General features: G+C 44.6%; 4 protein-coding genes and 3 long non-coding RNA genes across 13 annotated transcripts; 3 read left to right on the top strand and 4 right to left on the bottom strand.

Moving 5' to 3' along the window:
- Window positions 1-15,870: 15,870 nt before the first annotated feature.
- On the bottom strand, window positions 15,871-17,123 carry GSX1 (GS homeobox 1). The gene is made up of 2 exons (XM_010951627.3): window positions 16,715-17,123; window positions 15,871-16,266 (listed from the first exon to the last, which is right to left on the bottom strand). The coding sequence occupies exons 1-2, from the start codon at window positions 17,121-17,123 to the stop codon at window positions 15,887-15,889; spliced, it is 789 nt and encodes a 262-aa protein (XP_010949929.3). The 3' UTR covers window positions 15,871-15,886.
- Window positions 17,124-75,551: 58,428 nt separating this feature from the next.
- Window positions 75,552-97,113, top strand: LOC123615820 (uncharacterized). The gene is made up of 4 exons (XR_006723598.2): window positions 75,552-75,676; window positions 77,942-78,107; window positions 85,611-85,749; window positions 96,313-97,113. It is a non-coding gene; the product is annotated as an uncharacterized LOC123615820 (long non-coding RNA).
- Window positions 90,063-126,444, bottom strand: LOC123615819 (protein POLR1D). The gene is made up of 3 exons (XM_074377965.1): window positions 126,312-126,444; window positions 101,987-102,061; window positions 90,063-91,114 (listed from the first exon to the last, which is right to left on the bottom strand). Exons 1-3 carry the CDS (start codon window positions 126,335-126,337, stop codon window positions 90,847-90,849), a joined length of 369 nt encoding a protein of 122 aa, XP_074234066.1. The 5' UTR covers window positions 126,338-126,444; the 3' UTR covers window positions 90,063-90,846.
- LOC123615821 (uncharacterized) lies at window positions 112,727-122,668 on the top strand. The gene is made up of 3 exons (XR_006723599.2): window positions 112,727-113,620; window positions 114,102-114,216; window positions 122,545-122,668. It is a non-coding gene; the product is annotated as an uncharacterized LOC123615821 (long non-coding RNA).
- LOC105066249 (DNA-directed RNA polymerases I and III subunit RPAC2) lies at window positions 124,813-126,444 on the bottom strand. The gene is made up of 2 exons (XM_074377964.1): window positions 126,312-126,444; window positions 124,813-125,379 (listed from the first exon to the last, which is right to left on the bottom strand). Exons 1-2 carry the CDS (start codon window positions 126,335-126,337, stop codon window positions 125,004-125,006), a joined length of 402 nt encoding a protein of 133 aa, XP_074234065.1. The 5' UTR covers window positions 126,338-126,444; the 3' UTR covers window positions 124,813-125,003.
- Window positions 126,445-127,788: 1,344 nt separating this feature from the next.
- LNX2 (ligand of numb-protein X 2) lies at window positions 127,789-193,024 on the top strand. 7 transcript variants are annotated; one of them, XR_012511609.1, is made up of 11 exons: window positions 127,789-127,992; window positions 163,728-164,243; window positions 173,671-173,915; window positions 175,070-175,269; window positions 179,905-180,267; window positions 183,918-184,058; window positions 185,831-186,008; window positions 187,243-187,474; window positions 187,935-188,093; window positions 189,697-190,311; window positions 192,183-193,024. XR_012511609.1 is itself a non-coding variant. In XM_074377961.1 (10 exons), exons 2-10 carry the CDS (start codon window positions 163,837-163,839, stop codon window positions 189,830-189,832), a joined length of 1,923 nt encoding a protein of 640 aa, XP_074234062.1. In that variant the 5' UTR covers window positions 127,789-127,992; window positions 163,728-163,836; the 3' UTR covers window positions 189,833-191,884. The 7 variants fall into 7 exon arrangements, 4 of the variants coding, with proteins under 4 accessions (XP_074234062.1, XP_074234060.1, XP_074234061.1 ...); XR_012511608.1 differs by lacking the exon at window positions 192,183-193,024 and adding an exon at window positions 191,960-192,168; XR_012511607.1 differs by lacking the exon at window positions 192,183-193,024 and adding an exon at window positions 191,912-192,168.
- On the bottom strand, window positions 164,096-227,587 carry LOC141579738 (uncharacterized). Its single transcript, XR_012511610.1, has 7 exons — window positions 217,513-227,587; window positions 212,642-212,814; window positions 212,263-212,297; window positions 211,715-211,810; window positions 202,928-204,577; window positions 192,175-192,319; window positions 164,096-164,232 (listed from the first exon to the last, which is right to left on the bottom strand). It is a non-coding gene; the product is annotated as an uncharacterized LOC141579738 (long non-coding RNA).
- Between the last annotated feature and the right edge of the window lie 8,106 nt (window positions 227,588-235,693).

Below are 235,693 nucleotides of genomic sequence, written 5' to 3'. Positions count from 1 at the left end.
AACTCCCAGCACATGGTGGCCTAAAGGGATTGGTTCCCCTTGGAAAACTGTGGATTCATGTCCCCTGGCCTTGTCCCCCATGTCCTCCCTCACTCAGTGCCCTCTCCACTGCGTCCTTGGGACTTCCAGTGTCTCCCCCTTTATTTCTTGTTGAGCACACAACCGTTCCTGCTTCTAATCAGACATCTGCGGTTTGGCATCAGTTTTTCCTTCTTCAGTGGATGTAATGTCAGATACTATCACATCCTTTTTCACCGGACTGCCTGCCTCTGCCCTACCTCAGTCTCCTGGGTCCTGGGCTGGGTGTGTGACATAGGGCCGGCCAGAGTGCATGGCCTCTCCTGCCACCTTGACCAGCGGAGGGAACGTATGACAGAGCTGAACCAATACAGTGCATCCTAGAGTTTTTGCTGGTGGGAATTTTTTTCCCCTGTTGGGCTTGCTAAGCTGGTGAGATATAAGCACAGAAAGACGGTGGTCTTCCTTTGCTACCAAGTGTGAACAGCCTGCTCAGGTACAAGCTGCATGAGGGCAGGGCATTTTGTTTGTCTTGTTCCCCATAACCCCAGAGTTTAGAACGCAGCCCTGTTGACTGCATCCTCAGGGCCCAAGAATGAAACCAACTCAGAGGAAAAACAAGCTAAGACAGGAGTCTGACGTCATCACCTGAGCACCTGGGTACAGCTGTGCCTGAAGTCCTTAACTTCTCATGTGGGCTCGAGTCAGTTTGTCCTGGGCTTCTGTCACTTGTAACAGTATCAGCAGTTGACCAGTATCAGCAAAGCAACTTAACTTTCTCATCTCTGATGTCACAGATGGGGTAGAGCCATCCTCGCCATCCTCTGCCCAGCTGTCTGCTCATCCCTCAACGTCACTGGCTTGTCCTCTCGGTGTTTCCCCTGCCCCTCATGTGTGGCCAGCACAGCCGGGCACTGGACCCCAGGCTCCCTGCTCCGTCACCGCTGGGACACTCTCCGTGGGGGTGGACACCCTGTTGTGGCAGGGGGTTTTCTCTGGCCCAAGGGGTTGGAATCTGCTCCAGCCTCACTGGCGAGGTTTTTTTGGCTGTGGACGAAGCTGTCTTTAAGAAGAGGCAGCATGGTGCAGGCCTTGCCATGAAGAAATGAGGTGTGAGGCTCCCTCTTCAGCGCCCCGGGTGGGAGACCTTGGCCACATCAGTCACCTCGCTGGTTTTCTGCTTCCCCAGCTGGAAAATGGCTGGAGCCTGGGAGCCCAGAAGTGGGCTAGATAAGCTCAAAGTGTCCCCCACCCGAGTTGCCTGCCCTTTCCCCTCTTCCCTGAAGAAGGGATGAGTTTGGGGTGTCTCGGGGGGCAAGGAGGGGGCAGCTGGGTGGAGGAGCTGCAGCACATGGGAGTGTCCCAGGGAGGCCCAGGTGGTCCCACTGTCATACTGATGAGTTCAGAATGGTTCTAGGGGCACATCCAAGCAAACATCAGGCCCTGATGATTCTTCTTCCAAAACAAATCTTTTTATTTTTAGAGTTTTTTTATTGAAGTATAGTTGATGTACAGTGAAGTGGTAGTTTCTGGTGTGCAGCATAGTGACTCAATTACACAGATGTATATATATATTCTTTACAGGCCATTACAAGCTATTGAATATAGTTCCCTGTGCTCTACAATAGGACCTTGTTGTTTATCTATTTTATATATAGTAGTTTGTATCTGCTAATCCCAAACTCCTAATTTATCCCTCCTCCCCCGTTTCCCCTTTGGTAGCCATAAGTTTGTTTTCTATATCTGTGAGTATCTGTTTTATAAATAAATTCATTTGTGTCACTTTTCTTAGATTCCATATATAAGTGAAATCATATGATATTTGTTTTTCTCTGTCTGACTTACTTCACTTATCTGATCATCTCCAGGTCCATCCACTTGCTGCAAATGGCATTATTTCCTTCTTTTTTTATGGCTGAGTAGTGTTCCATTGTTTATGTATACCACAACTTCTTTATCCAGTCATCTGTCCATGGACACTTAGGTTGCTTCCACGTCTTGGCTGTTGTAAATAGTGCTGCTGTGAACACTAGGGTGCACAGATCTTTTTGAATTAGAGCAAAACAGATTGAATTCTGCCTACTTCTTCCCATCTCCAAGGCTCAGATCGCGTTTTGCAGCTGCACCGTTGCCCCTGCTTCCTAACTCGTTCACTGGTGTGTGGATTTGCACGTGGTGCTCCCACTGGCTGCGGGCACTATCCCAGCCCTGTGTGGACACGTGCATGAGACAGTCCTGCTGCCGACTCCCAGCTGTGGCTGAGTGTAAGTGAAGGACACAAACAAATATCTAACTAACTTTGTGAGAAGGACGAGAAAGGGCATAAGGGCATAATGTCAGGACAGGGAACGAGGGGAGAAGGAGCCGTGTGAGCAGGGCTGTCGGTGCCCCTGGTGGGAGCTGACATTCCAGCTGAGACCCAAGGGGTCGCAGGAAGTGACCAGGAGGAACGCTGGGAAGGGTGTTACAGGCAAAGGGAACAACATGTGCGGGGCACTGAGGTGGGAAAGAGCGCTCTGGGTCTGAGGAAGAGGGAGGAAAGCCATGGAGCAGACTGAGTGAGCGAGGGGAGCATGGGAGCGCTGGTGGGGGGACCAGGCAGACCTTGGAGGCCGCAGGAAGGAGTTCAGAGTTAAGGATCCTGAAGTTCTGAGAGGGGCTTTTTCAGATTCTTTTTCATTACAGGTCACTACGAGCCACTGAATGTAGTTTCCTGTGCTGTACAGTAGGACCTTGTTGTTTATCTGTTCTGTACATAATAGACAAACAACTTATTTTACGTTTATTGTTTATCACCTGTCTCCCCCATCTAGCACAGGAGCTCCAGGAAGGCAGGCGTTTTGTCTGCCTTCTTCAGTGTAGCCTGAGCACCAAGAACAGGGCTGGACAGATCATTGGCCTCAGAGATTTGTTGAGTGAATACATGACTCACTTTGGAATGTGGTGCCTTTTAAAGCCAGGGGACTGAAGAGAGTGTAAAGGAGGAGAAGAGCCCAGGTCAGGAGAAGGGGTAGGTAAGTTGAGGAGGGCCAGCCCAGCCGGGGCGGACACAGGAGCAAAGTCCTCACAGAGGCTCCGCCTGCCCCCGCCAGCTGCTCTCTGGCCAGAATCACTGCTCCATGTTCCCTCTGCTCACGTTTGTCAGCCAGACACTGTGTGGCTTCTTGTTGGCCTCAGGTGACATCCAGCTCCTGCACGTGGCTTCATGTGGCTCCGCTTCCTCACTCTTCCTGCCCAACTACCACCTGTCATTTACTGTGCATGCCAACCTCCCTGCCGGGCCCCCTGGACATCTGCACACTTTTCCTCATCCTGGGACACCCCGTCTTGTCCCCCCAAAGCCCTTCCCCTCATGAGTTCTAATCCCCCCCAGGGCTGAGCAGAGAGGAGACCTCCAGCAGGTGCTGGTCCCTGAGTGTTAGGCGCACCCTCTGGTGCCTGTGTGCGTGTGTGTTGTGTGTGTTGTGTGCGTGTGTGTTGTGTGTGTTGTGTGCGTGTGAGATGTGTGTGTTGTGTGCGTGTGAGATGTGTGTGTTGTGTGCGTGTGAGGTGTGTTGTGTGCGTGTGAGATGTGTGTGTTGTGTGCGTGTGAGATGTGTGTGTTGTGTGCGTGTGAGGTGTGTTGTGTGCGTGTGAGATGTGTGTTGTGTGCGTGTGAGATGTGTATGTTGTGTGCGTGTGAGATGTGTGTTGTGTGCGTGTGAGATGTGTGTGTTGTGTGCGTGTGAGATGTGTGTGTTGTGTGCATGTGAGATGTGTGAGTTGTGTGCGTGTGAGATGTGTGTGGTGTGCCTGTGAGATGTGTGTGGTGTGCGTGTGAGATGTGTGTGTTGTGTGCGTGTGAGATGTGTGTTGTGTGCGTGTGAGATGTGTGAGTTGTGTGTGTGTGGTGCGTGTGAGATGTGTGTGTTGTGTGCGTGTGAGATGTGTGTGTTGTGTGCGTGTGAGGTGTGTTGTGTGCGTGTGAGATGTGTGTTGTGTGCGTGTGAGATGTGTGTGTTGTGTGCGTGTGAGGTGTGTTGTGTGCGTGTGAGATGTGTGTGTTGTGTGCGTGTGAGATGTGTGTGTTGTGTGCGTGTGAGATGTGTGTGTTGTGTGCGTGTGAGATGTGTGTTGTGTGCGTGTGAGATGTGTGTGTTGTGTGTGTGTGGTGGGTGTGAGGTATGTGTGTGTGGTGGGTGTGAGGTATGTGTGTGCAGGCTCCCTGTTCATCCCCCACCACAGCACTTTGTAAAACAACTTACTGACTGTTAACAGTGTGCCAGGCCTTGTTCTAAGTGTTGGCTGTGTTGACACCCTTAATGGTCCCTCTCACCTTCTGAACAAGGTGGCCCCGCGCTCCTCACCTTACTGATAAACGTGCAGCGAAGAGCAGTGGAACTGATTGCAGCAGTCACCCCGCCAGCAGAAGGCGGTCCAATTCAGAGCCGCCTTCTCCTCCCTTCGACGGCCCCCCACCTCTGGACGCCAGCTCTTTCTCTCCAACGAGGGGCTTCTTAGCCGGAGGTGATCTTGCCCCCAAGGGACATTTGGCCACATCTGGAGACCTTCTGGTTGTCACCACTGTGGGAGGGAGGTGCTCCTGGTATCTCGCGGGTAGAGGTCAGGGCTGCTGCTAAACACCCTCCAGCGCACAGGACGCCACCCCAAGGAAAGTGCCAGCAGTGGGAGGCTGAGATCCCAGCCCACTGCCTGAGCTCCTCCGCCCGTACCTCACGGCCCTCCCCTCTCTCCACAGACTCCGAGCCCTGAAGTCTCCCAGCTCACGTCCTCCGTCCTTGTTCAGCCCAGGGCTTCCAGACTGGCCTTCCTGATGGCTCTCAGACTGACATCTCACATTCCATACAGCCAGTTGCTTGATCAGCTCAGCCTCCGAAGTACCTCTGAACCCATCGCTTCTCACCACCCCCACGGCCCAGCCTCCACCGTCTCCCTCCAGGATCGGATCGTGGAAACTGCCTCCATCCCTCTCCCTGCTACAATTCATTCTCCTTTGCGGCCAGAGCCTTCTTTCTCTCTTCTGCCTGATCCCGGTGTTTCACTCCCCTGCTTAAACCTCCCGACACCTTCTCATCCCGCAGGCTTGGACTCAGCCCCTTCCCATGGCTCAGGAGACCCTGCAGCCTCCGGCCGGACAGACGCCTGGGCTCACGCCTGGTCCACCTCCCACTGGCCTTCCTTCTGCCCCTTTAAGGCCCCTACTCTTCCTGCTTGCTCCCTGCCCATGACCACGTCCTTCTCACTGTTCAGGTCTTAGCTCAAAGTCTCCTCCTCGAACTGCTTACCTCCTTACCCCACCCTTAAGTCTCCTTATAGTATGAGCTTTCCTACTGCTCCACCCCCAGCTCAAGCCGCTTTGCCCCTTGCCTCCAGCCAGGTTTTTTCTCTTCTGCTTTCTGCATCCGGTGGTGGCTTTCCCTCCAATTTGCAGCGACTTGCTTTAAGTCTGTCTCTCTCTCATGCAAGTTTCATACCAGGGTAGTTTTTCTCACTGTTACCCGATACATAGACGAGTTGGTGCTCAGCAAGTTCTTGTTGGACACGAGTGCATGAGCAAGGCTGGGAGGCTCAGAGTCGGCTGGGACATTCAGGAGAGGCACCAGGGTCTGTGGCTGCTGGACTGTCCACCTCGCCTCTGCCTCACCGTGCCTGGGCATGCCTGGAAGAGGCCCCACCCCGGGAGGGGCAGCCCGTGCTGGCTTTTACACGGAGGCAGCCCCGTCAGAATTCCCACGTCTGACTGAGGAGCTGATTCCATGCCCAGAGGTGTCTCTGCATGGAGAGAGAGCTGAACACATCACAGATGTCTTAGCTCGGGCTTCCGTCACAAAGCCCCACGGGCGGAGGGCTTGAGCAACAGAGATCTGTTTCCTCCCAGCTCTGGAGGCTGGAGGCTGAGATCAGGTTGTCAGCAGGTTGGTTTCTCCTGAGATTCTTTCTCTCTTTGCCTTGTCCTCACACAGGCTGTGGGTGTGTGTGTGTGTGTCTGTGTCCAGACTTCCTCTTCTTGTAAGGACACCAGTCAGAACAGATCAGGGCCTGCTCTGACAGCCTCGTTTTAACTTAGTCACCTCTGAGGTACTGGGGGTTATGGACTTTGGGGGGTACATACCATGTACATATCATGATGTGTACATAAAGTACGTCATGATTCAACCCCAAACCATAACAGGAGACACACAGAAGCGGAGGCAGACCCAGATAGGGAGCCAGGTTATTTCCAAACAAGGCTATGGTCATTTTCAGCTCCATAACCAAACTTCTACCCAAACACGGCCAAGGAGCAGGCCACCTAGTTCACGCCTCATGTCTGCTCCCTCCTCAGTCAGGTCCATCACACAGTTCCCTGCAGAGCTGCTCTCCACATCAGCTGTGCCCCCCGACCCGACCCCCTCAGGACGGAACAGCTGCCCGTTCCTCCTCCTCCGGGGATCACAGGCAAGTGGCTGATGGGAAGCAGATCTCCTTTTCCGAGGAAGGAATCTTCAGGGCTGGCATCCTGGACAGTGGGCCCTTCAAAGGAGTAGGTTTTGAGGAGGTTGACAGAGGCCTCAAGTGAGTTTGAAGCAAAAGGTGGGCAGGGAACCATGGAGGTGCTTCCTGGGGCAGCTGAAGGTGGAAGCAGACCCCTTCCTCCTGGGTGAGCCAGGGTGGGGGGCAAGCAGGGAGGGGCAGGGGTTGCAAGCAGGAGGGAACGTGCATGGAGGAGAATTTCAGGATCCAGTATTTTTACTTCCTTCGTCTTCCCCTGTGCACACACACGGTGCCTGCTGAGGGCCAGGCCCTGGGGACACACAAGGGTCAGACCCAGCCTCTTGCCTAGAGGAGCAGGCCCTTGGGTGGGGAGACACATGGGGATGCAGAGAGCTGCACGATGTGGTCAGGGCCCAGCCAGGTGCCTGGCATGGACCACGCCATGGACCCATCCATTGAGTGAACCAGGTGATGCTGCACTGAGGCCAGAACGGGCTGGGGGTGGTGGTGCTGAGATGGACAGGCTAGTCCCACCGGGGAGGATGTGGAAGGCTTCCTAGAGGAGGCTGAGTCGGACTTTGCCAGGTTGGAAGTGGGAGAGACGGAACAGCTCCAGGCAAAGAGAGCCCTGGCCAAGGCAGGGCGCAGCCGGTGGTGTGGGGCCCGCACGCACGTCCGCACCCGGCCATTTTCTGCTTGTGGCCTACTGCTCACGCCAGCCTTCTGTCTGTGCGCTCCGAGCCTGATTGGGCACGCTGGCTTGTAGGGCCCTTTATGGTGTGCACAGCCTTGTCAGCCATCCAAAGACAGTGTGACCGGGAATTTGGTATTAAGCTGTATTACTGAGTTCACAAACTCAACGTTCAGAAATCTAACCAAACAAGGGATTTGCAAAACAGTTTCAAACAGAGCCGCCGACTACATTTCCCAGGACAATCAGCTTGTTTACTACTCCGAGGTGCGCGGTAACCGCTGTTGACACGCTCATTTGCATGCCAATACCCAGAATGCTTTTCCAGCCCCACTGAGCTTGGGTTCTGCCAGGGCGCTGAAAGGTTTATTTATATGTACAATATGTGACAACTTCATTTTCTGAAGCATCTTTCATACAAACCGTATCCCCAAAAAGCCTTAAGTTGGTGAAAGAATCCCCAAATCCCTTTAAAGTTGAAACCCTTCTCTCTGGGCTGAAATGGAGTTAACTTGGGCATGCACAAATTAACATTTTGATTAAAAGATGCTGGAGGGAAATGGGTTTGCGGTTATCCAGCAATGTGTCAGACGATGCTTGGTGGGTTGGGCCAGGGTTATGAAGAGAAATTATATGGCCACAGATAGATGAGAGGCCGTAAGAGCCAAGCAGAGCACACTCCTGTGCACGTCGGAGGGAGCCAGGATCACAGCAGTGTTTGGGCGGCTTGCTTACAGCTGGCATTCCTCTGCACAGTGGCTCCTGAGAAGACCTTAGTCTGGGGGCGCTAGGCATCAGTGCCCAGGTGACAGAAACACATTGTTCTGTGCAATTTCCCAGTTTTAAGAGTGTAACAGGGAAAAGTGCTGTGAATGGGTAATCCAGCGCTCTCTCAGAAGAGGGGCTGGGGTTTGAGCTGTTGTTCAGTGAGACCTTCCTGCCTTTTTGTCCCCAGAGGAAAGGAACGTAAGAATCCCTCAGAAAAGCCAAGTTTGCAGGTATTACGTGGGAAAGTGCCAGATTTTGTGTCCAATGCAACTTTCCAAATGGCTGGATGTTTTATTTTTTGAATCACTTTTGCAGCCACTAGGCTTGGAGATCGGGGTGGGTAGGAGAGGAGGCTGTGATGTCTGAGCTCTCTTAGCCAGGCTGTTTACCTTGGATGGGCAGTAAGTTAACAGGCCCCATTTCCTGTGTTCTCCTGGGCCTCCAGCCGTGGCATCCCACTGGGAGCCACCCCTGCCCACAGACCCAGGATTGGCATAGAGCGGATCTGTGGTTAGGATGGCCATCGCTGGGGTTACCACCTTGGACAACTCCTGCCACCACTCCGGTCATCACCATAGGACTCTGGGAGAGAGACGTGTTCATGCATTTTTGTTGAGGCCATTTAGCTGGGATGCCCTAAGCCTGGAGCTGACTCTTGCCATTGCCCCTTTTTGCACCCCCCCCCCAGCCCCACACTCCCACCTTCAGGGACAAAGCCTCCACAGCAAGTAAAGGAGGAGGCCAATGCGCAGAGAGGAGCAAAGCCAAGGGACGGGTGGAGAGGGTCACCTGTCTCCCCGACATCGCCACGTCCCTGAACCCCTCTTAGTTCCACTAGGAACTTAATTGGTTTTGTGAACCAGCAGACACTTTTTAGCTTGCATTCCGTTTCTGACGCTCGCGCTGAGAAGGACTGTGATTAGAAGGGTTACTGAGTACCTCTAGGACATTCTTAACTACCATGCAGCGTCTTAGAGACAGGTGAGACTTTAGAGTGTCTCCTCCCTGGTGTGTAAGAGCAGAGTACCACACAGACTGAGCAGATTCATGAATGTGTGTCCAAGAGGGACAGCCACCTCCAAGGGGCCGGGCCAGGCAGGAAAAACAGAGAGGTCATGTCCTGAGTCTCTGTGCAGGCCTGAGCATGGCTTCCCTGCAGGTGTGAAAATGGGAGGAGGCACCATTCCTGCCGCCCCAGGAGCCCAGTGCGGCTCCAGGGGGAGGCCAGCTCATGCTCCAGCTGTGATTCATGCTATAACATCTGGATGGTGAATTCTGAAACCATCCACCCAAGTCTAAATGCCCCACGGCATCCAAAGGGAGTGTGTGGGCAGCAGCCTGAAAGCCCTGGTCCAGGGACTCCTACGTAAAAACAGGAATGGTCGCCTGGTCAGAACTGAGACTCGGTTCCAGGGACAGAACAGTCATACTTGTCCCAGGTCTGTTCACAATCCTGTGCAGGATCTCAGTAGTTCATGTGTCTCACGGATTTCTAAGTCACTCAGAGTCCTCAGTTGCCCTGGATTCAGGCTTCTGGGGAAAATGTTGGGTCCAGGTCCCGTGCCCACACCTGATTTGCTGGGGAGGGAGGTAGCAGTAGATATCTAGTCCCCGTTGGATTTTGTGGTGGAAAATGGGACCCTGGCCTTGGAGAACTCCCACAATGTGCAAATGTCTACCTCAGTAGATGCCTGCTCTTTTCCAGAATCGACCTTAATTTACATTCGACAAAACAAAATCTAGATGCTAATTAGAAATGGGGGAATAGATGCTGATCAGAAAAAGAAGAAACCCCACTCAGGTCAGTTATATCCCCTGACTTTACAGACGAGGAAGCCGAGATCCAGGAGGATCGTGATTGGTCCAAAGTTATAGAATTGGTTGGTGGCATCACTGGGGCTGGACCTCAGGTTGCAGACCCCCAGCCCAGTGCTCTTTCCTCTATGTGCTTCTTATATTCTTACATTAGTCCAGGCGAGGGTGTCTAGAGAACACTCACCCGGATCGGAATGTGTCTTAGTCTGCAGAGGCTGCCATGTAAACTGCCACAGCCTGGACGGCTTAACGACAGAAATGTGTTTTCTCTGTTATGGAGGCTGGAGGTCCCAAGATCAAGGCAGGGTTAGTTTCTCCTGAGGCTGCTCTCCCGGGTTTGTCTTCTCCCTGTGTCCTCAAGTGCTTGTTCCTCTGGGTGTGCTCATGCCCGCTGTATCATCTTCTTCTTATGAGGTGGATGAGGGCCCCACCCTTATGACCTCATCTCACCTTAGTCATCTCTTCCAAGACCCCATCTCCGAATGTGGTTACATCCTGAGATACCGTGGGTTAGGGCTTCAACATATAAATTGGGGGTAAGGGTACAATTTGGCCAATAACAGAGCTACTCGAGAAAATCACAGCATCGTGGTCTCAAAGAGACAGACACCTGCTTCTCCCTGGCACCCAGTGGGAATGGAGTTAGCCCCTGCCTCACAGATCCAAAAGCCTGGAGCTCCGTGGGACCCACAAGGGGAATGCCTCATTGCAGGGCGCCTGGCCCAGCCTGCGCTCACACACTCGTACCCGATCTGATCCTGGCCCCTGACCCTGGCGGCTCCGGGTGGGCTCCTGAGTGCAACACCTTCCTCACCCCCGACTGCCAGAAACAGACGCCCAGTTGAACACCTCCCCAGTATGCCTTGGCCGCACTTCCTCTCGAGCTGGGAAGGAAGGCCCACTCACAGACGGAGGCCTAGATGCCAGGCAGTGAGGTGTCAGGCTCAAGGCCTTGGATTTCTTGGATGTTTCAAGGGAGCTTTCTGGAAGAATCAGGGCTTGGATTCATAGTGACAGGACAATCTAAAGCAGGGTAACCTGGTTCTCCTCCCAGGGCCACCAAATTTCTCCTCCTTCCTTTGTTCTGGCCTCTCCAACACACACACACACACCCTCTATTAGGATATCTGCATTAGAAGACCACTTGTTGATCACCACATACAAGACAGGGGAATCTCTGGGTGGAGAAGTTACTGCCTCAGTGGAAGCAGCTTATTCCTGACTCTGTGGGTGAGTCCAGTTCTGGAATGGTCTGCTTAGCACACTTGCTCGGCCCTAGAGCTCAGGTCCGAGGGGGCGGGGCGCACGTGGCCCCAGACATTGCTGACCCAGGCCGGGGAGGCTTCTGGGACCCTCCCCCTGACCTCTGCCTCCGTTGTTGCTCTTGTACCTCCAGGGGCTTTCCACTCCTTTGCACTTCCAGAGTCTTTTCTTAGAAAAAGTGAACAACATGCTCAATGGTAACTCCTCTCAGGGGTCCGTGTGCTGAACCAAATATAGGAGACCTTAGTCAAAAAGAATTGATTTCTAGTTTCAGACTTACAGACGTTGACAAAACAGATAAGGTTTTGTTCCAGACAGAACCGTAATAGTGGTGGTGAGTGTGTGTGTGTGTGTGTGCACACGCACGTGTATCTGTGTCTGTGACTGGGGATACCACTCAGGCTTCTGAAATTCCCCCCCACCACAAGGTTTGGTCTTGTGGGTACCCGTGGGCATAACTGCAGAGGGAGCCCAGCTGTCTACAGGTCATGAGGCAAATGGATAGAATGTTCTGGGAAAGGCCCTAGTGGTTCTATAAACTCTGCTCACCCAGCACACCTCTGACTGAGTCACCCTTTCAACCCAGATGTCCAGGGTGTCCAGACTCGCTGGCATGCTCCTGCTGTGTCAGCATCTTCAGTGTCTCCCCTCCCGTCCCATTGTCTCTTTCCCCCTCCTCCTCTCACACCACTCCTGAGCTGAGCTCATAGTCAGTGCCCTGGTGAAGAAGGCCGAAGTATTCCATGAGGGATGACTGAAGGAGAAGAGGGAGGTGTGCCTGGAAGTAGGCTACCAAATCCTGGCCCCTGCAGACTGGCCGCCTTCAGCAGAAGGTATACGAGTCTCAATGAGTGCTTCTCAACCTGAGAGTGGATCTCAGACTGGAATGTTCCCCCAGAGACATTGGGTGGTGTCTGGAGACATTTTTGGTGGTCATAACTCAGGAGAGGGGTGCTACTGGCCTCTAGTGGGTAGAGACTAACTAAGGATGCTTCAAAACATTCCACAACGTGCAGTGCAGGACAGTCACCACAAGGAAGAATTGTTTAGCCCCAAATGTCAATAGCGAGGAGGTTGAGGAACTGGTCTAAATGGGAAGAGGGCCCCTGCGTGGACCTCAGTGATTCTCAGCACGTGGGCAGTGCCTGGCGTCCTTACTGATTCTCTGAATGACTCACTCCAGAGAGTCCTGCAAATGTTTGCATTTGTTTACGTCCTCCAGCCCCTCAGACGTAGATTCAATTCTGGTCTCAGCCTGTGTGTGAGTGGCCACTTTCTAACATTCAGTAACTATGCCCCATGCACAGCTACAGGCACAGCAAACAACAACAGCCATGTTAGTTAACATTTATTGAAACTTGGCAGGCCTTCTGCTTAGCATTTTATGTGGATTTCATCCTTTATTGTTGCACAACAACCCTGCAGAGGAACTGAACAGAATCCCCATTTACAGACAAAGAAACTGAGGCTTAGGGAGACCCAGTGGCTTGCCCAAGATTACCCAGCTTGTAAGTAAATGGTGGTAATGGGTTGCAAAACCCGTCACTTGGATTCTAGGGTCCAAACTCTCAACCACTAAACCACAAAGAAAAGAAAGATGCTGACCCAGAAATAAACTCGAGTCTCTATGTGGATTAGTCACACAATGATAATTTCCAGGAAATTCGTCCCGTTAACTCAGTATGATTTTAATTTCACAATTTGCCTTGCAAGCCCCAGATTCCAGCTCAAAGCAGGGTGGGCTTAAAGACTGGATTCTGTCTCCCTACATGAGAAACTCCAGTTCCCGCAGGCCCACCCTGCCCTGGCCACAACCCAGGCAGTGGAGTTGGTCTGGACCGAGACTTAGAAGGGCTGCAGAGTGAGGAGTGTGCAAACCAAAGCGTGTTGGGACTCAAAAGCAGGTCGCAGCCTCTGCAGGTCGCGGATAGACGCCGGGAGCCACCCGCACGCCGCAGCCGCGTCCACGCTCCCCAGCGCCGCGCTCTTGTCACCGCCTGGGTAACCACTGCGACTGCCGCAAGGAGGCTATGTTTTCTCCTGGTGCTCTCCGGGACAGCCCACCAGAAAGCAAAAAGGCTGTTTTTCTGGGAGCGGGACGGGGAAACGAAGCCTTGGGTAGAGAACACTGAAAGGAAGATAGGCGCGCTCCCAGAGGAACTGGACCCGCGTGGACAGGTTGCGCAGCAGGGGGTCTGCAGCTTCTGCCAGCAGCTGGGACAGGAGGGGCCTCTGCAGAGAATGGCAACACTGAAGGGATGGGAGATAGCTTGGGGTTGGGGAGGCGAACCAACTTCTTCATAAAGCTCCAAGCTCCGTTTCCATCTCGCTCAATAACGCACCAACCCCTACCCCCGCAGCTCCCCGGCAAGCCTGCCTCTGCAACTGCTTTTCTGGCCCAGGAGTGTGTCACTGAGAGCCAGCAAAAGCCTGTCCCAGATGCACCCCCTCCTCATAATCCAAGGAAGGTGCTGGCTCAAAAGGATCCACCATGGACTTGTCCCCTGGGGGCCCTGCTGCTGCTGGATCCTAGACCTCAAAGGGCAGACTGGTGGGTTGCGGTGGAGCTGAAAGATGCGAAACTGCACCACCGAGGGGCTCTTAGAGCAGCGAGTCAGCTGTGCGAAACTCGGAAAGCGTCAGAATCACTGATAACACTTGAGTTGATATTCTATTCACGGTATGCCTTAAAGCACCCCGGCTTCGGTTTATATTGTCACAATGCCCCTCCTGAAAGGGTGGAGACCTGGTCTCCAGTGAGACTGGGGTTCAGACTGATCGAGATGGGCGACAGGGTGCTGAAAGGCGCACAGGACAGACTCTCATCTTTTGGGGGCACAACGCAGGCATCTACTCCAGGAGGAACCAGGAGTGGCCTCTCCGTGGGGAACCAGATCGCGCCCGTCTTTATTCTAGGGGAGCTGGAGACAGAGCCCTGAACTCTCCTGATCTGAAGGAAAATCGATCGAAGGTTTTAGAAATGACCTCATGTGTTGAGTAACCTCAGCTAGAGCACCTTTCTTGGCGAAAGGAACCCGTGTGTTTGCTTTGCCTAAACACGTCCGGAGCTCCCCGGGGTGGGTGGGTGTGGCGGAGAGATTTCTGGCAGGAAAGGAAGTGCCCAGGCCTCTAGGATCCGGGATGGGATGCTTTGGGAGGTCGTGAGAACCGGGATCCTCTGTTTCCCGTATCCGATGTCCTGAGCAGCAGAAACAGCCTACTCCGGTGGCCATGCGCCCTCCGCCTCCGCGGAACCCTCGCACTTCCTTAATCTCCACCACGTAACGCGTAAAACGTCCGCATATCTCCATAGGAGGGCTGGGGTGTAAATTCAAAGTCGTAGGGGGCTGTGGGATTGTAAGAATAATCGGTGAGACTCGGGGCCACTGGCTCCGGCTACGCAGGGCCCCTCGTGGGGAATACGGCTCGGGATCGCTCCGGGTCCTCAAAATTGTGGCCTGCGGGAGCAGGGACCCCGCTAATGGAATTTGCCTCAAACCAAAGCTAGTGGGTCTGTCCGAGAGGAAGATGCACCATTCTGCTGGGAATCTGTCCCTAAATACGATAGATACAAAAAGATTGATAACCGTAACAAGTTACCATTCCGAGTTAGCAAAGGAGTGAGTTCTGCCGCTCGCGCCGGTGTGGTCGCTGACTTTGGGGATGGTGATTGGGACAGCCAAACCGATGGGGCTGGACGTGGGGCCAGATCCCAGGCGGGAGGGGTTGCTGCAGGGGCAGGACCAGAGGCACAGCGCCTGGAGCGCTCTGTCCTTCCCTTCGGACTGGGCTCTGCTTTTCCCTGTGTGAATGCATCTGGCCCCAGCCGGACAGGAGACAGGGGAGCCATTCCGGAAGGTGGGAGCTGAAGTCTGGGGGCTGAGAGTGCAGAGAGGGGCTGACAAGTAGCAAGGCAAGGAGTGGAACTGGACCCCACCATCTATCCCCAACCTTGTCCCAGCAGGAAGCCCCAACCTGGCCTGGGGTCCAGAGCTACGTGGATTTCTAAGAAAAAAAAGTTTATTTAAAATTTTGTACATAAATAAATAAATAAATATCTTCTGGTATTACAGAGACCATACAATTACAAGCTAGGCTGGGGCGGGGCTGGGGCTGGGGCTGGGAGAAGAGGGGTCGCCAAAGGCAGAGAGCTGCGCCTCTGTTTAGGGAAATGCAGAGTGTCTCTGAAACAGTGAATTGGTTTCCCCAACCCGAATACCATGGGCGGCAGTTTCACTCGTGGGCACAGCAAGGTCTGATGGAAGGACAGATGGACCCACTGAATTTTGAGGAGGCTCCTCCAGAAGAGGAAGAAAAAGGAAAAGACAAAAAACAAAACCCAGGGGTTCATAAACGTGTGTGGTGGGGTGTGGATAAACCACCATGGGAAAGAGGTGGGCAGGGAGAGAAAGAGGTTTTTTAAAAGTTAGGGGGGTGGGGGAAGCGAATGGCACCCGGGGGTGGGGGTGGGGGGTGTGGAAGGCCGAGCTTGACCCAGGGTGGAGGAGAGTGGAGGAAGCCTGAGCCAGTCCAGAGAGCACTGGCGAGAAGGTGCCGGCGGCCAGCAAGGCGCTGGGCCGGGGCCGCTGTGCTGCGTGGTTGAGAAGGACTCTCGCGTTTGCCGTGTTCACAGCTTGGAGTCCGCTTTGGACGGCCGTGGGCCCTGGGGTGGGGGTACCAGGGTCAGGTCTGCCAAGCTCTTGGCGCTGCCCAGGGCCAGGGACCTCCGCAAAGCCATGCCAAATCCGTGCGTCGCCGCCGTTTGGCAGTGGGTGCCTGGGGACCAGTGCTGCGTCTCAGGACCAGTCTTTGAGCTTTGGGGAGGGCCTGGGGTGGGCGACCTGGGGAGGCGTGCGCCTAGGGAGTGACCGTGAGATCCCGGTCGTCCTTCCCGGAGGAGGACGGAGACATGGGCAATTCGTCGTCATCCTCGGAACACTTGGCTGAGGAGAGCGACGCGCACTTGCAGCCTTGCGGTGCGCCCCCGCCGGCACCCGCGCTTCCGCTGCCGCCGCGGTGGTTGCTGCCTTTGCCCTCCTTCTTGTGCTTCACCCGGCGGTTCTGGAACCAGATCTTCACCTGCTTCTCGGACAGATTCAGGTAGGTCGCGATCTCGATGCGGCGCAGGCGGGACAGGTACATGTTTGAGGCGAACTCTCGCTCCAGCTCTAGCAGCTGCGTGCTGGTGAACGCCGTGCGCATCCTCTTGCTGCTGGGCAGCTGGCTCGAGCTGCTATCTGGAGGGGGTGGGGATGCAGAGAGGGAAGCGATCAGACCCTTGCGTTGTGGGCCCGATCCTCCGGTAGGCGGCTGTCAGAATCCCGGAACTTCGGTCTCTCACCCACCTCTTTGCCCCGAAACAGAATGCACAGCAGCGTAACAGCGGGCGCCTCCTCGCCAAGCCTCGGGATACAGGTACTCCCAGAGTCACGCGGCCTCTGCACTCCTTTATGGAGCGCCCAGAGCCCCAGCCCTCGCTCCCTCCTTAGAGCCCCCGCCAGGACCTTCTGCCTCACTCTCCCTCCCGGCGTCCAGTCCCGTCCCTCCAGCTGCACACCACCCGGATTGCCCCCCTTAAGGGCCCGACATGACCCTCCGCCCCCAGAACGCCCAGGGTCCCCTTCCCTTATTCCTGCCTGGCCAACTTTAGTCTGCCCTGTCCCCCTGCGCGGCGGCCTGGCTTACCCACTGAGATGCAGTGGAACTGCCTGGGGTCGGGCAGCGGATAGGAGGTCTGGTAGAGCGCGGCGGCGGCAGCGGCGGCGGGGCCGTGAGCGACCCCGGGCGACACGGCCGAGTGTTGGCGGCCCAGGGGCGCGTGGCAGTATTGCGAGCCGAAAGGCGGGAAGGACGCCTTGAGCAGAGGCAGCGCGGGCGGCCCGGGGGGCCCGTGCAGCTGCGAGGCGGTGACGCAGAGCGGACACACGCACAGCAGCCCGGCCTTGCGCGCGTGGCAGGCGCCAGGCGAGAGGCCGTGCAGGGCGTGCGGCGGCGGTACCGCGTAGGGAAAGAGCGGTGGCGGGCTGCCCTCCGGCGCCTTCTTCTCGCCTGCCTCGCGCAGCACCAGCGAGTCCACGAGGAAGGAGCGCGGCATGGCCCCGGTGCGCGGTCGTCCCGCCGCCAGCCCGCTCTCGGCGCCCCGCGGATTTCGGGGCTCTCCACGCGCTTCCCCGGGCCGCGGCCGCGCGCAGCTGCCTCTTCCGGGGAGGCCGAAGGCACCGCTGAGGCCGGGACTGAAGGAGCCGCCGCTGCTGCCGCGGGCGCCGCCCAGAGAGCGCGGGGTGCTGGCCAGCACTAGTGGTGCTGAAAGGCGCCGGCGGCGCCGCTTAAATAGGACTATTGCCATGTGATGGGCTACGCCAGGAGCGGCCGGGGCCTCTCAATAGGGTTTTTGTGCCTTTTCTCTTGGCATTCACTCTGCACGCTTCCTCATTATTTCACTTGTTAACTAAATGAACTGCATAATGTACTCTATTCTTGTCAACCCCACCCACGCCGTAACTGGCGCCCTCGCCCCCTCCTCTCCCTTTTGCGGGTTTATTTTCTCATTCTCCTGCGATTTAATATTCTTTTCTTTCTCTTTATTCCTTACTCCCCTTTGGCTTTGCATTGGCGATCGGCCCGTTTATCTTATTGATTTTGCACCCCCGCTGCCTCACTTCCACAGATCCCCATGGGCGCACACCCCCATCTTCTCTGCGAACTCGGACCGCGTCCCCCTCTTTCTCTCATTCCTCCCTGGCCCCCAAGATCTGGCTGCCTCCACTCAGTTTGCTCAACTCGGCGCTGTGCAACCCGCGGGTGTCCCCACAGCGGGCCTCTGACTTCCACCTGTGGAATCGCTTCCCCTCTCCCTGTGTCAGAAGCAGGAGGACCAGGGCTCCTGCAGGGGTGGTGCCGCTGGGCAGAGAGGAGAAGGGCTCGGTGTTTCTTATCCAGCACTAGCCCCGTCGCTGTCCCTGCTTTTGCTAAGTTTCTCAAATAGTCTTAACTTTGATGCTGCCTGTAATGCCCAGTCTTTGTTCGGGAGATGCTAGTCAACCAGCCCTTTCCTCCAAACGACATGGCTGTGGATATAAAGAGGAAAACAGTTTCTGAGAATCACGGACAGAGAGACAGGGAATAGGAGGGAAGCCTGGCTCGTTGAGATCTCACACCGCACCAGATGTGGAGAGCGTGGTCACGCAGCGCTCCCGCACACCTCAACAGACCTGTGGGTGTGCTGGGAAACCATTGTTTTCCTGAAGCTCACCTTGGAGGAGCAGCTGGAAGGGCAATTGTACTCCCAGCTTCTGCTGCCTTCGCCCACCCGGGCGAGCTCCCCTCTCCCCAAGACCTGCTCCTGCCGCGTCACTCTCTTCTTTCTGGTCACACAATGGTTAAACAACTTCAAACGCCCGGCGTTGTGTACACAGCTTCAGCTTTTAAAATCGTCCTCTGGGCTCAAAGCTGCTTTGCCCAGGAGCGTTTTCCATACAATAGGAAATTAGCATAAATATTTCGAATTTACAGCCTAAGACTTTTCATGGAAGACGTTTACTTTCGATTTTATTGGAAACAAGTTGCTGCAGTCACCTGCTCTGAGCCTTGAAAGGAATTGTGAGAGATGGAGAAGGGAAGCTTTCTGGATGGGGGAATCAGTGCAGCGGAATAAGACAGCCCCAAATCGAAGCATTTACATGGCTTTTCGTTATTGATGATACCTTTGCAATAACAAAAGACAGCAACAAATTATAGCTGATTAAAAGCAAAGAGAATATGTTGTAGAGAAAATGACGGATTCCATAAATGAGAGAGGGGCAGTGGGGAAAATAATCTGGACCGAGGGCCTGTCCTCCAGCAGCAGGAGTAAGGACTCAGGGCTTCCTTGTTTGTTTCGCGTAGGAGGCAGAGGTCCATTGCTTTCCTCTCCTCGCCAAGGCTCCCCACTCTAAGTGGTGTTTGCAAACAAGTCAGAGTGCACCAGTGCAGCTTAACGCCCGTTCTAATTGCTCTCTGGGAAATTTGGGCTGGCCTGGACTATGGAGACTGAGTCCAGAACTGGACCTGGGCTGGGAGAGGGGCTCCCCACTGGGCAGAGTGCGGGCGGGACCCTGCGGGGTGAGAGGGGCCGCCACTGTGCCCAGGGGCCGGGAGCCCGCGAAGGGTCAGTGCAGACCTCTCCAGGGAGTCACAGCCCGTGCCCGGGGAGGAAGGGGTTAAGAGCCCCTGAATGCGAGCAAGGCCAAAGTACTGGGAAAGAATATCTGGGGAGGGGGGGAAATAACCAGTTTTTTTTTTTCCTCTCCAGCCTCTGGACCTTATTGAATGTCATTGAAGAAAGTTTTGAATGCCAGATAAAGAGAGGCGAATTAAAGTGTGTGACAGCGGAGGATAAGCAAACACAAAGAGAACTCTGTCACACTTTGGGGCAAAATCCGTGGGCTTTTTACCAAGTCTCTTCGCTATGATTGAATTAAGTAATAGGAAAACATTTTCTTTCAGTTTAGAGCCATTAGACAAAAACTTCAAAGCGAATAACACTTTTTAATGTGCGGCCCACAATGGATTGGGTTTTGTGCTGAAATGTTTAAATGGTTTGTTGTGCAACTCGGCGCGGGAGAGACCCAGGCCCAAGCAAAACAGCATCCCTGAGAGTGTTTTCGGGAGGCCTGGAAAGAGCGCACGTTTAATCCTCCGTCTCTAAACCCGGCGGGTTGTGGCCGGAAAGGGGGCTCCCTGCTCGGTGGTCCTCGGCCGCCGGCTGCGCCCCAGGAATTGTATAATTTCAGAAAGAAAGTTCTGTGAACCCTCGAAAGACTGGCTCCTCCGGCCGGGCAAGAGCCGGGGCGCGCGCGCCGCGGGCGTTTGGGCGCCGCCCGGGGAGGGTGCCCAGCGCGCTTTGGCCCCGAGGCCCTTGCAATCGCCTGTCTTCCGACCGCCGCCCTCCGAGCCGGGGGAGGTGGGAGAAGGGGGCCGCCCCCCCGGGTGTACGGCTTTCTCGTTCAAGGCGCCTCCCAGGGCCGGCTTCAGCGGGGTTAGAACTGTCTTCACCCGAGCAAACGCCCCCCAGGGCGGGGCGGGGGTGGGAGGAGGCGGCGGGATTAGCCTGACAGCCCAGGAGAGGGGCCCTGGGGAGCGCTTCGGCCTGGTGGGCCCTGCGCTGCCCCCGAGCTGGTTTTCAAGTGTCCATCAGGGACAGTTCAACACGGAATAATTTCTCTTGTCCCGGCCTTTTCTTCTCCTTTCAGACTGCCTTCTTCCCTGTTGGTATAGAGAACAGCCATTTTTTTTCTCCTGGAAATGTAGCTCTAAAATATTTGCAGCAAGAAAACTGCCTGAATTGCGGGTGGGGAGGGTCCTGGTTCCATTATCTCATTCACATATTTCTTTAAATGTCATTTTCCTTCTCAGGAAGGCCAAGTTACTTAAAAATATCACCTCTCTTTCTCCAATACTCTCCAGATGCTTCCTTACTTTATAAATACCTTGTAACTCTGCGTCATTTACTCATTTGTTTTTCTGCTCCCCCTTCACCTCCCCCCAACATACACTGAAATATATGCTTCACGGAAGACTTTCTTGTTTTTGTCTTTCTTGTGCATTACTGTATTCCAACTCAGAAGAGTTCCTGGCACATAGTAGGTGCTCAGCATACATTTGCAGGATAAAAAATGAATGAAAGTGACATGACTCCGGAGGTAGCATGGGTAAGAGAACTTTGCCTGCCTAATACACTTAGACACTTGGGAACATGGCAGGGGTGGCTGCCCTGCAGGGACTGTCTGACCCTCCCCCAGCCATCATACCCTCCCCAGTGCCCAAGCAGGACAGGAGCTCAATGTGTTTGTTGCCTGAATGGCAGATCTTAGGCATTCAAGGCAATTTTAGTGTCCTGCCCTGGAGAAGTTGGATGCACCCATTGGTCGCTCAAGGCTAGGGTTGTCATCCATGTCTTTTCATGATGGAAAGGAAGAAAGGTTGGTTAGAAAGAGACAGATATGATGTATGCTCCGGAATTATCAGTGACCATTTCTTTTCTCTCTGGGTGAAGGCGATGGGGTGGGAATTCTCATTGTTAAGAGAGGGACTGCTCCCTTGACTGAACCACTAGTGATTCAGATCAGTCCCCCAGGAGAGAGCAGACTGTTCAGCTGACAGAGGGGCAGGAGAAAGCCTGATTCATCAGGGAGTGCTGAGTGCATCTGGGAGACAGGAATGGGGGGCAGGGAGGGGTGCTCGATATGGGTGTGGTCAGGAAGTGGAGGTCAAGCGGTGAAGGGCCAGGCTCACAGCTCTGTAGTCGGTCCTACTAAAAAAGTTTTAACCAAAGAGTCAGATCTGAACTTGAAACATATAACTGGCAGCATTAGGAGGTCTTATTCATGGGGGCCGAGAAAGGCCTGAGAAGGGTCCAACAGAGTTGGCTTACCAGTGAATGTTTATCAAACTATTGAATGAACAGAGGGAGGGAAACAAACAAAGAGCAAATTGTATCCGTTCAAGTGATGGATAATGACTACCTGACCTGGTGTGGGAGCAAGAGGACCAAAAAGGAGAAGTATTTGAGAGAATTAGAAGGCAAAATGGGTAAGACCAATTACAGTGGGGGGTGTGTGTGTGTGTGTGTGTGTGTGTGTGTGTGTGTGTTGGCAGGGCAAGGCATGACAGAGGGAGTCACACACACAGTGACCACTTGATCTGAGGGAATGGGTGATGCCACAGGCAGAGACAGGGGACTGCCACATAGGGCCTACTTTTACTTGTGGAGCTGCAACTTGATGTCATATTTGGATGTGTTGCATTTTGATCTTTAACCTCAGAGTCTTCTGTTAATGTCCCGTGGTGAAAAGGTGAGTATGAAATTGAATAGAGAGATTATAGGTAGAAAGAGAGATTGGGGACTTATGTATACAAGAGTGATAGCTTTACTGTTAGGATGGATGAGTTTGTCGGGGGGGGGGGGAGTATAATCCAGATAAAGCAGGATGGTAGATGTATCCCTGGGAACACTCTTATTTATTTATGTATGTATTTATTTACTTAAGTATAGTTGATTTACAATGTTGTGTACAGCAAAATGATTCAGAATATATATATATTCTTTTTCAGATTCTTTTCCATTATAGGTTATTACAAGATATTGAATATGGTTCCCTGTGCTATACAGTAGATTGTTGTTGTTTATCTATTTATATTTAGTAGTCTGTATCTGCTAATCCAAAACTCCTAATTTATCCCTCTGCCTCTTTCCCCTTTGATAACCATAAGTTTGCTTTCTGTGTCTGTGAGTCTATTTCTGTTTTGTAAATAAGTTCATTTTTTTGGTTTCCACATATAAATGATACCATATGGTATTTTTCTTTCTCTGTCTTAACTTACTTCACTTAGTATGATAATCTCTAGGTCCATCCATGTTTCTGCAAATGACATTATTTCATTCCTTTTTATGGCTAAGTAGTATTCCATTGTATAAATATACCAGATCTTCTTTATCCAATCATCTGTTGATGGACATTTAGGTTGCTTCCATGTCTTGGCTATTGTAAGTAGTGCTGCTATGAACATTGAGGGTGCATATATCTTTTCAAATTAGAGCTTCCTCCAGATATATACCCAGGAGTGGGATTGCTAGATCATATGGCAACTCTATTTTTAGTTTTTTAAGGAACCTCTGTACTATTCTCCATAGTGGCTGTGCCAATTTATATTCCCATCAACAGTATAGGAGGGTTCCCTTTTCTCCATACCCTCTCCAGCATTTATTATTTGTAGACTTTTTAATGATGGCCATTCTGACTGGTGTGAGGTGATACCTCATTGTGGTTTTGATTTGCATTTCTGTACTAACTAGTGATTTTGAACATCTTTTCATGGGAACACCAGTATTTAAATAGACAAGTGGAGAGAGAGCTCCTTGCAAGTCAGGGAAGAATTTTCAGCACCCATCTTGTAAATAATCTTCAAGGTAGAAGCTTTATGCTGGGAATAATGGAACAGAAAGATGGAAAGAACCAAGGTCCCTAAAGATCAAGGAGCTGCCTTACCTATTTAATGTGGTGGGTAAATATTTATCTTTTTAATTATTATTTGAATTTTCTATTACACGTGGCTGTGTCTAATCACAACTAATATGGTCCCTAAGTCTGATCCAGCCAGGTAGTAAGAATCAAGCCAAATGAAGGAATCAGCTGGGATGTCCTCTTGTTTTTTCCCAACTAGATTTGCAAGGCCTGAAGGGCAGGGATAAAGACATGTTTACACTGGTATCACCAACCTTTCTCACAGCACTTGGCACATTATGTGTATTTAATACATGTTTAATGTTAATGGCAATGGCAGTAAAGGAGCTGTCCTTTTCCTGGCAGCTATTCAGTGCATCACAGCTGAACACCACAAGGTTTCAGACGCTCTTGGCGTTTTAGCCTTCTTCTAGTAAAATTAGGTTGATACCTCACCTCCTTCATAAGGTTTAAAGATGACCTATGTGTATCCTGGATGCTACCACGTTTTCTGGTCAGTGGGTGCAGGTGAAGGCAGCTCATACCAATAACCCAGAGCTTCTGTGTGAACCTTGCAGAACCTCTGGCCTGATTTGTAAAATGCCTCCCTCTCCCATGTGATTTTCTGGAAATCCTTCCTGGGCTGCCTTACAAGTGCCCACAGGCCAGGCTGTTAGCAGGCACCTACCCTGGCACCCACCACGTGCTTCCCCTCCAGAGAGTTTTCTCATCCACGCGTTTAGCCTGCCATAGATCTGCCACTTCCTTCCACGTCTCGCTCCAGGACCACTGTGTGTCCCTCATGCTTCGTAAAGCCCTAAGCACACTGGCCAAGACAGAGTGTGCCTCAGCAGGTGTGAGCAGTGTTTTCTTTCCTGAGCAGGATGCGGGGACGTCAGAAAGGTCCCCTTTTGGCGTGGATTGTCCAGGTTAATTCACCTCCAGCCTTTTCCTTTCCTCGTTCACCTTGACATCAACGGAGGCAAAGAGGGTTTCTCCCGGGGTGAGGGGCTTCTCCTACTCAGGGACCTGGAAGGTGAGTGTGGAGCAGCTTACCGAGGACTTTCATAGGAAGCATTTGTAGGTTCAAAGAAGACGAAAACATGGAGGGTGTAAACAGAACCAGTCTCACCTAAAGGAGTTTTCCATGGATGAACGGACCCTTTAAGCACAGCCTTTAGAATTGGTCCCCATTCCCCACTTATGGACGACAGCGACTCTTGAGTCAGGAGGCTGGACTTGATTGTCTGTGGCCTAAAGCGAGATTCCCATCAGGAAACTTGGCTTTGAGATCTTCCAGTGTAAACGTTTCCCGTCCTGTCTGTCTTCCTTTCTCTGCCAGCAGGAGCCCGCAGCTCAGTGATCAGCCAGGTGGCAGCAGAAAGCAATAAACTATCGGGTGGATGGTGGGGACCTCCTCTGGCTGCTCAGTTCTCTCCACACACACACACTCCTCTTTGCCCATTTTCACCCAGGACGCATCCCCTCCCCCAGCCTGCCATTCTCCTAAAGCTTTTGGCTCAAAAACACCAAAGAAAGCAAAGAGAAGCCACTGGAAAGGAAAGAGCAGAGGACTTGTTTAGAGCTGAAGTTCTGGGCTGTGTCATACAGAGCAGGGCAGACTGGTTTAAAAAGTCCTGGGGATTCTATGACAATTACCCCAAGCTCCACCCGCAACTAACACAACCAAGCTCCTGTCTTGTTCAGCAAAGTGCTTGACTAGCAATTTTTCTGAGTCGATGCTGGCTGTGTGCTCATTCTGTTTGGGAAGAGAGGAGGGAGTTGGAGGAGAGGAGGGGCTCCCAGAGAAGGAGGGCTGCCGAGAGGCCTTGATTCTGGCAGGAGCTGCTCTGGGGTTTTCTCAGTGATGCCCTTATACCCAGCAGGGAGCTGGGTGTTTCCACCCTGATGGACCACCAATGGCTTCTGGGGCCATGCTGTCTAGCAGTCACGTGCGATCCCAAAGGATAACGTCCTCACCATTTGGCTAGTGTTCTTCATGCTCAAGAATCCCAGTTCCTAATTCCCACAAAGAACACTGCATCTGTCATCACTACTTGAGGAACTGTAACTATACAGACCACTGTGTCATTTTGGAGTACATCTCCAGTACAGAAGGCCCTTGTGAAAAGGAAGAGAATTAAACAGACTGCACAGAGCATTGTTTATTAGCGGATCTGCTCTGAGTGGGCCCTGTGCCTCAGAGAGAAGTCCTATTTCCAGCTAATAATGTAGAATTTGTGAATAAACTGAATCCCTAAGAAAAGTCCTCTCTGCTGTGAAAGTGAAGGCTAATACCGTGGGGCAGTGCCTATCAGTGAAAGCTTAGAACTCAGCCTCGCTGTCTCCATCCTGGGAGAACAAGAAGATACCACTTCTGTCTTGTTGAGTCTGTACATCAGACAGAAACACCTCCCTAAGCTTCCGTTACTCACTAAGGATCAGAGCACAAACTGGGAACAACCTGAGAGGTCTTTCCAACTTACTGTCTTGTCTTAGGATCTTGTGAATAAGTCTCTTGACCTCGCAGGAACCTCACTCCTGTGATTGCCCTCTGGCAGTGGCTGCAATTCGTAACGCATGTGGCTCTGGTATAATTAGGATGCAGACACTGCCGTGCTTGTCCCCGCCCCAGCCTAAGACATCATTAATGGGGCAGATTCCAAGATTCTCCATCCGAACTTTCCAGGGTCCTTACCTTGATTTCTTGATTCTCTGATGGATGTGAAAACGCGCAGGACTGAGTTCTGCGGGAAGTAGCTTCATCAAGCTGACTTCAGAGCGGGGGCTGGCCTGTGGATTTGTTTCACACCAACGCTTCAGGAAGACGATGGTGGAAAGGCTGCTTCCCATGACTGTTTCTTTAGGTGGCAATCGGCTTAGGGGAGGATAATTTCTAAGGCACTTAGAAATCAACCTGTGTAGATTACTAACCAAAAACTATCCCTAACTATAATATGTGACTAATAAAATAATAACTTCTATATTCCTAATCAGTAGTTCATTTATTGTGAGGGTATGTTATACATCTATTTAATGATGGAGAGTCTGAAGGGTAGAGCTTTCTCTGGAGTTTCTTAATTCTTTGTTGAGAAGGACTTAAAGAATGGTGTTTAGTTTAATTAAATGACTTGGCCAGAATTTAAGACTTGGTATGTGCCAGGTATATGTACTAATATATTTAATCCTCACAATCAATACAATGAACTGCAAGTTGGAAATTTTAAATATGTATTTCATCAGTCAGCTATTATAGTTTGGGTTGGTTTGGGGTTAGTAATCTACTTGACAGGTGGTTCATACTCTGGAGAAACATATAAGACAGGTACTATTGTTATTTCTATTTTACAGATGTAGAAACTGAGGCAGAGAGAAGTAACTGGCCAAGTAGGCAGAGGCTCAGCTAAAATCTTGGGTGATAGTTGTGGTTGTTACTAAGATGAAGGGAAGACTGGGTAATGGGGGAAACAGCAATTTCTGCCATTCTGGTTCTAATCCATTGAACAAATACTCACTGAGTTCCTGCTTTGAGCAGGATGACACAGTTGTAAGAGAGGGGCCTCTGAAGACACCCTGGTTGTGATCTTAGGCGAGTTGGTTAATTCCAGAAGTTACCACACAGGACTGGGATGGATGCTCCGGGTCACTATTAGAGGGCAGATGAGGCGAGAGGGTCTTAGACACTGAACAGAAAAGCTTGTTGGGAGTGACTTAGCCAGAGCTCCCGTTCAGGAAGAACCCCTAGGCTGTGGCCAAAGACACGGACTTTTCCTTATTCTCTCTCCCCTGTGAGCCGCTGTGCAGAGGGGAGGACAGCTTGGTGACCTTAGGACACTGCACTGAGCTCAGGCTTTGCCCTCATCCAGCCAGGATGTGACCAGCCCCTATGCTCTCATGAGCTGGGAAACTCACAGAGAAATTGGAGGAAAATGTAAATTAAAAAAATTAAATCAAAACAAGAGCTCTAATTGGTGAAGCTGGGGTTCCAGTAATGAGTATGTTTGCTTCTCTTTTGAATACTTGGAGTAGATAGTAACTTAAAAAGTAACTTAAAAAAAGCTTACTTTTTGGAGAATATGTGATATTTGAATGGAAAAGGAGAAAAATAACGAAGATTATTTGCCTTCTTACTTCTTTTCCCTGCTTCATTCTTCCTTTTTTCCCTCTCTTTCTTCTCCTTTACTAATTGTCCACCATCACCACCACCAACACCTTCATCACCGCCACCACCGCTACCACCACCATCATCATCACCATCTTTAGCAACATCAGAAGTTTCCAGCGGGAGGCACTGGAGCTTTGGGGAACAACGATGTTTAGTCCCTGCTTAGATTAGTCAGTGCAGGAAACCATTCCAGCTGTTTAAAGCAGTAGAAGAAGGATTTAATACAGGAAATTGTGGTGTTTACAGAACTCTTGGAAGGAATGAGAAGCAGACTCAAGGCTGGGCCTTCGGGAAGTTCAATAACATCTAACTCGTCTGCCACAATCAAGGCAGAGGAAAGTCAGGAGGCTGCCACAGGCACAGCTGAGATCAAAATCTCACAGTCAGAGCTGTGCCCTGGGGCTTGGGGTTTGCTGGTTTCGTTTCCTTTTTGACACCGTGAAGCTAATGACTGGACAAGGGTGCTGCTGTAGGAAACCCCAGATCTCCACAACCATCTCTGCCGGAAGCCACGGCTGGCAGCGGGAAGATGGACTTGCTGGGAGGCTATTTCCCATGAGTCTCCGGTGTCTGCATGTCTCGCAGACGCACTGACTGCTTTGTTCTAGACTGTCTTTCCAAGGATGCTTGCCCAGCCAATAGCCTTGGACACACAGATGCAGAGCACAGGCTCGGCATGCCTGTGGTCCGTTATAAAAGACTCGGGTCCTCTAGGCTCAGGGTTCCTCTCCTTGAATGTCACCCCCCGTGAGGGCAGGTGTCACCTGACCCTCCTCACACTGCCCTGTGGGAACTGGGGCTGAGGAACCAGCACAGGAAACGCCGAGATTCCGGGTGCTGCTATTGCTGTGAGTAGTGAAGTCCTTCGTCTCTGACCCAGGAGTCACTCCTCTCCTACCAGCGTTTATCACACTATGGCCGACTAATGTGCCCACTTGCATGTAGAGTAAAACCTCAGACCCTTCACAATTCTTGACCCGTCTCCTCTCACCTCTGTCTTCCAAATACTGAAGTACATTTAATTGTCGAAATCTTATGTATAGCCTGAACCTTAGCTGTGACGCAGTCCGAGACACTTGGGCTTAACTTCCATACTCTGTAGTACAGAAAGTATTATACGTACCGCACTTTCCTCTGGGGGCCTGTCATCCGGTTGGGACTTACAACAATCTACCACTTACTGGACTCCCACATCATCTGGGAACTGCGATCAGTGGGTTCCAGAAATGACTGTGAATGCCAACAACAGCCCTACAAGATAGATATTATTTCCTTTCTTTTCCTTACAGAGAGACCTCCACAGGGATTCAGTGACCACCCAGGGCCATATAGCTCTGACTTTCTGAGTCAGATTCTGACCTGGGTCTGCCTGGCTTGACACCTGACTCCATTTGAATCTCAGGGTGCTGTCCCACGGTAGCACAAGGTGGGGTGCACCAGGGCAGCCTTGCGGAGTTTTCTTTCCAGAAATATTCAGAGAAGAGTTCTTGCCACTCTGGGGCAGGGAGGAAGTGTATCTCTGAGATGGAGACACGTGACTTCATCCTTCAGGGATGGGCTGTAAGTGAATAGGTGAGATGGGAAGAGAGAGCAGCTGGGAAGGGCCGTGTGAGAAGAGGCACAGGAGTGAACGTTGTGGGGATGGAGGGATGGTGTGGGAGAGGCAGAGGGAGAGCTTGTGGAAGGGTCTCATGTGCAGAGAGTGTTGAATTTGAGAATAAGACTCGATCCTACAGAGAGTGGTAGAAATGCCAAATTGCCACTCCACATCTCCCACTACCTTCGTTTTCCCACTGACTTGTTTCTCAACTCAGAAAATTCCCGGGGAAGAGAGTAGCTCACGCTTCCTCTCAGCCAGGGACACCGGAGGAGAACATGGCTGCCAGCTCACTGCTCCCGGCAGCCTGGCTCTCAAGGCCGGGGAGAGCGTCTTCCCCAAAGTCCCCCGTGCGGGACCAGCGGAAGAAAGGCGTTAGCCTGAAACGGAGAGAGAGCACGGGCCGCAGCTCACATTAGCAGACAATATCGCTTTGATTGCAGACAACACACATGAATTGAATTGATAAAGGAATCTTCCCGTCAAAGCCAGAAATGAGTGGAAATTAACTTTAACAAAGTAGCAACTGTGCTCAAGAGACAGAGAGAAGAAACCCACCGCATACTTTGTGTGTGTCAGAGATGGAGAGGTGCAACGCGTTCAGGCCCATCAAGGTGCGCGAGGGTGATTAATAAACACTTAGGCGGACATTCATCTGACAGGCGACTGACAAAGCCCCACGATGATGGGGAGAAGGGGCATTTCTTCTTGATAGGTGTATCTGAAATGCTCATTTACTCCTTTTTGATGGATTTAAATGTCCAGGTATTCTCTCTCCATAGAAATTGATTTGGAAATGGTTCTGGGTTAAAAATAAGGGCTAGAGATTTAACTACATCGATGTGGCAGAAAATGTATTCATCCTAGTCATCAATGCATAGATTGAAGTGTCCTGGAGTTTAATGAAGGTTTGCAAGGTGGTAGGGGTTGGGGGGGCTACTTTTTTAAGTATAAAGTGAGACAGACAGATACAAAATCTCTCTGCTTGAGATTCTGTAAATAACGTTAGAGTCTACTAACCAAATACTAGCCTTTTTCTCCTTGGTTTGAAACAGTTTAAAAATTATCTGTTGGGAAAAAGATCTCAAAGAATAGACTGGACATAACTAAGAGTTGTACTAGATCTGAATTTTCCAACGGAGGAGGTGCAAATGTGGCCACAGAAGACTGACTAACGTGGTCCCCAGGGAACCATTAATTCAGGGCCCTGTCCACGTTCCCCAGATAACAAGGCAGGGCTTGGATTGTTAGACTGAATCATCCAACATTGGCTCCAATGGTCCCTTGGGTAGGCTCCTGGCCTTCCACCTGCAATTTCTCCATGTCTGCTCAGGCATACTCCAGGGCAGCGTGTGTCCTGGCCCAGGCAAGAGGGGAGCGAGTCTTGTTTGTGTGGATATTGTGCAACTGCCACCCACACTGATGGTGGCAGTGGGTACCAAAAGGTACTCTCAGGTACAGATTTCCTTGGGAAACAGTGTATGTCTCCATCAGTCTCCAGACTCTCTAAGGCAAGAAAAGTTTGGCTTGGGGGCTCTATGACAGGGCAATTGTAGTTGATCTGAACATTACCATCCCCAGAGAAAGACACCACGAGTCTTCTAGTAAAATAGAGGAGGCACTCTTAGAGGTCCTAAGACTCTGTTTTTGAGAATGCGGAGCAGGGCACGGAAGGAGAATTCACGGCCCCTGCCATCCCTGCCCTGTCCCCACAGGGGCTGAACAGACTGCAGTGAGCAAGACAGCCCTCCCTTGGTCCTCCAGGCCCGAAAGAGTCAAAGGAATTTGATAACTTAAGGAATGTTCTCTCGAGCTCTGGAGGATGGCACTGTATCCATTTGGAATTCTCCCAGCTGCAAATTACAGAAAATCTGACCAACGATGGTTTAAACACATAGGACATAATTTTTTCATAAAGACCACGTGTGGGGCGGCTCTGCAGTAACACTCCCGGGGGCTCGGGCTTCCCTTACCTTCCGTCTCCGGCACCCGTGGTCTGCTGTCCTTGTCTTCACGTCTGCCCCCTCACAGTGGGCAGAAGGCTGCCGCACTCCAGACCTCCCTGCAGTCCAGGCAGGGATGGGCAAAGGGCGGGCCACTGGCTTTTCATCAGGAACCAAGGCTTCTTGGGCTGCGCCCTAGGTTTCTGCGACATGCTACCCATACTGGAAGGGCACCAGGGAATGCGGCTTGGGGCTCTGGTCAGCCAACCACTGGTGTCCACCATGAGGACCAACCCACACAAGAGAATGAGGAGGGCACCTCTGGGACGGAAACTGTGGTCAGAGATGCCCCAGTCTTTCTGGGCTGCTACAGTGGGCACCATAGACTGGGGGCTTAAACAACACAAATTTATTCTCGCACAGTTCTGGAGGCCGGAAGTCCAAGGCCAGGGTGCCAGCAGGGCTGGGTTCTGGGTGAGGGCCCTCTTCCTGCTTTGCAGACAGCGTCTTCTCACTGTGTCCTGCCACAGCGTGGAGCGGGGGGAAAGCCCTCTCGGGCCTCAGAGGGCTCTGACCCCACTGCGAGGCCGCCACTCTCCTGACCCCGTGACCGCCCAGAGGCCCCACCTCCTCTGCCGTCCCATTAAAGGTTAGGGTTTCAGTCTGTGAATGTTGCGGAGACAGACATTCAGTCCATAGCAGGGATGCTGAGAATTGAAAGGCGTGTTTTTAAGCGCGGCTAACGCAGGATTTGCCACCTGAGGGTCTTGAAGCCCTGTAACCGCTAGGCTCACCTTTTCCTTGAATGCTTGATTGAAATAGTTTGACTACCATCCCACCCCATCCCAGGAACCATGGGAAGTCCAATGCCCTCCCCAGGTTTCTGGGAAGCCCTGGAGCCGGCTTCCACAGAAGGCCTCCTCCTCTGCCTGCACCATGTCCCCTCAGGCTCCGCTCTGCCTCCCGACTTCACTGTCCCAAGGCCTGGCTAACTCGGGGCTCTTGCACGCCAGGTCATTTTCTTTCCAACTCATCAAAAACCGGGCGTCCGTGCAGATCTTCCATTCATGGTAGCTAGCTGGTACTTACGTTAATCAGCTTCTGAGCTAAGGAATACCTAAACACCTAACATGCTGTTTAGGACAAAATCTTTCAGAATGGTGAGTCTGCATTTTTAAAGAACATCTCAGAAGGGTGATTTGCCATTTTTCACCTGTCATCTGATTCTCAAGGGCTTTTCAGAGCAGAGTCTTCTTCTCCACCTTGAGATAATTTTCCCCTTTCTTACAGTTTCTTAGGCTGACCTTTCTGATTGTGAAGTAAATACGTAAATGAGCGCTAAGTAGTCTCTCTCATTCCAACGGCCTTTGAGGTCATTTGTTTCCAAAGGTCCAAGAGTCATATTTCTTTAAAAGTGAAAAAAAAAAAAAAACCCTCAAGTTTTTTTCCCTGCCACTCATCACAAGTATGCAAATAAACCATTCCTATCTTCTTTAGGAACAGCTAAGGGCAGAGACCACAAATTCACCTCTCTCCATTAGGCACAATCAATAGAGATTTGGAGTTTTTCCCCCTAGTCTAGACTCCTGTTTGGGAACAAATGTGAGAATGAGGCCCATTTCTTGCAAAGGCCGGGGGACAAAGGGACCTGCTGATCACTGGCCATGTGACTCGGGGAAATGCCCGGCCTGGAGCTCAGAGCTGGGACTCTCACAGGGCGGGAGGCAGTGATGGATGGAGCTCCAGTTTGAAGGTCTGAACTGCCATGAATGCGACAGGCCTGCTGCGCCTGCTGGGTCTGAGGTTTCCCAACAGTCACTTCACAGCTCGCTGTAAAACTCTGTGCTGTTTCTGTAACAGGCAGAGCTGGGAGCTGCTGTGGACACAGCCTGCTGGGTGAGCTCACGCCTCCCCGTCTGAGCACTATGGCCTGGCAGGGGCCAGGCTGTTGGAGGAATCAGGCCACGGGGGGTTTGCTAAGGCTCCTGAAAGGAAGTGGGATATAAAACTGCTTCCCTTTTGTGGAACTTCCTCCAAGACAGCTGGGAATTCATCTTGGGCAGCTGGAAATACAACCCTGAATGCATCCTCCCCTGTGGCCCCAGCTTCAGCTGAGCCCCTCGAAAGAGCGTACTTGAAGTTGAAGGCATGAAGCTACTCTTAGGGGAGGAGGGTAGTTAAAAAGTCACCTCGGCTATGTCACCTAAGTCCGATGTCCAAGGCTGTAGTCATACATGGGGTGGCATGGGGGCGGGTGTCCTCAGCCCCAGGAGCCCTGAAGAGCCAGTGCTTCTCCCAAGGGATGCGTGGGAGGACGGACCGCAGACGCGTGCGCTCCTGCGGAGGACGAAGCAAGGACGCAGCTCTGCGAAGGGCTCATGTACTCCTGTGAACACATCATATCCGAGAATTCGGAAGGACAGGATTTTGTATTCAGGAAGGGCTTCCTTGGTCTCTCATTTACCTTGAGTGGCTGGGGCGCCCGTGTGGCCCGAAGACCCAACTATAACAATGCTTCCAACAAGCGCAGTAATGATCGCTGATTCCACCCAACCCCCGACGAGAACAAAGGGAGAGGCCACACCCGCAGCCAGGCAGCTTCCCATCGTCCCCAACACGCAGACGCCCAGAGATACGCAAGTGCTGGGCCCGCTGGGTTGACCGCTTCCAATCCCTTTCTCCCTCGGTCGGACCTGCAGCCTCTCCGAAGCCTTCTAAATCCCCCGGCCCCACCCAGACAAGACAGCGCCACCCCCTGGGGGTCCTCACAGGGCCGACAGGCCCTAAGGGGTTTTCTCTGAGATTTGCAGTCTCAGCGAAGAGCCTTCCAGGCCTGACCTTGAGCGTCACAACAGCCTGGGCAGCGGCAGGGGAGGGCGGCTGTAGTGCTGCCCACTTGGGGAGGAGACAGAGGGGCAGGGTCCGGGGTCGGGGCCTGGGAATGAGGAGAAAGGGCAGAGAGCGGGCACACTGGGAAAGGGAGGGAAGAGAGGGGAGGAGGGGAGCGCCTGCCAGCAGAGCACGGGTGCAGCGTGTGGTCGCTTTGCGCCTTCTCAGCTACCTTGCTGTCACTAAAAGGGGAAGTGGCACCAGGTTACAGGTTACTGGCAAGCGGACCCGGTGGATGTGGTCTGGGGGCCTGTGACGGAATGAGACCTGGACGGCCCCGAGGTGGTGGGGAGGGGGCACGTGCTCACAGGTGCCAGCCGTTGGCAGCGCTTGGTTCCAGGCTGCTGTCCCGCAGTGTGCCATGTGCGCCTCCAAACAGCCCGTCAAGTACGCGTGATTTCCGTTTTTGGAGAGAAGGAAATAAAGGCTCAGAGGCGCTGTCCAGGGTCTTGCATAAATGGCTGGGAAAACCCAGCTCTACCTGTGCTGAGGTTCTGGGGTCTTCCTCCTGCTCTAGGGGAAGGTGGGGGTGCACTGTCAGTCCCCCGCCTGCTCACACTGGCTCCCGACTCAGAGCCCCTCACCAGCAGCCGCGGAGGCTGAGCCCCGACCCCCTCAGTAGGCTGCCCTACAGGTGCGGGGGGGTGGCCGAGCCAAGTCCTCCTGTGCTCCGGACTGGCCTCAAATCGGGCAGCACGGGGCCTGTGGCACTACAGGCCTGCCACCAGCCTTGGGGCTTCTCTTCTGCAGAACAGTAACACCGGTGTGAAAATGTTGAGGCCAGAGAGAGGGCTCTGCCTGGCCTGGAGGGTGGGGCAAATGGGGGCCGGCTACCATAGTCCTGGAGGGTGGTCTGCACTGAAAACCAAAAGTCACACGCTGTAATTAAACCATCCACATTTCTCACGCGAACCTTTGCTTTCTAAGCCTGCTGTGAAGTGCATTTCCAAAGAAAGATGAGCACACACCCCTCCCTGTCTTTCTCACACACTCACACTGCACACGTGTGCACACACAGCTGTTTTTGGGCATTCTTTTCTGCTTGGAAGGCGGTTCTGCCCCAATTGGTTTCTCTTCCCACTCCAGCCAGAGGTCTTTCTAGAACACAAAACTGACCAGGACACTCCCTTCTTTGAAATCCTTCAATGACCCCCTCTTGGCACTCAGGATAACATCCGGTCCCTTGCCCACCAGACAGGCTCTTAGTATAGACGTGCATTGTCCCATGGGGACACCACCAGCCACGTGTGGCTGGGGAACACTTCCAATGCACAGTGACTGCAAAACACCCACCAGATTTTGAAGCCTTAGATAAATAATATAAAATACCTCATTGGTGATTCTTTACATGTTAAAATATTTAGGATTTTAAAATATATGTTATTAAAATTAATTTCACCCGTTTCTTTTAATTTTTTTAATACGGTGACTATAAAATTTAAAATTACAAATGTGACTCACATTGTGTTTTGATTGGCAAGACTGACCTAAACCCCGTTTATCTCTCTGGCCTCAGTTTTCCCCTGGCCTCACCCTGGTACCTACAGAAGCCCCCGCATCTCCCCACAGTCCAGGCTGCTTCTGCTGCGTGCCTCACTCAAATGCCCCTCTGCCCTGGGTGCCCCCCACTGTTTCCCAGCACCCTACTCCTCATAGCTCAAACCTCAGCTCAGGAATCAGCTCCTCTGACAATCTCCCCACAGCCTCCTTTGGCTTCCACTGTTCCGTGTGGGGGCTTCCTGCTTTTCTCACATGTATGCGAGGCTCTGCGTTGACCCAGATGGTGTCTTAATTGTCTTTGTGGCCTCTGCTTCTAGCTCAGTGCCTGGGACTGGCTGTTAAGTGGGTGTGTGAGTGATGAGTGTGGAGGTGTGTGAATGTGAGCCTCTCAGTCCTGCCTGCTGTCCTGGGTCCCCCGTCTGCCCAGTCCCCTCTCTCTCCAGTGAGTTCAAGGACCCACATCTGCAGTCTGTGCCGGGGGGTGACCTCTTGGTCCTCGGGCGCCGACTCGAGCCTGTCTGATGTGAGCAGCAGCTCTGTGTGAGGAGGAGCCTGGGGCTTGCAGTCCTTCAAGTCTGGGTCAGGGGCAGGTTCCAGCACATGAGAACTGTGTGACTTTGAGCAAGTCATTTGCCTTCTCTGAGCCCAAGTTCTCAACTGCAAAGCAAAGCTGAAAATACCTGCTTTTCCGCACAGGGGAGATGCAAAACTCACAGGAAAAGATGTGAAAAGGCTTAGTAAAGAGACCTCTGGACCAGTGTGTGGCATCGTTATTATTATCAGTTCCACGAGGGGCTGTCCACAGCACACTGCAAGACCCCAATGAGGAAGCCTGAGGTCGTTGTGAGAGTTTCGGGGGAGGGCTGGGCCCTGGCAGGGGCTCCCCTATGGTGCTCCAATGTCCAGAGCACTGTGTCTGGCTCCCAGCTGACACATCTGACTCACCTCACCAAAGCCCACATCAGGCTGAGGCACAGAGGCAGAATCCCCGTGAAGATGCAGTGGTCCAGTTGACCAGATCAACACCTGGTTTCATAGCAGATGAGCTATGCAAAGAGTCAGAATTTCGGTGCTAATCTCAGGAGGTTATTTGGTGAGCTTGGGATGGAAGCAAAGGGAATTACTTGTATAAGTTCAATAATAATGTTAGGACAGATACACTCTTTTCTTGAGGAGATACCCTGCATGGGGACAAGAGAGGAAGGATGCAGACAACAGGGCCTTGGTTCTTCCCATCTGGCCAGGGGCTCACCGGTTACCCAGGGGGCAGCAAAGCCAATGCCAGATACCCCAGATGCCACATGCCATTGGGGACTGGTTTGAGTTGGTTCATGGGCTGGGACAGGTGGACCCTGCATGTGGTTGAGCCTGAGACCCACAAGGGCCAGGAGGCACCTAGACCAGCAGAAGAAGTTTGGAGAGTGGGTGTTTTCAGCAGATGTGGGGAGAACCAATGTGAATCTTTTGGGCCAAATAAAAATACTCTGGTCCAAGTGAGGTCAGGACCTCCTTTGCCATCTTCTCCCTGCCCTCGGCTCACCCTCTGGCAGCTGGCTTTGGGGACAGGCCTATGGAATCTTTCCCCAGTCCATGAACTACCATGTGTCACTTATTTTCCTCATCACTAAGTCAGAGATGCCCTGAGAGGGTAAGTGGTCACAAGCCCGGGCTTAGTAGACATTGTCTGAATCCCAGCTCTGCCACCTGCTGGCTGTGGGACATGGCGCAAATCAGTTAACCTCTGAGCCTCCTTGGTTTCACCATCTGTGAAATGGGAGTAGTCACCTCCACCTAACTGGTTTGTCATGAGGATTCAGTGCCAGTGTCTGGCATGAACAGACTCTCAACCAATATTTGTTGACTGATAAAATGAGATGATGCTTGTGAGATTCTTAGGCAGTGAGTGATGTGTAGTAAATGTTCGATAAATGTTCAGCGATGATAAATGGTATTAACATTATCACTTAGAGGACTGCAGAGCTCAGGCATGTGAGCCACCTGAGTCCGTACACACAGCCACTAGGGGGGGAGTGTAGCATCTTACAGCCCCTGGCCACGCGGCCACAGTAGACATCCTTAGTCCTTATAACCAGAAGGTAATTTCCAACTTTGATGACTTGTTTGAAGTATTCCTGGTCAGTAACCCACTCTCACCCAGGGTCAGTTCCCTCCTTCCACGCCTTTGCATGGGCATGAGGGTCCAGGGAAGGCACATGCCCTTGACTCCTTTTGTCCTCAAAGCCTGGCAGCTCCTGGCATCCGTGTTTGCTTCCTCACAGTGGGGGCAAGAAAGGAAGTCCACGTCTTTTCTTGTGGCTAAAAGGATAGACATGTGTTTTCTTCCCTTAATGTTGCATGGATAGCCTTGGAGCTCCTGTTGAACAGTCATTTTATGTCTTGGGAAGGCTCCATCTCTAGGAACTGACATACCTGGAGGCCTCATACGATTTCCAAGGGAAAATGGAAGGCTGCCGTTGCCCTAGGGTTAACTCTGTATAGGACATCCCACCTCTAGCCTGGGTGTCTCCACCTCGCCTCCACATGACCCATCACATCCTCAAATGCCTTTGGCTGGAGACAGATGCCGCTTTGGAGCTGGCAGGGCCATTCTAGCCCTCTGCCATGCCAGCCTCCTCTGGAGGGAACCACATGGTCAGGGCCGTGGCCATTGTCTAGAAGAAACTGGTACCTGAAGACTACTTTGTCCCTGTTGTGTTTAAGTCCGTTGTTAAATTCAGAACTCGCTGGCTTTACCCTCTCAGTGTTGCACAGTGAGGAGAAGGGGGAGGTGATTCCATGTTGGAAAGCCACTGCCGAGAGTGTTTTAGACTGTACGTTTCAGAGAATTCATATTTGACATCAACTGTCCAAAGGAGATGGCAGTGTCATTGAAAGAGAACTCAGGCAGGGTTTTAGTTGCCCCACCCCAAGGTCTCTGAAGTTTTGTTCATTTTTCTTCATTCTTTCTGTTTTTCAGATTGGATAATTTCTATTGATTTATCTTCAAATTCACTGATTCCCTCTTTTGCCATCTCAGATTTTTTGTTGAGGCTTTTCCAGTTTCAGTTATTTCACTTTTCAATCCTTCCTTCCTCTCTCTCTTTCTTTCATAAATTCTGGCTCTATATTGCTACTCTTTCTTTATTGTCATTATATTTTCCTTTAATTCTTTAGACGTGGTTTCCCTTAGTTGTTTGAACATATTTATAATAACTACTTTGAGATTTTTGTGAAGTTTAAATCAGAAAATCCTCCGAGACAGTTTCTATTGATTCCCCACCTTGAAGTGTGGGTCTCATTTTCCTGGTTATTTGCATATCTTGTAATTTTCTGTTGAAAAACTAGATATTTCAGATAATATAGTAACTCTAGATTTAAGTTCCACCTCTTGCCCTTTTCAGAGGTTGTTTCTGTTGCTGGGTTTTGTTTGTCTGTTTGTTCATTTGCTTAGTGACTTCCAATTTCAAAGAATCTGTTTCCTTTGCCATGTGCACCTGCTGATGTCTTGTCAATTTTACTTAAATTGCTGTTTTTATTTTTGATTCTGGCTTCCTAGGGGTCATCTCTATGTCAGTGTAACTTAGTGGTCCACCAATGATTGATCAGAGGTTGTGCTCAAATACCTTAAGACAGTAAGAATTCCATCTTTTGCTGATAGATCGGTATGGAGGTTGGGGGACAGGGACACACTCAAAATTTAAGTCATTTACAAGTCTTCCCTGGGTTTTGCTTTTCCTCTGATCTCTGTATATCTCCTCTGTGTGTGTGCAAGGCCTGATGTTCAACTAAGGATGTAAGATAGATAGGTGCTCTCTGGTCTCCCCTGTTCACCTGCACAGCCTTGCAAATGTGTGCAGCTTTCTGGACTGCCAGGGACCTGGGAGAGATTGTTGAGGCCAGCAGGGCTATCTTCTTCCAGAGATCTTTCTGTTGCATTTCTGGCTAGTCTGACAGTATGTCAGTTGCTCCAGCCTCAGGCTGCCTGTAATGTTGACCTTTCCCATTTGTTTGGAACCGGGTTTGCTATCATTTCTGAGGATGCCCACGGCCTGGGGTTTTTCTGCATTCTACTCCTAATCAAGTCAGCTCACTCTGCTGGTGAAGTTGATAGTTTCAGGGTCCGTCCTGCCCTGGGAGAACTACCAAACTGGAGCTGAGGTGGAGAATGCAAGAAGGTGGTAGGTGGGATCAACTCCAGGCTAAAATGTCACTGAGTCCTGGTGTTCTTTTCCCAAATTCAGTAGTCTTTTTTTTTTTTTTTTTGAAGTGTATTCAATTTACAATGTTAGTTCCAGGTATACAGCTAAGCAATTCAGTTATACTTTTTTTTTCAGATTCTTTTCCATTACAGCTCATTACAAGGAATTGAATATAGTTCCCTGTGCTCTACAGCAGGTCCTTGTTGTTTATCTATTTTATATATTGTAGTGTGTATTTGTTAATCCCAAACTCCTAATCTATCTCTCCCCTTCTTTTCCCCCTGGTTACCAAAGTTTATTTTCTATGTCTGTGAGTCTATTTCTGGTTTGTAAATAAAATTTTTGATTTTTTTTAGATTCCACATATGAGTGATAACACATGGTATTTTTCTTTCTCTTTCTGGCTTGCTTCACCTAGAATGATGATCTACAGGTCCATCCATGTTGCTGCAAATGGTATTATTTTATTCTTCTTTATGGCTCTATGAACCCCATTCTAATACATTATATTGCTGTTATGGGTTAGAGTCCAGGATTAAACTCAAGAAACTCACAAATAGCTTGTGTTTTAATTTAGACAAACTCACTACACTAAACTTCAAATATAAGATAAATAAATACAGGCAAGGTTATGAGCACTTTAGAATGTCCTGAACTTGCAAAAGGAATCATCTCTGAATTCGAGTAAAAAGCTAGTCCATTGGTGTATTTAACATGTTATTCAACTGGCAGACTCTTGACTTACAATCGCCCAGGGGTCCCTAAAGTGAGGCTCACATAACTGGGGATGTACTTGCCTAAACATCTTACGTGACCGTTGGTGTTACTGCGTCAGCATGGCCACACTGCCCTTGTTTCAGCATCTCTTTTGATACAACACTGAAAATCACCATTTTAACTTTGAGCAGTATCCTTTGGGTTAAGAAAAGGAGAGAGAAAACAATCCAAAGTTTTGGGCTCCAGTGGGCTTCTTCCAGGCCAGAGTTTATTTATTGTTGGCATGAAAATCCCTTCATTTGGCCAAGAATTCTCAAGGCCACTGCTGGGCTGCTAGCGCCATCAATGCAGTTACTCCTTGAAGAAAACCAGAGGATGTGATTCTGTCAGGGGCCCCTCTCTGTGGGCTGCTGGGGACCAGCAGATGAGACTCTGGCTTGGATGGGCAGTCCTCACCTGTGCCAGCGTCTTGAATGGTGGGAGACATTTCTGATCTGCTCCTGGGTCAGATCTGTTGGCAAAGAGCCATCTCCCTTGTCCCGTCACCTATAAACTGATGGTACGTGGCAAGGAGGCCCCTGGTCTGGGTGATCGTGGAACTGAGGGGTGATTATTGGCTTGGGGAGTGGGGTGGAGGGTAAACCATAAGTCTTCTTCCAACCTCCACCCTGGGATGTGATAGGCAAACCAACCCACTAGCCCTGGAAACACCGCTCTGGTGACTTGCCTGACATCAGTCGGGCTGCCTCCCCTGACCCCAGGGTTTATTCAGCTTCTCTGCTCATCTGTCCCTCTCTGACACCAGAGATAATAATGCCCTCCCTCTTCTGAGCTTGACACTGATGCTGGTGGCAGAAAGCGTGAGGAGGTCAGCTCTGAGCAGGGCTGTGTTGTGACTCTCCTGGGGCCCCGGCACTTGTCTCTGTGGCCTCTTCCTCCATTAAAAAAAAGTCAATGAGATTTTATGACTGTTCGTGTAAAGGTGAATATATAAATATATATATTAAAACTTTTTTTCAACCTTAACGTTGTTTCTTTGGAGCTTGAGATCTGCAGATACACACTACTATATATTAAATAGATAAACAGCAAGTTTCTACTGTGTAGCACAGGGAACTATATTCAATATCTTGTAGTGACCTATAATGAAAAAGAATATGAAAAGGAATAGATGTATGTGTATGTATGACTGAATTGTTACGCTGTACACCAGAGATTGACACAACATTGTAAACTGACTACACATGGATTTAAAAAAAACATTGTCAAGGGCCATAAAGGCACTGGGAGCCCTAGGCACCGGGCCTGCTGTGCCTGCTAGAGGAACGGGCCCCACTCACAGAGGGACCCTGTGTCACGATACTCCTTTTATTGCATATCCTCGAACAGAGCAGGTAAGAGCCGGGACTCGGGGGTAGACAGCTCTAGGTCTGAACTGCGGCTCTGTTCTCCTAGCTGTGGTACCTTGGGGAAGCTGCTTCACTTCTGAGTCTCCCTTTCACCATCTGTAAAATGAGGGAAACGAGATTTCCCCTCAGGAGGCCTGCTGTAGAGATGAAATACTTAACACGGTGCCTGTCAGTTAGTAAATGTTCAGTAAACGCAATGACAGCAGCGAGGAAAACACTCCAAACAAGTGCTGGTCCTCAGTGCCTAACCATCCAGGGTTCTTCTCTTCCCGACACCCGGAGCTCCAAGTTCTGGGAGTGGGACCAAATCTACAGCGCAGGGGGTCAAGGGGCTACAGCAGAGTCTACGAGGAGGCAGGGAGCAGGGAGCTCCGCGAGACTGCTATGCAAGTCAGAGTTTGCCTCAGTCCTCATCTTGCTAAATGCCACCAGAGTCGTGGCCTTTCTGCAGCCTGGCTGGCTCTTTGGGGTGCTTTCTGTCTGGTCCTGCAAGGACGGAGAGAGTCAAGATGGCCAGAGAACCCCCTTCATCTAGGTCTGAATTTGCAAGAAAAAGTGCAGAAAACTTGTTTATCTCATCAAGTTGCTTTGCCAAGAAAGCATTAGGCATAGGACCATGAGAATAAAAATGCAATCCCAGTGGTTTTAACCAAACCAGTGAAGTGATTCTAAGTGAGAAGATCTGACCTCTTATATGACAGGTTTCAAATTGCTTATGTGGTTAAAAAAGAAAAATCTCTGCTTCCCTAGCTTGAAATGCATGCAAATAGAGATTCAGTAGGGTGCATACATCCTTTAAAATGTAAATAGCTATGGGGTTTTTATGGGACTATCAATCATTCACACCTTAGAGTGAATTAGTTTATTGAGCCTGATGTTTCCTCAACACTTAACTGAGATTTGCTTTGCTGCTGAACAGTTCAGATGGGGCGAGGAGAAAGAGGGAGAGTAGATTTTGCACCCTGAGATACTTTGTGGAAGGAAGAGTGAAAATTTTCTGGACTGGGGACCTTCCAGTGACCACGAAGCACTGAGCAGTACTGAGACCTTGGGAGGGAGGCTGGCAAGGGGTGAATAGTAGGGCAAATGAGAAGGGAACATAGAGAGAAATGGGGAAAGTTTGTAACCTGGAGCTTAAGCAAAATGGTGACGTCAGGGTCTTTGTTTTTATGAAAGAATGAATTGTCATCCCCTGGGATACAGTGTCTCCATCAGCCACTGCTCTGAAAATCCTTTTCACGTGGCTGGGCAAATGTCAGGAATCAACCTTTTCCTCATCTTTCCATCAGATTATATTTTAATGAATCAGTTTTAAAACAGTATACTTCTTAATTGCCTGGTGGAATTGTAACAAGGTCTGCATGACCCTCCTAAAGGAAAACATCTTTGGGGGTTTAGATGTTTCATTACAGTGCATTCATTTTGGATGGTTATTTATTTTGATGCCAAAAAATTCACCCACATTTCTCTTATCCAGCTTTAAAGGGACTCCCACCACTGGCCCAGCAAACTGAGAATGTGAGAAACTCCCTGCAGAATTAGTGATTCTAGCCAGACATCACGTTCTTTCCAAAAATCATCAAAGGTATTTAGTCTCACTTTACAAGGGCAGGCGGAGCCACTGCCTAACCCAGCCAGTGTTGCTGTTGAAGGAGGATTATTGAAAGAGCAAAGCTGTGTGTGCATTCTCCCTCTCTTGCTCTCATGAGAAATGACTAAGCTTGCATATATGACAGTCCCTACACTTGAGATGGTCTTGACCAAGTGGTCCAAAGTCTTCCCTCACCCCAGCATTTATGCACTGATGTCTTCTGTTTATCACTGCTATTACACCATATTTCTGCTGCTGTATCCTGGGATGACTTGACAAATTAAGTAGAGCCACAAATATCCACTGTCTACTGTCTGGGTGTTTTTTTAAAAAAGATCTAAACTTCATTAAAAAGATCTAAACCATTTTCTTAAGGTCTAAATCCCTTAAGCAGTGACCTGAATAGGGGAAAACAAAACAAAACGACCTCTTTTCAAAAAGAATGAAATCATGCCATTTGCAGCAACATGGATAGACCTAGAGACAATCATATGAAGTGAAGTCAGTCAGACAAAGACAAATATCATATGATACCACAATGGCCTCAGTTTCCCAATCTGTGAAATGCAGGTCATGAGGAACGAGGGGGATGTTGTGCTGTCAGATGACCCTTTATAAACGGCACCTCGAATGGGTTCTGCTAGTTTCTGGAAGGCAGCATCCACTCAGCGAGACAGGCAGGCAGGCCCACTTGGGTTATCCATGTCCATCATAATTCCTGTAGCCACCCACCAGACACCGTCTCGACTCTCAGACCTGACTGTCCATCACTGCAGCCCACGATAAAGTGGCCTGGCCTGGGCCAGCCCTTCCTCCTGCCAAAGCCACTCCCTGGCACTTTCTTTTGCTCCTCTACAGTTACAGACCTCATGGGATCGCTCAGACCTCTGTAGCCAAGCAAGCCAGCCCATCTGACAGCCCTTCCCACAGTCTCACAGTCCGCAAGATGGTCCCTCCCTCCCAGCCCTGGCTCCACCCACCCCCTCCAGTTGGCCAGCAGAAGAGAAACAAAATGTTTTCATCAACAGCCAGGGAAATCTGGGCCAACCTACAAACTGACCAACCTGCTGAGCTGTTAAACCAACCGTCAAAGAAAAACAGAGCGTAGGAAGAGATGTTAATGAAAACTGAATTATTATAACACTCAGCACAGATCCTGCGAGGCCAAGATCAAGATCGTTTTGCAGACTGATGAAACATTGCAACAGAGCCAATGCCGTGTACTTGATTGGAAGTGTTTTCTAGACCGCTGGCGGTCTCTGCAGGCTTTGGAGGACACCCACCCATTCGGAGTCCCTGCACAGCAGAACCTTCAGGCTTCACTTTCACATCAAAAAGTCATTCATCAGGGGGAGGGTATAGCTCAATGGTAGGGCGCTGTGCTTTAGCACGCATGAGGTCTTGGGGATTCTGCTTACAATAAACAAACAAACCAACCTAATTACCCCCCCCCCAATTTTTTAAAAAAAGTCATTCATCACCCAGATTATTCATTAAACTCGATTTTAAAGCTCTCTCCCAGCTATAACCCCAACAGAATCAGAGAGACAGGGTGTGGACTATAATTTTTCATTGGGGGGTGGGGTGGGGGAGAGAACCAGAGAATTACAGATGATAATGACTGCTGCCTCCCTCTCTCAAATTTCCCCTCCTCTCCCCTCATTCCCGGTTTGCAAAGAGAAGCATCCTTGTCCCCGTTGAAGGGCGGGAGAGAGGGGGATAGATATCCTCTGCAGGAATTCTCTCATATGAAAACGGGGGAGGGTCACAGGGTCCGGGGACGTCGCAGCCTCGACCCTGAGTGAATCATTCCTCCGCATGTAAATGACCAGCCAAGAAAGAGTGAGAACTGCCCCCTCCCCACCCCCGCCCCTCCCGCGGAAAATCTAGGCTGCTGTCTCGATATGTTTTCATGGGTGGTAGTGGATACAGATAGAATTGAACACTGTGGTTCAAACGCTTTGTCAAAGAGGGAGATGAGGAGATGTGATGCGGGAAGCTGAGCGCCCGGCCGGAGGTCCCTGCAGCCAAGCACCTCATTGAGAAAGCTTTAAGCAGCCGTGGTACCTACAGATGTGGGGATCGTCCAGACCAAAAGCCTCTCAGACCCTCTCTTGCCAGCATCATCGAACTTGACTTTAGGATTCCTCCCACGCGTCCCCCTACCTCTTCCTGCACCGGCTGCCCCCGCGCATTTGGAAGCTGGGGGAGGAAGAGGGAAGGATACAAACTTGTGAAATAAACCTTTTTGGAGGGGAAACCTCCAGATTGTTTCAGAATCAGCAGGACACAGGAGTTCGTCACAATACGTTCACTTTCATGTGGAGGCTGGAGCAGGCAAGACTTCCAAGTAAAAACTCTGAATGTGAATTTAGCTAGTTTTGGATAAAGACGCCTTTCAGCGTCAGTAAACAGCATGAATGCGGCCGCGGTGGAGTTACAACTTAATGAGATGAGGGAAGTGCACCGGGTCAGGCCTCATCTCCCAGCCTCTGTCATGCTAATCAGCTGGGCAGCCGGCAGCTGAAAAACTGCTGGAATTTTTATTTGCATTTCATTTACTTGGAAGGAAATTGACCCAGATGGTCCACAAAGGCCCTAGAAGGCTGGCAGGCAGTGTAGGACTGCACACTCTCGGAGGGCCCGCACTTGTCTGCCTGTCCTTCTTTGAGCCCAGGGCATAAAAGATTAAAACAGCGTAAGGGAATTGATTTCATGATTTTTAGATAATTTCCCCAAGATTTCAGAAAAGACCTCAAAAACTAATTTAATCAGCCAGGAGCTCAATAGTAATTAAGGGGAAGAAAAGCTGAGATAATGAAAGAGGTGGTGGGGAGTTTTGCTGTTGCTGGTGGGAACCTTTCTTAAGGAGGAAAAGTCTAGAAACTAGATGATGTTAATAGAGATAGGAGAGCCAGCACCACCATCAGCCCATGATGAATGGCCCACGTGGTTCATCTTCTCTAAAGAGCCCAGGCAGGTGGCCACGGAGGTGACTGCTGGGTATTTCCGTGGGTATCTGCCTGAATCTTGAAGACTGGGACTTCTGTGGGAGGACAGGGTTCATCTCCACCCATCCCAGCATAACCCTCAGATAATGTAAGATTTGGGAGCGCAGGCTGTGGGGTCAGGCTGTCTGTGTCCAGAGCCAGGCTCTGTCAACTTGGGTGAGTGTGTCTCCCACTCTGCACCTCAGTGTCCTTGGAGGTAAGAAGGAGGCAGTGACAGTACCCTCTCTGTAAGGTCTTTGTGCATCTGAAATGTGGTGAGGCACAGAAGTGTCTGGCATGGGGCCAGGGACGTAAGGGACCAAATAAATGCCAGCTCATTGCTGTTAAATGGACATTTTCTCTCAGTCTTTAAGTACAAAGACCTCTGGGATGTTGATGTAAGAGTCGTTGGTGCCCTCCCCCATCTTATTCTCGTGTAGGTATCCACCTGCCACATGTAGACTTCCAATAAATGTTGGTTGGACAGATGCATAAAACACCAAGTTTCAAAGAATAAGCAAGCGCTTTGGGCTGGACACAAGGCAGGAGGATGAACCAAGGGTTTCTTTCCTGGAACCAGGTCCTCAGAATCCACCAGCCAGCTCAGGCCTCACTCGGACCCGGCTGGATCAGAGGTCCCCACAGAGCAGAGATCTCCTCTCCAGACCACGGCTTCCAGTCGTTAGTGTGAATGGGTCAGCTCCGCTTGCTTATGCCCGGATCTGATTTTCTGGCCTGAAAGCAAGCAGGAGAAAGATTCGTACAGGAACAATCATGTCTTTGAGGATGTAGAATGCAGGAACTGAGGGAGAGTTTCTGGTGGCCTGGGCCGGTCCTTGCTTCCTTAACTCTGAGCTTCTGACTCCTCGCCGGTGCTGGGCGTTGACCCCTGGCACTGAGGATTCACCACTTTCCATCTAATTCTGCCTTTTCCAGCCTCCCTACTCACACGCTGCCTCATGTCCACCCCACGTCCCAGGCCTGGAGCAAGGCCCCAGTCGGTCCTGGCCCTCCCGAGAGGCTGAGCCTGATTTGCTGGCCAGCCCGAAAGTCTCTCACATCCAGCTGCTTCTTCTCTGCCCCGACCTGAAAGGGCAAGAAAGAGCACGGGGCCTCAGCTCTCGGGAGCTGCATCCTGACTTCCACCTGAATCTTACCTTACGTAGATCTGTGTGTCTTTTTCCAGTGGCAACGGGAAACATTTATCCCACATCAGGGCTGATACATGGCTCTCCGCACTAGAATGTCTGTGCGCTGGCTTTCAAATGTAAACCAACTGAAACCACCTTATGCAAAACCTGAGAGTTTGTTGGGAAGATCCAGGAGGCATCCCAGAGACAAGGATGCCTCCGGCCTTGCGAACGGGCTGGGGGCCGGACGTGAACCTGAGGCTCCTCTCTGCCGCTCACCTCTGCCCTTCTGTGTCTGTCTTCACTCCTCTCTCGCTCTCTGCACGCCGGGTGCACAAGCCACAAGTGATCTAAATGTGAGGATCTGTTCCCGGGGGTACGAGGCCAGCTCCCAGAGAGGAGGACCTGAACGTGGCTAACACACACCTCTGCTTCAGTGAATGTTACAAATTCCTGTCACCCGGGGCTCCAGAGTCACCAGTGACTCCAGCAAGAAGTCTGGCAACGTGGAGAGAAGCAGAGGCTTTCATGATCATCCTGAAGATGCATCCAAACACTTCAGAAAAAAACCCTGTGCCCTACAACTTGGGATTAAGAAGCTGCTGAAATCAGTGGAGGAAGGCACTGAAAGCAGAGAGTCTGGCCACCAGGCCCAGATGGAGCGAGGAACAGCAGGGAGCATGCACAGTGTAAGGTTGCTTGGGGCTCAGACCCCAGGAAAGCAGGGAGTCCTCTTGAATTCCTGCGATAAATAAAGCCAGTTCCAGAGGAGGAGGACGAGAAGGAGGAGGAAAAGGGGGAGACGTTTTTCTACAAGCTTGTAGAAAAATATAAGGCCGTTGAATTAGGGTCTAGATCCCTGCATCTGCTTTGGTGGCAGACACCACTGGGTCTCCGGAGGCAGCGTCTGTTGACGTAAGAGACAGGGCGTGGCCGGGTGTCTCTCAGCCAAAGCTGCAGGGTCCAGCAGAACGTGCTTTTCCAGGATTTTGCTCTGTATTGGAAGGTGGGCTGGGTGTCTGAGGAAGCATGTCTTGTCCCCCCAGAAACAACATTTTGCATAAGGAAAGATGAGGAGTGGCCCTAGGGCTTTAGTACAAGCCACCCTTGTCCTTGCAGGAACTGACTCGACTCAGGTGGGCCATCTGACGCTCTTCCCCAGGAGAGTAAGGGTGCCAGACCAGTGTGGGGAGAGACTGATGTGGAAGAATGAACATACTTTGGTCATAAGAGGTAAGACCCAGGTCACTGAAACAGAGGCAAGTTTCTCTAAGGTCACCGCTTGTTCTGCGTGTACACTCGAGACCTGGCAAGGCCAGTGCCCTGGAACACGAAGTCTCCCGCGACTGTGCAGGGTGCAGGGTGCGTGCTGTTACTGGTAGAATTCCTTTGGAAGATGGTCTGAGGGATGAGTGAGGTGCGTCTTGGTCTAGGTGATGGCCCTCACAGGGACTGACCTGAGCTTCTTCCCTGTCCTGTCCCTTTACCACTGTTAGAAGGCTGGATGGAACTAGGTGGTTCACTGGGCTCCCCATTTGCTTGGTCTAGAGAGAGGAAAAGCAAACCACCTGCAGCCGGCGTCTCTCTTCCGGGGCTTTATTCCAGGCAGCTCCACTGCCTGAGCCCCAGCGGCTTTTGTTTCCAGGAGTCTCAGTGCCTGAGGAGCAGAGGAGAGTTTGCAGCAGAAGCTGATAGCTCTGGCAACAGTGTTTTCTTTATACAAGTGGGAGGTAGTATTTGTTGATGGCATCATCATCAAGTCTCTCCGTCCTTATGCTTCTCCATTGGTAATATTTAGAAAGATCCAAATGTGTGCAGGTGTCCACGCTGAGCTGGACGAAGGCTGAGTAGGACACAGTGTTATAGGAGCCATTTGTCCTGGATTACTTACTGTAAGGGTTTAGTGTCTCTGGATGTTAAATCTACTGCATATTACCTGGTAGCAATAGTTGATAAAAAAAATCAAGTTTTTTCTGTTTGTTTTATCAGCTAAGATGGACACCTTGGATACCCAGAAGCTGGGTTCATTTCTAAGTGTAAAAATAATCAGTGAGACACATAATGGGAAAAAAATCTCTTTATGGTAGAAGCAACCTCCTCCCACCACACACACACACACACACACACACACACACACTCACATCTAGGTATAATGCTAATAAGCAATTAGTAGTATTTACACAGAAAGTTATAAACTACAAATCTTTATTGAGAGATATAAAGAACAAATGAGTAAATGTTCAGAGGCTATAGACTGAAAATTTTTGTCTCCCCAAAATTCACATGTAGAACCTATTCCCCCCACGTGATGCGGTGGAGGCGGGGCTTCTGGGAGGTGATTAGGTCATGAGGATGCAGCCCTCATGAATGGGATTAGTGCCCTTATAAAAGCAACTCCATGTTATTCCAATCAAAATCACACTGAGATTTGGCATTTAAAAAATTCGAAGTTTAGATAAAATAATAAATGTGAAAAAACTAAGAATTTTTTGGAAAAAGAGGCTAATGAGGGCTGATGATTTATGTATTATAAAATTACAATAATAGAATTGTTTCCTAGTACAAGAATAGACAGAAAGATTAATGGAAAAAAATAAGTGACATATAGATCCTTGTATACATATAAACTCAACATATGGGTAAATTAAATATTAAAAGGTCAACAAGGAAGAGACTTATTTAGTAATTGCTGTGAAAAAATTGGAAAAAAAGATTTATTTGGACCCTCACACCAAACATAAAAGTAAATTTCTGATGAATTAAAGTGTTGCATTAAAAATGAAGACATAATAAACTAGAATAAAATTTATCTAGGGGGAGGGATAAATTAGAGTTTGGAATTAACATATACACACTACTATGTATAAAATAGGTAAACAACAAAGACTTGCTGTACAGCACAGGGAACTGTATTCAATATCTTGTAATAAACTATAGTGGAAAAGAATATGAAAAAGAATATATATATATGTACAATTGAATCACTTGAAACTAATACAACATTGTAAATCAACTATACTTCAATTTAAAAATAAAATAAAAATAAAAGAATTAAACATTTTTTGAAAAAATTTATCTAATCTCTAGGTGGAGAATGACATTTTGAGTACTACTGTAATCATCATATTTATTGAACCATTTGCCATGTGGCAAGCACTTTCGCGTATTAGCTGATTTCACCCTATATTTCAGTTGAGGAAAATGAGGCATGAAGAGATTAAGTAACTTCCCCAATGTCCTACAGTAAATGGAAGAGCTGAAATTCAAACCCAGCAAACCTAGGAGGAGCAACCCAGGAACAGAGAGTTGGCAGCCGAGAGATGTAACTAGCAGAGCTCCAATTACAGGGTGTGTAACTAACCCAGGCCCCAGCTGCCACACTCTGCCATCTGTCACTGCATTTGGGGCGGGGCTACTCTTCCCATTGGCTGCTCCCAGCCAATAAGGAAGCATAACAGGAATACTCAAGCAGACGTTCCCTAGAGGCACGGGAATTAGCTGATGGCTGACTTTTTTTCCCTCTTAGCTAATCCTTCCCCATTCTTTTTTGTTTGAGGTGACACGTAACAAAATTAATCACTCTAAAGTGAACAATTGAGTGGTGATTGGTACATTCACAGTGTTGTGCAACCATCGCCTCTGTCCAGTTCCAAAATGTTTTCTTTACCCTAAAAGGAAACCCCATATTCAGTAAGCAGTTGCTCCCCATTCCTCCCTCCCCCGAGCTTCTGGAAACTACCAGTCTGCTTTCTATCTCTATGGATTTACTTATTCTGGATATTTCATATAAATGAGATTATACAACATGTGACCCTTTGTGTCTGGCTTCTTTCACTTAGCACAGTGTTTTCAAGGTTCATCCGTCTTATAGTGTGTGTCAGTACTTCATTCTTGTTTATGGTTGACTCACATTCCACCATACGTATGTACCACAGTTTGTTCATCCATTATCTGTTGATGGACATTTGGACTATTTACCCTTTGGGCTATTGTGAATAATGTTGCTTTGAACATGTGTATACATGTACTTGCTTGAGTACCTCTTTTCAGTTCTTTGGAGTATATACCTAGAAATAAAATTGCTAGGTCATATGGTAATTATATATTTAACTTTTTAAGATACCACCAAGCTGTTTTCCATAGCAGCAGAACCTTTTTACATTCTCACCACAAAGTACAAGGGTTCCAATTTCTTCATGTCTTCATTTCTTCACTTGTTATTTTCCTTTTTAAAAAAAAAAATTGAAGCCATCCTAGTCTGTGTGAAGTGGTACCTCATTGTGATTTTTATTTGTGTTTCCCTAATGATTAACAATGTAGAACATCTTCTTACATGCTTTTTGGCCATTTGTGTATCTTCTTTGGCAAACTGTCTGTTTGGATCCTTTGCCCATGTTTTAATCAGGTTATTTGTCTTTTTATTGTGGAGTTGTAAGAGTTCTTTACATATTCTGGTTACAAATTCCTTATCAGATAAGTATATAACTTGTAAATATTTTCTTCCACTATATAGATAGTCTTTTTACTTTCTTGATAATGTCCTGTGATGTACAAAAAGTTTTAATTTTGATGAAGTCCAATTTATCTTTTTTTTTCTTTTGTTGCATGTGCTTTTGGGTCATAGCTAAGAACCCTTTGCCAAACCCAATGCCATGAGATTTAGCCATATGTGTTCTTCTAAGAGTGACAGCTGACTTTGACTAGAGAAGTCCATGAGAGCTTTTTCAAACCTTCCTTAGACTCCAGGGCAGCCTAGGTTGCTCCCATTCCATCCTACCTTTCTTTCCTCTCTACTTCACTCAGGGTCAGGGATATGTCTCAGAAAAATCACTTTATATGGTTAGTGGTGTTTCCAGAGGGGTGAAATTGGATGCATATGTTTAATTTATTATTTTAACCTACAGCTCCCTGCTTCATCTTTTTTCATACAACTGTCATAATCTGACACCATATTATATATTTAATTGCTCATTTAAAAAATTTCCCCCATTGTGGGGAAGGGTATATCTCAGTGGTGGAGCACATACTTGGCATGCACGAGGTCCTGGGTTCAATCCCCAGTATCTCCATTTAAAAATAAATAAGTAAACCAAAGTACCTCCCCCAGTGGCAAAAAATAATAATAATAAAAAATAAAAATTTTTTTGAATTTCCCCCATTGGAATAGTAACTCCTGGAGGACAAAGACTTGATCTGTCATGTTTAGTACTATGTTTCTAGTACCTAATATATAGTAGATACTCAACAAATATATTTGAATAAATGAATGTTCAATAGAGGAATTATTATATATATTATGGTACATACATGGGATGGAAAATTATGCAGTCATTAAAAATGTCTGTGGTGGGTTTTTATCAATGTGGGAAAACATCTTAATATAATACTTAGTGAAAAATCACACTTTACAAATCAAAAAGATGTGGTATGATTCCAGTTTTGTTAAGCAGATAGGTAAATAGACAACAGCATTCAAATAAAATGAATTGTGTTTCTTCAGTCGTATGGGATTATAGCTAATTTTTATTTTCTCTGCAATATTTTTCTATATTAAAATGTTTTCTATGATAGATATATATAACTTTGCAATCAGAATAAAAGAAATGAATGATGTTTTAAGAAAATTAACAGCCTAAGTACTGGTTGGGAATACCCTGCCTTGTAAACAGCAATACTGCAGTGCAGTTCTGACACTAACCACCCATAGTTGGTGCAGATTCAAGGGCTCGGTCACCAAAAGGACTATCCTCAGTTTAGATGCTAGCTGCAAGTTCAGGGGTCCCCAGGCCATACATACTTCCTGACCAACCAGCTCTACATTTAGGGGTCCCCATGATCCCCTCAGGTTTGATAATTTACTAGAACAACTCACAAGTCTCAGAAAAGGACTGTGCGTATGCTTATGATTACAGTTTTACTATAAAGGATACAAATCAGGATGAGTCAAATGAAGAGACACCTAGGATGAGGTCTTAGAGGGCTCTGAACACAGAGCTTCCATGCCCTTTTTCTCTGGAAACAGGATATATCATCTTCCTGGCACATCGAAGTTCCTGGTGAACCAGGAAACTCACCCAAGCCTCAGCGTCCAGAGATTTTATAGCGTTCAGAGTTCTCTTTGGGATTTCATTGTGTAGGCATCATTGATTGAATCGTTGGCCATGTGATCAAATTCAGTCTCCAGCCCTCCTTCCCTCCCAAGGGGTCAGGCTGGCTCAAAGTCCCAGCCCTCTAGTCTCCAGTCCCCGTCCTGAATCACCTCATTAGCATAAACTCAGGTGTGGTTGAAGGGCCCACCAAGAATAGCAAAGACACTCCTATCACTCAACAGATCCCAAGGACTTAGAGGTCATCTGCTAGTAACTAGGGACAAAGGCCATATTCTTTATCATAGAACATGAACACATTACATAAAAAATTCTTAGGGTCTTTATGTCATCAGTATGAGTCTGCAGTGTTTTATGGAGGCCAAAAATGATAAAAATAACACAAACAAAAACTAGCATTGGCCTGCAACACTGGAACTCCAGTGTAATAGTTTGCTAAGGCTGCCACAACAAAGTACCCATGGCGGGGAGGGTGCAGCTCAGTGGTAGAGCATGTGCTCATCATGCACGAGGTCCCGGGTTCAATCTCCAGTGTCTCCATTTGAAAAAAAAAAAAAGGACCACAGCCTGGGGGGGCTTAAACAACAGAAATTCCTTCCCTTCCCTCCCCCTCGCCTGCACTGCACCCACACTCTAAATGAGCGTGTTTGTGGCCATTTTTACCATAAAAAACACTCACAAGAAAAAGATGCCTCCAAATGTCCAAAAGAAAATTGAAGCTCATCTTAAGCCCCAAAGTGCGCATTGACTAAAAGAATGACAATTCACTCAGAGAGTTTGAGCAGATACCCCTGGGCAGAGCCTCAGATGGGCCAGCCTTAGCTGTGGCCTTGTAATACTGCTGGATAAGGTGGACAAAACTACTCCTTCGAGATGAAAATCAAGTTCAAGACAGTGGCTTACTTCAACCTTAGCGTTTGTTTCACCCTTGCGTAAAATTAAAAACCACCACCAACTTTCTTTGGAAAATCCTCATCTAGCTGCAAGCTGGACTCCGAACAGCCTGAAAATGTCCTTTGCCTCCACAGCAGAGAGTTCAAGGAAGCCGAAAAGTGGCCAGGAGAAGGTTTTGTATGGGAACTCTAACTTCCCATTCCATTTGACTTTTGGTCTTTAAAATACAGGTCAAATCAATGAATTTAATGAAGGCCGTTTTACACAATGGCTTCGCCTTGCATTTTGACCCACATAAAGGGGAGGCAGTCCAGGTCACAAAGCTTTAGCAGAACTTTAAGTGGTTGGTACACAAATGCGACAGAACGTTTAGAATCTCAGAGACTTGCAAGACCTATTGACAAGCAGTTAAAAGTATGTGAAGTAGCTGCATGAATGAACTTTGATAAGGTAGCACTATTGTCTTCCATTGTCTCTTTCTCTTCATATGAAAACTCCCCCTAAAGAACAAGAGTCAATGAATGTGAAATGTTGTGTCAGTTTTACTGGACTCTAGACGCCTTTCAGCGCTGTGGACTTTTTGTGGTGAGTTCATGCTATTTAAAAGTATTCTTCCCTCTAGTTTCAACTCTTGCAAATGGCGACTTTTCAGTCCGCTACCCACCCAAGTCTTTTCCAACTGCTTTCACGCCATGAATAGCTCTTTAAGTTAAAAGAAGTGAAGATTAATTTCAGTACTTTTGCTTCTTCTCAGCACTTGGACTTTTCCAGAGGGAGTACATCATTGCTGCCCCTGTGGCTCCGAGGAGAGAGTGGCGGGGGGTAATAAACCACGGGTAGGGGGGAAGATCCAGGTTCTTCAGAAGCCTAAAGATGGTGCCCTTTATGCCAAGGACTCCATTCCAGAAAACTACCCACCACCTTGAAACCCAGGAGAGAGGAGGAGACTCAGTAAAATCTCAGTGTCAGATTTTAAAGTGCGTAGGGAGGTGGAGGTTGTAGTGGTGGGAAGGGGGAGGGGGAGGGGAAAATATATTTTCAACCTAAAAGAACTCAAGAATTAGGGTAAGCCAGTCCCTCAGTTCCAAGGAAGGCTTGTTTCCAGGGACTCTCAATACCTGTCTTTATGCAGTTTTTTATTAGCAAATTTTTCCAAGCTGTGTCTAAAATATCGGTCCCCAGGGGGGCTCTGCTGTTGTTTGGAAGCACCTTCGTCTGTCTGTAAGCTGCGTGCACACAGTGATGGGCACAGAAAGTCTACAAAGACCCCGTCTGAAGGGCCATGTGTTGGTTTCACAGGGTTTCATAGTTCTAAGATTTGCTAAATATGCTTTGGGGGGTTTTCTCAGTAAATCTCTATAGATAGATTTTATTGTATTTTACCCTTTTGTCTGGTTTTTTGTGTGTGTGTGTTTGAAATTTCTCCCTTATTCATTGACCAGTAACTTTCTGTCACCCATCTTTGACTTTTCTCCTTACATCTGCATTTAAGCTGTCATTTACTTCTGCTGTTCCCTCCTCTCAATATCTGACAGCCAAAGACTTCACGCACTTTTATCCCTTTGTGTGTGCACTATGACATAACCTGTGCAAAGTGGCCCGGCTCCCCAATTCTTGTGTGTAAAATTTGCAACATTTTTTGAGACGGGTCAGTGCTCATTTTTGGGATCCTTTCTTTATCTGAGTACCGTGTTAAAACTTTTTGCAGATGTGGCCTATTCAGGAGCAGGCTGCGGCTGCATGCAGAGATGGGGAAAAGAAGAAAAGGCCTTCCCATTTTGTGATTGCCATAGTAACTCAAACATTGCCAGTGTGTCTGCTGGTCCGGTCGGCCGCAGCCCGTGAGCGTGATTTCCTGTGCAATCAAGCCCTCTACCGGAGATCATGGCTCGTGTGACACAGGGCTTACACAGAGGACAGTGTGCTTGTGAGGCCTGAAATTAAGCATTTCACTTTAAAATAATACCCATTTGTATCCATTTTGTTCAACATAACAACAGCTGCTGTCCCCAGAATGACAGACTTGCCTTTTTAACCAAAGCTTCATATGACATTTATGAATGAGGCCGGTTCCATTCACTTGCCGTTTGAATTCACAGAAGTTATTTTTGCCGGTTTTTTTCCTTCCCCAGCATATGGGTGAAATTCAACGTGATTCAAGTAATTATATACACAGTTCATGGGGAGGAAAAAGCCTGCTTTGTTTGTATCATCTCTTTAAACTAGTTAGTGCGCTTTAGTTTTGTTTTTTTTTTTCCGCTCTCTCTAAGAAGGCAAAATATAGAAGATGAATTAATGGTAACTTTTAAAACGTTGATTGCCTCAAGATAGTAAGATGAAAGAAGAGGCAATGTTGTCACTGGGTTTTGTTTATTCATTTTTGGGTAAACAACTTAAAATGTCAATCCAAGTGTCTCAGTGGGAAGGGGGCAGAGAAATCCTGGGCGGAACCCTCCTGCTGAAGTCATTAAAAACCTACAGCTCTGAATTCCTGTCTTGCTTGCCAAGTGCTCAGGGTCCAGAAAAATGAACAAAATGACAAGGCCTTACCCAGGTGAAAATTCTTGATTTGGCACAAAAGACCAAATGGAAATTCTTTCAGAATATTCTGCAGTTTCACAATATTGCTAGTATTAAGGAAAATAATCAGTATTATCACCAGGTCAACCAATAAATCCAGTGTAATGGGGATATGTGAACAACAGCTATGTTGGTAGCTCTTCTGCCCTTCTTCCTCCTCCTCCTCCTCCTCTTTCCCCTTCTCCTCCTTCCTCTCCTTTACCACCACTACCACCACCATCACCACCATCATCACCACCACCATCATCACCATCATCACCAGATTAACCAAACTCTGTGATATCACTTTTCATGTATCACCGAAAGCCTCCTCTCCCAACTTGAGAATTGGAGAAGCAGTAAGAAATTCAACCTATTTGAGCCAAATTCTCAATGTGTAAACCAGTCAGCTTACAAAAAAAATTGGTCCCTATGAATTCCACATCACTTAACAATGCTCCCCAATCTGAAAATAAGAAGAACCTACAAGGATGATTCACTTAATTAGGAAGTTCTCATTTCTCGCAACATGGGAAAACATTTAGAAAATGAAAACATTTGCCTCTAATCATGAAGTTTGGACAAGTTATTCTGTCCTCCCTCTGTAGCCCCAGTTTATAGAAAATAAGATGGAAAAGTAGCTTTTGTAGAAGCAATTTCAATGAAAACCATCTTTCTTTGAGACCCACAGCATTTGTTTCCCAACTCTTTTGACATTCTCTATGGCATTAAAACAAAAATCACATCGGTACAAAATATAAATTTAGACAGGAAAACTTCTCCTTATAAGCTCACATGATGTTTAGATTTTTGCAGAAACTGATTAGGTCTATTAATATTTAAGTAACGATAAATAATCAAGATTCCTCTCATCAGAAGATGTGTGTGTGTTTGTGTGTGTGTGTGTATGCACACACACAATATATCCACAGACTGCAGTAAGTCAAATATAAAGTCTGGAGTAGAAAATATTCTATATGTGAAATGCTTAGAGATGAGTTTGGCGCATGCTAAGCACCATAGTGTGCTGGTTATTTTTACTATCCTGGTAATTTTATCCATTCATTTATTTAAAATTCACTTGAAACCCAAATGGGAAAGGAAACACTTGTAAAGAGTAAACTCTCCAGTAACTTCTCTACTTAAGAACCAACGGGATTTTTTTTTTCTTTTTTGCAGGGGGGTGGTAATTAGGTTTATTTATTTGATTTTTCAGTGGAGGTACCAGGGATTGAACCCAGGACCTCCGGCATGCTAGGCATGCGCTCTACCACTTGAGCTATACCCTCCCCCACCAAGAGCTGATGGGAATCTTAAGTTAATTTTTAGCTATGCACACATTAACTGGTAGACCCTTCATTCACTCATTCATTTATGCAGAAACTTTATAGACTTAAGTGTAACATGGTGCTAGGCACTAAGGCTGAAAAATAAAAAATAGCCCAGAGACTTACTGAGCATATACTGCCGTGGGGAGAAGGTGAAATAAAAAGACACTTCCTAGCAACTCAGCGCCAGGAGTGTGTTTAAGTGACAGAGGGAGAGCCTGATGGTCATGGTGGGAGGACCCTCACTCAGCTACAGCTGGGGATGATTGCAGTTTGGAATTTGGATGGCTGGGGAGGAAGAAAGGATAGGAACAAGGAAAAAATATATTCTAAAGTGATGAAACCAAATGTACAAAAGCATGGAGGTCTGACAGAAGATGGGGCTTTCTGGAAAGAAAGAATTCAGGATAGTTGGAGTAGTCCTTAGTTTTCCCCCTGAATTTCTATTTTTTTAATTTTTAAATTTTCATTTATTTATTTATTTATTTTTAAATTGAAGTATAGTCGGTTTACAATGTTGTGTTAGTTTCTGGTTACAGTGTAGCGATTCAGTTATACATGCATATATACAGATTAGTTTCCATATTTTTTTCAGTATAGGCTATTACAAACTATTGAATGTAGTTCCTGTGCTGTACGGTAGGGCCTTGTTGCTTACCTGTTTTATGTATAGTTGTGTGTATCTGCTAATCCTGAGCTCCCAGTTTATCTGTCCTTTCCCTCCCCCTCCCCCTCCGACCCTTGGCTACCATAAGTTTGTTTCTATGTCTGTCCCCCCACACTTCTGAGTCAGGATATCACTTACTTAACTTATGCAGCAAAGATGAATACAGCATCCCTCTTATCAGCAAGTTACTTTTTTACTAGAATAAAAAATTAATCATAGTTTCTGCCCTCAGAAGACTCCCAATCAGCCAGGATAAGTCTAGTAAGGAAGAACATTGCATTCCAAAACTACGTAGAAGAAGTCTCTGGGTTTCCTGTAGCCTGTGCTCATTTAAATGGTTGAGGGTTAACTATGGTCACTCCTAACCTAGGACACCCTTTTACTGTCTATCTGCAATGTGAAAATTTGTCCCTTGCCTCTCAGCCACCCCCTCCATGTGGTGTGTGCCTCTTCTGTGCGTGTGGGAGTGTCTTTCAGGTGGGGCCTTGGGGAAGCACTTGGGGCAGGACCAGGAGCTCAGAACAGCCTGGGGAGGAGCGGTGCCAAAGCCAAGGCCAGAGGAGGGAAGAACAGCAGGGCTGGGGGCGGGGCTCTCGCCTTCTTCTGCAGGGAGTGCTCCCCCCCTCCGTCTGCACGCCTCATCCCCCCTGTCCACTAGCCCCCCTCAACAACCCCCCATTTCTCCCGCAGAGCCTCTTTTGTGCACATGGACTTAGCATAAGCAATATTACTCCCCACTCGTTGTGTTGTTTGGGGGTGGCTTTTGTTAGTTCAGATTCTTCAGAGTTAACCCAGCTAGTCTATCTGACTCTGCAGGCATCTGTCTAAAGATACTTCACATGCTTTTAATATCATTTCCCCAAAAGCCTTCTCTCCCAGCTTGAGCACTGGAGACGCCATAAAAAATCAACCTATATGCACCTAATTCTCAATGTGTCAGTTCACTTCAGCTAACAAGAACTTGACCCCATGAGGTCAGTGTCATGTAATCCGTCCTGCTCTGCTCAGGAAGATTCCAGGTTATACGGGATGGAGGGCTGGATGGGGACTCAGAGGGGTGTAGACACAACTTCCTGATACCTCGCACAATAGCCTGGACCACAATTTCCTGAAACTGTCATTTAAATAATGACCGGGGTCATTGCTTGTAAGATCCCTCACCGGAATGTAGCTCCAAGAGGGAAGATTTCTGTTCTCTGCTCTGTCTTCAGGGCTGAGCAAAGTGTCAGTAAGACAGCAGTCACTCAGCACGTATTTGCGGAATGAACAAGTGAATGGATCCACTAACACGGTTGTTTCAAACCCTCTGGATTCCTTCCAGCAGCCATAATGCCGCCTCTTCTCCCCGCTGAAAACCTCTCTGGACATAACAGACACTCACCCAGGTCTTTCTCGTGCCACCCCCAGCGCTTGCTGTAACAGAAAGGCAGCGTCCGTCTCCATTTCCAATTCGAATCAGAAAGATAGCTGGTGTTTCCCGACTCTGTGTACTGTCCACACCCTCTGCCACACTGCGCCCAGCCCTCCTAAATTGTGACAGCCTGGTGGCTGTGACATCTAAGACAAAAGCACTCTCTCCACCCTGATAATTCTTACTCAGCGGCGTTGTCTCTGGACGAGTGGTTCTCAGTCCTGGCAGTGCATTAAACCAACTGGGGAGCTCTAACAAGTTACTGTGCCCCTGGCGACTGGATCAGAACCTCTGGAGCCGGACGGAGGGCTCGGTATTCTTTAACGTCTTGCAGATGATTCCCGCGTGGAGCTAAGGCTGAGAACCCTTCCCTGGAGGGCTGTCATAAACTCTAAGAATTCTGGGCTCAGAAGCCCTGGGTGAGCTGGGATGGGAGGGGTCATTTGGTTTGTAACTCCCCACCCCAACCTCCCCAAAGAGTCATGAATTGGGCCCATGACTCGGTCTAGACTTGGGAAGCAGATGACTGTACCTGGTAGAGCTTGAAGCCACTTCTTTGGGATTGTAGCCAGAGGTTTCTAAGAACATGGTAGGGGAAGAAATAGACAAGGAAGGCGGGTACAAAAGGTAAACTGGGGGCGGGGGATTCAGCCAGAGAGGGAACGAAGCAAGCAGCCCCAAGTCTGCACAGGAGGCCAGGACACAGAGCTCGGGCCTGTCTGATCCCAGCTGACCAGAGGCAGCTGTGCTGGGAACCCGGCTTACCTGGACTTCCTGTGCTGTGGGTACAGATGAGGCCACTGCGAGAGGAAACTGTGTAAAAGAATGAAATCATGCCGTCTGCAGCAACATGGATGGACCTAGAGATGATCATATTAAGTGAAATCCGTCAGACAGAGAAAGACAAATATTGTATGATATCACTTATATGTGGAATCAAAAAAAAAAGATACAAATATTATTTACAAGCCAGAATTAGACTCACAGACATAGAAAACAATCTATGGTGACCAAAGGGGAAAGGGGAGGAGGGATAAATTAGGAGTTTGGATTAACAGACACACACTACTATATATAAAACAGATAAACAACAAGGTCCTACTGTACAGCACAGGGAACTACATTCAATTTCTAGTAATAAGCTATAATAGAAAAGAATATGAAAATATATGTGTATGTTTATGTATAACTGAATTGCTTTGCTGAACACCTGAAACTAACATTGTAAATCAACTACACTTCAATTTTTTAAAAACAAGTTAAAAAAAAAAAAGAGGAAATGGTGTGAAAGGCTCATTGCCTCTACCTGTTGATAGGGGTGTCTGGGCATCAAGTGTGGGAGTCTCACCAGGGCAAGTCTGTTCCTCCCGGTGCACCTGCTCTGTCAGGTATACCTGTTACTTACCTGCGCTGGAGCCCTCGCCAGTAGGCTGACCCTCTGGGTGTCAGACCTGTAGGAAGGTCATGGCAAAGGCGGGGGCTGGGACCTTAGCCGAGAGCAGTGGTTTTCAACTTTGCAGAGGAGCCTTAGGGCCCACTGCAGTTTGGGGGACCCCAGGTTGCCACGTAAGCAGCAGGCCACCACACACGGCCCCCGCTGCCCTTCAGCGGTGCCCTGCTCAGTGCAGAAAGCAGGTAACATTTGTCTGGCCTGTCGGCCCGGATGGAAAGATACCATAGAATTCACTTGTAGAAATAGAGTTAAAAAAAAATCCTGTCCCAGCTCATCTGCCCTGTTCTTTTCTTTTTCTTCTTGGCTTCTGCAAAAAGCCACAAAAGGGTTAAATACTTTGCCACGAAGTGGGATAAACTTCTCAAATCTGTGGTGCTCCGGATTGCCCTGGCACTGCTCTGTGTGAGGGATGCCCCGCCGTCCTTTGTTGGTTGTAATGGTACATCTTCATTATTGTTCTAATGCTCCTTAAAAAAAAAAAAAAAACAAAAAAAAAAACCACCCTAATCTTTCTCTGGTACCAAGGACGGCCGCAGTGTGGACGTTTTATTTTTCTCTCCTCTGTCCTTCCCTGGACCCCCTATTGTTGCCATAGTCACGACGGGCGATAGCGCGGGTGCAGGACTGTTTCTGTACTGTACCGCCCCAAGCTGATTGTTTAAATCTGTATTATTCCACTGTTCTGAAGATTTACATTTTTAATGGCTCATTTATGTAATCCCATAAATAAAGTAGCAAAAAAAGCACCCCACACAAATGAGTGAATCGGAGTTTGCAAAAGGCTTCCGAGGCAGGTCAGCCAGGGTCTCAGCTGCGGGGCCTTGATTGCTGTGGCCGGTGGAGCCAGGGTGGCAGTGGGCTTAAGACCACCCAGTCAGCGCCAAAATGGGGCATTACCAGGGAATAGCGGGGTGGTGCTGGAGTTCAAGCTTCCCTATTTATCAGAGAACACAGTTCTCCTGCAAAACCCACTTTAGCCTGAGACTCATTTACCTTCCTGCTTTGACAGCTGCACCTCTCCCCGGCAGGCAGAGAAGTTTCTGCGATTAGCTTTCTCCCTCCTAGCAGCTGATGCTGTGTGTCCCCCCACCCACCCTCCCCCACCCCTCCTTTCTTCTTCTTAACCAATATATTCCTGGGGCTGCTAAATTCTCTCTAAAGAGCCTGTGAATTCAAGCACCTGCCTCAAGAATGTATTTGACACACTGAACAGAGATATAGTTTGAACAATTCACTGTTCGGCTCCCCTCCACCAGTTTCTCCCTTCATGCTCCCTCCCCTGCTAATGAAAAGCCTCAGTGAACCTTAGCGCCTTTGGGGGAGTTTGTACTAATTAGGCACAAATGAAGAAAATGGCTAAAATGGCACCGAATCAGCACATGTCTTTCCTGGTCCCTGCCCGACTCAGATGGGAAACGACAAGTCACCATGCCCCCCACTTGGTAGACGTCTTGGATCTGGAATCCTTGTTTCATAGTCGCTATTTAATACTCTCTCTTGAAACAGTTTTGCTTTCGGATATTGCAGCAAAGAGTGACCATGATGGGAGTCCTATGTTTCTAGTTTCCCTGAAACTTTGCAGTGGCCTCTGCAAAGACCCGAAGTCTACGTGCACAGCTGTTGATGTAGAAATGCACAGCTGAAGTTTTGTAAGTGTCTGGGACTGAGGCTATAGAAAAACAAAGGGACTGTTAAGTACTTCAAATTCACATAAATCTCATAGTGTAGCCAGATGTAGTCAGAAGTAAACTGATGAAAACAGGAGTCCCAAAGCAAGAAGGCATCCAAGCCCCAGCTTGCCTGTTTTCCTGCCATGGAAAAGTGACTTCTGCACTTTACAAAATGAAGATTTTAATCTGTAATCACCATCTCGGGCACTTGAGGGAAAGAGATAAGCATTGTTCTCTCCCATCTTCACCAAGGGAAAAGCACTGTGTAAGTCAAAGAAGAATCATAGGATGCGTTGTTGGTTTTTCCCAAGAAAGGTAGGAAGGCAGGAGGAGGGAGCACTGGGATTAGAGCCAGGACCCTGGGCTCTGTCTGGCCACAGCGAGTCCTCCCCTCCCGAGGGCAGGTCCCCAGACATCAGTGGGTACTTCTCCCAGTTCACTGGCCAAACCGCATCACTTAGGAACACGCCTAGCACGGGACACGTGACCCTTGGCGGTCTTGCAGGCCGACTGGATGATGGGAGAAACTGAGCCTCACGTCAGTCATCTGTGATGCCTGTCTCTGAATGCGGTCAGGAAAACTGGAGGAAATGATGTTTGTGAACGCTTGATACACACATCTGTACAGAGCCTCTTAAAGAGGACGACCTCAACGTGAGTTAATGTTCACAGTGATGAACGCCTCCAGTGGGACTGGCAAAAGCTAGTCTTTTCACTAGACTTTCTGTCTTTTATAATATTCCCTGTGGGAAATTTTAAAGCATCCCTGATAGGTTTGTTATCATTCCTTAAGAGAGAGAAGGAAATTCCATAATGTCCTGCCTTACATATAGAAAGGGGATGCAAAATTTGTACAAATGTCATTATGGGGGATGGACTTGCCCTGAATCATCTACAAGTCCTGTGGGTCCTCTTTGTGACCAGGGACCCATGGTGGGAGCTCAGATCATTGTGGCTAAAAGAAGGGTTTCAGGCCAAGCCATGCCGTTGTGTCACTTTTAAAAATCTTACATTTACGGAGATTGAATTCACGGTCACGATCTCCTTACAGAGAGTTCTGGGCTAGTAGAACTAAGATACCCAACTAGTGCGTACAAAAGTAGCATCAGCAAAACCTCGAATTTAATAGCAATGTATTAAAGTGAATTAGCACAGCTACGCTGCTGCTGTTCCTGGATACTTAGCTCCTTAATCAATCGCGATGAAATGGAGCTGAGTGTTCCCTGAGGCTTCTGTATCGCCAAGGTCTCAGATGATGGCACTTTCAGTTCTGACGTTGCCTTTCCCTGACAAGGATTTCTTGGACCAAGAAAATCTATGCCAGCCTCACTCCACCGGGACATCAACCCTCCAGGACATGGCTGTGCTTGTGGTCCCAACACGGCTGCCTGAGCTGCAGAAGAGGCAGCCTCCACCCTGCACAACAGCTCAGATGCTGGGAGCTTTTCTATCGCCTCTTGCTTGTGCCATGCAGTCGGATGCTAAAATCGTCACATGAACTTGGGCCCAGGTGAGAGACGGACCAGGGTCAGGCCACCAGAGCCTGGGGCTTTAGCACGAGTTCTCCCTTACAGATCACAGGTATTGTTCCCATCATGCCCCACTCCCCTTCCTGTTTCCAAGTCAGCCAGGTCATCCATCACCAGAAAGATTCTCATCCTCACAGGGTCACCTCCTGCCATGGCTTTCAGACTTTTTTGGCTCCAGCCTAGAGTAAGGAATGAATGTTATGTCTACACCTAGTACACGTACACATACACACACACACGCGCACACACACACACACAGTCACATACACAAATTTTTTAAAAATGTATAGAACAGTGCTTATCTGAAGTTTTTAGGATGTGTCCTTATATTTTCCACTGTACTATGTTTGGGTATTCTCTTTCAAGCTTTTAAAAATTATAGTCGATTTGCAATGTTGTGTTCATTTCTGGTGTACAGAATAGTGATTCAGTCATACATATATGTATTCCTTTTCATATTCTTTTTTATTATAGGCTATCATAAGTATTGAATATAGTTCCCTGTGCTATACAGCAGGACCTTGTTGTTTATCTTTCATTTTTTTTAAAGCTCAATCATCTGACACTAAATTGATCTGTAACCTATTAAGTCTCCTTCTTGCTGTGAAGCCAACTTGGCTTCCTCCTAAGGACCCGGCTTTCCACTATTTCTTCTGAACAAAGACTCACCTCCTCTATGACCCTTCCACACCTCTTCCTTCCGACCTCCCAGCTCCCTGGACTAGTGTATGTGCCATCAGCCTCTGTCCCCAGCCACCATTTCCTATTACCAACCCTCATGTGTTGAAGACTCCGGCCCTCGGAACACTGTTTCTCTTCAGAAGCACCCTTGCCTCAGCACCCAAGTCGATGCCCTGGTCAACACTGCCACCTCCCAGCTCCTCGGCATCTTCTCTGCCCCCGTCTCCCTGTGTCCTGTCCTCACTGGAAGCCATACCACCCTCCAAGCCACATTTGCTTCTTGCTACTCCGTCCCGTCCAGCCTGCCATTGATTCTAACACCCCATCTCCAACATTTTCCACCCCTGTCACTCCAGTGCTTTAATGCTCTGCCAGTCATTCCTGAGTGCCATTCTCCAGGGCCAGTTCTGTGGTGTACACTCGTGACTTCTTACTCCTCCATAGTAATTGCCTATATTATTGGGAAGAAAAAAAGCAAACTCTGGTCAGCCCCCAGATTTCTTCTTTTCCTGGATGGGCACCTGAGCAGCTGAATGTATCTTACAAAAAAGCACACACCGTGCAGACAGGTCTCACTTTAAATTTATGACCACAGGTGATGACGAGCAACCATCTCACTCCATGCCTTTGTCACGTTGCATTTCTGCTCAACAAAAGGTCTGTTGCATGCATCCTGCTCTCACGTCTCAGACCTCCAGTCCTGCTCACACACCAAGCCAGGTATTGACCTAGCTCCATATTTCCATTACTTGATTGAGAAATAGAAGCAGATAAAAAAAAGCCCTCACTTCCCATGATCGGCTCTTTCGGCAGCCCCCTGTGTGCCCACGCGGGCTGCCTTCCCTCTGCTTCTAAAGCCAGTGCCTCCACTTGCACAGAACTCCACTCCCTCTTGCTTTTTCAGGGTCTTGGCTCTTAACTTGCCTCTTCCTCTCTTGCAACACTAATTTCTCTTTCTCCCCTGGGCCATTCAACCTAAAAAAAGCTGCTGTTACATCTTTCACCTTAAACAATTACTTGACTCCATATTTTTTTCCAACTATCCCCCAATATTTTGGTTTTCCTTCACAGCAGTTCTCAAATTTCCTATGCTCACTGTCCTTACTTCCTTATCTCCTATTTTCTCTTTAAACTACTCCAGTCAGGCTTTTGCCTCCACCTGTCCACTGATACGGCTCTGGTCAAGGTTACCAGTGACCTCCATCTTCTCCAAATCAATGGTCTAGTCTCTGTCCTCTAGAGAACAGATGTGCCAGAGGGTAGGCACTCAGTAAGTATTTGTTGAATGAGTGAATGAATATAACTCCCATGTTATTAGTTTACTGAGTTCATGGTTGTGCATTATAAAAATAGATGAAATCCTTTTCTTTCTACTTCCCTGCTCAGCCTCTGTATTGGAGAATACACAGGGTTCAGTAGTCTGTAACTTTTGTTCTACAAAATTCATAGGTTTTCACTATACGAAATTGCCTCTGACAAAAATCATTTCTGTTCTGCCCTTTTTGATCTGTACCCCTCTGTTTGAATTTCATGGATTGGATCACATCATAAACTGATGTGGTAGATCAGCCTTGAAACTCTCTGACTTTGTTTCCCTTCTGTGAAATGCAGGCGCTAATTTCCACAGCAAATCGCACTTAGTCATCATGCCTATTTGGTCACCTTTAGTCAGGAACCATCCAGCTGATCTTTGCCTTTCTTGACACTTTTGAAGAGCACAGGCCAGCTATTTTGCAGAATGTTCCCCAATTTAGATGTTTTTCGATGATCAGATTCAGTGACATGCTCGTGGAGGGACTACTGCAGAATGACAGCGCATCCTTGGAGGCACACATATGGCTTTGTTCCTTGATGAGTAACGTTGACCCTGACCTCAGTTCAGGTGGTGAGGCCAAGTTTCTCCACTGGAAATTTAACTATTTTCCTCCTCTGAATTTAATAAGTATCATATGGGGGAGATATGTTGAAACATACCAGAGCACTTGTGACTCAATTTAGCCATTAAAGGGATCCCTGAGCCCACGTCCTCCCAAGCCCAGCCAGGAAGCACCTTCTCACCTAGCATCCCAGTTGTTTGATGTTGTCACCCTTTTGGGGAGGGAGAGACTATTGCACAGGAACTACCAAACTACAAGGGAGAGTCAAACTCAATTTAGACTAAGCCAAGTTTTATTCTTTCTGTAGTTTAAATATTAAACTCAGCCAAAGAATAACATCATCCCAAAGAATAAACTTAACAGAGTCAAAGAATTTATGAAAGGGACAGAAAGCAGGGTGTAGAGTTTCTCCCAGCGAAGTAACTTATTTGATATTCATATTGCAAAGCTGATGATTAAATATTAATTTGCAAGTCATTAGGTAGATGTCAATAACAATTTTAAAAGATGTTTTTCTTTCTCATCTTGCCCTGTCCTTTTCCTCTTATTTCATGCAAAGGGGCAATTATGAGTACCATCTTCAAGAAAGGTACAAACAAGGAATAAAACCTACATTTTTCTTGCATAAAATGGTTTTAGAAAAAGCGCGATTGTATTTTTGACACATTTTCATTCACATTCTAGACATTTCTTGTTCACTAAACAAATACTTTTTAAAAGGTTTGTACTGAGAAGTGGCTATTTAGTCCCCACTATTTAAAATAACCAGCCTCCTAAAGCCATTATTTGGCTAACCATGTTGTGAAGTCATTTGAATGATTACTGTAAAACAGGATTTAAGAGGAAAATAAATGAAAGGGGAAAAGTAATTTTGTGATCATTTCAAAGTTCTAAACACACGGGGCTGGGTGCCATGACAATTATTCTCTCTGGCCTTTAGGCACAGAAAAAGTGGAGGGATTTCTTTTGAAAAAGGAGCTCCTTCTAAATCAACAGTCAGTGGTCAAAGTAAACACCGGCTGAAGATTATGTTTGAGAAGCTGCTTACAACTACAGCAAAGGCATTAACAAAACAAGAAGCCGGGGTGCAAACGCAGTGGAAACCCTGCGGGAATGTGTTGAAAAACATCCTGTAAATTAGGCCATCAATGGCCAGAATCTAGACTCTTCTGCAAGGATGTCCTGCACCTTATCTATTTAGTGGTTCTCCTGAAAAATAATTATTAGGAGCTACCCAGCTTGAATAAACTAAGTAACGTAATCAGTAACTAACTTGCAGACAAACACACAAAAACCGATTCTGTTTGTTGGGAGAAACGCAACCCCCTCCTGCTACATTATTCCATTGATGGAAAAACATTTACATCTCTTTTGTTAACTAGTTTTCTGTAGAAATTTTATAATCACCGGGCAACTCCATTTCACTGTTTTCTTAGAAGCAACTCTGAGTGGCTAGACCCATGTTTTTATTCCACGGCCAAAAAGAAAAAAAAATTTTTCTGGGTTGTTGTTTTCTTTTTTTGAAACTTTAGTCTATCATACATCAAACCTGTCAAGCTTTTTCATTAAAGTTCATGGTTTTTAAGTTCATTGTAAATAACTCAAATTGATTTTACAAAAGAGAAAAAAAAAAGTCTTGCCCTGATGTTGGGCATTACAAACTGTAATAATATCCCTTGTCAAGTGGGATTTCTCAAGTGGCTTTGTAAGGAGGGTGGGGGAAAAGGGATTTAGCTAAATGGAAATATTTTGAGGTTAAAACCAATGTTATACTTTGATTGTGGATTGATGTCTTTTATTTCCTTCGAAGTCTAGACTTTCTGCAAAATATTAAAAGGAAAGCCAGTAGCTATGTTTATCGAGAAATATGCGTTAGATTTCAGCTCAAGGTCCTTATCAGTGCCTTCACGGGAGAAAATCCCAGTAGTGAGAAACATCCGCTTCTTTGCTGATAGTTCTGTACATCTTTTAAGTGAGCACATCTTTTGAATTTTTCTTCTCAAAGTAATGAAAAAGGCCTTTTCCCCCTTTCAATCAGACAGGGTCATCGCAGCAAGCCAAGCTGTATGACTCAGGGTTCAGTGGCATCTTGCATCTAAGACTGAAAGCTAAAATGCCTGAACCGAGATTTCAGCTGCTGCCCACTGAAAGAAAATAGAGCACAGAGGGACAAAAGCCTAGAAAACAATAAAATGTTAGACTTAAATTCATATTAATAATTACATTAAACGTTAATAGACCAAATATTCCAATTAAAAGGCAGAGATTATCAGAATGGGTAAACGAACATAATATATGACGTCTACAAGGGATACACTTAAATACAAAGGCAAGTCTTGGTTGAAAGTAAAAGCACGCCTTGAAAAAGGTAAGCATAAGAAGGTTAATGATATATTAATAAAAGTAAATAAACTTCAAGATAAAGAATATTTCCAGGGATAGAGACATCTTATAATATAAAAGTATCAATTCTTAAGGAAGTCAGAACAATCACATGTATGTATGTACCTAACAAAAGAGATACAAAATACATTAAGCAAAAATGTACAAGATCAAATGAAGATATAGACAAGTCCAAAATCATCATAGAGGATTTTAAGATTCCTCTATCAGAACTTGATGGGGCGAGGGTATAGCTCAAGTGGTAGAGCACATGCTTAGCATTCATGAGGTCCTGGGCTCAATCCCCAGTACCTCCTCCAAGAATAAATAGTTAAACCTAATTACCTCCCCCCAAAAAATCAAAATAAATAACCCAGAGTATTATTATTTGCTCTACAAAATAAAAAGTCTCACCACTAATAAAGAAATCAAATTATCTTAAAAAAAATTGATTGGACAAAAAGTCTGTAAAGACACAGATAATCTGATCAACACTATGACTGTGTTTTACATAATAATATATCCCTACTAGATATTTATAGACTATTACACCCCCTCCCCAAAGTCTGCATGGTATATTTACTAATATAAACCATAGACTAGCTTTAAAACAAGTCTCAGTACATATAAAGGGGTTGAAAATAAAACAGAGTATGTTCTATAACCATGATACAAATGAAAATATAACTTACCAAAAATTTGTGGGATGTAGCAAAAGCAATGTTTAGAGGGAAATTTATATAATATTGAATGCATACATTAGAAAAGGAGAGAGGTCTAAAATTACTAATGTAAGCCTCTATCTTAGGAAAGTAGAAAAATAAGAGTAAATTCATTCCAAAGTAAGCACAAGGAAAGAAATAATAAAAATTAGAGCAGAAATCAATAAAATTGAAAATAAGAGATCAATAGAGAAAGTTAATGAAACCAAAAGTTGGTTTTGAAAAGATCAATGAAACTGATTAAACTTTAACCAGGTTAACTAAGATGAAAAGGGAAAGACACAAATTATTAATAACAGAAATGAAAGAGGGGCCATCACTAAAGATCCCATGAATGTTAAAAAGATAATAAAGGAACTTTATGATATCTCTATACCAACAAATTTGGTAATCTAGGTGAAACGGATCGATTCTTTGAAAGAAAATCTACCAAAATTCACACAAGGAGAAATAATAGGAATAGTCCTACGTCTGTTAAATAAAAACGAATCAATAATTTATAACCTTCTAAACAAGATCTATTATAAAGCAATAGTAATGAGGGCAGTGTGGTATCGGTGAAAGAATATATAAATAGTTCAGTGAGACAGAATAGAGAGCCAGTTACAGACCCACACAAATAAAGGCAGCTGATCTTTGACAAAGGAGTAAAGGCATTTCAATGGAGAAAGGACAAACTTTGACAAACAATTCTGGAACAATTGGACATCCACATACAAAAAAAAGAAAAATGTAGAAACAAATCTTACACTGTTCACAAAAATTAACTCAGAGTAAATTATAGACTTAAATGTAAGACACACAAACTATAAAACTCCTGAAAGATAACATAGGAGAAAATCTAGTTGATCCTGGATTTAATGATGATTTTTAGATACAACATCAAAAGTACAACCTGTGAGAAAAAAATGGATAAATTGGATTTCATTAAAATTTAAAACTTCTGCTCTGTGAAAAACAATGTTAAGCGACTGAAAAGACAAGCCACAGTCTGGGAGACAATCTTTGTAAAACACTTGTTCGATAAAGGGATATCCAAATTATACAAAATCCAAAGATATGCAAATTACTCTTAAAACTCAATAATAAGAAAACAAACACCCTGATTAAAAAGTGGGCAAAGATTTTAACAGACACCTCTCTAAGAAGTTATACAGATAGCAAAGAAGCATATGAAAAGATCTTTAACATCATCTATCATCAGAAAACAGCAAATTAAAACAACAACAATATATCACTGCACACCTATTAGAATGGCCAGATTCTAAGATACTAATAATACCAGATTCGAGAGAGGGAGTGGCTCGCCAGGAACTCTCATTTCACTGATGGTGGGAATGCAAAATGGTACAGCCACTTTGGAAGACGGTTCAGTAGTTTCTCACACAACTAAACATCCTCTTACCATACGATCCAGTAATCGTGTTCCTTGGTTTTTACCAAAATGAGTTGAAAACTTATGTCCACACAAAATCATGCACATGAATGTTTATTGCAGCTTTTTTTTTTCATAATTGCCAAAACTTGGAAGCAACCAAAGGGACCTTAAATAGTTAAATGGACAGAAACTGTGGTACATCCGATCAAGCTCACATTATTCAGTGATAAAAAGAAATGAGCTACTAAGCCCCCCCCCCCCAAAAGGTAGAATTTTAAATGCATATCGCTAATTGAGAGAAGCCTGTGCAGACAGACTGTAACATTCCAACAATATAACATTCTGGAAAAGGCAAAACTATGGAGATACCAAAAAGCTCAGTGGTTCAGGGGGAGGAGGGAGGGATGAAAAGGTGGAGCACAGGGCATTTTTAGAGCCCTGACATGATATTTTCAACTTAGAACATGGCTTGTACATCAACTTAATGTACAAAAAATTGATTGGGAAAATACAAAACTCCTAAAACTTTCCATGGTTACAATAGGTATGCCTTGGCTTTGAAGCTATATTGAGTTTGGTCATGAAGAAGATGATATCAGTTCGTTCCAACCCCTCCTGGCAACTAATAGTAAGGAACAGAATATTTTGTTACATCATTTCAGCCAAGCTGAAACAAGAGCTCATATGGAACAACATTATTGACAACTGATGTTAGTGTGCTCAGCCTGTGCTGGAACACTTGGTTGTGGGATCCGGGTTGACCCTGTTCTAAACATTACAGTAGAATGAAGGGTCCGATTATGACTGAACATTTTAATGATCTTTGTTTCCTAATATTTTCATGATGAAGACATGCACATTTGCAACATGGCTTTGTGGTAAAATAATAACTCAAGAATTTTTTCCAAAGATGTATGAGCATTGCGACTACCCTGATATCAACCAGGAAAACCAAACAGATGTAAGTAAACATAGGACCAAGATAATAGCAGATGTCACATCATTCACCAGGAACACCTGGTCACTAAAAGCTTTCCTCCTGATTTTTTGCATTTTCAAGTGGAAAATAGAAAATGATTAATATTGTAAGTGAAAAAATCAGTAGTTTGAATACTTGCCTTTTTATACAAGTTTGCAATAAAACTGTAAGTAACTCTTATGCAAACATGAAAGTTTATCATGGGAATGGTGCTTATTGGTTTTTAAATTCACTATTGCGATTTTTCTTCATGGAAGGGGGAAAAAGCCATCAAACACAGGTAAAAACCTCAATAAGATTTTTTCCGAAGAGCATTATTTTGGCAATAATATTAGTGCATATTTGTTTTTTATTTCAGTGATACATACTCATTCTCAAGGAAACTTACATATCATTATTCAATGAAAAATAAAAGTGTTTTTATTGAATGTTTCAAGATCATTACAATGAAAATAAAACTTAGGAGGTGTTTGAAAAGAGGTAATTATGGAAATGATGTGTTACTTAAAGTTTATTCGTTTACATAAAAGTTAAAGCACATGTGATAAAAGTAAAAATATGTACTATCCTTTTCACTGAAAAAGTCCTCTGAGTCCTAGAAATGGACAAGTGGCTGAGAGGTTCTTTCAGTTTTTCCTATGACCTGAATAACTTGACATGTTAACAAGAGGATGGATTTATCAAATTTTCCATCAACAGAAATTGGAAAACTTCGCATGGCACCACTTTTTTGGAAGTATTTCAAGCATCCCTCCTCTGTGACTGCTCTGAAAAAGTCATAAAGAAGTGGTGACCTATTGTCATTTATACCCCACATACAATGTTTCAAACAAACAGAGGAAATGGACCATTTAGGGAACATCCACAGAACCACCAACCAGTCTTATCAAACTTTTTAACATTATGCCATATTTGTTTCCACATTACACTTATAATTGTTTTTTTTTTTTACCACTTATGTATTTTTCTTATTGATTTTTACATATTCCTTATGTATTTTGGAAACAAATCCTTTTTTTGGTTGTGTCTCAAATAACCTCTTCGAGTCTATGATTTGTCTTTTTTTTAATTGAATTAAACTTTTCATTTCGAGGTATTTGTAGATTCACAGGCAGTTGTAAGATATGTACAGACAGGTCTCATGTCCTGTTTACCCACTCTCTCCCAATGGTAACATCTTGCTAAACTATAGGACAATATCACCACTAGGATGTTGGCATCGTGACAGTGAAGGTATAGAACATTTCCATCACCACAAGGATGTCTCATGTCACTCTGTTATCCTTCTCACCCTCATTCTTTCCTTAAAACCCCTGTCAACCACGACTCTGTTTTCCATTTCTATAATTTTGTCATTTCAAGAATGTTACATAAATAGGGGGCAGGGTACAGCTCAAGTGGTAGAGCACACGCTTAGCATGCATGAGGTTCTGGGTTCAATACCCAGTACCTCCTCTAAGAATAAATACATAAATAAACCTAATTACCCCCCAACCAGAATAAAAAAACTTTAAAAAAGTTACATAAGTGGAATAATATAATATGCAAACTTTTAGGACTGTATTTTCCATTCAGCGTAATTCCCTGGAGTTTCAACCAGGTTGTTGTGTATGTATAGTTTGTTCCTTTTCATTGCTGGGTAGTGTTCCATGGTGTGGACAGACCACATTTTGTTGAACCATTCACTTAATGAAGGACATCTGGGTTTCTTCCTGTTGTTGGTTATTATGAATAAAGCTGCTATAAATATTTTTGCACAGGTTTTTGTGAGAGTATGAGTTTTCATTTCTCTGGGATAAAAGCCTGGAGGTGCACTGGGTTACATGGTGGTTGCATGTAGTTTTTTTAAGAAACTGCCAAATTGTTTTCCATTCCCACCAGCAACGTGTTGGTAATTCATTTCTTCACTTTGATGTGTTCTCCCTGTTACGCAGTTTGGGTAATTTGTATTGTTCTGTCTACCAGTTCACTGATTCATCGGCTTCTTCATTCTAATGTAGAGTCCTTCTATTGAGTTTTTAATTTAGTTACTGTAACTTCCATTTGGTTCTTTTTATGCCTTCTGTTTCTTTGCTAAGATGCTCTATCTTATTCACTTTGAGAGTACTTAATTATTGAGGCATTTTTATGATGGTTGCTTTAAACCTTCATAAGATGATTCTAATACCTATGTTATCTTGATGTTGGCATCTCCTGTTGTCTTTTTCATTTGGTTTAAAATGTTCCTGATTCTTGGTATGATGAGCAATTTATTATCGCAACCTGGAAATTCGTGATATAATAATGACACTTTGTTACTTATTTAAATCTTATGTTTTAGCTGGCTTCACCTCAACACCACCACAGAAGTTCGGAAGGAGGGTGCTTCCTCACTACTGCAGGGTAGGAATAGACGTCCCAGTGTTGCCGCCCCTTTTGAGTTGGCCCCAACAAAGGTCTTTCTGCCCTATTGCTCGAGCTGATAGAACAAGACTTGAATTTGGTTCAGAAGCAGAGGAAAGCTTTATTCTTTGATTAAAGAATGAAGAGGTGCGAGCTCGCATGCTAGAGCAAGGCTCTGCCTGACAGCCCCGGGGGCGGGGCTGCTTCATAGGGATTGCCTCTCAGGGAGGGCGGGGTTCTCGCGGGGAGGGCGGGGTTCTCGCGGGGCTGCGCGGAGGCGCAGCTGGGCCCGCTCACGCTCAGGCCCAGTGCCCGGCCGGGCGTCTCAGCTCAAGGCCCGCCTCCAACTTGGGTTGAGTGTCGTGCTCAGCGTCTCTGCACACGGCCCTGAGCTGAGGTGTGGGCGCAGCCGTTTGGCACCCGGAACTCTGGTCTGAAGTGCTGGGTGTGAGGGCTCCACACACGGCCCCCTGTGAGCCAGTGAAATTAGACCCAGCGCAAGGAAAAAAGAAACAAGGTTAGACTTTTTTATTACCCAGATTCTGTTATTCCTTGGAAATTGTTAAGGGGCTTTGCCGGTGACAAACCCGTCCTCTGCCGTTTGTCCTGCTTCTCGCTGTTGAGGGGGTGCCCGTCTCCTTGACTGCTTCCTGCTGGTGCCACAGCCGCGGGCGGAGGAGCGGTCACTCCTAGCCACGCCTAAGCCGCTGGAGCTGCCGTCACAGCCCTAGCAGGGGGTGCTCCTGTCCGCCCAGAAAAAGCGTCCACCAGCACCAAGAGACACCTGAAACTTCCAGCTGCTCTCAGCATGACAGTGAAATCAGCCTGCCAGTCTTCCCCAGGACGTGTCCCTGTGTTCCGAATGGGCCTTATCTGGGGGTGGGGGGGGGTGCTCTGGGGCGTCAGGTGTTTGGGTTGTTCATTGAGCGGGTGGGGCGTGGCCCACCTCTCGGACTGATTATGCTTTTTCTGCCAGGTGTTTCCAAGACCTCAACTAGCGGTTGTATAGGGCTTCCCTCCTGTGCTGAGCTCACGGCTTGACGGCTTGACGAGCTGCGGTCTGGGGAGGAAATATCGCCCATGTTCATTAAACACCCACTCATGGCCTCCCAGATCTGTATCGAAGTAGCCAGATCTGGGAGGGCCAGGACAGGGACCTGAAGTAACTACTTCTTTAGTTCTTGAAAAACCCCTTCAAAAGGATCATCACCCTTCCCTTCCAACGTTTCATATAGAGACCGAGCCATTAGACCACAGTTAGGGATTCAGATGCGCAAAACCCCACCACCCCCAGGAACCCCTAAGCTGTCTTCCAGTTCTAGGAGGGGCGGGGCTGCAAATGGCTTCTTCCCTTTCCTGGGGTGGGCTTCTCTGATCTTCTGTGAGAACGAAGCCCAGTTTGTGACGTTTGAGCTTTTTCTTGGACACCTTATACCGTTTATCTGCAGGATGGTTCGGAGGTGGCCTTACTGGGGCTCGCGATTGGAATGCACACTGAGGGAGGGTCCCCTCCTCCAGATGCAGGTCTCTTAGGTCTTTAGCTGAAGTTTCCCCAGAGATGGGGGTGTTTGAGCCCTTGGGGCCGGACTGTCCAGCAGTGTTGCTGTTTTTGTTGCGTGTTTAGGTCCTGCCACTCAAAAAGAAAAATTTCTTCTGACTCTGGGGCTAATGGAATACAGAAGAAGGCATCTTTTAAATCTAATACAGACATCAGGCCCTGGTGACGGCAGAGTGGCCAGCAGGGTGCAGGGATCAGGGACCACTGGATGTGTATCCTTGGTGGCTTCATTCCTGCCCTGAGGTCCTGTACCACCAAGTATTCCCCACTGGGTTTCTTAATGGGGAAAGTGGCGGTATTACAGGCTGACTGGCCTGGCCGAAGGAGGCCCTGGTCAATTAGGCCCCGTATAACAGGGGCAGGGCCAACAAGGCCTCCCGATGGAGAGGGTGCTGTTTTCTGTTGGGCCACGAATGTCCAGGTTTTAGATGGACTCTCACGGGACTGGCTCCTGAAGCTCGTCCCAGCTGTTCCTAGACCCAACCTCGGGGTTTACTCTGGGGAGGTCGACTTGCTCTGTCCGGGGAGGTTTGTCCTCAGTCAGTAACAGGATCACCGTGTGCCCTCATCTCAGGCACACCGGTCTCCAGTTGGTCTCCCGTTAGGTGGATCGCAGGCTCCGATTTACGTAAGATACCTCTTTCGAGCAGGGTGTGAGCATTTAGGGACGCACAGAAGGACTGAGTGAGCCAGTGGCCATCCAGCTCACATTCCAGTGGCTCTAACGCCTGTTCTTGGGCCCTTCCTGATACCCCATTATTTCACAACTCTTGTGACCGAGTTTGCCTGGGCTGGTGCTTAGGACCAAGTAAGTGGCACCAGCGTTGACTGAGGATCGACAGCCTTTCCCCCGTATCCAGTGTCAATCGGGGCTCTTTGGGGGTCAACTGGAATGCTGGTGCAGGAGACCCCTGACCCCGTCATTCTTCATCTGTTTGGACCATCTGCCTTTGAGGGTGGTGGCTGGGATCTACCATTTCCATCCACCTTTGGGGGCAAAGAGTGTGTTCTCTTTTCCAGTGACCCTCTTGTGTGCATATGGGGCACTGATTGACTTGCTGTGTCTTGGTGGGGGCCAGGAGTCACTCACTGGATTCAAGAGTCTCTGTGGGTGGGTAGTCCACCTGCCAACCTGCTGACATTGGAGGGCAACAGCTAGTAGGTGGGCTTGATTCTGGGCCTTTTTATCCTCTGATTTTTTCTCCTCTGTGTCTCACACTCTAGATCCAGGGCCGGGGCAGAGTGTCTGCACATGGCTGCTGAGCTGAGATGTGGGTGCAGCCATTTTGCATAAGGAACCCTGGTCTGAAATTCCGGATGCAAGTCCTCTGCATGCAGTGCCCTGTGAGCCAGTGAAAGTAGACTAAGCACAAAGGAAAACGAAAAAACGGTCAGTCTTTATTTATTAGCCAGATTATGTTTTTATTTCCTGGGAGTTGTTAATGGGTTTGGCAGAGTCACAGTTTTCTTACTTGACTTCCATTGTCACCCAGCGTCACTGCTGTGTGAGGATGAGAGTTCTGGCTTTGTTAGGCTTCTGCTGTGACACCGTCTCAGCAGGTGCAGTGGAAGTCCAGACTCCCACGTGGTCTCCAGTGACACTGCCGGCGTGCCAAGGGGGGCTCAGGGCTCCTTACCACCTAGTGAAGATGGAAGCCCCAGCTCCCTAATTGGCCTCTCTGACCCCACCCTGGTGAGGGTGTCGGGGTGCCCATGTCAGCCTCGCAAGGATGGGGTTCTAGGCTTTCCACTCAGCTTTTGCTGGCATTGGGGCGGGTAGACCCACAGTTTATCCTGTGGTGGTAGCTAGAGTGGAGCAGTTATTGTCTAAAAGTTGTCTGTATTCTTAGACTGAAATGTTCCTTGTCTTGGCTACAGAGAGCAGGCTTTTATTGGCGCAGGGAGGGGGTGGGGGTGGGGGTGGGGGACTGCAGCTTACTGAGTCTGCACTGTTGGTGTTTCCCGATAGCTGGCTTCTTCAGCTCCAAGTTGGGGATGTATGAGGCGAAAAGAAAACCCAGGAACTCATTATCATGTTGTTCCTTGGGTTCCAGGGTCCTTGTCAAGTCTGCCTCCTTCACCTTTTAGAGTCTTGTCACACTTGTTTTATATCTAATATCCAGAGTTTGTATTCGTACTTAATGAGAGGAATAGGGAAAAGTACAACTACTCAGATTTCACAGAAGCAGATGCAGTGGTTTGTCTTTAGACTTTGCTTATGGTGTCTTTTGTTATGCAGTTTAAAGTTATAATGAGTTCACATTTATAAATACCCTATAATTTGTCCTTTTTTTAAAAAAAGTCAAAATATTTCTCTACCTGTAGGTTATATTTTCTTCTTAAGACTGTAAAGTTTGCTTTTTCCATTTAAATTTTTAATCCATCTGGAATATGTATCAGTATGTCGTAGAGATGTAGGGACCATGATTTTCCCATATAGATAACAATTGGAGGTTTATGGGCATATGCAACCTGAAGGATGGAAATCTGCCTTAAAAAAAAATCAGGAGATTGCCATCTCTGCAAATTTTCTAGGGATCCTAAGGATTGGGATGCCAGGATTTTTTCTTAAAAAATGTTTTTTACTGTCTGAATAGTTCATACTTCCCTCTTTGATTTTTAATGCCATCTCTGTCATACATAGAGTTTCCCTAAAGGGCTGAGTCTTTTTCTGGACTCTATTCTGTTCCATTAGTCGACCTATATCTGCACAGTTTCACATGGTATTTACTTCTAAAGTTCAGTCATCAAAGTTTTCATATCTGGTAGGACAAAATTGTCATGCTCTTCTTGATTCAGAATTGTCACGTTAATTTCTGGAGCTTGGCTCTGCCTTACAATTTTGGGATGAGTTTGTCAGCTGACATTAAAAACCCTGCTGGTTCTTAATCATGGTGGTAGTACACGATTATCAGTATCTGTCAAAGTTTGTTGAACTGTACTCTTTTAAAAAGTCAATTCTATTGTATGTAAATTATTCTTCAGTAAACTTAAGCCTAAAAAAGCAACAGGACTGACGCCCTTGAAGAAGGAATACATCCTCCACTGCTTCCTCCTAGTATTCTCCCAAAGGACCTGCTGCCATTTATTAGAATAAGTGTACACCAGCAAAAGAGAAGTACCCACTTTCCAGGAATTCTGGACATTGGCTAATTCCCTGGGACCCAGAACTCCACTGCAGCCCACCAATGACAGCGGAGGTTTATAGGGATGAGGTGGTCAACAGAACTTTGCTGAGTGCTTTTCCCAGCTGATGCTGTGGGTCCATAAACCTGTCTTACTGTTTACCCTGTTCCTGACCGAGTACTTAGAACAGACATACCTGACAGCTGGCAGATTCCCACGTTGGCTTTGTGACCCATGGCGTAAGAGTTACTATGGTAGGAACAACCAAGTGGAAGAACCGGGAATTGTCCTTACCTTCCAAAAATAAACAGAAGTCGTACTGAATCCCTGAGTGGAATTTCAGGGGTGAGTGCTACCACCAAAGGCTTGAAAGATGCAGGGAGCATAATTCCTATCAATCTGTGTGTAACTCATCTGTTCGGTAAGTCATTCTTCTCTTGCTACTTTCAAGATTTTCGCCTTGTATCTGGCTTTCAGCTTTTTTTTTTTTTTTTTTTTTTTACTATGTTATGTCTATTTGTGGATCTTTTTGTGGAATTGGTTGAGCTTCCTGGATGTGTGGGTTAGTGTTTTTCAACACACTGGGCATGTTTTCAGCCATTATTTCTTTAGATGTTTTTTCTTTCTGTCTCTCCTCTTCTGGGGCATCTACTGCATGTATGTTGGTGTGCTTGGTGGTGTCCCACAATTCCTGAGGCTCTGTTCATCTTTCTTCATTCTTTTTTTTTTTCTCTTTGCCCTTTGGATTGCATAATCTCTATCAAACTATCTTCAAGTATGTTAATTCCTTCTTCTACAAGAAGTTGAGCCCCTCTAGTTAATTTTTCATTTCTGTTATTATACTTTTCAACTCCAGAATTTTTATTTGGTTCTTTTAAAATAATTTTTATCTTTTTATTGATACTATTTATTTGATGTAATATTATCAGCATACCTCCCTATATTTTGTAAATCATGGTTTCCAATAGTTCTTTGAACATTTTTATAACTACTTTGAAGTCTCCATCTATTAAGTCCAGTATCTGGTCACTCTTACAGGCACTTTCTGTTGTCTGCTTTTTTTCCCCCGAGTGTATGAGCCATATTTTTCTTTGTATGTCTCATACATTTTTATTGGAAATTGATCATCTTAGATAATCTATAATTAATTAACCCAGTAATTCTGGGTTCTGGTACCCCTTTCCCATTTGCTTGATTAGTTGTCTAGGGACAAGCTTTTATTTCAGTGAAGTCTATTTATCACACACATACACACTACCAGACACACACAGCCAGACACACAGTGCTGAGCCTCAAGTGTTGCTTCTCACGTAAGGGTGTGCAGCCTTGGGTGTGCCCACAGCCACCTGGATGGCATTATTTTGACAGGGCTCTTCTTAGCTGTCTTTTCCTTGATCACGCCTAACTGCTAAACTCCACAAATTGTGGGATAATTGCTCTATTGTTTTCAACAATGCCCTGAGGCATCAATTGTTCCAGAGACCAAACCAATCGAATTCTAGCTTCTCTGAAGAAATAGTTCCTACAGTCAGTGTTCAATGTTTATTCTTAGCCAGGAGAGCTACTCACAGGTGTTTTTTCCCCTAGTTCTCTCCTGCGAACTGGCAGTCTTCAGTTTAGCCTGTCTCTTCCACAAATCTACCAGTATCCTCCCAGTTGTCTTTCACCACAACCTCTGCTGTTTCAGAGTGCATTAGGCTTGAACTTCCCCATGTTCTGTTGCAAAGAAAGTCAGTTTCTTTGGGAAGAGATTAGGCGCTGTCTATTTTATGGTCTCCTTCTTCCACCAGGTAAGATCTCTGGGTCGGGGCTCTGGAGCTGGGGGGTGGTATGGGCAATGGTGTGCTTTTCTCTGAGTTATACCCGCACCTTATGAACTGAGCATGAGGTGGAGTGGGGACATACTGTCAGGTCTTCTTGACATGGAACCACTGTCTTAAAGCCAGGGCAAGGGCGATCAGGGACTCGGAATTCTCAGTGGCACTGTGCCCAAGGTAGAGCCGTGGTCACCGGTGGGAACTAGGTGGGAGAAAGCAGCCCAACCGCTTGGCCACACTTGCTCAGAACTTAGTCTCAGCAGCAGGTAGCTGGGGACAGGAGGAGAAATGCTGGCATCCTACCCCTCTGGGAGAACGCTCGTCCATTGGGAATGGGGGCAACACGAGGCCGTGTTCTTGGCTGCAGAATTCTAGAGTGGCATTTCTGTCTCTCTGAGCTGGGAGGGAAGAGGAAGTGAGTGGTTTTGATTTAAAATACCACAGACTCTCCCTGTTCTTACCAAATTTTATTTGCTTTTTAATAAATAGATGTTTCTTCATATGCTGCAGTGCATTTCCCTTATGCTTAGTGATGCTGAGCATCTTTTCATGTACCTATTGGCCATCTGGGTGTCTTCTTTAGAAAAATATCTATTTAATTCTTCTGCCCATTTTTTGGATTGGATTGTTTGCTTTTTTTGATTTTGAGTAATTTGAATTTTTTAATATATTTTGGGTATGAACCCCTTATCCGATATATGGTTTGCAAAAATTTTCTCCCATTCTGTAGGCTGCCTTTTTGTTAATTGTTAATTTTGTTAATTGTTTCTTTTGCTGTGCAAAAGCTTTTAAGTTTGATGTAGTCCCTGCTGATTTTTGCTTTTGTTGTTTGTGCTTTTGATGTGGTATCCAAAAAATCATTGCCATCATGAATGTCAAGGGACTTCTCTACATTTCTTCTAGGAGTTTTATAGTCTCAGTCTTATCCCTTATGGTCTTTGACCCATTTCAAGTTAATTTTTGTGAGTGGTGTAAGATAGAGATCCAATTTCATTGCTCTGCATATGTCTATCCAGTTTCCCCAGCACTACTCGTTGAAGAAACTATCCTTTCCCCATTGGGTGCTCTTGGCGCCCTTGTTGAATGTTAGTTGACTGTATGAGTAGGTATTCAACTCTAGGCTCTGTATTCTGTTCCATTGTTCTGTGTGTCTGTTTTTGTGCCAGTACCATATTGTTTTGATTACTGTAGCTTCACAGTGTAGTTTGAAATTGGGAAGTGTGACACCTCCAGCTTTATCTTTTTCCCTCAGGACTGCTGTCGCAATTCAAGGTCTTTTGTGGTTCCATACAAATTTTGGGATTGTTTTTTTCTATTTCTTTAAAGAATGCCAGAGGCATTTTGGTGGGGATTGCTTTGAATCTATAGATGGCTATGGTTAGTATGGACATTTTAACGATATTAGTTATTTTGATCCATAAACATAGAATGTCTTTCCATTTGTTTGTGTTTTCTTCAGTTTCTTTCACCAAAGCCTTGTATTTTTTATTATACAAATCTTTTCACTCCTTTGATTAAACGTATTCTTAAGTATTTTATTTATTTTTGATGCTATCATAAATGGGATAGTTTTCTTTATTTCTTTTTCAGATGTTTCATCCTGAGGGTATAGAAATGCAACTAATTTCTGTATGTTGATTTTGTATCCTGCAACTTACCTGAAGAATTTTATTAGTTCCAGCAGTTTTTTGGTTGAGTCTTTGGGGTTTTCTGTATACAGGATCACATCATCTGCAAACAGCAACAGCTTTGCTTCTCCCTTTCCAATTTGGTTGCATTTTATTTCTTGTTTAATTGCTCTAGCTAGGACTTGCAGTACTCTATTGAATAATAAAGAGTGGTGATAGCAGGCATCCTTGTCTTGCTCCTGATCTTAGAGGAAGAGCTTTCCATTTTTCTCTGTTGAATATTGTGTTTATTACTGTCAGTTTGATAGGTATAGTTCCAGATGCTTTTCTAGGTATATAAACTACCCCACACCCTTCCACACAGATATGCACGTGTGTGCACACATATACAAACATACATACACACTCTGTCTCCCTCTCTCTCTCTCCCTCCCTCTCTCCCTCTCAAGAGCCATACACAGATGAGATCATATTTTTCTTAAAGTGCTGCAGCTTGCTTTTTTTACGTAACATTTTATCATTTCCATAACAGTGCACGTATATCTACTTAATTCTTTTATTTAAAACAAAATAATTATTTTCAAAACAATGTACATGGTTTGATTTTCAAAAAAGGTACAGTAGTAAAAAAGGAGGCCTGCCTTCCACTCCAGTCCCCCCACTCTGCTTGCAGTTTCTTGAATACGGCCATGTCCAAAGATATTCCATGCCCAGGCAAGGCTGTCTTATTTTCTTGCACAGACTGTAACATGCTATACACACCATTCTCTCTTTGCTATTTCACTTCGTCTATCTGGGAGCTTCTTTTTCTTTTCTTTTATACTTGCATAGTTGCAGTAGCTAAGGTTCCTTGGTTGCAAGCAGTAGACGCCTGCACAGTGAATTAAAGCACAAAGGGAATTTATTGGAAGAATACTGACAAACAGCTTCACAGCCACGCTTGGGGAAAGACAGGACGAGGGTTCTCTGGGGAACTTAGAAGCAGGAACACAGGACTATCTGATGACTGCAGCTCCCCGTGCCTTCTCTGTAGGTTTCTGTTCAGATTCCAAGTTCTGTAGGTTTCTGTTCAGACTTTATTAGCCTAATCTGCACCTGCTTTGGTCAGGTCCCCTGCTTGGATGAATCTTTTTTGGCTTCAGAGTTGAAGTAGTCTGTTTGATTGGCATAGCCTGGCTCATGTGAGCACACCAATGGCCGGACAAGAATCTGTTCCAAATGGAAGAGCAGGAAGAGGTTCCGAGGAGAGAAAGTCATTCTAGTCCACACTGAGATCATGCAGACACACACAGTTCCAAAAATATCCGTCTATCCAGTGGTGCTGTCATACATACAGACCCACTCACTTTACCAAAAGGAAAACTAGCGTCACACCCAACCACTGCTTCTGGAAGTGACGTCACGAGGCCCCTGGGCTCCAGGATCGCCACCTGATTTCACTCTACTTCTAGCTCTGTCTCAGTGCTCACTCACTTCTGTAGACTCAAGGGAAAGTCAAACTACAGCCAAGACATTGTGTATATAATTGTGAGGGAAAGGAAGAGGAAAGAGATGGAAAACTCATTTAAATCGTCAAAAGATATAATCTTTATTTCTTCAACCAGTCATGACAGTATGGCTGGTATTTCTTATTTCTGTCCTCCGCTGCTCATTCCATGGTCCAGTTGCCTTTAGCCAGCACCTTAGCTGGTCAGGGCTCTTTGTCTAGTGGGATAACCTAGACCTTCATTCATGAGCTGTCTGAGTCCTTGGCAGGGCTGCTGCTTGGAACCCTAAGTGATGGAACCCTAAACAGGGCTCCCAGCTGAGGGTACGAATCAGGGCAGAATCCAGCTTGTACTTAGCTGGCCGAGGCATCACAGACTTCAGCAGTGGAAAGTACACAACACAACTTGCTCTCACTCACGTGAAGGCACTGTGTGGACTTGGCCTGACTTGGCCCACGTGGCCACGACCGTGTGCAGTGTTATTAGGCTTCCACTAACCTTTACCCCTGAGTGTGGTCACTCACAGAGGTGGACCAGGAGTCCTCCTAAGCTTCCAACAGTTTCAAGATTTGGTGCCAATTTTCTTTTAATCTTCCTGGTCAAACTCCCAGTGGTTTAAGAGGAGGCTGAAATTGCCATTGGGTAGTCCTGACTTCCATCTCGGTGGAACCACTACCATGACCCCAGGTGTATCAAGCACTCTTTCTCCACGGGGCACTAGATCAGACCTGCAGAGCTCAGAGATTCAGAGCTAAGGGAGCACATGTTTTTGAGAGTGAAGTATTAATTTAAATTTTGTGAGTTTCCACATCCTCCTCTTGTGTTCTGGCTTTAGGAGATGAAGAACAATTTATTGGTCACTAATTCAGAGCAAACACCGCATCCTGCAAAAGACCACCCCAGCTTTATAGCGTGTGGTCCGGCCTACGAGGGAATGTGGGGAAAATGAACGTAATTAACATCTGAGAAAAGAGGTTTGTGATTTATTTACCTTTTTACATTGATATTATTGCTAAGTTTGTTGGTAGAGCTCTAAAGCAAAATCATTAAAACAAGGGCATGAACAGAAAGTCAAGTACTGAGAAGAGATTATTTTAGCAAATATCTCGATAAGGATATATACCAAATTGAACACAGAATCTAACTGTGAAACTCTTAGAAGCAGGGTTTTTTGTTAACAAAAGAGGACATTTTAAAGCCTCCTGGAAATTTGAGCCATTTTATCCACTCACTAATTGTCTTTTGGAGAGTATTTGTATCACCACACTTGTCACACAATTACTTAGTTAAAACTGCTAACTTGAAAGGTGAGAAAGTCATTTTAATTTGCGTTTTTTGTTTACCGGTGAGATATTTTTTCATATGCTCATTAGGTGTTTAATTTTGTCAGTATTTCATCTTCTGCCAAATTTTTACTCTGTTCCTTGTGTGTTTCTAATAGTTTTACATGAGCTGATTATATATATACATTTTGAAACACATACAGACTTGGAAGATTCATTAGATACCTACATATTATTAGAACTCATCCAAATGAAAAATTTCTCTTAAAGAATGAAATTGAAAGCGTCTGTGCTGCGTTTGTGCTGGTGAACGGCCACCAGCTGCTTCCTGCAGGAAGTTTGGATACCTGCAGGTGAGGCCAGAATAGTTTTAGGAAGCAAATCTTGTGCTGCGCAAATACTCTGCACCTTTCCGTTTGGAAGACGTGAACGTGGCCTGGCAGATTTGGAGGACAGGAGCTGAACTGCTCAGGTCTGGGCCCAGCGTGTGTTTGTCGCAGTGTTTGGCTCTGTGTTTACTGAGTGAGTGAGAATGGACGGTTTGCTCTCCCTGTGGGATATAGGATTAAAGACCAGTCTTGCTGGTTTACCTTTGTAGACTGACATTGAGCTTTGAAAGACTATCCATCAGACTGATGGATGTATAATTTGGACTAAACAGAGGTTCGTAATTGGACAGTATAGACTAGTTCATTTTGAGAGGACTACACCAGAGGAATAAATGAGAAAAAACAGGAAAGACAGGGGACCACTGTGGAAGGCAGGCTATACGTTCATCTGGTGGAGAAACATCTCCCTCTGGTATTTTATAAAATACGTTACATCTGGAGTTTCTGTCTCACTTAGGAAATTTTTATAAGTTATATAAACCAACAGTGAAAATTACAGGGTTAAATAGATGGAAGAAGTCGCTCATATAATCAACTATTAATAATGCTTCCAAGTCTAAGTTTTTACTTATTGTCCTTTTCATAATGCCCAAGGCTTTCTCCTGAGATTTATAGCAACCCAAGTAAAAATGATTTATTTATGAAATTCCTCTGAATCCTGTTTACTGCATTGTCATGCCAGTTTAATGTGGATTCATTAATTAATTTACTTACTTTTTGATGTGTTCCTGTGTGTGTGAGAGCCTGTTTCTCTGCAGTCTTTTCCAGAATGAGAACAAGTGTTTCCATTTGGCAAAGTCTCCTCATTATCTAGACTCAGATGAGCCACAGGGCAGGGCTCAGGCTGTGATCTGTGACACACCTTTCCAAGGAGGGTCGAGGTAGAGGCAGTGTACTTTCCTTGGATCAGAGGATGTTGTGTATAGTACCAAAGAGGCCTTGACTCTAAGACTTTTAAACTCCTAAATCTTGCTATTTTTGTGGGTGGAAAAAAGGTTAAATGTGAAGTAACCTGAAATATGTGCTTCACATGGAGAGTTGAGTTTCCAGTCCATCAGCTGCCATTTAACTGCTTAAACAACAGAACGGTGAGAGTTTTTGTCTTGGATTTAGGCAGCTGTCTGAAGTGTCCTATGGGGAGGCACTGCCCCAGTGCAAATGTCGCCTGCACGGAGCTTCTGCATTCAGGTCTCTGGGAGTAAATTTTAACCAATGAAGTGCATTGGTTATAAAAGGTTTTTAGGTTCTTAAACTGGGACTCCTTGGGACATATATACATTGAGACATCCTGGTCCTGTGTTTTGAGGGAGCTGAGTTTGGATCAAAGTTCAGCATAAGGTAGAGGAAAGAACGTAGGTTTTTGATTCAGACAGTCCTGGCTTCAGATAGGATTTCTGCCACTTCTGTGACCGTGGGCAGTCTATTAAATGCTTCTCAGTTTCCTTATTTGTAAAATGGGAGTGATGGCACCTTCCTCATAGGGTTGTAAGATAACCATATGGACACAGGGTTTTAAAAGGCCTGTCTTAAATTTCTCACCACACACACACACGTAACTGTGAGGTAATGAATGTGTTAACTAACCTTATTGTGGTAATTAGTTCACAATATATGCTTACATCAAATCATCATATTGCACACCTTAAACTTACACAGTGTTATATGTCAGATACTGAATATCTGAATAAAGCTGGGGAGAAAAGGGCCACCCATGTTTGCCCATAGGTGACACAAAAAATGTTATTGTCCACGGTTTCCATTGTAGCCTATGATACCTTGTGGTGAGAATCCTTATGGGTTGAACACTCCTTAGGAAAGTGGCAAGGCGAACTTTATCAGAAATTCACCGCAGGTAACATCTATTAAACAATCACTGATTACCTACCAGATACTCTTTATGATCCAAGGACAGCGGCATGACTTCTAGGGGTGACAGATATTATGAAATAATATAAACATAGGCGAGCATGCTAATCACATCAATAATCAGTGAAAGAATGATAAATCCCACTATGTAGATTTGAGGCAGATCTATCCACCCCGCCAAAAGAAAAATCACAAGAGAAATTAAAAACTGCACGACCACCTTCCAGAATCAGACCTGAGGAAACGTCCTTAGTACGTAGCCTGCTCTTGGTAAAACTACCTACCTGGCTTGCACTCCCTTCGTGTCTGGGCTGTTCAGAAAGACTAGCCACCAGCAGGGGACGGGACAAGGCAGAGACTATGGCTTCTCATTCACTTTTCTTAGAGGCTATGTTTTCTAAGATGAGGCAAAACAGAAAGTGAATTTTGCAAAATCACGTTTGTGTTTAACTCCTGCTGCGTGTTTGAGTGGAGGCACGAAATGCAGTCCCTGAGCTTAGGGCTAACGCGTGCCCTTCTGTCTCTACTTGTTTTAAAACTGGAGACTCAGCACAAACACCTTAGTTTGCAGGTGAGGAGGATACGGGGTGCAGGGAAGTGGCCCAGATAAGGTGCCACAGTGAGCCAACGGCAGAGGTGGGGCTGAAATTCAAGTCCTCCACTTCCCATCCTGGGCTGTGTGATTCCCTCAGTACAGTTCTGCTGGACGCTGGCCACTGACACCGAGGTGGATGGACACTCAGCGATGCCAGTACCTTAACCGCAGAAGCACAAAGTAGCTGGTGTGTGTATCTAAGGACAGACTCTCCCTAACATCTACTGTGGAGAGGTGGAATATGAATGGATAATTTGCTCTTGATGAAAGTTTTAAAGATTCTAGTAATTTCAGAAGTGGTTTTTAAAGGGAAAACGGTTTTGTAGAACCCTTGTCCTTTAACACAGTTGTATGAGAAAGGTAAGTGTGATCAGGCTAGAGAGCTTCCCTTACTTCCGATTGGAAGATATATGCTTATTATAATCATCTCCCTTTAAAGAACAATGAACTTGCCCATTTGCTCTAAACATGGAGCACATAGACAAATGATACAACTCAACTTTATTTTACTTAATTATAACAAGAATTTTTAAAAACCATGACCCCACCATTTCTAGTAGATATTTAAATATAAAACATCTCAAATTTAGCACAGATATAGGCCAATGCATAACTAGATTTGGGTAGTCATGTGAACGAAGTGCTTCCTTTGGAGTGTTTGAGAGGGGAGAGTGTTTGTAGGAAGTCACAGGTGAGGCCCGGGGCCTGGGGGAGAAGGGTGCAGAGAGTGGGACAGCTATGGTCTGTGTCCTGTCCGGGCAGACTGAGCAGGTGTGGCAGAGCTCACTGGCCGGGGCAGGAGCGGTACACATCTGTTCTGGTTTCTCTAACTTCTGCCAAAGCTAACTTTACGGATATGCTCCTTTCTAGCATTTAGAAAGGGTTTTCTCTGCTGCCAGGAAGCAGAGAGCTGGGCTGCAGCGACTGATTATCTGGGAGCAGCCAGGCATAAGCTCAGTTGCTTTGGAAGATTTGGGGGTGGGGGGGATATGGACAGAGAGACAGACTCTTCTTAGATTCGTCTTCCTTTTGTGGACAGGGGAGGAGGGTGCTTGCCGACATTTTCCTGAGTGTGAAAGGAAGAATATAGGTTCAAAAGGTTTGTAATTGTATGTTAAAACTGAGTCACACTGATATTGAAAAAACAAAAAAGGCATTGTAAACACACTTTTATTTAAAATTCAGATTTCTGAAACAGCTAGACTAAAAGTGGTATCATAGGTCTTTAGCTAAACAAAGCATAGCACTAAAATAAGGTTTATTTTAACTTTTGAAGATTCTTTTTAAAGCACCACTTAAAACGTACATATTGCCCCCAAAATTAAATATAGAAAAAACTGTTGTATCTCAGGAATGAGTCTGAGAATGCAACAAGGAAACAACAGAGCCCATTTTTAACCTCTGGTTATTGACAAGGAACACTAAATTCAAAGGGATTTTGAGATTTTCCTACATAAAGGCCAACAGGTGCAGAGCCATCAATTTCTTGGTAAATTTCCAGCCTTTGGAGGGCTACAACTTTTCATAAATATGGTTACTGGACAGATTTCTAAAATTTTAATTTGTCACCTCAAAAAAGCAAAGTGTAGGACTTTCAAGTTTCTTTCTTTCTTTCTTTCTTTCTTTTTTTTTTTGAGAGAGATTGTGAGAAATAACCACAAATGCAGCACATTAGAAAAACTGAAACTAGTCTGAACAATCTCTGGAAACTAAGTTCTGGATTTATTTTGAAACCAACTTCCAAAGGGATAGAAGGAAAACGGTACACGTGTGTGTTACATCGCGGAAGCAGCTCAGACTCGCCAAGACGTCTTCAGAGCGGCCCCTTTGTCCTCTCCCCTCGGGGTCTTGGGTGATTTTCTGCGGTCAGGACAGCGGACCAGCCGGGAAGCCCGTCTGGGGTGTGGGTGTTTGCGCCACCAGCCGCGGGCCCAGGCCTCACCGCTTGCCGGGCCGCTTCCCGCTGCGCTCTGGGCTGCCCCGCTTCCTCGGCGGCGAGCGGCGGGCGGCGCCCCGGGCCTGCGCACCCTGCTCGTAGGGGTGCGTCCTGTGCTTCTGCCGGCTCGCCTCCTTCTGGTTCTGGCTTCTCGCGGGCTCCTTACTGCCCTCTTTTTGTTCGTGGTCTTGCTCCTTATGAGAGGGCAGTGTGTTCTTAATTGTGTTAATTAGAAATCTTTTATTTGTACCAGCAAGAGGACACTTCATCCTGGAGAGGAGAAAAGAAAGCACTCACAAACCACATACTGACCCCAAAGCTGCACCCACCACCGGCCGAAGCGAGCGCCAGAGAACCCTGCTTGCACAGAACCAAGTTTGAGTTTGGCTTTCCTGGCACGCCACCTAGTGTAAACTCCGCGCACAAGGGGGAGCGCCCGGCACCCTCAGGACTCCGGACACAGACTGGCGGGACCTTCTCTGAAGACCAACCTTTCCTCCTTGTTGGGACTAACTTTCCTGCTGTAACATACGTTCAGGTATGAAGCGCAATACGAATGAGCTGAGTCATGTGATACCGTCTCTAAACCACAAATGCCTGATTTGACTGTAATCTGGGTTTCGAGTTCAGGTTGTGGTGGCTTGTTTTTAAATATCGAAGAGTAAAAACAACTCCCTCCAGGAGGAACAAAAAAGGATACCCCCTGTGTCTTGAATCCCACGTGTAAGTGAGCTGCCCTAGCAATACAGAATGCCTGAAGAATCTCTAACAAGGCAGTACACTGCCTTTCCCCTTCTAAAAAGCTCGCACTTTCTACTTCAGAGTGTGCTCTGTCGGGGAGCAGGAGTCACACGTCCACCCTCTGGGTGAGTTTCTGGGCGGCGGCTTCATGAATCAGGTTCACCCAAGAGGAAGCATGTCACTAATTAAATCATTGATTTACATGCTTAAATCTACTTACATATTCAGTGTTCATCTTTTTTTTTTTTCCAGTCTAGTAACTCTTTCATTTTAGAAAACCCCACACAAATGAAAAGCAGAGTATTTCTCTTGGCCTTGAGCCGTCTGCCACATGATGGGCTGTTTTAGGAGGTTACTGATCCCCCAAATCATGTTACTCAGGGTGGCTGGTATTAGCAAAAATGAATGTAGGATTCCACAATATCCATCTTTAAATCAAACTGTGATTCGAGGAGAATCCCATGCGATGCCTCAAAACCAGCCCACCAGCACCCCACTGCAGTGATTTTTCCAGTCTAGCCCCGTGGAAGATAAGTGTCAGTGGTCACCAGCCTAGTGTCCTTGTATGGTGGTCAGGCCATCTCAGGCAACCAGAATGGCACTGAATCTGGAAATAAAAGGAGAGAGGAAAAAAAAAAAGTGGCTCCTGCTGCAGAGAAGCAGCTCTTGAGCCAGCACGGACAGAGGAAGTGTCTGATGAGACTCAGGGGTGGTGTGCGCCCGCATGCTCAATGCTCAGGACAACAGAGGGACAAGGGGACAAGAGCAGCAGATGCAGTGGGGCCGTTAGCCATGTATAGCTCCCAGAGGTACAGCACAAGGACCCTCTGTGCAGTTAGGAGGGAGGTCCGGGCTCTTCCCTCAGTGATTTTGTAGGTTATCACTGAATTCCAGAACTGACTGAGTGACAGCACTGGAACCACTGCAGTGGCAAACTTAGCAAAGAACCAGAAGAGCAGGACACACAGCGTGTTACAAAACAGCACGACACCGCTAGGCTGCGGGAAGAGACTCCTCCTCAACGCAGAACAGAAGAAGCCGAGATGCCCCTCTTTGCCAGCCGTGGCGCAGGGCTTACTGCAGGAGCAAATCATGGTCATAAGCCATGGACCACCTGCCTCTCTTGGGTGTGGCAGGCCAGAAACAGCCAGTGAAACACAGCCAGCTTCCGAAGGATTCTGGGGCATTTCCAGTGCAGTGGGTCATCTCAGTGCTGGTCAAACCGATCAGTTCTTCTCTGGACTGAATGAGTAAGGAAGGTGATTATTGCCAGCTGGGACAATGACCCAGGATCTTAAAACTTTTGGAACCCCCTGGCAAATTCGACTGTATTTTGTCATCTTCCATGTGAGATCATCTGTAACACCATGTGGTTGCCCTAGATGGACAAAGTTCTCCATAGGCTGGAGAGCTGCGGGGTTCACACACAGTGAGGGGCGTGTCTGAGGAGGCGTTCCTAGCTTCCTGCTGCTAGTGGAACCCACTGACTCAACACAGGACCAAGAGAGCTATTCTAGAATTAGATGGTTTTCTACAACAAAGTCCACTGGCCTTTCCATCTCTTTTTCACATCAAAGAGGTGATTTGTAATGTTGGTTGTGGCTAGGATTCTATTCAAGGTGAAAAGTGAAGGATGGCTTGGAGAGAACTTGGGTTCCTTGCGGGGAGGGAGAAGGGGGCTGTGAAAGTATCTCCTCCCAAATGTGCCAGGACACGTTTTGGAAATGCTGACAGGTGCTCACCCACACTCCATTAATAAATAAGGCAGGACAGTGAGATAGTGGTGGGGGGGTTGCGGGCAAATGTGAAGGGACATGTAGTAAATGATCCCATATAAAGAAATTATAAAACCTACACTGAGTGGTTGGAAGTATAAGGAGCGTAGCATCAGTGCTGATGTTTGAAGACATCACAAGCAGAGAGGGTTGTGGCCTCTAATGCGGTAATTAATTTTGCTGAATCTCACCACCAGTTGTTTTATTGCTACAAGCTCATACGACGTTGTATACACACGTGCTCTGGAATCATACTGTCTACCAGACCGAGCCTTGGGCATGTTAAATAATCTCCTTGTTGCCTCTCATCTATCAAATGGGGATAATGATACTGATTATTTTACAGGGTTGGATGCAGATCAAAGGAGGGAGAATGTGCAAAGTGCCCAGACAATGCCTGATACACAAGCCCTTAGTAAAGGTCAGCCTTGGTACACATCCTCGCCCTGCAACTTAATTAGCTTTGTGATGATGGGAGAGTTACTGAGTGCCTCTGTGTGTCAGTTTTCTACTTGTAAATGGGAATAACAGAAGTATGTACCTGCTGCGAGGATTTAATGAGATGCATAAAGCATGTAGCACAGTGCCTGGAATAGAGGAGATCTTCAGTAAGTGTTACCCATGGGTCTATGATTTCTTAAGCACAGTTACAAAATTTAAAAGCCTCTGAAAACCAAGTTCTTTTTCTGATGCCACAACTCATTTGGCAGCCAAACCTGATCTGACCTGACAGTGGGCACTTCTGTGTCCCACCTGGGGTGAGCATTCATACACTTTGCTGAGGAAACGACAATGTGTTGAACAGGTACCACTGGGGGTATCTGTCGTGCACGCCGTCTGTGCTATAGGACCTTCCTAAACTGTGGAAATATCTAAATTTAGAAACTTACCTGGATCTAAGGGCTTTAAACAAGGGATTGTGGAACTGTATTATTACTACTCACTCTCCCTTCATGAAAAAGAATATATGTAGCACTCAAGTTAATATATCAGGGATTTGTTCGTGATGGAAACTCAAGACAATGAAGTTTCAAATCACTGGGGATAATAAGTTAATCAAAAATAGACCAGAATATCTGATGTTTCTCAATGAAAAAAAGATTAAACAAAACGAAACAAAACAAAACCCTGAGCCATCAAGAAAAAGCTTATAAGATGTTTTATAGACATTTTCATAAAAATGGTTAACATTTTTAAGTTTTGGTACTTAAAATGGATCAGCTTCTATCTCTGCAAGTTTCACTTTCTAGGACATCTCAAATCGGTACCGGGGTCAGTGGGCTACTAAGTGTTACCTCTGACCTTACAATTTGCACTTCCTAATGATCTGTAAACTCTGTTTGTAGCTGGTCCTCAGACACAACACTGAAGGTTGGAGTAGGGGGTGATCATGAAGGCCCCTTCCAGTTTGAGATTCCCAGCTCACGTTCTGTATGTGACTCTTCTCTCCTTCATCACGTTAGGAAACCACTTCACTTCATTGCTCTCTGTCTGTCTTGTTTCTCAGCTCTCTTTTAGTGCCATCTTTTTTTTTTTTTTCCTGTATTTGAGACATGACAAGCTGGCATTGGATACTCAACCATCCTAAAGCCTTTTTCATATCAGCATCGAGGCAAAAGCCACAGGCCGTGGCTCCTGAATGTATCTGCACCGGCTCTGTCACTGGCTGTGCCCAGAGATGTGGGACCACACAAGGCCACAGTCAGCCGCTTCCCTGTGTGAGGCTCTGACCCACACAAGGTCGACTTTCTCACCCTGGCTAGCTACTTTTTGGTTTATTTTAGAAAGTTATATTAGCTCATGTGGGAAGAGCCAGACTGAAGGCGCTAACAACATAAATGGATATAAAACTCTAAATATAATGAGCCTGGTTAAAACTGCTTTAGAAAGTACTCATGACAGCCGTGTCAGACTCAGACCTGGCGTTCTGTGCACATTAAACTAAAAGGTGAAGCGACTCCCTTCACTCCCAAAGCTGTCAGCCTGGGGCTGGGATGAAGGGTCCTGCAAAGCCACGGGAGAGACTCAGATGGATCAAGAGGCCAGGCTTGTGAGCGTTTCGTCTTTCTTCCCCTTTTTCTTGAGTAGGCATACTGTATAACATCATTTGCAAAACTCAAGTGCTTTCTCCCTGTGTTACCATACTGGACCGATGAACAATGGTAAACTGAAAAACAAACCTAGAGGACAGAGTGGGGAAGATACACGTAACTTTTCTTTCTGATTTTACTACTTTTGTCTCTCTGCTGCTGAAGGACAGAGGTAGGAGTTTCTAGCATTCTACAGACTTAGACCTGCCACTTTGGTTTCTAAAAGTTTCATGAATGTGACCCACCAAATAGTGACACCCAATCCCGCACCAGTGAGAACAACAGCGCAGGCGATGCTGCCCAGCACTTATGAGCAGTTCCCGGGGCTGTCGCGTCACCCATGTCACCTCACTTCATCTCCCCCACCATCACCCTTCTTACGCGTGGACAAGAGAGAAGCAGCTTTTTCAGCCAAGGTCCCAAGCTAGTAGGACGTGGGGCTGGGACTGGAAGCAGGGGGTCTGACTCCAGAGTCCCCCTCCCAGCACCATCCCAGCTGGGACGGAAGGAGCAGATGAGAGACTGGCACCTGCAATGTGACCAGATGGCCCAGAGCAGGCAGGGAAGGGAACCGCAGGTGAAAAGCTGTCAGCAGGCTGGTCACCAGGGCCAGGTACCTCGCAGTAGTTCCGTATGCAGCGTCAGGTCAGCTGAGGACGCTGGCCTCTCATGAGCCCAGGAGAGCCTCACACGGACAAGGACAAAGGCAGAGAACTCCCCGCACACACGTGACTTGGAGATTTGTAAAGTACATCAGGCAGTGGGAAATTATGGCTCTTTTTCTGGTCGGGGAATAGGAGCCTTGGCATCATGGAAGCCAGTTTCCACACAATGTGTCCCAATTCATTCCTTTATTCTACAGCCAAATCCCGTCCTACGCCAGCAAAAGGCATCTTGTCTTCCATCGTGCACGACCGCGGGTGTGAGTCTAAAGGAGCAGCCCTGGAAAGAAGCACAGCTGCACTCCCAGCTCCCCACGGTACCGGGTGCTATTTTCACTCTTGATGCCGTGGTCAGTTACAGCTCATCTTGTTTAAGGTGCCACAGCCACCATACCCACCCATGGCGCTACGGTTTATAATTTGGCAATCAGGTGCCTCAGTGTGTGGCCACCTGAGAAGTTCTTTCATCGTGTTATAATCCACATTAAACACTGTTAATCCTTAACTACTCTGCATACAGCAGTCCTGAGGCCCAAGGAGGTTTTCAGTACACTCTGTCTCCGGCATTACAATTAAAAGTGATGAAAAATAGTTGATGTATCTGTACATAAATGTCTATAATTTTAATTTTTAAAAATTGGACTCTCTCCTGTGTAAGGCATTGTTCTGGGTCAGGCAGCAGAAATAAATACCAGGCCATCTGTGTGGGGATGCTCTTCAGGGGACTGTGGACTGAGAGGAACAGAGGTGTGACAGGTGTGACAAGGCGAGGTGGGGCAGCAGGCGTGTGAATAGCGGTGCCCGGGTCCTTGGCCTCCTGCTCCTGCAGCAGCACAGGTCACTGCGCTGCTGTGTGACCCAGCGACAACTCACTCGGGGCTCTCTGAGTCACATTCATAACTGGGTAGGAAAGGAATGTGGGAGGCAGGGGCAGGAAGCGCTCACAGACGATAATCCACGGAAGGGAGGACGAGCGTTAAGCCAGAGACAAGAAAGGAGGGCTCTAGTCCCATCAGCAGTTAATGGCTGGGGACTTAGGAAACCTCTCTGGGCCTCCCGTTCTTGGACCATAAAGTGAAGGCTCTGAGTCTCTGTGGCCCTGAAGTACTGCCCAAGCCCATCCACGAGTCGCCTGAAATGCGAGCCCTTCCTCCGCTCCCTGCGGGTTCTGGCTTGCTGCCCCGTGCGCACCTGTGCACCTGTCCGAATCCACCAGCATGTGAACAACTGTACGGCCAGGACAGTGAATCTTCTTTACTGCTGCCTGTGCCTGGCCTCTTAATATACCTACTGGTACTGGGTGAATATTCAAATGAATACAAAAACCACGTGCCTGGGGGAAGACCGGGGAAATGATTTGCTTTCCAGTAATCAAAAGCCAACTACATGAAATGGAAGAAAATGTAGGTGTTGCTCCCCGTAATCACCAGACTGACCCCAAGCCAAACAGACGAGCACCCCAAAATGTCACTCCCCTTGAAACAACTGGGTAAACTCCTACACTGTTGGTGGGAATGTAATTTGGTGCAGCCACTATGGAAAACAGTATGGAAGTTTCTTAAAAAACTAAAAATAGTTACTATGTCATCTAGCAATCCCAATCCTGGATATATATCTGGAACAGATGACAACTCTAATTCAAAAAGACACATGCACCCCAATGTTCACAGCAGCACTATTTGCAATAGCCAAGACATGGAAGCAACCTAAATGTCCATCGACAGATAAATGGATAAAGAAGATGTGGTATATACATACACACACACAATGGAATATTACTCAGCAATTAAAAAAGAATGAAATTCTGCCATTTGCAGCAACATGGATGGACGCAGAGATTAGATGACTAAGTGAAGTAAGTCAGAGAAAGAGAAATATATATCACTTATATATGGAATCTAAAAAAATGATACAAATGAACTTACTTACAAAACAGAGATAGACTCACAGACAGAAAATAAACATGGTTATCAAAGGGGAAAGAGGTGGGGGAGAGAGAATTGGGAATTTGGGATTAATAGATATACATTACTACATATAAAATAGATAAACAAGGAACTACTGTACAGCACAGGGAACTATATTCAGTATCTTACAGTAACCTATAATGGAAAATAATCTGAAAAAGGATATATGTGTATATATGTGTGTATAACTGAATCACTTTGCTGTACACCAGAAACACCAGAAGCATTGCTGTACTTCAATGAAAAAAGACTATTTTCTAAAGTTAAAAAAAAAAAAACTAGGTAAAGAAAACTGAAAAATTGTTCTCTGTCAAATTCAATCTTTGGAACTTTTTGTACCAAAATATAAACCTTTCCAAGTATGAGGCTGACATTACCGGGCACTAGACTCAAGCATTATATTGGGCTAAGATAAGCTGAAGTGAATGGACCAGAATAAAAACAGCTTTGTAGACAATGAAAATTTCTGAAATTTGTGCTTATAAATTCCTTTATGTTGACTAAAAGGAGGTCACATGGGCCAATATTTCAGCTTTTCTGGGGCTTGTGTCAAGAATGGCTTCTCAAGAGATTCTTTTGTTGAAATACATCCAAGTAAGTCTACAGCTCCAAATGGCTTCTTTCTTTGTGACATAAAAAATGGCATCCCACTTGCATTTTCCTTCGTGCAGCAGTCTCTTTCTGGCAACAGCTCAACGACCTTATTTAAGATCTTTCTTACGGAGTATCAAAGAAGGAAAAAAATGTCTCTCTGTCTAGTTCTGTTTTAAATTTTAAAGCTGATGTAAAGATCTTCTAGGTGTTTAGAAAAGCAAACCATGGCCCACTACTAAGCGCCTATCTGTCTGCCCCTTTTAGATCTCTGTCCCCTTGACAGACATGGGTCCTGGGACTCCTGTGGCTGGCCTCCTGGCCACCTGTCTGCTCCTGGGAGGGCTGTGGGAATGCTCTGAATTCTGCACAGCAGGTGGGTATCATTCTTTTCAATAAACAGAGATTAGAATAGTGTTTTTCACATTTGCGTGCACTTCCGAATCACCTGAGTAGCTTTAAAACTCCAAACCTCAAGCCATACCCCGAACTAAAATAATCTTTGATGCTGGGAAACACGTATTATTTTTGGAAGCTCCTCAGATGATTTCCAATGTGCAGTTAAGTTTGGGAACCACCGGATTAGTGGTTAAAAGTTTTATTTACATACACACACACGTGTGTGTGTGTACATGCACTCATTTAACCAGATGTAAAACCGAGTGTTCTCCCAGAATGAGCAGGATGGTGGAGATATTCTCTGCCCCAGCACTGGTGTGCAGGAGCAAGTCATGGTTTCCCTTGGGCCAGACCGCCTTCCAGAGCCCGTACCTGTTAGGTGTGCTGTTTTCCCAGAAGCTGCCTCCAGGGAAAGTTCTGTGCGACTGTTTGAGCTGCAAGGCGGACTGGCTGGCTAGTCAGATGTTGCGAGTCATCACCTCAAGGAAAACAACTTGCCAGCGATAGAGCTGGAGTTTCCAAGTGAAAGAAAATGGGACTTCTGGAAAACTGTGAACTTGATAGGTTCCCAAGAGTTGAACGACTTTTCTGACAAGATTAGTGGTGATACTAACAAACGTGTTTTTAAGATATTATATAATGAAATATGTCAACACTGGGGGAGCTTCATAACTCAGTGAACCAGTATTTTCCAGATGACCAGTTCACGTTACAAAATCATGCAGGAGAGAAGATCCCGGCAAAGTGCAGGGCAGACCAAGGGATCTTACTGGAACAGTGTGTGAAGAGTCCACGTTAGTAGAAAGAACATTAAGGAACTATCACTTGTTGAGGTCACTTGCAAAGCTGTGACGCAGTATTAAAGGTTATCACAATTTTCTGAAAAGGCTGCTGAAATACTTCTTCCTTTTCCAAATACGTATCTGTGTGAGGTCAGAGTCTCTTCATGTAATTTGTTTTTCTTTTTTCTGGCTCCTCTTACACATTTCCTGACTCTGTAGTAGACAGTTTCGACTTGCCCACAGAGAGGTCTGTCCTTTGCCCTGGTTTCTGGGAGTTAATCTCAACTCTGGGAGGCAAGTCATACCTGATAGAAACGTCTTCGTTTAGCTTGGGACTGGCCACACTTGATAGTCTTAAGGGAGAGCTGGCCATGCCGCTTGACTTAGGGGCGGAGCTTTGGGTATTGTACTGGTCAACTGGAGACTGAGATCAACCATGTGAGCAATCAATCCATCATGCCTAAGTAATGGAACCCCAGTAAAAACTGTGAACAGTGAGGCTCAGGTGAGCTTCCCCGGTTGGCAGTATGCCTTGTGTACTGTCACACGCTGATGCTGGGAGGGTAACATGTCCTAACTCCATGGGGAGAGGCCAACAGCAGCTTTGTGTTGCGAAACTTCTCAGACTGTGCCCTTTGCATCTATTATTCTGGCTGTTTTAATCTGTATCCTTTCCCTGTGATAAACTGTATCCATAGGTGTAATAGCTTTCTATGAATTACATAAGTTTTTCTAGCAAATTACTGAAGCTGAGAGTGGTTTTGGGAACTTGCTTAACTTGCAGTTGACATAAGAAGTGAGGGCAGTCCTGGAGCCTGTGACAGCTAGCTTGCAGGCTGGATAATTCCAGGCAACAGCCTCAGATCTGCAGTCAATTATTTCCCTACAGATCTGTCTTCTTTCAGTGAGAAATTGTATTTATATACCAGCCCTGGGTGCCGGGGTGCTCACTGCTACTGAGTGGATGGTCATTGCTTCAAGGCCTTTTCCGTGAAAAGAGCCAGAAAAGCTTCTCTCCCTCCCTTTCTCCCCACCCACTTCTTTCTCAAAGAGAAAATCTAGCACAGCTTCATACTGATATTTTCAATTCAAATTTACGATTTCAGATTTTTATATCTTTGATTTTATATTTATATCTTTTCCACTGAGAATCTTGGTATCTATAGCAAATAAGTATTTACATATTTGCTTTATCCTACTATATAATATTTTCAGGACAACAATATCAATATTATTATTAACAATGTGGTGACTGTAAACATTTAAGATTTCTTTCTAGTTCTTTTTTGTCTTTTGAAAACACAGTCAAGTTTCAGATCATCTGAAATAGCCTCTATGTGTGGCTAAGCCATCCACTAAACGGCTTATTTAGGTCCATTTGTTTTATTTTGCTTGATTTTTAGAAATTGCCTTTCCCCTCTATTTCTTTAACTTTGACTTAATCTTGTTTTATGTGTGATGTAAACCCTGTGCTTGGTTCTAAGAGTTAAATCCACAAAGACCTAGCTTCTACTCCTGTCCCATTTTTACACTTTATACTTTTGAACGGCCCACAGTGCTCCATTATAATGAATTTTACATTGTAGATAAAAGACCTAAACCAGCAGTTATTGGATGTGAATGCTATTGCTAAAGCAATGCTTTTAAGAGTAGACTTGATTCTTAAGGTTAAATTCTTCCTTTGTTTATATTATTAAGTTTTAACAAGCTCTGTTTTGTATGGGGGCTGCAAAGGTAAACTTCAGTTCTACACAGTTGAATTGTCACAAAATCAAAATAGTTAGAATTTAAAAAAAATTTTAATTTACTAAGGGCTATAATTAAGACAGAAATTCTTAAATAGTGAGCACTGATATAATATTACTCTCTCACACATGTGCCTTTAGGCACAGTAGTACCCACGTGTCTCTTGGGGACTTGTGAACCGAAGGGATGGGAACACCATAACAGGTGTCCTTTGTCCGTAGCCCTCTGCCCACGTCCTCAGAGCCGCAGCCCTCAACAGTATCCTCTCTGTCACTTGCCTCTGGGTGATTTCCTCTACATCCGTGAATTTACACTCTCACTGCTGAAGAAAACTTTTCTCTTTAATATACGTATCTTTAAGTTTCAAAGAAGATGACTCAAGAACTCACCAGCCCATAGGTCCCATTGTTTCTGCCCTCGTTTTCCCACGTTTTGCCTCTTTAAGAAGTTCTTCTATTGCTTTCCTGATGGGAAAAAGGAAGAAATTTGAGAGGTAGTCACCCTACTACATTCTGAAAATCAGTTTATTTCACATATGTGATCCTGGGAAAGGAACAGCTTTTGAAGCATAAAATTTCAAAATTGGAGGAGAAATTTTAAACGTGTTTTTAAATCGTAGGTAGTTTTGAACACATAAAAAATAAAAAGAAACCTTTTTCTATAAAGGGGAAAAACACTGAAGAGAAAATTCAAGGAGAAATGACAAATTATATCCATGCTAAAACTGTTCAAATGCACTGTTATTCTAAGAAATACTAATTAACCCAACAATGATAAATCTGTTTCTGCTCATTTGTCAGTGAGGGAGCAGAGAAACAGACACTCTTTTCTCTACTAACAGTGACTGAAGCTAATATACCATTTCTGGAGGACAACTGGCAACATGATAAAAATAAAAATAAAAATAAAACATATGTGTGGACCTAAAAATTCCATTTTATCCCAAGAAAATATTCAAATAAATATGCAAAACTGCATGTGCAAGGAAACTCATTCAACAACTTGTTAACAACTAAAGAAGAAAAATAGAAAACTTAAATATTTACCAAAAACAGGCTGGGTAAATAAATCATGGCATATTCACATGGCAGAAGGTTAGGCAGTCATTAAAAACAAAGACAAATACTTGGCACTGAAAGACGTTCATCACATGTTACGTATATAAATATGGGGACAAAGGAGTATGAATAGGATAAATTTATTTCAAATTTATTTACACATACATATTGCACAGGGAAACATGTGGAGGGATATTATCAAAATGGCAAGATGAGCTGTGGGGTTATTTTTAGTTTTTTGTTTGCCTCTGCATTTTAGATTTTTTGTTTTCTAGAGTGAATCTGTATTATTTGTATAATTTTTAGAAAGAGGTTTTTAAAAACCCAGGAAACAGACCTATCAACCACACTGTGAGACTTTACTACAAGTAAGATACTATTCAAGATGCTGGGGGTAGTAACATCGGAGAATGGCCATGCCTGCCTTTAGTATTACCTATGATATATAAATAATACAGCTAAGAGAAAGGGAGGTGTAAGGTTGGAAACAAATGCACTCCAAAGACAGCCAACTATAAATCTAATCACAAAGTTTGAAATTGGATAATTATATACTGATTGTACATTAAAACAACTACTAGTATAACCTACTGTGGGTACTATTCACATAGTCCTAAAGTGGTATTACCATTCTGCTAGCTTGTAGGAATGTTTTATTTTATATTGATTTCTGTTTCATCAAAGCATGCACATGGCTTAAAGAGAAAAATACACTTAAAGACTTAAAATGAAATGCATCAGTCTTCTGCATCATCCTTCCCTGCCACCAGAAAAACCAATGGCAACTCCTTTTTACCTGTTTCTCCTGGTATTTACCTCCATATTTCTAATAGTATTCTTTCAAACTATTTCACCATCCTCTTAATCCTCAACAGATGTATCTGGCTATTTTTCTATAGCTTACACTTAAAAAAAATAAACTCCTATTAATAGTGAGATCTTTTTAAGGAATGCCATTTCAGCTAACTTGGCAGCTGGATACTTTCCGATTCGTCTTGGGAGGGCCCACTGATGATCGATGAAGAACCGAATCACTGACCAAGGTGCCCGCTTCTTACCCTGCACTCAATCAGATCAGGTTTCTCAGCCCAGCCTCCTGGTGTCGGTAATACTGAGAGCAACGGGTCACCACAGATCCTTCTTCTCTCATCTCTTTAAAATAATAATACATCCTGTTGATGTGATCTGAGGGCTTTGCCTCATACAGTATTTCAGGAAAAATTTATCCTATCTGGCTCCAAAGCAGAGAACCTCCTTCACCCTTATAGACATAAGTGAAAAAAAACAAAAAACCAAAGGGTAAAAATATTCCAAATACACCCCCACCTTCCCATCAATTAGAGTGGTAGTTTAAAAAAAAAAAAAGGAAATCAATCATTCTTGGGTCCACCCATGTGCCATCTCTCCTGACAACAGAAACAGTTAAAAATCATCAGAGAAAAAAAATCTGCTTGGGCAGTTTCCCAGTTATGAACAAACTGTATCAGTTACAAATAAACCAGAAGGCATTTTCCCATAAAAACTATAAATGTTTGCTTAGCTTTCTGGACTTGCTTATAGAAGCGAATTTGTGCCATATGCAGCTGAAATGCTGTACGCCTGCAGCAGACAACACCTGGTCAGGGACCTTGCTGAGATCCTGTAGGCCTGTTCTAGTCACCTTCGAGAGTATGAAGTTTGATGTGGATTCTTCTGTAGTTGTGACTTCACTTAAAACCATCTCTAAAACTGTTACTAACTTTACCTGCCATGATTAAAGTTACCATCTGATTTACAACTACAACCAAAGAGAAAAGAAGGTGTATGAGAAAGATTGCCCGGGGTGGACCAGTTCACTGGTGATGAAAGGTGGTAACAGGTGGGGACCCAGGCCACAGCAGGCTGCCTATGACTGAGGTGGACCCAGTGAGGTGTTTGTCATTGTTTGAACAATGACTTTGTACGGTTTGCGTAGTCCTATCCTATCTGGACGTGACAACATATTTATCACAACCAGTTTTCAGACGAGGAAGAAGGTACTGGGGACACTGTACACTGCTGACACCACATGTTTAGGGCTCCCTGTCCTCCATCTTCCCTTTATACTTCCTGTCTCCTCCACCAACATTTGCACAGCAAGTCCTGGAGAAGGAAAAAAAAAGGCCTGACAGAGGCGCCACTGCCTCCGCACTCAGAGAGCAGTGGAGGGGCAGGCGGAGCGGAGGGCTTCTCGGATATCAGCCGAAGAATGTGGAGCGTTTGCTCCCTCCCACCCCAAATCCTGCACAAGCTCCTTTGGCGGGGCTTTACTTCCAAACAGGAGAACAAGAGCTTCTAGTAATCATGTGTTCTGTCCTTGAAATAACATCACCTTCAAAAGCAAGGGGGAAAAACAGAAAGTCAGGTAGTTTCCCTCACTCCTGCAGCTTCTGCTGTTCTTCCCGGGGCTCTCGCCAGTGACTTCGTGGGTAAGGAAGTAACGAAGTCAGTTCCCACTGCGCATTCCCACCGAGGCTAGATACTTAAATGATCGACTATGGAACATCGGCATCATGAAGCAAGATAGTTTTTAATCAGATCATGAAACACAAGTGTAAACTCTAATTAAAATATAGGAAAAGCAAACAGTAGGAGAACATATAAGAACTAAGTACAAAGAGGACTTGAACAATTAAAAAATTATTCAGACGCAAATTCAGGTACCATAATTTTTATACTTAGATTCTTTAAACATCTTAAAGGTTTCTTTGTAAAACAAATTCATCATATTAGAATAATACAGTTCAATACAAGCAAGAAATCTAAGAAAGCCAGGTTATTGAGCAGATAGTTTTCTGGGCACAAGAACAAGCTACAATCAATTTTCAATGATCTACATGTGTGTTATCCACAGCTAATTTTCCATCCTGGTTCAGCTTCCTCGGGCCTGCCTACTCATTCCATTAGCCAGCTGGTACATGCTTATGGAATGTAAACTGATCATAATAGCAGCTTAAATAAAACCTGAGTGGGAACGCAAATCTGGTGCAAAATCGTCTTAAAATCCAAAGTCAAACAAATTAGTTTTGAGTTATCTGGGTCTGGGTTTCTTTTTACTCACATGAATCAACTGAGAGTTAACTATATCAGTATAGAGAAAGGGTAGCAAGATAACTTAAGGCAACGAAAACGAAACAACAGAAATAACGAAGAACATAAGAAAATGAGATTTTAAAAGAGTATCCGAGAAGCTAAATTTCAAGTAATTGCTCAAAAAAGACATCAACATACACCTTCCTGACAAACGGTGAACGAAAGTGTTATGGACTCAAAGTTTGTGCTCCCCACCCCCAACTTACATGTTAAAATCCTAACCCCCAATGTGATGGTGTTAGGAGGTGGGGCCTTTGGGAGGTGATTAGGTCATGAGGATGGAAGGCTCATGAACGGAATCAGTGACCTGATAAAAGAGACCCAGGGATCCGTCTCCTCCGTCTGCCATGCGGAGGACCCAGGGAGAAGATGGCTCTGTGAACCATGACGTGGGTCCTCAGCAGACACTGAATCTGCTGGCAGCTTTATCTCAGACTTCTGGCCTCCAGAACTGTTAGAAATAAATGTTTGTTGTTTAAGCCACTCAGTCTGTGGCATTTTTAGCATAGCAGCCTGGATGGACCACGACAGAGAGCTACGAATACAGGCTGAACATTAGATGCCTTCCATGTTTTGTGCTTCCCTCAGTCTTTAAAAAGTCAACTTTAATCAACTAATTGTAACGTATGGTATCTATCACATGATGGGTGGAAGAGGTTCAAATGAGGTAACGAGTCGTGTGACACCACTCTGAAGGTCTCGATGTGCTCACACAAGCATGAGTCGGTGACATGCACACACACTTAGAAAATCGGCAGAAATGAGCGCAGCACCGTTGCTGCTGTTGACGGGGAGGGCCCCTGATGGGCCATTGCACAGGGGTGGGGTCTGGGTAGAACCTAAGAGAAACTTTTCTGTAGCAATCTACGTCTCTTCCCATAATGGGGTGATGAGGCTTGAAGGGAGAAATGGAACAATTTACTTGATCAGTGGAACAATTTACTTGATCTTCAGTTGGGATTTGATGTCAGACCACAGAACATCTGATAAAAAAATATGGACCGATGATTCGGTCACTGCTGGGCACCTGCAGACAGCTGCCCACAGCCTCACCACCAGTCAGCAGTGTTTAGTGGTTTAGTGACCACGTGGACTGGCAGGTATCATAGGACAGTTTGGGTTCTGCACTACTTAGTAATTCAGTTATAGGTTTGGTTGAAGAAATTCAGGCCATCCTTATTTAATTCCAGAAGACATCAAATTGTCTGGGGTATCAGCTGAAAGGAAGGTAAGAAAATTCAAATTATGGAGAAGGTTTTTGAAGACAAAACTCAGTAGGGACATGAGGTCATTTGGGAAATGAAGGTAATTATTCATAGACAAAAGATAGAGGCACAAGAAGTTAATTCTGTACATTATGTTAAATTTAGCCAGCCTCTATCAAGCCCTTCCTCTGTAAGGGATGATGATTTATACAGGGAGTGAGACCGTTCCCTTAAGAGGCTTACTATTAGGGATTGTATACTGAAGAAAGACCCAAACATGTACTTTAGAAACAAATACTGGATTACTTGGGGCAGTGTGGAGAGAAGCCCCAATATTTCTTTCTTTATAGCAAACAGTGAGAGTTATGAGAAAAGTTCCTTAATTTTTAAAAACAACTTATGCCACTGAAGAACAACAGAGGAGCGTGAATTTGAATGAGGGAGTGATGAGTGATGAGACTTTGATTTCATGCCAACGTGGACCATAGAGAAAGAAGAAGACAATGTTTTAAGCAATGCTGGGAAGACCAGTCAAAGATGTGGACTGCTTTTTTACTTTTTTACTGTGAGGATAAAATAAGGTGTCTTATTTGGATCCAAATGTTCTGTATTTTATAAGACACAAGAAATATGAGTTGTTTTTTACTTGACTAAATGAGAGGTCAGGGAACTTGTCTTTTCAACTTCATCTTCCGTGTGCCTGGCACATGGTAGGTAATAAATTAAGATCTGGGGGATGAATGGGTGTGAGTGGGACGTGACAAAAATGCAAGGATTTAAAAATAAAAAGACTGGATCTGTAGCCAGAAGAGGAGATGATGGCTGAGATGGAAGAGACAAGGAAGGCAAAGACATACGAGAAGAAGTGAGATCATGTGTCACTGGGCAAAGCAGCGTGACAGAAGGCGTCGATGGCCACAGGCCCCCTGCGCCCGCCTCCTGCGGCGGCCGCACTTGAACAGGAGCACCTAACAGTCACGGGGGAGACGGCAGACGCGGACTAACGCCCTGAGACAGCTGTCCGGGTCCGCCTGGGGCAGAGCTGGGGCTCTTCCTGTCAGGACTGCGGTCTTTACTTCTCTAGGGCTGGGGTGAGGTAGAGCTCAGTGGTAGAGCGTTTGCTTACCATGCACGAGGTCCTTGGTTCAATCCCCAGCGCCTCCATTAAATAAATAAATACACCCAATTCCCTGCCCCCCCCCACCAAAGTACAAAAAATAAAGTTACAACAAATTTGTAATAATAATAGTTCTCTGGAAAAGTTCCACCAGGTTTCATATCCAGAAAGCACTTTTCCTTGGCGTGCTTCCCATCAGGGGTAACGGACCTGTGCTTAGCCTCTAGCGTCATTCTTCTGCTTCATTGTGAGGGCGGGTAAAAACCCACTCCGTCCACGCCCGTTAACACGCTCTCAGCCCCATCTCTCGGTGACACGCAGGCGCGCCGGGAGACGTCGGTGCTCAGCGCTGGGGGCCGAGAGCCCCTCCTCTGCTCGCCCCCCTCGTCTCCCCGTCCGCCCGCATCTACAGACCGACCGCTCCCGTCTGCCTGGCCCACCAGGGGCAAATAAAGGCCCGTATACCGTATTTCTAAACATCTGAAAGTTATAAAATAAGCTAAAAACCATCAAGTATGTTCATTCCTCCCACCATGACAAATATACCTTCATTACCATACAAATTTTAAATGTACAAACTTTGTATGGTGACAGGTGGTAACTAGAATTACCGCAGAGATCACTTTGTAATGTATAAAAGTATAGACTCACTGTGTTGTACACCTGAAGCCAGTGTAATACTGTAAGCCAGCTGAACTTCAAAACGTGGAAAGCCATGACTTTTAAAAACAAAAGACAGCGAAATATGAGGTGACAGGATTAACTTACTGCACACATTGATTATCCTGTTAATGAGTTGGTAATACTCAGATGAATATTCAACATGGACAAGATTTTAATATATTGTCAAAATATAAATTAGCTTAACTAAAAAATTGAAAACCTAAATTTTGAATGTTTTAAAATTTCCCTATAAAATAATGATTAATGAATCAGTTTCAAACTTGTACGTTCTCTAAGACGTACACATGTACACATGTACGAGTAATATGATTTAACATTACAGATGTTCGCCAGCCTCCAAGTACAACCACTCCTCATACTGTCCTAAGTCACAAGAACCTCCAGAACACTGAAGGGAAATCCTAAGACAAGCAAGCAAGTGGAAGCTTGGCTCTACTGGGAAACTATTTTCTTATGGCAAAATCTGTTGTATTCATGCTGATAAGAAGGCTTTGACAAGTTCTTGTGTCTTTTCTCTTCTAAACACTTGTGCGGCTCAAATCTTTCCTGGACACTAAAGCCACGTCCGCTCTGGTGTCAGCAGGGCACAACCCCCATCGCCGTGGACCCCAGTTTCCTTTCATTCAGGGATGCAGGGCAAAACACAAGGAGGGTGTTTCCTGGGCTGGGACTCGCCCTGAGCGCCAGCCCTTGTGGCGGGGCGTCTGCGCGTGTCTGTGATGCACGGAGCTGGCCTGGTTTGAGGAAGTACTGCTATAATAGGCACTTAATATGCACCACTGGGGAGATGATGAAAAATCGTAATGGCAGCAGTGTCTGTGTGCCATGTGTCTTACACTTACAGTCCTCACGACTCCTCTAGGTAACTGCTGTTTCATTGATAAAGAGATGAGAAAACGAGCTGGGATGAGGACCCTGACACTATGACCAGAGTGAAGCAAGACCCAGCCCTCAAGCAGCGCAGCCCAGTGAGAGGAGGGCCAGGAAAGCACGTGTCCCCGCACTTATCTGTACGCACAACAAGTGTGGCCGTAGTGAAGACAGCACTCCTGTCCCTTCACCTGGACTTGGACGTTCTCAGATGCCCACAGCCGCCCACTGCAGGTGGCCTCTGCGGTGGGCTACTGTTACGGGGAGATGACTTCTTCAGCTAATATGCGGGCTGATCCCTGCTAGTTTAGCTCTTAGGGAGACCTTGTTTCTTAGTTTGTAAGACAGCTCATTGTAGGAAGGACTTCATAATGAAATGATCTCATTTTTAAAGTAGTAAGTATTTTTACAAGTATTTATTCTTAAATCCTGATTAAGGAGACACACTCAGAAAATATGGTGATTCATTTTCAGTTCATAAGGCCTAATTAAATGTTCTATGCTAAACTGTGTATGAGTTTTGAAGAAAAGCATCTCTTACTAAAAAAAAAAAAACTTTATGATTGTTGGGTGAGGATGGTGGAGAATTAACTTAGAAAATAGTAAATTCTAAATAGAAAAGCCCATGGATTTTACCAGACCAGGAATGGCATATCTGTGTGATAGGTCAGTTAAGTTTAAAGGTATATATATATATGTCCTACTAAAAGATCAGTGGGGAGAAATATACTCCGACAAAGAATATAAGGTCAAAATAATTAAAGCGTTCTGTTTCTCTTCAAGAGAACAGATGCTCTGACGTACAAAACTGATGCAAAGAAAAAAGGGTTTAATGTCTAGAAAGATGGATGGAAGGGGGCTGGGTATCACAGCAAAGAGAAGCCACTACGGCAGCTGCGTGGATTTAGTAAGGATAGGAAAACAGGGCAGAAGGCTAAAAAAGCAGAAGTGAAAAATAAAATTCAGACTCTTACCAAATAACTGTTCAGAATGAAAAAGAAAATCACAACTGTACAAGAGAAAATATTACAATATAAAGCCTCTGAGGTTTGCCTGTACAGTTTCCTTTAATGAGGGTTGACGTTTGACTCACTGTCCTTTGATAAACACACCACATACCAGAAAAACCACCTCACCAAAAGCATGGTCTGTAAATCACGCTCTTAATCCTAAAAAGAGCTTTATTTCATACCAGTGATCTGCAGTTCTCTGCAGGCTGCCCTGAACAATGCTTCAGCGTTCTTGGATCTCAGCCCTGGGGATGGCCTATTCAGCAGACAGTCTGGTCAGCCCGCTGAAGCTGTTTCCTTCAGCTGTGTCAAGGCTGCAGCGGTGTGCTAGGAAACCAGCTGTCCACCCCTTGCTGATCCCAGTGTCTGATCCATAGAATGATTAGAAACTGTACTCAGAACTAAGGGCCCAGGGATGGAAAAAATAAACACAGTAAGTCCCAGAATGTGTAGGATCTCCTAAGGAATTCATGCTTTTAAAACTGTTTTCATTTCAACTGAATTAAGCCATTTTAACCCAGGAAGAAAACATATTGATGCTTCTAATTCTTGTAAGTCCAGTAAAGCACAACGAGATGGGAGGAAGAGAAAGCCTGCATGCCTTCGGCACCAGCACAAGTTCAGAACTGCCTGGGGGCCTCTCAGTGCAAGATAAGAGAGGACCAAGAGCCAGTGAGAGCAGAGGGCGCTGCCCACCCCAGAGCAGGGTCCCTCCCACCGTGTGGCCCACCAGCACCCCCCTCATCTTGACCACTGGGCGTGCTGTCCCTCACACTCTAGGTGTCAAGGAGTGCTTGGAAAGACATGGTAGTTTTCCCTATAAAATTGGCAGGGAGTTTCTGAAAAAACAAAACAAAAGCAAAACAGTTTCTACATCGGTAATTACTAAGTACAGGAGTCTACCATACAAAATGACCTACTGAAACTAGCCAGTAAGTTCGTGCCTCTTTATAAACCCTCTAGTGTCAAGTTTCAAGTTGTCTTTCAGGGGCCAATGTATATAACAATGAATTTTAGTAGGATAAGGCCATTTTCAATCTTATTTTCCAGTTTTAAAAAATCTTAGGTAATAATACACACAAGTGCTTTGGGGAAAGAAACCTGTACGTTTCTATAATGCAGTAGTTAATGGAACTGAGCAGTTAGACACACACAGACTTAACTTTGGGAGTGGAGTCTCTGTGAGGAAAATGTTTATAAAAGTTCAGAGTACTGCTGAACTTAGATGGCTCACTGAAAAGTCAGCCCAAACTGCACACTTGTGCACGTGCGGTTCTGCGTGTACCTGTGACGCCCCCAGAGGTGCAGAGAAAGGCTGCAGAGACCATCAAAGGGGAGGAAGCAGGACATGGGGACGAACTGCTGTAGGGGAAAAGCCCAAAGCATGGAAAATTCCATTACTGATTCATCCAGCCTTCACGCTTCTATCAGACCATATAAACAGTACGTCCACTGCCAAAAGAAAGAACCCATAGAGAATAATATTGTTGGTAACTGTGGCATCAGAAACCAGCTGCAAGACAACCAAGAACTAGCAAACTCTGAAATCAAGTTTATTATTCAGACTTGAAAATTACTTACACGTGATGAGATAACCAAGAAAGGCAATATGAAGGGCGTTCTGGAGTGAATGTTTTGCTGTATGTTTTACAAAATATCAAAACACTTAAGCAGTCTCCTGTCCTTTACCATGGCTGTACTTTCAGTGGCTGCACATACTAGGATCATCTTGTCTGCTACTGAAACAGCACCCGTCCTCAGGGGTGGAATGGCAGCTGCAGGCTGAGTGGATGGAGCAGTGCTAATGAAGAGTTTACAACTGGGTTAAAAATGGAACAGGTACCCAACTGGGAGAGCAGGGCAAATTCTGAGAGACAGATCGTGCTGATGACACAAACAGCAGCATTTGGCCTGCTCCCAAGGTGTGATGTATGCTTACAAAAAAGGGCACTGTGTTTTTAATACACATGTTCGGGACCATACTTTCACGGCTCCTTTGAGATATCAAAACCCCTAAATTCACAATTCTCCCTTAGTATTTGCTTGATAGAAATCGGGCCATATTTTAAACTTCTGTATTAATTCCTATACACTCAGTGTTCTCAGAGAGGCCTCAAATCCAAGTATTTACAAGGCTCTTTTTACTCTAATAGGCAAAGAAAGAAACCAAAATGAATAAAAATGTTCAGGTAGGGATTCATTAAATATAATACTGTATTATGAAAACGTAAGAGGACGTTCCTGACTGTTAGTTCATCTCGTTTAAATTTATCATATAAAGCCAAAGAGATTATAGTTTAGAGAGCTTAACAACTCGCCTCAAACTGAACAGTTTCCGACCTTGGGTGGGGGATTTAAGTCACAATTATCAATATTTCCTCTTCCTCCCCAGAACCTGGATGGAATGTTTCAGCCATCCTGGGGAGGAGTCAGGAGGGACCATAATTACAATACTTTAGCTCAGGGTCATTACCTGTAGAGTATAACGTTGCAAGGACCAGCGCTACAGCATGTCTACAACCCTGCTCTGACACACAGACAAGGAACCCCATCCATCCTTGGTTTACAGGAAACCAGGTCCTGGCTGAGTTCAGGGGTAAGGTAACTGGAACTTGCTGAGCTTGGAAAATGTTTCCTGCAGTAATTTGCTGTGATTGCTTAATCATATAAAAATGAAACCTATATAAAAGTACCTGAATTATTAACTTCAAAGCATGAAAGATCAAAAGCTTTTAACGTGGAAACTATGTTTTATGTAGGGAAGCAGTGTGTTAACAGTGGGAGGCGCCCCCACGAGCCGCCCAGGAGCTTTGGGCAGGATGCGTGCCTCCTCTGAGCACGTTTCCTCTCCGTGACGTGAGACAAAGCCCTAGCTCACAGATGCGGTGTGGGGACTGAAAACAGCCAGAGCTGTAAGGGGCCTTCTTTGTATTGACGTTTCTTGGGAGGGACAACCTGGTTCACTGAGGTAACTGAATTTGGCAAAAACAAATCGTTTTTTAGTCTCAGTATCTCCTTCTTTTATTTCTATTCTGTAAAGAAAAACTTCCAGAATGTTAATTTTTATCTGTTGGTGTAATTCTGTTTCTATGAAAAGCTGAGGGATTATTTATCGGTACAAATACTATAAAGGAAATTCTGTCTTCCTAGGGTCAAGTCAGAGGAAATCTCCTGTGTACAGTGCACCTGATATCAGAGTAATCAGCCTGCTTGACAGAGCTCACCAAATCCTTGAAACTGAGTGAGAATTTAAAGGGCTGACAGGGAGAAGGGCAGAGACCCAGCCAGCACAGATTCCCCTGACATGGCCAGGACTTACGAAATACATGAGGGGAAACAATGATTATGACACATTATACGGAAGCCCCATCTCCTATGTGCAAAGAGAAAGCCAGGGGTGCTGGTTCTTCAGTTTTTCAAACAGTTCATTGCTTTCCTTTGTGAACTAGGTCTGCTCCATGCCAAGTTGGCCGCTAGGCAGCTTCCTGGTGGATGTGACCAACACAGGGACACGCTCTGGCCAGTTCAAGCTTCCGAGCAGAATTTCTCACCTGAAAAATTCAGGTAAGTAGAAGTACCCAGCACCTGTTCTACCTTTATACATGTCCCTTGATGCTCTTAGAAGAGGGATTAAGCAGCTCCCACTTTCTAGGTTCGGATCAAGGACATGTTCAAGCCACCTTACAAAACGAGGAAGTAGCCACAATAAATACAGTGAGGAGCGGACTTCCCCAGCTCTGCCACTTACTGACTCCATGATATGTCATCTTGGTTGCATCACCTGTAAAATGAAGCTATTTCCACCACCCTTTCAGAGTTTGGATGGGGACCAAACAATTATATATATATTTACTTTGTAACCACAAAGCACTGAACAAATGTAAGGTATTATTTTAAGAAAAATTTGAAATGGGTATACACTATTGATACATTAAATTATTAACTAAAACACAAAAATACTACAATAGTATCTATCACGTGCACAGTGATTAACAGCATGATATATTATCTCACTAACCCAGAAGGGCCTTTTAAGTTATTGTTCCCTTTTTATTTGTTAGGCAACTAAGGCTGAGGGAGGCTGTCCTGTCCAGGGTCAGTTGGTAAAGGGCACACCTGATTCTAACCTGGAAATTTCTGACTCCATATCCAGGGTCCTTTCAACTCACACACACCCTTATTTCATTCCATCTTTGAAGATCTTTTCTGCACTTTGAGGATGATCAGGTGCTGCTTTGGCACAACATAGATTAGAAAATTAAAATTAATGTATTTAAAGATAACCACAATGAAGTTTAATAATATGGAAAATGGTATTTTCATGTACCAAGCGTTAGTAAACCCATATTTGGGTTTTTAACCAGATAGTCTCTAACTCAGTGACTCTTTTCCTGCTTAACATCTACAGAAAGCAGCCCTATTTCAAACACATTTCAGCCAGAATTGAGAAGTAAACAGGGACCCCTGGTCGACAGTTTAGTCTCTCAGACTGAGCGGTGGCGCACGTGCTCTGGGAAGGCTTTGCTGTCTTCACACGAACCTGCGGGAGGTTAGCACAGGCAACGCTATGGACGCTGAGGGCTGAACCTCGGGAGTCAGGCCGTCTTGGGCACAACAAGCCTCAGTTTCTTTTTCTATAAACGGGAAAAACACCATCTACCTAGAAGGAGGTCTAAACTGGTTTTTCCACCTGGCTGGTCTTCTTACTTCACAGTCACGGTTACGTGTCTGTTAAGCCTTCTGCTTTTGGCCAGGAATGGCCCAGTTGGATTCTTCATGTCCTGGCTTGTTCTGAAGCACATGGCCCTCAGATGAGGACTAACTTACTAGAACAAGAGAAGGGAAAGGGAACCCTTGGCTGGCTTGCTGCAAGTCTGGGCAGCAGGCAGTGACGTACCTGCGGGCTGACACTTCTAAAGACTGACATTTCCAGCAGAATAGCTGCTGCTTTTTTTTTTTTTTTTGTCTTCCAGTTTTATTGAGATATCATTGACATACAGCACTTTATAAGTTCAAGGTGTACAGCGTACTGATTTGACTTACAGACATCATGACATAATGACCACAGTAAGTTCAGTGAATATCCATCACCTCATATAGAAGCAACATTAAGGAAATAGAAAAAAGTTTTTTTCCTTGTGATGAGAAATCTTAGGATTTACTCTCTTAACAACTTTCATACACAACATATAGCAATGTTAATTATATTTATCGTGTTGTACATTACACTCTAGAACTTATTTATCTGATAACTGGAAGTTTGTACCTTGACTACCTTCATCTAGTTCCCTCTCTCATCACCTCCTGCCTCTGGAAACCACAAATCTGATCTTTTTCTATGAGTTTATTTTTGAAGTATAATTGACTTATAATACTACGTTAGCTCCTGGTATAAGCTAGTGATTTGATATTTTTATACCTTTCAAAGTGATCACCATGATAAGTCTAGTTTTCATCTGTCACCACAAAAGATATTACATAATTATTGACTATATTCCCCACACTGTACATTTCATACCTGACTCATTTATTTGGGAACTGGAAGTTTGTACTCTTCATCTCCCTCACCTATTTCTCTCCTTTCCCAGCTCCTTCCCCTCTGGCAGATACCTGTTTTTTCTCTGTATCTATGACTGTTTCTGTTATGTTTGTTCATTTGTTTTTTAAGATTCCATATAAGTGAAATCATACAGGATTTGTCGTTCTCTGTCTGACTTACTTCATTTAGCAACATGCCCTCAAGGTCCATCCATGTTGCTGCAGATGGCAATATTTCATTCTTTTTTATGGCTGCGTAATAGTCCATGGCAGATACACACACATCTTCTTTATCCAGTCATCTATTGATAGGCACTTAGGTTGCTTCTGTATCGTGGCTGTTGTAAATAGCGCTGCAATGAACATAGGGGTGCATATATCTTTTCAAATTAGTGTTTTTGTTTTCTTCAGATAAATGCCCAGGAGCAGAACTGTTGGATCATATGATAGTTCTATTTTTTTTTTTTTTTTTTGAGGAACCTCCATACTGTTTTCCGTGGTGGCTGCACGAGTTTACATTCCCACCACCAGTGCATGAGGGTTCCCTTTTCTCCATATCCTTTCCAGCACTTGTTACTTCTTGTCTTTTTGGATAACAGCCATTCTGACAGGTGTGAGGCAATATCTCATTGTGGTTTTGATTTGCATTTCCCTGATGATTAGTGATGTTGAGCATCTTTTCATGTGCCAGCAGCAGACGTTTCTAATCATAAGGCCCAAGAATCCCCATTTTTTCCCATCCATTTAAGGAGAAAGTACAATCTTTGCCATGTAAACAAATAAAAACAAAACATTTGTAGACTCAAGTCCTGAAGGCTTAGATTACAAGCTCTGATGGAGAACAAAAAACCGGCTTTTTTATTTTGATAAACACGCAACGATTATACTCTTCTTCATCTTCAGGGACTGAGTTAATAATTGACAGTTATATCCCCAATTTCACATTAATCAGTTATGAATAAGTATTCCAGACAGCAGGGTTTATGCTTCAGTATGCAGAGTCGAGTTTAAGCAAGCAAATCAGGATCTGAAATAACTTCAGATGAGGAATCTCAATGATATGTGATCCTTATCTTGGAATCTGAGTTCCAGTCAAAATTTATTCTGAGATCCCATATATTTTACCAAGTACTCTGGTGAGAAATTAAGAGCTGTGGACCAAATGCTTGTGAGGATCCAAGGGAAAACTGGAAGTGTCTGTTCATCTTATTTTGGAGCTATTGTGATAAGAATGGCTCAACAGACGTCAAATTGTACAATGCTTCTTTTAATTCTGTTTTCACCTTATGATATGGTGATTTATAGTAAGAAATATACACTTGGTTTTCCTCCCGTTCCTGACACAGAGCTCCTAAAACCCTAGGAATTTTCTGATTAGAGTTGTAATGGGGTCTTGCTATGTTGATGACATGACTTTTGGGAAAGCCCCTAGGAAACCTAAGGATGGTGCTGGTTGCCAGGAGAACCAATCTTGTGATTAAAGTTGGAACTTCTGGTCCCACCCCCAGACCTCTGGGGAGGAGAGAGGAGCTAGAGATTGAGTTCAGTCGCCAATGGCCAATGATTTAATCAATCATGCCTGTGTAACAAGGCCTCCATGACACCGCAAAGGACAGGGTTTGGAGAGCTTCCGGGCTGGTAAGCAAGCACTTGGAGATTCGAGGAGAGGCAGGGTGCCCAGGAAGGGCATGGAAACTTCACACCCTTTCTACATGCCCCGTGTACCTCTTCATCTGGCTGTTCATCCATATCCTTTACAATAAACTGATAAATACAAGTAAACACTTATCTGAACTCTGTGAGCCACTCTAACAAATTAACTGAACCCAGGGAGGGGGTTGTGGAAACCTCCAGTTTATAGCCAGTAGGTCAGAAGCACAGGTCACAGCCTGGATTTGCGATTGGCAGCTGAAGTGGGGGTGGGCAGGCGCACAGTCTGGTGGGACTGATCCCCAAACCAATGAGATCTGACACTGTCTCCAGGCGGAGAGTGTCAGAACTGAATTGAGTTCATTGCTTGGTGGTACTGGAAAACACACACTGGAGGCCTTCATGTGCTGTCTGGCCATGTAAAGACTGTGATTTCTGACAATTTCCCACCAAAGCACAGTTAATTTTCTTTGGCAAAATAAAACCTATGCAACTCTACATCAGTTCACCCTATTAGATTTTGCTTTTTGAAATGTTAATGATCAGTGAACTCCCCAAACCTCAAACCGTGCGGTAGGGACGCAGAGTAGAGCAGGTGCTCACAACACCGACAGTGGCTGCTGTGGGGCCGGTGCTCCCCAAGGTGAGACGCACTCAACTGCAACCACCCCTGGCCTTTCAGACCCAGCCCCGCCTCCTTAGATGTGTATAAACAACACACCCAACTCTTCTTAGCTCAGGGACCTCTCTGGACTCCCCTACCATCTGCTAGATTCCTCTAAGATCCACTTGGTCCCTACTGTGCAGGACACCACGTTGGTGCCCCATCTTTGCCTGCCTGGGTCATGACCACCTTCTGCCTAATGAACTCCTCCCTGACAGTCCCAGCCTGTCATCGTCCACTGTGACAGATCACGGGCACATGCCAAGGCCCAGACCTGGAAGCAAGCTGGGCACATCTGACAGAAGTGTGAAGGGGCCCCAGCTGGGGCCGTGCCAGACGCGACAGGCCGGGACACAGCCAGTCCTGCGAAGGCTGCTGTTCTAGCCACCACCGCCACCTTAAAAGGCAGCCAGTACAGCAACCACCAAAGTAACGGCTCATGTCCGAGGGCTTCAGTGTGCTAGGAACTGTGCTTTACTGCATTTATTCTCCATGGGAACCTTATGTGTAAAGTAGGTATTATTATTAAACCAATTTTACAGATGAGGAAACCGAGGCTCAGAAAGGCTAAGCTGCGCTCCCACGCCCGCAAGTTAGGAAGCGGGAAAGCTGACGCTGAGACCAGGCCCTCCGCCCTCAGAGCCTCACACTTCGCTTGCACACGGGGCTGCCTCGAGAGAGGTCCCTTCAAACAAAGACTCTTTCAGCCTTGAAGAAGAGAAACCCAAACCCCTCCAGACCCCAACCTATAAAGCCAGCTGGTCCAGCCCCTGTCTGATTAGGTGCTCTGGTCAGTCCGAGTTTCTCTGAGAGCCCTTCTGACAGCACTGGTTGAGGCACTGTCTGCTGCTGTTCTCAGGTCTGACCCGAGCCCGCGTGGTGAGCTGAGGGAAGCACACAGGGAGCTCTTCTTTTTGACGTTTACTAAGAGCCTGGCATAGCAAACGTGACATTTGCTGAGAATCAGTAGGTAAAGCACCAATATATTCTATTATATGCAAGTTTATGCTTAGCTGACATAGCTGGGGCCCTGACTTCCTATCAATATTCAGATACCTGGCACCCAGCCAGGTATCCATCTGCTACAGAACCTGCTTTTCCTTCCCGCTTAACCTCTGTCTTGAAGCTTGGGGAAGATTATGAAGGTTCCATCAGAATCTCCACTTGTTTGTGACAAAAGGAGAAACACAATCCATTTATCTTTGATTTTTATCTATATTCAATTATTAGGAATGCTATTTTAAACTATCTTTTTTTAAAAGCAATGGCTTTAGCAGACCGATAAGCTTCCATACAGGGGTCTGCAAATTTATATTATAGTGCTGCCTTGGGCCAGAAGAAACAAACAAAAAATTGCAGAGGATGCCAAGGTGTTTTAAGTTTTCACCCAGAAGAAATCTGAAAGAAACCAGCGTGCTGGACACAATTAGTGACATTGTAATAATGACATTACTAGTAACACTGACTGAGAGCGTGCTACATAGCCGGTGTCCTCAGTGCTTCGATTCTATTGTCTAAATTAATAGTTATAACATCCCTATATGGTAAGTATTGTTGTTATCCCAATCTCACAGATGAAGAAACTCAGGCACAAAGAGGTCAAACAGCTCGTCCAAGGTCACAGAGCTAAGAAGTCTAGTGCCGGGCAAGGCTCCGGCAGTGTGATTCCAACAGTGCAGTAAGCTCTCTACGCCCATGCTGTGCTGCCTCGCAGCCACTTGGCCTGAAAAGACGTGCAGGATCCCAAGCTCATCCACTTCTGCTTCTAAGAAAGATGCGCTTCTCTCAAAAATACCAAAACCAAGATTAAAATCAACTCTCCTGATACACATACCATGTTAGCCAATCCCAAAGTCCAGTGACACCCTACGGCCCCGCACGGCAATGCGAATTCTCTACTACAATTATTAGGTAAATACATATACAGATTAAAGGTAAGTGATATAAATCCAGGCACTAATAAACACTACACACACATACAATGGTGAAAGTTTATTCCTTTTAAAAGGTTCCTAATTTTGCTCTTTTGTTGCTGAATAATCTAATTTCCTCTTCTAGAAAATTCTGAGCATATTCTCATTTTTCCTTGGTCTCTTTCTATGTCACCTCAGAAAAGCCTTCCTTAACTACTCAGACCCCAGGATTTGCTTCCCATTTACATCACTACCTTAATTACCTTATATATTTATGCATTTTTATTTTCTACTTCTGCCAGTAGAAAATAGAGTGCACACGAGGCAACTTGTTCCCTGCTGTCCCCCGTGTACTTAAGCCATGCCTGCATCTAGCGTGCGCTCAGTGATTTTGTGGAATGAATGAATGAATACAGTGCTCCCTCTGAGAAAAGCCAGTTTTTGGGGGCAGACAGCGGCAAGAGCTGGTCACTCACTGCCTGGCCTCCTCCCTCTCCTCCAGCTTCCACATCTATGGCCCTGGAGTCCTGGCCTTGTTAAAGATGTGGATTCTTCTGACACGGGTATGGGAAGGAGGTAGGGGTGGGCTTCTGACGGGCAGGGAGGGAGATGGCAAATCCTGCCATCCTGGTTTTGGCTGTGAGGGAGCAGCAGGAACACAGAGGGGTGAAAGATACGTGGCCATGTTCAACCCTCTCTGCTTGACCCCTATCTGGAGTCTGCCTCCAAGTTATTTAAATTCTTTTCCAGCAGTTTTTTGGTATCTGTCCTTTGACCTCATTCCCCTTTATGTCACTCCTGGACTGTTACGGATGCCCCCCACTCGCCGCTGTCTGCCATGTTTCCTTCCACTCATCCATTCTGCACAGGCATGGAAAATTGAAACCTTTCTGGCATTCCCTAGCTCAAGAATCTTTTAACAGCTTCTTCCTACCGGGAAGGAGGAAACCGTTTATCCCGGAACACTGTTTTACACGTCTGCCTACTTCAGTACTCCAGGCGTTGCTGGAAGGCAGATAGCTTGTTTTGTTTGCTTTCTGCGGTGCCTAGGACAGTGGCTGGCAGAGTGGGTGTGCACGAGACCAACTTTGCTTCAAGAGTGTCCTCGCCAATTCCATTCTGTATTCAGCAGATAATATCCTACACTGCACATTAGGATGCTTTGTCGTAAATGTGTCTTGAGTTGTTGTCGTATCTTTCTCAAGTGTACTGCTCTTGTCTGCCATCTCCAAAACCAGAGGGCTTGTTCAGACAGACTCATTATATTCTCATTATCTCCATCATTTCTGAGGTGTACATGTTTGCTGCATAGAGATCCAAAAATGTGGGTTTGGAAGGAATTTCATCGTGGAAAAAAAAAAAACAGACCAGTCAGTAACTAGTTTATAAATTTTCAAATGCAAAAGAAAACCAACATTAAGAATTTGAGCACTAAAGGGTTGGATTTGGGGTCTTTTTAAGTACTTGAAAGGAGACTGGTGGATTTAGGCAAATTCCCTAGAAGTCCAGTTTAAGGGATATTACAAAGATTGGCTCTAAATCATGCTAACTAAAAAAGATGACTTCAGTGACCTGGAGACTGGCTATAGTCTTAATAACATGTTTAAGGTTAACAAAAAGAAAGGTGGGAAATGGTGGGCCATAAAACTTGGTAAGCTTTCATATTTCTAGAAATGTAAGACACTCTTTGGGTCAGAATGGCACTGATTGGACCACTTCCTGTACAGACACCTTTTTATCTCCAGAGATTTCGTAGGCACCTATGTGTTGTAACAACTAATTAGAACACTTAGATGTTACAGCTATATGCAATTTATGAATAATTAGTTTGTAAAGTGCTTTGAAAATGGAAAGTGCTAGTTAAGTACTCAAATCATTATATATTAAAAGCCTTTGGTATATAATCATTTTATTTAATAATTGGCTCCTTAAAAGGCATAGTACTTTATAGTTGAACAGAATTTCTGAGCTTGCCATTAATACTATTTTACTTAGAGTGAAATGCTGTTAGAGAGCAAATCAGAGACACCTGATCAAGTTTTTTCAGTTTATACAGATAAATATGATTTTTATGTATCTCCTTCACTTTTTCATAGACCAATTCTGCCTTCTCTCATGTTCCTACAGACTTTTTGCAAAGGTTTCTCCCACATCTATGTGACTCTTGGATATCCTGCCTGCCCTGCCCTGTTTTTCCTTTGACCCATCTGCTTTGTGAAGGTGTTCTGCATGAACCCGAGTTTACGGTGACCCTAAACAGATTCAAGACTGAATGCTACATCATCAGTGATGAAAAATCCTTTTAGGAGCAGTGAGACCATGAGATGTGGTGAGTGGGTTTCCCTTGTGCACTGTCACTGACTACTTAGTCGCTATCACCATTCTGCTCCACTGTGTCAACTCATTAAACTTGGCTTTCATCTCCTAACAGGCCTTGCCTCCTAAGTATTCAACTTCACTTAAATAATCCTGTTTACTATCCCCACCCAACTACTCACAGGCAAAATTTTAGAAGAGGCAAAGACGTTTGTGGTCACTTTTACACTTACCCCTTTAGGACCTGCTTACATCTGCAAGGGCCAACGTCCTTCCACTGACACTGACTTCCTGGCACCTCTCACCGCCACTGTGGGAGAATGCTCCCGATCCTTGCCTCGTAATTTTGATCTTTCCCTGTCCACCCCTGCTCCCACTTATAGTCTCCAGTGTCCTACGGTGTATTTGCTTTATTGGAAAACCCACACTAGGCCCTTCTTCTGTGCGAGTGTTAATGTCTTTGTAGGCACTACACTAATGCTGCCAGCTGCCCAGCGACCTCCCTGTTAATTCCAACCGACATTTTTCTGTCCTCATGTGACTCATTCAACATCATTCTCCCCTCTTTGAAAGCCTTGGCTTCCCCCACTCGACTTCCTACAGACTCTCCCACCACTTCACCGGCTGCTCCTTCAACCCAGCCTTTGAAGGCTGAGCTTGCCCCAGGCTTGGTCTTGCGCCTCCTCCCTTGCCACGCTCGTTTTTATGGATTTACACCGTCTTTGTGGCAAGAACTCACAAAGCTTCTTTCTACTTAAATCTCTTTCATGGTCTCCAACTCCTGTCTACTGACTACCTTGCTCAAAATGGAATGTTTCATTCCAGTCAGCTTCTCACCTCCCAACCAATTCTCCCCACCTAAGCTTCCCATTTCAGTAATTTGAGACCAAACCTAGACAGGAATCATCCTCCTCTGTCCTCACCTTCCACATCCAGTTCCTGAGGTTTACCCTTTTCTCTCCATCGCTAGCTTACGGCCCTTCCAGGCCACTTCAACTCTTAGTTTCTCTGCTTCTACGCTGGCCTCTCTACAACCTGTTCCGCCACACCATAATCGAATACCCAGAGGTCTTCTCATTGTACTTTCCAAACTCCTTCCCGCCCAAAGCTCCTCCCATCAAGTCTGTTATAGGCACTTCTCCTTGATGGCCAGGGTACAGATATGCAAATCTTTCAATACCTTTAATTCCTCAAACCACCAGTGTTATGCATATGCTATTCTCCAAGAATGCTTTTTCTTTTTGCACAGCCAGCTCCTTCTCTTCCTGTAATCTCTTGAAGACCCTCCCTGACTTCCATACCTAAAGCACATCCCCCTCTCAGAGTCCTGGGGCTTGGGGTGCTCAGACATTTAAGATTGAGAGATATTTAGGGTGAATTAAAGAGTTAAGATGGGGTAGGACAGGTATGAGACACAAAGAGGTAAACAGGGCAGCTGTTAAGTGTCTTTCACTAACATTTTAGGTTTTCCAAAAAATCATTTTCCCCACAAGGGATTTTCCTCCTCCCGTCCTTACTTTCTCTCAAATACGGCTAGTTTTATGTAACCTTGGGCTATACTGAGATACCTACCCAAGGACTGAAAATGTTATCTGATTACCCCAGTTTTCTCCTTCTATATTAGTGTGCTAAAATTAAGGCAGTAAGCTGGTATCCTATAAATCTTATAAATGCTACCACAAAGATGGAGCCTGAGTCTACCTAAACTTCTCAGGTGACACCAGAATCCTCACAGTTCTTTCAAGTTATTTCCCACCCTTGCTCAATCTACCAATCATAGCAAAGGCTGCGATCCTCTCATGAATTACTAAAAAACATCTAGGAAGCGGCCAAGTCCTCCCTTTACTCCCACCTTTCCTTCTGAACCATCTAGTCCATTTGGGGTCATGCTCTATCGCCATCTCTCCCTCTCCTCTGATCACAGCTGTGCACACACATTCCTTTTAATTCCCTTGATCAAAGTCCAAGCCCTGATTTTCTCATAGTTTTCTCATTTTCAATGTTGCTTCATTTAAAAGGAAAAAAAAAAAAACCCTAAAATAGTCAACCTCAAGGACAAAGGAATAGAAACCACTCAAGTCAGTTTAAATAAAAGAGGGAATTTATTAGAATAATACAAAGGTTCTTGCAGGGATTCCAACAGCGGAAATGGGTTAAGAGCTAGAAGCCCGCCCTTCTGAAGGACATTCACATACTTTTACTTCTGGGTTTTGCAAGATCACAAATAGAATATCCTAGAGGTCAGTGCTCCCTGTACAGTGCATAAGGGGCTAGAATGTGGATTCACTTCTGCTTGCTTTCTGATCCTTATACTCCTTTATGCTGGCCTCAAACTTGTCAAGCACATGCTGGCAGACATTCATGAGCTCAGTCAGGCCTCTCTGAAAGGGTTCAACAGCTGGAAGGGCACCTCGAGTCTGTATGCGCAAGTTAATTTTGCTCTCTGAAGGATGGGTTGTGGTGTAACCACAAAATTCCACTTCCGGGTTCTTCATGATCATGTAACGAAGAGAGTTTCCTAGGGTATGGTCCTCCTCGTGCAATACAAATGTCACACAGTGTCTATCTGTTCCAGCTGCCTGGACCATTTCCAGGGCTGTCTTCCTCTCGCCTTCAGCCATTGAGGTCTTCAATCCAGATATTTTTCTACACACATATTTTTTATAAAAATGAGATCATACTGAACATGGTTTTGTAACTAGCTTTCTTTCATCTACTATATCACAACTGCAATGCGTTATTACTCTAAGGCACTCCACTTACCCAGAACTATTAGCATTAGCCCTTTATTTTCCTGCCACCACATATCCTACCAATAAATATTTTTGCCTCCAACTTCTCCCTACTCCATTTGGCCATCCACATGGCCACAAGGGGAATGTCCTTAAATCAAAAAAGTTTGCTAAAATATTCTTTCGGTAGAGTCAAAAGAAAGGGGTAGGGTTAGCATAGGTCGAGTCCTGCTAGGAGACGGAAAGGGATTTGAAAGGCGTAGAAAAACTCAATTATTATAAAAATAGAAACTAAAGATCATCAAAGTGCAGGTCCAGCTATGGCCTCCATGTGCAGACGGTAAGGAAACTAGAATGGAAAGTCTGAGAGGAGTCACTCAAGCAGGAGGGAGAATGAGCACTCAGCGCACAGAGTGGATTAATCAGCGCTCTGTCCGGAGGAGGACCTTAGGCCGCAGTTTCTGGAACTTACGCCCGACCAATACACCCATCCCATCACTCGGGGAACAGTGGCCTGGTGCGTGATTTTGCAACTTAGCTTTATTTATTCTTGCTGTTCCAACAGGGGGTGGGCAGTTTGGGGACTTAACTCTGGTCTCACAACTCGTCTTCCCTCCCCAGTATCTACTGTACTGAGCGTCTCCCCTGCAAACAATCCAGGTCCCCCCCATCTCTTCCCAATCGGGGGCCCTCTCCCCGCCCCGGCGCCCACTGCTCTCCCCTCGCCTGTCCTCCCAGCCAGGCCCTCGCTGCCACGCCGGGCCGCGGAGGCTGAGGCCCCAGCCGGCGGGCGGCTCCCGGTGCAGGGCGCGGCCCGCTCCTCCCGCCCCCGTCCTCGGCCGTTACCTCTCCAGCTCCTGGTCCTCTTCCATCGCGGGGGTGGCTTCCGGATCCTCAGGTGGTGCTGGCCGGCCGGAGGCTCTGCCCCATACCGCGAAACGTGTAGGCGCAGCAGGAAGGAAGGAAGGACCGACGGAAGAAGCGCAGACGGAAGAAGGGAGGAGGAGCCGCAACGACGCGAAGGCCCGGCCACTGGGCGGGGCGTGGAGGCTCCGCCCGGGGCCCCGCCCACAGGCCCCGCCCCCGGCGCGACAGGGGCGGCGGCGTGGCCTGAGCTGCTCACCTGAGGTCTGGGAGCTAGTCTGCCCGCAGAGTTGGCGGAGAGACAGGTGGCGTCGGGCTCCCGCCCCGCCCCGAGGCCGAGACCGGCCTGTGGGCACGGGAGCTCAGCCCTTGGCACCTTCCCCGAGGTGATGGCGAAGGGGCGGGGCCTTACCTGTCGCCCCAAGATCACCTCCCTTCTTAGGGCCGGAATCAGGCCTCTCTCAGACTTGCTACTAGTCCTGCCGGGGCGGGGCTGCTCCCAAGGGGGCACTCCCAACTCGCCGAGGGGGCTTCACAGGACAACAGATTTACTGTAGCTGATCAATACACTTTGATGAATTTCACAACAGAATGGGATGGGTTTAAGACGGTATTTGACTCATCCAGGATCTTGCAGCTGCACAGCTCAACTGGGTCAAAGGACAGCGTTTGTTTTTCATCTTTTGGGGGAGGAGTGAAAGTTTGGAAGGAAAGTGTCCCGTCCCACTCCCCTCCGTTCCACACCCCCCCACCCCGAATCCTTTCTCCTAGGATCTTTTTTACCCCTGGAGTACGTCCTGCGTAGCTTTGGACGTCTTTTTCCTTTTACCCTTTTGGCCTCTTAAACCTCCTCACCTGTGAAACCTCCCGCTCACCTTTGTTCCCAGGTGCTCCTGCCCCCGCCTCGGCAACCTTTCACCACCCAGACTCGCTCTCCGCCCTCCTCTTCCCTTCGTAACTCTCCGCTCCCCGTCTCCTCAGGTGTTTTTCGCTAATAATCTTTCTCCTTTCCGGGCTCTCCTGCTCCCCTCGCACCCCTCACCCCGGCCAGCCCCTGTCCGTACCCCCCGACTCCCGCTGTCCTCTCGCCCGACACGCCTACAGTTCTGCTTTCCTGCGCCACCTGTTCTCCTCACCCCACCCCTCGATCCCCCTAGCTGTCCTCCGCCTCCCCCAGCTGTTCCAGTCCCCTCGCGGCGGTCGGCGGTGAGCGCAGAGACACTTCCCGAGCGCGTCTTCCGCTGGGGAATCAGGCGAGCGGCGGGGACTGCCGCGGGGTGGGGGAGGGAGGGCGGCGAGGGGCGGAGTGCGCTCACTCTAACCCAAGTGACGTCCCCGGCCCGGCCCGCCCCCGAGCTCTCGGATAGGCGGAACAGCTCTCTGGCCCGCCCTCTCCCGCCCTGTGCTGTTGCCGATTGGCCCAGGTGCGTGTCGGGTTGTGCGGCGCGGCCCTGGCGTTCGCCCCGGGGAAGGCAGCAGGGGCGGTTGAGAAGTGAAGTCTTGGCCCGAGTTTGCTTCTTGCCAGGAAGTCCGCGGCGGTGGCGGCGGCGGCGGCGGCTCCCCGCGGAGCGGAGGCCGGCTCGCCCCGCGTTCCCTCAGCGGGCCGCGGAGAGCCGAGCCGGCGCCGGGAACCGGGCGCGCCCGGGGCAGCCGCGCTTCCCCAGTGAGTAACTTTGCCCTGCCCGCCTCGCCCTGCGCCCGCTCGCCGGTCCGGCTGCGCCTCAGGTGCGGGCGTCGTGGGGTGTGGGGCGTCCGGGAGGCGGCGGGAGCGGCGCCGCAGCGTCCTCCGCGCCTCTCCCCGCGCAGCCGGGCTGCGGGGACGCGGGCCGGGTGTGGGGCGGCCGCGCCGGTCCGGGGAGGGAGGCACGGGCTGCCGGGAGCCGGGGCAGGCGGGCGGCTCCCGGCAGTTACCGTTTGGTGGCTGAGGCCACCGGGTTGCTGGTCATTGCGTCGTTCGCTCTAGTTTTAGGGAGGGGAGAGGTGGGGATGAGATTTTTGCTCGCTGTGTGTATGTTGTCGTGAGCGAGAGTTCCACTAGCTGCCCTGGAAGGGAGGGGGCGAGATCAGACCCTCCGTCCCAGCCTGTTGCCTGTGAATTCTCAGTGCTCCCTTTAGGCTGCAGAGGGTGGGAGGGAGGTTGGACATCCCCGAGGGGGTAATTTCAAAACTGGGGTCTAGATTGGGAAGCAGTGGCACACAAAGCACCGCTCAGGAACGTCAGCACTCGCGTTTCAAAGCTTCATGCCGTGTTTTAGACGAAGGGCTTTTGACTGAGATGTAGTGTTTCTTCTGAGGTTTCTGTGTCCCTTTAAGGCTATGAATCAAAACGTTCATATCTGCCAGGATCTGCAGCACACTCATCCATGGGCTTAACTGTATAGATGTTTCTTTGTAAATCACAGAAACCAGAAACAAAGTTGAGTGAAACACTGGCGGTTGAGGAGGAAACAGTTGTGAGCTTCGGTTTATTGGAATTGCCTTCGCTTTAAGAATTTCACCTTCTAGCGGCAGTGGTACTTATTTGTAAATTGGCCTTCGTCCCAGGACAGATTTTGATTTTTCTTCTTCCCTTTACTGTGTGGCACAGCCCTGATGAAGTTAATCTCAGTAGATGAATTTTATTTACCTGGATAGATTTGATTCCCACCTCCACACCCTTTTAGAAAATGGACTTTGATCTAGTATCCTTTTTGGCCTGTCAAAGCTTACTTCAGCCATGAATAACAAAAGTTTTGCCTTTTTAGCTTGTCCAAGTCCCACATGTGAGTTTTCCCTTAGGGGTAATAAAATGTAAGCCAAATCGGAACCAAAGCAGAATAACCCCACTTCTAATTTGGCCCACGTGTGTGTTAACATCCCTAATTCTGTATCTTGTTCCTCTCCTTTTCTCACCAGGTTATAAACTTGTCATTATTTCTTCATTCAGCAAATTATAGAGGGTCTTCCGCATGCCAGGCATGGATGGCAGGTGTCACCTCTTGCCTTGAAGTAGCTCGTAGTCTTGTTTGGAAGCTGATCTGTACCTCTGTTGTACCAGCTTCCGGAAAGCAATCGAAACAAGCCCTGTGGGAACTTCAAAGAGGGAGCATTTCTGCTTGGAGTTGGTTAGAGAAGGCCTCCCTCAGGCACTTACTCTTCAGATGAGTGTGGGCTTTTGCCAGGTACATTCTAGGCAAAGGGACTAGCGTGTAGGATTTGCATTATGAGAGCTGCCTATGGTGAGTGGCTGAAGGACATGCTTGGGGTTGGAGTAGTAGCCAGGTCTGGTGGATTATTCATTTCAGAGCACTTCGCGCTTTGCCTTGCTTTCGGTAGGCACTCAACTATTTATTGAACTGACTTAAACAGAAACATGAAGGATTTTGCGTGCCTAGATAAGAAATTTGAATTTTATCCAGACACTATACAGAGCTGCTAATTTTGAGCAGGAGAATATTGTAATAACATTTGTATTCCAGAAAGCTCTCTGCAGCAGTCTGAAAGATGGTGGGGGTCCAGATGGGAGGTAGGGAGATAGAGTAGAAGTTGTTACACTATAGGGTTTAAGGGCTCAGCGCTTCTCAGTTCACATTATCTGGTTAGACTCTGGTCTGTCACTCATTCTGTAACCTCTTTCTTCCTCAGATGCTTCATTTCATAGGGTTGGAGGATAAAACTTGACAAATATGTATATTACTTAGAATAGTGCTTGGTACAGAGTAAGGACTTGGTATATGCTGGGTATTATTCTGTGGGAAGGCAGTGGAGGTACGGTGATGTGGCATTTAGGAGGTATAATTGGTTGGACGAAGTAAGTGACTAGAGATGATTAATGAGTGGGATGATTCCCAGGTGTTTTGACTTGGGGGCATTGGCGTATACTGGTTAAGCTGGCTATAGAGTCAGGACAGGATTTGAATTCCATCTCTTTTCCTTAGAATTACTATTCTTACTGAACTTTGGTTTCCTGACATTTAGGAAATGAAGTACTTGTCTAGTAGGTTTTGAGGATGAAATGAAATTACACATGTAATGCCCTTGGCAGAGTACCTAGCACATTTCAAGTGCTCAGTAAATATTAGCTGTTCCTTTAGTGGTGATGACATTAATGAGCTAGTGGAACACTGGAAGACAGGAGGAGGAGCCGTTAAAAACAACTGATGGTAGGAGTGGGGAAGGGAAGATAATTAGTTTGGGAACAGCCCATCGAGGTGTCCACGGCTGGTTGAGAAGTCTGTTATGCAGTTGTCGGCTAGATGTGTCTGCCAGGAGTTAGGAAAGAGTGGGAAAAAAAAAAACAAAACAAGAGTTTACATAAAGCCATTGTGGGTGTGGTCAGCTTTAGGGAAGATTTGGGGGAAGGGAAGATGATGTTCTGGCAGTGGCAGATGTGTTGATGTTGAATATTAGGCATCTCTTTCCTTAAAATGCATTTTGGTCACCATCACAAGGGAACTCCAGGCTCATGTAATTTGGTTGGTTCTGTGTGCTTCTTTCTTCCTCTTCCTCTCCTTTCTGGTTCCTCCTTCACCCCCAAAATCCAAGTTTGTTTTTTTTTTAATTTTATTGTGCAGAGCCATTTAACTTTTCCTTGTTTATAGAGCTAAAGTTCACTCCAGACCCACCTTCCTATATCAGAATCCAGCAAGGTTTCTAGAAGAATCAAAGGTCTCATTTCATAGATTTACTTAGGAAGCAATATTGGTTTAAAAAAAATATGTATTTGTAAATATATATATATCTTTATAAACTTTATATTTATCTGTGAATATCTTGCATGTAAAATTATAGTTGTAGAAGACTTAGCTAGGCCTAGGAGGACCCTCTTAAGGAGCCTGGGAGATTTTCAAAATAAATCTCCTTTAGCTTTCCTGTCATAAGTCTCTTTTCCTCAGAAAGTACAAAACAGTGGGGAAAAAAAAAGGTTAAGTTTTCTGGTTGGTTGGAGTTAGAAGAAATAACTGTTTTGTGTATTAACTGCTGAGAAGTATTTAAGAGGAATTTTTTAAGAAGTAAATGTTCATGATGTACGTTATGATAATAAATGCAGCTAGTTAGTATGTTTTTTAAAGAGGCAGGTTTTGTACGTTCCATCCTTCATTATGCATTCTTTATAAAAGCAGGGATCCTGTTTTGCTCACTGAAGGAGAATCCCCAAATACTTAGAACCATAAATATTAATTTATGCCTGAATAAATGAATTGGATCCATTGGCTTTGATGTGTGTTGGCTCACAGACTTATCCAACTCTTTGGAACAACGATTGATCAGAGGGAAAACAGAAGAGGAAATTGAGCCAGCAGAGAAGGTTAAAGTACTTCATGTACTTAGGGGGAAGATCCTGGAACTGTGAAGAATTTATGGCCATTATGATTCAGTGATTTTAGTGCCAGCTGCTGTAATTATTTGCATGGTTCCCTCTTTCTCTCCCTTTTACTTGGACAGTTTTGGGGTGTAGTAGGGAGGAGCAGACTTACATGGGGTTTTCCTTTGTTCAGAGTTAAACTGATGACAGCTGTGCCTTAGCTTTGTCCTCTTACTGGCATAACTCTAGAGTAGATAGGAGCTTGATAAGAAAAAGATGGGAACAGAAGTGTTGTGGGCAGAGAGGTTTTGAGCATAGTTTACACCTTTATCTTTCCAGCCTCGAGATTTAAGACTGTTGCTTCTGATAATCAGGAGCCCTCAGTGGAGAAATTATTATGTGGAGGAAAATTTTTTTCCCAAAATTGGACTAGGAAGGAGAAAAGAGAAATAAGTGCAGAAAATAGGCAATAGGCAAGTAAAACTAACTATATATACAAGTATACAGTAGTCAGTATGTATAGTGTATATATGAGTATACTGTAAATTATCATGTGTCCACTTGAAAAGCATACAGCTTTTATGCAAAACAAACGAGGTTTTAATTTTTTTCCTTATTGAAAGAGTAATCTTAGAATTCTTTTAAATAACAAGTTGCCCTAGAAGTATAATAGGGGCCATTGTAAAGAATGTTCCTAACCAAGTTATGAGTGCCTATGTCTTATGTAAGATAAGGTGTATTTGGATTTAATAAAGCTTCCAAAGGCTCTGTTGGTTATTTGTTTTACAGATAAAAGTAAAGTAAGTCTGATACATATTTATACCCCTTCCCCCACTCACCTCCCCAAATTGAGAGTTTGGCTGCCAGTCTTAGAAATGAATCTTTTATCAGAGTTCTTAATCCTGTTCAGGTAAAGCACATAAATAATTATTGAACAAATGAAGTCCTTCACTTTTATCTTCCTTATTTCATTGTTTTACTGTGCCCATTGCCACTTTTCTTCCACATGGTTTTAACATTTGAACTTTGACATGTGGGCTTTGTTGGCCCTAATAAGCACCTTGTTCTTCATCACTCATGGATTATTCTAGACTTTTGCCATTCACAGACCCTTCATCCAGCTCCCACTTCTGCAGGCTGCAAATAATCTGGTCAGTTCCTGAGCACCTGGTTTGATTTAGCAGCTTTCTGTCCCTCCCCTACCCAACAGATCTAGATAAGCCTCAGGTGTGTTAAAGGCTGACTTTTCCACGTACCCTTGATCCTTTCCTTCAAAGTTGCTTTTAAGAGAGCTTCATCAGTTAATACCCTTCTATATTTAATCTCCCTGCTCGCTTTTTCCCACCAGCCTGTAAATTTGCTCCAGTCCTAAATTCATAAGACAAAGCTCCATTGACCCCACATTCCTTCTAGTTACTGTTCTTAAAGCATAACAAAATATTTTAAAATTTAACATATTTAAAGCAATATATTAAAAATGTATTAACATGTGGTCAATATAAAATTGTTAATAAGATGTTTGACTTTTTTCATATTAAGTATTTGAAAATCTGGTTATACAGTTGAACTTTGAACAACTTGGGGGTTGGGGGCACTAACCCTCCTGCAAAGTCCAAAATCCACATGCAACTTACAGTCAGTACTCCACAAACCACAGTTCCTCTGTATCTGAGGATTCAACCAGCTGCACACTATATAATATTTACTGTTGAAAAAAACTGCATACAAGTGGATCTGCATAGTTCAAATCCCTGTTGTCTAAGACTCAACTGTATTTTACACTTAAAGCCTTTCTCAATGCAGATACTAAATTTTCAGTAGATAAAGTGAAAGGAATCTTACCAAAATAAGAATTCAGCAGAAAAATATTTTACACTGCTTCAGTTTTTATTGTAAAAAAAAAGTATCACATAAAATTTATCATCTTAACCATTTTTAAGTCTACAGTTCAGTAGTCTTAAGTATATTCACATTGCTGAACAAGAGATCTCCAGACCTTTTTCATCTTACGGAATTTAAACTCCTTATCTGTAGCAACAGCTTGCCATTTCCCCCTCCCCCTTAGCCCTTGGTAACCATCAGTCTATTTTCTGTTTCTATGAATTTGATTATTTTAGATAACTCGTGTAATTAGAACTATATAGTATTTATCTTTCTGTAATTGGCTTATTTCACTTAGTGTAGTATAATGACCTCCAGGTTCATCCATGTTGTAGTGTGTGACAGGATTTCCTTCCTTTTAAAGGTTGAGTATTCCACTGTATGTATATACTACATTTTGTTCATCCATTCATCTGCTGATAGACACTTGGGTTGCTTCTACCTCTTGGCTATTGTAAATAGTGCTGCAGTGACCATGCGAGTGCAAATACCTCTTTGAGACCCTGCTTTCCATTCTTTTAGATCCCAGTACTTTCAATCCAAGAAGTGAGATTGCTGGATCATGTGGTAATTCTGCTTTTAATTTCTTTGGAAAACCTCTATACTGTTTTCCATAGTTGCTGCACCATTTTACAGTCTCATCAACAGTACTAAAGGGTTCCAGTTTCTTCACATCCTTACCAACCTTGTTACTTGTTTTTTTTGATAATAGATCTTCACAGATGTGTAGCGATATGTTGCTGTGGTTTTGATTTGTGTTTGATGATGAGTGATGTTGAGCATCTTCTCACTGCTTGTTGACAAATGTGTATCATCTTGGGGGGAATGTCTGTTCAAGTCTTTGGCCCATTTTTTAATTGGGTTATTTGATTTCCGTTGTTGATTCGTAAGCATTCTTTATATAGTCTGGATATTAACCCTTTATCGGATATATTATTTGCAAATATTTTCTCCCACTCCATAGGTTGCCTATGTGAAATGTTATTGATTGTGCCCTTTGATACGCAGAAGTTTTTAAGTTTGATATAGTCCCATTTGTCTATTTTTGCTTTTGTTGCCTGTACTTTTGGTGTCTTATTCAGGAAATCTATGCCAAATCCAATGTCATGAAGTTTTCTCCCTATGTTTTGTTAAAGGGATTTTATATTTTCTTAAATTCTTTTGAGTCAAACTGTGGATATGATGTAAGATAAGGGTCCGAACAAAATCCTTTGAAGGTATTTCTGAGAGCTTATGTAAATAAAAGGGAAAGGTCTAAAATATACGGAAGAGTTTTACCTTCGGGGATGGATGGCATTGATTATGCTAAGACACAGTTCTCAAATGGTGCTGAATACAGTTGACAATAGGGGTTTGAACTGTGTGGGCCCACTTAAACGTGGCAACAAATAGTGCCGCAGTAACACCAATCTGCGGTTAGGGAACTCCAGATACTAACGGCCCCCTGCAAAGTCATTCATGGATTTTCAGATGTGGAGGTGGTGGTTGGCGGGCATTGGTGCTCCCAACCCCCTGCGTTATTCAGGGGGCAACCTAGTATATTCTAGTGTGAATTTCTCTGTCCCTTTTGTTTATTATAGTTATGAAACACCAGTATGGAAACAATCAGTAGTCTAGGGCTAACTGAAGCTAAAAAATAAAAAGTTTGGGAAGAAGCCAGGTATTGGACTGCACGTGACTGCATCTGATGCCCCTCCTGTGTAAAACGTTGCCCGCTAGTTGCTGAGTCTGCCTTTTAAGACCATTCTGTCAGGGCCATTTACTAAGATTTCAAAAGTATCCATAGCAATTAGATCTCATATGAAATATTTATTAACCTCATTAATTTCTCTAATTTTAGGCTTTGTGCTTTCATTTATAGATGAGATACATTAATTGATACTTCAATAGACTAATTTCAGAGTTTGTTAAAAATAGATACAATTTTCTGGGTCTCTGACCTTTTTCCAGGTATATGAAATATATTTGTCAGCATATTTGAATGATTTGTCTGCCTTTGAGGTATATAATAATGTTAAGAAAGTTTTCAGGATTTATTCTGAGTCTGGATGTTTTTTCATGCTATAGCAGCTTTTTTGTACACAAAGGACTAAAATTTTTTTTAACAAATCTGTTTTGCAGGATTACAGAAGGGTGATAAAATCTCAGTACTCTTAAACATCAAGGTGAACTTCTAAATAATATATATTAACTTTTTTTTCTTATAAAAGGTTTACATGTGGTAAAGTTGCTCAGTATGATTTTAGTCTTTCTAACTGTGACAGTGCGACTTAATTTACTTTATTGCCAGTTTGGATTTGCAGGCAGGAAGTCAAATCTGGTTCTGGAGGAAAGCAGAGTAGACCATTAAGTAGTTCTTAAGATATTTATTCATAGTATAGCATTCTTTGTGTCCATAAAGTATTACTCTTTTGGTTACTTGAACCTTTTGAAAACAAAATTGTTATGTTCATAAAAAACAAAGAAATTGTTTCAAAGTATACTAGGATTTATGGAAAGATATCTATCTGGAAGATAAAGCTTAATGTCCTTAATAATATTTCTAGTTCAATTTTAAAATAGGAACATCTCTGTCTTAAAGAATATCTTTCTATTTGATAAAATTGAAAAAATCAGAAATTGAGATGTCAGACTACAGTTTCATTACAATTATTGTATTTTGATGCAAATATGATATTTAAATAGTAAAACTTAAGCATAGAGAACTTTGTGGCAAGGCAAAAGTTAATAGTTATTTTTATAAATTATAGGTAAAGAATAGTCTCAAGAGGAAGAAAAATTCCAGCATTTCATGATTGTGCCGGTCCTGAGATAGCTAAGTAATAATGATGTGTCTTTCTCCCCACTGGAAATTTATTGAGTGCCTCTTATATTCCAGACACTGTCCTAGATGGTGAGACTGCAGTGAGCAAGACAAGTGAGATCCCTGTTGTTGTGGGGTTTACAGGCTGGGGGAAAAGGGGCAAGATAAACAGCAAACCAGTAAGTAGACTGGTGAGAAGAGGGAATGGCAGATGCTAGGACGAGTATGTGCCAACGTGATTGCCTCTCAGTGGTCTGTTACACTGGTGACTAAATCTACAGCTGGTCCTCAGATTCAGCTATTTCAGCTATTAATTTGTCGTCTTCACCAGAAAACTTGTAACTAACACTGCTGAAAAGACACAGACAGTGTCATCTGTGTTTCTTGCCCTCTTATACTCTCCCCTGGAGATTCTCACTGTGAAATGACTAACTAGCAAAAGTAGGAACGAAGCAGAGAAGCAAGCCATCTGGAAAACTGCTTCTCAGATAGCTTGGCTTTTCATGAAGCTGAGAGCTTGCTGAGTTTGTACCTGTCAGTATCTCAACAGAACTTACTAGTTGTGTATGTTCTGAATTAAGAAAACAAAGCCCTACCAGTTATTAGGAGAGGGAACAAGGGAAAGTGATTTTATCAATCCTTGAAGTTTTATTTTAAAGTTTCCCACATCTCTTCAAAAACTATCATTGGTGTCACCTTAGAAAGAACACTTGATTTGTAACTCAGCTGATTAGACAGTCTTTACAATCAATGTGTAAGACTTTTGTGCCTTGCTTTCCTCCGTACATAAGAATTTGGACTGTGACCCATGACTCATCAGTTGATGTTGTGCCTTTTTAGAAACAAAGAATGCAATAGCAGATTTCCCTTAAGCGGCAGTAGTGCAAGTAAATACAAGAAAACACAAATTTGTCTGTATCTGCTGGTGTTATTACAGCTGTATGTTAAACTGATTCTTAGAAAAGTGTTACAACCCTGGACGTTTCAACGAGCTTGAATAGAATAGGTATAAACTATGCAATGTCTTGAAAATAGATTCTCATTACGCAGCAGTCACAGCATTTCTCCCTTTTTAGTGGTATGAAGTCACTTTGCAGATAAATTTGATACTTAATATTTAGGCTTGTGTTTTATTTATTTTTGAGACAGATGAAGCAGTAAAGAAAAAGCATTGTCTTGGGCATGCTACTTCATTCTTAGTGCTCCATAAAATTGTTTTTATTTCTGATGTGGTCTTTTGTTTGTTTGCTTAGCTTTTTAATTTCATGTGTGTAAGAACCAGGCTCGGCTGCTTTCTACTTCCTACTTAATTTCCTTTTGTAGGTGCCCCGCCACAGTATAGTTCCATGCACATAAAAGTCAGCCTGTACAAGTAGATACTTAAAAAACAAGTCTCTCGCACTCCTTGATCCTAGCCGCCCAGTTCCTCCAGGGTTGACCACTGTTAGGAGTGTTTTGTATATCCCTCCTAGTCATGCTTTGTGCATATAAATTCATGTGTATATCTATGTAGACATATTTTTAAACACATATGGTTCTGTACCTTGATTTAAATTAGCTCAAAATTTGTGCTGAGTTCCTGGTCTTTTTGAATTGTAACTTAGTCATCTTTAATTTGCTTGCTGGTCTCATCTGAATTATATTACCTTAAAAAAAGTGTTTCTCTTGAACATGTAAACATTACCCTGCAGAGGTTTTCTCTGCTGGATACAATTATAGAAAAAAAGATTATTTGAACTTTTTTCTAAACCATAAATCATAACCCTGCTGCCTATTCCTTTTTAAAGGGAGTGCTGATGAACATAATAAACATGTCATGATCTTTATGATGACTTAAGAGATAATGGAGCGTTTTCTGGTTTCCTTTGATCTTGCAAATATAGTACAACCATGGAAGAATAGCTGTTTGGTACATTTTAAATTTTACTAAAAATTAGCTTAGTTATTAGGGAATATCTTAGTAAAAATTACTACTTGTTTAACAAATCTGCTTGCTAATTGGAAATGTCTTGGTGCATTTTACAGTGTTCATCAATTCTATAGATTGTTTTCTATAGATTGTATGTTTGTAGTGGGCACTCTTAGAATAGCTTTCATTTTGAGAAGTGTTGAGTGCATCAGTTTTATTCTAAGTGGGGGAGGGGGAAAGGCTGTCTTTTCCTTGAATTCAATTAGAATGTTAGATCTGGGTCGGGGGGAAGGTAAATTATTTTCAGTAATTTGAGTATCACCCTAGAGGGCTTTAATACTTCCACTGTGTACGCCTGCCTTCTGTTGTGGAATGTAAATGGACAGAATTGTAGAACTACAAACATGAACCATTGTGATAACTACCGTTTGAGTGACAGCTCTGTGGCCGTCACTCTGCTAGGAGCTTGAAGCATCCTGCACATCGCCGTTCACCCAGTGTGCATCACCCAGCACACATAGCCCTTGCTTAAGGGTTTCTTTTCTTACAGTGATTCTACAGTTAGGCTTACATGTCTCCATGTCATATGTACTTTGTTGAGGGAAGGACCGTCTTGCTCCTTCCTGTCAGATACAGTTTTTATCCCCTTGCAGGTATAGATACCTCCACTTGCGCTGTCTAGGATAGTCTCTACTAGCCATATGTGGTTTTTAAGCATTTGAAATGTGGCTAGTCCCAGTTGAGATGTGCTTTAATATAAAATGTATGTGGAATTTCAAAGACTTAGTATGGAATAAGACTGTAAGATACCTCATTACTTCTAAAAATGTTAATTACATGGTGATATAATTTTGGATATATTGGATTAAATAAAATGGTATTAAAAGTAATATCACTTGTTTCTTTTTTCTTAATGTCACTCCTAGAAATTCTAAATTATACATGTTGCACGTTTTATTTCCATTGGACAGTGTTGATCTAGACCCTTGATCCCTCTTTTTTTTTCTTTTTGTCAACCAAGCCCCTCCTGTCTCAACCTTGCGAGGCAGTCAGTGTGACATAGAGCTTGAGAGCTCACAATCTGGAGTCAGAGACCTAACCTCATTTCTTTCCCTCCTTTATATATGCTGGGTAATGTATCAGTGGTTTAGAATTAATAATTCATTTAAAAAATATTGATCATTCCCCATGTGCCAGGCAGTATGCTTGGTGCTCAGCCTGCAATGCTGAGCAGAGCACAGGCCCTGGATTCAGCTTCCAATCTGGTGGGGAAGATAGATAGTAAATAATCATGCAAATAAATAATTACTGTGATAAGCACTAAAATGGAAATGTATAGGGTGTTGTAAGATGGAATTTTATTTTTCCCCAAGAAATCACATCTTGACAGACAAGAGTTATCTAGGAGAGGATATTGGAAAAGAGTATTCCAGGCAGATGAAATATTTTCAAAGGTCTTGAGTCAAAACAGGGCATGACACTTTAAAGGAACTAATAGAAAGTCTGTGGATTGGAGTAGTGAAATCAGTGAGGACTGTGGTAAGAAATAAAAGCTTGAGAGGTCAGTCAGGACAAAATTATGTAAAGTTGGTAGGACTTTGTAGTGTGTTAGACACGGAAGGTGAGGGAGGGGGCAGCATCAAACACGATGTGTCTACATGGCAAGGCTGGTGATCTCGTTCACTAGAGGAGGACAGAGTTTTGGTGGAAATGATCTTGGAATTTGGTTTTGAACTAGTTACAGTATCTATGAAACAACCAGGTATATATTTTGTTTTATGAGGCACCTCACCGCAAATAGTTTTCTTCTGTGGCTCCTTTATATTATCTCAATCTTGTACGTATACTATATCTTAGGAATTTCTCTGGTCCTTATCTGCCTAATAATCATTCTTGTTTCTTTAGTGAAATATTGAGATTGGCAAGTTTAGTAATATCGAGATCAATTATCTTCTTAGATGTTACTCGAGCTATATTTAAAAATCCACACTGAAAGTTTATTGTTACGAAATACAAGTCACAATGTGATATCAGTAATCATTGATGTTTGCTGATGCTTAGTTCTTCCCTCACTCTGTACTACCCCTTGATGATAGCACATACCTACTTCTCATAGTCTCAGTGCCTCCTTACACTACTGGCTCCTGAGCATGTATCCCCAGTGCAGACCTGTCCTGTCATCACCAGACTTGGATACCCCTATTTGGATGGATGTCTCTTACAGGTACATCATATTCAAATACGTCCAAATCCAAACTCATGATCTCTCTTCCACCAAACCCTAGTGAGTGGCACTGCTGGCTTTCTGTTTTAAAAGCCTGGGATGTGTTTTTCTCTGACCCTCACTTCCCCACAATATTTAATTCATCCATCTAACCTAAATCTCTCAAATCTCTCCCTCCACACTGTCACTGTCCTCGCTCAAGTTATCTTTTCTTCCCTTAGACTAATCTACTGGCTTTTTAACTGGACTCCCCTGTTCTTTCAGACATCTCTTTAATTCTTAATTCAGTACATCCAGAATAAGATTTTGAAGTACAAATCTCACATTGTCATTCTCCTTCTTAAAACCCTTCAGTTGCTTCTTTTTGTTTATAGAATGAAGACCCACATCCTTAACATTGTTCATGGTTCTTCGTGTATTAATCTTATCCCTGCAGACTTCCCAGCTTTTCCTCAATTCCTCTGATGAGCTGTTTCCTTGATCTTCAAGTCTCAGTTCAAACAGCACGTTCTCAAGGAAGCTTACTTTGAAGCTGCTTGTTGTTTATGCTTTTCTAGTAATGTATTATGAATTCTTATTGGTTTATACATATTTGTGTCACTGGCTTCTTAGTACCCTTGTACTAGACAAGCTCTGTAAGGGCAGGGACTGTCTGTGTCACTCTCCATCGTGACCCGATCCCCTGGCACAGTGCCTGGCGTGCAGCTTATGACTGAGAAATATTGAATGAATTGTGAATTTTCTGGTGCTTAATTTATGTACCTGTTTCGTGCCATGTTTAGTAAACTGAAAGGGGTCAACAAAAGGAAGTGTTTCTTTTAAATACATTATGTTTTACTGTTAGGTTTTCTTCCTTTAGATTGTTCCCATGGAAACAGCAACCAAAAGATTGTCTGGGTTGCTGTAATAGTCTCTGGGTAATATTTGCTGCTATTGTTAACCAAGACTCAGAAATTTAAATATTTAGATCTCTGTTTATTGAGTGAGATCCAAAGTGTAAAAATTTAATTTGAGGGAAAATTGTTAAATATTCCCTTTTTTTTTCCATCCTTTTGAAGTTCTTCCTTTCTATTAAAATAGTTTGCTGGAGAGCAAAAGAGTTGCTAAAGCACGAGGACTGTCCTCTTTCTACTAAATGCCTTTGTTGTTTTTCGTTTTTTATTTTATTTATATTTTATTGAAGTATAGTCAGTTACAATGTGTTGTTGTTTGTTTTCATTTGTATTGTCTGTCATTTATTTTTTTTTTCTTTCCTATTGAATGCTTTGTTAATAAGTATGATTAGTTGACCTTTACATTGTTGAGCATAATTATATAGTCTGTAATGTAAGTGAACTTCTCTTACTAGGAATCGTAAGTTCAGATTGCACTGAGGATGCTAGTAGGGATAGAGGCAGTTAATATCTCCAGATTATTTGTATAACCCAGAGACACTGGCAAGAACAAGCACCAGGTGGGAATCTAGATCTTGAGACATGAATATACAATGTAGTAGTAGATGACCTTGGTTGACAGTGTTGTCACAATGAAGACACATAAAGGCTCCTTTTGTACCTTAAAAGTTAGGAGAGCTTTAAGCATGGTTTAAACATTAATACAGTAGTCTCTCATTGTTTTTGGAGGATTAGTTCCAGGGGATACCAAAATCCAAGGATGTTCAAGTCCTTTACATAAAATGGCATAGTATTTTTGTATAACCTAGGCAGATCTTCTGGTATACTTTAAATCATCTCTAGATTGCTTATCATACCTAATACAATGTAAATGCTATGCAAACAGTTGTAAATACAATGTAAGTGCTATGTAAATAATTACTGGTTCATGGCAAATTCAAGTTTTGCTTTTTGGAACTTTCTGGAATTTTTTTTTTACTGGATATTTTCCTTCGAGTGTTGGTTGGTTTCAGAACAGATCTGCAGATTCAGAATCTGACCATACTGAGGGCTGACTGTATACCTTTTATATATGAAGGTTGCATTCAGAACTTTGTAAAAAATTTTGTGGCCCATGGCAAATATAAGTGAATGTTTTCCAAGATGTTTTTAGAGGAATTGATGGACAGCTCAAAAATTGAGATGCTATATGGTTTTATGTTTATTCAAATTGATTTTGATATCTGGATATTGAAACATAAAGTTAATGAATTTTGTGGATGTAAACAGGAATGTTAATTTTGAAGGCTTCCTTTTATTATAGTAAATATTTTAATGGAAGTACAAAATTGTGGGAAATTCCTGTGAGATTAAGAAGTGAGGTCCACTTAGCGTTTTGACCCTAATATAAATGGCAATATGTGCTTTCTCCTGGAAAATAGCCTCCCTGATGCTAACAACAAAAGATAAGTTATTCCCCTGTGGATCTAAATCCAATGATTTATATGAACATATATATGTGTGTATATACATGTGTATTTGTGTGTGTACATGAATATGAAAATATGTATATGGATATGTGCATATTTTGGCTTGTGCAGTCTCTGCTTATTTACTTTATGTACTCAAGTATAGTATGTACTTAAAAAATTATACCTCTAGAATCAGAGTGCTTGATTTGAATCATGGTTCTATCAGTTACTAGCTTTGGGATCTTGGGCAACTTAATGTTTCTTAGTTTAAGTTTCCTCATCTGAAAAATGGGAATGCTGGTGATATTAGTATTAAACTCAGGATTATTTTGAGGATTAAATCTGTTAATTACCCAAGATAGTTAATACTATGCCTGATGTATAGTAAGCACTCAATAGGTATTAGCTTTTATAATTATCTCCTGAATCCATTTCTTTTAGATGTCAAAATTACCCTCATAAATTAATCCCTGTTTAATCTAGACTGTTTATCTCTTTATGACATCAATCCTGTCTCCATTTGTCTAACAACAAAAATGCTACTATTATGTCCCATCACCTGTTCTTCCTTTCACTTGCTCTCATTTTAGTTGCCTGTCTCTCAGTCTTTTTCTGGCTACATTGTGTTTTCCTTTAGGTCATTTGGCATTGATATTTCAGCAGGTGTGGGCCATAGGTGTTGACGTGGTTGTTTTGCCTTTTAGTTATAAACAATGGTGAGACTCCTCCAACCCCCTCCCTTGCTCCCGCCCTAGCCAGTCCTGTGCCTGCAGGAATGTTTGAGCTGAAAGAAGCTTTATGGGTTGTCTAGCCCAGTGGCCAAGTTGTTCAAAGCAGGTTAGGGCTCAGATTACAATTCCTCCTGAGGATGGACTTTTTTTTTGTAATTTCTTAAAAGATATTTTATTTCTCAACAGAGTATAATTCAAGAGTAAAATGTTAAATGGGCTAGTAAATTGGGGAAATATCAGGAAATTCTTATATTTATGACTGAGAAACTAATCTTAAATTATTGGGAGTGTAGGTATATTTTAAAGGGAACTATGAGAAACGTTCGGTTCAAGTTCTTTTTTCTTGAATATGTCTGTGCTGGTTTTGGTATGCTAACCCCTTCTCTTTTACCATCTTGCCCCTCTGTTTTTCAAAATTTCTGCATCCTAAAATGCTCTTCCTAGACCCTTCCACCTCTTATTAGACATTTCCTTAGTTCAAGTTCTCATTACTGTTCATCTTGACCATCATTGTAATAACTTCCTGTTCTGCCTTCCTTCATTACTGCCATACTCGCCTTATCTATCTCAGACCTCCTGCCAGGTTCTCCCCGACCTGCAGACCTACTCGCCTCGTGTCTTGACTCAGAATTCTCCAGTGGCTTACCCATCCCTCCCGCTTGCTCTCTGTACCACAGTCCATCCCTCTGTCCACCCATCCCTCACATACACACACACATGTGTGGTGCTCCAGCTCCCCACCAAACACCTCTCTTTAAAGCTCTTGTCCCTTGGTCCTGATAACTTCCCATTGAGACCCCCCCCCCCGATGAACCTGAGCCAGAGCACTTCTCTAAGACACCTTTCCAAATGATCACCATAGAAATTCCTCTTTTTTCCTTCTGCTTGCATAACTCTTTGTTCCTCTTCTAGTCTACCTAACCCAGACACCCTTATGTTGAATGTGTGCCTCTCCATTCATGTAAGTGACCACCTGTCCTGAAGCATTGCCCTAACTGGGTGCCTGACTTTGTCATGAAATAGGAAGACATGGTTTTAGGGAGGCTGACTATCCATAAACAAAAAGATGGGTTGATTTTTCATAATCAGGCCTTACAGATTTTTCCCTGTAGCAGACACCACCCCCTGCCCCGCGTCTGGGGAGTTTTTATTTTAGTCCCTGTAGCAATAATCTAATGTTGAGAATTTTACGATCGAGAATGTGAAAAACAGGAAGGCTGACAGAAGCCAGATTATTTTTGAGAGTAAAATACCTATTTAGGGCAAGAAGGTACCTTCAGAGAATCACTTTCATGTGGGCAGGTTAAACTTTACAGAGGCATCTTACCTATACGTTGTCCTGGGAGTTTGCTGGAAGTGTCCTTGTTAAGTCAGCTCCATTCAAATGTATTTCTTTGTCATAGGCAAGCAAAAACTAAAAGAGTTTAGCAACACTAAACCCATGCTAAAAGAAATATTGACAGGTCTACTCTAAATAGAAAAGAAGCAGGATGCTACAAAAATGAGAAACTCATAACTGGAAAGGAGATAACTGCCATGAATTACAAAAAGAATAAACACAAAACTGTAAAAGAAGACATCTAAATCATTAAGAGTGGGAGAGGGAAGCAAGGAAAGCCACTGTGGAACATAGTACGGAGATTCCTCAAAAGACTAGGAATAGACTTACCATATGACCCAGGAATCCCACTCCTGGGCATAAATCCAGAAGGAACCCTACTTCAAAATGACACCTGCACCCTAATGTTCATAGCAGCACTATTTACAATAGCCAAGACATGGAAACAGCTTAAATGTCCATCAACAGATGACTGAGTAAAGAAGATGTGGTATATTTATACAATGGAATACTATTCAGCCATAAAAACTGACAACATAACGCCATTTGCAGGAACATGGATGTTCCTGGAGAATGTCATTCTAAGTGAAGTAAGCCAGAAAGAGAAAGAAAAATACCATATGAGATCGCTCATATGAGGAATCTAAAAACAAAACAAAACAAAACATAAATATAAAACAGAAACAGACTCATAGACATAGAATACAAACTTGTGGTTGCCAGGGGGGCGGGGGGTGGGAAGGGACAGACTGGGATTTTAAAATGCAGAATAGATAAACAAGATTATACTATATAGCACAGGGAAATATAAACAAGATCTTGTGGTAGCTCATAGCAAAAAAAAATGTGACTGAATATATGTATGTTCATATATAACTGAAAAATTGTGCTCTACACTAGAATTTGACACAACATTGTAAAATGACTATTACTCAATAAAAGTTAAAAAAATGTATTTCCTTGGCAGTATCTTAATTAATGATTCATTCCTTTATTTCACTTTGTCTTCTGTTATATACAGATATCCTTAGAACAAGGATGCCATATTAATTTTCATAAATCATATACTGATCACTTAATTGAGATTTATTTCCTTAAAGAGATTTTGTTTGAAAAAGAAGTAGATAAGGGTAGAGAAGGTAATAATTGAAATGGGGGAAGGAAAGGACATAGGAAAGCAGGGAAATGATTAAGAAAACAGAATCTATGAAACAGAATTGATCTAGGGCCTGCCCTACAGGTAAGTGTAATGTACCTTCATAAGATGCTTTCCTTTTCACCATCGTTTCCACTAGAATTTGTTTTAGAAATAAAGTTGATTTAGCTTTGTTAAAAGTAGAAAGTTTGTAATAATAAATAATGAATCTGTAAACTTTGTGTACTAAAACTTCAGTAATCATGTAGATTAAAAGGAATCCTCACAATTTATAAGTAAAAATAAGTATATAATGATAGTTGAAAATATTTATTTTTGTGGAATGGATTTCTGACCTTTGCTTTAAGGTTGTTCTCTAAGCCAAAGGTTTTCTTTTTCCTTTTTTTTTTAATTGAGGTGTAGTCAGTTTACAATGTTGTGTCAGTTTCTGGTGTATAGCACAATGCTTCAGTCATACATGAATATACATATATTCATTTTCATATCCTTTTTCACTGTAAGCTACTGTAAGATATTGAATATAGTTCCCTGTGCTATACAGTATAAACTTGTTTATTTTATATATACCAGTCAGTATCTGCAAATCTCAAACTCCCAGTTTATCCCTTTGCATATCCCTCTCCCCTGGCAACCACAAGTCTATATTCTATGTCTGAGTCTGTTTCTGTTTTATATATAAGCTCTTTTTTTTTTTTTTTTTTTTTTTTTTTAGATTCTACAAATGAGTGATATCGTATGGTATTTTTCTTTCTCTTTCTGGCTTACTTCACTTAGAATGACATTCTCCAGGGTCATCCATGGTGCTGCAAAGGGCATTATTTTATCATTTTTATGGCTGAGTAGTATTCCATTGTATAAATATATCACAGCTTCTTTTATCTAGTCATCTGTTGTTGGACATTGTTTCCATGTCTTGGCTGTTGTAAATAGTGCTGCTATAAACACTGAGGTGCAGGTGTCTTTTTCAAGTAAGGTTCCCTCTGGATAGATGCCCAGGAGTGGGATTGCTGGGTCATATGGCCAGGATGATCTGCAGATTTAATGCAATCCCTGTCAAATTACCCAGGACATTTTTTACAGAACTAGAACAAATCATATTTAAGTTTATATGGAATCACAAAAGACCCAGAATTGCCAAAGCATTAGTGAAGGAAAAAAATGAAGCTGGAAGAATAATCCTCCCAGACTTTAGACAACCCTACAGAGCTACAGTCATCAAAACAGCATGGTGTTGGTACAAAAACAAAGGTTTTATTTTTATAGGCATTTTGACTTGAACATCTGTCTGCTTTCCACACTCCAGTGAAATGAATAAAATGAAGATGTACTTTGAAAACATTTTTCTGCCAATAACCACAAATAAAACTGAAACTTTCTTTTGTTATTTCAAATTTTGATCAATTCTGTTAGTTCTCTTGAAAACTATTGTGAAACATGCACAATATATTGAAAATGGAGACTTGAGTCTGTTCAGCTACTAGAATTGTGGATAGGTACTCAATTTTATTTCTCAAATACCCAGCCTAGCACATAGTGGACACTCAGTAAATATTTGTTGGATGCAATTTAATTGACTGCAGTATAATATCAATGGCCATGAAATGCTGTATCCATTCAGAAGCAATGTCCTGAGATAATATTTTGAAAAGACTAATAACTTTATCATCAGCCAGAAATTTCCTTGTTTCTGTGTGTGGGTAGAATGTTTAACTGGGAATAAAATAGGCAGCCACCATTTTGATACCTTTATGTTAGAAAAACTGGTTTCTCTCATGCTTAACAAAAGCTCTCATTGGTAGTTTTATATGTGCATAAATATTATATGTAAATATAATTTATGTATTTTTTATAGAAGTAGTTAGGCAACATTATTTGAAATGTGGGAATTGTGGTAAGGATGGTCATTGTGGTCATTGGACCCTTGGTGATGAGCAGATTGGGGTGGGTGCCAGATGGACTAGCATGGTCCATGAATCGTAACAGTAGGTGGTTGTAGTTATGTCTGAGATGTAGAGAGGCTAAAAACTTAGTATTTGGACTGTAAAATCATAGGCTCTTATAGGCATAGGATCCCTGGGCTTAACCATTTTGAGCTGATCAAAGAAGTTCTCTTGACTATTTAGGCTTCTCATTGGCTTGGAGAGGGTCAAAATAGGACCCTTAGATCTTAGGAACTTCTTCACAAATAGAATTCCACAGACCTGGTGAGCCCCTTTTATGTAAAAAGATTAGCTACAACTGAATGAGCTCTTTCTGCACTAACCTTAGGTGTTTGGCCTAATTCTGGACCTCCACGGTTATTCATCCTGGGGAGGCATGGAAGGATAGGTTCTGGTCAGAGTCACGTGCCTGGCTGCACTGGTGTGGCTTTCTGAGTATGTGGCTTCTGGATGAATCGTTTGTGGACATATGGTGCTTCCTATAATAGGAAATTGCCATTTTCTTTGATTCCCTTCCTCTGGAATCTTCTTGGTCTTAACCCATCCTCTTTTAACACCTCATGTGGTATGTTACTGAAATCTACCACTTTTGAGAAAGTTTAATATGGACACTTTCTTGGCACATGAAGGAGATAATCGTGCCAAAGAGACCATAAATGTGTTCATACTCGAGCCACTCTGTGCTCCCAGCACTGCACTGTAGGAGGCCTGCAGACTTGCCAAGAGGTCAGGGACATCCGGACAGCCCCTGCACATGCCCCCTCCCTGTGTAGGTGCTCTTATTTTCTTTCTTTCCCTTCTTCATTTACCAGTTTCACACAGTATTTTATTAACTTGAAGAGTATGCATTGCTTCTTCAATAAACAAGTGAACTTGATTTTTATTGTGCATGTTATACAAGGCCATTTTAGAAAACTTTGGCAATATATAGAGGTCAACATAAGAGAATAAGTCACCTGTGAGGCCCATCCCAGTGAGCACTGCTTTCAATGTTCTGCATACTAGATTTTAAAATACAGACAGAATATACTAAGGTCTAATGTAGTTTATTTTTTTATTTGACCAGTCGGCCAATGATTTATAATTAACTGATGTAAATGGGCATAATATATGGCTTTAAAATACTGAAGTAAATATTTTAAAATGATAAACATATTTATGACTCCTGCCCAAAAAAGGGGCAATTGCCTAGGCAGATGGTAGTTAGAAGATGTAGTGTTTGAGGGAAAATGTTCTAAAAAAATCAGTAATTCACTTACATTCACTCCTTTTCTATCAGAAGTTAATATACTCAGTAATACCATTTTTATATATTTTTTATTTTCTCCTTTAACTTTGAAATTTGGTATTTATAGTCTGAGGCATTTGTGAATTATATGGTATAAAAACTGACTCATCTACTGTGCTTTTCAGTTATGAAGCACACAGTTAATATTTTCTATTTACATTTGAGTAGTTAATAGCATTTCATCTACTTTAAAAATAGTATACATAACCTTAATGTAATTGCAGTAAGCCAAACTACAAGTTGTTGTATGATTAAATAATATTTTTCATATTGTACAACTTCACGCCCCCACATCCATCCAGGCCTGCGTATATCCACAGCACAATGATTTTCCTGTGTATTTTTGTATTTCTCCAACCACTGTAAAGTATAGCTAGGACACAGTCAACATCCAGAAAAGCAATAAGCATACGGTATTGAGCCGTTTATACTGTATGTTAGGACATGCTTAATAACAAGAAATGCTATGAATATAAGGTAGCTGGTAGTATGAAATAATTTTTAATGTGTGTCTATTTGATTTTTTTAAGGGAAGTATAATTTAAAATTTTCTTTCTTAAATAAAGACCTAGGAAATATGGATATCTTTCATTTTTCCTAAACTAGGTTTCCTGCTGGTCAAAAGACTATAGGCATTCTTAAGAATGAAGAAGCATTTCTAAGGTGTTCTGATGAACTCTGCATATATTTGGTACATCAGGGAAAATGATATAAGCTTCCAGTAATTATAGAAAAATGTTCTGCTTAATTTATTTTCTACTAGCTTATGTTGAATATCTATCCTAATTTTTAGTTTTTTTTCCTAAAAATGTTAAGATTTGTGTGTGTGTCTGTAATAGTTTATAGATTAATCCAGATTAAATCAGGTAATTTCTAGGAACAGAACAGTTTCTCATGTTGGGCTACTGATCAACAGATATTTTAAAGTAAATAATCCTAACTCAGCTCTCTAAATAAATAGAGAAGTTTGAAGAAAGAAGCAACAATATATACATGTTGGAGGAGTCAAAAGTAACAGCTGTTTTATGTGTGTAATGTATAGTTTAATTTAAATTTTAAGATGTGTTCTTTCAACAAGACCGTCAGCTTTTATGTTTTATGTAGGATGTAGAACAGTTAAGAATTGTGAAATCTCTTGTTTCTTAGATTGTCCTTGTTTAAATGTCTCTTAATATTAGTGATAAAACCACTAAAATATCTAATGATAATTATTACTACTTCCTAAAAGCTTCTCATTTTATCTGTAAGTAGAGGCTCCTATCAGGACAACAAAGCCCAGTGTTTAAGGATAAGTTCAAGAACTGTCAGTCTTTGAGAAACCTAACAAAAATCTACATCCCATATTTTAAAACAGGTGTTCTCCAGGGAAATTTTCCAGAAGTAACCCTTTTCTAGAGTATGATTTGAAGATAGTTTCATCTTACCATAATTTTTCTCCCTTTGTGTATATGAAAATGGTAAATCTCACAGGTAAAATTTACAGGCAAAACTAACCTATAAATTTGTAAAGTGTAAAATGTTATAAAGGTAAGTTGAAGCGATGAATGGTGATGCTACAGTGAGTGGCAAAGATCATGAAAGGCATGTAGATACCACCCAGAGTGGAGGGCTCACCAACCAGTGGGAATCTGATTCCTTCTGTCTCTTCTGTGTAGCACTTATATTTCTCACAATAAATGTAAATGTAAAAATTGGCATTTTTGGTCTATGAATGTCTCACTTATGAGTTTGGATAGAGTGATTTATTTCACTGGAACTGACCATTCTTGAGTAGACAAATCCATTTGAGTGTTTTTTGTTTTTTTTTTTTAATATTCTTTTTTTTTTCCATTCGGGTTTTCAAACTGACAAAGCTAGAATGCAGCTGTGGTGACTTAACACACTGTGTCATTTAAAGATCATTCTTTAGAAAGCCACCTAAGTTGTGGAATACTACATGGAAAAGACTGTTGAGCACTGTAGATGTTTGTGTCCACTTTGTGGCACTGAAGCTACGTACTTTGTTCCTTTTCCAAACCTCACCATTGGCTCCTTTTTAGCATATGGTTCCTAATAAGCTTGGGTGTCTGAATGCCCAGCCTAGAGCAGATTAGCAGCAATAAATGATGGGGGTGTGTGTGTGTGTGAGAGAGCGTGTGAGCAGTAACAGGTGACAGACACTAAGGGAGGTGGCAGAAAAACAAAAAGGTGACTCATTTATAGTGCTTTTTGTGGAAGAGTCATGGATATTTATAATAATAAATCATTAGATAAAAATTTATGTCTAGTAGTTTCTATTTAGGTAAGGAAGTATGTAACACAAAGGAGGCCTGGAGAAATGGGTGGAAAGAGTGAGGGGAGTACAGTGTGGGCAGTGGGGAGGGGCAGGGGTTGGGGGAGAGGGGGAGCAGGGGCAGGGGAGAGGGGGGAAGGCGCCATAGCAAGAAGGTAAGATCCTAAGATCTGGGTCAGAGAGACAGGCTCACCATCAATGGGAACGTCAGCTATGAGGTATGTGATGAGTGAGTGGTTTGGCGCAGCATCTGGCTAGAGCACAGGGCTGGGGGCTTAGGGTGGGAATGAGACAGACGGGTCCTGTTACGATGCTGGTCTCTCTCCTATAACTAGGTTTTTTGTTTGTTTGTTTGTTTCATCGTAGTTGTTTGTTAAGAGACCGACTTTTGTGATGGAGAGGCGAAAAGACAGGAGAAAATCAAGAAGTAAAAGAAACTTGAATTAGAACAGAGGCAGTGGGAATAAAAATCTAGAGATGGACGCAGGACTTAGTGAGGCAGGTGAAATTTGAGGAAATCTGCTCGTTCATTCCCTCTGATTCTTGGCATGCTGTGTCAGGCATGCTACAAATGCTGTAGTTCTAGAGATGAGTAATGCAGGCTTGATCCCTGTCTCTAAAGGAAGTCTGTAGGGAAGACGCCTCACACGAGTGATTGCCAGCCTCCGCAGTGAGGGGCACAACGTGTGTAATAATAAAATGGTGATATAACGGACAGAATGAGGAGTTATGTTTGGGTGGATAGGAAGGGCCTCGTAGCAGTGGGTTCACTTAAGCTGGCCATTAAATGGATGGGAGTTCTGCAGAGCAGCAAGGGAGGAAGGGACATACCGGACAGACAGAATAGCATGCTGAGGTCAGAAGTTGTAAGTAGTTTGGTTTAGCCAAAGCATGCAATGTGCAGAATTGTATCAGGAAGTGAAACTAAAGGAGCCAGGTCTGGAAGGCTCAGGTGCCAGGTGAGACTTCGGCTTTCATTCTGTAGAAGCAGTTGGGGGCTACAGAAGAGTATTTGGCAGGGAAAATAATATCCCTGGTGTTTGGATATTACAGTCCCCAATCTCCATCGGCACTGAGACTGGTTCTCAAGGGGTCATGGTCGTCATGTCGCAGTTCCAAATTCTACCTGACCTTCTTCCTGGAGGGGAAGAAGACTGGAAAACCTTCTGAGTGATGGCTAAAAGAGATACTGCAGAAAATAACTGAGTAGTGGGAGGGAGAGTCAGCAGGAGCCTAGTCCAGTGATGGGTGTGGAAAATGAAGCAGAGGGTGGGAGAGAAGCCGGGTTCTCTGGCTCGAGTTGTAGGATACTGGGGTAGAGAAGCGCCATTAGAAAGTTCAGTGATTGCATCATTTAGAGGGAAGTGATGACATGACTTTTGAACATAAGTGAGTTAGATATACCGAAACTAGGACAGTTACTTTACTGGGAGAGAAAGGTCTGTCCTCACACTGCAACTAGTGAGAATAGAGTGTAGCCATTTTTAAAAAACTATCCAAATGAAGCAAATAGAGGCAAACCTTCATCTTGTAATGGAGTAGGGGATAAGAGTTAGCAGAAGGGTTATTAAAGGGGAAAATGAATGTATTCAATTACATGGAGATTGATGACTTTTTATGCCAGTAGACAACCAAAAGGCAAACAGGAGACTTGGGAAAAGTAATTGTAATAATGTGATAAAGGGTTGTTATCTTAATATATTAAGTTCAATCAGTTAAGAAAAACACTAGTATTCAATAGGTAAAAATGAGGCCAAGGATATGGAGACACTTCACAAGAGAAACAAGGGTAATAATCCTAAATTTAATTTTGCTAGAATCAAAAAGTTGCAAATTAAAGAAAAAAATGAGGTGTTATTTTTGTATTTTCAACTGTCAGATTTATAAATATTTAAAAGAATAAAATTAACTAGGATTAGAACAGTTTGGGGGAAGTTAGCTTACTTAACGCGTTGCTAGCAGGAATCAAAATTTTGTTCACCATTTTGGAGAGCAGTTTAATAATGTGAATCAGAAGCCTTCTTTTCACTTGGCCCAACAGTTTAAATTTTTTCGAGTTTGCCTAAAGGAAAAAATTGGACAGCTATCACAAAAGAGTGGTCAGTAGGATGAGACCCAGAACAGAATGGTGTCATTTAAGGCAAGGGAGCAAAGAGCTGCAAGGAGAGAGAAATCAGTGAGTTGCAGAGAAGTCAGGTAGAATTTGGAACTGCGACATGACGACCATGACCCCTTGAGAACCAGTCTCAGTGCTGATGGAGATTGGAGACTGTAAGTGTGGTCTTACATTTCAGAAATATTGGAGGTGAAATGAAGATAGGGGGAAGGATAATAATTATAGAATATTTTGTTTTCATTTTTAAGGTTGTTGTAACATGAGCTTTTTTTATGCAGAGGGGAAAAAGTTTGAAGAAAGATGAGAGAAATGACAAAGGTTTTCAAAGGGGTGGGTTATTGAGTCCAGGTTGAGGAGAAATTAGCCTTTAGACAGCAGAGGGAGGTCTGATGCAAGAAGAAAGGAATTAAGGGTGTTTATAGATTTCAAATAATGAACTTACATGACTTTGGTTTTGTTAAATGTTGGGGAGGGATCACCTCTAATAGTCTCAGTTCCTCCCAGAATACAAAATTTCCACCTTTTCATATAATGTAATTTCTCAAAAGGATTGTGTCTGCTCTAATTCCTCTCTTCCAGTTCTCTCTTGAACTCTTTCCAGGAAGCTTTTGATCTCACTGTTCCACCAAAACTCTGTATCAAGGTCACTGCCATGTTGCTAAATCCAATGCATGATTCTCAGACCTAATCTTACTTTACTTGCCTGCCAGATTCAACACAGCTAATCATTCCCTCCTCGTTGAGATACTTTCTGTATTTGGTTTCTCCACATCACACTCTCCTGATTTTCTTCCACAGTGGCCACTCCTGCTCAGTTTGGTTCCTCCTCATCTCCCAGAACTCATAATGTTGAAAATGCCCCAAGGCCTGTCCTCAGACCCCTTGTCTTTTACTTACACTCATCTACTCTCCTTTGGTGGTCTTTCCTAATCTCATTCTATACCATCTATACACAAGTGCTTCCTAAACTTATATCATCAGCCCAGTTCTTTCCTGTGAACTGGACTTTTATATTTAATTGCCTATTCCATGTCCCTGCTTGGAGGTCTAATAGGCATTTCAAATATTACATGTTTGAACTTGGCAATACCCATTAAACCTGCTCTCTTACAGACTTTCCCATCTCAGATATATGAATTCCATCTTTCCAGTTCAGACCAGAAACCTTGGTCATCCCTGACTCCCCCCTCTACCATCAGCCCATGCGTACGTTTTATTCATTAGCAAATCATGTCAGTCTGCCTTCAAAATATATCCACAGTTGAGTCACTTCTCACTATCTCAGCTGTGTCCACCCTGGATTAATCTACCGTCATCTCTTGCTTGGAATATTTCAGTAGGTTCCTGATTGCTTCTGCCTTTGGCCCCTTCAGATTATTCTCAGTGTAGCAGCCAGAGTGATCCTGTTAGTCTCACTCAGAGTAAAGGCCAAAGTTCTATAAGGGTTAGTTAGCCCCAGGTACCGCTCTGATCCGTGTTCTTCTCTCTGCTTTGTTCATTTCATCCACATGGGCCTCCTTGCTATTCATTGAACACACCAAGTGCACTGTCCCCTCCAGGCCTTTATACTTACTATTTGATTTGTCTGTAACAAACATTTTTATACTGGATACCTGCGTGGCTTTCTAGTTACTTCCCTTTGGTTTCAACTCAAGTGCTACCTTCATAGTGAGTTATTCCCTGATCACCCCATTTAAAAAGCCATCCTTTTTCAGTATTTTATTTCTTGTGTGTATTTTCCATCCCTGTATCCGGAATGTAAGTTTCACAAGGGCAGGGATTTTTGTTTTTGTTCAGGCTGAACTCCAAGCCCTAGAACAGTGCCTGGCACAGAGGAGATTCTCAATAACTCCTGGATGGACAGACAGAGGACGGACAGATGGATGGAAAGTGGGGAGGATAAGAGATTGAAAAGTAGGTCAGGCTTGAAGGTTAGGGAGAGGAGTAGTTAGTTTGCTCTTGAATATATTTTGTTTGTAAAAGTTTCCTAGTGGAGATGCCAAAAACCAGGTAGTAACTACGTAACATGTAAAACCTGAAATTTTGTTTGACTCAGTTTCTGAAAGATGGGAAACTAATATAATTTGGGGTGCATTATTGATCATGTAATGGTTTAACCTCGTTCAGCCCCTTTGTATTTCTGGCTTTGTAGTACAAATATTTTCAATCATGTAACATTAGACATTTATATTTTGAAGGGTTTTATCTGTGGTATATGTAAATCTAGATAATGAATTTTAATACATGAGGCTTTCTCTTTTAATTTTTCTCACTGTTAGAACTATATATAACTCAAAGAACTCATTTTAATGAATTAGAAGGACCTCTGGCAACACATGGGAATCATTCTGGATAATTACAAAGGCTAGCAAGGCTCTGGTCCCTCCCCCTTTACACTGCTGCCTGTTAGGCTGGTTTTGAGAAAGAAGATCTGGCCACTCAGTGATGGTCCTTTGAGTCTGTTCCAAAGTTATTGTTGATCTGATCATTTATATATAAAGTTATAACTGGAACAAATTGAGCATCTTAAATAGTATGTATTCTTTTAATTATTGGTCTCCCTGATTAGTTTGGAAAGCTGCAGCATTTACATTTCTTGTATCTTGCCCATAGTTAAGGTAAGGAAGTCTGGGAATCTTAATTATTAGTAATACCACCACCATAAAGCCTGTCTTGACTGTGGTTTAACTCCACTTCATTAATTTTATCATGTGGGTTTGATCACAGGGAAGCAATGTCCTGCTGATTTCTTTGCAGTTGAGGGAAGTAAGACTGAAAAGTTTGTTCTTTCTCTGTAGCTTTAGATGTATTTTTATTGAAAAATATTAACTCTGGAGCAAAATCTGCCATCTAAAACCGTCTATTTATACTGCGACAATTACCTATGCGTGCCTTAAAAAATGAAACAGGCAAACCAGTCATGTTAGTCCTTCAGATAGATGTAGCAGCATCCCGTAAATAGCAGTTTCTCTGGGAACCAATAAAGAAAGTTATTTTTGTCTCACAATATTGTAGTATCCTATGTTGTACTACCATAATAAAACTAGAGATATTCAACTATATATCTAGCACTACTCTCTTGTACATACACTTGTCTGCAAAAATAGCAATTTTTTTTTGAGTGTCCAGTACTGTGAAGATCAAACAAACAAAAACAAAAAAGAAACACACAAAAACTCCTTCCTGGTAAGCTTTGGATTTAGATCATTTTTATAGTAAACGCAGTGCTGGATAATAGTAGAGGAAAAAATTTGTTCTGTTTTTGTGGGGGATGGAATGTATGCTCAGAGTACATTTCTAGAATCATGGAATTGGGGATCTATAAGTAACTTTAGAAATTATCTGGTTTGCCCACTAGTCTATAGGTAAAGAGAGAAGAAGTCTAGACAGGTGAAGTGCTGAGCTGTGGGGCCTGGTTGTCAGTCCCAGAGCCGAGAGTCAGACCCCGGCCTCTGGTGCCCAGTCTAGTGGAAGGAGCTCAGGCCGCCCAGCAGTCCAGCCGTCTGTTCTTATCTGCACCATCCTCTGCAGCCGCTGATCTGCTCCAAGTTTGTGTTATAATGCTTTGTTGTTTGTAAGAGGTTTTTCTGGCAGTGTAACACTTTTAGCTTAGTAACCCTGTGTCATAAGCAAGGTACCGTTTCTGTTTTACCTGAGGAAGTTGAGATTTATAGGTGTTTAGTTGCCGTGCCGCGTCACGGGGCCACATTGCTGGTGAGTGCGTGGCAGAGCCGCATTTTGAATCCCCAACCAGCGCTCTTTTTGATGTCCTTTACTTCCTTGGATAATTGAGAGTTAGTGGAGGAATTCTGATCCACAGTTACAGAAATTAGAGATGGAAAAGACCTCGAAATGTTATCAATCACTTGAAAACAAGTGTTTTCTAAATTTACAGTGTGAGAAGTTAAATGTTTGAAAGCTTCCATCCATTAGAAGAAAACAGATTAACTTATTAAAATCAGAACCCCTGTCATATAAAGAAGTATTTAAATGATGTCCAGCCGGTAAACATCACATGCAGTAAAACCAAACCAATGAAAACTGGGCTTCCCCTCACAACCCACCTCGCATCGCTTATATATTGTGCGACTCTTAAGAATTTGCGACATTAAGACTCAGGCGGCTGCTGAGGAGCACTGCTGAGACTAGGTCACGTGCTGCAGGAGGGTGTCTTTCTGGAAGAAAGTTCTTTCCACAGAGGTCTTTTCTTATTGGCAGAGGTATGTCTGGGTATTTAGCTGTATAGAAATGTTTGCATTCCCTCTGGTGTATTTCCTTTTTGAAAGTTTTATGTCAATTCTGCTTTTAAATTACTCTAAGATAACATAATTCAGTGTAATTTTTAGAAGTATAACTCTAGTATAACTCTGAGCCTGCAGGAATTGGGCAGATAATCTAGTTTGGTTTTTGCATTAAAAAGTTTTCATCATAGCTGAGTGGTTCAAAATTAGAAGAACTAAAGGTAGAAGGACATTTGAAATTCATAAATTCTCTGCCAGCCACAATTTAACGTCCATTTTATAAAATTTTTGGGAGATTATTAAAGTTATCAAAAAACAGTAACAGATGTCAGGACTGAAAGGTAAATATGCTGTATCAGTAAATATTTTATTGTGTATGAAAAGATAAAATCATGAGAATTTTGGAGCTAGATTTAAATTTCATGTGTTTGTGTGTTTGTATGTGGAGTCAGTTACTATTTAAGCAGAGCTGATAGTGTGTAGACAGGAAGCCAAGGCACCAGAATGTCTCTACAGTCCCAGCACCTAGTAGGCACTGGATAAACGTGCAGTGAATGAAAATGAATTGTGTAGTGACCTAGTTACCCAGCTGGCATGAAGCTCGGAGCCTAAGTTTCATAGCTTCTAGCCTTTTTTTTGCTCAGCTTACTAATTTTCTGTATTATTAAATACGGTACATCTAGCTACAAGTAGCATCTTAAGAATTTTTAAATGGTTTTTCAAATATTTGTACTTGTTAAAAAAGGATAGGAGACAGAGTTAAGTGTGCTGAATTACAGCTTACGTAGACAGTGAGAGAATTATAAGTTATAAATGTGAAATTGTTGGAAACTGATAACTTGATTGTTTTCCTCATGACCTGCAGTAGGAAATAAGTTCTGATTAAGAATAGAATTTATGTAAGGGGCTCATATAATATGCTGAATATTTCTGTACAGCCAAATATCCAGATAGGCTTCTTCCAGTGGGAACAGGCTCTAGGGAAAGAACTTCATTCCAGGAAAGGCAGACTCCTCCGGTACAGGCTCACCTCCTCACCTCAGCATTTTGCTTTTTTCAGTTTTTGTCTTTTTAAAAAGTAGTGTTGGTTAGTGATTGGTACTTCTTATGAAAGAGAGGTGTCCGGACCCTTCAGCACTCTGCATCACTTGTTGTCCAAGTGGGACCCAGGACCCTCTGTTCTTTCATTGGATCCACAAGGTCAAACTGTTTTCCCAGTACCACTAGATGTTACCTGCCTTTTTCACGCTCCTTCTCTCATGAGTGTCCAGTAGAGTTTTCCAGAGGAAACTTGTCATGTGATCTCACAACAGATTGAAAGCAGAAAAGATTTGAGACTCCAGATTTACAAAACACATTTTACATAAACAGTGCCTTTCTCCTCACTGTATTTTTTTATTTTGAAGAAAAATTTTCATAAAAGTTTTAACATGTAATGGGTTTATTTTTTTATTAGCCAATGGATAAGCACTTTAATTAACTTAATTGCATCATCACTTCAAGAGTGTTATATACATGGAATAATATAGTATAACCTTCTAGGGATGACTTTCTCAGCATAATTCTCTGAGGTTCACCTCGGCTGTTGTGTGCATCAGTAGTTCATTCTTTTTAATTGCTGAGCCGTGTGGTATGGTGTGGATGTACCATAGTTTGTTTAAGCATTCACCTGCTGAGGGACATCTGGGTTGTTTCTGGTTTGGGGCCATTACAAATAAAGCTGAGCCAGTTTTTGTGCAAACATAAGTTATTTCTCTGGGATAAGAGCCCAGGAGTGCAGTTGCTAGACTGTATGGTATGGTAGTTGCATGTTAGTTTTTTAAAAGACAGTCAGACTTGTCCAGGGTGGGTCAGGGGGTCCTTGTTGTAGGAGATTGACAACCACTACTTTATACAGAGGCAGCTATGAAAGCTGGTACGTGATACACACAGTAGGAAAACTTGCTTGTATTGATATCATCAAGCAAAAAAAGAAACTTTCCTCAGACTTTGGAAGATTAAAGAAAATGTTATCTTACTCCTTGTTTGTTTGTAATTGTAAGGCAGGGTCCAGCGTGTTGATCGCTTTGCAGTGTGGAAAATTAATGCGCAAGGTGTTCTCACATATTTACATAGTTACATAATACATCTCAGGACTCTTACACATTTCAGGCTCCCATATGAGCCTGAGAACAAATTTTTTTTTTATTGCATAATATGTGCCAAGACCTGGGAATACAAGAGATAAAAGAAGACTCTCTACCCTCAAGGAGTGAAAAGACATATGTCCAAGCACACAGATGTAGTAATTGCTGAGATGAAGATATGTGTGAAAAGCAGGGACGGACAAGACGGGAAGAGGGCTGTCCCAAGAGCAGGAGGGCAGCTGATGGGATCTGACCGAGGAGGTGGCGGTGGAGCTAACACCTAGGGCGTGAGCAGGATTTTGCCAGGGCGCATGAGGAGAGGTGTCCTCAGACTTGAATCGATGAGAAGGAACCAGAGCTGTTTCCCATCTAACCGTACTTCAGTGATGACCCTTAGCTCATCATCTTTTATCCTGGGCTGGATCTCCTAGGTTAGGGCCAGTGAGGACTCTTTCAGCCTGAATCAAAAGTACGATTAAGAGAAATGATTTGAATAACATATTTGGGAGTGTGCAAATTAACTGAAAAACTGTCACTCCTGAGAGTCCTTATGATGTAGCAGGATATTCTTGTCTCACAAACCAGGAAGAGCAAGCTGGTTCATCATAACTGGAGTTAGGCAGTAAGCAGTGTCATGTTATAACTCCCTCTCCATTGCACTGGCTGTTTTTCAAGATATTATTTAAAATGTGTTGTAATTTTCCCAGCCAATTTAATAGCTCCATCTGTTTACTATTCCTGGAATATTAAGCTACACTTGATAATGTAGTTTGTAAAACTACATATTATGCTACATTTTATCTTATATTTTGGAAAAATTTGACTATTATTTACTTAACTTGTATTTTAATATTTCAAATTGTGCTAATAGAATCTCTGACATCAGAATTAAACATGGGCATCGTCTCCTGGGTGTGTAAAGGTGTTCCTGGCCACCTAACTTAGAGTGAACAAGCGTCTTGTCCCCAGTCGGTCATCCAGCATTGCTGAGTTTCTCCCCTGTGGGAGGTCCCCCTCTTAGCTTGTTGCTGAGTGAGGGACCCCAGTGGGAAAAGTGGTGTGAGTTGTTGCAGAGGACATGCTCGCAAAGTGGGCTGGGAGCAGAGGGGTGGGCTTGGGGATTAGAAAATTTGGCCCAGGCGGCCTTTATCCTACTGAATTCATGCACTGAGGCTTTCCTGAAATGCCCTTCCTCTTTCCTGTCATTACTTCATTTGCTATTGGGTTATTCTGAAATAAGAAAGAACTGGATTTCTCTTCCTCCTGTCTTACTGAGTAATTACAAGTCGTATGGCCTTAGGCAGATCATAAAATCTGTCTGAATGTTTATCGTTAGTAACAGTAACAATAGCTAACACTTACACAGCACCTGCTGTGTGCCAGGCAGTTTTAAGCTTATATTTATATTCTCAGATCACCCCTTTGAGATAGGCCCTGTGACTAGCCCTGCTTTATATATGAGGAGGAGACAGCCCTAGAGGAATGCAGTGCGGTCCCAGAGCTAGCAGATGACTGAACCAGGGCCCTAACGCTCACAGACTGGCCAGGGTGCGTGCTCGTAACTGCGCAGGCCACATGGCGTTGAAATTCTTCAGTCAGTATTTCTGTGCACATGTTAGTGATCTGCCTGTGATAAATTTTCTTTTAACGTTTGTGTCATGGTATCCCAGGGGCATTTCAGGGCAGTTGATAATGCAGTTGTTATTTGGTATTTTTCAATGGGAACATGTTATTTTTCCTCATGAAAAGATTTTGTGATAAAATGAAAATAATCAAAGAACTAAGTTATTTAGAGATTTAGAAAATAGCTAAAATATGATAGTCTTAGGAGAAATGCTTCCTTAGTCATTATGTGGGAGGCCAGGATTGTAGAATATTTTCTTGAGGGAAAAAAATTAGAATAAATCTTATCACAAAGAAGTGCAAAGGATAGATGGATTTTCTTGCTGAGCAGGTCACAAGTCTGTGGACATTCTCTATGAAAATACCTGGGCTGAAGCCATCTGTCTGCCTGAGGTAAATGATGTTTCTCTCCATAATCTCACACGCCTTGAACTGATTTTTAAAAAATTACGATGCTCAGAGCGTGAAGAATAAGCCCCATGAGTTATAAAGCACAAGAAGTGTTTGCACACTTAATGTTGTACTGGTAGTTTTAGATCACAGGCTGCTATTATTATTAAGTTGTTTTTTTAAAATACGCAGTTCATCTAAGGGCAGCCATCCTGTGTGAGTCTTGTCCCACCCCTCATCATTCATAGCAGTTCTTGTTAAATCTGGTGAAATGCTAATGTTGTTTTCTGATACATACTCTACGTAAATAAAGTAGCAAATACACATATGTGATGGGAAGAGAGTTTTATCAGTGAAATAAATTCTAGTGGTGGTAACACTGCGTCCTGCTCTTTCTGATCTTGTGCAGGAGGCTGGGTCTTAAGTCGCCTGCCCTGAGTCCATTTTCTTGCCTCAGACGTTTTACCTGCCCGCATTCCCGAGCGTGCAGGGCTTGCTCAGGCTCTGGGTCTTGGCCGAGGCGCCCTGGTCCGTTTTCCTCTCTGGCCACTGCTTCCTGTCAAAGCCCAGCATCTTTGTTGTTTCCCCTTTTGAAAGTATTTCTGTCCGCAGAGTCAAACTGAATCAGATGCCAGTTCTCCTCCGCCTTCTCTGCATTCATTCAGCATCCTGTGCACGGCTTTCTTAGAATCTGACACTACTTAGTCCATTGAATTTTCATAACTGGCTTTCCTAACTGTCTTCTCCCTACCCCTCCTCCCTCTTTGTTCTGTGTTTGGCACATAACGTTCTGTAAATATTCAGAACGAACATAGCTGCTGCCTTTGGAGGTGATTTTAACCTCTGGTGCTACGGCAGCGGGAGGTGTGGAAACCCGTATGTGAGGGGAGCATTCCTTGCTGGCCCTGCGCTGAACTGAGGCAGGCTGCTGGCGTAGAGGAGGCGTGTGCGCGCGCACACACACACACACAGTGCTGCTCTCAGGAAGCAAGAACCAATGGGAATGTGGAATAATACAAGGTGGGATTAACATTTTATAACATGTCTTATCTGTTTAATTGAATTATAGCAGGTTGTTTCTCTTAATGGCATAAAATAGTATTGAAGTTTGTGGAGTTGGCACAGATGTTAATTTTATATGCTCTTCAGGTTTATCTCTCTACCATCTACATTATATAGAGAGAGAATATTCAAATTTTTTCCCAGTGTAGAGCAAAGTTCAATTTTTTTAAACAGACACTGAATTATCCTTAAGACTACATTTCAAAGATAACATCTTCGAGATAACACTGTAAATATATAAAATCAGTCAGAAACAGGGAACCATGAGTGGGATGGCAAGTGCAAATGTATTACATAATATACCTCAGATTGCATTATTAACATACTATGAAGATTAATTGGCATTAAAACCACCATTGAGCAGTGACATATTGGGGGATTTCAGTCAGTAGAACAAATTGTTTCTTATGTCACACCTTATATTAATATGGCATCTTTGCTTTTAATCCTAAATTCTTTTTTCACTGAGAACTCGGCAATCTAAGTCATTTTTCTTAGTCAGTAAGGGAATTAGTTGATTTCATTTTATGTTTTTATGACTAATTTATTGCCTGATCTGAATTTTAATCTTTTACTAAAACAAGAAGTTAACTAGTAATATTATGTTGATTCTTTTAGCCTGTCTTGATTGATACTACTTTTCTGGTTGTTTTGTTTTGTGTTGTCTAGGAAAACAGACCTTGGTTTTAGCCAGATACATCACTGTCTTTTAAAGGAAACCAAACCTTTAGTGGAAGTCTAACTTCGAAGATACAGAGACTGCTTCGGTTGATTCAGAATGGGAACGACAAGTGATGAGATGGTGTCTGTGGAACAGACTTCCTCTTCCTCTTTCAATCCTCTGTGTTTTGAATGTGGCCAACAGCACTGGACAAGAGAAAACCACTTGTACAACTACCAGGATGAGGTGGATGATGACCTGGTCTGCCACATTTGCCTTCAGCCTCTGCTGCAGCCAATAGACACCCCCTGCGGGCACACATTCTGCTGCAAGTGCCTCAGAAACTTCTTACAGGAGAAAGATTTCTGTCCATTGGACCGGAAAAGACTTCACTTTAAGTTGTGTAAGAAGTCTAGTATTCTAGTTCATAAACTTCTAGACAAATTACTGGTTTTATGTCCGTTTTCTTCAGTGTGCCAAGATGTAATGCAACGCTGTGATCTGGAGGCGCATCTTAAAAACAGGTAAGCAAAAAAAAAAGAGAGAAGTAACTCTAATAACTTTATAAAAAGGTTGCTCAAACAAATAAAAACTTGATTAAAAAAATACCAAGGTATTAATAACTAAATGGACAAATCAAATACAGGAGATACAATAAATAAGTTGTATGGAACAGTATTTAACATTGTTATTTATCAAAAACATGAATATAAAAGTAGACAAGAAGTACCATTTTATACCTACTAATAATTTTTGCTGGTATAATGTGAAGTTGTTATATTCACATGGGTAGCAGGATGTAATGATAGATTCTTTCTGCAAGGCAGTTTGGCAGTTTGTTTCAGAAACTTTAAATGTCAGTATCACTGTATATAGCTTTTTATCCTAAGGAAATAATCCAGAAGAAGGAAAAATTGTATATAAAGATGTTCCCTGCAACACTGTGCAGAGTTCAGTAAACTGGAGTCAATCTAATTAGTTAACAGGAAGGATTAAAAATACAGTAATACTGTCGGTGCATCATCAGGATATTATACAGCTGTTAAAAATAATATTGTTGCAACATGGAAATGAGCCTCATTTCCTCAGATGTTGCAGGCTCAGTTCCAGGCCACCACATTAAAGCGAATATTAAATATCACAATACAGCAAGTCCCATGAATTTTTTTGGTTTCCTGGTGCATATAAAAGTTATGTTTACACCGTACTGTAGTCTAGTAAAGGTGCAATAGCATTATGTCCAAAGATTTACATACTTCGATTGAAAAATACTTTATTGCTAAGAAATGCTAACCATCATCTGACAACACACAGGGTTGCACAAACCTTCAATTTGTTAAAAAAAAAAAAAAAATGCAGTGTCTGTGAAGTACAATAAAATGAGGTCTGCCCGTATTCCTGATTTTATTTGCTAAGATCTTGTAAAATTCTGCTTTCAGGGACTAGACTGAACAAGAACTAGTGGTTGGAAACTTGAAAACTTTTAGTGGGGGTTTTTGTTCCACTAATAAAAGCTTTTTAAGTTAAGTAATTTATTTAACTGATTGTTTAGTCAGTTTTATAATTTGACTTTGATAAAAGACTTGATCTTTAAAATTATTTATACCCTTAGGAAGGGTTAAAATACATCTCTTTTGTCTTAAATAGGTAGAATCAACATATAATGACCGAAATAAATCAATTGATTTCTAAATTTCAAAGTTAAGCCACATGTGCAGTGTAAATCTGTAGTGATCTTGATTGCTATGGAAAACAGTGCATAGTACAGTATATTGGATTTAGAAATAATAGTTTAGGTCTGGTATAGAATAGCTTGCCATTATACTCAGAGGTGAAATCATAGAATTGAATCTAATCTTGTCCCCTCACTTTACGAATCAGGGAAACTGAATCACGGAGGTTTAGAGCTAAGTAATGGCATGGCTAGACTTAAACTTCAGTATCTTATTTACCATTCTAACAGACCATGCTGACCTTTCCACAGGTTGAATCATGTTTTCTGCTATTATGTGGTAGTAAAAGTTTCATACACACATGAGTATACATGTTCATTCTGTTCCTAAATATCAGTGTTATAAAATGAGCGTACTCATTAGAAATAATTCAGATTTATGAGAAAGAATGAGATGTTATTGAAATGTCAGAAACATGAAGATTTATAGAGAGATTGCCTAAACTTAAGCTACGTTGTCTAAAAAGTAAGAGCTAAGAAAAAAGGGGAGGATAGATATATAGACTTCTGAAAATGCATGCAATCTTAGATTCTTGTGTATTTTTGGTCACCAGCCGGCATCACATGTGAACATGATCGTAAAGACCGCCTAGAAATTAACACCAAACCTTTGAATCTGCTGGTCTGGGTCAGGCCTAGTTATGGCTGAAATTGGAGCAGATTTTAGGCTTTTCTTATTTCTCTCAGAACTGTTCTTTTTAGGAGATTAAAGTTCTTTTGTGACTCTTTTACGAATGTTGGTTTTGGAATGTTAGAGGGACTGAACAAAGCCTCAGTTCAGTTAATTATTTTGATAGCAGTGAGATAAAATTACGCAACTATATTAGGAATATTTTCTTGACTAAAATGCATACAAGAATATAGTATGTAGTTGAAGTTCCATTGATATGTTCTATCAAGCTGTTTATGTTGATGATGTAAAAACTTGGAAATTGCAAGCTATCCTTTCATTTATAGGTTGATAAAAGCTAAGTAATTATGTCCAGTTGAAAGTTCCATTTTCCAAGTGTGTTTATTAATACTTGGGCTACTAATTTAATCATTTCCAAAGTGTCTTAGGCCTATGTTGTGAAAGATACATTGAAAAAGGGGAATGATTTGGAAAGGTAGGTGAGGTGCTTGATGTAAACAGCTAAGAGTGCCTATTGATTATAAAAAAATAGAAATTTAACGCTCATCTAATGTTTGCTCAGTTAAATGGCTAGTCTGTGTTCAGGATATCTATTGCTGAGAAACTAACCATCCCAGATACAGTGACATAAATCAGCGAGCACTGGATTCTGCCAGTCAGGGATTCAGACAGAGCAGGCAGGGATGGCTGGTCTCTGTTCTGTTGTATCTGGGTCCCAGGTGGGAAGGACTGAAAGCCTGGGACTGCAGCAGTTGGAACGGGAGAATTTGCTTCCAAGATGGCTGCTTCCCTCACATACCTGGCACTTTGATGGAGGTCCCCAGAGGTATGCCTCAGCTAGGACTGGACCACAGGAGGGCCTACTAGTGGCCTCCCCAGCACGGTGGCCTCAGGGTATTGAAAGTTCTTATATAGGTTCCAGTAAATAAGGCAGAAGCTGCATGGCCTTGTAAGATCTAGCCTTGACGTCACATAGCATCCCTTCTGTGTAGTCACAAGACCCACCCAGATTCAGGGGGAAGGGACATAAGCTTCACTTCATGGGGAGAAGTTAAAAAAAATTTTGCAGCCATGTTTTAAAACCAACACAAACTAGCAGTAAGAGTGATATCATAAGACACAGAATTATGATTATTTTAATTATTAGTAGAAATATAGCATTAGAAATAGTTTGTATAAATCTGGTAATTTTGAGTTTAAAATTACCTTCCCTATTTGAATGAAATTCTACTCTTAAGAAATCTGCTTCAGTGTGAGAACAGCTGACATTTTCTCCTTTGGCTAAAAGTAAAACATTTATGAAAGATGACTGTGTTTTTAAATAAAATTACTAGTTATTAACTGATTATATATTAGGAAAACAAGAATTTTAAAAGACAAGGGAAAATGCCCATCTTTGAAAGGAGAACTAAAGCCCTTAAGAAATACTCTCTATATAGTAGTGACGCATATAACGTTTTAGTAATTACTTTGTGAAATTCTGCCAAGTAACGTCAACTATAAAGCATTCCTCCTCCCTTCTCTACCCCTCATCCCTGCCTCATCCTGAGCCATTTAACATTTAAAGCTTATGGTAATTGTAAATGTTAATTTCGGGGGCTAAATTGAGCATTTGTGTCCTAGTTTATGGCAAGGTTCAGAATGATTTTTTTCTTTTCCTCTTAAAACTTATAGTAACAGTATTCTAAAAAGTTCATACGATATAGAGAAAACCTTTAGTCTTTTTCTACATTATGTTTTTCTAGTTCATCAAATAGTTTTGAAGCCTTTAAGGGTCAGGGTAGACTGAGACAAGATTGCTCTTTTAAATTCACATTTTAGCTTACTTATTTTTTCAATTATTTTCTTAGTAGTTGCCATGGGGATTATAATTAACATGTTATAACAATCTAGTTCAGATTAATACCAACTCGATTTCACCGGTACACAAGAACTTAGTTCATAAATACCTCATTCCTTCCCCCTTCCTTTGTACTGTTATTGTTATATAAATTACAGCTCTATGCATTATATGCCCATCAAAACAGAATTATAATTTTTATTTTATTCTTGTGGGGTTGTCTTTTAAATCAAATAGGACCAAAGAGGAGTTTTAAACCAAAAAGTAGTTTAATGCTGTCTTTTATATTTATGTAGTACCTTTACCAGTGGTCTTTATTTCTTCATGTGGATTTGAGCTACTCTCTTAAGGTCCTTTCATATCAGCTGAGGGACTTCTTTTAGTATTTCTTGTAGGGAAGATCTGCTAACAACAGACTTGGTTTTCATTTATCTAGGAATGTCTTAATTTCTCCTGTTTTTGGAGGGGGGAGGTAATTAGGGTTATTTTGTTACTGCTTTTTTTAAGAGGGGTACTAGGGATTGAACCCAGAACCTCCTGCATGCTAAGCATGCACTCTACCACTGAGCTATATACCCTTTGCCTGTCTCCTGTTTTTGAAGGGTAGTTTTACTGGATATAGAGTACTTGATTGACAGTCTTTTTTGTTTTAAGCACCGAGTATGCTATTCACGGCCTTCTCTTCATAGTTTCTGAAGAGAAACAGCCGGCAGTGTTACTGAGGATCCCTTCTCTCTGATGAGGCACTTCACTCTTGCTGTTTTCAAGATTCATCAATCTTGAAAAGATTTCAGCCAACATGTCTTCAAATAGTATTTCTGCCCCTCTCTCCCTGTCTGCTTGTGGAGCTCCCATTCTGCGCATGTTAATAGGCTCAGTGGTGTCCCACAGGTCCTTGAGCTCCATCCTTTTTTGCATTCTTTGTCTTTCTGTTCCTCAGCCTGAATAATTTCAATTGATCTGTCTTCAAATTCATTGATTCTTTTTTTACCTGTTCAAATCTGCTGTGAATTCTTCATTTCTTTTATTATACTTTTAAAATTCAGAATATTTATTTGGTTCTCTAATGTAACATTTCTCTATTGGTATTTTTATTGGGTGAGATGTCATTCTCATATTTTCCTTTAGTTCTTTAGACTAAAGAGTGGTTTCTCTCTCTCTTTGAACACATTTTTAATACCCAGTTTAATTCATTGTCTGGTCAGGCCAACATCTGGGCTTTCTCAGGGACAGTTTCTCTTAACTTCTTTTTTTTCCCCCATGTATAGGCCATACGTACTTCTTTCTTTGCATGTCTCTTAATTATGTATTGAACATTGGACACTTTAAATAATTGACAACTCTGGAAATCAGGTTTTTCTTTCTCTTCGGGATTTGTCACTGCTGTTTATTGTTATCATTTGATGGTTGGTGATGTTCTAATCGGCTAATGATTGGACAGAGAATTCCTTAAGTGCCTGTAACGAGTAAGTCTCCTGGTCTTGCCCAGGGGCTCCGTGTACTTGGTGGGGCACATCTTCAGCACTTAGCCAGTTGACAGTCCTCCTCACCCTTCACTTCTTGCTTTCCTGTAGCTTCAGTGTTAGCCGGAGGTGAGAGTTTAGGGCCTTCTCAGTTCCTTCCTGTGCATGCAAAAGCCCTGGACATATGGGAATCCCTGTGGACCTTTCATTCCCTAGCTTTTCCTTTGAGACTTTTTGTTTGTCTACCTCAAGCAGCCACAATCTTATATACAATTGGCCTTTTTTTTTTTTTAATGCCCCAGCAAATGCCTTCAGTAAAAAGGTTGTTTGCCCTGAGTGAGCCCCAAGTCAGGTCAGATAAAGCAGATAAAGACAGCCTTGCGAGTGAGGTCTTCCAGAGAACCAGCAGGTCAGTTCATGACAACTGTCTACAAATGGGGCTCTAAAGGTGATCCAGTCTGCCCCTCCAGTGGCTGCCAGACTCCTGTTTCCACCATGACTGGGGCATCGCTTTTCCAGGCTGCTGGAGAGGTGGGGATAGGAATAGGGCAGGTTCAGATGCTGCAGAGCTCACTGTTCTCACCGAGATTCGGCTGTGTTTCTTGAATAAATGCACTCCAGGTTGCTGCAGAGCTTTGGCTAATTTCAGAGCTCAGAAATACTTGGTCTGACCATTTTCGCCAGTGTTCACATTGCTTTATGGAGGAGAGGCTTTTTAGCTTCCCTTAATCTAACATTTTCACTGACGTCACTTAAATTCATTTCTGCATATTATAATCTGTAACTGTTATCATTTTGCTTGGCTCTAAGATGCTTCTGTTTGAGTTTCATTAAGTTCCTGGCATTGTGCTGGCACTTACCAGGCATCGTTTTATTTTACGTCTACTGCTACTGCCACCACCACCACCACTACTACTAATAACGTAGTGTGTTCTGTTTCACTGTATGCGTCCTAATGTGAGTCACTGTTATATCAGGGAATGATGCCACCGTGTTGTAAGTCAGATTGGTTCATATGTAATTTTTCTGCATAAGGAGAGCCAGAATAGTGGCATGAGAGTATAACCTTCAGCAGGAACGGAAAATCCCTCAGTTTGGCTTTGGTTACTACAAGAGGTTTTTTGGCTTTAAGAAAATTAAAAACACACCTGCATGTAAAGAACCCTCCCAAGGGAGGTGCAGCCCTCAGCCTGTGTCTGGTCACCCTGCCTCCAGTGCCCCTTTTCAGGGCAGCCCACAGTGTCAGAGCTGCACTCCCACCTGCACTGTCTGAACACATGCCTGCGCTGGCCTCATTAAGCGCTGCGTGCACTTCTTCTCTGCTGTTTTAATCACGTGTAATATCCTCTATGCTAGCCTCCTGCTCCACTGAGCTACCTGCTTAAATAAGCCAAGTTACAGCCCTTGATGCCATTTGCCGTTTGTGTTATTATCGTTAAATGTTCCATTTAAAAAGATGTGTAGGTTTTTGTTATCTGTGATTTTTGCTTGGTTTTTATGATCACCAAGGCCTTTCTCACTGTAACATTCTATGATTGTGTTTCTAGGTACAAGTTTGTAAAACGAAATTAATTTATGTTTTCCTAAGGCCTAGAAAAAGAACTCCAGAAGAGTATTTAGTATAGTGCCCTGTAAAGAGCAGGCATCTTTGAAATCAGATCTGAGTTCGTGTGGATTTCGGCTCTGTAATTTAATAGCTATGTGATGTTGGCTTAGTTAGTTGTTTCAAGTTTCCCATTTGTAAAATGGGGAAATAGAGGGGTTGTAAAGAGTCAATTAAATACTGTCCATAAAGTCTGCATAGTGACTGGCACAAATTAGACACCCAGCAAATGCTGGTTTCTTCCTTTCTCTTCAGTTCCAAGTGTTTACAAACTTCAGGGCTGCTGGCTCTGAGCTGTCAAAGCCTGCTCTGATCTACTCATTCCTTAATCATCTTTTTTTTTAATAGTTTTATTCAGATATATTTCACCTACCATAAACTTCACTTATTTTTAAAGTATGCAATTCAGCAGTTTTTAGTATAGTCACAGAATTGTGCAACTATCATCACAATCTAATTTTTAGAACATTTCAGCGCCCCAGAAAGAAGCCCTGTACCCACTATCAGCCACTGCCCGTTCCCACATGCACAGGTTTTGAATGATCTGGCCCAGTCCTCTTTTTCCCTCAAGCCCTGTAAGTTTTACGTGCATTTTTTGTAGAGTGCTTGTATTTTGTTAACAACTCCTCAAATTCTAGTCTGGAATTTTGCACTTATCACCAAAAGTGTTCTTTCTAAGGTCACCATGACCTTCTAATTTCCCAGTCCGGCCAGTGCTTTGGCCCTTATCTTACTTGCTCCCTTTCTGGCATTTGCACCACTGGCCACTTTTTCTTCGTTGAACTCATGTCTAGTTGTTCTGTCTCAGTCTACTCAACTGGTCTCATGTTTAAATATGGGTGTTCCCGGAGGTGCTTTCTGTAACCTTCCTCTAACGCTAGGTAGGCTCATGCTTCCATATTTTCACATGATGTCATTTTTAATATCTTCAGTTCTTGTTACTAATTTACTATCCTATTGGGAACTTAAGTATACCTGTTTCTTCACTTCTCTAGCAACTTCAAGTTTTACTTTTTGAATTTATTTTTCCATGTTTAGTAACTATAAGATAGCGTTTATGGTTATTTAGTTTTTAGGGTTTTTTTAGTCATTAACTAGACTAATTCCCAGTGTTCATATTGTTTGTATTTCCTCTTCAATTGCTATTCTTAGTCCTTTTTTTCCATTAAAGACCAGCTGTTACTCATGGAGATATTTGTGTGTGATATATATATTTTGAGAATTAAACCTTTACCTATCTTCTTAGTCCTAAGTATTTTTTATGATTCAGTTTTTATGCCAACTTTTTTATTGAACAAAATATTTTTTTAAAAAATTTCTAATTAAATATGCTCACTTGACAAAAAAATAACTTTTTTCAGTGACAGAATTACCAAAAATATTTGCCAGGCCCTTGCAGACACATTGCCTGGAGTGCAGCACCGCAGTGCAGAGGGGAACGTCACTTGTGCCCCTTCGTAGCCAGGTGAAGAGAGGACAGGTCAGGAGAGAACGATGAATAAAGACATTTCATGATGATCCTTTTCAAGAACTTAAAATCCAGGACCTAAAATAAAATTTCCTCATGAACTAAAGACTTACTACACTTATAGTTAATGAGTAGCTTTTCATTGTAATTGAATGTAATTCTATACTTAATTTTGATTGAAATTTTAGATTTTTAAGAAAACTGTCACTGAGTGAAGGTCTGCAACCCTAGACACAAGACTGTCGCCCACCCGACCCGCACTTTCTGTCTGTTCTTGCCCCGGCAGGAGAGCAGGAGGTGTCTTGGAGAGTCGTGTCGGGCTCTGGAACGTGTGCCTGCCCCTCCATCACGAATCCCCGACTCCTGCCCCCACTCCTCAGTCTGGGCGTTATTAGTCACTTTGTCTAGTCAAGGTGTCAGGTGGAAAAAAACCTGGCACATTATAGTGTTTCTAACATCAGTCACAGGAGGACTCTCTTTAAATGTTTAAACAAGCAGGTATCTGTCCCTTTTGTTAGTCTAAATAAATAAAAAACAAGCAAGTTAGTGGTTCTTATTTCTTGGTGCTTATCTAAGTTTCCCAGATACTTAGAAATAGGTTCTTCAAGTTTCACAGCATATCTGTAATTTCACTATTGCAATTCTGATTTTACAAACTAGGAGATTATGTTTTCATCTCCTTCCATGTCTGTCATAAAGTAAGTTATTTGGGCCTTTGCTGTGCTTTCCTGCAAGTGGCAGAGCTTCGGGTGTCTTCCTGCCCCCACTGGGTGGGTGCGTGGCCTCGGCTGTGAGCGGCACCCGGGGCCAGACGCGGGGCTGCGTGTGCGGGAGGCTGCTGCTTTCCACGCCCGTGCTTCAGCCTCTTAGCCTGTAAAAAGGGGTTTGTAATGAGAGTTTCAGGATCATTCTCAGAGTGTAGAGACAGCTGTACTGGCATACTGTACTGGTGTATTTCTGCTACTAATATATTCCTGAATATGATTTCTTACTGAAGTATTCTTTGAGATACATACCAAACCATTTTAAATTTGCTCTGCAGAGTGGTGAAAACTTAGTTTGAGTGGAATTTGAGGCCAGAATGATGTACTGCCTGTGGGCACTTCTTGGTGCTTCTGGCATGGAAGCCGTTGCTCTCTGTCTTGTGGTGGAAACATTAATCACATTTTTTTTTCCTTTCAAATCATCTGGAAACCACCTGATGCTCTTTATAGATGCCCTGGAGCCTCCCACCAGAGAGCTGCCCTAGAGAGAAGGAAAACTAATAAAACTCAGACAGAGACTGAGAATGAAAGTGGAACTCCTGTAATAGAGCCTCCAGGTACTTTATCCCCCGAAATGGACTGTTCAGGGATGGGCATGGTGCCCGCCGAGCGGTCCCTGACCTCAGCGTCCCTTCCCGCCTGGACCGAGGAGCCCGGCCTGGACAACCCCGCCTTCGAGGAGAGCGCCGCCGACAGTACGTGCCGCCACCTCGTCCTCCTGTCCTCCTGTCCTCCTCCGTGTTCAGAGCGGGTGTTCCCTTCCTCCCTCTCCCTCCTCTCCCAACGTGCATTCTATTCCCCTTTAAAAACTTAATTTTGAGATATAATTGACACACCACATAATTCACCCTTTCACAGGTACAGCTCTAACAGTTTGCATTTTAAAAACAAACACAAAACTGACCCCTGAGGAAGGGGATCCTTCTCCATCCCTCTTCTGTTCCGTCTGTGAATCCGCTGGTCGTTAACCTGCTGCTTAGCGTTCGCGTGTTCAGAAGCGTGTTGCTTCTTGACTAAGAACACGTCAACATCAAGAGCAACAAAACTGACACCCACATTCAGAGCGCTCGCCGTGCCCAGCACGCGCCAGGCGCTTTACGTGCCTCAGCTGACGACATGCCCCGACAGTGCTGTGAGGGCGTTTGCAGCAGGGAGAGAGCTGAGTCTCGGGAGGTTAACAGGCCAAGCTCATGCAACCGGGGAACATCTGGATGTGTATCTGACTAGTGCCCTGCTCTGGTGGCTGCCACTAGCCGGGCTGGACAACTCACTAGGAATGAACAGAAAGCTGTAGTCATGGATCTTGGGCGTCTTGATGGTTGGCCCCAGGTTTACTTTTAAATATAATTTTTTTGAACAAATTTCAAATCTTACTTCAAAGTCAGAGTTTCCCTGCTACCACCGTAATCTTTTCCCATCTCCTAAGGCTCAGGTCAAGACCCACCTTTCCCTAGAGCCTGCCGTGACTTTGCTCACCCCCATGGTGATTACACACCACAGAGTCGTTTCTGTACGCTTCCTTGCGTTACTTACCTTCTTCCATGGCCCAGACCTCTTACCAGTTAGGACAGGATGACATTCTCTTAATAGTTCTTCATCAGGTCACTGTCATCCCTCGTGATCTGACATGCTGTAGCTAGTGATTATTTACTGATCACCTTTGGGAGAAGAAATGTTTAGATGATCTTAACATACAGATTTTTTTTGTCATTCTGTTTTTCTTATCCGACGGTATTGCATAGTTTTTAATCATCTGCTAATATACGATGATTTATTTTTCTGAAAATAATCAAAACATCAAATGTTTTTTCTTTCCATCTATTTTTCTTTCTCACTTTTGACTCGGCAGCCACACAGCAGCCACTCAGTTTACCAGAAGGCGAAATCACCACAATTGAAATTCACCGGTCTAATCCTTACATTCAGCTAGGAATTAGCATTGTGGGTGGCAACGAAACACCACTGATTAACATTGTCATCCAGGAAGTCTATCGGGACGGGGTAATCGCCAGAGATGGAAGACTCCTTGCCGGAGACCAGATTCTCCAGGTACCAGCTTTAGTTATTCTGTTACCTCGTGCTCTTTGTTCCTATCTGTAAGTCTAAAGCAGCCCTGTACTGTGGAACCTGAACTGCATATAGGTTAGTTTTACTGTCTTTATATGCAACGCAGGTCAGAATTTATTTGTGATTTCTCTTATTTCCCATGTACATGGAATGTATTTTTTTTTTCCCTGCCTTAACTTTCAATCCTTCATGTGACTCCGCTTATGGGGCCTGGACTCTCCAGGCCAGCTGGGCCCTTCCTGGCTTGGTGTCCGGGGCTAGCTAGTTCAGGGCCGCCTCACCCATGCTGAAATCCTCTTCTCCCAAGTTCACTTTTCTCATTCATCCATTACCTTCATTGTCTAATTTATCATTCTCTACTGATTACTAAAATCTGGGAAAGACAGACCATGTAGCACCAGTTACTTGTGATTTATACCATGGAGTTTAAGGTGGAATTCAGACATGATACTTGTCTCTTGTTGACCCCCTAATAATGCACACCACTCGTCAACACTTGGTACTACCCTCACCTTCCTTCCTCTTTCGGAAGAAATAGCTATTCCCAGAAAAAAGCTAGCTTGGGACAAGGTGATGTTTTGTTAGAGGGCATGTTGAGACGGAGGGGAAGTGGGGTAAGAATTCTGTACAGGACTGGAGTTCTCTAGACACTGGCCTGGATATTTGAGTCACACAAGTGTAGGTGATAGTTGAAGCTAGAAGAAATGGTAGCTTTCAGAAGGAAATGGTAACTTCCAGAAGGAGAGAGAAAACATATTCATAAGCAAGAAAAGTTCTCTTCCAGGAACCCAAGCTCCAGGACTCGTCCCTCCTCGATTCTCGATTTTGTTATTTGATCCTTCAGCATGATCTGTTGACACCTGCCCCGTGTTTCCATTTTCTCGTCTCCCTCGTCATTCCAGGCCTGCACTACTCACACCTGATTCAGTAGAAACCGACAACATCCCTGCCACCCAGCTCTCTGCCCTTAAATCCAACATGATCACTGCCAGTGTCTGTAGCTCTGCTTTCCTTGGGGAGCATCACTGAGCATTAACATCTGACTAGAGCATCACGTCCAGATTGATTCGTACTCAAGGCCCTCCATGGCGTCTTACACAGCCTGTCATCATCTTAAGCCTTTCCTTTTGCTTAAGGCACAGAAGCTCCTTATTCTTACAATGTTCTAGGTGCCGAGGATACAGCTAAGAGCAAAGTGTCCCCTTGTCCTCATGGAATCTGTAATCTGCTGGGAAAGCCAGACATAGCGATCTTCCTGCTTCCAACTTCTCTCTGCTTCCCAGCCTGTCCCGTCATGCTGCAGTTTGTCCACCTTCATCCTTACCGCTTTGCTCAGCCCTTCTCACCCATTCTGACCTCTCCTTACTCTGATCGCTGACGGCATTCGTTGCTTTACTCCTCATCACCTGGCACGTAGCACAGTCCACTATTTACAGGTACTGTCTTTCCATGACGACGGCAGCCTCCCTGATGGTACCGACTGTGATACAGATTTCCCCCAGTGCTGTGCATGTGATGCGCACAGGAAATACTTGCTGAATCAGTGAAAGAGTGGATTTGGATATTACATCCTGTCAGGAGTAGCCATCTCCGTTATTAAAACAAAACTTAGACCCTCTAGTTTTCCCGCTCCCACTGGTATGCTGCCCCTCGAGGTGTGTTATTTCCACTTGGCACTCGGGCCCCAAGCACTTCCTTCACTGTCCTTAGCAGAGCTGATACAACTTTCAAGCAGTGTGTTTTTTTGTTTCTTGGTTTTTTTACTAAATACTAGGAAGAAATCTGGGGTACAGGAAGCATAACCCATCCCGCCTACGTGCAGTCAGCTTCCTGACCCACCACTGACAGCCACGCCTTGTTTTCTAATAAAAGCCACTTACCGTGTGACTGTATTTGCTGTCATTTTATGGCATTAGTACTCCAGCTGCCCGCGGCCAGCACACCTTACCTGTGCTCCTGACTCCCAGCTCCTCATCTGATTCTGCTGGCTCCCCTGACCTTTCGACACCTGCGTGGTGCAGACCAGGAGAGCTGGGTTGCCGAGTCTGCAGCTCGCAGAGTATTCTTTCTCTCTCCCATTTTCTCCCACCTCCAGCCTTCCTAGTAATTTAGTATACAATTCAGTTTTGTGTTTTGTTTTTTGTACCAGTGATGTGCTAGCATTATTAACATTTTTATCATTTCTCATTTTTTCCCTGAATTTCAAAGGTAAAAACAAATGCTTTATTTTTATTTGCATTTCTTTGAATACAATTGAAATTAAATAGTTTTTCAGGCTTTGCTTGCTGAGTAGGCTTTTTACTCTTCTATTTTGAAGGATTGTTTGGTCACATAACTGAATCTTTGTAACTCAGAACTGTAGTTACCTCACAGTGTTGACTATTTTGGGAATTAACTCAAAGCTGTAAATTTACACTGTAGAGAGTCCAGTGCACTGTCACTGTTATGGAGGCATACATATTAATAACTCTAGTAATGGTGAGCTTAAATCCAGTGTAATATTCAAATTGATAAGAAAAGGATGAACACATGACCTGATTAATGAATTCAAAAGGCTCTCTCCTCCTGTGAGCCCTGACTTCTGTCGGCCTCAGACTGGTTCACTGGAGTCAGTAAGTAAAGCCACACCCCTTGCCCAAATGTCAAGTATTTACAGTCATTCAAAAGAAAATACTTTTGAAAAGACTGCTCTTGGGAACTTTTTACTACCTGGTTATCTCCAACTTTATAAGCTACATAAATAATACAGTAAGCCAATCTGAAAATACTCAAGAGTCATTAAGATAATTTCTTTCTAAGGCCAAAGAGCTAGAAAGCCTTTGCTTTTATTTTAGCAAACTATATTCAGTAACAGGGTGTGGCTTTGGTTTTCCCACATTAAACATGCACACCCGTTACTCTATTAAATAGTCTCTTTGAAGAGGAGAACCACATACCTTCAGGGCCTTGTGTGATGCAGCCTTTTGACCAGTTTGAAGAAAAAAAATACTGTTATAAATTACATCCATGTCACTGTGCAGAGCATTATTAAGAACGGGTGTTAGCAGTTTGATCCCTCATCAGTGACAGCGGTATGGTCGGTTCTGAAGGAAAATCATCACAGCCATGTGCTGACTGCATTGGTACAAAACACATCAGCCAAAGGCAGAGGTTACTCTGCTGTGCTGTTGGTGCAGGACCTAGAGACAGTGTTTTATTTGGTCTCTGCTTTCTCTGCGTTTCACCAGCAACCACACATTCATGAAGGAAAACCTTCTTCCAATTGTGGGCTATTCCACACCTACTTCACAAGGTTAAGAATGAGGCTACATGTTTGCACATGGCTTCTGGATTTCAGCCAGACATTTCATAAAGTCTTTTGTGGTGTATCTGAATAGAGGAAGGAAAATGTGAACCTGGAGATAGGTAGCTTTTTAGCTAAATAGCCATAAATGATGATTTTTGATTAATGGATTCATGTCAGACCGGTTTTAGAAACCCCCTAATTCTGTTCTTGACCCTGTATTACTCAGTGTTTTTATCAAGGGCTTGCATGGCCACCAAAGGCACAGATATGGCAGACTTGGGAGAATAGGAGGTTTGAGTATGACATCTGTGACTTTGATGACTGAATTTTTAAAGATGTCAACAGGCTAAAATGAACAAAATTCAAGTTATTAGTGTTCAAAACTATCAACCCTGGATAACTACAAAAGGGGAGGGCTCGCTTCACGTACATTCATGTGAAAAAAGAAGTAAGGGTTTTAGGTGAGCACACACCCCTAACCCAGAGCCTGTCACATGACTGGTGTGCAGCACGCTGGTTTCCCATCAGTCTCATCTCAGACAGATGGGGAGGAACTCTGACTGTGATAAATACTAGGGGTTGTGCTGACCTCTTCTCTAAGTTGGTAAATAACTGAAGCTGGGTATGTCTTAGTGATGTTACATGCCCAAGGATCAGTCACAGGACTTGCTTCAGGGTTATAAAGCTTAGTAAATAAGTATTCTGTATTAAATTAATGCTTACTATATTAGATGTTACACTTGTGTGCCAAAGAATCAGGGTGAAATTATAATTATCTGCTTTTCCTTAAAGTAAACATCACTCATCTAAAATGAGGTTATGTATTTGTGATGTGCCACTTTCTTTCAAATCTAACTCAGTTTATTTTCTGTAGTGTAAGTGTATTTCATTTGGAAGAGCAAATTTGTCACGCAGTATAACTTCATTTTCTGTTCCACTAAATCTAGACTTTCGTTAGCAGTTGCCATATCTGATGTCTTTTTATTCGTGCTCATCCTGACCCTGTGAAGTAGAGAGTAAACACATTTCACAGATGAGGAAACACCCAGACAAGGTCTATAATTTGCTAGAGGTGATCCAGTTAGTACGTGCTAGAACCAAGGGCCCTAATTCAAGACTATCATGAAAGCCTTAACTACTATTCTCTGCCTGATGCTAGTCATTCTGAGTTAATTTTAGGAATTCTATTTTAAAATGTCTCTGGAGTGCTTTTCTTTGTAAGTAATGATTGTCAGCTTCACAATGTTAGTTTCCTCTGGAAATGTTATATAAACATCCTTGCAAGTTGGGAAAATAAGACTGTCCCGCCTTGTCCTCCACTCCGCTGCCAGGTCAACAACTACAACATCAGCAGCGTGTCGCACAACTACGCGCGGGCGGTGCTGTCGCAGCCCTGCAGCACGCTGCAGCTGACGGTGCTGCGGGAGCGCCGCTTCGGCCGCGCGCACGGCCACCCCGACGGCGCGCCCCGGGAGGAGGTCTTCCAGGTGGTGCTTCACAAGCGCGACTCCGCGGAGCAGCTGGGCATTAAGCTCGTGCGCAGGACCGACGAGCCGGGCGTCTTCATCCTTGACCTGCTGGAGGGCGGGCTGGCAGCCCAGGACGGGCGGCTCAGCAGCAACGACCGGGTGCTGGCCATCAACGGCCACGACCTGAAGCACGGGACGCCCGAGCTGGCCGCACAGGTCATCCAGGTGAGCCCCCCGTGCGGCTCGGACCACCCCACCCTTCACCCCCCGGCCTCACCATCGCTCCGAGGTTGTGGTCTTAGGAGATAACGTGGGAATCCAGGCGATACAGTGTTTCATTGTGGAGTCAAGCCTGGCTACCTCAGTTCATCACAGAGGACTCTACTCTAAAGTCCCCGCGCCCGTGAACTTGTAAGCTGCCTGTTTCCAAGGTCAAGGCTCCGCAATTTCTCGGGCAGTTCCCTGTTTGCTCGTTCCACTCCACCCGGTGCCAAACGTGACAAGTGCTGATGTCCACACCCAACAAGTGAGAATGAGGCCCCAAGGGCTGTGGCCCCTGAGGTTGTGGTTCACCTAGTCTCCTCACTCCTCCACTTCACGATCCATAAAAATAGCGGGGAAATCACTTTTATTCAGAATAACTCTCTATAGTGCCTTTTTTTTTTTTTTGAAGAAATTCAGAGCACTTAAGACATGTAACATTGTCCTCACGGTATGATAGGTAAGGTTAGTCATCATTGGAGAAGAAAACATGTTTTTAATAAGAACATCAAAACAGGTAATTCAGAGCATCATCCCAAGAAGATCTTCAGGTCCTGCCACATGCCTGGCAGGTAACGTGGGTGGAGGGTGACGCCACATGTGGGTTTTTAAAGCACAGCACTACAGAGGAAATCAAGTGATAACTATCACTGAACAGTGGAAACTCAGGTAGGTTGACAGTCACTAAAAGTGCACATATACACAGTCAAGTAACAAATTTAGCACTGAAAGAAAACCCAAGTCTCCCTCCCCTTTAACCTTTTTTTTTTTTTTCACATTTTGGTTCAATATAGCCTTAGGAAAACACACTCCCATGTACACACATATGCGCCCACTCACATCACATACACACTCACACACACACAGGCTCACTGCATACCACATTGAAAAGGAGGTTCAGGAATTGGTCTCATTTCATAGACTTGAGGTTTAAAGAAACTGAGTGCCTTTTAAGTCCCTCAAATCAGAGGCAGCGTGTGGGGGCACCAGGAGCTTTTCCTGTGGGTCCCGCCAGCTGCTGCACTGCTGGAAGTAAGTTTACCTTGTAAGAGTGGGGACTGGGGGAAGGTAGAGAAGAAGAAAGTTAACCCAGTTTGGGGGTTTGTTAAACAGGAGAGCTGAATGGACTTTGTAAAGTGAGAAGTCAGGTCAGTAAGACAGGAGGAGAGACACAGATTGACCGTATATGTCACGCAGTGTTAAAGTACTAATTCCTAAATAGACGGTCCACACTAAATCTCTAACCAAAATGTGGAAAATACGGATACACAGGTAGAAAACATTAAAATTTTTTCATGATAAGAGTATTTTATTTGGATTATTATAATCCAGAGAGTTAAATAGCTGCATCATATTTTGTGCTGTAATTTCCCCCCAAACTATAGAAAACTGAAGTTGCTCATTTTTAAGTATTTTTTGAAAAAGAATTAATAGCCTTACTGTTTGGGGATTATAAAAATAACATGTACTCCATATCTAAAATGGAGCATACTGAAGATAAAATGCCAAAATAAAGAAGTTAAAATCACGTTGAATCTAAACACCCCAGGCTATCAACACCGATGTTTGGAGAACATTGTTACGAACTTGATGTGTTTGTCCACAGGTAAGTCGGTGCACATTCACACAGCAGTAACACAGGCACTCGTACTGTAAATGCTGAGTCTGCAGCTTTCTGTGTCAGCAGCACGTTCTTGCCGTGAAAGTAAGTGCAGACCCTCACCGTGGCCTTTCCTGGCTGCGCAGGAGGCGTGCTGTGCTGTAATCCACTCAGTCACCTCCTGCTGACAGACTCCCATGTTTTTTCATTGTAAGACATTTTGCTGAACTTCCTTCCATACCAGTTTATCCTTCCAGCCGCAGCACGCACCAATTACTCATGAATTAAGGGCATTATTGTGTGGACAGCTTGCATTTTTAAAAATCTTGACTTTAACAATTTTTTTTCGCTGTGTTTGAAACCCTGACATGTTAGATTGTGCATTCTGTTTAAGGTCAGCCTGAACCCAAACGTTGGTCCATCATTTAAATCCTAAATGCCCCCTTCCATCCTATGTGCAGAATTTTGTCTTTCAGAAAATCTAGAAAGATCAAGGATTTGTTTCTGTTAATAGGTTTGCATAACTAGGGGTTTTCCAGTATCGCCAAAATACTAACTGGAGTATTTAGTGGTTCCAAGGAGTAAGCAGTAATGAAAATAATTCTGTACTTGGAAATAAAGTCAGAAGCGGAGCCTGTCTCCGCTTCACGCCGTGCAGTCTAATGATGTGAAGTGTCAGAATTTTAAGTATCAGGATTCTGAACATTCCACTTTTGTATTTACCCCTCAGATCAGGTACCCAGACTCTGTGCTTCAGGAATCTGGCCATATGTTGAGTATATTTCTTTGACTTATTTTGAGGAACTTGGTTGAAGCTCTTAAGTTGAATAAAATGCTTGAATAAGCAAATGTTTTTTCAGTTGGGCATAAAAATTATCACTTATTCTCCAATTTAAGGACTAAAAATAATACAGTGCTGTATGTCAGTTATATCTCAATAAGACTGGGGGAAAAACCGAAAATAGTGATTTCTTAACATTACTCAGTATAATCATGGGGGAGGTCCCCTCCACGTGTAGCATTCCACCACAACTCCTTGAAAGCAGACTATCATAATTTCCCATAAGAGTGATAATGAAATTGGGAATTGTGGTCCTGACCAAGAGTCAGCATCAAATAAATCAGGCCTGTACTTTAAAAGCAAAGATAAAATAACTTTTTAAAATATAATAGATGTGAATCTGTGTTAAAATATAGATATATAGAGATAATGGGCCTCCAAATTTACAGTGATAGTCATGAACTGCTAAGATAATTTAACTCAACATCTACAGGTGTGTGTGTACTGTATATAGGTAATGTACAAATACAGATCTGGTATCATTCTTCCCAGGACTATTTAAGCTGATGTCCTATTTTTGACTCAGACTTCATAGCAAACATAAACGAAGCTGTGCAGTTTCACTGATGATTACTTCCAAAGTAGCCACCATGGAATTTATTTTTCAAGTCTCAGTGGATTTTAATCAAGTTTTGAATCAGTTCTTCCTTTTATATTCTTTCCTTTGCTCTCTCCCTCACAACGCCGAGGCCAGTCTTGAAAGGGAAGAGAAGCATTAAAAGGAAGCTACCCTTCAAGAAATCATGGGGGCAGGGGAGGGTAGAGTGTGTGCTTAGCCTGCACGAGGTCCTGGGTTCAGTCCCCAGTACCTCCATTAAAAAAATAAATAAACCAAATTACCTCCCCACCCCCAAAATAAATATATATAATTTTTTAAATCATGGGGCGAGAACACGGGCAGTCTGACCGCTTTGCCTTGGTTACTTTGGAGGTGGGCTTGGGGAGGGTTCGTCCCAGAGCTGCACATGTGCGTTTCAGCTGCAGAAGTTTTAAAATACTGTGTCATGGAGGAGCGCCCCCTCTCCCGTCTCCAGGTGCTTGCAGGCACCACCAGGCAAGGCACTGGGGCAGTGACGAGGTGGGGTGAGAAGGGCGGTAAAAATCCCACTGCCTGTACTTGATTACGTGGGAAGCATCACTAATGACTGGTGGCCGTGTGTGTGTTTTGTACAGGCTAGTGGAGAGAGGGTGAATTTAACCATTGCTAGAACGGGGAAGCCCCAGCCGGGACACACTGTCCGAGAAGCAGGAACTCAGAGCAGCAGCCAGCACCACGCACAGCTGCTGGGCCACAGCAGACCCAGCTCACACAAGGTGAGGCACTTTGTGGTTTTTAATTCACCCTCCAAGGATGACCGTTACAAGCAGGTAAGCTTTTAATGAGGGCTGTTACTCTGTTGGAGGAGGTGACCGTCGGTGTTTGGGATGTGAAGTGTGTGTGTTTTGCCACCTTGGAGAGTGACTGCATTGTTTCAGTTCCTCAGCCAGTAGAGTTTCTCTGCCAGGCGATTGTCGTGAAGTATTTGATCATCCAGAAAAATCTTTGGTTTGTCTAGTTCTGCTTGCAAGTGGAGTTTATCTTGGGTTGCTCATTTAAATGCAACAGTTGGTTATATAATTGAAAAAGCAGAATGAAGACAATGATTGACAGTCTATACTTAGCAACTGGGCAGCTTGCCTACAACAGAATTACATACATGAATATTAAACATAAATCATAAATTCAACAGCTGTATCTGTATAGCATATTTCTTGGTATAGACAGGAAGCCCACCCTAAATCAGTGACAGTTCCCATATGGTGAGCTTTTTCCATGCTTCAGTATTTCACTGGTTTTGTAATACATACCAGGTGATTTATCTGTGTTGAGAATTTTGATACTGTCTCACTTTAGTTGTAGAAATTTTAAAAGGGTGGTACTTTACTGCATTTTTTATATTATTTACTTCATTTTATCCTTCATTGGAACTCAATTTCTGGTAGGCCAGGAGTTTTTGAGTAAATGTTGAGTAAACGATGGTGTTTATTCAGCTATGTGAAAATACAAGCTAAACGTGAGTTTCCAAATTCACCTCTCCTTAAGTGAAATTAAATTGCTTTACTAAACAAAAATTTATCCGTTGGTCTCCTTAAAGCCACAGTTAGTTCCCTGTGTGCTGAAGTGACTTCTTAATGTAAGTACAGTGTTTAAGAGAATAATTACCTTTGGAATGTCACAGGTATCCTAAGAAAGCATCCCTTACAGGCACAACTGTTTCTGGCCCATCAGGTTTATCTGGTTTTCTGAGCTCAAGTACAGACTTGTCACTGGTCTTTGGTTTAGTTAATACTAGTAAGAAATTGTAACCACAGACTTGTTCTCATTTCTGAACCGAAACTGAAATGTATGAAGGAAACCTGTAATTTTGCCTTCATAATGAGGACCGTGAAAAGGAGTTATTGTTCTGAATAGAAATTTGAAATAGGAGTTGTTTCATACAGCTTGTCCTTGCTTTACAAATTATACAGCGATTCTTTAGGGACACACACAGGCGAAACTGATTATTGAATCTTTTATGTCATTGAATTCTGCAGTAATTTGAGATATGTGTAAGAATCAGAAGATAAGTCTGTAGCTTTTTCTGGCAGTTAGTAAAATCTACAGTTTTATATACTAGTCTGTCAACTTATAAAGATGAGAAAAATGGGAGTAAAATTGGCTTGTCTTCAGAATCTTAAAATTCACGTGCATTATTTGCTTTTTTTTAGAATCGATCATACCTTGGAGCTCAAGGTAATTATGCAAATGATGTGCTTACTTACTTTGACTTCCATATGTCAACAGTCCTGAGTTTTTCAGTTCCATAAATAGCCATGTGAAGAAACAGAGGTCCAAAGTTTGACATTGGGATCCAGTGTTTTGTTCACTGTATCAGTTGTACCTATGAAGAACTCTGTATTGCTTTCAGTTCTTAAATGATTTTTTAATTGACTATTTTTAAATGACTGTAAATTTTGCTACCTAAGTTTTTTTTTTAGTTTAAGCTGTCTTTACTTCAACTATATGTATTACTCATTATCCAGTAAATCTTTTCTCTCTTGTTTAGGATCTTGCCCAGTGTGTTACATGCCAAGAAAAACACATCACTGTAAAGAAGGAACCCCACGAGTCGCTTGGCATGACAGTAGCGGGGGGCCGAGGGAGTAAGAGTGGGGAGCTGCCCATCTTCGTGACCAGCGTGCCCCCTCATGGCTGCCTCGCACGGGATGGCAGGATCAAGAGAGGTGAGCTACATCTTGAACGGATTCACCACATCTTCTCCCAAATTCTACTCAGTTTTCTAACAGCTGAAAAGCTGAAACATCCTAGATGTCCATTAACTGATGAGTGGGTCAGCAGAACATGGTTTGTCCACACAGTGGCCTATCTGCCGTAAAAAGGAATTTGAGATGTTGACACATCCCACAGTGTGGGCAAACCTTGGAGACCCTGTGCTGAGTGAAGCACAGTCAGACACGGAAGTCCACGTGTGACTTCATCACATGAAATGCCAGAGCAGGCAGGTCTATGGAGCCAGTGGATTAGTGGTTGCGTGGGGCTGGGAGAAGGGCACCGATTACTAACCGGTGCAGGTGGGGACCAGAATGTTCTGAAGACAATGTGTGATGGCTGCACGACTCTATGAAACCATAAAATCCTATCCTTTAACTGAGTGCTGTATGAATTTTAGCTTAATAAGGCTACTTGTTTTTAAGTTATTTGTCCTATTGTGGAATTTGAGGTAACTGTATTTCCTTCTTACTTTTCTATAATGAGGATGTTTTTGCTTTAATAATCTGAAAAATAACTGATGAATTGGGAGGATTTTCTATGGGCTTTCTTAGTACAATTGTTTGTGCTTCTATAAACCTAATCCTTTCCTTCCTGCCCTTTTTTATAATCCTCCTTGCCCTTTTTATTATATTAGTTGGCAGAGCAACTAACGCTGTTTTTCCTCCCCAAGCAGGACACGTCCACATCACAAGTTTCATTTCTCTGCCTGGGCCCAACCGTATCTTCTGTCCATATTCTGATGTTTGCACTGAGTGAACTATGCCAAGCCGTCTTGATGTATAAAACTGTAAAAATATAAAGTAGAACATATTAAAAATTCATTTCTAAGAGCAAAGGATCAAGTTGTTTTTTAATTGGAAGGCGCTGTCAGAGGAGAAACGAACATGGCAGGCCTGTGCACAGCCAGCCCAGGCCTGGTGACTCCGGCTTCCGTGGGGTCGCAGAGCTTCAAGCCACACCTCTTCCTATATATTGTTAAATTATTTTAAATTTTTGAATTGTCTTTGGAATGTTTTCCATGAAGTGCATTTTTCCTCAGTATTTATAAAGAACACAAAAAGGAAAGACGGCCTTTTACCTTGTCTCATCTGAGCTTTTGGAAGTCACTTCTGTTGATTAGTTTACAGGTAACAGGATTCGCAGGGAAATACTTGGGGGCTCATTTTTGTTTCTTAATTTGAACAGGTGACATCTTGTTGAATATCAACGGCATTGATTTGACCAATTTAAGTCACAGTGAGGCTGTTGCTATGCTGAAAGCCAGCGCCGCGTCCCCCACGGTGGCCCTGAAAGCACTGGAGGTCCAGGTCATGGAGGAGGCTGCACAGGGCCCGGAGGAGCAGCTGAGCGCCGTCAGCGAGAACGAGTACGACGCCAGCTGGTCCCCGTCGTGGCTCATGTGGCTCGGGCTGCCCAGGTGCTGTGACCCCGTCCTGTGCGGTCATCACGGTTACGCCCAGTTGGGGGAGGTCGGCAGAGTCACTCATTCAGGGGAAAAGGCTTTAGTTAGATAAAAGTAGGAAATCAAATCACGTTAAATTTTCTTAGGTTATTCTATTTTTAAAGGTCAATTTTATAATAAGAACTAGGCTGAAAAAACATCTGTTCAATAAAACCATTCTGTTCATTCCTTCTCGGGGCGCGTGGCGGGCCAGCCGTGGGCCGGGGTGGCCAGGCTCCCGCTTAGAAGAGCTGGGTCCACGCTGGGACCGCACGTGCGTTTCTCAGCAGGGAAACCGGGTCAAAGTGGGGGCCCTTCCCGAACACGTCGTAACCACCCCCTCAGTGACACGTAGAGCGGGGAATGGCGTTGTCTGCAAGACGAGCAGGCGCTAAGAAGCCTCCACGCTCATTTTTCTTGCTTTCTGCATTCACAGCGCCCTTCGTAGCTGCCATGATGTGGTTTTACGAAGAAGCTACATGGGAAGCTGGGGCTTCAGTATTGTCGGCGGCTACGAAGAGAACCACACCAATCAGCCTTTCTTCATCAAAACCATTGTCCTGGGAACGCCTGCCTATTATGATGGAAGATTAAAGTGAGTCTTGTGATACGTTCATGTTTCTTGTCTAGGCCGGGCACAGCTCCAGTCCAGCCTGTCGTCTGGTCCCGTCGGTGCAATTTACTCGTTTCTTTGTTACCTGTGGCTGCTTCTCAGCTACGACAGCGATAGCGCTGAGGGGCCGTGACCGAGGCCGGGGGTTCTCGGAGCCTGAGATGCTCGCTCCACGTCGCCCTGGTGGTGGTGGCCTCGCGGTTAGTCTGACACCAGGCGCTCAACCTGAGTCACCTGGACGCGCCGACAGGCAGCTTGCTCTGGGCGCTCAGGCCCGACCCGTCGCTAGGCGACGACTTCTCTGTTAACGTCTACGTCTGCCCAACGTTCCATTTATGCAAGTCCACATGGAGGGATGCTGTTGCGCTGACGGCTGCGCCCCCGGCCGCCATCCCAGTGCCTGGCACATGTGGTCACCAGTGGGCGGGGAGGTAGCTGCCCGCGCGCCAGGCCGGGTCTCCTCAGCCGCCCTGTGACACAGGTGCTGTGGTTATTCCTGTTTTACAAGCAAGACAACTGAGGCTTCAACAGGTTAAGAAATTTGCCCACACTTGAACAGCAGGACGTGGTTGACTACAGTTCAGACCCAGGACTGTCCAGCTTTGCCATCAAGTCCCTACTGTTGTCACCACTAGGCGAAAAGTACTCCCTCAACTTCGGTGCAGCCTCGTTTTCAAAGGTTAGGCGCCGTGAGAAGAAAGAGGTGTTACGTCAAGAGGTTATACACACAGGAGATGGGTGATTTAAGTTCTTAGTGTCTAAGTTTTGGATAAAAGAAACAGCTCTTTAAAAGTGCATGCTGACATCTTAGTGTGAATGCTGCACAAATGGAAAGTTTACAGTGTCTGTAAACAGCGCCATCTCAGGGACGCTGGGAAAACCACTCTGGGTCGGTGTGCCCCAGGGCAGCCTCACCCTGACGGAGAGGGGAGACCGCTGTTCTAGGAGGGAAGTGCTGGAGGGGATGAATTAACCATTCTCTTAGCTAAGTTACTCCCTCTGGGCCTCACGCAAATTATAAACTAATTAACCTCCACTTACTTTCAAAAGGAAGTTGAAGTACCTAACAGTAATAATCCGTATTCAAACTAAAGACCAAAGTCATAAATGATAGAAGGTCTTCGGATCCATCATCCATTTGTGATCATCAGGCTGCAGGACAGCAGCTGAAAGAGGGGGAGGTGTTGGGTCTTACTCTCAACTTAAGTGAAGCCTCAAATGTCAAGAGCTGTAAAAACAAACAGTCAAAATAATAAGCAACCCCCTCCAAATGTATCGCTTAGTATTTTTAGAAAAGAGGCAGATTTATTATATTAACTATGTTTTGCTTAAGCTTATATGAAAATTAGTCTGCTTGCCCTTGAAATCATCCAGCAGCTACAGGAGAGGCTGGCACAGGGTGTCCTTGATTGGCACGAGAAAGCCAACACAGGCCTAAAAAGCAGCCCAGATGTTTCTCAAAGTAAGGTACACGTCCTCCTCACTGACAGTTTGGTTAAGTGAAACTCTGGTTTTCATGCTAAATAGCTCTCGGGATAATGTCTTTCATGCCGTGAAAACAGTGACTGTTTCTGTCATTGTCCAGGTGTGGCGACATGATCGTGGCCGTGAACGGCCTGTCAACCGTGGGCATGAGCCACTCGGCGCTGGTCCCCATGTTGAAGGAGCAGAGGAACAAAGTCACCCTGACTGTTATTTGCTGGCCTGGCAGCCTGGTATAGACTTTGAAGCTGGTTTTGAGTCAGACACCTTCCTGTTCAGGATTCAGAAAGAAAACCCTTTGGTTTTGTTGTGTTTGTCAGTCAGGGGCCGCTCGCACAGCTGGTTCTCGCGGGGCCAGAGCCGCTCGGCTTGCCCTTCGTTGGCCGCTTCCTCCAGCCGCCGCATTTCTCAGCGCCGGGACAGCCTGCCATAGCGCTTGCAGGGTCACACTTTCAGACCCCAGACTCTCGTGGTCAGATCGTGGCCTGCCCAGACTGTGAGCCAGCTGGATGGACGACTTACTCGGGATTCTTTGTTTGCAATAACTGAGTCATAAAATGAGTTCCCCGCGCCCAGGAGGCTGTCAGTGAAGACGGCGGCCCTGGCGCTCGCTGCCTGGCACGGCCGCTGCTGTGCGTGGGGGCGCGTCCTCTGGCCGGGTAAGCCTTTCCCACTGCTCATCGGTGCCAACATTTCAAGACTTCATACTGTTTATAAGGTGATTTTTCTGGCTTATTTTATTTCTACTTTAATCTCTCAGTACTCATAGATGAAGACGTAAGTCTGAGGCCACTAAAGAGATTATTTTTAAAAATACTGTACCGTGATTAGAATAGTAATACAGGATGCTACCCAGTGACGAAGGAATCTGGGCGGTAATTACAGTTTAGTGCTGGAGGTGATAAACGCTGCATTTACTTGAACAGTCCAAAAGCATTAAAGATTCATTTCCAAAGGAATGTTTCGTTATGTAGGAAAATTTTGAAGCAGTTTTTGCTAAAAATCGTTTTCTAGAGTTTGTATTATACTTCTATCAGCAAACTTGGCTGGGAATGTTTTTGATTTATGCAACTAAATTAAATGATAAAAATAAAACCATGTTGCTTAAACACACTCATATATCACAGCTAAGCAGAAGAAAGACCTTTTTTTAAAATTTTATTCTGTTAAAGAATCTTGAGTGTTTTTCCCCATTTCTTTACTTAATTTCAGGAAAAAGTCTGAAAAGTTTTTTTTTTCCCCCTGAATAGTAAGTTTCAGATGTTAATATCTTTCCATCAGTCCTTGGTCAATAGACTCATTTTTTTTTTTTTAGTATTTTAATAAACTGACCAGCCTATTTTGTTTGCCCTTTATTCATCACAGTTGTCCGTTGGAAGAACACAGTGAATAAGAGAAAAATCTTTACCTTATTAATATTATGCATACTTGAAAAGTTTCATTTAGAAGCCTAGTTCAGAATCTGAGCTAATTTTAACTGACCTCTGTAATAAGTGGTGTTCATCAGAGAATGTATTTCAAAATACTAGTGTATCATGAAGCCTGACCACTTTAAAACTTAGCAATTGCACTGCTGGGATTTACTGTAGCTGCAGCTTGTTACAGATTATTCCAGTTATTTTCAGTGATTTTTTTTTTTTTAAACCTATCTCTTTTGACTAAGAAATGGCAAAATAATCGTTACTGACTTATTCGACCCCTGAGCCACAATGTATGGTCAAGTTAACCAAGACACAGTGGAATGCCCGTGCAGTACATTACTGTTATGTGATGACTGGCTTTTGAAGCAATTTGATATTGAAATACTTTGTTAATCTAATTGACATGAACAACCTTTTTTTTCCTGCTCCCCAACAGAATTTTGCAATCCACTTTGCTTTTGTTTTAAACATTTTGTAAGAATGCATCATTCTTGGGGCATGACCATCCATCAGCAAATATGCTAACTACCGCTTGGTTATAAATACAATGCTTACAGTGAACCTGGTAGTATAATGAGGATTTTGAAAGATGACCTTTCATTTTTATCATGGAAATCTTAATCAGCTTAAGCTAATTTGGTTTTTATTAAAGACTGTAGCTTTTGGTCAGAATGATATTTGGTGATGGAAATTTGTTCATAATTCGTTGTTACTGTTGAAATATTTGAATTCTCTCATTTTAAGCTCAGTTAAATATTTTGATTTGTTCTGTGCCTTCAGTTTAAGTTACTTCAGGACTTTTTCAGATGTATTTAAGTAACGGTGTGATCATCATTTAGGATGGAAATAAAAGCCCTCCTTTCCCCAAGAGCGACACTGTCTCTTCTTGCCCAGCAGATGCTGACTTAGCTGTGGTCCTTACTTTTGTTTGTGGCCTCGTTACAGCAGCCCAAGCTTGGAGCCCGTCTCCTCATCCTCGTTCCTGAAGGCACAGGGCACGTGATCCCTCCCGACTGGGACTGTCGGCCTCTTCAGGACCGCCAGCCGGGGCCCCTGAGCACCCCAAGTGTGACCAAGTACCACGTTTTGAGATGCTGAACACCTTGGATGTACTGGACTATTTAAGTTTATTAGAATTAATGTCACCGGTTTCTTTTTACCTTTTTAGCATGGTTGCCAGAACGCTCTAAGTCACCTGAGGGGCTCACCGGGCATTTCCGCTGGATGACAGGCTTGGTTTCCTCGCCGCTGCTTTTCACAGCACCTCCCAGACAGTCCTGACGCTGTGGTTTCTATTCTTACTCCCTGTGTTGAAACAAATTGTTCTGAATTAAATGTTAGCTCCCAATTTCCTAGTAAATTAGACTCAAACCAAGGCCTCTGGTCCGACCCCAATCAGGCTTTCGATGGCTCTGCAGCCCCCGTTCCCTCCCCTCCGCCACGCGCCTCACACCCCAGGTCCTGCCTCCCCTCCCCCCTCTGAAGAGAATCCTGCCCCTCGTGGTGGATGTCAGCAGGCCCCGGTCTCCCATTTACTGTCATAGTTTTAAGGACCATCTTGGATTGCCACCTTGCACGTCTGAATACCACTGATGCCCTAGGTCTGCAGACTGAGCATCCTGCTGCTTCCAGGCACTGAAGCCTCAGTCCTCCAAGACTGACATGCGCCTTCCCAAGCACCTGCCCACTCCCGCTCTTTCAGTCCAGACTCTCGTGCCACCAGGGGAGCATTTTTAAACCCCAGCCCTGGTCATCACGGATCATGCCCTCACCCTGTTTGCGAGTCCTCAGTGGCCCTGTGTCGTCTGCACAATGGTTAGGCACCGCCATTCACAACCCGGCCCTGCCTAGCCCCTAGCCTCACTTTCTCTTTTCTACCCACCCCCTGCCCTGAGTCTGTGTGGGCTCACTTGGTTCAAGTGACATCACCTCTTGAGAAATCTTTGTCAATCTCTCAGGGCAAGCACTCCTTTTCTAAAAGATTTATTAAATTGTATTTTTATGCACGGATATGCACTAGAAAATTTGTCAGGTAGACATCTGATTACTGCTGTTTAGCAGTGTTTAAAACTAGACACAGTATCAGAGTCTGATATGGATGGCCATCAGGCACATGAAAAGATGTTCAGCGTTGCTAATTACGAGACAAATGCAAAGCAGAACTACAGTGAGGTGCCACTTCACACTGGTCAGAATGGCCATCATCAAAAAGTCCACAAACAATAAATGCTAGCGAGGGTGTGGAGAAAAGGGAGCCCTCCTACACTGTTGGTGGGGATGTAAACTGGCGCAGCCACAACGGAGAACAGGACGGAGATTCGTTACAGTAACTATTAGTTTTTTATGATCCTGCACTCCCACTCCCGGACATACACCTGGAGGGAACTCTAGTTTGAAAATGTACATGCACCCCAGTGTTCACAGCAGCACTATTTACAACAGCCAGAAGACGTGGAAGCAACCTAAATGTCTACTGACAGATGACTGGATAAAAGATGTGGTATATATACACAATGGAGTACTACTCAGCCATAAAAATAATGAAGTAATGCCATCTGCAGCAACATGGTATGATAATCTCTAGGTCCATCTAAGCGAAGTAAGTCAGGCAGAGAAAGACAAATTTATATGTGGAATTTATATTTATAAATTACATTTATATGTGGAATCAAAAAATAATACAAATGAACTTACAAAATACTCACATAGAAAACACAAGGTTACCAAAGGGGAAAAAGGAGGAGGGATAAATTAGGAGTTTGGGATTAACAAACTACTGTATATAAAACATAAACAGGGTCCTCCTGTAGAGCACAGGGAGTGACCTATAACGGGAAGGAATCTGAAACAATGTGCCTGTGTAAAGCTGAGCCTTTGCTGCACACAGGGAGCACTTTGATTAAAAAATAAGCACCAGAGTCTGCCTTCTGAAGCACCCAGGCTTACTCCAGAGGGAGACTCGGCCTAGTGTCCTTTTCCCAGGGTCCCACCCAGGACACCACGTGCCAACTAGCCGTCATGTCTCCTTAGACGCTCCCTGTGCCACGTGCTCAGACCCTCCTGGTTTATGAGGGTCTTGACAGTGCTGAAGTCGGGGGTGTTGAGGGCTGCCCTCTACTGGTGTCTGCTGTTTTTTCTCACTGGGATTATGGCTTTGGGGGAGGAAGAGCGCCACGTGCAGCTCCCCGCATGTCACATAGGGGTACCCACTGTCAACACGATTTACGGCCACTTGTGTGTCAGGTTTCTCCACAGTCAAGTACTCTTCCCCCCAACCCTCTCCCGCCTTCTCCACCCAAAGCCCTGTCCCCATCTGCACGATAGGACAACCCTGGACTCCTGTCCCTCTCCCCAGTCTAACAGGGTGACCACTACCATGGCTGCTCCTTGCCATCTTCTCCAATGAGTCATCGTTATCATTGTTTTAAACAGTCAAGATTTGTTTAGATTTAGTTTCTGAACCATGTGAAATACAGAAAAACTGACGCCAGTTTGCAGTGGTTCTTATTATAATGCTTTCCCACAAAGAACATGTGGGGGAAAGTTATCAGCGTGCCCCCCACCCACGTTCACTGCAGCATTATTCACAGTAGCCAAGATATGAAGACAACCTGAGTGTCCATCGATGGGTGATGACGAAGATGTGGTGTATCCGCACAGTGGGAAAGAAGATGTGGTATATCTACATAGTGGGACACTGTTTAGCCATAAGGATGAAGTCTTGCCATATGGGACAACATGGATGGACCATGAGGGCATTAAGCTGAGTGAGATAAGTCAAAGAAAATACCTTATCATATGTGGAATCTTTAAAAAAAAAAAAATTGGTGTTGCCAGAAGCAGGGGTGGGTACGGGAGAAATCGGTGAAGGGGATCAAAAGGTACAAACTTCCAGTTATAACGGAGTCATGAGGATGCAGTGTATCGCGCGGTGACTACGGTTAATACTGGGCTGCGTATCTGTAAGTTACTGAGAGAGTAGATCCCGGAAGTTCTCATCACAGGGTAGAGCTCAGTGGTAGAGCACCACAGCGTGTGCTCAGTGTGCACAGGTGGGTTCCATCCCCAGTACCTGCATGTTAAAAAGTTCTCATCACAAGAAAATTTACTGTAACTACGGTCACTATGTTAACAAGACTTACTGTGACCATTTGGCAATGTATGCAGGTAGCAAATCTCATTGTACAGCTGACGCTCGTCTGCTGTATGTCAATTATACCTTTAAAAACACATGGGAAACGGGCCAGAGTGGGAATTAAAGACAACACACTGACCTAGACAGCCTGGGAGCTGGAGCTGCAGCCTAGATCTAAGGGGAGATTTCATAACAGCTGGGGACACAGCGACATCGCCACCATCCTGTTGCCAGTTTCCAAGCTATCTGGAGTCACTGAACCAGTTTTTCATTTTCCAGGAGGGGAAAAAGGCAGTCCAGCAGAGATCACTGTCACCAACTTGTCTAGAGCAAATGCAACTTGTGTTTAAATCCAGAGACAGGTTCTCACAGGAGAACGTGGGAGGCAGGTTCAGAGGGTTCGGTCTCTCAGGCTACTGGGCCTCGTGGGCTGGTTTTCAGACAGAGGCGCCCCCTCCCTCAGGGCTGCGCACTCTTCTCTCTGCGGGACCATGGGGGCTGCAGCTTCCTGGCATCCATTCTCTCGTGTACTGACGTGGACTGCTCACAATTTCTCAAATATTAGACTTTAATCAGATAAATGATTAAAACTAAATTTGAAGGTAACAAATCTGGATTTCAGCTTCTAAGGCTGCATCACCCCGTTCATCACACATGGAGCTCCCAGGGTGCCGTAGAGTAAAAACCCCATTAGTTCAGACTTACTAACTTAAAGTATTAAAGTTAAAAGTTGAAGTTAACTATTCTTAAAGTGCCAAGTTAAATCAACGCATTAGAAACAGAGTGGGGCGTTCAAGCTACAGGCTGAAGGGGACCGTTTAAGCTGCCTTAAGACTTGAATACCCAAGCACATTCAAGTGCCTGACGTGGTTCTTTCCCCTGTGGTCATTTGAATAAGGATTTATACAAGATGGCAGAGTAGCAGGACCACGAGCTCGCCTCTCCTCGCGACTACAACGAAACCACAGCTGACTGCTAAACGACCACTGAAAGAAAAGACTGGAACCCAGCAAAAAAGATCTCCTTCAACTGGAACCGCAGAGAGGGAACCACACCGGTAAGGCGTTTCTTTTGAAGAAGCTCCTGTTTTCTTCTGAGCAGTCTTCTTGGAGGGACTGCCCCTCCTCAGACCAAACAACATCCTGGGTGGGAACAAAGCCCCACCCATCAGCAGACTTCCTGAGCGTCAGAATGCCCCTCGACACGGCCCCACCCACCAGAGGTCCAGGACCAAGCTTCACCCAGCAGTGGGCAGGCACTGGCTCCTCCTGCCAGGACACCTGCATAAGCCTCTGGTCCAGCCTCATCCACCAGCGGGCAGATACTAAAAATAAGAAAACAACATCCCAAAGCCTGTGGAAGGAGTCCACACACAAGCCAGACCACACTGGGACCAGCTGGACCCTGGCCCTGGGGTGGCAAGAGAGGAGTGCACTGCTGGGACGCACAGAACATCTCCCACAGAGGGAGACACATAACTAACCCACCTGAAAATACAAGTAGGAAGATAAACAACATGAGGCGGCAGGGGAGTATGTCCGAGGCCAAGGCACAGGGTAAAATCCCAGAAGAAATCAGTGATAAGGAGACAGGCAATCTATCCGAGAAAGTGTAGGGTAATGGTGGTGAAGATGTTCAGAGAACTCAAGAGGAGTATAGATGCACAGAGTGAAGATTTTAGCAAAGAGTTGGAAAATACAGAGAATACCGAGAGTTGAAGACTAAAATCACTGAAATACATAACACGCTAGAAGGAACCAAGAGTAGATTAAATGAGGCGGAAGAACGGATCAGTGAGCTAGAAAACAGACTGGGGAAATCACTACTGCAGAACAGGAAAAAAAAAAATGAAATGAGCATAGTTTACGAAAACTCTGGGATGACATGAAGTGCACTAATGTTTGCATTATAGGGGTGCCAGAAAGAGGAGAGAGAAAGGACCTGAGAAAATTTTTGAAGAGACAATAACTGAAAACTTCCCTAACTTAGGAAAGGACAGTCACCCAGGTCCAGGAAGCAAAGAGAGTTCCACATAGGACCAACCCAAAGAGGAACACACCAAAGCATGTAGTAAGCAAACCGACAAAGATTAAGGATAAGGAGAAAATATTAAAATCAGCATGAGAAAAGCAACAAATGACACTCAAGGAAACTCCCATAATGTTATCAGCTGGTTTTTCAGCAGAAACTCTAAAGGCCAGAAGGGAGTGGCACGATATATTTCAAGTGATGAAAGGGGAAAACTTAACCAAAAATACTCTACCCAGCTCTGGCTGATAATAATGTACCCATGTTGGTTCATCACTTGTACCAAATATGCCCGACTGATGAGGGACGCTGAAGGTAGGGGAGTATATATGTGTGAGTGGGGAGGGCTATGTGCGAACTCTCTGTATTCTCTGCTCAATTGTGCTGTGAACCTGAAACTGCTCTAAAAGAATGAAGTCTATTTAAAAAAAATTTTTAATAAAAGAATACTCTATCCAGCTAGGCTCTCATTCAGATTTGATGGAGAAATCAAAAACTTCACAGATAAACAAAAGCTAAAAGAATTCAGCACCACCAAATTAGCTTTACAACAAATGTTAAAGTAACTTCTATAGCCATGAAGCCACAAGAAAAGAGAAGAGAAAAATAATAAAGACCTACAAAAACAAACCCAAAACAACAAAAAAGCAATAAGAACATATGAATTGATAATTACTTTAAATGTAAACGGATTAAATGCTCCAACCAAAAGACACAGACTGGCTGAATGGATACAAAAACAAGACCCATATATACGCTGTCTACAAGAGACCCACTTCAGAGCTAGAGACTCTGCAGGCTGAAAGTAAGGGGATGGAAAAAGACATTCCATGCAGATGGAAACCGAAGGAAAGCTGGAATAGCAATACTTGTATTAGACAAAATAGATTTTAGAGTGAACATCGTTACAAGAGACAAAGAGGGACACTACATAATGCTCAAGGGACCAATCCAAGAAGAGGAGGTAACAATGGTAAGTATACGCACCACCAGAGGAGCACCTCACTGTGTAAGGCAGTTGTTAACAGACATAAAAGGAGAAATGGGCAATTACACAATAGTGGGGGCCCTTAACTCCCCACTCACATCAACGGACAGATCACCCAGACAGAAGATCAGTAAGGAAATGCAGGCCCTAAATGACACATTAGACCAGATGGACTTAGTTGATATCTATGGAGCATTCCATCAGAAAATGACAGAACATACATTCTTCTCAGGTGCACATGGAACAGTCTCCAGAATCGACCACACGCTGGCCCACAAAGCTAGCCTCAGTAAACTTAAGAAAACTGAAATCATGCCAAGCATCTTATCTGACCACAACACTATAAGGTCAGAAGTCAACTACAAGGAAAAAACTGCAAACACGTGGAGGCTGTACACTATGCTACTGAACAACCAATGGATCACTGAAGATATCAAAGAGGAAATCAAAAAATACTTTGAGACAAATGAAAACGAAAACACAATGATCTAAAACCTCTGGGATGCAGCAAAAGCAGTTCTCAGAGGGAAGTTTACAGCGACAGAAGCCTACCTCAGGAAACAAGACAAATCTCAAGTTAACAACCTAACCTTACACCTAAAGCAGCTGGAGAAAGAAGAACAAACCAACCCCCAAGTTAGTAGAAGAAAAGAAATCACAAAGATTAGAGCAGAAATAAATGAAACAGAGACTAAAAAACAATAGAAAAGATAAATGAAACTAAAAGCTGGTTCTTTGAAAAGATAAAATTGATAAACCTTTAGTCAGATTCATCAAGAAAAAAAGGGAGAGGGCCCAAATTAATAAAATTAGAAATGAAAAAGGAGAAGTTACAGCTGACACCACAGAAACAGAAGGGGTCATAAAAGGCTACTATGAGCAACTGCACACTAACAAGAGGACAGCGAACAAGAAATGGGCAATTCCTTAGAAGGGTACTGGACCCGCCATGACTGGACCAGGAAGCAGCAGACCGTGTGAGCAGACCGGTTACCAGCACTGAAAGTGAATCAGGAATTAAAGCCCCAACAAGAGTCCTGGACCAGACGGCTTCACAGGTGGATTCGACAAGCATCTGGAGAAGAGTTAACACCTATCCCTCTGCAACTAGTCCAGAAAACTGCAGAGGAAGGAGCCCTTCCAGACTCGCTCTGTGAGGCCATTACCAGCCTGATGCCAAAACCAGACAAAGACACCATGAAGAAGGAAAATCACAGGTCAATATCTCTTATGACTACAGATGCAGAAATCCTCAACAAAACACTAGCAAATCCACTCCAACAATGCACTGAAAGGGCCACACACCATGAGCAAGTGGGGTTCATCCACGGATGCAGGGGTTTTTCAGTATCCACAAGTCAATCAATGTGATGCACCACATTAACAAACTGAAGAATAAAAACCATATGATCATCTCAATAGATGCAGAAAAAATTTTGATAAAATTCAACATCCATTTATGATCAAAAAAAAAAAAAAACCAGAAAATGGGCATAGATGGAACATACCTCAACATAGTAAAGGCCACACATGACAAACCCACGGCTAACACCATACTTAACAGGGAAAAGCGGAAAGCACTTCCTCTAAGATGAGGAACAAGACAAGGATGTCCCCTCTCACCACTTTTATTCAACCCAGTTTTGGAAGTCCTAGCCATAGCAACCAGAGGAGAAAAATAAAAGGAATCTAAATGGAAATGAAGAAGTAAAATTGTCACTGTTTGCAGATGACATGATACTATACATAGAAAACCCTAAAGAAGCAACCAGAAAACTACTAGAACTCATCAACGAATTTGGTAAAGTTGCAGGGTACAAAGTTAATATACAGAAATCAGTTGCATTTCTATACACTAATAATGAAAAAGCAGAAAAAGAATTAAGGAAACAGTACCATTTGGGTCCTCCCATCACACCAAAAAGAATAAAATACCTACGAATAAACCTACCCAAGGAGGCAAAAGACCTGTGCTCCAGAAACTATAAAACCCTGATGAGAGAAACTGAAGACGACATAAACAGATGGAAAGATACACCATGCTCTTGGATTAGAATCAATATTGTTAAAATGGTCACACTGCCCAAGGCAATCTACAGATTCAATGCAATCCCTATCAAATTACCAACGACATTTTCAGAGCTGGAACAAAAAATGTTAAAAATTTGTGTGGAAGCACAAAAGACCCCAAACAGCCAAAACAATCTTGAAAAAGATGGATACAGCTGGGGGAATTATGCTCCCTGACTTCAGACTATACTACAAAGTAATCAAAACAGTGTGATACTGGCACAAAAACAGACACATAGATCAACAGGCCAGGATAAAAGTCCAGAAATAAACCCACACACTTATGGTCAATTAATCTACAACAAAGGAGGCAAGAATATACAATGGAGAAAAGACAGTCTCTTCAGTAAGTGGCGCCGGGAAAACTGGACAGCTACCTGTAAGAATGACATTAAAACATTTTCTAACACCATATACAAAAATAAACTCAAAAATGGATTAAAGACCAGATACTATAAAACTAAGGATAATTCCACAGCTAAGGGTATCATCAACAAAACGAAAAGACAACCTACAGAACAGGAGAAAATATTTGCAAATGATGTGACCAACAAGGGATTAATTTCCAAAATATACAAACAGCTCATACACCTTAATATCAAAAAAACAAGCAACCCAGTCAAAAAATGGGCAGAATACCTAAACAGACATCTTTCCAAAGACAGCCAGCCAACAAGCACATGAAAAGATGTTCAACATCACTAATTTTTAGAGAAATGCAAATCAAAACTACAATAAGGTATCACTTCACACCAGCCAGAATGGCCATCATTAAAAAGTCTACAAATGATAAAAGCTGGAGAGGGTGTGGAGAAAAAGGAACCCTCCTACACTGTTGGTGAGAATGTACATTGGTGCAGCCACTATAGAAAACACTGGAGATTCCTCAAAAAACTAAAAACAGACTTACCATGTGATCCAGCAATCCCACTTCTGGGTATATATCCAGAGGGAACTCTTAATTTGAAAAGATACATGCACTCCAGTGTTCACAGCAGCATTATTTACAATAGCCAAGACATGGAAACAACCTAAATGTCCATCAACAGATGACTGGATAAAGAAGATGTGGTATATACATACAATGGAATACTACTCAGCCATAAAAAAGAATGAAATAATGCCATTTGCAGCAACATAGATGCTCCTGGAGAATGTCATTCTAAGTGAAGTAAGCCAGAAAGAGAAAGAAAAATACCATATGAGATCACTCATATGTGGAATCTAAAAAACAAACAAACAAAGCATAAATACAAAACAGAAATAGACTCACAGACATACAATACAAACTTGTGGTTGCCAAGGGAGCAGGGGTGGGAAGAGAGAGACTGGGATTTCAAAATTGTAGAATAGGTAAACAAGATTATACTGTATAGCACAGGGAAATATATACAAGATCTTACAGTAGCTCACAGAGAAAAAAATGTGACAATATATATATGTTCATGTATAACTGAAAAATTGTGCTCTACACTGGAATTTGACACATTGTAAAATGATTATAAATCAAAAATGTTAAAAATAAAATAAAATGTTAAATTTTTAATTAAAAATAAAAATTAAATTAAATTTAAAAAAAGAATTTATCCAGCACCTACTATGTGCACGAGACATAAATGGGCTCTGGATCACTGCTTTATAACTTCCTCTTTCATAATCCGGATTCCCCTCCATTTGTCCCCAGTTGGTGATAAACGGAGCCGTACCAAGATTCCACTGGCCTGATGACCTGATGCCTGGTCACTGGCTGGGAACTCAGGAAGTGAGCTTTTTCCCTTTAGTTCCTCTGCCTGCTTTAGGGAAGGTTTCAACTCCTGGGGTCCTTATTAGAAAGCTCTTTTGCCATTTTACAGTGTAAATCCATGCCATTTAACTATGCTACCAATTAGTTTCCATGGCAACACGGAAGCTCTCCAGAGGTGATGTTCAGAAACTCGGTGTCCGCTGTCCGCAAACTGCTGGTAAGAGATGCGGACACTCCATCAACACAGGAGTAGAGGACCCGCCCCGGGAGGCCTGTCACCACGCGCCCGCCAGGGCAGGCGGCTGCACCCCCGGCGCTGCCTGCGGAGCACCGAGACGTGTCCACCTGACTTGAGTGAGCTCCGTTAACGCACTCACCTGCAAGTAACGCCTTGCACTTGGGCTATTGCACAAACTTCTATCAGCCCTCACCTTGCATCCTCAAGTGTTTTCAGTATAAGAGTGAATCCCACGGCCCTGCCTTGGATTGCCCGCTGACAGACCACTAGTTCTAGAGAAGTCTAGAAAGATCTATCGCTTAGAAAAGAAGCAACAATTATCCAGCGTCGAATTCTGAGGGTGGAATCAGCTGGTAAAAATAGTTTTCCTTTACGTCGCCTACATTCTATGAAAAAGCCCTCAGTCACCCACCACTCAGAACCCAACTAAGGATGTCTTAGATCCTGGGATGCGTGGAGTCACAAACACCATGACCACGACCCGCTCCCAGGGTCCTTCCTAGGCCCGCTTCCTTCCTCCGCGGGGCAGGAGCCCGGTTCTGCCACCCCAAAGCCCACCACCACCGCCACCGCCGCCGCCGCCGCCGCCGCCGGGGCGGGACGCCGGGTCCTGGAGCCCCAGCCGGTGGAGAGCGGTGGGTGCTCACCGCGGCGAAGCTTATCTTGTGGATACTTAGCAAACATTTAAGGAAGACGAGTTCGTATCTCACCTCGTTTCTCCACGAACCAGGACCATCTGCCACTTGCCGGACGGGCAGCAGCCACAACACGGGGAGGAGGCTTGCAGCAGGGAGAGCGCTTCGCTGTCAGCCCAGCTCAGGGTCGGCAGACGAGCCTCAGCCCCGCTCCCCGGGAGCCGGGGCGTCAGGACGCGCGGCCCCAGGCGTGAGGCGCGCGGAAGGGACTGGAAGAAGGGGCGGTGCAGTGGATCTGCGCAGGCGTAACTGGGCTCCGGCCTCTGCGGGCGGGAGCGGGGCCCCAGGTGAGCGTGTTTTCGGCCCTGACGTCAAAAGGTCAAAGAGCAACACAAGCGCATGCCCAGTGGGAGGGCCGGCGCTCCAGTCCTGCCTTAAATGGTTCCGCTTAACTAGACACAGCTGACGCCAACTCCCTGGACAACATCTGATTGTTTAGGCTGCTTGGGGCGCAGAGGTCACTTGAGTCTTCTGAAACAACAATTAACCTTGATGCAAAGGCAGGTTACAGGTGAAATGGATTTAACTAATGATGCTCCATGGTTTCAATCTCATCCATAAAGTCATTCCAAAGAATATGATGTCCTTGTGTCAACCAAGTCCCCACAGGCTCTAAGTCTCCCCGCCCCCACTGATGCCCAGAGCGCAGAACCTCAGCCTCGGAAGGCCCGTACCCATGTTGCTGCTACAGGAGTCACGTATATAAAGCGGTGATCTAAGCTCTACGTGAACGCTTCCATGTCAGGGACCTTGCTTCTTCATTTCTACGCCTAAGACATTGCTTTTTCAGTCTAGTTTGTCCCTGTCCGTCTTCCCAGCTAGAGTGTGGAAATTTGGGGGTGGCAGAAGCGGGGGAGAGGGGAGGTCTCTTCGTTACTCTTAGTATTTAAATCAGTATTAGTCGGGTACAATACACGAAAATGCTTACTGATTTAACTTCTCGCCAAATGTTTATTTAGCATCTACTGCATTCCAGGTACTGTGCTCAGAACATAAGTTACCAAGTCAAAGCGATCTCCTGAGCTTACATCCTAAAAAGAAGAGTAAACAACAAAATGAAGAAATAATAAGATTTTAGACAGCGGTAAGTGCTATGAAGAAAACAAAGCCAGGTAAACCGGGAACATGTGATGGAAAGGACCTGGGTGGGAGAAGTGGTCAGGTAAGGCCTCTCTAGGTGGCAGAACAGACTGAACACAGGGTGGCTGTTGCAGGTTGGCCCACCTGTGTGCCCACTGTTTAATGACTACTGGAAGCTTCCATCACTTTCGCTGGTGATCTCCCACCCTAGGACGACTGTGGCCACACGGTGGGCTGTGGGCTCCTGCACGCTTGCCGGACCCCCACTCCTTTTCTCCTGCTCTGTAACAGGAGCACGGACAGCTGCTGGTCCACACGTGACGCTGAGGGAGGCCAGCGCTCCGCACGCAGCATGGAACCAGATACGCCTAGATCTGCTCCTGCCACTTACTACCCTAGAAGCCCGGGGACAGTTCATTTACCCTCAACTCTCAGTTTCTCATCTGCAAGGTGAGAATAATACTTGCTTCGCTAGCTATCTGCAAGCTTTAGAGACTGCATATGAAGCGGCTGACACATCGGGCTCAGCAGGTGATGACGCAGCTCTGGGTAGACACCAAGAGATACGGCTCCCTTTGCTCATCCCTGAAAATGATGGAAAATCGCTCTGTGAGTGAGTTATCTCCTGTTAGTGGCTCCTCTGAACTCAAGCTTTTGTTCACTCTCAATATTGTGTGTGTTTCCCTCAACACGGGGAACTAATCAGCAGGTTCTCTCTCGCTTTTTAACCGCAGGTGTGGCCCTGGGCCTTCCCATGGCCAGGCTCTCCGAAAATGCCCATCCCCCTCCCACGGAGTGCCGGTCCTTCTCGGCCTGGTCCAAATGATGAAGAAAACTGAGATTAAGGGGCCTACTTATTTGCACAAAACTGGCAGATGGGAAAATACACACCAGAAACCAGAAGCCCCACCCAACTGTCCCTGTCCACCGCCTGGTACAGACACCACCTCAGTGCATCCATTGCATTAGCATCCTGATCACACAGCACATTCTGAAAAGAGGAGAAAGAATTGCTTTCCACCTCTTTCTACATCTGTCTTCCCCATGGGGAGTGCTCCGCAGTGGTCAACATTCTTTCAACACAGGAAAATGAGGACAGCCCTTGCCCTGTGGGATGTTTACAGTGTAAGTAACGCTATTGTATTCTGCCGGACCTCTGGACCTCCAGAGAGGCCAGGAGTTAAAGACCTACCAAGTAAGAATTTTGCAAGGTTGCAAACTATGCTAAATCTGTTTTGACTTATCCTTGACTTTGAAAAAGATTGGCATTCTTGTTGGGTTTTTTTGGAAGGGAGGTAATTAGGTTTATTTATTTATTATTATTTTTTTAATAGAGATCCTGGGGACTGAACAGGGAACCTCATGCATGCTAGGCATTCGCTCTACCACTGAGCTCTACCCTCCCCCAAGACTGGCCTTCTTGATTACTAGTGTCAAACCAGCTGATTTCAGCCCCGCCTTTGTATCAGAGCTATTTGCTTCCAGAATTTTCCATTTTAATGTCTAAACAGGAGAACATCCTTGGCAGCCTCTTCTCAGTTCTTGCCCTTGGCGCTGACATTACACTGTCTTAGCAGAAAGTCTCAAATGTACTTCAGGATTCAGAGACAGCACATGTAAGTAGTGAGCTCGACACTGAAATTCGGTAAAAGATTTGGAAAACTCCAGGAATGTGGCATCTCAACCTGAAAAAAATTTTTTTCTTTGGTTTCTGTGGTTATGTGAAGTGGCAACTAAGTTACTGAAAGCTGACTACACACCAAGCACAGTTCACGAATTTATCCATTTACCCTTCACAGACATAAACATAGATGGTCCTCGATTATAACACTTGCACTTAGGATTTTTTTGACTTTACACTGATGCAAAAGCAATCCACATTCAGTAGAAACCATACTTGGAGTCTAGAGTTTTGGCCTTTGCCCGGGCTGGTGATGAGTCCTCTCTCGTGATACTGGGCAGTGGCAGCTGCAGCCGAGCTCACCCTTGGCTCCATGGTCACCAGGGGGAAGCACGGACCCACCGACCCCCATCCTGGACCCAGACAGCCATTCTGTTGTCCATTTCCAGTACGGTACTCAACACATACCATGAGATAGTCAACACACTAGTATAAAATAGGCTTTGTGTTACATGGGTTTGCCCAACTGTAGGCTAATGGAAGTGATCTGAGCACGTTGAAGGTAGGCTGGGCTATGCTGTGATGATCAGTAGGTTAGGGGTATCAAATGCACTTCCTTTCTTTCTTCCTTTTTTATTTTAATATTCTTTTAGTTTTAACTTTAATTTTAATTTATTTTTTTTAGTGAAGTACAGTCAGTTACAATGTGTCAGTTTCTGGTGTACAGCACAATGTCTCAATCATGTATATACATTCATATATTCGTTTTCATATTTTGTTCATTAAAGGTTATTACAAGATATTGAACATAGTTCCCTGTGCTATACAGAAGAAACTTTAAATGCAATTTCGACTTAACCATAGTTTCAACTTAACAATGGGCTTACTGGGTTCACAACCCCTTTGGAAGTCGAGGAAGATCTGTACTGCAATTATTTCAATTCTACAGCCAGAGAAAACTGAGGCATAGAGGTTAGCTTCCAGGGCTGGAAGCTGGGGGAGAAATGTGGGTCCCCACCTTGGAAAGCACTGCGTCGTATCCTGTCCCACCTTCATACCAGGGCCAGGCCAGGTCCCACAGCCAATAAGCGTTCTGCTCCTTAGATTCTGTGAGCCCTTACCAGGGACCAGAAATCTGCACTGTCACCCTGCCTCTGCCTTTGTCTTCCTGGGTGACGTCTACCGATTTGTCAGAATTCTCTTGCCACCACCTCACGTGGCAGCAGCAAGAGGCAGATTGAAACAGCACCCCCATGGGCTGGCCCAGCAGCAGAATCAGCCCCACCCTGGGCAGTTCCTGCCACTTGGACAGAATTCGTGATCTGTTCCAGCTCTAATGTGCTTACTGCTGCTTCACGATCAGAACAATCCTCAATGCAGCAACCTACATGCCCACTGACACATGACTGGATGAAGAAGATATGGTGTATATATACAAATGAATACTACTCAGCCATAAAAAAGAATGAAATAATGCCATTTGCAGTACCGTGGATGGACCTGGAGATCCTCATTCTAAGTAAGCCAGACAGAGAAAGAAAAATGCCTATATCACTTCTATGTGGAACCAAAAAGAAAGACACAAATGAACTTATTTACAAAACAGAAACAGACTCACAGACATAGAAAACAAACTTATGTTTACCAAACAGGAAAGTATGGGAAGGGATAAATTGAGAGTTCGAGATTTGCAAATATTAACTAGTGTATATAAAATAGATAAACAAGTTTCTTCTGTATAGCACAGGGAACTCTATTCAATATCTTGTAATAACCTATAATGATAAAGAATACTTTGACACAACATTGTAAAATGACTGTAACTCAATAAAAAAAGTTAAAAAAAATTAAAAAGTGGAAAAAAAAGACTATATATATGTATAACTGGATCACAATGCTGTACACTGGGTCACTCACTGCCCCCCCAGATGCTCCTCGGACAGCGTGCCCTTCCCAGAGGGTTCTGGGGCTCCCCACTCCCTACCCAGGCCCACGATAACTCTCCACCTGATCATTGTGTGGGCCTCTTCCCAGCTCTGTTTTTATTTTTCTTTGTACTGAGCCTTCTCATGCATGGTAGCTTCATGTGGGAAGAAGTACTCCTGGCTCCTCAAGGACGAGCTCCAGGACCGTGCTGTTTCTCTTAGTCTCCAAAGTGCCTGCCGGGGAGAGGGCACCCAGCCCACGCCCAGCCTCTGCAGGCGATGCTGCAGCCGCAAAGGGCTTCAGGTCCAGGACCCTATCACCGCCTCGGGCCTCCCAGCCCTCCCCACCCCTCCTCCCACCAGCCCCTCAACTCCGCAGGCCCTGCTGCTGAATCCAGGGCACGGTCACAGCAGCCTCATCCCTCCTGGCCACGAGCATCCACTCAGCGTCGTGCCCCTTCCTGGCCCGTCCCGGGTCCAGAACAGCCTTCTCCACTCAGAAATGTTCCTCTCCTGCTAAGGGCATGCCTCCCCGACCCCAAGAACACAAAGTAGGAACAAAAGAAGGCCAGAGGGATGTGCATGTCTGCAGGCACTGCCCCAGGGCTGCCAGCACCGGGGACCCAGGCAGGCTGGCTGTTACAGAGAATAAGACACCTCTCTGAGCCTGGCTGATCCCCATGGAGATGTGTGGGCTAGGCCTACACGAGTCTGTGTCCCACCCATTAACTCCACAAACTTGGCTGTGTAAATTTAGCTAGCAAATTTCCTTCTTCTCTGATGTCAGTCATTTTTTTGCATGCTAATCAAAAGTTCTTGAAATTTTACATTTTTGACAAATGGTTTTCAAACACCTGTTAAGGAGATTTGGTAGATTCTCATAAAATTCAGAAATTCTGATTCAACTTTAAGTGTGCACATATGAGACTTTTTATGGGTTGTGACTACAAATCTAATAAAATTTTTGTACAATAAAAATGACATAACAGAAAGAAATGTCCAAACATCCCATTTTCAAAATGCTCTCCCAATAGCCTACGTTTCCTCTGGGGGGAGAAAGAAACCCAAACCAAAACAACAATTATGTTCTCACTTATTGTTAGAGAATCTTTTTCTTGAAATGAGAGATTTGTTGACTTTTCTAAAATAAAAGCTGGGTGGCCAGAGACGGTCAGGTCTGATTAGACCCCTGCATTCCCCTGCCCTGCAGCTGATGGAGGGTCTTCCTAGAATTCACAGAGACCCCAGCTCACTCCTTGTCTCCCTGTTCCCTTGTGCTGTCATTACTAATGTCTGTCTGCAATTTCTGTGCCATGATCTTTGTTTGAAGCCACGTATCCACTTTCCCAAGGTTTAATTTACTTAACACTAAATGATAAAATCCTTAAATCCACTCAACCAGACACACACACACTACACTAGGTCATCACATGCTGAAAACAAGTGGAGATCTGACGGTTCCTCCAACATCACCCTCTCTTTTGAATGGCTTATCTCACCTACTGCATAACGTGGGCCTTTGACATTCAGAGTGCATGAGGGTGCCAGTATGGATCTGTATTTTAACTATTTGTAACGCTTTTTTTGGTTTGTTTTTGCTTTTTCGTTTTTGGAAAAATATAAATAGAATTCTAAGATTTTCTTTCCACCATTCAAGAACACAGCCAAGCCTGGCCCTCAGGGACCTTCTGTGTGTGTGTTTGCCTCCCTCGCTGGTTGCGTGAGGGTAAGGCTCCCCGCTCCTACCCCTGCAGCCACGGTGACAGCAAAGACTGGGTGGACCTGGTAAATCTCATGTCCGACCATAGGGCTCCCCGGCTTTCAAACTGTTGCTGGTTCCTTAGGTCACTGAACAAAGTCCAGATTCCTTAGCCCGACTTATGTTTACCGGGGACCCATCACCTGCTGGCCGGGGACCGTAACCCCACCCCCACCCCCACCCCCTAACCCTCAACACGTTTGCTCCTGCTGTCCCTCTGCCTCCCTCCACCTGGACCAAAGCTGGCTCAGTGCTCAGTAAATTTCCCAACAGCGCAGGTCGGAATGAATGAATCCCTGACTCTGCCTCCATCGCAGGTGCGAGGGCCGGGTCAGGGCGGGGCTGGCACGCCCACCGGATGGGGGCTAGGCTCCTCGATTTCTCTGTCTGCGGCCCCCTTGCTGGGCATCCTGTCTTATAAAACGAATTTCAGTTTCGAATGCAAGCGGGCATCTCCCCAGCATGCGGCTTCTCAACACCTCCGGACCCCCTCTCCGAGTCGCAGGGGTGACGATGTTAAAGGAGCCCGGGGCGAGCTGGCTGCTGGGGGCACTGCCCTGCCCTCTTACTGTCCTTCCTCCTTTGGGGGAAGGGGAGAGGGCGCTCTAACCCCATGGAATGGTGACCAACGGATGGTAAACGCCTGCGACCCCTGAGTAGTCCGGACGCAGGAAGCAAGTGGAGGAACTTGTTAGTTTTTTCTTGTGCTGCGAGGCAGCCACGCGTCAGCTCCGGGAGCGCGCATCCCCGGGTGGCTGCGGGAGAGACGCTCTCGCGCCCCCTGGTGGCCGCACGAAGCACGGGGTGGGGGGAAGGGGTGCGAGGGTGCTGCCGCCCGCGGGGCAGGCTCTTTGAGGCCACAAAAGTCTTGCAGATGCGACGGGAGTGCTACATCCCCCTCCCATGTGGCATGAAGAGCGCATATCTTTGGAGTAAAATAGAAAAGCAAGGCGTGCAAACACTGTCGACCTTCCCCGTGGGCGTTTCTCCATCTCCAGTAACGAAGACGGCAATTTGCCTTGTACCCTGCATGTTGAGTTTAGCATCTCTGGTTTGGGCTCTTTGAATGACCACGTTATTGAGGTTTTCATAATTATGTACCTTCAAAAGATGTTCAATGTAATTCTGATCATACTCCTCTAAAAATGCCTCAGATTAAAAGCTTTTGCTGGCTCTTTAGGCCGTGGGTCTGCAATTATAGAAAATGAACTGCATTTTAGCTTTCCATTGAAATTAATAACAGCGGTTCCCCAGTTGACTCTGTGAATGGTTAATGGAACAAACAGGATACTTCAGTACAATGTGGGTTGGAAAGCCATTTGAGCAAGATTCTGGGTTTCAAATGGGAAAATAATTCATACGATGCAAACCTTTGTCATATGCACTGTGTACAGTAGGCGTTTCCCCAAAATAAAAACTGAACTATTCAACGAACGATTAACCATACCCCAATCTGCATGTTACTCCGATGAAGACAACTCAGGTAAATAACCTAGCACATGGGATTTGGCCCTGCAGACACACGGAGCTCCTTACTGGGCAGTGAAGAAACTTAGGCTCAGCAAGGCTGAGCGTTTTCTACAGACACTGAGCTGGGAAGGGACAGAGATAAAAGTGCAACTCAGTCTCCTGACCCAGAGCAAAGCAATTACTATCACTCCCATTTTACAGATGTAGGATTCAGTAAAGTAACTTGCCCAATGTACTTCCACCGCCTGCCAGCCAGGAGGCACCTCCCCATTAGAGACATCCAGAATGGACGTTATGGCTTCGTGATGGGGGTGTCCCTACCTGTTCCCCATCAGCTGTCACCTCTCACCCCTTTTCCCAAGCCCCTAGGTCTGTCTCACAGCTGGGAGGGGGCTTAGGAACACTTTAGTTCAGGACATTCAATTGTGACTTCTTCCCAACCAAATCCAAATTGAAGGGATTTCATTATTTGAGGGTCTTGGCATAAGGGAGAAATTTCACAATTAGGTCAGACAAGGCACTGGGGTCTAAAAGAAAAGCTAAGAGATAAAGATGAAAAGGATTTAAGTAATGCTAAGACAGAGATAAGACGAGAGGTCTCCCCTCCTGTCCTCATTTAGAAGCTCAGTCATGTGAGCCACCTTCCTTGTGTCTCTTCACACATTCACTCCTCATTTCACTCACCCAGGTAACACTAGGAAGAGGATGTGTGACATAGAAGCAGCATACCTAGAATGTAGTAGAAGATTCTGGAGAACTTAGTGAGAGGCAGTTACGAACTTCCCAAAGGTTTGACTGTAGTGGGCACTGGCCATAGCGAAGATGCTTTAATAAGAATAACACTCCTGGCCAGGTGGACCCAGCTTCAGGTGGAACCCAAAGGAGAGAATCTGGAGCCACAGGGCACCCTTCCCTTCCCAGCCCGGTTTCCTGCACTGTTTCCTCACCCGGTGGCGGTACCAGATTGACGGGTCCAGTGTAGAATCCCACAAGCCAACTGGTGATTGCGAAGAGCTGCGCAGCCCGAGGTGTCACAGGATGTCCTGCGGGCAGAGAGTCAGCAAGTGACACCCGCAAGCACCAAGGGTCTGCGGGCTGTGTCCCCACTCGGTGCCTCCTCACCTGGGCTCTGGGTGGCCAGCACAAGGGAACACAGAGCCTCTTGTGACAGCCTGCAGATTACCCTCAACTCTGAGCCCAAGTGTCTTGTCACTTAGCTGAAACAGACGTGGGAGAAAACCGCCCTCCAAACCCAGTGTAAGTCCAACTCCACCAGAGCCTCCTCACCACGCCTTGTTCTAAAAACAAGCCAAAACTAGCTTCACATATCCCCTCATACCAGTCAGAATGGCCATCATCAAAACTCAAGTAATAAATGCTGGAAAGGGTGTGGAGAAAAGGGAACCCTCCCACATTGTTGGTGGGAATGTAATCTGGTGCAGTTACTATGGAGAACAGTATGGAGGGTCCTTAAAAAAACTAAAAATAGACTTACCCTATGATCCAGCAATCCCAGTCCTGGGCATATATCTAGAGAAAATACAATTAAAAAATTTCATGCACCCCAATGTTCACAGAAGCACTAGTTACAACAGCCAAGACATAAGACATAGAAGCAACCTAAATGTCCATGGACAGATGACCGGATAAAGAAGCTGTGGTATATTTATACAACAGAGTACTATCCAGCCATAAAAAAGAATGAAATAATGCCATTTGCAGCAACATGGATGGACCTGGAGATCATCATTCTAAGCGAAGTAAGTCAGAAAGAGAAAAATATCATATGATATCACTTATATGTGGAATCTTAAAAAGTGACACAAATGAACTTATTTACAACCAGAAACAGACCCGGTGGACACAGCACTCACCGCTCTTAGAGGAGGTTTGCTGAGAGTCTGAACAGCATCTTCATGTGAATCCACCCACGTTCTCCAGACACAGTCTTTTCTACGTTCTTGGCATAAATCCCAGCTGAGAAAACAGGTGGTTACTTCCATTGTCTCTTGAAGACTTTCAAAGATTCCATTTTCCTCTGGACACACTAGAGATAAAAAAGAAAAGAAAAAGCCGTCATCACACTTCCTGGCAATATGCTTGCTCTGCCCATTGCTTGTCTCCCTAACCTATCTTTAAGTTTTAAAATTTTGACCACCTTTAATAGATACAAAATAATGTATGTGAGATGAGACATAATGATAAATGATCATCTTGAACCCACCTGGCCTAAAAACAGGAAGGTCACCAAGGTCACTCAAAGCACTAGAATGTCCCTCCCTAAACCCAGCCCCCGACCCATCCTCAACCCTGGAGGGACCACCATCCTAAATGTTCTGTTTATCGACTCCCTACTTTTTTATATACAGTTTTATAACATGAAGTTTAATTCTGCTTGATTTCAAACTTCATAAAATATTATACTATATGTTGTCTCAGATAAGACTTTTTTGGATTCAACATTGTTTCTAACATTCATCCTTATTTTTGCGTATTGCTGATGGGCGTCAATTTTCACTGTTATATAATATTCCACTGGGTGATTTGCTTCTCCAATCTTCTGTTGATGGACATTTCAGTTGTTCCTAGGTTTTGTCTGTTAGGAGCAGTGCTGCTGTGAACATCCTCCAGGTGACTCTTGTCCTCCAAGTGCAAGAGTGACTCTAGGGCATGTACTCAGAAGAGGAATTACTGGGCCTCCAGTTTGTTTGCCAAGTAGCTGGGCCATTTTACATTCCTACCAGCAGGTTGTAAGAGGGATTACTGAGATGGGATGGCACTGGAGCATTAAGTTACAGGTGTCTGCTTACTCAGATGAGATGAGTATATCTGATATATGAGTATATCTGATCATATATAATATGATATATTACATATATCACAAAAATCAATTCCCAGTTTGTGAATAAGCTTTTTATTTAAAAATAATTTATATTTGCAGAAGAGTTGCAGAGAAATCACCATCCATCTACTCCTCACCCAACTTCCCCTAATGTTCACGTCTTATATTACCAAGTGCACGTGTCACAGCAAAGAAGCAAACATACGTATATATTACTATTAACTAAACTCTTGACTTTATTCTGATTTCACCACTTTTCCCAGCAACGTCCTTTTGCCATTTCAGGAACCAAGCCAGAATGCCACTGTGAATTTCATATAAATTGTCCTTTATGTTGTCTTTTAAGGAATGGAATTCCTTTTTTTTAAAGTAATTTGTATTTTTGAGTAGAGTTGTTTTTTTTTTTTTTTAATGGAAGTACTGGGGATTGAACCCAAGACCTCATGTATGCTAAGCATGTGCTGTACCACTGAGCTATTTCCCTCCCACCAAAGAATGGAATTCTTAATTTTAATGTAGTTGCATTTACCAATCTTTTCATTTATAATTAGTACTTTGGGGAACTTTTTGAAGAAATTCTTCCTCATGCCTATGTGACTATGATCCCTTCCTTTCCACAGGCTTTGCCTCTCACGTTTAAGTCTCTTTTTGTCAGAACTGGTCTTTGTGCCTGGTGTCAGACAGGGACTGAGTTCATCTTTTCCCCATGGTTAAGAGCTGTATAATGAGACTTTATATTTGACATGAAAGTCCCTCTGTGTTTTTCTTCTTCAGGAATTCTTTGTCTATTCTTAGTTCTTTACTCCTACATAAAACTGTAGGTTCAGCTCGCTAAGCTCCTTGCAAAAGACAGTTGGGATTTTGATCCAAACTGCACTGAGCTCACTCAGAGAGAACGGACATCTTAAACAATATTATATTTACAGTATCGATATTTTCTACCCATGAATTTCATTTTTTTCTCCACTTATTTTGGTTTTTTAAAATAAGTTTCAAGTCTTCCTTTTTGGGGTGATCACTGAAGTGCCAGTGGCCAAAACGAAGTCCAGTCCCTTTGTTACTTCTGACCAGAGTGAGACCCACAGAAGGCATTGCAATGCCCTTTCCCACGTGCCCAGGAAGACTGACTTCCCTGCTTTCCAAAGAGCTGAGACAGACGTAGGCTGCTTGTCCATGCCCACTTGCAAAGATGACAAGGTTCCGGCTGTGGAGGACACCACAGAGGTCAGCAATTTGGCACAGTAGCCCAGGGCTCCCAGAAGAGCCATGTCCTTGACACTGACCCAGTGCAGGGGGAGAAGGCTGCTGCCACAACCATCCACGGGGCTCCACCCAGCAAGGGGGTTATCACTAGACTAAAACTGGACCAGGACCGCAGAAAGGTCCTCAACCATCCAGAGGAAAGGAAAAGGGTAAACAGAAGGAAGAAACAATGGAGAAGATGCAAGAATAAAGTCATCCTATATACAACTCTCATTAAAAATGGCTGAAATGAAAAAATAAAGTATGTTTCAATGCCTTTTAATTTTTCTCTAGAAAATTATTTTCTTAGATTTACTCATATATTTTATGCTTTGTTGATACTGTAAACAATATATTTTTACATTATATTTTCTAAGTTTATTGGTGATACATAAAAATCCAATTGTTTTTTAATTCTTTAAATTGAGACAATGCGTAGATGTCACCCTTTTAAACTGTACAGTTCAGTGCAGTCAGAGTTGTCACCATCACCACCCTCTAATTTTAGAACATTTCTGTGACTTTCAAAAGGTCTTTCCATCAGCAATCAATCCCGTCCTCCTTGCCCTGGCAGCAACGAGTCTCTACAGTTTCATTCCGTCTCTATAGATTCGCCTGTTCTGGCTGGACATTTCATACGAATAGAATCAAACACTGCGTGGTCCCCGGGGCTGGCTTCCTGCAGTTGGCGTATTTTCAAGGTTCACCCACGTGAGCCTGCGTGTATCGGTACTTCCCTCCTTTTAACAGCCGAGCCGTATTCTGTTGTGCAGATATCCTGCACTGGCCATCCGCCCGTCGGCTGATGGACACTTGTTTCCCTTTTCTGGCCATTAGGAATATAGCTGCTATGAACTTTTATTTACAAATTTTTGGGTGGACATACGTTTGCAGTTTTCTTGGGTGGACATCTAGGAAAGAAACTGTGGGGTCCCGTGGTAACTATGTTTAACTTTTGAGAAACTGTCAAACTGTTCTCCAAAGCACCTGAACCGTTTTACATTCCCACCAGCAATATATGAGGGTTCCAATTTTCCACATCCAAACCAGCATTTGTTATTGTGTCCTTTTTACAACAGCCGTCCCAGTGGGTGTGGTGTGGTATCTCCCTCCAGTTTTGATTTGCGTTACTCTAATGACTAATGATGTTTTCCTGTGATCACTGGACATCTGTATATCTTTTTCAGACAAATTTGTATTCAAATCCTTTGCCCATTTTTAAACTGGGTTATCTGTCTTTTTATTATTGTGTTGTAAAAGTTCTTTACCTAGCCAATATTTTTTTAACCTTAAATGGAAATTGTATAGAAATCATTTTAAAGTTGTATAGAAATTAATTTTAAAAATTACAGAGAGAGTTCAAAAATTAATTAAAATTTCCAAAGGAATTACACTAAGAAACTGGAAAAATACGTAGGCAAGAATACTGCATTGGGGAAGGAAAATAAAAGCAGATTTAGGAGAACTCACTGCCCAGAAAATGATCAAATATGTTACCAAGTGACAGTCCCAAGGACTGTATGATATTGGCTTAAGAATAGGAAAAACAGGCAACAAAACAAAGCGTGGGTTCCAGATAATATGCTTAAACTTTGTGAGAGCTGTTACTAGGACTAACCTGGAATCAGATAACAAAGGAAAAGGAAGCAACTTTTAATAAAAGTCACTGAAGAAACTGAGTGAGGATAATATTTAATAAGTATTAACTCGGTGCCAGGGGTTATCTAAGTGTAGTAACTTATTTAATCCTCTGAACAAGTTCATGAGGCATGTTCTGTTCCCTTCCCCATTTTATGGATGAAGAAACTGAGTCACCAAGAGGGTGTATGAACTTTGCCCAAAGCCCCATAGCAGCTGCGGTGGCAGAGCCGGGATTTACCCCTCGAGCCTCAGTTCTGGTCCAGCCTCTTTTTTGTTGTTGTCGTTGTTAATGGAGGGACCGGGGATTGAACCCAGGACCGTGTGCCTGCTAAGCACGTATTCACTGCTGAGCTATACCCTCCCCATGACCCCTGGCCCAGCCTCTTGACCCCACCTGCTGCTCCTGTCGTGCCACAGTGAGGACAGAGCTTCAACCCAGTTGCTTAAATAGTTACATTTCAAAAGCCCTACTTAAAAAACAAAATAAAAAAACAAAGCTTAAAAAATTTAAATTCCTATCTCAAATGTAGAAGGAGGTAAACATATTGACATTTAATAAATAGAAGAAAGTGTGACATATGAATTTTAAATTATCAGTGTAAAAATAAAATATTGCTACAAAGAAAAAATTGGAAATTTGGGAAAAGATCATGAAAAAGCTACCCTCAATCACCAGAATGACCGACGTCAAAAGACCAACAATGTCAAGTGTAGGCGAGGCCAGGGAACCACTGGCCCTCTCGCACACTTTCTGGTGGGAGTGTGAATTCGGTCAAGCACTTTGAAAAATTGTTTGGCCCTACCTGCTATAAAGCTGTACAAGATGGCCCAGCAATTCCACTCAAAGGCACAGACACAAGAGAAATGAGAACACAAGAGAAACATCCCTCAAAAGACACATAGAAGATACTTAGAGCATCTTTATTTGCAGGAGCCAAAAATGTTTATAACAGCCTTAAACTGGAAACAACCCAAATGTCCATCAGCAGGAGAATGGCTAAATGAACCATGGTTACTCACAGGATGGAATCCTTCTCAGCAATATAAAGAAATGAGTCCCAGATACATGCAGCAACGAGGATGAACTTCCCAGACACCTGGTTGAGTGAAGGAAGTCAGGCATTAAAACATAGGTGCCATGTGATTCTACTTACATGCATTCAAGAACAGGCAAAGCGATCAAGGGTTAAAAAATAAAATAAAATCAGGAGTTACTTAGCAGAGTGGGTATTTGACCAGTAACAGGCCCAAGGGAACTTTTTAGGGTGCTAGAAATGTTCTGTCTTGATCTGGACAGATGGCTACACGGGTATAAACTTATTTAAAAATTCACTGAGCTGCACACTTAAGATATGAGTGTGCACTTTATGTAAGTTACAGCTCTGTAAAAATTAAAACCAGTAAATCAACAAAATGTTAAACTAAATGTGAGTGACAAACATTTTTTATTCATTCAACAAACATTTCTAGAGTACCTATTGTGTACTGGATGCTGAAAACACCTCACTGAGTGAATGGGACCACCATCTAGGAACTGAGCATCCTTTGGGGGATGCAGATACACAAATACATACAGAATCTCATAAATATGACTGAGTTGGGAACAGGAGTCAGTGGGGCACACAAGATGCTAACTCTGTTTGAAGAAGTTGGGGGAATTTTGGCAGGAGAGAAGAGGTTTAACCTAGGTCTTAAAAGATGAGTAGAACCACAATGAGATACTGCCTCACCTCTGTTAGGATGGTTACCATCAAAAAACCAAAATAAAACTGATTGGCGAGGATGTAGAGAAATTGGAACCTTTGTGCACTGTTGGTGGGAATGCAAAATGGTGCAAACATTAGGAAAAAGAGTATGGATGTTTTTCAAAAAAATCAGAAAATTACAACATGATCCAGCACTTCAAATTCTGGGTATATGTCCAAAAGAATTGAAAGCAGGGTCTTGAAGAGGTACTTGTACAGCCACGTTCACAGCAGCGCTATTCACAAAAATCAAGAGGGGGGAAGCAATCCAAGTGTCCAACCATGGATGAAGAGATAAGCAAACTGTGGTGTGTCCACACAAGAGAATATTATCAAGCCTTAAAAAGGAAGGAAATCTGGACACATGCTACACCGTGAATGAGCCTTGGGGACATTATGCTCCGTGAGGTAAGTCAGTCACAAAAAGACGAACGCTGTGTGATACCACTGACACGAGGTCCCCAGAGCAGTCAAGTCCATAGAGGCAGAAAGTAGAATATAGTGCTGGGGCGGGGAGGAAAGGGAACGGGAGCTGCTGTTTACGGGTTGCAGGGTTTTGGTTTTGAAGATGAAAAGCATGCAGGAGACTGGTGCACACACAGAGAACGCACCCCTAGCAGCCCCTCCCCGGGAGCCCCCCGCCCTGGTGTACCTCCACCAGGGCAGGGCTTTGCACGTAGAGCCTGCCTGTATGCATGTGACCAGCACATCCCGTCGTGCCAGGACCTTCCCTCAGTACAGGCCAAACCAAACCCGTGGCCCAAAGGCCTCTGTGCTGGGCAGACCTGAGTCTGAGTCCTGCCTGTGTCATTAGCCACAGCTATCAAATCAGAGCAAATTCCTGAGCCTCCTTTCTGTCTCTATGAAACAGGGCCAATGTGACCCGACTCGAACATGTGCGGTGGACGATAAGACCCTGTGTTTGATGAGTGAGAGCTGCCTGCGGACATGCGTGAGTTTCCGGTTGGCAGTGATGGCCATGAACTAGACTCTGACTATTCAGAGTCCACAGCGCACTCAGGCGTGCTGTCCCTCACTGGATTCTGGAGCCCTGAGAGCCAGCTCTTGTCAACTCCGGGAACACTGAGAAAACGGGGCTTAGAGTTGGTCAGTGACTTGCCCCCGGCTCCCAACTAATAAGTAGCCAAGAAGGGCCCTGGGACTTTGTTTCCCTCTCTATATAGTCACACCTTTAATAAAGACTTCTTTCCTTCCAGCAATTGTTTTCAGAATAGAACTAGATCCTGTTGGACTGAAGCAGGTGTTTGAATGTTTGTGTGGCTTTGAATGTTTCCAGTGTGTCTTCCTTTGTTTCTCACTGCATTCAGTAAAGGTCATGACAATTTGCTATTCATTCATCAGACATTTCTGAGCAGCCTCTATGTGCCTGGCACCACACAAAGTGTTAGAGGTGTGGCCCTTGATGGGTGGCAGAGTACAGTTGTGTGTACTGCACAATCCCGGAGTACAGCATTCACAGCACAGCCTTTCCCTAAGGCATCTCTGAGTGCTCCAAGCCTGAAGACAGAGGAGCAGATCAGATCACCCCCTCTCCAGGGAAATGTTCAATTCCACCAAATCTGGTGCTTGCGAGACTTACTTAGGTGGGGGGAGGGGGCAAGGCTGAAGTCCCTCCAGCATCTTGGCTCCCAAATCACCCAACATTGGGTTTTGGGTACCAGGACCCTCCCTGGGGAGCTTCTTTCCCCTTAGTTCTCCACCAGGCACTAACTTTCAGCACCAGCCAAATTTTCCCAGATGGATTTCTAACCACTGAAATGGAGGTTTCTAATGGCAATCCCCACAGCCCTTTACTTAGAGCCGCACTGGTGGGCACTACTCTAATTATTCAATTGCCTAATCCATTTATCTTTCATGATCCATTATGCACCGCTGACAGGCTGCGTCTTCCTCAGCAGATACATAGCCTGGTCTAATGGACTCTGGGTGAAACCAACCACATTGACTAAGGGATTTAGCTGGTACCTAATTCCCCTAAACTATTATTTTATAAATGAACAAGGCAGACAGACACATTTTCTGCTTTAGGATAAATATTTTATGAATTGCCCCTCTGATACATCACATTATTAGTACATTATCCTGTATTCCTCCCCAAGGTTTGCAGGGCCTGGGCGTACACATACTCACGAGTGCATCTGGGTGATTTTACTGAACAGACTGCTTTTAAAATGTTTGTAGCAGTGGAGAAAAGAAATGATTTTGCCTCATGGACAGGGAAAGTTCTTTAAATGCTGATTTGCTGTTTCAGTGTGAAAGTCATCATTTGGGGGACTTCTGGTTTGACAGACATGTCTGGGGTCTCTTTTTAAAAATTCAGTGCATCTTCTTCCCTGGGACCATGCAACCCTGGGGATGAGTTCTGCACAGATACATCAAGGAGAATCTCCCTTATCTTGAGAACAAAGCATGCTTTCTTTTCTTTCTTTCTTTCTTTCTCGCTATTTTTGGTTAAGTTCTTTTTTTTAAAAAGATGCAGCTTATAATATAAAAGCCTGAAGGACAGAAGTGACTGATTTTGGTGTCTTTCCCAGTTAACAGGGGAGACACACACAAAGATTTGGAAGTTAGAGGGAACCAACAGAATTCTAGGAGTTTTTCTGATGATAAATAGCCTTTGTATTTGTTCCAGATACTGTGTCAACATATCTGCTTACAGAAATGAAATCAGTCGTAACATTTCTTAGGGATTAATTAGAATCGAGTTGATAGGGAACGCTGCCTCCTCACCTTTGATAAGATGCCCGGGGGGTTGAGACCGGAGTGATGTGGAAGGGAGGAGTGAGTGTGGTTGATGCATTTACACCTTCTTAGATTCTCCCTTGAGTCTATTTTACCTTAGCCATAAAATGAAAACATTTAAATTTCTTTAAAATTACATTTGGCTTAATTATACCCAGGCCCTGATACCAGTAAGCTCTCCGTTCTGCCTGTTTTTTTTTTTCTGTTGTAAATAGCGACCAGGCTCATCATTTCATAAAGAGTTGTTTTCCATGGGATGTTCGCTATGTGCAGAATGTTAATAGCCAGCGGAATCTGAATAGGCTCTGTGGCTCCACTTGAAACATAGAAAAATGGCGCAGACATTAAAAAAGATAAAAGGGAAAAGGGCAGTAATGAATTTAGAGGAAAATGAACATTAATGGTGCTAGCATTACTCATGCTCCACATAACAGATTATTGGGAATCTGTCAAGCACACCAAATTATCTACTCGTCGGCTGCTGTGGGGCCCTCCGCAGCCATCCAAAACCAGCAAAAGCAAGACAATTTAAGCTAATTTTACTATTTATAACAATAGAACGGGCCATTAAGATAAATTAATGTCATTATCAAGTTTCTATGAAAATGACAAATACCACTATTTCGAGCAGCTTAGAGGCTGTTGACTATAATGAAATCTGCTGCACAGGTACTAAAGAGAAACACTCCAAGTAATTATTTTCTAGTAGCCTGTTTGTTTCCTGACCATTCATTTGCTTTCACCACAATTAGTTCTGTACACAATATGGTGGTAGCTAAACAGTCAACACTGCACAGCATTAGGACTAATTGGGCCATTAGGATGCAGTTTCCAGCCTTTTCCCTCCTAAAGAGAGCTGGGAGTAAACAGACCAGAGGCAGCCATGAGAGAAATGCCCTGGCTTGCATTGTTTTCATTTAAAGGAGCTCCAAACAGGACAATAAAGCACACGGGGGGAAAGCTCTGCAGAATACACCCTCAAGTGAGCCGGACAGTCACTAATTAGACGCTGTGGGAGCGCACCCCCATCCCTCCCGGGGATGCCCACCTGGGCAGACTTCTGCAGCGGCATCCTTGGGCTCGGAGGAGGGCCCTCAGAGGTGTTACGAATACCTTGTTGGGTTGAACCTGGGAATTCTTCCACTGCTCAGGTCCATGATTTCTGAGTTGTCCAAAGCCACACCATGGAAGGCCCATCTCCCTACCACTGTGTCGTCAATTACTTCTAGGTCATTGTCTTAGGGCCAAAATACTCCAAGACTGTCCACAGCTAGCCAAGGTCTGCTTTCCCTAAATCAGATATCTATGGGAAAGAATGACCCTGAAAATTGCAGCAAGTGATTAATGAAGAAGAAATAATTGGAAATGATTGGATAAAGAAGATGTGGTATGTATGTATATACATACATATATATGTACACACACACACACACACACACACAATGGAATACTACTCAACCATAAAAAAGAATGAAATAATGTCATTTACAGCAACATGGATGGACCTGGAGATTGTCTTACTAAGTGAAGAAAGCCAGAAAGAGAAAGAAAAATACCACACGATACCACTTATATGTGGAATCTAAAAAAAAATAACACAAGTGAACTTATTTAAAAAACAGAAATAGACTCACAGACACAGAGAATGAGCTTATGGTTACCAGGGGGGAAAGGGAGGGGGTGGAGGGATAAGTTGGGAGTTTGCAGATACAAACCATTATATATAAAATAGATAAAAAGCAAGGTCCTACTGTAAAGCACTGGGAACTCTATTCAATACCTTGTAATAGCCTATAATGAAAAGGATATATATGTATGTGTAGCTGTATCACTATGCTGTATACCAGAAATTACCACATTCTAAATTGACTATACTTCAATTAAAATAAAGAAAAGTGTGGATGCCCTTGGGAACCCTTGACAGCACACATCAAGAAAAAAAGAAGAAGAAGAAGAAATTGTCACAAAGCCATGCTCTCCAGTGCCTCTCATTGCCTGAGGTAGTTTTAAGTTTTGCATCAGTCAAGGGCCTGGCTGGGAGCTCTGTACCCTTAGTTACTGAACAGGAAGGGATTCATGAGGCCTCTCAGGGTAGCAGCTGGTGCTCCCACAGCCACGATGCCTCTTGTTACTGGGTAGGTGAGCAGACCGCTCTGTGGATACCACTCCAAAACTGCCCGTTGGCCAGGCCCACCCATCTTTCCCCTCTTCCAGCTGAGACGAGGGTGCGGGTGCTCAGTACCGCCTCAAGAAGCCCACAGGTCCTCAGCAGATATAAGACACAAGCACACATGCAAGATCTGCAAAGAACTAGGCACATGTAAGGCGTTCAGGCAACAACAGAACTACTAAGAAAACGCAGAAAAGAGGGCCGAGGGGCAGGGTGCACAGCAATGCCCGAGGCATCTTGCAAACCACATTCCGTAAGGCCTGAGATTTACATCAGCTTCATAACGTGATACCTGCCAAGGTGGGTAAAATACTCTTCCAGTGGCCAGCTGAGAAGCAGAACCCAGGTGGCAGTGGCGAGAGCCGACCTCTGGTGTCTCGCCTACCTCGCGCATATCCTTCCCGCTAGACCTCTTCACGGCTCCACACCTGCGCAGGTAGCCAGGGTGTGTGCGCATGCGTGCGAGCGTGCGCACGCATGCGTGGTCCCAACTCCCTCCCCCCCATCCCCTGAAAGCATCCTCCACCTTCCCACGTTCACTAACTTCCAACCATGGTCACTGGTGGACTTCTTCAGTATGGGGACTGCACAAGCAGGGCCCCTCAGAAAAGGCACGACTCCTGACTTAGGGGGCCATTGAGACCTGGAAAGCGAGGCAAGATGGCTTCAGCATCCCCCTCAAATCCACACCGTAGTCCCCACTGTTACCCTCCGTCTCTCATTCCTTCTGCCCTCCCATCTTCCACTGTAGATGGTCAGCTGCCCCCTCCGCCAATACGGCCATAACTGACTATATATGAAAGCCACAGAGAATGTCTCATTTCCTTTTTACCTGGAAGAGACGTAGCATTCAATTAATACAGCCTCTTTCAGGAAAATCAAAATGGGTTTTGTGACTGCGGTGATTGGGGAAGAGGTAAAATGCAGGTGGGCCATGGTCCTGGAAGGAGAGAAGCAGCCTTCCTGCGGATGCGGCTGCCCCCTGGCCTTGGCATCTCAAGAGGAACGATTTTGAAACAGGATCCCGCTTTGATTCTGAAATCTGTGCTGCTGCAGTTTTACGGACTCAGGGTGAAGGATCCTCAAGGAGGCAGTTTGTCCTCCCTCTGCTTTGGGATCCTCAGAGACACCAGTGCAGGTCCCCCTGGGCTTGCTTCAAAAGTCTGCTGCTGGCTGCTGACCAGGATGGGGCCATCCAATTTGTAAAATTACAAGTAATAGTTTTCAAAGATGTGGTTCCTGAGAAAACTATATGGTGAGTTAATTATATCCCAATGGTGATTGCCATCATGATAAACCGTAACCCCGGAGAGTTCAGAGCACTCTAAACAATTATATTAATTATTCTCAAAGTTTCCCCCAAGGGTAGGCCACTTCATTACCTCTGCTTCCAGATGAGGAAGCTGGGTGACCCAAAGGCAAAAGTTCAAGAAATGGGCTGGAAGCTGCTGCTCCATGGATTCTCCACCCAAGGTGGGTGGTGTTTGCAGGGAGCCACAGTGCTGGGAAGTGAGAGTGGGTGGCGGCTCTCAGAAGGAGACAGCGTGCCTGCCCTGGCAGGGCTAGGAGGAGGCGTGTGGAGGGGAGTGGGTGGGTGTGTGTGTAGGGGGCCTGGAGAGCCCTGGCGGCAGCACCTGACATCCCTTTCTGTCTGGGCAGTGGTCTCCCCGCGTGTGGATGCAGCAGCTGTACCTGGGCTGAGCGGACAGGGCCCACCCCCCCATCACTAAGAGCAGGGGTGGAGATTCTAAGGACAAGACATAGGAGCAGGGCTAAGCAGGTTCGTGCATTTTCTGTTTTAACCTTCTCTACTGCCCTGTGGGGCAAGGAAACTGAGGTCCCACAGTCAAGAATGTGCCCAAGGCCACCCACCCGTGTGTACAGAGGTGGGATTCAAATCAGGCACTCTTGTTTGGGAGGAGGCGTTCATCTCTCAGGCTGCTGCACTCCCAGTGCCAAGTAGTAGGATCCTGGTGGCCTGAGCCTCAGCTTCCCCATCGGTAAAATGGGGTTGATCCTGACTCCACCTGATTTTTATGGATCTTAAGATAAATTAGTTCACAGTCCACACCAGGCACAGAGCCTGGCTCCCAGCTCCTACTCTCAGGCGCACAGACCTGCTTTGACCTCGTTGGCTTGATTTCAGAGCTTCTGGTCCTGCCTGAGCCGATTACTGGCTGCAATAACCTCATTCTGCAAAAATCACCCTGGCTTTTACAGGTCTTTACGGGAAGGAAATAGCCTAATGCACTGTTTTCCCGTGCATGTCAGTAGCCTGATCTCTCTCTAATGGGCTCAAATTGCAGTTTTAAAACCTAAACTATGAACTTAAACTCTCCTACCAGCATGCCAGGACAGGAGTCCTTACTTCTTATGCTTCCAGGGAAAATTAAGAGAAAATCACTTGGTCCCGTCTTCCCCTGAACAGCCCGGGCTCAGACACAGGAGTAATGTGACCTCGGATGAGTTGTTCTGCCTAAAGGTGAACAAGAGGGAAAAGTCAGGAAGGCTTTCTGATTTCAGAACTTACAGCAGCTGCCGACACAGCACCCCCAATACCTGCTCACTCCCCGGTCCTGCTGACTCAGGAAATGCAGAACAGAGAGCCTCAGGGGCAGCCTGGGGTCAGGGCCACCACTCTGACGGCTGCAGCCATGGGCCTGCATGTCCTTCCTGCCTGGGACCAGCCTTAGTTTTGAATTCTGCTACCATATTTCCGTGATAGCCTCCCAGGCCCTCCATCCTGCCTAGATTGCTGTTACTGTTAATCAGATAAACTGAATTGCCCTCAACAAGCTGCTTTTCTGGCCAAGAACTCTTGGCAAGCCAAGAGCTAAGATGTTCTACGTGCCAGGACCTGTGCTTGGCACTGGACACCTGCCCAGGTTTCACCTCATCAGAGGCCAGGTGCTAGCCCCAATTCCACAACTGAGGAGACAGGCTAAGGCATGCGCAGTTGACTGCCCAAGGTCACACAGCTGGTGAGTAATGGACAATAACCTGGGCGGTCTGACTCTGGAAGCTCCACTTGACCTCTCTGCTGTCTGTCTAGAGCCCATCCTGGCTGGATTCCTGGTCCCGGCCCCATGAGACTCTCCTGACCCCTGAGCACCCAAGAACCACCGTAACAAAGCACTGGGTGTATTGACCAGACGAGGTGCAGGAGGCATTATAACTTAATCAGTTTACTGCAGAGAGGATTGTTTTACTTGCTCACAGCCACCAGACTGTGAGCTCCGTGGGGTCAGGTGCTGCATCTGCTTCCCTCACTATCTTATCCCCACTGCTAGTGTCTGGTGGGAAGAAGGAAGTCGGTTAAAGACTTGTTGAATAAATGAATGAACTGAGTAAGAGAAGAACATCTCTGGTTGGGCCCCCCAGTGCTGCCACTTACAGGGTCCACACTGCTCCCCCAGTATTTGAACATGGCCCCAGGGGCAGAGTGGCGATGGTCTCCCGCTCAATGCTCATGGGGACCCAGGGCCTTTTCAGAGCGCACCACGAAGCACATGACACAGTCCCGGCCACAGAGGCCGACTGTCAGTGGTCCTGGCTTTCTCACAGCAGAGAAGACAGGGCACCCCTGGTTCTGGTCGGAAGATTCAAGGGGGAGTGAGGAGGGGTGATGGGCTCCTGGCCTTTCATGCACTCCTTCTTCTAACTCTTAGCAAGAATTTTCTTCGCACTGTTTTTTAACTGCTTAACTCCCAACGAGCTGCATCATGGAAGGAAGCCAGGCATGCCTCTATTCTCCCTTCATGCATGAAAGGAGACGTGGATGGCTGCTTTCCTGCCTTCCTTGGACCCAGGCACTGGGAGGGCAGCTGCGGCAGATGTGTAAATCGCATCTGGCTGAGCCACAGGGTGTCCTGGTGTGGCCAAGCTGGTTTATTCACTTTGCTAAATCTGTTGCTCTTGTCTAAGTTTAGCAACCTACTGACTGCGAAGACTAGGACCCAGCCGGGGCCCGGAAGCGCACGCTGGAGGCCTCCCTCCCGGGCCGCGGAGAGCCACGCATTCACCCGCAGGCTGGGATCCGGTCCAGCCAGCTCAAAGCAAGTATCCCCGCCCTTCCAGGTCTCTTCTTCTCATCTGGGCTGTGAACACTCAATAACCCCAAATTCCATTTTGGTTCTTTTAAAAAAAAAATTCAAAACAAAAAACAACCTGTGAATCCGGAACCATACAGATTCTGTGTTTGGACGGGACTTTTCTGCTGGATTCAGAACAGTGTCTGATGAACTTAGTTCACTACTCATTGTGGGTTGAGGTGGGAAAATTCTACCTTGTGTTCATAAAAGTGCCCCTAAGACGTGGAGCTTTACCGCCCCTTCATGGGTGTCAAAGTCATTTCCATTAAACTGGGTTTTCCAGTTAACCTGAGTCTAGCAAATAGAGGATTTGTTGAGTTGAGGTTTTTGTTGTCGAGGTAATGGCTGTGATGAATGTTGACTTACTGTAATTTTTCAAGTTTATTGATCCAGAGCAGTTGAATCTCACTGTACCTCCCAATGGTGTGCACAGGAAAGTGCTTGATAAATCCTGAGCAGAGAGCCAGTTCCAAAGGCCTGGAAACACATTTTCAAATCGGAGCCCGGGTTTTTCCTGTAAAGCAGGAAGGCAAACCTGATTCAGAGGGTTAATTAAAAGAAGAGAGGAATTCACATCTTCTCTTAGCTCTCTGATCTTCCTGGTGTGTTTAAACATGTGTAACCAACTACCAGCAAACAGTTCCTTAAAGTGACGATGACTTCGGAGTGTTGCACAACTGGGAAGGTACCTTCCCTAAAACAGTGCGTTGTTCTCACCTGGGCCACATTCTGGTCACTTTCAGTACTCAGGAAAACAGGAGATAAAGACCCCCGGGCTGGCCTTGGGGTCAGATCCTGGGAGAGAAAGCCCACAAAGGGGGGAGGGCCAGCCCAGCCCCCCTGAAGGGAGAGAGCTGTCTCCCCATTCAGCAGAACAGGAGCAACTAAAAGCCTTGGGACGCTAGGGAGGTGGGGGCAAGATGGGTTCTCAGCCTGAGCGAGAGGAATAATACGGTGGAAAGCAAACATTAGCAGGATTTCTCTTCTAATCAGGATCATGAAGCATTTTACAAATTAACCACTTTCCTCTGACACTTACCATACTGAGTGGCTCTAGGTAGAGACATCAGGGCGGGCTCGGCCATCTGCATTTAGAAAATTGCCTATACATTTATTAAAGTGAAATTCACCCATTAATTCATGCCATCCTCCCTGAAGACTCTCATTAGCACATTGAGCTAATTACTGAAACCACAAGCCCAAGGGTTGGGCTGTGGGTTTTTGTTTTTTTTTTTTTCCTATTACAGTAAAATTTGCTGCCACCTTAGTTTTATAGGATTTAAAAAAAGAAAGTGGCAGAATCAGAAGAACCTTCGGATGCTTTCATGCCGGCGCTTGTTCTTCTCTGTGGGAGGCAAAGGCAGCTGTTCTTTCAGCCAGAAATACTCTCAGTGAAAGAGTGGCCCGAGTGTCCAGCCAACACCGCGGGCTTCTAAGAGCCCAGCTGCTCGGCTGGGACGGGTTAGGAAATAAATTCAGAAGGGAACACAGGCTAGCATCCGTTCACTCTTTCCTCTGATACGTTTGTTTTCCTCCTCTTCCCCTGCTGTCCACGTGGCTCTTACCTGTCCTTTTCACCCAGCAGAAAGCCAAGGGATTGCAAGCGACAAGAAAGAGTTAAGACACATTTCTCAAGCTTTCCATCGAAAGCATCTTAGACTGTGAGCTTTGGGGGAGGGATCGTGTTATAGACCCCGCCTAGGAACATATGGGTGCAGTCCTGTGTACCCCTGGTAATCTCAGTGGTCCCCTGGTATTTTAAAGAAGTCTCTGATCCTCTTATACATTAAAGAATAACTTAAAATAAGTTCTTAGTTACAGATATGAAATCTTTAAAGTATATAGTATAAGTGAAAAAAACAGAACAGAAAATTGTATGAATCCTATGGCTGCAATTACCTAAAATTATTCTGCATTTAGCCAAGGACAGGAAGGAAGACAAGAGAAATCAAAGGGGCTGATCTGTGCACGTGGTAGCAGGACCTCTCCCTTCTACACTTTTACAGACAATATTGTGAAAGTGGCGTTTCCAAGGGAGTTCTTTCCTTGGCATGTTGACCCTGCCTGTCGGCTCACTCACACCAGTGGAGATGCTGGGTGGGGTCAGCTGAGAACTGGGTCCCCAAAGTGCCTGCAGCCTAATCCCCGGAACCTACAAAGCTTACCTAACATGTGAAAGGGAACTGGCAGATGGGACTAACCTGAAGACCCTGAGATCAGGAGATTACCCCGGATCATCCAAGTGGGCTCTACATATGATCACAAGCATCCTCTACGAGGGGGGCAAGAAAGTCAAAGTTGGCCGTGGGAGATGCTCCATCTGAAGCAGAGGTTGGAGTGTTGGGAGGAAGGAGCCAAGGAGCCAGGTGGCCTCGGGGACCTGGAAAAAGCAATAAGCAGACTCTCCCCTAGAGCCTCCAGAAGGAACCAGCCCTGCTGACACCTAGATTTTAGCCCAGAGAGGTCTAAGCTCTAGAGCCGTAACAGAATACATTTGTATCTTTTTCGGTGGGGGGGAGGAATCAGGCTTTTTCTTATTTATCACTGTTTTTTAACAGCAGCACTGGGGATTGAACCCTGGCCCTCGTGCATGCTAAGCATGCACTCCACCACTTGAGCTATGCTCTCCCCCCATTATAGTTTTCAAAATATGGCAACAATCTAGAGTCCAGCAGTAGGGCAACAATATGTCATGGGGTGCGTGGAGGATAGGTTTTTATTTACAAAGACATTTCAGGACAGGTTTAGAGAATCACACTGAAGTAGGACTTTCACGCGTCCATGGTCTCCTATAAACATAGGGCCATTTTCCCAAAGAAAGGAAAACATTAAACATTTTGTTTTTTCCAAAACAAAATGCAGCGGCACTGGTGGTGTGGTGGTGAGCAGAGCGGCCTTCCGGACGGCTCAGTAACAGCCAGCACACTCCCTGCTCTGCAGAGCTGTTGGCTGGGGAGGGGGAACCTCACTGTTTGGCGTAGGAAGCCCAGGGTTCTCCAAACGGGTCAACAGCCGACCACTGCTCCTCAGTGTGAAATCGAAAAGGTCCGTCAGGGACAACAGTGGGCAGGATGTGAGTGAGACCCTGAAATGAAGTTACTCAGAAGGAAAGAGAGTCAAGGCTCATCCCAAATTCATAACAGGGACCTAAGAACAGAGTAGAGTTGGTAGCACAGTTGACTTCAGAACAGTATGGGGCTGATCTTGGAAGGGCCTCAAGATCCCGCAAGCCTTCCCAGTGGCTGTGTCTTAGAGAACAAAGGCTGAGAGTGCAATTGTGAGCTATATACAAGAAGCCACCCCAGCAGGGACACCTGCGGGGGGGCGGTTGGTGACGGTGCTCGGAGTGTACAGGACTGACCTTCAGCAGTGGCACCTTGTGGCAGTCCGGGAGCTGCGGCGCTGGGCCTCCGGCTTTGTGAGCTCGGTACCTGGAGTCTGCTCAGGATGAGGAGAGCGCTAGCGTTCTTGGAGAACTTGGGTGGGAGGCAGACAGGCGGGACCTTCAGAGGGGCCAAGTGGGCTTTCTGCTCAAAGGGATTAGGGTGCCCCAGCAGTTAATTTTATGAAGAAGATAGAAGAGGTGTGACCGTATTCTTACTCTACGTATTAGTAAGTCTTACTGTTTACATCTACATTTCTGAACCGCCATTAGGCGGGCTTCTGTGCACCTATTAATATAATGTTTTAGGGGGAGGGTAGTGCCCGGTGGTAGAGCATATACTTAGCACGCACGAGATCCTGGTTCAATCCCAGGACCTCTATCAAAATAAACAAATAAATAAACCAACAAACAAATAGCTAGATAGATAAACAAATTAACCTAATTACCCCAAAAAAGGCTTGAAAAAAGAAAAAAATGCATGTTTTAAAAGAATATTTAAAGATTAAAAATATTTGTAATATGATGTTACTTTTAAAAGCAGAATATAAAATGGTACATATGTAGGACCACTTTTATTGTATTTATCTATCAAAAATAGGTTCACATGAGGAACTGGAAGTAAATGTAAACAAGACGTCAGCTAGAGATGACGCCTTTGTGGCAGGGACCTGGGCGGTTTCGTGGCTTCCCGCTCAATATGCTCCAGCAAGTGCCCCTGGCCTCTTTGCACCCATGGCTTCGACTCCGCGGGGCAAGGCTGCTGTGCCCTCAAAGCAAGGCCAGGCCCCAGCCTCCCTCTCTGGTTCTTCGGATCTGTTTGTCCCAGGGAGTGTCCTTCCCTCCTGGCTTCCTGCCCCTGCGCACCCCTCCTGAGTTGCAGACCTGCCTTCTCCCCCCCTCCACCTGCTGCTAAGCGGGGACGTGGTGTTTGGGATTTGGCGAAAGGGAGGAGAAAGCCCCTTCTGTTCAGGGGAAGACTAGTTTTCAAACCACCTGTGTTCTTATAAAGCTCATCCTTTGATCCCCTGGCCCCGTAACCCGTCTCGGTGGGGTAGAACTTGGAAGCCAGGGCCATGAGTGACTGGCGTCCTGAAACCACAGTGCCTCATTTATAAAGATATCTAGGAGGTCCTCCTAAACTAACTTAATGTTTCCATCTTGGCCATTTGGCAGGTTAGGTAGACTAGAAGAAATGATGGGTGTGATTTGAGTACCTCCTGCTAATGGGGGGGTCGGATAGGGTGCGGACAGTGCGGACAGCATGCCAGTCTGCAGCCCATCTGCCCTCCGGTCCCTTCCTCCCACCCCCGCTAACCTTGCATGGGCTTTAGGCTCAGCTGCTTCCAGCTGGGTCTGGCGTGGGAGGCACTGGTGGAAGACCAGAGGGAGGAAGGGAGAAGCCGGGACTTCCCTTCCCCACTTTCCTTGCTCCTCCACGGCTTCAAGTCCACCAGGAAGGCCTGGCTCCCCAGGGCCACCCGCTGTCCAATCCCTCTGCCCCTGCAGCCTGGACGTGCTGGCGGCTTCCTGCTGGTGTTGACCTCTCTGTGGCCTCACGGTCCCCTATTGGCCTCTCACCAGTGAAACCAATACCTTATATTTATTTCCCTCTGTTTTCAATGCATGGAGATGTTTCCAATTTCCTGGTTGGTCCTTGAAGTTGGATGGTCACCTTAAAGCAAGATGGAGGAATTCCAGCTGCTGGGCGGAGGGCTGCCCCGAGTTCTCAGGGTTGGACCCAGGCTGTGGCCAAGGGCTGTGCGTGAGACTCAGGGAAACACAGTAAGAACACTGTGCATTGGTGACACTGTCCTGCAGGGCCACTGTCTTCCCCCTGCTTCCTTAGTATTAGTCTAACCCTATAACTTAGTGGCTTCAGGTGACCAGGCTTTCATTATTTCTCCTGGTTCTGAGAGTTGATCAGGGCTCGGCTGGATGGTTCTTATGCTGGTTTCACTTGGGGTCTCCCCTTTGGCCAAGATTCTCAGGCACATCCTGAGAATCTGATGTTAAGTCCCTAGGTTTCTGACAAACAAACTGCTGAGCGAGGCATGGAGAGGAAGGCAAAGGACTCAGGAATGTGAGAAGGAAAGACTGCTTTTAAGATCAAACATTTCAATCTACATCTTCTTCCCAGTAATGTGTGAAGGGTGAGGGATAGAAGTCATTACATGGACTTGAAAACTCAAAATATGATGGATTTCAAGGACATGAAAGTCCTTATTTTATTTATTCCAAGAACCCTGCTTTAGCTAGAGATGAGGAGGATGCCAGCTTCCCCCCAGAGCAGTGGGAGTAGAATGCTTCTGTGAAAGCTTTTGTTCTGAGTTTGTTCCGACCTCCACATCTGAGTATGAAGTTAGTAATTACTACTTTCTTTTTTAAACCCTACTTCAGCAAAACTGGAGTGTCGCCAATATAGGCAGCAACTCTGACAGGGAGACCAAAATGTATAAATAGCCCCTCTGAAAGCCCCACAAAGGCTGGGCTGTGACCTCCCCAGAGGAATCATTATTTCAAATGAGCCTCGATGCTTCTGGAAACATAATTCTACCTTCTCACCCAACCCTGCCCCTCTCTCCTCCCCACTGTTTCCTCCCACTTCCCACCTCCTGAACAGCACAAACAGGATGGCACGCATGCCATGGCTAGCTCCCAGCTGCAAACTTCTAAAAGGAACAGGAGACTGAGCAGAAGGCTGTGGCACCAGCCCTAGGTTTAGGAAGTCTGCAAAGGCTTAAGGATCTCATCCGGAGGGTTCCAAGTGATCAACTAATCAAAAAGCAATCTCCCCAGCTACGGACCTGAAATTCTCCCCAGGTATAGAGAAGATGGTGGGGACAAGTTACAGAGGAAGACGGCAGCATTCAGCTAGGGAGAGGCAGCGACAGGGACACAAGATGTGAATGCATCTCCCTCTCAGCCTCGCCGTCACCTCCTGCCATCTTGCTGAAGCCTTTCCCATGGGGCAGACCCAATGTTAATGGTTCTGCTGTAGGGGTTCCATCATCACCAGTTTATGGAACCCTGGTCCTGCCCATCCTAGAGCACTTCATGTACATTTTATCGCAAAGCAGTGATAGCAGTGATGTTGCTGCATCTAATACACAGGAGGTATTCCAGTGACACACTGAAATCATTAGCCTCATTTTGCAGAGGAGGTCAGCTACCCACCCAAGGTGATAGCACACAAAAGGTGAGGTCAGGGTCTAGGCCCAGTTTCACCCACCGGCAAAGCCCACGCCCTCCTCCACTTCACCAGGCTGCTGCCCTCCGATAGGGAAACACGCCTAGGAGAAACCTCCGGGGAGAAATGCGTCGTGGACCCCCTTCTAGTGCTGAGATCACAACCTCTCATTCTAGTTTGTCCTTGTCCCAGGGGAAAGCAGCAGCCACTGCAGCCACTTACAAAGCAAGTAGGAGTCAAAAAAGCCCACTGTCCAAACTAGTCTCCTGAAGCCGTGTTCTGGAAAAAATGCTGTTTAGCCGGCTTTCCTGCCTCCATGCCCCAGATCCGTCCAGCAACCCCACAGGCAGACATCAACCACAGTTAACAACTATTACCAACGCTCAGCAGGGTCCCTGGCCCTCCCTCAGCCTCGGGAGGGTAAGGAGGAGCTGGTGGAGCCGGGTTGAAACTGGCCTCCAGACGGAGGTGCCCGCATGTGCCCCGCAGGCGCTCGGGCAGAACCAGTGACGCGCAGAGCCCGGCGGCGCCGGTCCAGCTACTTCCCACCCCCACCCCCTGCCGGAGACCCTCCACCTGGACTGGGAGTCGCCTCTATTTGGGGCCCTCGCTTTCCTCCACCACTCGAGATCTGCTGCCCGCTCCTGACCCTGCTCGTCTGTCCCACTGCCTGTTTGGAGTCTTGCAACCCCAGGAAAGCAGTGGCCACTCTGCTCAGTCAGGGAAGCTGGGGCTTGTGTCTTCCCTGCCAGATCAGGAGCTGCCCGAGGGCGGACGCTCAGTGCATCCGGCACAGTGCCTGATACTAGAAGGTGCGAAAGAAAGTTACTGAGTTTAATTAAATGTGTAGATCATTTCGAGTCGTGCTTTGAAAAGTCCCTTCCACCCCAAAGACAAGATCATCCTGTTTGCGCAACAGACAGACAGAGGTGACGCCTTACAAAGAAAAAAGGCCACCGTTGGCGCAGGGCGCTTTATGAGAACTCGGCCCACCCCCCTCACTTGGCTCGCGTCCTCCGCCTGTGTGCTTTCTCAAGCCCTGGAGCTCTAGAAATAAAAAATACAGGCTTCTAGTTTGGGGAAAGCCAGACATAAACATCTCTCCATACGACCCGAGAGGGGCCTGGCGGAGGCACACACGGAATGTGGAGGGGATGGAGAGGGACTTAGAGCGCGGAGGGCGGGGGAGGATGAACGGAGGAGGAGGGGTGGGAGGCACCGACCCGCACAGCATGGAGACCACACGGAACACGGAACGGCTGGGAGGAGCAACTTGGAGGGACTGGCCAGCCGACAGGTGGAGGAAAGGTGTGGGAGCTCAGCCGAAAACGTAGGCGGGGCCCGTGTTGCCAGGAGTCAGACTCCGCTCTGTGGGCAGCGGGGTCCTCCAGGACGCCTTGAACAGCGTCTTGAAGGATGAGAAGGGGGTCATTAAGGAGGACCTACTCTCCCTGAGGACAGCATCTGTGTCCTCGCCTCCCGACACGGCCGCCGGCCCCTTCTAGAGGTATTCCGTAAGTCCTTGTTGAACGAATGAATGACAGAACCCCACAACAGTGCTTCTCAAAGCTAAGCCCGCATCAAAGGCACCTGCAGGGCTCCTTAAACAAGATCGCTGGGCTCCGTGCCCACAATCAGTTTCTAAATTGGTAGGCCGGAGAGCGGACCCTGAAACGGCGTTTCTAACAAGCCGCAAGGTGATGCTGGCTCTGTCAGTCCACAGACCACACCCTCCGAGCAGCGCTGGTTTGCTGAGCGCTCCTCTTCAGTTTAAGCACGGAAGTCTGAAACTTGTGTGAGATGAGCACACTCTCAGAGGGAACCTGGGATCAGGAGGTTAATAATATCTTGCCTTCCTAT

This window comes from Camelus bactrianus, chromosome 14, assembly GCF_048773025.1.
Source record: "Camelus bactrianus isolate YW-2024 breed Bactrian camel chromosome 14, ASM4877302v1, whole genome shotgun sequence".
Classification (NCBI taxonomy): domain Eukaryota; kingdom Metazoa; phylum Chordata; class Mammalia; order Artiodactyla; family Camelidae; genus Camelus; species Camelus bactrianus.
This window is presented reverse-complemented; position numbering and strand designations above follow the sequence as displayed.

Excerpts from the sequence above, each read along its gene's own strand:
- GSX1 (XM_010951627.3), bottom strand. The coding sequence starts at position 17,123 with ATGCCGCGCTCCTTCCTCGTGGACTCGCTGGTGCTGCGCGAGGCAGGC. Across the intron at positions 16,267-16,714 it reads GTTCCACTGCATCTCAGTGG|ATAGCAGCTCGAGCCAGCTG; the intron begins GTAAGCCAGGCC and ends CACCCCCTCCAG.
- LOC105066249 (XM_074377964.1), bottom strand. The coding sequence starts at position 126,337 with ATGGAAGAGGACCAGGAGCTGGAGAG. Across the intron at positions 125,380-126,311 it reads GAGGACCAGGAGCTGGAGAG|AAAAATATCTGGATTGAAGA; the intron begins GTAACGGCCGAG and ends ATATGTGTGTAG.
- LOC123615819 (XM_074377965.1), bottom strand. The coding sequence starts at position 126,337 with ATGGAAGAGGACCAGGAGCTGGAGAG. Across the intron at positions 102,062-126,311 it reads GAGGACCAGGAGCTGGAGAG|GAAAGCAATAGAAGAACTTC; the intron begins GTAACGGCCGAG and ends TTTTCCCATCAG. Across the intron at positions 91,115-101,986 it reads ACAATGGGACCTATGGGCTG|GATGAAGTGTCCTCTTGCTG; the intron begins GTGAGTTCTTGA and ends TCTCCTCTCCAG.
- LNX2 (XM_074377959.1), top strand. The coding sequence starts at position 163,837 with ATGGGAACGACAAGTGATGAGATGGTGTCTGTGGAACAGACTTCCTCT. Across the intron at positions 184,059-185,830 it reads GCAGACCCAGCTCACACAAG|GATCTTGCCCAGTGTGTTAC; the intron begins GTGAGGCACTTT and ends TCTCTTGTTTAG. Across the intron at positions 188,094-189,696 it reads TATTATGATGGAAGATTAAA|GTGTGGCGACATGATCGTGG; the intron begins GTGAGTCTTGTG and ends GTCATTGTCCAG.